Raw genomic sequence first — 261,978 nt, forward strand, 5'->3', positions numbered from 1 at the left:
TTGAGAGATCCCATTGAAACTACCCATCTATTACATTTTTATCCCACTGTTCCTTCAATAAGCAGAAAGTGGTATACATAGTTCTCCCCTCTTCCCCATCTCGTCCTGACAACAGCCTTGTGAGGTAGGTTAGGCTGTGAGAGAGTGCTTGGCTGAATATTACAGTGAGTTTCAAAGCCAAGTGAGGATTTGGAATTCAGTGTTCCAGTTTAATATCCAGTACTCTGCACCCTATAATTGCTTCAGGCTAAAGGATTTGTGGCTTCTTTGAACTCATTTTATAGAAGGAAGAGCGGCACGCTGCAGATTACTTCCTGCTTCAAGATGTGCGCATGCATAATGGAAGCAGATGTGCTTCTGAAATTCAGCAGAGGAACCCAAATCACAGGAAACAGACTGGCATGATAAGTTTTTCCATATTTTTCTTCCACAATTAGATGCCTGTGTTTTTTGGATGGTGACTGAGAAACTTTTGATCAGCGATTGGTTTTCAGAATTGTAATTGTAGATCCATTGTAGAGCAACCTGATTGGATGTTTACGAGAGGTCTTAAGAACATGGCTGAAATGCCTTTAGGCTTTTCTCCATTTTTAAAAACATCAAGCCTCATGAAGAGTTCAGGAGAATGTGAAAACTGGCACACTGTTTTGTGCTAGTTGGTTACTTTGAGATTTTGTTTTGGCTACTTGCTGAGAATAGAAATCTCTTTGTAAAAATCATTATTTCCAGACACCCCCTCTGTTTAGATTTTATGAGCCTCGATTCAAGTTACATTTCTTGAACGTGCTTACACAACCAGATTCATACACTTTCGAATAATGCATTTCATATAAGCAGAAGCTGGCCGTGCTATAGAATTCCATCCTGAGCCCCTGCAAGCATTATTACTGTTCTAGCAAATCTGACATCTATCAGAGGACCAATCCCTTTTTTTAAAAAAGGGACATTTCTGTCAGGAGTTTTCCTGCGAGAAATATCCTCACCCGCAGACAGCTGTCTCCTTCCTGCCACTTGAACACATCAAGGAACAGTCCCCTTAGATGCTTCTAAGTAGAGCGAGCGCAAGAAGAGATGAGGGCAATTAGCAAAACCTTCTCTTGATAATCCAGCTTGTCTGTGTTTTCCGCTAAAGCAGTCGTGTCTGAAACCAAAGGAGACATACTCGGCCCAGGAGACAGGCTGTCTGCCCCCACACTTTTCCAAGAGCCTGTCTTAATTCAATTTCAAATGTGTGTCGCTCAAGTCTTGCCTGTCAGTCAGTTTCCTGCAGCGTGCACACACATTCCACTTGTCATATATAAAACAATCTCAATTGAGGAAAATATTCTATATTTTTGGATCCACCACGCTGGTTATCTTCACATCAATCACCAAAATGAGCAAGAGGCCTACCTCTTGCCTTGAGTGCTTGATAAGTGGCTGATAAGCAAGAGGGCCCCGGGAGACTATAAAGCCTGAACCGTCAAAGTTGGCAGACCTGCCAGGGGTCTTTGCATCCTCTCTGTGTTTTGGAACTCCCCCAAGATGCTTCCTGCAGCATTTGGGCTTGTCTTTGTTCTGATGAGGGTGGCCGTGGGGTTGGACCTGGGGCTATCCACCAAGTGTGTCGCTATCCCTAAGGAAATGAGCATCTGCCATGACGTTGGTTACTCAGAAATGAGGCTACCCAATCTCATGGGACACACCACTTTGGCAGAAGTTGTTCCGGAGTCTGCCGGATGGCAGCGTCTCGTGCAGACTGGCTGCCATCCTTATTCAAAGACTTTCCTCTGCGCTCTGTTTGCACCTGTCTGTTTGGACACGTAAGTAGAAAGCTGTGTGTAATGGGCTATGCATTTTTCTAATATCCTTTTTGAAAGGCACCTGGGAAGGAAGGAGAATAGGGAGGAAACTGGAGGCAGCTGAATGTTGTGAACGTCTCCTCCTTGTAGCAGTCTTGGGTGTGCCTTTAGGCAACATCTTTCAATAACCGAAGTTCTTATCTACTAAAAGCTTGCAGTGTATTTTTTAAACACACACAAACTATGTATAAAAATGACAAGTTCAAGGGCCAGTCGAACTAATTTGTAGATTAATAAGGGCAATTTTTAACTGAATCGACGGGTAGATTTGTTTGTTTCCAAAGGAAATTTGAATAATTCTAAAGATGTCCACAAAAGAGTAAAGATGATTCCTCCCCCTTCTTTTTGTATTGAATGATAGTTCCTTGTTAAGTTGCAAATTAACTCTAAATGTCCTTCAACAATCGTCAAGAATCTGCTTGTATGAATATTTTGACGGGCAGTTTTATTGAAATTTAATTCATTAGTTGATGAGTGTTTGGACAGTCATTCATTCTCCCTCTATCTCTCATGTGTTTGCACATGTACACACACAATCACACAATATTGTGTGATAGTTTTTTTTTTTAAGACCATTCATATCCCACTAATGCCAACTTTTGGGGGAGAAATGCAGAATCGACCTCTTATTATGTATGTACATACTGAATTGTCACACAGATGAAAACCATGAAACAGATGACTAGGCTATTATTATTGATTTCAGTGGCATCTGAACAGGCAGGCTTAAATGTACCCACAAGCGACTGTGATGGTAGCAGTTTCCTTATTTTTTACTGCCACACTGTGCTAGGTGCTGTACATAAATGGATTAGTTGTTTGCCCAAATACTCACAAAGTATTATCCGGGTCCCGAGTATTTACAGATACATATCTGATTGCAACATTAATGTAGCATCACTTGAGTAGCTTCAGAAACAGCCACACTCTAAATAGATACTTAATGCCACTGGAGGTTTGTGATCACCTCCAATTAGGTAAGTTGCTCGGCACGCACAATTCCTCAGTGCCTTCCCTGTTTATAATAAAAGAGAATTCTTATCTGTAAGCACAAAAGGATGTGTATACAGAATGGGAATAAGGCTGCCAATGGCTACCGTGAGGCTCCCCTCCCAACACCGTTTCCCTCTGCTTCCTCCCCCCTTCTGTAGAACCCACACATGATTCTTGATTAGCACAGGTATGCTGCACTTATTCTCCAGCGGCATCCTGCTAAGCTCTACTTTTAGAATTTTGTATGCCTCTTTTTCCCCTTTGATCCACCTGAATGGGGAGACCAATTCATGTGTGTGGGAGGGCCAGGATGCAGAGTTGTAAGTAACTTGAACAGCACTGATTGCAAGATCACTGAATAGTACAGCTTTTGATAAGAGAGGTTCTTTTGCATATGGATTGGTGCTTGAGGTGCAAAAGAACCTCCTCAGGATACAGTGAAGCCTCCCGCCATTAGCATTCCACACCCTGGGAAACTCTTACAGGATGACTCAGCCCAACCCCACCCCTCCAGAGTAGATACAAATGACCTACATCTTTTCCACACTGTGACACTGAGAGATCTCTGTCTTTTGGTGCTACACCTCTGAAGATGCCAGCCACAGCTGCTGGCGAAACGTCAGGAACTACAATGCCAAGACCACGGCAATACAGCCCGGAAAACCCCCAACAACCATCGTTCTCCGGCCGTGAAAGCCTTCGACAATACCACGATTCTTTTCTGCTTTATAATCCCAATGAGGAGTGGCAGGTTTCACAGAAGAGTTTGCAAATTCATTCGGTGAAATCTAACATGCTTTTTGAACAGTTTCATCCAGCCTTGCCGAAGTATGTGCGTTGCCATTCGGGATAGCTGTGCTCCGGTCCTGGGATGCCATGGAAGCCACTGGCCCAGCAGTCTGGACTGTGACCGATTCCCTGCAGATGAGGACATGTGTCTTGGATCCCTCGGGAAAGAACAGAAACACATCGTCAAAGGTACTGTCTATTTATATCTTGTTATTCTAGCCTTCCTCCAAGAACCGTTGGGAGCATAAAGAATCCCCCCCACACGCATACCACAGAGAGCGGACCTAGGATCTGGGAGGCCCAGGTTGGAATCCTCACTCTGCCATAGAAACTTGCTGGCTGGCCTTGGATCCATCACTCTCTGTCAGCCTATCCTACCTGACAAGATATTTGTGAGGATCAAATGGAGAAGGGAAGATGGTTGTAAACCACGTTGAGGAGAAAAGCAGGGTATAAATAAATAACAGAATATTTATATATTCTATATAAATATATTCTATATTTACTTCATATATATATGAAGTAAATAAAATAAATAAAAACTTTGAAGGAAGTTAGGTTGAGAAAGACTGACTGACCCAAGATAACCCATTATAGGTTATGGCTGAGCAGGATTAGAGCCCTGCTGTCTCCAGCCCTGGTCCAATGCTCTTAATTATTGCACATCACTGGCCATATATATGGATATGAAATATTATATTAGAAAACCCAGAGTGTTTCCCCATATAAATGAGAAATTAACTCATTAAGGAGAATGGCTCTAGTGCTGACATCACTGTTTTTGCTCGTTTCCAGCATGAAAATGGAAGTCCTGCCCTCAAGTCATAGCTGACTTATGGCGACCCCTGGTGGGGTTTTCATGGCAAGAGACTATCAGAGGTGGTTTGCCATTGCCTGCCTCTGCAGCCCTGGTTTTCGTTGAAGGTCTCCCACCATCCAATTACTAACCAAGGCTGACCCTGCTTAGCTTCTGAGATCAAGATCAGGCTCACCTGGGCTATCCAGGTCAGGGCATCTTTGCTACTTACTGTCAGTGAATTCAATGTCGTAAACCACCACCACCACATATATATTAAGAAAGTATTACAGCTGGAGAGTTAACAGAACCTGGAATTACTCCCACTCTTGCCTTTTCTTTCCTACCTTCATCCTTTGTGATAGCCCCAAACTCATTTTCTGGGTCTCATGTGTTGAGCTGCTGTGTGGAGAGTGCCCTCAAGTCATGGCGACCTTGCCGATCTCCTGAGATCTGATGAGATCAGGCTCTCCTAGGCTAACCACAGCAGTTTCCTACAAGCAGAGGGCTTTTTAAACTGTGCAGAGTGAAATGGTTCAATCTAAAAAAGTTGCTGTCATGTGACTTGGATGAATATGTAGCTTGGTTCTCAGGGGCCAACCACTTGTTATGTGCAAACATGTATATAAGGGCATGGATGAACTTTAATTTTCTTTAGAAAAGCAGTTTCAGGAGGGCGAGAATGAAGTCAGAGAAGTGGCACAGAGACACGTAGCCAGGGCTTTTTTCCAGCTGGAACGCGGTGGAACGGAGTTCCGAAATCTCTTGAGAATGGTCACATGGCTGGTGGCCCCGCCCCCTGATATCCAGACAGAGGGGAGTTTGGATTGCCCTCCGCGCTGCTGGAGTGGCACGGAGGGCAATCTAAACTCCCCTCTGTCTGGAGATCAGGGGGTGGGGCCACCAGCCATGTGACCATTTTTGCCGAGGGCAACCCACTAAGTACCACCACCTATTTTCCCAGAAAAAAAGCCCTGCACGTAGCACTTGCCTGCCTGTTGTTTCCTCACTCTGTATTGCAGCACATCTCAATTTGAATCCTCAGATCTCTTTTCCAGTGCAATGACTGTTCTTTCTAAAGCTGTTTGTGCCGCCTCTTAAATCTTGAGGCTCAGATCAAGATATGCACCATGCAATAACAGTGCCTGGGGATTGAATCCTTGGTATTCTTCTTCAGTAGTTTAAAATGTGAGCCAAAGTTTAAGCAGGGTCACAGGAAAACTACCATGATTCTGGAATGTGCCATGAATTACTACGGAAAACATAATTGGCACTTTCTGATGGGATCCTTTGGAGAAGTACATCTGAGTGGGCGGTGCCACTTTCCCAGGGCCTCAGATAGAGAATGACACACAAAATCAGGCAGTCTGGCCCTTAGCAGGAGATTGCCCAATGGACTACTGCCATGGAGGACCACTGGTGGCCAGAAGCAAGTTGAGCCAAGTGGCCCCTGTGCAGCTGAGAGTGCCACAGGGTCTGTCCAGATTACTGTGGCTATTAAGCGGTCATCACTGCAACTTGGTCCAAGCTGCTGGGAGCTCTGCAGTGACCAATTGGCTCAGCTTGGTCCAGGGCTGTTTTAACATCCCAGGCTGCTCCTGCAGGTAATACTTAACACTCCATCACCGTAGTCATTGAAACAGTGCTGCAAGGTAGGACTGGACTATTATCCCCAGCTCACGTGTGCAGAGATCCTGCCTTGGATTTATCTTTGTTGTTATTACAAAGAATGAACAGTAGAGTTGCCAACTCCAGGTTGGGAAATCCCTGGATATTTGGAGAGTGGCGCCTGGGGACTGTGGGGTTTGGGGGAGAGGAAGGAGCTCAGCAGGGTATAATGCCATAGAGTCCACCCTCTAAGTGGGCCGTTTTTCCCCACGGGAACTGATCTCAATCATCTGGAGTTCAGTTGTAATTCTGGGTGATCTCCAGGCCTCACCTGGAGGTTGGCAATCTTGCTGAACATATATTACAGCTTCATTTTCTTTGGAATCTGAATGTCAAAACTGCCTGTTCTTCTCTCCTTTCCAGTTTTTCCAAAGCCTGCTTGTCAGATCTGTCCAGCAGTTGAGGAGTTCCTCACACATAAGGGTGTGTCAGACCTTTTTTGCACCAACAACTTTGGTGAGTTTTTATAGATCCGTAAGTAGTCTTAGAGCATGAATGGGATTCGTTCTTAGATGTTCACTTTGAAACTTGCGTTCAAAATGGCCAAATACAATGGTTTAGCAAGGGAGAGTAAAGTCAAGCGAGGATTGTGTTGAAGTCGATGGAGGTTGTGAATTTGACAGATGTTGCAGATCAATGTCAGACAGTGAAATCGTAAGCAGAGTTACTGCAGTCTAAGCCCATTGAAATCAATGGGCTTAGATGGGAGTAGGTCTGTTTAGGATTTCACTGAGAGTATCCAAGACATTCCTAGACGTGCTGCAAACAAACCAAATACTTTTCATTGCTCAGATGCACAGAACAAATTCAGTTCAAAATACCTCTGTACATATTTCATCACTAGTTGCACATGGTATTACCATGGTTGGGAAAGTGCTGTGAAGTCATAGCCAACTTAAGATGACCCCTGCAGCGTTTTGCTAGAGATTAATAGAGGTGCTTTGTCATTGCATGCCTCTGTATAGCAACCATGGGCTTCTTTGGAAGTCTCCCATCCAATTACTCACCAAGGCTGACCCTGTTTAGCTTTCAAGATCTGACGAGATAGGGCTTGCCTGAGCTATCCAGGTCAGAGCATAATTACCATGTTCAGACATGCAGATAAGCCTTGTATGCAATTGTTTCCTCCTGTGTTTTGATTCAATTAGTTTCTTCTTTAGTACATACCTTAGATTGCTATTACATCTGAACTTGGCAAACTGTGGCTTTCACTCCAATGGACAGCAAACCACAGTTAAAGCTGGTTAATAGTCCGGCTATGGAAAAAAGCTGGTTTGGCTCTAACACAAACGATGGACTTGAATCCAGCAAAGGTTTTCTGTGGCTGGAAAGGGGAAAATATTCATCATTTTTCCAACTCCTGCCCCCCCATGCTGTTTCTGGGGGGGGGGGAGTCCCCTGTCCCTCAAGAACAGTATTTCAGGGGACATTTGCAGCTGCAATAGGAAGGGGAGGCAAGGAAGTCCCCCCCCCCCAGAAACAGAAATACTTTATGCCAGTGGAAATAACCACTGCTATTACACTGTTTGTTTACACTGTTTGTTTATTTATTTGTCTTAGATCCAAACCATGAATTATACCAAAGCAAATGTGACTAATTGCTGGCAGGCTACTTAAAAAAAAAGCACAGCACAGATGCCTGAATGCATCCGGTGGGTGAAGTGAGGTATCCCATCCAAATTATACTTCTGACACCCCATAATTAACTTTGAACCCCATATTACTACCCCATACACATCCCTGTAAGGAAGTTTGTGAACCAGATTCACATATAGTAGTATGCCTGTATCCTATATTCATGGTCCTTGGATTGAGGAATCTATCTATTGTGCATAATCGGGAGAAAATGATATGTTCTGCTCAGGTCAATGGGAATTCAGCAGACTGAACATCGTCTGGATTTGTCCCATTATTTCTCAGCTTGACACATAGACAACATTCAGTTACGCTAGTATAGGAGAAGCAGCACATACACTCTTTTCTTTTTTTCTCCTCCACAGTAACGAAAGTGAAACTTTCTAGGAAACGAACTGTCCTCAGCATTCAAGAATATAATGTCGACTGCCAGGCAGAATTTATTACCCCGGGTTTGGTCTTGCCTTATGATGCTTGCCGTGTGGTTGAAGAGTGGTTTCTGGTCAATGAAGGCTGTATTCGGAAGATGACCCCTACTCACCGTCCCATGATATATCTCATTGCGGGGACAACGGAGGAAAGTAATGTCTTGATCCACCATGTGTACCGCTGGCAAAGATGGAATTCCCAGCTGACCTTATCGATATGGAAGCGGAGGCAACATAAATGTACATAGTTATTTATTTTAGTTTCTGTTATTTGTACATTTTAGAGTTACAGGGGCCCACAAGCACAGCTCATGAACATGTTACTGTGATCTGCTTACAGCAAGATTCCCTTTTACCAAAAATTTATAGATGTCCTTTCTTTAGGATATTTGGGGGAAAGTATAATATTTATTATAACTAAAATTACTTGGGGAATCCACAAAGCTTCGTGTTGCCTTCTTAGGGTTTCGATACCTACTTTTTTATTTGTCTTTCTGTGATGTTTACAATTTATTCAAGTATGAAAAATGGAGCAATCCACTCCCCACAAACTGTTCACAAATTGCAGTAAATGCACATACAATTTGTGTACAGTGTACACTCGACTGTTCTTTGTATGTGTGTTGAGTAATTCTCATGTTACTGTCAATGCATGTACAGCTGAACGTAGGATATAAACACCACATCTATCCAGATACTGTTCCCTGGTTTCATTTGTAAAGTGAATAAACATTGGCTCTTTCTTACAAACAGACATACACACGCACAGGCGGGATATACATGCTTTCAATGTGTCTTGTGGATAGGGCTACATATACACAATTTTATGTGTTATTAGTTATTAGTTTTTATTGCATTAGTCATAGAGATACAGAGCTGGAAAGGATTCAGTGGTTCTCTGGATAAGAGTTCCTAACCATTTTCATGCTGTGAGCACCTTTGGAATTCTGAGAGCTAAGCTGCAAGAGACAAATTACATGAGGAGGAGCACGTGAAGGGAGTCGCAGTGTTAGCTGGGAAGCTGAGTTTTAAAAGATAGATTGGAAGGCTTTGTCAATTTCCCCTCTCTACAGAGTCAGCAAAGATCCCTCAGAAAGTTTGCTAATTTCCATTTTGCCTCCTGAAGGCTCTGTCAGTTTCACCTCCCCTTCTAGGAGGTGAAGAAATAATCAAGCCCTCTGAGGAGCGATCTTTGTGGCTCTGTAGAGAGGGAAAATTGACAGAGCCTCCTGATCTGTCTTTTAAAACTCAGCTTCCCAGCTAACATTACGACTCCCTTCATGTGAGCGTCCTTGTGTAATTCATCTCTTGTAGTTTAGCTCTGAGACAGGGTGGTGGGTGCAACAACAAAATGGCCAACATGGGCGATGGAGCCAGCTACAAAATGGCAGGGAGCGAGGTTATGCATAACCAGGGGTCATTTCACAGAAAAAGAGCTGGAGAAACTCATTAGCATACCTCATTAGCATACCTCATTAGTATATGTCATGCCCCTTGACATCACTGGAAGTGTGTCATTAACATAACTGATTTGCATATGCTACACCCCTTGACATCAGCTATCCTGGCTGTTTTGGACCCAATCCTGGCCATTCAGGGCTGAAATTGGGCCCAAAAGGGCAAAAAGTGGCTGAAAATGGCCGAAAGGGGGCCCAAAATGGTCAGGATCGGGCCACTGCTGAGCAGGAGAGTGATCTACCACCCATCAGAGACCCGATCCAGGCTGTTTCGTCCCCAATCCAGGCCAAAATGGGCCCAAAATGGCTGAGAGTCAGGTGGGTGGGGCCACCTGACATGTGACCTCTTTGAGGACCTGCCGGAACTACGTTCCTGTGCATTCTCCCTCAAAATGAGCCCTGTGCATAACTATGATAGCAGGTCTTCAACATTTCAGACAGAAGCTCTGTTTAATGGGATGCCTTTGAAAATTAACAAATTGTTTAAAATATTTTCTTGCATACATACAAAATAAATACACATGTTGAAAGCTAAGAAACCCTCATGTGTCAATATCTGCCTTTATTTTGTAGCCATTTTTAACACACATGCAAAAGGGGGGGAAATGCTGCTTCTCCTGACTATTTCTTTACATGAGCTCTTCGCTCATGAGCTCAACCATTTGTAACCTGCACAATTACTTGTAACAATAACAGTTCTGAAGGGCTGATGAGAGCTCCTTGCGTATGTATACAGTAAGAGGGAAATGCCGGCCAGATTTTGTTAGGAGCATAGAGGGTTTTTTTTAGAAGTTTTAGATGTTTGCTGTCTCTGGATGTGGAGGCTCACTTTAGTCATCGTGGTTAATAGCACTGATGGGCTTTTCCTCCACGGATCAGTATGCAACATGAAATGCCTTATGTTGTAGTTACCTTTTTTATATATATTTCATAATTTTATCCTCATAACAATGATTCTTTGAAGGCAGTTAGGCTGAGAGTCTCTCTAAACAATATTTTTGACATGTGTTCTTTATGTGTCGGGAGACGCAATGTTAGCCAGGAGGTATAGTTTTGAAAGACAGAGCAGGCAGAGATCGCTCCAGAGGAGATGGATTCTCTCACCACCCTTCGCCACCTCTGGTATCTCCCCTTCCGGAGACTTTGCCCTGCTGAGGCTCGGGGTCAAACCACATGAGACAAATTGCACTCAAATACACTTGAATTACAAAACACACTTGAATTACCCGTGTAATTCGAGTGTATTTTGTCTCGTGTGGTGAGACCCTCAGTTAATTCAAAGTTTTAAGCAGCGAGAGCAGCAGAGTAAAAGCTCTGGAAGGGGAGACAGTCCAACATGCCAGAGGCGGCAGAGGGCTGTGAGAAAGTCCACAATGCGATTCTCCACCAAGGAAAAGAGTGGTGGTAGTAACTCTCTCTCTCTCTCTCTCTCTCTCTCTCTCTCTCTCTCTCTCTCTCTCTCTCTCTCTCTCTCTCACACACACACACACACACACACAAAAAGCCACCCTGGATTTCCCGCCTCCTGTTACATCCCTACCCCACCCCTGAGCTCCCAGAGGGAAAACTGAGCCGGGGCTTTTTGCAAGGAAGAGAGAAAATCTCTCTCATTGCTCTTCCTCTGGAGGAGAATCACACCATGCGGCTGTTCTTTGTAAGAATACACTACCCAGGGAACCTTGCAGGACCCAGCACATGAAAATCATGTGTTTGGCATTTCATGTAATTTGGATCCGAGTGAGTGGCCCAATAGGAGATAATCCAAAAAGCTTTCATGGCAGGGTATCCAACTTAAATCTCCCAGAGCCTAGTCCAGCTCTCTATCCACTACACTAAACTGGCTCTAAATTGTTTATGTACTGCCACATACCAGTCCGGTTCTTGTGGCTGTGTACAAAAATGGAAACAGTCAATAAAATGAAAGACTGTCCATGTCTGAAATATGTGCCACTCTTAGAAGGGTTGCCATCCTCCAGGTGGGACCTGGAGATATCCCAGAATTACAACTGATCTTCAGACAACAGAGATCAGTTCTCCTGGAGAAAACGGCTGCTTTGGAGGTTGAACTCTTATGGCGGTTTACCTTGGTGTGGTCTCTCTCTCTATAGTGCAACTCCCAAATCTCCAGGGATTTCCCAACCCAGAGTTGGCAATCCTACTCAGAATCCACGGACATATCTGCAAGCAAATTTCCCTGTGGAATTCACAATAAGAACGGATCCCACTTCCAATGATCACATCACTTCAAATTAACCCTGAAAAAAAGTTACTTCTGTAGACAGATGCCTGAACAAAACAATGACTCCTCACTAAAGTATGTAATTATATAAACATTTTCCTCATGCAGCCTGGCAACGCAGGTGACAACAATGGGGAATTGCTGCCTGGAGCAGATTAGGATTTCCATTTCAAAATATTTTGGCTGGAGTTTTGGCAGGTTAACACCTGTATGGTGGGTGGGAATTCATCAGGTGCAACCCTAGCGGAGAAAAAACAGAGTTAAGCACACATATTCCTCACAGGACTGATGTTTTCTTTGCTAAGAGAGAGAGAAAGCAGCCACAGCACGAGAAAGGTCATAGCAGGGCGGGGATGTTTTTTGTGTGGTCTCCTTCCCTCAGCCCTCCAAAACACCTTAGAGAAGAACAGCTGGGGCTGTTCAAGATGCACCTCCCAGCTGAGGAAGGAAAAGCTGCCTGCCGCTGACTGTTGCCATCCACTTTTGCATCTGGTCAGTAATTACATTGGGTCTGGAGCTATATCCCTGAATTCAACGCTGACCCTGGAGAGGCAGCAGCAGGACTATCCGAGGACTGGCATCACGAAGACTTCTCTCACTATTCTTAAAGCGTCATGGAAACACCACTGAGCAAAAGAGAAGGGAGAGTGCTCTCGTACAGCCCCGTTTCTCACCCCCTCCTTATTTCTGAATCAGTCTTTTTGTTTTAAGCAGTAACATTTTGTCAGCTGTCTTAAGCGTTAATACTGGGAGCAAAAATCAGAGCTCTGTAAAGAGACTGGCATATCTATCACATTTTCCAAGGAGCTTGGGACAGCATACATTGTTCTCTCCTCCATTTTTATCCTCACGGCCACCAAGTGAAGAGGATAAAGCTGAAAGTGTGAATGGTTCAATTTCACCCAGTAAGCGTCATGATTTAAACAGGGATTTGAACCCAGGTTTCTCTGGTTCGAGGTCCAAACAGGCCAACCCCTTGTGGCCATTTCCACTGGTAAAAATGGTGCGGGAGGGAACCTTGAAGCCCCTCCTCTCCCCTCACAGACCTCCCAAGCCGACTGGGGCAACAAAACTCTTTAAAGGTGAGCCCCCACCCCAATCATATTATAGGGTTGCCAACTCTGGGCTGGGAAATTCTTGGAGATTTTGTGAGTAAAAGCAGGGTTTCGGGAGGCGAGGGACCTCAGTGGGATAGAATGCCATAGAACCCACCCTCTAAAGCAACCATTTTCTCTAGGGAAACAGATCTCCGTCACCTGGAGATCACTTGTAATTCTGGGAGATCTCCAGGCTCCACCTGGAGCTTGGCAACAGTCTAACTACAAGTTGAATTGGGCACCAATGACCTGATTAATGTCACATCATTTATGGTGTATTTTGGCTCTAAATAAATACATTGTAAAATGAAGGAGAAACAAGAAACCAACTGAAAGGATGAGGAAGAGACAGTGAAGGAGAAAGGTGAACATACACAGCACAAAAGAATTTGAAATGGAAAAACCTACGTTGAGTTAGAAATAGATAATCCTAGAAAAAATCTAGGATTAGGACTGGGGCAGGACCACAGAGTGAGAAGATGCACGTCCTAGGGTGTTTAGAGGCCTTCAGTTTTCCAGATTAATTATTAGAACTCAACTGGGCCAAGAAAACCACTCCAATCTATTTTGAGCAAGATAAATTCACTACTGTTTAAATACAGGGTTCACTTTTAATTTGCTAGCACGTAGAGAGTAAATTGTGGTGCTAACACTAAGGATGACACCACACAAATGTAGGCACACCCGCTGATCTGATCACATCCCACTGTTAATATAGAAACTCATTAATGTGGTCCATTTGGAAGACTAGAATCTCCAACCAGGGTGTAGCTCTTCCACCATTAAGAGTGCTGGCATGCTTGAGGAGGGAGGGGCCAAGGTGGAGTGTAGATCCAGGGCAGATTTCCTGTTCAGAAGGAGGTGATATGTGGGCAGTAAGCAAGAGAGGAAACTGATGTTCTATGCTCAGGAAGCCTGAAACTTGTTTACATGATTCTGTGTAATTGAAAGGAAGGCAAGGTGTGATTCACTGGTATTTACACGCTGAACGAAACGTCCCCAATAATCTGTCTGTGTGCAGTATTGAAGCAATAATGTAGTAATGCAAATGTAACCAAAAACCTGACTAGAAAAAATGCTGGGAGATCTGCGATCAGATATTCTCTTCAAATAGCAGCTGTTGGAGAGAGCCAGGGCTTTTTTTCAGCTGGAACGTTGGGGAACGGAGTTCTGGAACCTCTTGAAAATGGTCACATGGCCGGTGGCCCCGCCCCCTGATCTCCAGACAGAGGGGAGTTGAGATTGCCCTCCGCGCCACTGAACAGCATGGAGGGCAATCTAAACTCCCCTCTGTCTGGAGATCAGGGGGCGGGGCCACCGGCCATGTGACCATTTTCTCCGAGGGCAACCCACTGAGTTCCACTGCCTCTTTTCCCAGAAAAAAAGCCCTGGAGAGAGCCATTTGGGTGGGAGAATGTGCAAGTGTGTGTGTGGGATAATTCGCCTGTGTTACACGGAATCAGCTAGAGACCATGGTAGAAAACCCTCTGAAGTCAATGCAATTAATATATATGAAAAATAGAAACTGATATCATTTATATAATTACTGTTTATTGTAATAATAACATTGTGTCCTGTGAGAATTTACATATGCAACAGGGGATTCGTGTTTCTCAATAACATGCCCTCCTTTGTTTCTTCAGGATTGTCTTTTGCTGAATGTCTCTTTATGATCCAAAAGTAATAAATAAAAAATTTGGGAAATGCTGGGGCAATTTTGATCAGGACTATGCCACACAGAAAGTCTTCCCCACCTGAAATAGCTCCAGGCGCATACTATTTGCCCTACTGGGAAACCACACACAGAGATGGGCTGCATTTAAGTTTCCCGAAAGGGGCACCCCAGAGCTGTTTCAGGCTGGGAAACAGCAGGGAGGAGGAGGCTTAAACTTCCTGTTCCAATGTTTATTGGGTCCGTTTGTGCCCGGGAATCAAGATCCCAGCATGGAACTTGCAATAGCACGTCTGTTGGCGAGGCTCCATGAGCAAAAAAGGAAAGTGCAGTTAGGCTCACAGAGAGAGCTCTTGGGCTTTCATTTGCCACTTTGGAGGCTATTTATTACAAAATTTGCAATAAACCAACAGTGAGGGGAAACAAATATGCAATTGTGTGATCCGTAGGTCGACCAGCATGGGGTAGTGTTAAGAGTGTCAGACTAGGATCTGGGCGACCCAGGCCTGAATCCCCATTCCGTCATGGAAGCTTGCTGGGTGGCTTTGGGCCAGTCACACCCTCTCAGCTTAACCTACCTCACGGGATTGTTGTGAGGATAAAATGGAGGGGAGAACAATTTAAGCTTCTTTGGGACCAAACTGAGGAAAATCCGTAAATCTTACAGTTCATCCATATTAAACCCTTCTTTTTTGTGTGGGAAGGAGTGCTATTTTCCTCACAAAGTCCATTTCTACGGCTCACTGGTAGTAAAAGAGAAATTAATTGTGTGCTTTATAGCAAGGCTGCTTCCTTCAAGTGATTTGGAAGGGCACCAGGGCACCATCTCATTCTGAATAATCATTCATCCTAACAACAAACTTATGAAGTAGGTTAGGCTGAGAGATGGCATGGTGCCCAAGGCCGTTCGATCAAAATGGGAATTCAGTGAGGTTACTGTTGTACAGATCGCCTGATGAAGGTATGTGTGAAATGTGTTGAGATCTATAATTACAAACAAAAGCTTTCTCCCACTGCACTTTGTTCTTTTATCTCCCTGTACTCTGCATTGTTGTGACCCTTTTCTTCTCAGTATGCAAGCGTCATAGCTGAGCAACAGTTTGAACCTGTGGTTTTGGGTGCCCAAACCCAATATTTCACTCACTGATTGGTATTTCCTCACTCTTGGGTATTACTATAAATGATGGTGAAAGGCCTTGGCCTTCTAAGAGGAAAGGTTCATTTTTGCACAAAATGTCAACTGGCTTCTGACCTCTCTCTCTCTCTCTCTCTCTCTCCTTTTTTACCCTGCCTGTCTGCCGAGGACTTCAGGGCACAAAATATTTGGTCACCCGCCCCCCTCCATCTAGTCTTCACATCTACCTTGCAAAATAAGTTAGGCTGAGAGAAAATGTTTGGCCCAAGGTGAGCTACCTGGCTGAGTGAGGATTTGAACTCAAGTCTTCTTGGTTGTACTCTGACACTAACCACTACACCACATTGGTGTGTTGCAGATAGAACAAAAATTAAGCATATTTCACAGTGAGAGTCCTTAGTTCTCTGCTGTGGTGCTTTACTAGTATTTATCCAGCATGATCTAGCGGTTAGAATGTTGGACTAGTATCTGGGAGATTCGGGGTCAGAGCCCCACGGTGTCATGGAAACTTGCTGGGTGGCCTTGAGCTAGTCACACACTTTTATCCTTACTTACCTAACAAGGGTATTGTGAGAATAAAATGGAGGAGGGGAAAGTTGTAAATTGCTATGGATTTCCCAAGGGTGAGGGGAAGCGGTGTTTACAATCTAAAGAAATAAATACAACGTGAGTCTAGTAAAGCAGAATGCATTTTGGACAGAAGCGAAAGGAACAAAAAAAATCACAGAGGTTCCATTTCTTATCCACTTCTACTATTTGACATAAAGTTTCATAGAATCATAAGGTTGGATGGGACCTCTAAGGTCATCTAGTCCAACCTCCTGCACAATGCAGGAAATTCACAACTACCTCTTCCCCTACTGTGTCAGTTAGAGATACCAGAAAATGGTCCCCAAATGTTTGTCAATTATTTCAGGAAACACAGGACGATTTATCCATCAGTCAGTGCAACTGGAGATATTGTTTCCTACAGAATATTGCAATTATTAATGCCCCTATTGATGAATTTCTTAGAAATGATCTGTTTTTCTCCAAAAAAAACATGTCCATGGACATTTTAATGGAGCCATCTGACTGAAGAAATCAGCCTCCACAGGTGCCAGTCTTTGAATGGCAGCTAGCTCTGGGTGACCCTGGGCCAGTCACTAATGATCTCTTAGCTTAATCTTCTTCACAAGGTTGTTGTGAGAGTAAAGTACAGCACGTAGGCTGCCCCAGGATCCCTGCAGGGACACTATAAAAATGTAATAAATGTTTGTTGCACAACTTCCTATGTTGCATTGCCCTGAGGAGGAGAGGTGATTTGGAATACTCCTCCCTCGTCTGTAGTAATTGTTAGTACGACTTCAGCTCCCCGCAAAAGAGGTGGCCACATCTGAGACGGAATCCGATTCTGATCCGGCAGCAATGCAGGCCCTTCTTAGCTCGTGCCTCCTCTTCGCGTTCATAGCCAGAGGTAAGTACCTTATTCTAAAGTGGTGGCAGCATATGGTTTGACCGAACTGATACACAGCTTAAAAGTGCTTCTTCCTAAAGGTGTGTGTCTCTCTGTGTGTGAAAATTTCAGAAGCATGGAAGTGATTATATACTAGGATTCAATTATCTCCTTTGCTTTAAAGACTTATTTCTTGTTCCAGAACCTCACAGGTCTCAGCATGTACTGCGTATTTCTCAGAATATGACGCCTCTCCAGTACAGTACAAGATGCTTCTCATTTCTGAAATGTTATTTTGACATCTCTGTGGTATCCACACCTAGTCACAGAGATGTGAGATGTACCTAGTAATGTTCTTCATCAGCAGAAGAAGTGGAATGTTCCTCACAATTCCCTGAGGAAAGTCTCATGAAGGTTGCCAGGATTCTGAAGGGTTTTCAAAACAAAATTGAGACCTGGAAAGAAATGATCAGTGGCACGTTGAATGCTACTCTGATGGTTGTGTGAAGTGTAGCTAGACTGTAGTTACTCAGTATACTCCTTTTGGATGTTTTGCGATCTAACCAGGGCAGTGGATCCAAGAGTCCTTAGCCTATATCTACACTATTATGTGAACTTTATAAAGGTTTTGTTTTAAGTTTTAAAATCCTATGGGGATTATGTGATTCAAATCTAGAACAAAAGCTATTATTATTTTTATTTAGAAATTGGATCACTGGCCATTTTCACACTGCTTACCAGCCACAGAACATCGTGCCAAGCTCCCAGAATAACAGTGTCTTCCTGGCGCGATTTTGTGCGAGAACTACCATTCTCACGCGAAATTGCGCCAGGAAGACATTGTTGTTCCAGGAGCTTGGCATGATGTTCTGTGGCTGGTAAGCAGTGTGAAAACGGCCATTGTCAGGTTGACGCCCCCCAACACAGCACTACCCCGCGGCCCCCAGTGAAATGATTGTATAGTTATTTAGAAAGGTTTTTTTGGAGATTGTATATTCCAGATTTTCTGCTCTAGAGAGCTCATAAACTAGCTAAAAAACAAACACCAGAATGACTAACCATTCCTCTCCATCCGTTAGGCATGGACAAGTTACTGTAAACTGCTTTGAGCATTGGTTGTTGCAGATTTTCCGGGCTGTATAGCTGTGGTCTTGGCATTGTAGTTCCTGACGTTTCGCCAGCAGCTGTGGCTGGCATCTTCAGAGGTGTAGCACCAAAAGACAGAGATCTCTGTGTCACAGTCCGCAACAACCATCGTTCTCTGGCCGTGAAAGCCTTCAACAATGCTTTGAGCATTTGGGGGGCTAACTAATGCCCTCAACAAAGCAAGTGTCTCTTTAGAAGGCTTTTCATAACATTTCTGAGCTTGTTCTGGAGTCAGGAGACACTCCATAATTGGAATCTGAAAAAAAAATAGATTCAGGCACCTGCTATTGAAAAACAGGTAATTCTGGACGTTTTTAGTCATTCCTAGATCAAATTCTGAGATGACACACACCAGTTTAGTTTCACTATACTCAGTGGGATTGCTCTGGGTTTGCCAAAGGGAAGCTGTTGGGCTTTCAGTTTTACTGTCCTTCCTGAAGAATTGGAGGCAGAGCCTGGAGAGGGTACAGTTTGGGAACGGGACAGTAGAGATGTGATGTCAGAGATTCCACCCATAGGCCCGGAAGTGATGTCAGCGTGTCATAAGGGATGCTCTAGCATTTTGCAAAAATTCCATGGTTTTACCATAGAGTCATTTGTAGAATGCTAGAGCAACACCAAAATGCCAGTGAGATGCCTACTCACCAGGCCTTTTCTCCCCTTTCAATTCCTCCCACCAGTGCCCAAAGCACCGGTGGACAACAAAGGGAAGTGGTGGGAGACCTCCTGCTGTAGCCACTCTCCTTTTCCTGTTTCCTTTCTCCTTCTCACCAGCCAGCCTGCCTTTATCTGCCACCATCTCCAGGTTTCCCTCCTTTCCTCCCCCTGTTGGCAATCTCTGCCAAGGAAAAAACTGGTTGAGTTACACAGTGGTCACCACCAGCAGGCTTAATGAATCCGCAGTAGATGTAGCCACGCCTATCCCCATTTTGTGGCTCTTTCAGTCATATCCTGTATGGTACAATTCAAAAATAGATACGTCGATGTTTGCCACAGTGAAATAGCTCTACAGGGCTACCGTTTTAGGTGGGGGAAGAGGTGCAAGGGAAAGCTTAAATTCCCTGTCCCCTTACACCACAGTACTTTGGCCCCCAGTGGAAAATGAAAATAATATCTCAAGATGGCTGTCCAAACTAAAGGAGGTAAGAATCAGTCGTCTGTATTTTAGTTTCTTTAATAGTAAATCAAAATGCTAAGAATTTATTTCACTCACTTTGCTTTCCCTTTCAGGTGTTATCAGGGCTTTTTTTCCGGGAAAAGAGGTGATGGAACTCAGTGGGTTGCTCTCGGAGAAAATGGTCACATTGCTGGTGGCCCCGCCCCCTGATCTCCAGATAGAGGGGAGTTTAGATTGCCCTCCGCGCCGCTCAGCGGCGCGGAGGGCAATCTAAACTCCCCTCTGTCTGGAGATCAGGAGGCGGGGCCACCAGCCATGTGACCATTTTCAAGAGGTTCCGGAACTCCATTCCACTGCATTCCTGCTGAAAAAAGCCCTGGGTGTTATAAACATACAAATATATGTGGCCAGGTTCCTGCTAGGGGAGGGGGATCCCTTGCCCCCAGTTCCTGTTTCCTGCCACCCCTTGAAATGACAGTGAATTTTTTTTAAAAAAAATGATCATTGGGCTGATGGTACAACGTCACTTTTCTGGGGGAAACCTAAAAGGGACATCAATTGTCCTTAGGGATTGCCAGAAATTCTATGGTTTTATCACTACCGCCACCATTGCCACCCAGTCTCCTGCTGCTTGCCACATCACACATGGCAGCTCTAATGTACACCAGTAATAACTCATGTCAATCAACATACGGATAGTTTTTGATCTATGAGATAAGAATTTTTGGTTCAGTAAAATAGATGTGAGGCCTAAGGAGAAACGTCAGCTCTTTGGAGCTTCTTAAGTGCAGCCATTCCTTCCCAATAGTGAGTGCTGCGGAAATGTCAGGAAATTGTTAAAATTAAAGAGGACAAATGCCTATCCATTATTGTTCTCCAGGGACTGCTCTTCAGTGTGAAATTTGCATGGGTCTAGGCCACAACTGTACCGGTAGACTGGAGACCTGTCCTGCTGATCATAACTTTTGTGGCACGACATTGTTTGAAAGTAAACACGGTAAGTAAAATTGTTGCTCAATTTTGGATGTGTTTTTGAGGCCTTCGTTTCATATATATTTTTAGAAATATTGTTAACTGCAATTGTAAGACTGGAGTCTTTTGTTTAGGAAAGGACTGGTATAGGATTGATTAAATGCGTAGCCCTACAACCATTTTGGGAGACCCATTTCAGAACCTTGGGGAAAGGGGAAGCAAGAGAAATAGTTAGGACACTGACAGTTAAAGAATGACAGTTGGTCAGGATCGGGCCACTGCTGAGCAGGAGAGTGATCCGCCACCCATCAGAGGCTCGATCCGGGCCGTTTCGGCCCCAGTCCAGGCTGAAATGAGCCCAAAATGGCTGAATCAGGTAGGCGGGGCCACCTATCATGTGACCTTTGGGGGGAACTGCTGGAACTGCGTTCCTGTGCGTTCCCCCTCAAAATGAGCCCTGCATAGAACAGTCATAGAACAGTTAAAAAACACGTGTCTGGCATCACTTGTAGCTTAGCTCCCATTCTCTAAACCTCAGGATGCAACAGAAATGAATTACAACTCAAGGCTCATGTTCCATTGTTGCAGCTTGGAGGTCTAATGTCCAGACCCTGCTGGAAATGTGGCCATGAGACTGAAGGCCTTCAGAACAATAGCAGGCTTTCTGTGCTGTTTTCTGCCTAGGGAAGACCAACTAACAGAGGTGTGTGTGTAGAAAGACATCTTACATGACCACCAATTGTCCTGGGCAGCTTAAAGTGGTGAAGGGCTTTGTCACATTCACTCACTTGTTTTATTCCTTTTCTATTCATGTCTTTTATGGATTGTTTGTCAACTATTTCAAGGTCCCAACAGACTGGGACCCAGAATAAAATATATAAGTAGTAAATAGAAGAGAGCAACAGCAGCCTTTTGTGTTTTGCGTTGGGAAGACGTAGTCATCTGTTAGACATTCCTGTCTTTTGTTCCCCTGCAGCAGAAATATCCGTTCATGGCATTATTAAGAACTGCATTCCATCCAACGTATGTGCAAATGGTTCTTCTGATATAAACTTGGGAGAAAAAGGAAGATCAAGGACTCATGTTTTCTGCTGTCAGGGCGACGCCTGCAATGCAGCCACTGCTGCCAGATGTAAGTATTCAGTCACATTCTTCCTCCCAGACCTACCCCTGCTGTCCATTGCCAGCTCTCGCTCCTATGAGCAGCAGGAGGAAAATGGGGGCGGGGGGGGGGGGACAATGCTGCTGCCTCTTTGATGTCACTTTTGGCTGAAGACCTGGAAATGACATAACTGCCTCCTGCGACATGCTAGGAACAAACCCAATATCTATGGTATTTACTGTAGAGTGGTGGGGGGGGGGGAGGTTCCTACAGCTACATTTTGTTTCTTTAGGAAGCTGCACAGCATGATCTGAGACATACATCCCAAGCTGTCCTACAGGATACACAGCACCATCCTCCCTGAGCAGAATTATACCTTTCTAAGTCCATTGAAACCATGATTCCTAAGAGATTGCTTGGTAGAGTTGTCGGATGCCTGTTTAGAGCAGGGAAATTCCTGCCCCCACCCTCTGTTGCCAGCCCTCGCTCCTGCGAACAACAGGAGGAAAATGGGTGGATGATGCGGCTGCTGTCTCTATGATGTCACTTATGGTTGAAGACTTGGAAGTAACATCACTGCCTCCCTTGAAGTACTAGGAACTATCTCTATGGAATTAACCATAGAGTTTGGGGGGATTCCTAGAGTTTCATTATGTCACTTCTGTGTCTTCGCCTGTAAGTGATGTCTAAGCATCAGTGATATTTTCATCTCCAAGGCTCTGCCTCCAAACAGCTCCCAGGGAACACAGGTATGGGCCTGGTATCCCTATCACTTGGATTGCTTCTGTGACACACCTCTCAGGAATCCAGGCTTTATTAGTACTTGTGAGCAATTCCTCCCTTCTTGGCTGTTATGCCTAGTTGGAGAAAGCACCACATGGCAGAGGTCAACATGTTCTGTTTTTTGTCATACCAATGGGAACCAATCAATAGCATGGAGCAGAATGGGCGAGCTCACAGTGTCAGTAATCATTGTTAGACATTACTGGGGGGAAGGGAGAGAATTCGTTACAAAGATGAGCGTTTTCAATATCATTTCAGTGATATTCAGTAAGCTTCCTCCTAAGTGTGCAGGTGTGGAAACAAGCAAAATTAGGTTATTCTTCAAAGCTGAACCAAACCCCTGCAATGATCTCAGAGCTGATCTAGATAAGCATGCTCCTTCTGTTAGCTCCTAAGAAGGCTCATTGAGGTGACAGAGGAGGCCCAGAACTTTGGCGCCTCTAGCTCTCGGGAGTATTTTCCCGAGATTCATTTGCCTGATTGTTTCTGTAGAATCCCAAGCCCATCTTAAAGCATCTCAGACTTTGTTGTCTGGGGATTCCTTGGAAGCAATCCATGCCATCCAACTTCCTTAAAATGCCGTGCCAGACTACCCAGAACTCATTCACCCCTGGGCAGGGGTTTTTTTCTGGGAAAAGAGGTGGCGGAATTCTCAAGAGGGAAATGAGGAAGAAGACACGGGATTCTTTGAAATTATATTATTTTCAAGAACTATTGCCAAGTATTTTCAAGAGGTGCCGAAACTCCGTTCCCCGCGTTCCCCTTGAAAAAAAGCCCTGCCCCTGGGATTGATAGAGCCTCCGGGTCAGTAGATTCTGAGAAGGCCTAGTGCCTTCTCTCAAGAAATCTCATGAGGCAGTGTGGACATCTCCAGTAGACCCTGGCTCACTAGCTCAAGAACTGTTGGGAATAAGTAACAATTCTTCCTCCTTACTATGTTCTGTCTCCTGCAACTCCCTTGCAGGTTCCCACTTCATTATATAGCAACATTAATGGTATTTTTACAAAACGACATAAAGAAAAAAATGTTTCTGCCTTGAGGCGTTTATCATCTGTGTTTCATTTACAAGTGTCCATCTTTATAGGGAGTTTCCAGTTTGGTGTAGTGGTTAAGAGCGCGGAACTCTAATCCAGAGAACAGGGTTTGATTCCCCACTCCTCCTCTAGAAGACAGCTGGGTGACCTTGGGCCAGTCACAGCTTCTAGGAGCTCTCTCAGCCCCACCGACTTCACAGGGTGTTTTGTTGCAGGGATTATAATGAGATACTGCGTAAACCGCTCTGAGTGGGTGTTAAATCATCCTGAAAGGCGGTATATAAATCAAATGTTATTATTACTATTATTTCCGCTCTAAAAACTATGTTGGCTAAAACATTTAACCCACGTCTTAGGCAGATTGTGGCTTGCACGGGAAATATTTTTCTGTGGGTTTGGAGCATGCACCTGCATCCCAGCGCTTAACCCAAAGGCATGCAAGTTAAGTGCTTAATCCAGACTAACCCCCTCCCCCCGAAGCTGACTTTCTCTTTCTGTTTGTTCAGTTATGCCATCGGAAGCCAGGCCCAATGGTCTGCAGTGCCCTGCTTGTTATGCTTCGCTCGACGACTCGTGCAGTGACGCAGACATGGTCGACTGTGTTGGATCGGAGTTTCAGTGCATTGATTTGGCTGGCTATGTCCATTTGGGTAAATATGACTCATTTATTCATTTGGTTCAGGTTTCTGTCATTCAACAGTTATTTTCAACTCTGTCTTTTCCGTCAGAGCAGATCCGAAGACTCTCTTCTGCTAAGTCAGGAGCCTTCCTTTTCTCAAAGGAAGGCTTCCTCCATCTGGATGTCTCTTTCCATCATAAAGGAGACTCCCCACGTAGTGAAGCGGAACCTTTGGATCTGTCTCGTTAACTCCCTAATAAACAGCTCATTGGGAAATACGGATTTGATGTTCTGGAAATTTGTAAGGTGCTCAGAATATCTGACAAGATAGAAATTAGTATCTCTTGTCCTGGTCCAGAGTTCCACAGGCAATCAGCTCTCTTGTGTGCATAGGTTTCTCCCTTCATTTCATTCAATTCCGTTTGCAAGTGCAAGGAAATGAAGATGCCAATCAGTTTATCAGCTGAAATGAATAAAGGTGGGTCATTTATGGATCAGAGCTCCTGTGACCCAAAGCTAGTGCAGGACTGGCAATGCCATCCTAAAAAGAGTTACAACAACATTCTCAATCTAGAAGTCAAAGGGCTTAGAAGGGTGTGACTCTGCTTAGGATTGCATTTTTAGACACAAATTTCTCTAGTGCCCTACTTCTACAGCAGAACATTTCTTCTCTTTTATTATTTCAGCATTTGTTATTTTATGAATGAATATTTTATGAATGAGTTTATATATAAGCCATATATGTAAAAACTGTTTATAAACCATTTATCAAAAGGTAACTTTACTGAAATGCACAGAGAATTTACTCAGGGCCAAGCTACAAGTGACGCCTGACACGGGTTGGACACTTGTCAGCTTCCCTCAAGTTTTGATGGGAAATGTAGGCGTCCTGTTCTTGCAGCTTGGCTCTCCGACTGCTGTCCGATGTACTTTTCAACTGTCACTTGTCCAACATTCCGCCAAGCTGCCTACATTTCCCATCAAAACTTGAGGGAAGCTGACAAGTGTCCAACCTGTGTCATTCGTCACTTGTAGCTTGGCCCTCAGTCAGTGATCAGTATTGTCAATTTATGTTGGAGAAGGTAATTGTCACTATTTTCTTTTGGATCAGAAGTCTGTGAAGGTATGAGAATGGTAAATTATTCTCACCATATTGGCAAGCAGAACAGATTACCAGTTCCCTATGCAAAATAAAAGTCCAGTGGCACCTTTAAAGACTAACAACATTTATTTCAATCTGAGCTTTTGTGAGTCACAGCTCACTTCTTCAGCTACGTAGAGATCCACATATCAGTTTCCAATGAGAACCTGCAATAAATTACCATTCAGTTGCTAAGCAAATAAGTTTTATTTTGCCTTTAGATTCCAAACGAGTCAAGATTATATTTCGAATTTGTGTTGTATGAATTTTGAAAGGGAAAGATTGAACAGCTGGATGATTAACCATCGCCCTCTTGTGGCTAACAACCATCTCATTTCTTGTTCTTTTAATGCCAGATGATGAATCGTCTCAGAGGATTGCCATGAAGGGTTGTGCTACCGAATCTGTTTGCAGTGCCAGTGTAGGAGGTGCAGCGACATTTTCAGGAGTCAGTTCGGCAATAACGAAGCTTGAGTGCACACCAGCCTCCAGCACAGCCAGCGTATCTCTGGGACCACCTGGACTCCTTCTTTCAGCAGTTGTTGGATTCCTGCTGGTTAAGCTCTGATCCTTGTCGACTGACTGTCTTTGCTAATGCATCGTATGCAGGTGCTAAGCCAAGGCGCATGCCAACGCTTGGCTCCCTCTTAGCATAAATGAAGAAACAAGATGACCTGTGATTCAGCCGTTTTGGATGTTAAGGACAGAAGCATGATCGTTATGATTTTTAAAAAATCTTAGGCATGAATTAATGCAAGTTTTTAATGACCTGTTTTAGTTTTATTTATTTAAGCTTTTGGTTTAATACAAAGATACTACTGCGATGACCGCAGTAATGGAAAACAAGTGCTATTGCACTGCTATCACAGTGATGTCCACGGTGACGTTAGTAAAAGAATCTACCTGTCGTTTGTCTAATGGTTTCATATCCGGGATATTATAATTATTTTTTGTGCTGGTAGAGCTATTTACTTAAAAAGAGAGCTGGCAGGTTGAAGAGTGCTAAAAGCTACATCTTCTGGCCTGGAGTTTCCATTCTCTAATCCAAGAGGTTCAGGGGATGGCTGTGGTTACTCAGTGAGGAGGAAAATCATTTAGCCCCAGAGCCTGTCATTAGTGGCAGGACTATTTCCAAGGCAGCTTTACCTTGTAGTCAGAGTTGGACAGAGAGCATGTGAAAGCAGAGACATGGACTGTCCCATTAAACACTTTATTGATATAAATTCACCATTATCTAGATCTCAGTTGCAACCAGTTGGATCCTCTCAGGTGTCAAACCCACTGGCCAGTGGAAACTGTACTGGAAGATACGCATGGTGGTGCCAGTCTTGTTGACCCAAGGTGGGACAAAGAACCCAGCAAAACCAGCCATTTATCACCCTTGGTTTTGATTAATGGTTTATACCTCAATTGTGGGAAATTCCTCCTATTACTGATATCCTTCCAGCAAAAGACATTCCCCAAAATTATCATATTTGAATAGGCAATTGAGTATGGATACGGCGAGCTGTCTAAATTGCTCATTTTATCTGTGGTGTTTCAGTGTAAGCATAAGCATATTTCAGTCACTGGGCACAGCAGGTACACGATGTTCTTGCTTCCACAATATGCAAAATTGTTTCTTAGAACTAAAATGGAGTTCTCAGTTCTCTTGCCTGTTTCTGTAGTTTGGTTAACAGCGGCTGCGGTGGTATATAATATGGTGAAGTAATACAAAATATAATTGGCTAATAGGGCTCTGCCCTCAAAGATATCTAGGGTTGCTAACTCCAGCTTGGGAATTTGGAGGTGGATCCTAGGGTATAGGGAGGGGAAGAACCTCAGAGCCAAGCTACAAGTGATGCCTTACACAGGTTGGACACTTCTCAGCTTACCTCAAGTTTTGATGGGAAATGTAGGCGTCCTGGTTTTACAGCTTGGCTCTCCATTACAGCTGCAAGACCAGGATGCCTACATTTCCCATCAAAACTTGACGGAAGCTGACAAGTATCCAACCTGTGTCAGGCGTCACATGTAGCTTGGCTCTCAGTGGGGAATAATGCCAGAGAGGCCACCCTCCAAAGCAGCCATTTCTCTCCAGAGGAACTGATCTCGGTAGCCTGGAAATGAATTGTAATTCCAGAAGATCTCCAAGCTCCACCTGTGCATTGGCAGCCCCAGGCCTATCACAAGCAGGGCTTTTTTTCAGCTGGAACGCAGTGGAACAGTTCTGGAACCTCTTGAAAATGGTCACATGGCTGGTGGCCCCGCCCCCTGATCTCCAGACAGAGGGGAGTTTAGATTGCCCTCTGCGTATGTGACCATTTTCTCTGAGGGCAACCCACTGAGTTCCACCATCTCTTTTCCCAGAAAAAAAGCCCTGATCACAAGTGTTTCTATGCGTGCACAGGTTGCTTTCCTCTCCACAGTGAGGGCCAGTTCATGTAATTCTTTTGGCCAGTGTCAGCTCTGGAATTCGGTAAGGCTGTGTTGCTAGCAACTGCAGTGGTAATTCGCATTTCAAGACCAAGGACTGAAGCCTAACCATGCTCCTCCCTCCTCGACATCAATATTCACTGGCTTTTTTTCTAAAGGCATGTATGCCCATATCTAACTGACAATAAACTACAGCCACAAACTGATTAAAGTTTGTATTGACTATTGTTTGGCTTATTTCTTTAGCTATTCATTAAACAGTGAAATCAATGGGAGAAAGAAAATATGGGGCATTGATCTGTTTCTTATTCAAACCTTTTGTGTATGATAGGGAAGGTTATATTCCTTCTGTATGTATTTTACAGACTCTTTTCTAATTTGTAATTCATATATTATTTGATGGATGGCAACAATCAATTAATGCTTTTAATTCTGCTTTCCCATTTTAGCTAATCTATGCTGAAACTCAGACAAAAACATTCATGTTAAACACACACGCTTTTAAAACGCATGCCTTCTGTTTACTATTTGGGAACAATGTTCAGTGGAGCTAACTTTAAGACATGATTATTATTTTTTTGCAAACTTCTGCCTTCGGCCACCCATATAGATATTAAATATATGCTGCCGTTCTCTATTTCTATTCACATGCTGCCCAGCTGAGAGTTATTCTGTGTTGTGGGACTGGCATTCAGGAGCAAGCCTTGGGCAGGCCCCCCCCCATTCTAAAATATTTATGTGAAGTGGGAATTGCATCAACACATCTGTACATACCCTTGATGATGTCTGCTATTAATAATATAACTCATTCAGTAAGACTCAGGGTTTCTCTACACAATACATCTGACACGTTACATGTCAGGAGATGCAATGTTGGCTGGGAAGCATAGTTTTGAAAGATGGAGCTGGCAGAGATCGCGCTGGAGGGGATGGAGTCTCTCACAGCCCTCCGCCACCTCTGGCGTCTCCCCTTCTGGAGCCTTTGCCCTGACAAGGTTCGGTTAATTCAAAGTTTTAAGCAGCGAGGGTAGCAGGGCAAAGGGAGGGCAGCAGGCATAAGGGGAGACAGTCCAGCACACTAGAGGCGGAGAGTTGCCAGCCTCCAGGTGGTGGCTGGGTATCTCCTGGAATCACAACTGATCTCCAGGTGACAGAGATCAGCTCCCCTGGAGAAAATGGCTGCTTTGGAAGGTGGACTCTATGGCATTACACCCAAGTGAGGCCCTCCCATCCCCAAACCCTGCCCCCTCCAGGCTCCACCCCTCAAATCTTCAGGAATTTCCCAAAGTGGACTTGGCAACCCAAGGCTGTGAGAGAATCCGTCCACTCCAAAGTGATCTCTGCCGGCTGTCTTTCAAAACTACACATCCTAGCTAACATTGCATCTTCTGACACTTTACAAACGTGCCCAGGTGACCTGATGTAAAAATCCAGAGGATCCATGCTTTCCAACCACATTTTTGCACCATGGTTCTACCAGAAAGCAGTGGGTAAGTAATTTTTGTGGTTCAGTCTGTATGGACATGTCACGGGATTGTATGGTGAGTTTGGGGTGAACCACTTCAAAAATCTAGAGGATCCATGCTTTCGAACGACATTTTTGCAGTGTGGCAGCACCAGCAAGTAGTAGTGGGCGGGCAATTATTGTGGTTCAGTCTTTGGATATGGACATGATATGGGATTGTAAGGCAAGTTTGGGGTGACCCGATGTAAAAATCCAGAGGCTCCATGAGGATCTGTGCTTTTGAACCACATTTTTGCAAGGTGGCAGCACCATGAAGTGGGGGATGCGTAATTGTTTTGGTGCTGCCTATAAAGTAAGACATGATCTACAATACGATGGTGTTATTTTGTTCCAAAGTAAAAATCATATTAATTCATGAGCATCCATGTCTTGGATTTACGTTTTTGTGGTGTATCAGCACCACATATTTTTTGGGGATGTACTAAAACGAATGACAGGATTGCCCATCGGAAATAATGGGAGAGGCTTGAATGCCCATAGGAAATAATGGGAAACTGGAATGCCCATTGACTTGCATGGGCTCCATTGAAACACATTAGAGCAAAAAAAGAGGTGCAAAGAAAACGTGGAATGGATTTTGAAGGAAAGTGTCTGGGCTCAGATAACCTGTTCTGGGACTGGATTGACAGGCCCCATGCTGGAATGACGGCCCCTGGGTGTGCCAGAAGGGCTCTGGGACTGGAATGACAGGCCCCTGACTGGAATAACGGCCCCTGGGTGTGCCAGAAGGGATCTGGGACTGGAATGACAGGCCCCAGACTGGAATGACGGCCCCTGGGTGTGCCAGAAGGGCTCGGGGACTGGAATGACAGGCCCCTGACTGGAATGACGGGCCCTGGGTGTGCCAGAAGGGCTCTGGGACTGGAATGACAGGCCCCATGCTGGAATGACAACCCCTGGGTGTGCCAGAAGGGCTCTGGGACTGGAACGACAGGCTCTGTGCTGGAATGACGGCCCCTGGGTGTGCCAGAAGGGCTCGGGGACTGGAATGACAGGCCCCTGACAGGAATGACGGGCCCTGGGTGTGCCAGAAGGGCTCTGGGACTGGAATGACAGGCCCCATGCTGGAATGACGACCCCTGGGTGTGCCAGAAGGGCTCTGGGACTGGAACGACAGGCTCTGTGCTGGAATGACGGCCCCTGGGTGTGACAGAAGGGCTCAGGGACTGGAATGACAGGCCCCTGACAGGAATGACGGGCCCTGGGTGTGCCAGAAGGGCTCGGAGACTGGAATGACAGGCCCCATGCTGGAATGACGGCCTCTGGGGGTGCCAGAAGGGCTCTGGGACTGGAATGACAGGCCTCTGACTGGAATGACAGGCCCTGGGTGTGCCAGAAGGGCTCAGGGACTGGAATGACAGGCCCCTGACTGGAATAAAGGCCCCTGGGTGTGTGAGAAGGGCGCTGAGACTGGAATGACAGGCCCCTGACTGGAATGACGGGCCCTGGGTGTGACAGAAGGGCTCGAGGACTGGAATGACAGGCCCCTGACTGGAATGACGGCCCCTGGGTGTGCCAGAAGGGCTCGGGGACTAGATTGACAGGCCCCATGCTTGAATGATGACCCCTGGGTGTGCCAGAAGGGCTCGGGGACTGGAATGACAGGCCCCTGACTGGAATGACGGTCCCTGGGTGTGCCAGAAGGGCTCGGGGACTGGAATGACAGGCCCTTGACTGGAATGACGGCCCGTGGGTGCGATAAATTATGTCTTGGCTCCTTGCTAATGCTATTTCTTTAAACTTGAAAATATTTGCCGTATGGTACTCTATCGTATCAGGACAAGCTTTACTGTATAAACTCAACATTACCTCCACTGACCTATCAAAATCTGCACAAAAAAGTTAACTCATTCAGCCCCTACTCCTCATAAAGGAACTAATTCCAGTAAGAAACAACTGAGCAACAAAATGGAAAGCATTCCAGAGTCAATAAATTGTTTTTTTCCCCATTTCCTTGCAAGCCGCATAAGTGGGGAAGGGGGGAAACAATCCAAACTTAAAAAAAAAACCAGTTTAATATGTCACTAGCAGTTTGTGCTACCCAGCAGTATTGAGGTTCGGGGGGGGGGGGACATTTTCTCTTGCTCCCAATAAAGACAGGCCCTTGATTTTGCACTTTTGTTCAACAGGCCCAAATGAGTTCACTTTCCACAGGGTCTCTCAGAGGCTGTACATATATCATGTTTTTTGATTTAGCATTTGGTATGAAAATTGCTTTCTTATTAATTTGAGTTCAATAGTTTTTGTTATCAACATTATATTGCCTTTTCAATGGGTGGTGGGTAGGGGGTGAAGTTTTGTTATTTTATACTAGAAACAGAGCCCGTTGTGCAAATAAATACAATGGGCTCTAGAAAGCTGGGGCTGTGGAGGGCTGGTGGGAAGTTGTGGTTAGAAAGGGCTGGCAGGTGGGGGGCAAGGTGGGTCTGGGGAGAGGTGAGAAGCAGGAGGGGTCTGGGGAGGGATGGCAGGTATGGAGGCAATGGAGGTTTGGGGAGGGCTGAGAGGCAGGTGGGGTGTGGAGGGGAATGACAGGTAGGGAGGCAACGAGGTTTTGGGGAGGGCTGAGAGTCAGTTGGGGTGTGGAGAGGAAAGGCAGGTAGGGAGGCAATGGGTGTTTGGGAAGGGGTCAGAGGCAGGTGGGGTGTGGAAAGGAAATGCATGGAGGGAGGCAATGGGGTTTTGGGGAGGGCTGAGAGCCAGGTGGGGTGTGGAGGGGAAAGGCAGGTAGGGAGGCAATGGGGTTTTGGGGAGGGCTGAGAGCCAGGTGGGGTGTGGAGGGGAAAGGCAGGTAGGTAGGCAACGAGGTTTTGGGGAGGGCTGAGAGCCAGGTGAGGTGTGGAGGGGAAAGGCAGGTAGGGAGGCAATGGGGTTTTCGGGAGGGGTCACAGGCAGGTGGGGTGTGGAAAGGAAAGGCAGGGAGGGAGGCAATGGGGGTTTGGATCGGAGAGCGGAGTGCCGTGGCTCCAGAGGCCTTGCAGGGCGGTGGCACTCCGCTCACGCCGCCTTTCCCCGGGCCCAAGGAGAGTGGAGAACTGCTGCCCTGCGAGGCCCCAGGAACCGTGTGCACTGCTCTCCTCGAACCCGGGTCGAGACGCCGCAAGAGGAGCACCGCTGCCATGCAAGGCCCCGGGTCTTTGCAGAGTGGCGTGCCCGGCTCTGGCAGGGCTGACATGGCAGCGGGTGCTTTGCCCTCGTCCTGTCCCTGCCGAAAGCAGCGCGGCGCGGTTCTGGCAGGGGTCAGAGGGCAGCAGGCTTCTCTCCTGCCACGGCTCCCCTGAGGCTTTCTGACACGCCGCCCTTGCTGCCCTTCCTGCGCCACCGCGGGAAGGGCTGAGAGGGGCACCGCTGTGGTGCAAGGGCTGAGCGGAGTGCTGCTGCCGTGCAAAGCCCCAGATCTTTGCAGAGTGGCACACCTGGCTCCGGCAGGGCTGACGCGGCAGCGAGCACTTCGCCCTTGCCCTGTCACCCCGTCCCTTCTGAAATCGGTGAGGCTTGGCTCCAGCATGGATCAGAGGGTGGCGGGCTTCTCTCCTGCCGTTGCTCCCCCAGGGCTTGCCGACGCGCCGCCCTTCCCATGCCGCTGCCACCGCCCTCCGAACGGGCTGCGAAACCTGCGGCATCGAGCGGCACCCTCCAGAAGTGGCCTGCCTGGTGCACTTACTGGTGCATCGGAAACCCGCTAAGGGAATTATAAAGTAGGACTAGCAACAAAGCCCGTTGTGGGGGGGGAAAACCAACAGGCTCTAGAAAGGGCAGGGCAGGCGGGGCAGGCATTTCCTCTTCCACCGCAACATGATCTGGTCAAGGGGAGGGCCGGGCAGCCGGGCCCGGCATTGCCCCCTCTGCTGCACCCCAATATGGGCAGGGGGAAGACAGGGTGGCTGGGCCTGGCATTGCTCCCTCCCCAGTGCTGACCAATCATGTTGGGAAAGGGCTGGGAGGCGGGACCGTCCATCCTGCCACCTCCTCACCCCAACTGGGCTGCAGAGGGTTTGGTAGGTGGACCCTTCCCTCCACCAGCCAATCCCAGGCCTGATTTGGACCCCGCAGAGCCAGGAGCATCCCTGGGGGGGCGGGGAGAGAAGGGCCCTGGAGTGCTCCTGTGCACTGCAGCCACCCGATTCTGCCCAGAATTGGGCCACTGTGGAGACCAGGAGAGCTTCTGGGCAGGCAGAAAGGGCCCAGGAGCACCCCTAAGCCCTGCAGCAGGCTTATTTAGCCCTGATTCAAGCTGAATCGGGCAGCTGTGGAAACTTGGAGTTCTATCTGTGTGGGGGGGCAGAAATGGCCCTGGAGTACTCCGGTGATCCACAGTGCGTCGAATTGGGACTGCTTTGGTCTGAAATTGCCCTACTGTGGTGCACAGGAGCATGCTGAACCATCAGAGAGTGTGCCCAGGGAGCGGCATTCCCCGTGCTTCCCCCAATTGGCCTGGCCCTGCAAGTGTATGGCAGATAGACCTGAGCTGTATGGGTCTGGAGGGCAGGTCAACTCACTGTGCAAAGCTATGGCAAGTAGACGTGGCCTTGAGACATGCAGGGGCCAAGTAGCCATGGCAAATAGATCCGGCCTTCGGAAGTGCGATCAGATCTACCTACTTTGCAAAGCCATAGCAAATAGACCTGTCCTTCAGACATGTAGAAGCCAGGTCTGCCCCCCCCCCAACCGGGCCGTTCAATGCCATAGCAATTAGACCTGGCCTTCAGATGAGTAGAGGTCAGGTCTACCCACCAAACAAAGCCATGGTGAGTAGACCCAACCTTCGGATATGTGTGTTGGCCAGGTCTATCTGCCTGGCAAACCTGTAGCAGGTTGATCCAGAGGCCAGGTCCACTTACTGTGCAATATCATGGCAAGTAGACCTTGGTTCTGCACATCTGACATGCGAGCTGCGTTACCAACTGCACACACAACCTCTCCGTGCAGCAGATCGAGGCTTGGAGGTGGGAAACAGAGGTGGAGCTATGGAGATAGAGGGCAAGCAACACTCTCCACACCTGTGCCCTCTTCCCCACAGCAGACCGAGGCTTGGGCAGGATCCTTGGGAGGCGGAGCGCAGTCAAGCCAGGCATGCCCCAGGCCTCCTTGACCCAATCGTGTCTGGTGAGGGTGGAGCCGACAGCTCTGCAATGCCATGGAGAGTAGACCTGGCCTTCGGACATGCAGGGGCCAGGTGTTCTCCCCTTGCAATGCCATGGAAAGTAGACCTGACCATCAGAAGAGTGGAGGTCAGGTCTACTTACCAAAGTCTTGATGAGTAGAGCTGGCCTTCAGAGGTGTACAAAGGCCAGGTCTATCTGCTCTGCAAACCAATAACAGGTAGATCTGGCCTCTGCCACTTCGGAGGCCAGGTCTACTCCCTGTGCAAGGCCAAGGGAAGTAGACCTGGGCTCTGCAGGTCCGTCATTCAATCCACATTACCTGCTGCCTTCTCCTCCTGCCTTCTCCTCCACTGCTGGGGGGAACCTTGGGAGGAGGATCACAGGGAAGCAAGGCTTGCCCCATAACTGCCGGCCCATAACTGTGCTGAGCAGATTTTGAAAAATATTCCTTGGGCATCAGCTGACAACTCATTACAGGGATCTTCACCGTGTGACAAAAGGGACATTGCACCCAGTCTTTGCTTGCTCACTCACCTGCTGCAGCAGTCATTTAGTGTCTGCACCCACCATGGTGTGTCAGAATCACAAACATGCCAGCAGGCTCCAAAGGGTCGCAAGTTTGGGGACCCATTTTTTTTACTCTTGGATTTATAGTCTGTTATCACTGCAACCTGACCAAAAGTGGATTAGAACAAACTCAGTAAATAGATAAAACAGCAAAAGCATGCAACAAAATAAGACCATGAGTTTGTCAACTGTTAAGCTAAGGTATGAAATGGGTTTTTTCACAGAGAGACGTGCTCTGGGGCAGTGGTCGACAGAATTAGCAAAATTGAGCAAGGAATTTGAGTGGGGTGTGACACTTGAGGGGGACATGGAAGTCTGGATGGCTGTGAAAAACGCTGTGGGAGCAGGAAGGGAGAGAACAGAAGGATTTATGCCTGAAAATAGAAGAGGTGGCTGATATAGACTTCATGAAATTGTGATGAAACTGACCAGGCGAGAGGAAGGATAAAGATATAGGAGGATCTGAAATGATGATAGCTAAACAAATCCATGGAATATAAATTGAAATGTTAAGTGTTAGATTCCAGTCTTGATGACTTCAGTTGGAGACAACTATCTCCATAAGAGACCGTTATTCCAGTCATGGGCATGCCATTCCAGCCACAGAACAATTCTACAAATTTTAGAGATCATTAGTCCATACAGGGATGATTCAATTAGCTCCCACAAAGCTTCCACCACACCAGGGGCTTTCAGGGCAACGATGGGACTGAAATTCAACTGCAAGACCACATCTCTCACACCCAGAGACCACTATTCCAGTCGGGGTCTGTCATTCCAGTCCGGGAGCCCTTCTGGCACACCTAGCGGCCATCAGTCCAGTCAGGGGCCTGTCATTCGAGCCCCAGAGCCCTTCTGGCACACCCAGGGGCCTTCATTCCAGTCAGGGGCCTGTTATTCCAGTCCCCGAGCCCTTCTGGCACACCCAGAGGCCATCATTCCAGTCAGGGACCTGTTATTCCAGTCCTAGAGCCCTTCTGGCACACCCAGAGGACATCATTCCAGTCAGGGGCCTGTCATTCCAGTCCCCGAGCCGTTCTGGCACACCCAGGAGCCGTCATTCCAGTCAGGGACCTGGGGCCTGTCAATCCAGTCCAAGAGCCCTTCTGGCACACCCAGGGGCCGTCATACCAGTCAGGGACCTGTTATTCCAGTCCTAGAGCCCTTCTGGCACACCCAGAGGACATCATTCCAGTCAGGGGCCTGTCATTCCAGTCCCCGAGCCCTTCTGGCACAACCAGGGCCCATCATTCCAGCATAGAGCCTGTCATTCCAGTCCCAGAGCCCTTCTAGCACACCCAGGGCCCGTCATTCCAGTCTGGGGCCTGTCATTCCAGTGCCAGATCCCTTCTGGCACACCGAGGGCCCGTCATTCCAGTCAGGGGCCTGTCATTCCAGTCCCCGAGCCCTTCTGGCACACCCAGGAGCCATCATTCCAGTCAGGGACCTGTCATTCCAGTCCCAGATCCCTTCTGCCACACCCAGGTCCCATCATTCCAGTCATGGCCCTGTCATTCTGGTCTCACAGCTTTTCTGCCACACACAGGGGCCGTCATTCCAGCATGGGGCCTGTCATTACAGTCCTCGAGCCCTTCTGGCACAACCAGGGCCCGTCATTCCAGCATAGAGCCTGTCATTCCAGTCCCAGAGCCCTTCTAGCACACCCAGGGCCCGTCATTCCAGTCTGGGGCCTGTCATTCCAGTCCCAGATCCCTTCTGGCACACCGAGGGCCCGTCATTCCAGTCAGGGGCCTGTCATTCCAGTCCCAGAACCCTTCTGGCCCACCTAGGGCCCATCATTCCAGCATGGGGCCTGTCACTCCAGTCCGTGAGCCCTTCTGTCATACCCAGGGGCTGTAATTCCAGTCCCAGAGCCCTTCTCTCACACAGAGGGGCCGTCATTCCAGCATAGAGCCTGTCATTCCAGTACCAGAGCCCATCTGGCACACCCAGGGGTCGTCATTCCAATCAGGGGCCTGTCATTCCAGTCCCAGAGCCCTTCTGGCACACCCAGGGGTCGTCATTCCAGCATGGGGCCTGTCATTCCAGTCCCAGAGCCCTTCTGGCACACCCAGGGCCCGTCATTCCAGTCAGGGGCCTGTCATTCCAGTCCCCGAGCCCTTCAGGCACACCCAGAGCACCGTCATTCCAGTCAGGGGCAAGTCATTCCAGTCCCCGAGCCCTTCTGGCACACCCAGGGGTTGCCATTCCAGCATGGGGCCTGTCATTCCAGTCCCAGAGCCCTTCTGGCACACCCAGGGCCCGTCATTCCAGTCAGCGGCCTGTCATTCCAGTCCCAGAGCCCTTCTGGCACACCCAGGGGCCGTCATTCCAGTCAGCGGCCTGTCATTCCAGTCCCAGAGCCCTTCTGGCACACCCAGGGGCCGTCATTCCAGTCAGGGGCCTGTCATTCCAGTCCCAGAGCCCTTCTGGCACACCCAGGGGCCGTCATTCCAGTCAGGGGCCTGTCATTCCAGTCCCAGAGCCGCGACCCCCGGGGGCCCCCGGCCCGCCGAAGGCGGGGCGGGGGGCGTCGGGGGGAGCGGCGCAGCCGCGACCCCCGGGGGCCCCCGGCCCGCCGAAGGCGGGGCGGGGGGCGTCGGGGGGGAGCGGCGCAGCCGCGACCCCCGGGGGCCCCCGGCCCGCCGAAGGCGGGGCGGGGGGCGTCGGGGGGAGCGGCGCAGCCGCGACCCCCGGGGGCCCCCGGCCCGCCGAAGGCGGGGCGGGGGGCGTCGGGGGGGAGCGGCGCAGCCGCGACCCCCGGGGGCCCCCGGCCCGCCGAAGGCGGGGCGGGGGGCGTCGGGGGGGAGCGGCGCAGCCGCGACCCCCGGGGGCCCCCGGCCCGCCGAAGGCGGGGCGGGGGGCGTCGGGGGGGAGCGGCGCAGCCGCGACCCCCGGGGGCCCCCGGCCCGCCGAAGGCGGGGCGGGGGGCGTCGGGGGGGAGCGGCGCAGCCGCGACCCCCGGGGGCCCCCGGCCCGCCGAAGGCGGGGCGGGGGGCGTCGGGGGGAGCGGCGCAGCCGCGACCCCCGGGGGCCCCCGGCCCGCCGAAGGCGGGGCGGGGGGCGTCGGGGGGAGCGGCGCAGCCGCGACCCCCGGGGGCCCCCGGCCCGCCGAAGGCGGGGCGGGGGGGCGTCGGGGGGAGCGGCGCAGCCGCGACCCCCGGGGGCCCCCGGCCCGCCGAAGGCGGGGCGGGGGGCGTCGGGGGGGAGCGGCGCAGCCGCGACCCCCGGGGGCCCCCGGCCCGCCGAAGGCGGGGCGGGGGGCGTCGGGGGGAGCGGCGCAGCCGCGACCCCCGGGGGCCCCCGGCCCGCCGAAGGCGGGGCGGGGGGCGTCGGGGGGAGCGGCGCAGCCGCGACCCCCGGGGGCCCCCGGCCCGCCGAAGGCGGGGCGGGGGGCGTCGGGGGGAGCGGCGCAGCCGCGACCCCCGGGGGCCCCCGGCCCGCCGAAGGCGGGGCGGGGGGCGTCGGGGGGAGCGGCGCAGCCGCGACCCCCGGGGGCCCCCGGCCCGCCGAAGGCGGGGCGGGGGGCGTCGGGGGGAGCGGCGCAGCCGCGACCCCCGGGGGCCCCCGGCCCGCCGAAGGCGGGGCGGGGGGCGTCGGGGGGAGCGGCGCAGCCGCGACCCCCGGGGGCCCCCGGCCCGCCGAAGGCGGGGCGGGGGGCGTCGGGGGGAGCGGCGCAGCCGCGACCCCCGGGGGCCCCCGGCCCGCCGAAGGCGGGGCGGGGGGCGTCGGGGGGAGCGGCGCAGCCGCGACCCCCGGGGGCCTGGCTGTCTTTGTCTTTGTCTTTGTCTTTGTCTTTGTCTTTGTCTTTGTCTTTGTCTTTGTCTTTGTCTTTGTCTTTGTCTTTGTCTTTGTCTTTGTCTTTGTCTTTGTCTTTGTCTTTGTCTTTGTCTTTGTCTTTGTCTTTGTCTTTGTCTTTGTCTTTGTCTTTGTCTTTGTCTTTGTCTTTGTCTTTGTCTTTGTCTTTGTCTTTGTCTTTGTCTTTGTCTTTGTCTTTGTCTTTGTCTTTGTCTTTGTCTTTGTCTTTGTCTTTGTCTTTGTCTTTGTCTTTGTCTTTGTCTTTGTCTTTGTCTTTGTCTTTGTCTTTGTCTTTGTCTTTGTCTTTGTCTTTGTCTTTGTCTTTGTCTTTGTCTTTGTCTTTGTCTTTGTCTTTGTCTTTGTCTTTGTCTTTGTCTTTGTCTTTGTCTTTGTCTTTGTCTTTGTCTTTGTCTTTGTCTTTGTCTTTGTCTTTGTCTTTGTCTTTGTCTTTGTCTTTGTCTTTGTCTTTGTCTTTGTCTTTGTCTTTGTCTTTGTCTTTGTCTTTGTCTTTGTCTTTGTCTTTGTCTTTGTCTTTGTCTTTGTCTTTGTCTTTGTCTTTGTCTTTGTCTTTGTCTTTGTCTTTGTCTTTGTCTTTGTCTTTGTCTTTGTCTTTGTCTTTGTCTTTGTCTTTGTCTTTGTCTTTGTCTTTGTCTTTGTCTTTGTCTTTGTCTTTGTCTTTGTCTTTGTCTTTGTCTTTGTCTTTGTCTTTGTCTTTGTCTTTGTCTTTGTCTTTGTCTTTGTCTTTGTCTTTGTCTTTGTCTTTGTCTTTGTCTTTGTCTTTGTCTTTGTCTTTGTCTTTGTCTTTGTCTTTGTCTTTGTCTTTGTCTTTGTCTTTGTCTTTGTCTTTGTCTTTGTCTTTGTCTTTGTCTTTGTCTTTGTCTTTGTCTTCGTCTTCGTCTTCGTCTTCGTCTTCGTCTTCGTCTTCGTCTTCGTCTTCGTCTTCGTCTTCGTCTTCGTCTTCGTCTTCGTCTTCGTCTTCGTCTTCGTCTTCGTCTTCGTCTTCGTCTTCGTCTTCGTCTTCGTCTTCGTCTTCGTCTTCGTCTTCGTCTTCGTCTTCGTCTTCGTCTTCGTCTTCGTCTTCGTCTTCGTCTTCGTCTTCGTCTTCGTCTTCGTCTTCGTCTTCGTCTTCGTCTTCGTCTTCGTCTTCGTCTTCGTCTTCGTCTTCGTCTTCGTCTTCGTCTTCGTCTTCGTCTTCGTCTTCGTCTTCGTCTTCGTCTTCGTCTTCGTCTTCGTCTTCGTCTTCGTCTTCGTCTTCGTCTTCGTCTTCGTCTTCGTCTTCGTCTTCGTCTTCGTCTTCGTCTTCGTCTTCGTCTTCGTCTTCGTCTTCGTCTTCGTCTTCGTCTTCGTCTTCGTCTTCGTCTTCGTCTTCGTCTTCGTCTTCGTCTTCGTCTTCGTCTTCGTCTTCGTCTCCCCCCGCCCCCCTTGAACACAAGAATTAAGTTTCCTAACATATTTTAATGAAATCTAACTCAATCAGATTAACGATGAAATGCATTCAAGTTACCGTAGCACATATTACAAGGATAAGTTTCCTGCCTAGATCTTCATGAGATTTCTTTTGGCCAAAACCCTGATCTGCTATTTGGATTACCATTTTTAGATATTATCTTATGCGGAAATCTAAGATCTTTTCATATGATAACATAGATAAATATCAAACCAATCATAATTTAATTATTTTTTACTATTTCCAATCATGTGACATTCTACCTAGCCAAAAGTACCACTATGCCCATCTGCAAGGTAAGAGATATGGATAGTAAAAATGACAGGAAAAGTTACATGACCAGGTCATCCTTGGTCTCTGCTAACAATTACAGAACATTTATCTGATACTGTTCACTATTTTTAATTGGCTGTCAAAGATAAAGAAGCACCAGTTATACACCGTACTAGAAAAAGAACTACAGTGAAGTTCATACAGCGTTATTTAGAATGCATATATTTCACTAAGTATGTGTTGTAAACCATAATCAGCAGTCTACTGGTTTGAATCCCACTACTGACATGAGCTCAGTAGGTGGCCTTGGGTCAGCCACTCCTCTCAGCCCCAGCTCCATTGTGGGGATAAGAATAACACTAACTTGTTCACTGCTCTGGGTGAGGCACTAATATGTGTAGAAGAGCGGTATATAAGCACAGTTATTATTATTATTTATATTTCCATGACACCATCCGTTGACCTGTGAAATTAAGTATTTTGATAAATATGAAAGTGATACAAAATATAAATGCATTGCATAATGTGTGAGTGTACATATACAAACTTTAAAAACTTTATTGGATAATACCGCAAAGCATGATTACTGAGAAAGCTGCTTTCACTGCTTTCAGTGTGGAGAGCTGCTTGTAGATCAAAACAACCTGGCGAGCTGTCTTCATGCAGAGTGCACGATTCTCTTGGCTTTCAATTCTGCTTTCGTTCAGCACAGGTAAATCAATGTGTCAGCAGCAGTAAACATTTGTATCACTCCTCTCTGAATGAACTTTTAAATTTTACTTCCTATTGTGTCAAAGCAATTAAAATTAACAATACAGTTACTAAGCTGCTAAGATCAATTAATGGCTCTTAGGCTTTATTTATTGATCTAGTGACATCTTCAAAACCCACTGGTAACAGACTATACATACTTCTCTTCTATCCACAATATATACACAAGGATTGATTACATATTCTTATCTTCTAAATTACATATTTAAATGACATATTCTTATCTCCTAAATTAATTAGTCAAACTCTTACATCAAGGATTGGTGACAAGTTGTGGACAGACTACGCTTGGACAGAATGTACACTGAGAATAAATTACATCAAACAAATTCGAAACTAAATAAATCACTTTTATTTAACAAATAAATTTCTTCTGAAGTCTCTTTAGAAATTAAACAATAGAAACAAACTATGTGGCATTCCTCAAATCCACGTGTAGGATGCTATGGAAGTGATACTTAGAGGGAAATTAATCTCCGTTGCCTCCTGTCATGAAGAGCAAAAAGAAAACATTAGACATGAAATGATATCTAGAATAAGAAAACTAGAAGATGAACACAAAAAAGGCCACCCGATCTATAAACTTGCTTGCATGAAAATTAGAGGAAAAAACCTCCTCACATTCTATACAAGCTATTAAAGGCACCCAGGAAAAACTCAAACTAATTCTGTAAAATTAGCCGATGTATTTGCTGAATACTACCAAACCATTTGTACATCAGACAGTCCTGACACTAATCATATTTTAAATTATTTATCATCACAGGAAATTATTTGGAAAAAAACCTCACAAGAACATAAACAATATCTGGACCAACCAGTCACAACAGAAGATGTTACAGTCACTATCAAATCCTTGAAAAAAATAACAAAGCTTCAGACAGGGATGGATTCCCTGCCAAATTTTTACAAAAAAATACATTCACCTACTTTCAACTCCACTAACTGCCACATGCAACTCTTGTTATGTTAGGAGGTAGCATCCCTCTATCTTGGTCAGAGGCTGAAATAGTAGTTACTCCAAAAAAGGACAACCATATTACAAATACTAAATCTTCTCAACCAATACCCTTCCTGAATCAAGACCAAAAGATCGTTACAAGCATATTTGCCAAAACATTGTCTAAATTTAAATAACCAACTACATTCACCTTGACCAGACAATACACGTAACACTTTAACTATAATTAATTTCTGTGAAGCATACAAAGCCCCTGCATTACTTCTGGCCTTTGATATAGAGAAGGCATTTGATTAAGTGGAAATACCATATCTAAAACTTTTACTTCAAAAAATGGGTTTTGGCGACCAATTCTAAAATGCCATTAATGCTCTTTATCTTTCTCCAAAAGCTACAGTTAGGACTAACAATGTACATTCAATAGATATCCATATAGCAAGGGGAACTAGACAAGGCTGTCCCCTTTCCCCATTTTTGTTTGCCATAACTATAGACAGGGCCAATGCTACCATTAGACCAACTAGGCAGCCGCCTTGGGCACAGACCTCAAGAGGGGCATAGTTTTAAACAGATTACTTTCTTGAAAAAAATGCAACTGAGAAAACCTATTGAGCACCCCCTAAATGGTCCTGTCCACAGACATCAAGCAGCTCAAAAGCTCACCGTAACTTTTTTATTTATTTATTTATTTGATGTATACCCTGCCCTCCCCACAGATGGGCTGAGGGTGGCTAACAACATTAAAAAATACATTAAAATCACAGAAACATAAAATCAATAATTTTTTATAAAAAATAATTAAAATGGTCCAGGAGCAGGCTATTTAAACAAATATTGGGAGTCTGTATACAGGCATGGCAGATGGCTGAGGGCAGCTCCGGAAGAAATAGTGGTCTTAGATGGAAGAAGAAGGACACTCGCTGGCACTCAGCCAAAGGCCCAGCAGAACATCTCCGTTTTACAAGCCCTGCAAAACTGTTACAGGTCCCACAGGGCCCAGATCTCCAGCGGGAGAGCATTCCACCAGGCCAGGGCCAGGGCAGAAAAAGCCCTCGCCCTGGTTGAGGCCAGATGGATGTCCTTTGGGCCAGGGACCACCAGGAGTTGCTTGTCTGCAGAGCGCAACACCCTGCAGGGGACGTAATGGAAGAGGCGGTCCCGCAGGTATGGAGGTCCCAGTCCATGAAGGGCTTTAAATACCAAGGTTAACACCTTGAACCAGATCTGGAACTCCACTGGAAGCCAGTGCAGCTGGCACAGCACATGATGAATGTGTGCTTGGATGGGCGTTCCGGTAAGGATGCGTGCCGCTGCATTCTGGATCAGCTGTAACTTCCGGGTCAGACCCAAGGGCAGTCCAGGATAGAGTGAGTTGCAGTAGTCTAGCCTGGAGGTGACCGTTGCATGGATTACTGTGGCCAGGTCCTGTGGTGAAAGATAGGGCTCCAGTTGCCTGCCCTGTCGAAGATGAAAAAAGGCAGACCTGGCAACAGTCATGACCTGGGCCTCCATTGAAAGTGTAGCATCCAAGGTCACACACAGACTCCTCACCATCAGGGAAGGTTTCAATTGTACCCCATCAACAGCTGGGAGCCAGTTCCCAGCTCGATTGCCCCATGATCCAGACACAGAACCTCTGTCTTCAGGGGATTCAATTTCAGGCGACTCTGATGTAACCATACCGTCACAGCCTTAAGACCCTTGACCAAGGAATCCAAAGCAAGATCAGACTGGCCATCTGTAATGATTCCAAGTAAATGTGTGCATGTATCTTTAAATGCTTGGTGAGATAGGTGAAGAGTGGGGGGTGAAGGAGATGGATGAGTGAGTGATATGAGTCAGGCTATGGCATTCCATACTTGATAGTCTGTTTCACTCCCTTCTGCAAGAAGACGAGGTCTTTTGATTTCAAAAGGTTTATTGTGAAAGACAGCATTCAAGCCCAGATGTGCATATTCCAGGATTAGAGATCCTGGCCGAGCAAAGCATTGCTAGGAATGAATCATAGAGCAAAGGTTGTTACATTTCACACTCCCGGAGCCCAGCCCCCCCCCCCCCAAGTTCATACAGCAAAACTTCTCAGAGGTGCGCTGAGCTGGCCAAGGTCGAAACAGCAGATAAGACAGGATCCTTTCCCATGGAATCGGCTCCTTGCTGGTGTTGCCTGGAGGGAAAGAAGTCTAAACACTACACGATTAAATATGGCGTTACTCAGGTTAAAACAGTTTCTGACAATATGATTGGTTGAGGACTGAGAGGGTGGGTGGAGTGAATGCAGTTTGAGACTGAGAGTAGAGAGAAAATTTTTAGTCAGAAGAAAGCAGGGTAGCTGTGTGCTGCCTGAATATGTTGAAGTGTTTATGAAAGAAATATAACCTGTGTGGAACCTGAACTGAGCATGTTTGTGAAAGGACACTCAGTCAGGCAAAGAGAGGCCAGCTGTGTGAATGAGAGTAAATGAAGTAACTTTAAGAACCGAGAACTACGTTTATGAAACCAATACGCTTCTCGAATAAATAAAAGCTTATTTTTGTTTTGCTATATCCCAGTGTAGCTGTCATTGCTATATCCCATTCCTATCTTCAGGGCCACATAGAACCACGAAGGAGCCTGACGCTTAGGAACGTTACCAAAGGGAAAATTTAAATAAAATATCTTGGAATAAAATATTCTGGGTGGCAGCAGACTACCCAGAGGGTTAAGGGATAGATTAAAAGAAAAATCTACCCTAAAGAAAGTAAAGGTCATACCACCATCCATCAGCAGATAGAGCTGAGTGTCATCCGCATACCAGTCACAACCTAGCCCAAAGCTGTGGGCTAACGGGACAAGGGGGCACATATAGATGTTAAATAGCATCGGGGAAAGAATCGCCCCCTGAGGGATGCCACATACCAAAGAATGGTAAGCAGACATCTGTTCCCTGAGTGCCACCCTCTGTCCTAGATTGTGAAGGAAGGAGTTCAGCCATTGCAGGACTGTTCCACGAATCCCCACATCGGCAAGGCAATGGGTCAGAAGATTATGACTGACCATGTCAAATGCTGCTGTAAGATCTAAAAGTATCAGCAGTGCCGACCCACTCCGGTCCAGGTGTCACCGCAGATCATCTGTGAGGGCAACCAGAGCAGTCTCTGTACCATGGCCAGGCCTGAAGCTGGACTGGAATGGATCCAGGATAGAGGCATCACCCAGGTATACCTGCAGCTGTTCCGCTACTGCCCTCTCAATTACCTTACCCAGGAACAGAATATTCGAAACTGGGCGATAATTGGCTGGATCAGCAGGATCCAGTAATGGTTTCTTTAAGAAGGACCGCACCACTGCCTCTTTCAGTGAGTCTGTAAAAAACCCAGAACTCAGAGAAAGATTAATGATGTCAGCTAACCGTGCCCAAATCCCATCACCACCACTTTTCACCAGCCATGATGGGCATGGGTCCAGTGAGCTCGTGGTAGGTTTCACAGCATGAAGGACCCTGCCCACCTCCTCCTGGGAGAGTGGCCTGAATTGATCTAATATCAACCCTGAGGACAACCAAGGGGCCTCCAGTACACATACTGCATCAACTGTGGTGGACAGATCCCAGGGGAGTGACAAGATATTATTCGCAAAATAGTCTCCAAAAGCCTCACAGCTTATTACCGAATTTACATTTTTATTTGTCCCATGTGTGAGGGACGTTAAAGACCAAATCACTCTGGAAAGTTGTGCTGGGCAAGAACTAGTGGACACAGTGGAAGCTGCATAGTAGTCTCTCTTTGCAGCTTTCAGTGCCATCTCATAGGCCTTCATAAACGTCCTATAAGATGTTCTTGTCATTTCATCATGGAGTCGCCGCCACACTCGCTCTAGCCGTCTCAGCTCCCATTTGATTTGTCGTAGCTCATCAGTATACCAAGGAGCTACTCTAGTTCCGGGGCGGAGAGAGCGATGGGGAGCGATCTCATCAATAGCTTCAGAGAAACGGACATTCCAGTCCTCTATCAACTCATCCAATGAGCCACCAGGGGGCATCGGATCCTGCAGAGCGTTCTGCAATTCAATTGGATCCATTTGACTCCACGGGTGAGCATAAATCAGCTCATCGCTCAAGCAGGAGGGGGTCATGGTGCCCAGACAAGCCCTCAGGATGAGGTGGTCTAACCATGGCACTGCTATAGCTTCATCCAGATCCACCTGTATCCCGAACCCAAAGATCAAATCCTGTGTGTGTCCTGCTCGATGTGTGGGCATTGATACAAACTGGGAGAGTCCTAATGCTGCCATGGAGGCTATCATGTCCATGGCCTGTGAGGAGGTAGCATCATCAGCATGGACACTGATGTCCCCTAAGACCAGAAGCCTGGGGTACTCCAAGGCCCAGCCAGCCACCGCCTCTAACAGGCCAGGCACAGCATCTGCTGGTGCGCTGGGCAATCAGTACACCAGACAGATGGCTATACTCTCCTTGGCATCCCACACCAGGCCCACACAATCAATGCCAGCAATCTTTGGCAAAGGGAGCAGCCTGATGGAGAAACACTCGAATGAGCACCACTACCTCAACAAGACATTTCCCAATAGGTAAAACAAATATGAGAAACCTGTACCATAAATGTGTTGGAATATATGTGTGTTGCAAGGTCTGAGATTCACTCATTATGGGGTTAATGTGTTTACCTACCATGCTATTGTTTAGATTGACCTGGAAGGGGAACCTGGCTCAAAGCCAATAATCTGCAAGCCCAGAAAACTTGAGTGTTTGTAAACTGTTATTGGTCAACAGGTCAGGTGATTTTCTTTCAGGGTCAAGAAGACAGAGGGAGAAGAAGATTCTCCATTCAGTTATCCCAGCTCTTTGTTTGTAACCAGTAGTGAGAATGTAGCTCCAGGCATTTGTTATTTTGTAGGCAATCCTGTTAACCTTTTTTCCTTTAGAAGTAAATGATTTTAAAAGCTAAACTCGTGTGCTGACTCTCTATTGATTCAAGATCCATTGCACCTCTGAAGAAAAGCTATTTTTTAACCTTTTCCCCCAACAAAGTGGACCAGTTGAAGTAATTATTAAGGTGAAAAAGATGCTAGCGATTCGTGTATATTGTTCTTTGAGTTTTGGGTCAGCCTCTTTGCTGCGCTAATCAGAGGCTGAAAGGGGGGAAATGTAGCTGAAGGAAATACCAATTGTTTAATTACTAATAGATTGCAAATGCTGAGTGCCATTAATACTGAATGATTATAATGAAAAATAAACTTTGTTCTCACATTTTACAGTAGCCTGCATTCAAAGTGAAAGAGGAAGCTATGTAGACATGCTTATCTAAAATAGCCTGCATTCAAAGTAAAAGCGGAAGCAATGTAGACATGTTCATCTAAAATGTCAGTTGAAGTGCCTCGCTGTTAGATGGGAAAACAGATACATTCTAGCTAAAATGAGCTTAGCTTACCTGACACCAACACCATGTGATGTGTCTATATGCTGTATGTATAAAATGAGGAACTGTGAATGAATCGGGAGCTCAGTTCTTTGTGGCACTAGTCACGCTGAGCTCTGCCGGCAATAAACATCATTCCTTCCTGAAGATTCTGTCTAGTCTCAATTCTTGGGAACACTGAACCCTGCTACACCAATGCTACAAAAAGAAACTTTTCAGCAACTTGAGGAAGCCAAGCAAGAAGTGAGAAGGAAAACAAAAGGGAAAAGGTGGGAAACTGCCTCCAGAGCTAAGAAAAAACCCACTTCATAGAGCAAACTGTACCCCAGCAACACCAAGAGAAGAGGCAGAGTGGAAAACACTAAAATCTTCACAGCTATTCTGCTGTGTCTGGAAAGAAATGGGCAGAAAGTCAGCTTCATGGTTGCAATAAAAGGGAGGAAAGTAGGGAAATTCTGCTGTAGCAACGCGCAGAGCATACTTGCTGCAGAGGAACAAGTGCAGGGAAAAATACCTCTGCACTAGAACCTACAACTATATAGTCAAGTTTTTAAGGTTTCCTCAAAATCTGAAAATCCTTTAAAGAGTTATGATGACCTCATCCAATCCTTAAGGCCACTTTTGGTAGGTGCTCGAGAGGGAAAACTGGTCAAGACCAATTTGTCATCTAAACCTGGGTTTGATCAGAGCTGTATTTGTGCTAAAAATGCTTTAATCTATGCCTATAAGTTAGCACTGAAAGCTGATGAAAAGACCAGACAAGATGCATATCGTTCTCTTTCATTTTTTAAAAAGAAATATAAATCACTGGTTGCCCGCTGTAAGAAAGAACATACCAGAAAACTGTGGACCAATATAATTGAAGCAGCTACGAGCAAAAACTCAGTGGTGTTCTGGAAACTAGTGTCAAACCGCGCCTCCACAGCCGCCTCCCCCTTGGCTTCCTCTATCCCCCCCAGATAAATGGACTTCTTTTTTCGAAAAAATGTATGATGATCCTATTCAACCCCCTCCTGCCCTAACAATAGAAAATCTGTCCAAATGCCCCCCAGTTCATGCCGAAGAGGTAAACGCTTATATTAGCCAGTTAAAGAATGCAAAAGCCCCTGGGCTTGATGGAATATCTCCAGAATTACTAAAAACAAATAAGGACTGGTGGGAAACTTTCCTAGCCTCCCTATTTACTTATATTGATGAAACCGGCTACATCCCCAATGATTGGGGAATGGCTATAGTGGTCCCCTTCCATAAGAAGGGAAAGAAGGAGGATCCATCCAATTATAGACCAATCAGCTTACTAAGCATTGTAAGCAAGTTGTCTACAAAACATCTGCTGAAGAAATCTTTAGACTGGCTAGAACAGGAGGAAATAATTGCTGATGAGCAAGCTGGGTTTAGAGCTGGCAGGTCAACAATAGATCACTGCCTAGTAATGCAACACCTTGTAGAGAAATACGCTACAGAAAACCAAGCATCACTTTACCGGGCATTTGTTGATTTAAAAGCAGCTTTTGACACAGTCTCTAGAAATAGACTTTGGAGGAAACTGCAGGCCTCCTCTATTGATAGGCGACTCCTGTCCCTTTGGGGGGATATTCACAAGCAAACTGCCTTGAGTAAGGTGCAGCCGAATTGGGCATTTGACTGACCCCATTCAAACTTACAGGCAGGTGTGCCTTCTAGCCCCCCTTTCTGTTTATCTTCTACATCAACAATTTGGTAAACCTTTTGAATGCCCCTGGATTGCATCCTCCCAAATTAGCAAATAGGCACATTCACGTACTGCTCTATGCAGACGATGCTGTATTACTTTCTAGGACCCCCATAGTGCTGAAACGAGCCCTAAAAAAATTCTCCCAATTCTGTGATACTGAACACCTTCTAACCAATTACCAAAAAACTAAGATCCTGGCTTTCGGTAAAAATCCAAAGACCAGACGATGGGAGCTTCAGGGGCATCAGTTAGAACAACTTATCAGCTTCAAATATTTGGGTGTAGTTTTGCAAGCCTCAGGTACCAAAACAACACATAGCAGCTTCATTGCTGATGTGGGAGAAAAAACAGCACATGGTATACTGAAATTCTATCGATCACAAGGGGGGCAGTATGTACCGGCTGCGCTCAGATTGTTTAAAGCCAAACCATTGGCCCAATTAGTATACGGATCATTCTTGGGGCTGCCATCCTCCTCTTTCTCTCAACTTGAGAAAGTGCACTCCAAATTCCTTAGAGCTCTATTACAAGTACCCAAATGCATGCCTAACTCATGGGTTAGACTGGAAACAGGAATGTTAAGGGTAGAGGCCAGAATCACCATCCTTTCAATTTTCAAATAGCTGTCAGGATGTCTAAACCCGCAACGTCTGCTCCCTCTGTTATTCCAAGACAAATTTCAATCTAATTGGCAAAAGGCGACTCTGAAATCCCTGGGAAAATTGGGTCTTTCCCCTCAAAGTTTGCTAGTCATGGGGTTAGACTGAGAAAAATCACTCATTAAGCAGAGAGTGACAGACATTGAAAGACAAACATTTTCTTAGAGCACCAGGTTTTATTTCTTCAGATACTACTAAATATATTGCCACTCCTGCAGCCTATTTTTACTTTCTTGAATCCAGTAACTCCAGAAGGGCATTTGCTTTAGCTAGAAGTTCAACTCTACCCTCTGCCGTTCTGGAAGGAAAGTTTAAAGCTGTCCATTACTCTCTTAGGCTTTGCTCCTATCCCCTAAGAGAAACTGACTCAATGAAGCACATCTTCTTCAACTGCCCAAGTCATAGTAAAATTAGAGCAGAAACCATTAGTCTATTAGTAGAAAGATTCCCTGGAAGTTCAAATAAAATCAAACTTGATTATCTTTTGTCTGATCAGAATCAGCAGACACCATGTCAAGTAGCAAGATTCTGTGCCCAGGTCTACAAGCAACGTAAATCACATAAGGCAGCTTAAACAACTAATTTATGATGATCTTATTTTTTTACTCTTATATTTATTCATGGTTCTTCCCCAGTATCCAGTCTCAACGGCTTTTAAACTGATTTGCAAATGGTTTTATATGTACTGGTCGCAGACTGTAATAATAAACTTGACTTGACTACCTCTGCACTAAGAACAGCAGAAATACCTGAACCTACTTCATGGGGTGAAATATCCTAGCTACCACCAGAAGAAGCTGAGAAATGGAGAAAAGCGGAGGGCGTGGTGTCGGTGTTGAAGAGAATGATAGCACATTGAAAGAGCTCCATCTCTCCCATGCCGGAAATTTAAAATTTATGTTGAAAGGGTAAAGTAAAAGTATTTACCCTTCCAACGTAAAAATACACTAAGAGATCCAAAAGGCAGATTCATATTTATTAAAGGCACTATAGAAAACCAAACTTACACATTTGGCTCAATTTATGCCCAAAAACAAGACAGCCTAATGAAATTCTAAAACAAAGTTCATTAGAATACACATGTATCACTTAGTATAATTTGCTCTAAACCATATTTTCATGACAAACCCACAGAAACAGCAGCAACATAATCTAAGAGTATAATGGAGAGGAACAAATAGAAACAGAAGGATTAAAAATATTGTGCTCACTAGGTTGGAGGCAAGTTCTGACGACAACAGGGCCAACAACAAAGATTCTCAGGTCAAACTCCATGGTCAAGTAACAGATTCCAAAATCAAAGACTGTGACCCACCAAGGCTCAGGCAGCCAGAGCCTAAGAGCTCACCAACAGCCGAGTCCAGAATGCCACAATTCTGACTAGCTAATCCCATGCTAGCTGCAGCCTTATAAAGGGAGTTTCTCCTACAGGTGAGGCTGGGTTCATTAAGCTTCTTTCTCCAAGCTGGCTCATCTCTGCTACTCAGGAGGAGTAGATCAGATCCTGTACTGGCTCTCCTGACATTTCCTCAGCAGGGGGAAGGCCGTGGGCTGCCAGGCATGCGCTCCTGTGCTTGGCCCATGACTCTGCCCTTACCCTCAGCCTTCGCTGCTCCTGGGGTTCTTTGGGAGACAGTGGCAGTTCTGGCAGCAGGCAGGTCCATGCTAAGGCCGCCTGGCTTGATGACTCTGTGGTTGTCAACCCTCCTGGAGATCCCCACAAATTACAACTGATCTCCAAATGCCACTGTCTCTCAAAGAACCCCAGGAGCAGCGAAGGCCAATCAGCTTACCAATCAGCTTACTAAGCATTGTAAGCAAGTTGTCTACAAAACATCTGCTGAAGAAATCTTTAGACTGGCTAGAACAGGAGGAAATAATTGCTGATGAGCAAGCTGGGTTTAGAGCTGGCAGGTCAACAATAGATCACTGCCTAGTAATGCAACACCTTGTAGAGAAATACGCTACAGAAAACCGAGCATCACTTTACCGGGCATTTGTTGATTTAAAAGCAGCTTTTGACACAGTCTCTAGAAATAGACTTTGGAGGAAACTGCAGGCCTCCTCTATTGATAGGCGACTGCTGTCCCTTTTGGGGTCTATTCACAAGCAAACTGCCTTGAGTAAGGTGCAGCCGAATTGGGCATTTGACTGACCCCATTCAAACTTACAGGCAGGTGTGCCTTCTAGCCCCCTTTCTGTTTATCTTCTACATCAACAATTTGGTAAACCTTTTGAATCCCCCTTTAGAAGTAAATGATTTTAAAAGCTAAACTTTGTGCTGACTCTCTATTGATTCAAGATCCATTGCACCTCTTAAAAAAAGCTATTTTTTAACCTTTTCCCCCAACAAAGTGGACCAGTTGAAGTAATTATTAAGGTGAAAAAGATGCTAGCGATTCGTGTATATTGTTCTTTGAATAACAGCAGTATGGTATGGCTTTGGATAGGCAATATGAGATCATTAACTCTCAAAAAAGGCAAACCTTATGAGTTATATCATCCTGCTTTCAGATAACACTGCCAGTCATTGCTGCATCTCAAAATAGTCTAGGAGACTCAAAATTATCTCAGAAGTCTCAGTCAACTTGAGAGGAACAATCCTTACTGAAACTACTCCTTTTTAGCTCTCCAGAGAGCCAGCTAAAAAGAAGAAAGCAAACAAACAAAGTAACTGCAGACAAAAGTATCTCCTTTTCAAGTACAACATAATTCTCTCTCTCATTGTCTCACAGCAAACATGAGAAGGGGGTGGGAGTAGAAGACAGTCTGTTGTGCCAGCCAGGAAAAAAGGTGGGGAAATAGCTTCCAATGTAGCTGAAGGAAATACCAATTGTTTAATTACTAATAGATTGCAAATGCTGAGTGCCATTAATACTGAATGATTATAATGAAAAATAAACTTTGTTCTCACATTTTACAGTAGCCTGCATTCAAAGTGAAAGAGGAAGCTATGTAGACATGCTTATCTAAAATAGCCTGCATTCAAAGTAAAAGCGGAAGCAATGTAGACATGTTTATCTAAAATGTCAGTTGAAGTGCCTCGCTGTTAGATGGGAAAACAGATACATTCTAGCTAAAATGAGCTTAGCTTACCTGACACCAACACCATGTGATGTGTCTATATGCTGTATGTATAAAATGAGGAACTGTGAATGAATCGGGAGCTCAGTTCTTTGTGGCACTAGTCATGCTGAGCTCTGCCGGCAATAAACATCATTCCTTCCTGAAGATTCTGTCTAGTCTCAATTCTTGGGAACACTGAACCCTGCTACATTTTTGGGGGCTCGTTCTTCCGGGATTGAGGGGACTCTTGGGGTACCCCCTTGACCCCCAGTCCGTGGCCGCTGGTTCTAGACTGGTAGTGGACCTGTGGGCGCCCCCTGAGTTATTCAGGAGCAGGCCCTGCCTTCCTCGGGTGTCAGCGGTGCGCCACTGGGGCGTCAATGACCCGGTGACGGAATCAGGAACGAGTGATCCAGGAAAGTCCCGGGACATGTGAGTATGGAGTAATTGGGGTTACCGTTCCACTTTGGAGCGAAGAGGGGCTTGATCACCCCCTAGCACAGCCCAAGTAAGTGAGTCAGAGGGACTCAACTGAACCCGCTGGTGCTTGTAGGAACTGGGATGGAAACTTGTCATGTGAATGACATGAATGGAACGCCTAGGGCGATTGGTGTGTGAATCTCCGAGACGCAGTTCCTGACTGGGTGACTTCGTCAGGTCGTCAAAGACGAGAAGCGAGTGCGTAGAGCCTCGTGAGAAGCAGACCCCTTACTGCTTTCTCACTGTTATTAATCCCTAGACTGTCTTGTCTTGTCTGGGCTCTGTGTTGATAATGGGTGGTTCATGCTCATCCCCAGAAACAACCCCCTTGAAATTGATGTTGAAACATTTCCAGGAGGTGTATGGATGGGTCCAGTCAGGGGAGAATCCAACCCCTGAGCTGTTGGAAATTTTCTGGCCTACATTTGATTTAGGCTGGCCAAAGGAAGGGACTTTTGACGAAACAACTGCCCTAAATGTTTATCACTTTACTCTTAAGTAACATGATGATCAGATTATATATGCACAGTCATGGTTTGATACTTGTTTGAATCCCCCTCCCTGGGTTAAGAACTGGCCGGGGTACCGGGCTAGGAGGTGCAGCTTATGGCCCTAGGGAAAGGAAGGAGGATGAATCCATAGTCAAGAAGGCGACCACCAAAGGGAGGCATCTACCCGGTGGTGCCAGTAAATCGAGATACTGCCTGCCCCACTGCCCCTCTAGAAGCTAGGCTCCAGCCGAAGTCTAAGCCTGTTCAACAAACCCAAGAAGAAGAGGTGCCCCCACCACCATATGCTCCCTCACTGCCTAGAGGAGGAGAGAGAGTGGAAGGGCCTGTAGAAGAGCAAGTAAGGGGAGCTGGGGGTGGACCAAGAAACCCCTCCAATGCTACCCCTGCCAAAACCAGATCTTAGACACGGAAAGAAAATGTAGAGGCAGAAGATGAGTATATAGATATCCCAGAGCTAGAAAAAGAAGGGGAAGAGAGCAATGTCTATCCCTTGAAGAAAACTAAAGCCTGTCCCTTAAGAGAGACAGTGGACCCTCGCTCAGGGACCTCGCATTTAATATATATACCCTTTCCAACTACTGATCTGTACAATTGGAAGACTCACACACCTCCATTCTCAGATCAGCCAGAACCGGTGACTACTTTGTTTCAGTCCATAATTAATAGCCATAAACCAACTTGGCAGGACTGTAACCAGCTCCTAATCACGTTCTTCAATAGAGAGGAACGCAAACGTATTATACAAGGAGCTAGGAAATACCTAGCAAAGCTAGTGAAAGAAGGGGAGGATGCAGAAACAAAAGGTGAAAGAGGCATTTCCTATGGCAGATCCGAACTGGGATGCCAATGAAGAGGGAGGCATGGCTAAACTAACCGGGTACCAGCAGGCCCTGATGCAAGGGATAAAGGCTGCAGGAAAAAGGGCAACCGATATGAGAAAAATACAAGAGTGTCAACAAGGACCAAATGAGCCTCCTGGTGCTTTCTTAGAAAGGGTCTACCAGACCTACCGTCAATACACTCCCTATGACCCAGAAGCAGAAGAAAATAGGAGAATGGTTTTGAACACTTTTGTCACCCAAGCAGCAGGGGACATTAGAAGGAAAATACAGAAGCAAGAAGGGTTCCTGGGAATGAATATAGAGCAGCTGCTTGAAATTGCCCATAAAGTTTTTTCTAATTGTGAACAGGAAGCACAAAGAGAGACCGATAGAAAAATGAAAAAGAAGGCAGAATTGCTGGCTGTAGCACTGGCCCAGCAGCCCCAACAGGGACAGTACCCCCCTGGAAGGGGACGTATGGGGGGCACCCTGAGAGAGAGGAGGCAGGCAGCCCCTAGATTTTGAAACATGTGCGTGGTGTTTTAAAAGAGGGCATTAGAAAGATGAGTGCAAAGAGAGGCTACAGAGTATCAGGGGATGTGGAAGAGGACGAGATGATAGAAGAAGGAAAAGATGGGACCCCCAGAGCCGAGGGGAAGTCCGAGATGGAATGTATAAAAGATGAGGACCAGCCATGGAAGCAGCATTGAGAGAGGACAAATATGGATGGCAAATAGACTCTGAATGGGACGAAGAATGGGAGGCATAAGCCAGACTGAGCACCTTCAATCTTGGCCCCCAGGAGCCCATGGTTGAAATTTGCATGAGGAGCCAAAATATTTCTTTCTTAGTGGACACTAGAGCTGAACGTTCAGTAGTAACTCAGCCAGTAGTCCCCGTGACAGATAAAACAATCATTGTAAGGGGATTTGTTATGAGGCTACCCAGAAGTTGCTAAAGGTGCTATACAAAGCTGGCTACAAAGTGTCACAGAAGAAAGCACAGCTCTGTCAGCCCCAAGTAAAATATTTGGGATTTGATATATCAGAAGGAATCATGTCCCTGGGCCATGAATGTAAAGAAGCAGTCTGCTCCATTCCAGAGCCCTCCTCCAGGAGGTGAGTGCGAGAATTTCTGGGGTCTGCAGGGTATTGCCAAATTTGGATTCCCAACTTTGCAAAAACAGCAAAGCCCCTTTATGAAGTTACAAAGGGGGGAGAACGGGATCCTTTTTCTGTGGGGAAAAGAGCAGAAGCAAGCATTCCAGACTCTTAAAGGACAGTTGCTGGAAGCCCCTGCCCTGGGTCTGCCAGACCTTATGAAGCCTTTTTGCTCTTCTGTGCATAAGAGGAATGGCACAGCAGCTGGAGTATTAACCCAGCATCTGGGAAATTGGAAGAGGCCAGTAGCATACCTGTCTAAGCAGTTGGATGCTGTAGCAAAAGGCTGGCCAGCCTGTCTCCGTGCAGTAGCAGCCACAGCAGAGCTAGTCAAAGATTCGCAGAAGCTGACTTTGGGACAGAAGGTCTGTGTTAAAGACCCACATTCTGTGCTCGCCCTGATGGACTACAGGGAAGAGATTCATTCACAAATGTATGTATGACCACGTATCAGGGATTGCTGAAAACCCACAAGTGAAGCTAACTGTAATTAGTGCTCTCAACTCAGCATCCTTACTGCCAGTAGATGAGGAGAGCCCAACCCTTGATTGTCTCCGAACCATCGATGAAGTTTACTCTAGCCGAAAGGACCTGACTGATGTCCCCATGCCAAACCCAGACATTATTTTACTGACGGCAGCAGCTTTGTCGAAAATGGGGTTAGAAACGCAAGGTATGCAGTAGTAACTTGGACAAAGAATATAAAAGCTAAACCCTTGCCACCCAATACCTCTGCTCAGAAAGCTGAACTTACTGCTTTAGCCGGAGCTCTTCAGTTAGCAGAAGGATTAAAAGGTTAACATTTGGACAGATTCTAAATATGCATTTCTTACTCTGCATGCTCATGGAGTTTTATACAAAGAGAAAGGTCTCATCACTGCTTCATGAAAACGAATTAAAAATGGACCTGAGATTTTGCAATTGCTCCAAGGCTTTAAAAAGTAACTGTCATGCATTGCAGTGGCCAGAGAAGAATTTTTGCAGCCATCCCATTTTCAATGTCCTTTTCCAAGTCCAGATGTCTGATTGGACTCCAAAGTATTCCCATGAGGAGGAAGACTAGGCTAGTCCTCAGAATACCCAGAGATGTGATGGCTGGCTTCAATTTCCAGATAGAAGACTCTTTGGGCCAGAATCAATTGCTCATGCAGTAGTAAAAGCTGCCCATGAAGCCACTCATTATGGAAAGTCAGCACTAGCAGAGTTACTAAACAAGGACTTGTACATTGCTAAACTACATGGACTGTGTGCAGCTGTTTCCAGAAGCTGTGTCGTGTGTGCCAGAAACAACCCCCGGCAAGGACCAGGTCCACCTCCTGGGTTCCAACCCCCGGGGTCTCTGCCATTTCAGTCACTAGTTGTAGATTTTACTGAATTGCCACGGTACCAAGTATTCCGATACTTGTTAGTGTTTGTTAACTCATATTCTGGGTGAGTAGAAGCGTTTCCTTGTAAAACTGAAAAGGCCAGAGAGGTAGTTCGGTGTCTCTTAAAGGAAATTGTAGGATGGTGGGGTCTGCCAGCAGTTATTTTAAGTGAAAATGTCCCCATTTGAGTTAATGTTTGGTAGGCCACCTCCTATTTTACAAGGTGTTACAGGAAACCCTTGTCAGTTGGGAGATCTGAGACTCAGGGAACAAGTTGTGGCCCTGGGCAAGACTTTGCAGAAAATTCAAAAGTATGTAGGAGAACAATAGCCTTTGCCAGTGTTTAATCTAGTCCATAAATTTCAGCCAGGAGCTGAGATTTGGGTAAAGGACTGGCAAGTAATTCTGCTAGGACCTAAATAGAAGGGCCCATACACTGTCCTGTTAGCAACTCCTACTGCTGTGAAGGTAAAAGGCATTGCAGTTTGGGTTCATTGGACTAATATTAAACCTGCTGCCACGCCTTGAGTTTCAGAGATCTGTCCAGACGATCCCCTCCGTTTCTGACTGAAGAAGCTACCCTCTGGATCTCAGCCTACCGGAAAAGGCTAAGATTCACCGGCAACAGTTCCAGGGCCTGGTACCTGAGCACTCCAGGAGGCTGTTCAGGTTCAAGGCTGAAGACGCTCTGGTCTAGCCACTCCTGGGCTGGCTAGTCTACCCACAGCTGAAGCTTCGATCATCGGTGGACTACAGTAACAGTTGATGTTTTTTTGCGTTTTCTCCTATACGTTTACTGGCTGTGCATTTTTCCTGTGTTTTGTTCTCCTTATCTGTTGTTTTTATAAGATCGGGACAGGCATCCAAGAGGTAGTTTGTCCTGACTGTGGTCAACAACATTGTAGTAACGTACCCTGCCCCCAGTGTTTCTTATATACTCCTCCTACTCTCCCACTCCAGGGAGTGGTGCTACTCACCCACCGCTCTGATATTATATCTAGATTAAGCTTTGCTTGACTATATTATAAGTGCTTTGCTAAAAAGCCTGGTCCAGGGAAAATGTGCTAGACTCAGGCTGCATTTTTAAAGTTAAGTTTTAAGACGAGCTTCATGTCATACTCTGCCTTCATTATTATATCGGGGTGTGTGTTTGGGGTCTGGCTAACCCTTCTTTTCAGCTGCCTACTCAGGTGTATTTTGGGCAGACGACCATAAATAGAGACTTGTCCAGTCTGTAAGTGCCAACACTATGCTATTACGACGTGCCCCAATTGTAGGCTGTCTTCTCCTCCTCCTTATACTCCTTCCAACACAGATGACACTCCCACAGAGAGGATGGAGGTGTAACCATTGTTTTGGCTTGAAACGGTATATCCGAACTTTTCATGCCGTAACCACCCCTGTTAGTACAAAGTGTTATCACAGACATCTTGCAAAAGTTTGTTATCATGAAGGGAAAATGTATGCAATGGTCCAAAATATAGGGTGGTCCTGGTCTGGTACGGTGCAAGGTTGTCCAACCATACCATGGTTATGCATCCCAGCTGCGTGGGGGAAGGATCGTGTGGCCTACGCCCCCAGAGCAACTCAGCCGCCAGAAACTGAGGCCACAACTAAGGCCCCGATTGTGGTATACTCCTCCTTGTATCAGGAGGTTGCCTCAGATGTTCCAATCCCCGCCCCTGGTAGAAATCTCTTTTTGACTCTTGCTGAACAAATAGCCGCCTCTTTAAATGTCTCAGATTGTTGGGTATGTGGGGGACCCCTTATGAGTGAGCAATGGCCCTGGGTGGCAATGGAAGTGACCCCTGAAATAGCAACCCAGTGAAACCATACAGTTCAGGCCCCCCAGCGTATAATAGAGTATTATGGCCCAGCCACCTGGGCACAGGATGGGTCTTGGGGCTGCCACACCCTATTTACATACTGAACTGCCTAATCCGTCTTCAGGCTGTCGAGATTATTACTAATCAAACAGCTGCGGCTCTTGAACTCTTGGCCTGGCAGCAGACCCAAATGAGAGCACCTATCTACCAAAATAGATTGGCTCTAGACTACCTGCTAGCCGAGGAAGGAGGAGTATGTAGAAAGTTTAATCTCTCGGATTGTTGTTTATCAATTGATGACAGTGGGCAAGCAGTTACAAACATAGCTTCCAATATACGCAAGCTAGCCCATGTCCCTGTGCAGACGTAGAAATCTGCTTGGGACACTACCTGGTGGGACTCCTTCTTAGGAGGAGGTTGGTGGAAGAAAGCTTTGCTTCTGATGGGGTGTGCTCTAGCCAGTATTATATTCCTCCCTTGTTGTATTCCCTGTGTTATTCGCCTCATACAATCTACAGTTTCAGGCATGACAATGATGGCCACACCGGTGGCGCCTCCACCCAGGGGAGCCCCACCCCTGACTCAGCTATATACTGTTACCTCTGTATCTCATGAACGGGATTATTCAATTAAGATGCGGGCTCTGAGGTTCCCGTCAAAGGATGAAAAGAAGGAGGGGGAGTATGTAGGGCTAAAGGCATAAATTGTACAGACAAAGTTTTGGGTCAGCCTCTTTGCTGCGCTAATCAGAGGCTGAAAGGGGGGAAATGTAGCTGAAGGAAATACCAATTGTTTAATTACTAATAGATTGCAAATGCTGAGTGCCATTAATACTGAATGATTATAATGAAAAATAAACTTTGTTCTCACATTTTACAGTAGCCTGCATTCAAAGTGAAAGAGGAAGTTATGTAGACATGCTTATCTAAAATAGCCTGCATTCAAAGTAAAAGCGGAAGCAATGTAGACATGTTCATCTAAAATGTCAGTTGAAGTGCCTCGCTGTTAGATGGGAAAACAGATACATTCTAGCTAAAATGAGCTTAGCTTACCTGACAACAACACCATGTGATGTGTCTATATGCTGTATGTATAAAATGAGGAACTGTGAATGAATCGGGAGCTCAGTTCTTTGTGGCACTAGTCACGCTGAGCTCTGCCGGCAATAAACATCATTCCTTCCTGAAGATTCTGTCTAGTCTCAATTCTTGGGAACACTGAACCCTGCTACACCAATGCTACAAAAAGAAACTTTTCAGCAACTTGAGGAAGCCAAGCAAGAAGTGAGAAGGAAAACAAAAGGGAAAAGGTGGGAAACTGCCTCCAGAGCTAAGAAAAAACCCACTTCATAGAGCAAACTGTATCCCAGCAACACCAAGAGAAGAGGCAGAGTGGAAAACACTAAAATCTTCACAGCTATTCTGCTGTGTCTGGAAAGAAATGGGCAGAAAGTCAGCTTCATGGCTGCAATAAAAGGGAGGAAAGTAGGGAAATTCTGCTGTAGCAACGCGCAGAGCATACTTGCTGCAGAGGAACAAGTGCAGGGAAAAATACCTCTGCACTAGAACCTACAACTATATAGTCAAGTTTTTAAGGTTTCCTCAAAATCTGAAAATCCTTTAAAGAGTTATGATGACCTCATCCAATCCTTAAGGCCACTTTTGGTAGGTGCTCGAGAGGGAAAACTGGTCAAGACCAATTTGTCATCTAAACCTGGGTTTGATCAGAGCTGTATTTGTGCTAAAAATGCTTTAATCTATGCCTATAAGTTAGCACTGAGAGCTGATGAAAAGACCAGACAAGATGCATATCGTTCTCTTTCATTTTTTAAAAAGAAATATAAATCACTGGTTGCCCGCTGTAAGAAAGAACATACCAGAAAACTGTGGACCAATATAATTGAAGCAGCTACGAGCAAAAACTCAGTGGTGTTCTCAAACCGCGCCTCCACAGCCGCCTCCCCCTTGGCTTCCTCTATCCCCCCCGATAAATGGACTTCTTTTTTCCAAAAAATGTATGATGATCCTATTCAACCCCCTCCTGCCCTAACAATAGAAAATCTGTCCAAATGCCCCCCAGTTCATGCCGAAGAGGTAAACGCTTATATTAGCCAGTTAAAGAATGCAAAAGCCCCTGGGCTTGATGGAATATCTCCAGAATTACTAAAAACAAATAAGGACTGGTGGGAAACTTTCCTAGCCTCCCTATTTACTTATATTGATGAAACCGGCTACATCCCCAATGATTGGGGAATGGCTATAGTAGTCCCCTTCCATAAGAAGGGAAAGAAGGAGGATCCATCCAATTATAGACCAATCAGCTTACTAAGCATTGTAAGCAAGTTGTCTACAAAACATCTGCTGGAGAAATCTTTAGACTGGCTAGAACAGGAGGAAATAATTGCTGATGAGCAAGCTGGGTTTAGAGCTGGCAGGTCAACAATAGATCACTGCCTAGTAATGCAACACCTTGTAGAGAAATACGCTACAGAAAACCAAGCATCACTTTACCGGGCATTTGTTGATTTAAAAGCAGCTTTTGACACAGTCTCTAGAAATAGACTTTGGAGGAAACTGCAGGCCTCCTCTATTGATAGGCGACTCCTGTCCCTTTTGGGGGATATTCACAAGCAAACTGCCTTGAGTAAGGTGCAGCCGAATTGGGCATTTGACTGACCCCATTCAAACTTACAGGCAGGTGTGCCTTCTAGCCCCCCTTTCTGTTTATCTTCTACATCAACAATTTGGTAAACCTTTTGAATGCCCCTGGATTGCATCCTCCCAAATTAGCAAATAGGCACATTCACGTACTGCTCTATGCAGACGATGCTGTATTACTTTCTAGGACCCCCATAGTGCTGAAACGAGCCCTAAAAAAATTCTCCCAATTCTGTGATACTGAACACCTTCTAACCAATTACCAAAAAACTAAGATCCTGGCTTTCGGTAAAAATCCAAAGACCAGACGATGGGAGCTTCAGGGGCATCAGTTAGAACAACTTATCAGCTTCAAATATTTGGGTGTAGTTTTGCAAGCCTCAGGTACCAAAACAACACATAGCAGCTTCATTGCTGATGTGGGAGAAAAAACAGCACATGGTATACTGAAATTCTATCGATCACAAGGGGGGCAGTATGTACCGGCTGCGCTCAGATTGTTTAAAGCCAAACCATTGGCCCAATTAGTATACGGATCATTCTTGGGGCTGCCATCCTCCTCTTTCTCTCAACTTGAGAAAGTGCACTCCAAATTCCTTAGAGCTCTATTACAAGTACCCAAATGCATGCCTAACTCATGGGTTAGACTGGAAACAGGAATGTTAAGGGTAGAGGCCAGAATCACCATCCTTTCAATTTTCAAATAGCTGTCAGGATGTCTAAACCCGCAACGTCTGCTCCCTCTGTTATTCCAAGACAAATTTCAATCTAATTGGCAAAAGGCGACTCTGAAATCCCTGGGAAAATTGGGTCTTTCCCCTCAAAGTTTGCTAGTCATGGGGTTAGACTGAGAAAAATCACTCATTAAGCAGAGAGTGACAGACATTGAAAGACAAACATTTTCTTAGAGCACCAGGTTTTATTTCTTCAGATACTACTAAATATATTGCCACTCCTGCAGCCTATTTTTACTTTCTTGAATCCAGTAACTCCAGAAGGGCATTTGCTTTAGCTAGAAGTTCAACTCTACCCTCTGCCGTTCTGGAAGGAAAGTTTAAAGCTGTCCATTACTCTCTTAGGCTTTGCTCCTATCCCCTAAGAGAAACTGACTCAATGAAGCACATCTTCTTCAACTGCCCAAGTCATAGTAAAATTAGAGCAGAAACCATTAGTCTATTAGTAGAAAGATTCCCTGGAAGTTCAAATAAAATCAAACTTGATTATCTTTTGTCTGATCAGAATCAGCAGACACCATGTCAAGTAGCAAGATTCTGTGCCCAGGTCTACAAGCAACGTAAATCACATAAGGCAGCTTAAACAACTAATTTATGATGATCTTATTTTTTTACTCTTATATTTATTCATCGTTCTTCCCCAGTATCCAGTCTCAACGGCTTTTAAACTGATTTGCAAATGGTTTTATATGTACTGGTCACAGACTGTAATAATAAACTTGACTTGACTACCTCTGCACTAAGAACAGCAGAAATACCTGAACCTACTTCATGGGGTGAAATATCCTAGCTACCACCAGAAGAAGCTGAGAAATGGAGAAAAGCGGAGGGCGTGGTGTCGGTGTTGAAGAGAATGATAGCACATTGAAAGAGCTCCATCTCTCCCATGCCGGAAATTTAAAATTTATGTTGAAAGGGTAAAGTAAAAGTATTTACCCTTCCAACGTAAAAATACACTAAGAGATCCAAAAGGCAGATTCATATTTATTAAAGGCACTATAGAAAACCAAACTTACACATTTGGCTCAATTTATGCCCAAAAACAAGACAGCCTAATGAAATTCTAAAACAAAGTTCATTAGAATACACATGTATCACTTAGTATAATTTGCTCTAAACCATATTTTCATGACAAACCCACAGAAACAGCAGCAACATAATCTAAGAGTATAATGGAGAGGAACAAATAGAAACAGAAGGATTAAAAATATTGTGCTCACTAGGTTGGAGGCAAGTTCTGACGACAACAGGGCCAACAACAAAGATTCTCAGGTCAAACTCCATGGTCAAGTAACAGATTCCAAAATCAAAGACTGTGACCCACCAAGGCTCAGGCAGCCAGAGCCTAAGAGCTCACCAACAGCCGAGTCCAGAATGCCACAATTCTGACTAGCTAATCCCATGCTAGCTGCAGCCTTATAAAGGGAGTTTCTCCTACAGGTGAGGCTGGGTTCATTAAGCTTCTTTCTCCAAGCTGGCTCATCTCTGCTACTCAGGAGGAGTAGATCAGATCCTGTACTGGCTCTCCTGACATTTCCTCAGCAGGGGGAAGGCCGTGGGCTGCCAGGCATGCGCTCCTGTGCTTGGCCCATGACTCTGCCCTTACCCTCAGCCTTCGCTGCTCCTGGGGTTCTTTGGGAGACAGTGGCAGTTCTGGCAGCAGGCAGGTCCATGCTAAGGCCGCCTGGCTTGATGACTCTGTGGTTGTCAACCCTCCTGGAGATCCCCACAAATTACAACTGATCTCCAAATGCCACTGTCTCTCAAAGACAATTCTCAAAGCAGAATTGAAAGCCAAGAGAATCAAGCGCACTCTGCATGAAGACAGCTCGTCAGGTTGTTTTGATCTACAAGCAGCTCTCCACACTGAAAGCAGTGAAAGCAGCTTTCTCAGTAATCATGCTTTGCGGTATTATCCAATACAATTTTTAAAGTTTGTATATGTACACTCACACATTATGCAATGCATTTATATTTGGTATCACTTTCATATGTATCAAAATACTTAATTTCACAGGTCAAGGGATGGTGTCATGGAAATATAAATAATAATAATAACCGTGCTTATATACCGCTCTTCTACACATATTAGTGCCTCACCCAGAGCAGTGAACAAGTTAGTGTTATTCTTATCTCCACAATGGAGCTGGGGCTGAGAGGAGTGGCTGACCCAAGGCCACCTACTGAGCTCATGTCAGTAGTGGGATTCAAACCAGTAGACTGCTGATTATGGTTTAGAACACATACTTAGTGAAACATATGCATTCTAAATAACACTGTATGAACATCACTGTAGTTCTTTTTCTAGTATGGTGTATAACTGGTGCTTCTTTATCTTTGACAGCCAATTAAAAATAGTGAACAGTATCAGATACATGTTCTGTAATTGTTAGCAGAGACCAAGGATGATCTGGTCATGTAACTTTTCTTGTCACTTTTACTATCCATATCTCTTATCTTACAGCTGGGCATAGTGGTACTTTTGGCTAGGTAAAATGTCACATGATTGGAAATAGTAAAAAAGAATTAAATTATGATTGGTTTGATATTTATCTTTGTTATCATATGAAAAGATCTTAGATTTCTGCATAAGATAATATATAAAAATGGTAATCCAAATAGCAGATCAGGGTTTTGGCCAAAAGAAATCTCATGAAGGAAAACAAAGGCAGGAAACTTACCCTTGTAATATGTGCTACGGTAACTTGAATGCATTTCATTGTTAATCTGACTGAGTTAGATTTCATTAAGAAATGTTAGGAAACTTAATTCTTGTTGCGTTCATCTGTTCTATTTTTCTATGTTTTATTTAAATAAACATTTATATTTTGATACCTCACGTAATGAAAACGACTAGCGTTTGTTAATGAAAGAAGCCATTAAACTCTTAGGAGGAGTCTGTCTCCTGGTTGGGAGAGTGCAACAAAAACGTACATCCCGTTTATTTTGTACTGAAAAGCAGTTTCTCTAAAACAGAGAAACATGTTTTCAGTTCTCACTTGAAGGTTTCAAGCTGCTCAGGATTTAAGATAAAACCTTCAACCCATCTCTACCAAGTGTTTAATACTTTTTACTTAATGTTTACAAGTTATGTTTAATATTTATGCCTAATATGATTATAAAAGCAATACTGTTTGAATTGTCTATAAACTTAGTTGAGTTGGATTGTTAGTAAAATTACAATTTTATGAAATTTTTACATTTTATAACATTACAACTTTGTACCAAAAAAGTTTTGCATGTAGAAGAGGTTGCCAAAAATAAAATTCCCCATGCTCATGCCCATGCCCATGCCCATGCCCATGCCCATGCCCATGCCCATGCCCATGCCCATGCCCAGGATGAGGACAAGGACAGCCGGGCCCCTGGGGGTTGCGGCTGCGCCACTCCCCCCGACGCCCCCCGCCCCGCCTCCGCCATCAGTTATCAAACTCAGTTCAAAGTCTTGACTGTGAGATGGCCTTGGCCTGGCATATCGGTAGGTTAACCTCTTCCTCTATGTTCCACCACAGCAGCTTTGCTCACCTGATCAGGGCTGTCTTCAGATACCGTCGAGGAGGGAGGGAGAAAGCTGCCATTTGTCTACTGAATGTAAAGCCTTTGTCCTTCACATATGTGAGAAGCTGTTCTCTTCCACATATGTGACAGGGGGAGGTAAACCCCCCCACCAATCCTTGCCTTTTGAGTGCTGACATCTACAATGGATGCCCTGGCTCCATTTTTTGGGGTTCACCAACCCACACTTTACAAACCAGTGGGTGAAGAAGACATCATTTGTGCATGTTATCTACCTACCTCTTTGTGGCTGCATGGCAGACAGATGTTTGGGATATAAACTTCCCTGTGTCCCAAATACCTGGTTTCAGGTCACAGCGTTAGCAAATATGAATGCTGTGCTGTCACAGGATGGCATTGTCAACGATATCAAAAGGCACTAAGAAGTACAGGAAAACAAACAAGGATGCAGTTTCCAAATAAGAGGATCAGTGTAGGGCATTCATCAGGGCAACAAATGATCTTAGTCTGCCATGATGAGGGCAACAATCAGACTGAAATGGATCATCTTTATCACGTGGCAACGGGGGTGGACAGGGTTGCCAAAGAAGCCATGGAAAATGGTTCTTCACCATTGGTCCCATCCCTCTTCCATCAACACTGCCTCATCTGGAGGAGATCCAACAGATAATGGGCTAATATGCAAGTACAAACCAGCAGCAGGAGGCAGCACCACAGTGAAGCCAAGGACTATTGCTGCCTGTCTCCCTCGTCTCGTCTTTGCCTCACTTGCCTCATCATTGGTCATCTGTGGCTGGTGTCTCTGATCAAGAGGGATCACTGATGGGGCAACTGAGGCAAAGGCAAGCCAAGTGAGGAGGATAGGCAGCATCTGCAGCACCAGGCTTTTCTGCACCACTAGACCACTGGCTGATTCTTGCCTAGCCAGCCTTATTGGCCCTCCTGGCTGCCTGGGCACTGACGTGTGTGTGTGTTGTGTGCAGACAAGTGGTACCCCAGACCACCATCCTATAGGAAATTTTCTCCTAGAGGCCATAATGGCAAACCTGATCTTGCTTAGAAGCCCTTTATCTGTTACATTCTAGAGTATGATATTTGCTGCTTCACCATCCTCAGCCTCCCCAGTCTTACAGTTGCTGACTCCTGCTTGTGCCAGCAGATTTAGGGGTAATATCAGAGGATGGTGTGGTTTAGGAAGGAAAGGAACCTCGGTGGCATATAATGTCATAGAGTCCTCCCTCCAAAGCAGCTATTCCAGGGGAGTTGATCTCTCTTATCTGGAGATCAGCTGTAATTCCAGGAGAACTCCAGGCTCTATCTGGAGGTTGCAACCTTACCCAGTCTCCTTCTCTTCAAATCAGCTCTGCTGTTCCCTCCTGTAAGCTTGAACCGTCTCTCCAAGCACCTGCTGACACTTTAGTCAAAACCCTCTTCAGATACCAATACTTCATGCAGCTTTCCAACCAAGCTGTCACGAATTTTTGCATCACTGATTTTGTTCACATTAATCCACTGTTCACTGTACAAACACACACACCCTTCGCATCATTTTTGCACTCACCTTCATTTTGACCCTCTAACTGAATTGGTCTATGGGAAGCAATCCTTAAAGTGGATTCCTTTTTTTGGTTTATTATATATATTAATTGGACATCTCTTAATTTTTTTTTCAAATAAAAAAACAAATAAATAACTGAAAAAATAGGACATATTTTTTTATTGTTACTTGGAGCATCCAGCCAGGTAACTCCTCTTCGCCTGAGGCTAAGTCCCAGGCTACCAACAGATAATTGTTGGGGTGGAGGGAAGCGAAAAACATGGTCTGGGTGTGCTTTCAGTCCCGAGTCTGCAGAAAACTGCAGTCTGTTTTGTGCTGTTCCGTGAGCATATTGGCATAGAAAGGGTTAATTGAAGGGTGCCAGTCCAGAGTTTTCATTTCTAAAATATTGTTCTGGAGTGTCTCTAACACATCCCACTGTTTTTTGTGGCACTGGCGTTTCTTTAGTGCCCGTTCCGGGCTGTTTTGTGCTGTTCCGGGAGCTTTTTGGCACGGAACGGGTTAATAAAAGCGGGGCAGTCCAGAGTTTTCATTTCTAAAATATTGTTCTGGAGTGTCTCTAACACATCCCACTGTTTTTTTGTGGCACTGGAGTTTCTTTAGTGCCCGTTCCGGGCTGTTTTGTGCTGTTCTGGGAGCTTTTTGGCATGGAACGGGTTAATAAAAGCGGGGCAGTCCAGAGTTTTCATTTCTCATAGAATCATAGAATCATAGAGTTGGAAGGGGCCATACAGACCATCTAGTCCAACCCCCTGCCCAGTGCAGGATCAGCCTAAAGCATCTCTGACAAGTATTCATCCAGCCTCTTCTTGAAAACTGCCAGTGAGGGGGAGCTCACCACCTCCCTAGGCAGCTGATTCCACTTTTGAACTACTCTGACGGTGAAAAGGTTTTTCCTAATATCCAGTCGGTACCTTTGTAGTTTTAGCCCATTGCTTCGCGTCCTACCCTCTGCTGCCAACTGGAACAGCTCCCTGCCCTCCTCCAAATGACAGCCTTTCAAATATTTAAAGAGAGCAATCATGTCCCCCCTCAACCTCCTTTTCTCCAAACTAAACATTCCCAAGGCCCTCAGCCTTTCCTTGTAGGGCTCAGTCTCCAGACCCCTGATCATCCTCATCGCTCTCCTCTGCACCCCCTCGATTTTGTCCACATCCTTTTTGAAGTGAGGCCTCCAGAACTGCACACAGTACTCCAGGTGCGGCCTGACCAAGGCAGTATAGAGAGGGGCTATGACCTCCTGCGATTTCGATGCTATGACACAACCCTTTGACACAACCCAGGATTGAATTAGCCTTTTTTGCCACCGCATCACACTGACTGCTCATATTCAGTTTACAGTCCACTCTTACCCCAAGATCCCTTTCACATATACTACTGCCCAGAAGTGTATCCCCCATCCAGTATTTGTGCTTCTCATTTTTGTGGCCCAGATGTAATACTGTGCACTTGTCTTTGTTGAATTGCATCCTATTCACAGCTGCCCACTTCTCCAGAGTATTCAGGTCTTGTTGAATTTTAATTCTATCTTCTTGGGTGTTTGCTACCCCTCCCACTTTGGTGTCATCAGCAAATTTAATGAGCAGCCCTTCCACTCCTTCATCCAGATCATTGATAAAAATATTGAAAAGTACCGGGCCCAAAACCGAGCCCTGCGGCACCCCACTGGACACCTCCCTCCAATCTGATGAAACGCCGTTGACCACCACTCTTTGAGTGCGGTCCTCCAACCAGTTCCCTATCCACCGAACTGTCCTATAGTCTACTCCACAGTCTTCCAGTTTGCCCATCAGAATGTCATGGGGGACCTTATCAAAAGCTTTACTGAAATCCAGATAAATCACGTCAACAGAGTTCCCCCGATCCAGCAAGCTGGTCACTCGATCAAAGAAGGAAACCAGGTTGGTCTGGCAGGATCTGTTAGGAGCAAAACCATGCTGACTTCCCCGGATCACTGAGCGGTCCTTCAGATGCTTACAGATTGATCCCTTTAAAATCTGTTCTAATATCTTCCCAGCAACAGAAGTCAGACTGACTGGCCTGTAGTTTCCCGGGTCATCCTTCCTCCCTTTCTTAAAGATTGGGATAACATTCGCTCTTCTCCAATCTTGTGGCACATCCCCAGTCCTCCAGGAGGCCTTGAAGATGATGGACAGGCCTTGAAGATGATGTCTCTAACACATGCCACTGTTTTTTGTGGCACTGGCGTTTCTTTAGTGCCCGTTCCGGGCTGTTTTGTGCTGTTCCGGGAGCTTTTTGGCATGTTATGGGTTAATTAAAGGGTGCCAGTCCAGAGTTTTCATTTCTAAAATATTGTTCTGGAGTGTCTCTAACACATCCCCCTCTTTTTTGTGACACTGGCCTTTCTTTAGTGCCCGTTCCGGGCTGTTTAGTGCCGTTCCGGGCTTTCTGGCATGGAACGGGTTAATTGAAGGGTGCCAGTCCAGAGTTTTCATTTCTAAAATATTGTTCTGGAATGGCTCTAACACATCCCACTGTTTTTTGTAGCACTGGCGTTTCTTTAGTGCCCGTTCCAGGCTGTTTTGTGCTGTTCCGGGAGCTTTTTGGCATGGAAAGGGTTAATTGAAGGGTGCCAGTCCAGAGTTTTCATTTCTAAAATATTGTTCTGGAGTGTCTCTAACACATTCCACTGTTTTTTGTGGCACTGGCATTTCGTTAGTGCCCGTTCCGGGCTGTTTTGTGCTGTTCCGGGAGCTTTTTGGCATGGAACGGGTTAATAAAAGCGGGGCAGTCCAGAGTTTTCATTTCTAAAATATTGTTCTGGAGTGTCTCTAACACATCCCACTGTTTTTTGTGGCACTGGCATTTCTTTAGTGCCCGTTCCGGGCTGTTTTGTGCTGTTCCGGGAGCTTTTTGGCATGGAATGGGTTAATTAAAGGGTGCTAGTCCAGAGTTTTCATTTTTAAAATATTGCTCTGGAGTGTCTCTAACACATCCCCCTCTTTTTTGTGGCACTGGCCTTTCTTTAGTGCCCGTTCCGGGCTGTTTTGTGCTGTTCCGGGACCTTTTTGGCATGGAACGGGTTAATAAAAGCGGGGCAGTCCGGAGTTTTCATTTCTAAAATAGTGTTCTGGAGTGTCTCTAACACATCCCACTGTTTTTTGTGGCACTGGCATTTCTTTAGTGCCCGTTCCGGGCTGTTTTGTGCTGTTCCGGGAGCTTTTTGGCATGGAATGGGTTAATTAAAGGGTGCCAGTCCGGAGTTTTCATTTCTAAAATATTGCTCTGGAGTGTCTCTAACACATCCCCCTCTTTTTTGTGGCACTGGCATTTCTTTTGTGCCCGTTCCGGCCTGTTCCGTCTTGTTCCGGCTTTTACCCTGTCCCGCCCACTTCGAAGCTCTTGCTGCCTGCGCTGCCCCAGGCCGAGAACGCGCCTCGCTCCAAATCCACGCGCAGATTCTCCCTGTGTTGAACTCCGAGCGGGCACCGCGCAACTGTGAAGGGGGCGCAGCACAGGGTAGAAGAGGAAATGCCTGCCCCGCCTGCCCTGCCCTTTCTAGAGCCTGTTGGTTTTTCCCCCCCACAACGGGCTTTGTTGCTAGTCCTACTTTATAATTCCCTTAGCGGGTTTCCGATGCACCAGTAAGTGCACCAGGCAGGCCGCTTCTGGAGGGTGCCGCTCGATGCCGCAGGTTTCGCAGCCCGTTCGGAGAGCAGTGGCAGCGGCATGGGAAGGGCGGCGCGTCGGCAAGCCCTGGGGGAGCAACGGTGGGAGAGAAGCCCGCCACCCTCTGATCCATGCTGGAGCCAAGCCGCACCGCTTTTGGAAGGGACGGGGTGACAGGGCAAGGGCGAAGTGCTTGCTGCCGCGTCTGTGCCACTCTGCAAAGATCTGGGGCTTTGCACGGCAGCAGCACTCCGCTCAACCCTTGCACCACAGCGGTGCCCCTCTCAGCCCTTCCCGCGGTGGCGCAGGAAGGGCAGCAAGGGAGGCGTGTCAGAAAGCCTCAGGGGAGCCTTGGCAGGAGAGAAACCTGCTGCCCTCTGACCCCTGCCAGAACCGCGCCGCGCTGCTTTCGGCAGGGACAGGACGAGGGCAAAGCACCCGCTGCCATGTCAGCCCTGCCAGAGCCGGGCACGCCACTCTGCAAAGACCCGGGGCCTTGCATGGCAGCGGTGCTCCTCTTGCGGCGTCTCGACCCGGGTTCGAGGAGAGCAGTGCACACGGTTCCTGGGGCCTCGCAGGGCAGCAGTTCTCCACTCTCCTTGGGCCCGGGGAAAGGCGGCGTGAGCGGAGTGCCACCGCCCTGCAAGGCCTCTGGAGCCACGGCACTCCGCTCTCCGATCCAAACCCCCATTGCCTCCCTCCCTGCCTTTCCTTTCCACACCCCACCTGCCTGTGACCCCTCCCGAAAACCCCATTGCCTCCCTACCTGCCTTTCCCCTCCACACCTCACCTGGCTCTCAGCCCTCCCCAAAACCTCGTTGCCTACCTACCTGCCTTTCCCCTCCACACCCCACCTGGCTCTCAGCCCTCCCCAAAACCCCATTGCCTCCCTAACTGCCATTACTCTCCCCTCCCCCACCTGCCTCTGACCCCTTCCCAAACACCCATTGCCTCCCTCCATGCATTTCCTTTCCACACCCCAACTGACTCTCAGCCCTCCCCAAAACCTCGTTGCCTCCCTACCTGTCATTCCTCTCCACACCCCTCCTGCCTCTCAGCCCTCCCCAAACCTCCATTGCCTCCATACCTGCCATCCCTCCCCAGACCCCCTCCTGCTTCTCACCTCTCCCCAGACCCACCTTGCCCCCCACCTGCCAGCCCTTTCTAACCACAACTTCCCACCAGCCCTCCACAGCCCCAGCTTTCTAGAGCCCATTGTATTTATTTGCACAACGGGCTCTGTTTCTAGTATAAAATAACAAAACTTCACCCCCTACCCACCACCCATTGAAAAGGCAATATAATGTTGATAACAAAAACTATTGAACTCAAATTAATAAGAAAGCAATTTTCATACCAAATGCTAAATCAAAAAACATGATATATGTACAGCCTCTGAGAGACCCTGTGGAAAGTGAACTCATTTGGGCCTGTTGAACAAAAGTGCAAAATCAAGGGCCTGTCTTTATTGGGAGCAAGAGAAAATGTCCCCCCCCCGAACCTCAATACTGCTGGGTAGCACAAACTGCTAGTGACATATTAAACTGGTTTTTTTTTAAGTTTGGATTGTTTCCCCCCTTCCCCACTTATACGGCTTGCAAGGAAATGGGGAAAAAAACATTTTATTGACTCTGGAATGCTTTCCATTTTGTTGCTCAGTTGTTTCTTACTGGAATTAGTTCCTTTAGGAGGAGTAGGGGCTGAATGAGTTAACTTTTTTGTGCAGATTTTGATAGGTCAGTGGAGGTAATGTTGAGTTTATACCGTAAAGCTTGTCCTGATAAGATAGGGTACCATATGGCAAATATTTTCAAGTTTAAAGAAATAGCATTAGCAAGGAGCCAAGACATAATTTATCGCACCCATGGGCCGTCATTCCAGTCAGGGGCCTGTTATTCCAGTCCCAGAGCCCTTCTGGCACACCCAGGGTCCGTCATTCCAGCATAGAGCCTGTCATTCCAGTCCCAGAGCCCTTCTGTCACACCCAAGGCCCTTCATTCCAGTCAGGGGCCTGTCATTCCAGTCCCAGAGCCCTTCTGCCCATTCAGGGGCCGTCATTCCAGTCAGGGGCCTGTCATTCCAGTCCCAGAGCCCTTCTGGCACACCCAGGGCCCGTCATTCCAGGCAGGGGCCTGTCATTCCAGTCCCAGAGCCCTTCTGGCACACCCAGGGCCCTTCATTCCAGTCAGGGGCCTGTCATTCCAGTCCCAGAGCCCTTCTGGCACACCCAGGGCCCTTCATTCCAGTCAGGGGCCTGTCATTCCAGTCCCAGAGCCCTTCTGGCACACCCAGGGACGGTCATTCCAGCATGGGGCCTGTCATTCCAGTCCCCAAGCCCTTCTGGCACACCCAGGTGTCGTCATTCCAGTCTGGGGCCTGTCATTCCAGTCCCAGAGCCCTTCTGGCACACCCAGGGGCCGTCATTCCATCATGGGGCCTGTCAATCCAGTCCCCGAGCCCTTCTGGCACACCCAGGGGCCGTCATTCCAGTCAGGGGCCTGTCATTCCAGTCCCCGAGCCCTTCTGTCACACCCAGGGGCCGTCATTCCAGTCAGGGGCCTGTCATTCCAGTCCCCGAGCCCTTCTGTCACACCCAGGGTCCGTCATTCCAGTCAGGGTCCTGTCATTCCAGTCTCAGCGCCCTTCTGTCACACTCAGGGGCCTTTATTCCAGTCAGGGGCCTGTCATTCCAGTCCCCGAGCCCTTCTGGCACACCCAGGGCCTGTCATTCCAGTCAGGAGCTTGTCATTCCAGTCTCAGCGCCCTTCTGGCACACCCAGGGGCCTTTATTCCAGTCAGGGGCCTGTCATTCCAGTCCCAGAGCCCTTCTGGCACACCCAGGGGCCGTCATTCCAGCATGGGGCCTGTCAATCCAATCCCCAAGCCCTTCTGTCACACCCAGGGACCATCATTCCAGTCAGGGGCCTGTCATTCCAGTCCCAGAGCCCTTTGGGCACCCCTAGAGGCCGTCATTCCAGCATGGGGCCTGTCTTTCCAGTCCCAGAGCCCTTCCGGCACCCCCAGAGGCCGAAATTCCAGCATAGAGCCTGTCATTCCTGTCCCAGAGCCCATCTGTCACACCCAGGGGTCGTCATTCCAGCACAGAGCCTGTCGTTCCAGTCCCAGAGCCCTTCTGTCATACCCAGGGGCCGTCATTCCAGTCAGGGGCCTGTCATTCCAGTCCCCGAGCCCTTCTGTCACACCCAGGGTCCGTCATTCCAGTCAGGGTCCTGTCATTCCAGTCTCAGCGCCCTTCTGTCACACTCAGGGGCCTTTATTCCAGTCAGGGGCCTGTCATTCCAGTCCCCGAGCCCTTCTGGCACACCCAGGGCCTGTCATTCCAGTCAGGAGCTTGTCATTCCAGTCTCAGCGCCCTTCTGGCACACCCAGGGGCCTTTATTCCAGTCAGGGGCCTGTCATTCCAGTCCCAGAGCCCTTCTGGCACACCCAGGGGCCGTCATTCCAGCATGGGGCCTGTCATTCCAGTCCCCGAGCCCTTCTGTCACACCCAGGAGCCGTCATTCCAGTCAGGGGCCTGTCATTCCAGTCCCCGAGCCCTTCTGTCACACCCAGGGTCCGTCATTCCAGTCAGGGTCCTGTCATTCCAGTCTCAGCGCCCTTCTGTCACACTCAGGGGCCTTTATTCCAGTCAGGGGCCTGTCATTCCAGTCCCCGAGCCCTTCTGGCACACCCAGGGCCTGTCATTCCAGTCAGGAGCTTGTCATTCCAGTCTCAGTGCCCTTCTGGCACACCCAGGGGCCTTTATTCCAGTCAGGGGCCTGTCATTCCAGTCCCAGAGCCCTTCTGGCACACCCAGGGGCCGTCATTCCAGCATGGGGCCTGTCAATCCAATCCCCAAGCCCTTCTGTCACACCCAGGGACCATCATTCCAGTCAGGGGCCTGTCATTCCAGTCCCAGAGCCCTTTGGGCACCCCTAGAGGCCGTCATTCCAGCATGGGGCCTGTCTTTCCAGTCCCAGAGCCCTTCCGGCACCCCCAGAGGCCGAAATTCCAGCATAGAGCCTGTCATTCCTGTCCCAGAGCCCATCTGTCACACCCAGGGGTCGTCATTCCAGCACAGAGCCTGTCGTTCCAGTCCCAGAGCCCTTCTGTCATACCCAGGGGCCGTCATTCCAGCACAGAGCCTGTCGTTTCAGTCCCAGAGCCCTTCTGGCACACCCAGGGCCCGTCATTCCAGTCAGGGGCCTGTCATTCCAGTCCCAGAGCCCTTCTGTCACACCCGGGGTCCGTCATTCCAGCATAGAGCCTGTCATTCCTGTCCCAGAGCCCATCTGTCACACCCAGGGGTCGTCATTCCAGTCAGGGGCCTGTCATTCCAGTCCCAGAGCCCTTCTGGCACACCCAGGGGCCGTTATTCCAGTTAGGGGCCTGTCATTCCAGTCCCAGAGCCCTTCTAGCACACCCAGGGCCCGTCATTCCTGTCAGGGGCCTGTCATTCCAGTCCCTGAGCCCTTCTGGCACACCCAGGGGCCGTCATTCCAGCACAGAGCCTGTCGTTCCAGTCCCAGAGCCCTTCTGGCACACCCAGGGCCCGTCATTCCTGTCAGGGGGCTGTCATTCCAGTCCCAGAGCCCTTCTGGCACACCCAGGGACCGTCATTCCAGCATGGGGCCTGTCATTCCAGTCCCAGGGCCCTTCTGGCACATCCAGGGCCCGTCATTCCAGTCAGGGGCCTGTCATTCCAGTCCCCGAGCCCTTCTGGCACACCCAGGGGCCGTCATTCCAGTCTGGGGCCTGTCATTCCAGTCCCAGAGCCCTTCTGGCACACCCAGGGGCCGTCATTCCAGCACAGAGCCTGTCGTTCCAGTCCCAGAGCCCTTCTGGCACACCCACGGCCCGTCATTCCTGTCAGGGGCCTGTCATTCCAGTCCCAGAGCCCTTCTGGCACACCCAGGGGTTGTCATTCCAGCATGGGGCCTGTCATTCCAGTCCCAGAGCCCTTCTGGCACACCCAGGGGCCATCATTCCAGTCTGGGGCCTGTCATTCCAGTCCCAGAGCCCTTCTGGCACACCCAGGGGCCGTTATTCCAGTTAGGGGCCTGTCATTCCAGTCCCAGATCCCTTCTGGCACACCCAGGGGCCGTCATTCCAGCATGGGGCCTGTCAATCCAGTCCCAGAACAGTTTATCTGAGCCCAGAAACTTTCCTTCAAAAGTCCATTCCACGTTTTCTTTGCACCTCTTTTTTTGCTCTAATGTGTTTCAATGGAGCCCATGCAAGTCAATGGGCATTCCAGTTTCCCATTATTTCCTATGGGCATTCAAGCCTCTCCCATTATTTCCAATGGGCAATCCTGTCATTCGTTTTAGTACATCCCTATTTTTTGATCCATGTTTTCTATGTTTCAGTCTGTGTACCTACCTGGCTGTGACATGTGGTTTGATGTTACATTTGTGGGTGTTCTATTTAAAATACTATAGTATCCATGAGGATCTGCCTGAATCCTGCTTTTTTTTCCCTTCCATAAAATACAAACATAAGTACACCACGTTAAGATGTCAATCGTGTTTTCCCTTGAAAGTCACCACTAGGAGCGATAACCTGTTAATTAATGGGCTGAGGAACAGTTGCGTAAATGTTTTGGAAACACACACACACACTGAACACTAATTGTGTCGTTTTGCCTTTCACGCCTAAAAGCTCCTGTAGAAGCTAACCCTGAGGCATCCAGCGCCTACTGCAAGCGAAACCAGAACCGTTCCGAACTGAAAGAGTTTTGTTTCTGAGGCTGCCCGCAAACCGCGGCTCTCTTCTGCGTGCCTATAGGCAGAGAGGACTAGCGGGCCTTCCCCTCGTCCAATCAGAGACGCGCTTACAAAGAGAGAGGCGAGAAAAGGGGGGTGCGACTCTCTCTTTTCTTTGGCAGAATAACAACTTCCCGCCCATTTCTTCCTCCCACCTCCCCCACCTTTTGCATTTCTGATTGGGCCGGAGGAGTCTCAGCCAAGCATTCTTTCTGCCAATCAGGAACTACCAGGACTTTGTTCCTTTTGATTCCGAGATTTGCTGCGGAACCCGTGCAGTCGTCTTCCTGGGTTAGTATGCCATTGTCTGGCAGTGGGGCTTGAGGATAGCTCTAGTGGGAGTAGAGTGGAAAAATAATAATAAAGTTTTCATTTAAATCCGTGCTGGGCACGAAGACACTGGCGCTGAGAAACTGCCAGGCTCCTAAGCTCGGTTGTTTGGAGATCCAGAGGAGTTAGCCATGTTAGTCTGTAGTAGCAAAATAGAAAAGAGTCCAGTAGCACCTTTAAGACTAACCAACATTAATGTAGCATAAGCTTTCAAGAACCACAGATCTGACGAAGAGAGCTGTGGTTCTCGAAAGCTTATGCTACAGTAAAGTTGGTTAGTCTTCAAGGTGCTACTGGACTCTTTTCTATATGTTGTTAGGAGAGCTCATTGTGGCTCCTTGGTTGCATGTTGCATTGCTTCTGTTGCAAATGTTTGCAATGCTGCACTAACCAACCCCGTATGGATGCAATCGTAGCGAGCAGGAAGAGTGGAACTCTTCCTCACTATTCCTGTTGCGTGTTCCAGAGACTCAGCCTTGCTTGGGGCGAAGTCTTCAGTAAATTTGGTGTCCGGGTCAATAGCTCACCCCTGCGAATTCTGCTGCCTTTGGTGCCTCTGTTTTCAGCCTTCTGTAAGGGATTTGATGGGGCTTGCGACTCTGCCTCTATTTCAATCCCTGAGGAGTGTCGCTTTGGAGATAGGGAGGGGGTTGGATCAGTGCTTATGGGGGGTCCAACAGCTCGAGCATGCTTGGGAACATTCATATACTATCTATGCAAAATTCTAATATTGAAACTATGTGGACAAGCTGTATTTTTTTCACTAAGTCCCTTGGCACACTCTCAGGGGCACTTTTTCTTTTTGATGATCAGTAATACCTTTGGCAGAGGAATTGAAAGTGCTGGATTGTGCCCATCATGTAAGATTGTGCTGAGGCTACTGCGCCAGTGATGGTGAGTGCTGTCAAGCCAGAGCTAACTTGCGGAAACTCTTGGCAGAGTTTTCATGGCAAGAGACTTAACAGAGGTGGTTTGCCATTGCCTGCCTCTGCAACCCTGGTCTTCGTCAGAGGTCTCCCATCCAAGTACTAACCAAGGCCAACCCTGTTTAGCTTTTCAGATCTGATGAGATTGGGCTCGCCTAGGCTATCCAGTAGTGCTGAGAAAATGGTTGTATCCTCGGGCTGCTTAGCCTACAGGGAAAGGGTGAGGGCAAGGGGAACCAGTCTGCTGGTTATGCGGGAAAGCGAGTCTCTTTTAACTCCTGCTGTGTAGTTTCTCTGCCTGTCACAGTCAAATTAGTACTGATTGTCTTCATTATTATATTCATTGATATGTGGTACTTCCCTTTTTGAAATGGCTCAGTAAATTGCCATAGCGTCAGCAGTCCATAGCTTTACTTTGCTTCCCATCTAACACATAATAGCATGTATTAAGGAGGAGGGCATGTTTCCTGAACTGTGCGCAGTCCTAGCGGGTCCCTGTAACATTGTCCACAAAATCACAGAGTTGGATCCTGGTGATATTTTTTATTAACAGAACGTCAGAATTTTCTGGCCTCCTCCTCCTCCAGCCTATTGGTCTCACCCAAATGCTGCTGTTGGGGTACGGGGGCCCTGAGGGACAGCACGAAGGGTAGATAAAGAGTCCTGGAGGGGGGAATCAGCAAATATTGCCCCTTTCCATTCGTGATCATGAAAGTTGGTGTCCAAACTCCAATCTACAGTTAAGGTGGTTTTATTTCTTTTAGCGGTTTTATTGTTCAGTATCCTTTTCGAGAGTACTGAACAAAATAAGTGAAATGAGTTTTAAAAGTTTTCTTTTTCGTTTCTGTTTTGAAATATATTTGCTCTGAAACCTGGGCAAATGTTCCTTGTTCATTCATCAGAACCATGGTTTCTGGAACGGCGTTGGTTTACGATGATGAAATGACCAGGCATAAACTGCTGTGGGAAGAGTAAGTTCATTTTTTTTAGTTTTCAAGTTTGAATAATGCTCATGCTTTCTTTTACGATAAAAGAGACTTCTAGGTGGGATCTTGTTTTCTGCTATGTGATTACATCCTAAGAACACGTTTGGAGAAAGTCTCATTGAATAGACTTGTGTGGAATGCTTAGGATCGCTGCCTTAGACCGAGGCCTCCTTCAGCTCCGCCTTACTTGACCCTCTAATATTGTCAATGGTCTGTTTTTAGGGTTTCTGTTTTCACACTGGGGTGGGTTTTAATGCTGGATTTTAATTATCTTTTAATGCTTTGTATTTATTATTTTTATTTTGTAAGTTGCCTGAGGCGTTTTCCTGGTGGTATAAAATTTTTATAACTAAATAAATATTGCAATCTTAAACAGAGTTCTGTTGATGTCAACGTGCGCTTAGAAGACTGTAACTCTGCTTAAGATGGATAGAGGTGATGTCCGCCATATACAGACTTTACATTGGGGAACTAGTATTCCCAAATGCTCTAGAGGCTATTTTTGTTCAAGTGTGCAATGCAGCTAAAGCCACTCCCCTGCTCCCCTTGTCTGTCTATAAGTTGTGTCAAGGAACTTTAACTTGCATCAGACGTCTAGTTTGGCCTAAGCTAGGACTGAATGTGGGCCTTAGGCATACCAGCCTATGTTTACCTCTAAACTATGCTGCCTTCCACGATTCGCTCCAGCTGACCGTTAATTGAGGAACCCTGTGTGGGTCTGGGGGTGTGTAGACTACAGAGGTGGTCTGTCACAGGCCTGTTGGTGGGTTCAAGGACCACAGCTGTGCATTGTTGTCCATACTGTTGTCCATACTTTATACTTCATATATTTGCTCTGGGAAGAACCGCTGTATGGAACGTCGAATTTTCAAATTATGTGCTGCCTCTTTATTTATATGTATATATATGAAATTTATATATTTGCATAGCTGTAATTTTAATGATTAGATGTAGAGTTTTTAAAGTTTTTAGTGATATTTAATATGTTGAATTCTTGTTATCCGCCCTGAGCCCGCTGATGCGGGGAGGGCGGAATATAAATGTAATAAATTAAATTAAATTAAATTAAAAAATGTAGCTTAATGGCTTTTGAGTTGGTTTGTTGCATGGAAACCGTGTCCAACTGCCCACTGAGTCAACTGGTTTCTGCCATTCTTCTTTCAAACCTGTTGCTTGAATTGTGACAGTTGTCATGAAGTTGTGTCTTTTGGATTGGGACAAGGAAGACACACACCAGGCTTGGAATTACCAGGCCTATCAAGAACAGGATTGATGCTGTTGACTCTTTGTGCAATTGTGTATTGTGTAATTCTTGACTGGGAGCTTAGTGTATCAAGTCAAAGGTAGTTTTATCCTTGTACTCTTTCATATCTCTGCCTTTCCCTGTCTTTCCATTGCAAACACTAATGTAACATGTGTTGTGTTGTAAAAAGTGATCCTTTTCCTTGACTGACAAAGAGTGTAATAGATAAAGCTTGAAGTGGTAACAGAAATGTCACTTCTTAAGTTTTTCTGCTGTTCCAGGGTAACAAAGGAAAGTGGCAGTCCTATTTTTAGACAGAATATGGGTGGGGATTGGGAGCTGAAATTTCTGAAAAAGCATTTTTAAGTTCTTCAATGCCTCTACAGCCAGTGGTGCAAGGTGCAATGTATTAATTCTTTTACGTTCCCTGTAGTTTCTGTTCCCTGAGAGAGAATAAACTCGTTTCTTTGATAACTTTCTTTGATAACTTTCAAGGCCCAAGAAAATGTGACGCTTTTTTGTTGCTTTGTTTAGCCCCATCTGTGCCATTGAAATCCCAGAAAGGCTGTCTTCCTGCTATGAGAACCTCAAACGCTACAATCTGGTTGAACGATGCCTGTTTGTACCTGTCCGAGAAGGAACGGAGGACGAGATCATGCTGGTGCACAGGTCTGCCGTAATGGGTTTCTGTCATGGTCCCTGTTCGTGGACCTTTGCTCCTTGATATGGCCTTGAAACTTGACATGTACCATTTGTTCATGATAATGGAAGAGCCTGTCTTTGGCCAGTTGCCCTTGGATGGGGAATAGGCCGAACAGACATACCTCTGTTTAGAAGCCATTCTAAAATGAATTTACTTGAACTGTAGTTAGCTGTTTCAAACAGAGACTCAAACTTGTATGTGTTCCTTTCAGTTTGAGAGCAAAAAGTTTATCCAAATTTTTACAATTTATTTTGTGTTTGTAGGCTTGTTTGAGCACTCGGTAAATGGGTGGCTAGTTGACCCATCTGAGGACTATCATCGGGGTTGGGAAGCAACTGCTTGCGATTTGTGGCCGCTCTCACCTGATTTTTGTTTGGCCACAAAAACTGATGTGTGTTTCATTTGAATCCGTTTTTAATACCAGATTTTCTCCCCCCTTTTCAGTCCCGATTACTTGGAGGTTGTGAAAAATACTCAGAAAATGACTGAAGAAGAACTCCGAAAAACCTCCACTAATTATGATGCTGTTTTCTTTCATCTGGTATGTAGGCACGATAATGGTCACTTTATATCATCGTTCACATTTTCTTAATTCTGTGTGTCTTTCTGCAGTCTTAATTGCTTTGCCTGCTCAACTTAGGGGCACAGTGTCAAAAGGGGAAAGGGAAGGGAAGTAATAAACTGCATTTTGGTGAACCTTGTCACCTTTTCAGCTCTTTCTTCTTCTTTATTTATTATTTCGTTTACTTCATTTATACCCCACCTTCCTTCCCATTGGGGACCCAAGGTAGTTTATATAATTCTCTGTTTTATCCTCACAACAACCCTGCAAGGTAGGTTAGGTGAGAGCGTGTATCTGGCCCAAGGTCACCCAATAAGCTTCCATGCAGAATGGGGATTCCAACCTGGTTCTCCAGGATCTTAGTCTGACACTAACTATTTCACCATGTTGGTTGTAATGGGCTGTAATTTCTGAAACCACAGCTAGGTTATCTGAATACGCAGCTTTGACCGCAGCAGTTTCTCCTGGTTTATATGCCTATTTGCATGATTACAAATTCCTCACTGTAACTGACAAGTAGCAGCTATGCTTTCTGCGCAGCTGTTCTACACGGTAGCCTAATAGCCAGGTGGCCTTTGTTCAGTATAAGCCACGTGTATTGACTGAGGCCATTTCTGTACTTCAGTTGAGACAAGTGCTCTGCAACACTAGTAGCATTGAAGGTCTCTGGGTGACTCTGGGCCCGTTACGCACTCTCAGCCTAAATCTACCTCACAAGGTTGTTGAGAGGAAAAAAATGGAGGAGAGGAGAAGGATGTAAGCTGCTTTGGGTCCCCATTGAGGGGATAAACAGAGGTATATATGAAATAAATAATTATTTTTATTTGCTTTATGCCATTTTATGCCAGCTGGCACTTAAAGAGCCTTTAAGTGCCAGCTGGCCTGCTGAGGGCTCTCCTCCCGTGGGCCACCTGAGGTGCCGAAAGGGCTCTTTCCCTGTGGCTTGCACAGCAGTGAAAGAGCCCTTTAAGTGCCAACTGACTCAAAGGGGGATCACCCCCCGCTGGCCACCTGAGGCAGCGACAGGGCTCTTTCCCTGCCGCTTGCAAGCTTTGATTCAGCATTTCCAAATGGGGGCCAGCATTTGGCAATCCCAAATATTTACAAATCAGGCCCGATTCGGGTATTTATCCCGAATCAGAAACCCGCATTACACACCCCTGGTGGGTACCTTGCAATCTTGGGGCTAAAAGCTGTTATCCTAGCAATTAAAATGGATGTTTTTTATGTTTATTTATTTTGTTTATTTATAGGCCACCTTTCTTTCTAAGACTCAAGGCAGATTACAGAGTCCAGAAAGAGGAAAAAATGTAATACAGTATAGGATACCCAATGAATCATGAATGCAGTAGGGCTAGGAATACAAAATCAGAGGCTAGTGAAAGCTCAGTTTGGGTTCAGGGCACACTGCATGTTGGGAGACAGAGCCAGGAGTGGTGGAGAAATGGACAGGTGGGAATCTAAAGGCCAAAGAGGCAGCTAATGGGAGGGAATGAATGCAGTGGCAGGAAAAGGGCATTGCAATTGAAGTTATCACTTCCCTTTATGTTTATGAGATTTAAGTCTAAAGGCCAGTTCACACAATACGAAGTCCATGTGTCTGCTACAGGTCCAGTTGGAGGCATGTTTTGAAAGTTCCATGCTTAGAACTTAATTCCTACCTGCATATTGGATTGGCAGACTATGAGTGATTCCACACACGTTGGATAATGCACTTCCAATCCTCTTTATAGATCATTTGGAACGGATTTTTTCGTGTGCGGAACAAAAAATCCACCTCAAATGATTGATAAAGTGCATTGAAAGTGCATTATCCAACGTGTGCGGAATCACTCAGTGTTAGGGAGCCTCAGACTTTTTCTCCCATGCCATTTTCTCAACTTGCAATGGCCCCAGGGAACCACTCCTTTGCTATATGTGTTGTCTGTTGGTACAAGGGTAGCCCATCAGTAAAGGTCAGTTTCCCCAGTGGGGCAAAGAGTGGCTGCCCAGGGTCATTTTGGTTTGGGAAAACAGCACGGGGCAGTGATGCTAAAGCCCCTCTTCCCAGCTGCCCCAGTGATTATCTTGTGTACTTGGGAATTAAGTTCCAAGCATGGATCTCACACCGTACATCTGTTGACAGGACTCATGATGGACATGTAGGGGACAAGATCACTTTATAATGTGTGAATTTGCCCTATGTCTTGAGGAGAACTACAATCATAAGAATTTTTTCTGATCTCTGGGATTTCATATGCCTGTCATAGAAATAACACTAGACAAAACAAGGGGACCACGGTGTAAAGTACACAAATGAAGGGGAAAAAATACTCCTAGAATAAACCACTATGTAGTTGCAAAAACCTCTACTGCAAAATAAGCATTCATTTCATTAATCTGTTATATTGTTGTAGTCTTTTACAGCATGTCTAAAAAATAACCACAATACATCAAACTACAATTTTTGCCCATAATATTAACAATTAGCTGTAGAACCATCAGTCATGTTTGGTGTAGTGTTTAAGAGTGATGGGATTCTAATCTGGAGAACCAGGTTTGATTCCCCACCCCTCCACTTGTAGCCAGCTGGGTGACCTTGGGTCAATCACAGCTCTCTCAGAGCTCTCTTAACCCCACCCATCTTACAGGGTGACTGTTGTGGGGATAATAATAACATGCTTTGTAAACCGCTCTGAGTAGGTGATAAGTAGTCTTGAAGGGCGGTATATAAATCAAATGTTGTTGTTATCATTATTATGTACGCTTCCTTAAAAACATAGAATGCAGAATCTTAATCATATGATTAGCAACTAAATTCCCGTAGTTAAACTGTAGAATAGAAAGTCCTTACCTTGTTAACAACTTGATTCCAGTACGTAAAATATAATTGTAGCTTGAATCTATGAGCACCCGGTTGAAGCTTGTTTCAAATTGCAGTTTGATGTTTTGTGATTATTTTTGTAAAAGTCTACAACAATATCACAGATTAATGAAACAAAGATATATTTTGCAGAAGAGGTTTTGGCAACTACATAGTGGTTTATTCTAGCATGGTGTTTTCTTCTTTAATTTGTGCCATAGAATAACAGCACACAACAGGATATGTGTACATTGGTAATCTGCAGAAAATGTATACCTCTGTATGCAGTCACAGCAATATTCCTCTTAAATGTGTGGCCAGGGTTGCCCTTTTAATTTAACTCATTACATCCCTCAGACCACATATCGCTGTGCCAAGTTGGCTGTGGGAGCAACGTTGGAGCTGGTAGATGCTGTGATGTCAGGAACAACACGGAACGGGATGGCTTTAGTAAGGTAACGGTTTTGTAAATGCTTAATAAACTGTGAAAAAAATCTTTGGCTCTCTCCAGTTCAGTCTGATGGTGAAGTAATTCCGTGATGTTTTCTTGCAGGCCCCCAGGTCATCACAGCCAGAGGAATGCTGCCAATGGGTTTTGCGTGTTCAATAATGTTGCCATTGCAGCAAAATATGCCCAAAGGAAATACGGTGTGCAGAGGTTAAGTATATATCTATTGGTCTCTGTTTATGACTTTTATACACTAAAGATTTCTGACTGCTAACGTGAAGGTTGTTGTTTCATGCAGGATTCTCATTGTTGACTGGGATGTGCATCACGGACAAGGAATTCAGTATATATTTGAGGAAGATCCAAGGTTTGTACTTTGCTGGCTTGTGCATGCTGGAGGAACCTTGTCAGGGCACAGTGAGCCCAGGCTGAGTGCAAATGAGTTAAAAGGGTGACCTGGTCTTCTCCAAACCCACTCGGATCCAGTAGGGCTTCCCCCCCCGCCCCCCCCCCCCCCAGAGATGAGGGAGGGAGACAGAGAGAAAGCCAGGCAGTAGGTTCTTGAGTACAGGAGTATTGTTTCTTAAACTCACGCCAAGGGAGTTAAAATTTAGAGGTAGCTGATATAATTTGAACTGGAGATGAAGGTGATGAAGGAGATTCTGAAATAATAAGAGCTACAAAATAAAGATAAGAAAACTAAGCAGCGAATAAGGAGAGAGAAAAAAGAAAACTATAACTATAATTATAACATTCAATTTATATATCGCCCTTCAGGACAACTTAACGCCTACTCATAGTGGTTTACAAAGTGTGTTGTTATTATCCTCGTGACAATGAGGTGGGTGGGGCTGAGAGAGCTCTGAAAGAGCTGTGACTGACCCAAGGTCACCCAGCTGGCTTCAAGCGGAGGAGCGGGGAATCAAACCCGGCTCTCCAGATTAGAGTCCTGCCGCTCTTAGCCATTACACAAAACCAATGTTTAAAAGCCTCTATAAGTTGAAATTAGCAGCCTCTAAGCAGAGCACAGGGTACATGCATCCTGCGCTATCAAACCAGACACTCTTTGTCCGTTTTGATCGCATAGTTTCACCCTTCTGAGTTACTTTGGCACTGTTCTGGAAACCACTGCCTTGTACTGTACAAGGGTACATAGTAAACCTTTTCTAAGGTTGACCTATGGGTAGCGCAGTGTACAACGTGCTGGGCTAATAGGATGCTTGAATTCAGCCCTCAATGTGGATGTTAACTGGTGTGGTCGATGGGAGACCAACAGTATAACCTTATGCAAAGTTACTCCAGTCTGAGCTGTTGATTTCAAAGAGGTTAGACTCGAGTAACTCTGCGAAGGATTGCACTGTAACCCTGAGAGAGAACGGCTGCCAATTTCCAAAATGAGGAATAACCACAGGGGGAGCTATCCGTGGTTCTTATGACAACAAGGTACCGGTTGTGAAAGATGCTGTATGTTTTATATGTTGCAGAATCGTTCTTCAGTGGTGTACCTGGCAGTTTGGCATGGTAGAGAAATTTCTTCTGCGCTTTAATGCTTACCTTGTTTGACTGTTTCTTTTAGTGTTCTCTATTTTTCTTGGCATCGGTTTGAACACCAGCAATATTGGCCTTCCCTCAGAGAATCTGATTATGATGCAGTTGGCCAGGGGAAAGGCGCAGGATCCAATATAAATGTACCTTGGAATAAGGTGAACATCACTGGATAGCATTGATCATAAGAAGTGTCCAGCAGGATCAGACCGGCGGTCCATCTATTCCAGCATCCCTCTTCATATAGTCATCCACCAGTTCCTTTGTAGGTCCAGTGAACAGAGCATAGAAGTCAAGGCCTCTCCCTGATGTTGCCTCCTAGAACTTATATTCAGAGTTTATATTTATTTTCTGCACTATCTTCACTAACAGAACAAACACACCTCTCATCCATCCAGACATAGATTCACAACTTTTCCTCACAACTTGCCTGACCTAGATAAAATGAGGTCCTTTCAGGTTTCCACACAGTTTGCCTGACTTAGACATAATAAATACTTTCTCTGAAATACAGACAGACTGCCTGATTTGGCTAGAATCTCCTGGCTGTTTAACTCTCTCTCTCAGAAACACACACACTCTCTCAGGCTCCACACAGTTTGCCTGTTTTGACCAGAATTAATACTTTCAGCCGAAACTAAAAACTACAGTTCTCTCTGCCCCCTAGGTACAGAGCAGACTCCATTTACCCATCCAGCCCCCTCCTCCTTTCCTCAGTGGCCTGCATTTAAACCCACAGTAACAAATACTAACCCCCTCCACACATTAATCAGCAGAAAGAAAACCCTCAGACTGAATTACCTGGAAAACATTACACCTGTGCTTTATGAATCTTGTCTAATCTCCTTTAAAGCCGTCTGAGCTAGGGACCATCTACATCAACTGGTAGTGACGTCCACAATTTATTTACTTATTGAGTGAAGAATTAATTCCCTTTGTCCGTCCCATCTCTTGCCCATCAACGTCACTTGTTGCCGCTCTCCCTGAGTTCTAGTATTATGGGATAGGAAGAAAAAACCTAACTTTTACTCCATGCATGGTTTTATAAATTTCTTTCTTGTTGGCCCCCCGCCCCCAAGTAATTTTTCCCTAAACTGAACATTCTCAAAATACTTAGTCTTTTCTTATAGGAAAGATTCTCCTCCAACCCCCAATCATCCTGGTTGATGTGGTAGTAAAACTCTCAGGTAGCACCTCCCATGCTAGTGGATTATACATTGAAAAAACGCAATTTGCAAGAAAATTGCATAATAAAAAAAAGCAGAACTGTCTGTTCATTTTTGTATGTTGTCATTTGGAACTTATTCAGGTGCTAATTTATGTATAATATCTTTCCCATTGGGCATACAATATTAGCATCTGTCTGTACTGATAAGGACAGAAGCCGTAGTTCTGCCTTCCTGTTTAAAGCTTGCCTTTTCCTGTAAGATTGTAATGGAATCTGTTGAATACTTGACAGCTGTTTTAAAAAGTGATCATTTTTTCCTGCTCTTGACTTTGCAGGTTGGGATGAAAAACTCCGATTATTTAGCTGTGTTTCTTCATGTGTTGCTCCCAATGGCATTTGAGGTAATTTTTTCTTCATCCTTAAAAATAACACACAAGGGAAAAGTGTCTAAAAGCCCTTGAACCATAATCTTGGTAGTGGAGAATCATCTTCAGATGTACAAACAAGAGAAAGCAAGCAACTTTTCAATCTGATTCTGTTTCTAGAAGTAGTGTCTTCATGAGCAATGATAACGGTTTGATTAAAAATTGCAACTGCGTTTGGCGGATATGAACGTCCCCCTGCCCCTTCCCCGATATGCAGAGTTGTTATCAGGAAGCCTTGAGGTGGTTAATTCTTTGAGTGTCTCTTAAAATGACGTTGCTGCACACAGAGTATGAGAGCGGAGTCCTAAGCGGTGGTACACGCTACTTCTAAGGCCATTGACTTCAGTTGACAGAAAGATGTAACTCTACTTAGGATAGCGCTGATCAAGTACATGGTCCAGTTAAGGGAACCTTACTTTGAATTTAGTTAACTTGCTTCTGAACCAGTGAACCAGTGTAGTAGAACGCAGTCTAAATATTTATTCCATTACTTGTGTTCTCCAGAAATAGAGTAAAGATAAGCATTTGCTCCTCTGTGCTTTAGTTTACACTTGTTATCAAAAGTCACAATCTGGAATACAATCTAATTCCTTCTGAATTACTATCTATCGTTCTATTGGAATATAAAACTACACATAACTTCATCTTAGTTGATGGGTTTGGCTTTTTCTTTTACATCACAGTTTGATCCAGAGCTTGTTGTGGTCTCTGCCGGTTATGATTCTGGAATCGGTGACCCAGAGGTAAAACACTGGTGGAACCTTTTTTCCCCTGTATCCCTTTTTTCCTGACTGTAGTTTTAAAATTATGTTATACATAAGAGGAAATGGAGAAGTTTATTGGGGGTACTGGTGGCTACAGCTTAGTAATAGAACACTGGTCACTGTTCTACAAAAAAAATAGAAAGGAAATATACAGTGTGAACGTGCTGAATTGATGTTCATCAAGAAATTAAACACTACCTGTCATCTTGGCTTAAACAGAGACTTCACTTTCTTTACTCGCTTCAGCTTCCAGTAGTTCTGCAGGACCCACTTTTCAGAAACTTTGACTGATTCTTACATGTTTTATCATACTATATCAGTTAATTTTCTTAAACTTCAGAACACTGTTGCCAAATAGGCCCCCTCCCCTGCTTTGAAGCCTGCTATGAACTGTGCTAAAGTTTCCTGCGTTGCTGTTTCACTGCTGCACAAAGACTGCTTTGCACATGTGTGTTCCGATACACGTGTCAGCTTCCTGCCTGCGTGTCAATTACCCTGCTGCAATAGACTGTGTAGTTTACTGACCCCATGTTTGGATAACTGCACAAAGGACTCTCTTTCTGGGCAGCCCTGCCCTGACCTGTATCTGGACTTCCAAGTGTGTGTTTGGACTCTGTTACAAGTGTGCCCCGTGCCTGCATTGCCATCTGCCACGGACCGTGCCTGTTCCCTGCTTTGGACTGTGTTTTAAAGTGTTGTTCCCCCTGCCTCCATGGAAGCCTGCCTCATATGGGCCCAAGCCGCTGCTAGCAGCCGGGCGCCTGCCGGGGAAACCTCCAGCGAGCCTGGCTAGGCGCTCCCTGGTCAGTTCCCGCCTGGAGCCTCCCGCGAGCCGGTCACCGAGCTTGCCCTCGCTACCGGGCAGCCTGCTATCCAGCCCCAGCTATGCCCAGCCGGCATCCATGTTCTCAGGCAGCCAGGAGACCCTGGGAAGAAGACTGCTTTGAGAAGCCATTTCGGTGAAGCGGGCACACCACGTCCGCAGCGAGAGCCCCTCGCCCTGCTCTGCATATCTTAGGAGCCGCCCCGGAGAAGAGCTAAGTGCTGACCATCCCAAGCACTTAGAGAATGCATCTCAAAGAAACCTCCGCATTCCAGAAGCTGATGACATCAGGACAAGCCCTGTCCGCTGGAACATCCTTTCAGCCCACTTGGATTTCCCCCTCCCTCTTTTGTCCCCTCTTCCTGAGGTGTCACTTATCACAATCTGATTACTAAAGTGGCCCATCTAAGCCATTCAGTAGCCCATTAGACCCTTTGTTTTAATCTGTGAGAACCACCAAGTACAGCACCAGCCCCAGGGTACGTTTTGGGGTATTTAAGCTGGTCTCCCAGACCACTCGGTGCCTCGGCCATTCCCTATCCAGACCTCCTTGCTGTCCGTCTGTGGTTCCAGTGCTGGCATTGGGCCACCCTCGCTGCCGTGTCTCTGCTTCGCTCCAGGATTGTGAGTATTCCCCCTATCATCGTTGGGAACCAGCTAATGCGAACGTCTCTGTATTTCATACTCTATGTTTCTTAGACCTTGTATGTTCTTTGTATGATTGTGCAAGCTAGGCTTATGCTACACTCAATACACGTGTTTGGACCTTACTCCTTGTCTGCCTCTTTTTCACTAGAGTGTCTGGGATCGGGACCTCCGTAAACATAGGTTATGATCCTCGCTTAATATTAATAGTTACAGACTGCTACAGCTAATTCCCCATTATAATAAAGAGCAGTTCTGGTAACAGTTTACTGGTGGAGAATGCGGGCATAACCCAGTTCGTGTGAACGCACGTGAGTCGACACGCGTGTCTTCAGCGAACTGACTTAGAGGAAAATTTTCCAGACCTCAGTGTAAAGAGCGCAATTTAGCTCAGGGTATTAAAAGTGTGATTGTGTGTGGCTCTAGCGAGCATTTCTATCTTGTGGGTTGGCTTTTCCCCCATTTCCTCCTTCAGCCAGCTTTGGACTACTTGCCTTTTGTGGTGCACCGCGAGGCCCTCCAGCCGTTATAACCGGTGTACTGTGGGTGAGGACCTCTGAACTGGTGAAGTTCCTGGCCACCTTCCGGGCCGCCTAAACGCGTCTATGTGGGTGGGATCCCAGAAGTAGGCTCTAGATATATACGCATATATACATCCTGAAGCAGCACATATAAAATTCTTTTCCGCCCTCCCCCGTCTCTCCTAAGTCCGTCCAAACCCCGTTCCTGCCAGCACTTAGGCTTCAATCCCCGCTCCGGAGGAAACGTGAAGGGATCGATAGTCCGTTCGTTTAGTTTAGCTTTGGGAATCTGAAGCCAGGTTCCTGAAGCCCCGCGGCAGCCAGCCGCACCGTGCTTAAGAGTTTTAAAGTAGACTCTTGGGCGCCTTTCCGCTTGCGAGTTTTAAGTCAGACTCGTGGGCGCACCTCGCTTGGGAGTCAGTGGGACTCTTGGGCACATTTTCGCTTGAGAGTTGGTAGAACTCTTGAGCGCTTTTTCCGCTTGGGAGTACAGTAAGCTTTACTCCTGGGCACTTTTGCTTGGGGACTTGCAGAGGCAGTCCTTGAGCGCATTTAGTCTTTTGGTCGAGGCTTGGAGACAGTTTAACCGTTTGTCTCTGAGCACGAGGCCTGGAGACACTTTGAGTTTAGTTCTTGGGCTTAGAGAGTTTGAGAGCATTGTAGCTTCTGAGCAGAGGCTTGGGAGCATTTCTGGTTGCCTGAGCAGAGGCTTGGGAGACCCCTTAGTAGCAGTTCCTGAGCAGAGGCTTGGGGACACTTTTTGGTTTCCGAGTAGAGGCTTGGGAGACCCCTGAGCTTTAGCTTCTGAGCAGAGGCTTGGAAGCACTGAGCGTTTTTGTTCTTGGGCTTAGAGAGCTTGAGAGCACCCTCTGAGCCAGTAAACTTTTCCTGGTCCCGTGGCTTGTAGGCAAGCTTGAAACGGGAATAGGAATTTTCCTTCTCCCCCGGTGGAGAAGAGCCGAGTGTAGAACCCTTAAAAATCCCCTTGTGAACCTAAAAGTAGGACCTTAAAACCCCCTGGTAAAAACCCTTGAGGACCTGAGGGAAGGATAAACCTCCCAAAGGAACATAGAGAGGAAGAAGTTGTTAAAACCCTTGAGCAGCTTTAATCGCCCCACCCCTGTTGTCGCTGATCCACTCTTTAACCTCCCCCGAGGTCAGCCTTAAACGAAAGTAAAAATGTACCGGGCAAACCCCACCGTGCCCCGCCTGGAGAAGTGGCTAGTTAAGAAGGGAGATTGCCCTTGGGAAGCCGGTTCCTTCAAGGGACCCGACCCACTCCAGATAGTTAGAAGTGCCTTCCAAGATTTTTGTGAGAAAGAGAAACCCAAGTCGAGCAAGAAGGACAGATACGGAGCTTGGGCACTTTTCACTGCCTTGCAGGACAGCGTGTCCCTGATAAATAAATTACATATAGCGCAGGAAGATGGTGAGCAGGAGATAGAGAGGCTCAGATTGGCCCAAGACAAAGAAAGGAAGGAGCTAGAGGAAAAAGCCAAGAGAGAACAGGACGCCCTGCACCTAGAAATCCAGAGTCTCAGGGCCAAACTAGCCGAACAGGAAAGAGACCATGAGGAGAAAGCAGTTGAGTGGCGCGCTGAACGCGTCAATTTCATATTGGAAAAACAAGGATTAACCACTGCCCTTCAGGACGCCCAGCACAAGGCTGAAGCGGCCTCCGCTCGCGCCGATATGGCTGAGCATGCAGTAATCGAGGGACAGGAAAGAATCGCTAAGCTAACCCATGCCGCCCAGTTCATGGCAGAGCACAATCACTCCAAGGTAGCTTCTGCGGACCACTCCGCTTGTAAGAGGGAGCTAGAGGCCCTAAAGCAGCACCTGGGGATGCAGCAGGCCGTAATTTCCGCCGTGCATCCCGCAGCCCTCTTGGCCCTCCCCGAAGGTAGTACCGACAGTTGGTCACCTCCTTCGCCCCAGCCCGAGGAAGCTCCACAGCCCCTCCATCCGATAGCTACCAAAGAAATTGTCTCCACAGACGAGGATGGCAGGAAGACAGACCGAATAGTTAAAGAGACCCGCAATTGGAGGCCCGATGAGCTCCAAGCCATAGCGGACCGCATGGGACCCCTGAACCGGGACTCAGCTATACAATGGTTCGCACACGTGACCATGTCCCAGCCCTCCGCCAGTGGCTCCGATGTAGCTCAGCTGGCTCGCCATTGTGCCAGCCCCGAAATAGTCACCTCTCTTAACGCATACATTTCTAACCGGAGACTAGCCACTCGCAGTCAGTATGGTGCCATGAAAGAGTTGTGCGCCTTCCTGTGGCCCACCAAGAGTTTAAAGGCCCTGTATATTGCAGAGTCTCAAAAACCCGGAGAGGATCCAGAGGCATATTTAGCCAGGAAACAGCTCCTAGCCGAACTAGCAGACGAGGTAGATTTAGATTTGAGCGACATGCCGGACTTCGACGACTTAGAATTCAGGAGGGCAGTCATAGATGGACTCAACAGCACCACTCGCCTAGCCCTAGCAGGAGTCGAGCCCGGGAGCATTACATGGGGAGAGCTGGAATCCCGCATCAGGAGCATTGCTGGCCTGTTGCGAGAGACCGGCGCCATCCGCCATGTGAAGTCCCCGGCCTCTCGTAGAAAGGAGAGCGAGCCGATAAGTGCAGTCACCTATGCCAACCATGGCCCCCACTCTCAATACCGACCACAGGGACGCAGCCCGTATCCGGAGGCAAGGGGAGGGATCCTGAGGGGAAGGAGCAGTAGCTTTAACCGGGGAAGAGGACCGAGGGACTACCGTCCGGGAGTTTCCTTTGCGCCTACCCCGAGTTACAGTTCCTCCTCCCAGCCGGGACCCCACGAGCCCCGACTACAGGATGCACCCATAGCCCCTTCTCACTCGCGAGCATCACACCCGTACAATCATCAGGTCTACCCGCCTCCAGAGCAGTCTAACGCTTGGGGAGCATCGCAGGGCGACCACGAGGGCCACCGGGACCGCGGCAGCACGCCCCAGTCCAGGGACTCCCTCCGTTGGGAACTATGGATGCGCCTCAAAAACATTGGAGCGAACATGGAGCTATTCGATGGAAAGCCCACGTCCGTTCTAATGAAAGCGATCATGGAGTGGGAAGACCAGCAACAGCCCCCAGTACCTCCATCAGCGCCCCCTTTACCGCCGGACCCTCCCTTCTCGAGTCCCCCGATAGCTGCGGTCCGGGAACGACCGAGCCCCAACAACCCCTTTAGAGGAAGCGCCGCTTCCACCGACCAGTGTGCAGGATCAGAATAGGGTTGCCCCGAGTCCCAGTCTCCCTCCGTGGGCATAGTTGCCAAACTAAAGCCGGACACATGGGGGAGACCGACAGTGAAGGCAGGGATCGGGACTCCCGGGGAAAAGAAGAAGCCTGCCACCCTCCTCATAGATACCGGAGCTTCACTTAACATACTCCGGCCCACCTTAGTCACGAAGGGCACCCAGACCCCCACAACCATGCAACTCGCCGGTTTTGGAGGCGGCATGCAGGAATCCCAGGTCTGGCAGGATATCCCCCTCTCCGTTGGGAACCTGGCCACCAGGATTTCGGCATGCGCAAACCGGGGAGAAGATGATGGACTTTTGGGCATGCCATTTTTCCGTGCCGAGGGACTGACCATTGACTTAGCGAACGGGCTCCTGTGGCGCATCCCGGGAGGCCCAGACTTTGTTAATGCGGTCCATCGATGCGCAGCCCTTAAGGCCCCCCTTCCTCTCGCCCCCATCACAGGAGACCCCTGGGTTCAGGACTTTCCCGAAGTGTGGGTGACAGACAAGGCCGAGTGTGGGATAGTGAAGGGCGCCTGCGTCCTGATTGAAGGAAAGGACCCCCCTCCTCAACGACAGTACAAGTACCCAGCGGAAGCTGAGGCAGGGATAGCCAAAACTATAGAAGGACTCCTTGAGTGGGACGTCATACTCCCGATGCAGTCCATCTGCAACGCCCCATTGTGGCCAGTTCTAAAAGCAGATGGAGTGACCTGGAGAATGACGGTCGACTTCCGTGCCCTGAATGCCACCACCCCTCCAGTGGCCCCGGTTGTGGCCAAGTACAATGAGATCCTAACGGCCATTGCCGCTGGGTCCCGGTTCTACTCGGTCATAGACCTGGCCAATGCTTTCCACTCCATCCGGTTGCATGAGTCTTGCTGGTACAAGTTCGCGTTCACTTTCCGCGGCCAGCAATACGCATTCAAGCGGACACCCCAGGGATTCCACTCCAGCCCCAGCATTTGTCATGCCCATGTGGTTCAGATGTGGGAACGCCTCCAACCCTCCTCGAGGCCCCACGTACTGAGCTACGTGGATGACATTTTGGTCCACGCCCCCACGGAAGAATTAGCCCGCCAAATCACCAGGGAAGTCCTGGAACTCCTCCGCGAGACTGGGTTCAAGGCAAGCAGGGAAAAGGCCCAATTGGTTCAGACCAGCGTCAAGTACCTGGGTCTGACCCTGGGACCCGAGGGTCGCACCCCGGATGCCCAGCGAATGGAGGTCATTTCCAAGCTGCCTGCACCCACCGATGTCCCCTCCCTCAGAGCCCTTCTAGGAACTTTTAACTTTTCCCGAGACTTCATCGAGTCCTTTGCAGACAAAGCTCGCCCCCTTTATGCTCTCCTCAAGAAGAATACTCCCTGGGAGTGGGGACCGGAGCAACAGACAGCCTTAGCCGAGCTAAAGCGCAGCCTGGCCGCAGCCCCGGCCCTAGCCCATCCAGATGTCACCCAGCCATTCTTTATTCAGTTAGCAGTATCAGACAAGAGCATAGGAGCCACGCTCACCCAGCAGCAAGCGGGAACCGCTAGAGTAGTAGCCTATGCCTCTCGCAACCTAACCGCAGTAGAGACCAAGTTCAGCCCATGCGAAAAGACTTGCCTTGCTCTAGTTTGGAGTCTGACCCATTGGGAATTTATCATAGGAGGTTCACGTACAATAGTTCAAACCACTCACACGCCTCTCAAATATATCCTGTCGGGAAAAATACAAGACGGACAAGTCTCAAACGCCCGCATAGCGCAGTGGACCCTGGCCCTAGTCAACCGCGGAGTGGAATTTAAAAAGGAGACCACCGAGCCTCCAGCCCCCTATGGCCTATTGGTAACCGGGACCGAGCACGAGTGCCCCCTGGACCCGCCACCGCAGGTTGTCTGGCCAGTCACTTGGGGAGTCCCGCTAGAGGAAGCCCGACAGAACGGCTTCACATGCTGGTTCTGTGACGGCTCCTCCTTTCACGTTGGAGGCTCCCCCCGGACAGGCTACGGCGCCGTGCGAGTGAGCGACGCCCATACTCTCAAAGGTCCAGCCCGCCCCCATTCCAGCCAAGCGGCTGAGGTGCAAGCGCTTCTGGCAGTGCTCGAGTTTGAGCCCCCAGAAAGCCCGCTGGCCATTTACACAGACTCGGATTGGACGGCCAAAGCCGCCACGGTCTGGCTCCCGGTATGGCAGAATCAGGGGTGGAGAGCTAGCGATGGGAAACCCGTAGCCCACCTACAGCTATGGCAGCAAGTAGCAGCACTCCTTCAGTCCCGCTCAGGCCCAACGCAGGTTACCCATGTCAAGGGACACCAGAAGACAAACTCAGAGACCGCTTATTGGAACGACCAGGCAGACCTCGCAGCCAAGGCAGCCGCCACTGAGAATGCTCCCCTACTGGAACCAGCTACCGGCTGCCCCTTACACCCTGTCACCACTCGAGCACAAGCCCGCAGCCAGGCTCAGGGCACTACGGGAACACTAGACCTAGCGCAACTACAGCTATCTGACCCAGAAATAACTGACCTCCTAACCGCAGGGAGAGATCAGACAGGAAGACTAATGATCCGAGAAGAGGAAGGCATAGTTTGGGCAGTAGATGCAGCCGGCGAACGCCACTGGGTAGTGCCACTGGAAGTCAGGGCCGACCTGATTCAGTTTGTCCACGAGCAGGGACACCGAGGCAAGGACCTGACTCTGGAAAGGGTAAAAGAGGTTGGATGGTGGCCTGGCATGCGCACCGAAGTAGCGCAATGGGTGGACAACTGTCCGTCCTGCGCTATGGTCAATGCAGACCCCACCGGACCTAGAGCCCCCCTCCAGCATCAGAGAATTAACGGACCCTGGGCTCGCATACAGATTGACTTTATCGGCCCCCTTCCCCCCACTCCTCGCGGCAATCGCTACTGTCTCACTGTCATAGACCCCTTTAGCAAATGGGTCGAAGCGTTTCCGTGCAAGCGCAACAATGCAGCCACCACAGCCAAACTATTGTTCAACAATGTCTTTTCAAGATGGGGCATCGTGAGAGTCATGGACTCTGATTTAGGCTCACACTTCATCGGAGAAGTCACCCAGGAGCTGTGCAAGGCGCTAGGCATTCAGCAGCGCTTCCACATAGCCGGCCACCCTCAAGCCTCGGGCGCCATAGAAAGAACCAACCGGACCCTCAAGGAGGCTCTCCGCAAAATGGTTCGCTCCTCCGGGAGAGACTGGGATGAAAAACTCCCCATAATCCTAATGGCCATCAGAGGCACCACCGCAGTTCACGGGCTCACCCCCCATATGGTAATGACAGGGCGAAGAATGCAGCTCCCGGAAGCCTTCTGGCTAGATACGCAGCTCCCTTCCGACATGCAGCCTGTAGTGATTAATGATGCTTGGGTCCAGGATCTGCTCTCATCCATACACGCTGTCCACATGCAAGTGGCCCAGAAGTTGGGCACCGCTCAGAAAGATATGGACCGCAAATTAGGATGGGTCAGGAACCCAAGGCAGTGGGAGGAAGGACAGCTCGTTCTGTATAGAAAGTTCTCGCAAAAGGCGCATTCACTAGCAGCCAAATGGCAGGGCCCAGTCCCCATCACGAAAAGAGTCTCCCCAGCCGTCTATCAGGTAGCTATCCAGAGAAAGACAGGAGGCACTTGGTTAAAATACTTTCACGCCTCTCAGTTAAAAGAATGGAAAGGGAAGCCGCTGCAATCTGCCCCTCCTGTATATGACCCTGGGGGAGCCGCCACCAGCCCAGCCCCCCTCTGCCCAGTGATTCGCCAGATATCCCTTCACCCTGGGCCAGAGATACCCTGTGTCCCCTTAGACCAGACCTTTGTAGCCTTAGTATAAAAGAAACAGTAGAATATGTAGATATAGGTGTGAATGTCAAGAGTTTTTTTTTTCCAGTTCTATCCTTTAACTTCATTAGGCGGGCCCCACAGTTGGGACCCTTGGGGAAGACACGGCAACCAAAGCCAAATAGGACCACCACCGAGAGTGATTCTTAATTGGATTGTAAGCCGCATGTTCGGGAAAAAATTGCACAGGCAAAAGAGATTTGCTGTGTGTGAAAGTGTTTGGAGAGGCTTTAGCCCAAGAGTGAATGCATTTCCAATATTGGAGACACACCAATAAAGGTGATCTCTGTATTTGAAAACATTTCACCCGCCGTGCTGGTGAAGATCCCGCATCTACGTAGATTCGGGGTCTCACCTGCCAGACCCACGCTTTCGCATGATGGTCGGCTTTGGCTTTGAGGGCCGTGCCTCCCCTGGAAAAGGTCCCCCAGATAGCCCAACATCCCTCTTTTACTAATGTCCATATTCGTCATGGTGAGTTGCTATACGGCGCCACCAGCCAGTACGCTTTAGTGCAAAAGTAAAAGACCCGCCAGTATTTTGTAAATATGTTACCCCTGGAATGTGTTATTGGGGTGCGTTCGCCACGCACAAGGGGCAGCGTGCCTCATTTACATAGCCAGGATCCCCCGCGCCAAGATGACCCCCGAATAACCCAGACCCAGTGGCGCCGGCAGATCTCGGCCGTCTCCGCCGCTTTTCGATAAACGCCACCGAGCGCCCTCGGCTCCACTTCGGCCCTTTCCGTCAGCAGCCGCCCGCCCCACGTAATCTTTTCCCTTGCCCGTACCGTACAAGGGAAAAGAAGGGGGGGAGACATATCGAAGTTATAATGAAGCCCTGCCAGGCCTTCCAAGTGAGGGCAACCTGAAAATAACCCACGCCCGTGTGCTTTTGCTTTGTGTGTTTCTTTCTTTTAACATGAAATTGGGGCCTCCCGAGGGAGTCCCTCCAAAAATTGATCCTAGGAAAAAATATGGTCCGCCGAAATACATACAAGAGGTCCTGCAAAAAAGCAGAGGGAAAAAGGCAAAGCAAAAGCAAACCATCATAAAACATACCTTTAACCCTAACCACCCCTACTTAAAAATTATTTTTGAAAAATTAAAACGAGGGCCCCCGTCTGCAGCAACCCTTATAGTTAATGGAAACCGCTCTCTAGTTTTTTCTTTTTAAAACGGCAAGGCCAGGCCGAGCCGGACCGATAGCTCTCAGCCCGCAAAATAAAAGTAGCCCGCCACCAAGCAAGGGACACCTGAAGGCCACATAGTCTAGGCACCCAGGGACCTCTGGGGCGAGTTTGCATAACCCCGCCTAACGTACAGCCGACCCTTGCCCGACGCAAAGACGTCCCCCCTGAAATATACACGCTTTAGAAAGAAATCTTCGTACAGGAGTTCCCCAGAGCAACAAGCTGGAAGGCTCGCTTAGTGCTCTGGGACTTCTCGTTCGAACCCCGCTTAACAGACAGTGCTGGCAGAAAAACGCTCTCCCTTTTTCTTTGTCCCCCTTTACTTCATTTATTTCGCTGCAAGAAACTCAGGGAACCTGTACTTATATCCGCAGGTCTCCCCAGGATATTTTCACTACAGAAAGGAAAGGAAGGCCAGGAGATGAGGCACCTGGCTACCCTGTGTTTGCTCGTGCTGGCAGGCACCCTAATAGAGGGACGCCCATCTAAATTAATGCCCTACCCCCACTGGAGATGCATCAATACCCTAGCAGGGAATGAAATGATCGTCTGCAAGGTTGTGCAGCAGATTAATATGACCACCCCCACGGATCGCACAAACTTCCGCAGTTGCGAAGAGCAGTGGATCCGACCCCCAGAGCTTGTCATTTTATGTGTGGGAGTCAAAACCATGTCCCAAGAATTAGTATGCTATTCAACTACCGATACAGTTTCACCACTTGCTCCGATTCCTTGTATGTTCCTCCCCCGCATAAGGCCAGCCCCCACCGCAGTCCCGGTGGTAGACAGATATACCACCCCTGCCAATTTCGAAACCTCGCCGTTTGTCACTGAGGCTTTCGGACCATACTGTGAAGTTATTTTAGTGTCGGCCGCAGTATGGAAGGCAGGAGACCCCTTTAGAATGACCATCCTACTAGGCACTACTACCACTGAGTCTGCATCTGTCACTATCACGCCCCCTTCAGGCACAGTTCTCTCCTTTGCTATAGAACGCTGGGAGAACCTGACCTGGATTGTAAAAGAGGAAGACCTAGCCAAACACGGCCCACCCGATTGGATACTGGTTCAACAGACGCCCGAATGCCAAACCAAGCCCCTAGTAGAGAAATTTCACCGGCTTGGGCTGCTCTTTGTAAATTTGACTCACGAACCAGGCAATTATTCCCTGCTGATCCGGACCCAGGAGACCCACGCCATCCAAATTGACCCTTTGATTGCTAGCAATGAACAATTAAGCCAAGGCGGCACGCATATAGTGGGCTCCCATGTTTTGAAAACTGACATTCGAGAGAGAGTTCTAGTCCGCCCGCAAATGTCTTTAAAAGAGGTCCGCATAGACTTAGCTGAGCTAAATGTAACCCAGAGGCTGCCGCAGTGCGCTCCCTATCTGGAGGCCGGTAGCAAGGGTTGGAATGCATGGCTACAACTGTGGATCGATCCCTCCCCCTCTCTCTCGCGTGCCAGACGAAGCATTGCCGACTGGACTGCTCCAGCAGCCGGAGGCTTAGCAATCATGGATTCGGTCAATATTGAGACTCTCGCTAATAAGTTTGCCCATGTCACGACTAGCATCTCCGACTTAGGTAAACCGGTGGTGCAGTCCTTAAATTCCATTTCCAATGGGCAACACGAGATCAGCTCCATTTTAGTTAACTGGGAGAGTCAAATTGAAAGAGATTTTTCTCTGCTGCTCAAAGGGACACAGTCTTTTGAACGCAACGTGTCAATAGCCATGGCATGTATGCAAGCCCAACAATTAAACCAGGCTGTGGCCATGGGGCTAATTCAGCAAGCCACGGACGGGCATTTGCCCCTGGAAATTAAAAGATTGATTACGCCCAAATTGTCACCCATTGAACTGGAGCTTGAATCCTGGTGGTCTCTTGTAAATTCCTCATTCTCACCGACCACCCAGGAACTTAAATTATTTTTATTAACGGCCAGTGCGCACGAGTCATTCCACGTGTATCCAGTTGTGCCTCTGGGACTCCAAGTCAGCGATACCGAAGTCCTCTACGCCCGCCACCCCGACCATTGGGCCCGCTTCACCCCGACCGGATGGCAGCTCGTCAGCCTCCAAGGGTGCCAGCATCGAGACCAGACCGGCTTCATTTGCCAAGACCAAGCCTTTGCACCACATCACCCCTGTGTAGCCCCGCAAGTCGACGCCCTCAACGAGTGCTCCTTTGAGGTCGTCCGGGAGAACAGCTCCGCTGTGGTCTACATTGGGAAAGGATGTGCCTGCGTGCGAACGGCCTGCGATTTTGTGGTCCTGAACTCGTTCCAGCTGAAGCCCGTGATCCCGGGAGTCAATCGCTGCTTTTGCAACCTGTCTTCGGTGGCAGCCTGCGACTTCACCTACACGGTACCGGTCTGGACCCAAGAAGAGATCCTGGTGGCACCCTCCATCTATCGCTATGTGAAGCCTGTCTCCCTTGGCATCGGTCTGGAGCTAATCCACGAGCTCCTGGCCCACCCGCAGCTCCACCGCACCCTCCAGAGCATCCAGAGGGACGGGGACACTACTGCTTTGGTTGTGTCCCACAACGGAAAGGAGATTTTGGATCTTGTCCAGCGGATTAAGACCACCGGTGAGCACTCGTGGTGGGAAACCCTCTTTGGCTGGAGCCCCACCGCCACTGGAATTTACAATTTGGCTTTGCACCCGATTATTGTTACTTTGGCTTTTCAAGTTTTACTATGTGCCTCACTGCTTTATTTGGGCTGTTGGAGCCGCCGACAGCTCCAGCAACTCCAGCTGTCTCACCGCTTGGATCACTATAACCCCGACCTTCTTCTGCCTTAAGGGTTATTCTTGGCGCCCTCCTTTAACCCTTGTTTATTTGCTTGCGTTGTTATGAACTATGACTATATTTTATTATATGTATGGATCCTGAACCAGCCCCATGGACGCTTTGCTGCCGGACACCGCTCCGAGGCCCTCTTGTGGACTAGGGGGGGGACATATTACTCTGCCTCCCGGCCCACGGCCCGTCTCCAAACGACCGCCAGCAGCGCCACCTCCATGAGGACTAGAACTGTGTGCCTGAAGCCCTTCTCGCCGCTCACCGACCCTGCTGGGCGGATTGTCGCAGACAGCAAGGGGGGGTGGAAGTGTGTTTTGGAACACATGGACTAAGCTTGCTTGTTCTTGTACATATGCAACCCAGTCCAGCAGCTGTACTGCGGACTGAGCCGTCTGTGATCTTTGTTGCTCTATGGTCTTATGAATTTCTTGCCATTGCTTCTTATGAATTTTACTCCCATGAATTTAGCCCCGAACTAGTCCCTCCCTCTATTTACCGCAAGTGCGCCCATGATCTTCCCATGAACTGGGACCCTTTTATCACCCCCTATTAACTTTATCCCTATGAATTTGATTTTAACCTTAGGAATTGCCTTTTTAACCGGACCCCCTTCGCCGAGGTAATTCTAGCATATCTATTATTTTATTAATTTGGTTTTAACCGGGACCCCTCCTGAACGGTCTCTTTTAAAGGTTGTTTTATTCCTGATTTTAAACTTTATGAATTTGGTTTTAATCTGGCTACATGAGTTAGCCTTTTAATTGCAGAGTTTATTTTTCTGACCCCCTATGAGCCCTTCCGCCGCTTACCCTCATGAATTGTTTCTCCGCACTTGCTTTTATTGCTGCTATCTCTATGAATTGGTTTTAACTTCCTGAATTATTGTTTTAATCACATATATGTATTTATGATTTTAACCATTTATGAATTAGCCTACCCTCAATGAATTATGCCTTGCTTGCACATTCCACTTTACCCTGTATGAATTGCTTTTAATCCTACATTCATGAATTGAACCATGAATTGTCTTTGCTTTTAAATCCTATGCTCATGAATTAATCCATGTATATGAATTGCCCCTGGTTTTTAGTGCTTTTAACCCATCATGAATTCTGTATGAATTACCTTCAATCATGAATTAATCAATGTACACAATTATGAATTATTGCTATTTATATGCATGAATTGATCATTGCTGCCTATTACTATGAATTACTATTGTTATGAATTATTACTATTTATTCTGACAATTGCACTTAGCACACCCCCTGGTGTGAACCCAGAGACCTGCAGCCCATTGGCTGATCTAAATTGCACTTATTCGGTTAGGTGGTTCTCCAAACTAAATTTTTGAGTGACGCCTCCTCCCCCTTCCCTTCCCACTCCTTCTTCGCTCGAAGCTCGACCACCGGACATTGCCGACCACCTCGCCTTTGAAGTCAAGTTCGGAGACCCGCGCGCCTGACGTCCCGGGGTCTCCGAGGGGGGGAATTGTTGCCAAATAGGCCCCCTCCCCTGCTTTGAAGCCTGCTATGAACTGTGCTAAAGTTTCCTGCGTTGCTGTTTCACTGCTGCACAAAGACTGCTTTGCACATGTGTGTTCCGATACACGTGTCAGCTTCCTGCCTGCGTGTCAATTACCCTGCTGCAATAGACTGTGTAGTTTACTGACCCCATGTTTGGATAACTGCACAAAGGACTCTCTTTCTGGGCAGCCCTGCCCTGACCTGTATCTGGACTTCCAAGTGTGTGTTTGGACTCTGTTACAAGTGTGCCCCGTGCCTGCATTGCCATCTGCCACGGACCGTGCCTGTTCCCTGCTTTGGACTGTGTTTTAAAGTGTTGTTCCCCCTGCCTCCATGGAAGCCTGCCTCATATGGGCCCAAGCCGCTGCTAGCAGCCGGGCGCCTGCCGGGGAAACCTCCAGCGAGCCTGGCTAGGCGCTCCCTGGTCAGTTCCCGCCTGGAGCCTCCCGCGAGCCGGTCACCGAGCTTGCCCTCGCTACCGGGCAGCCTGCTATCCAGCCCCAGCTATGCCCAGCCGGCATCCATGTTCTCAGGCAGCCAGGAGACCCTGGGAAGAAGACTGCTTTGAGAAGCCATTTCGGTGAAGCGGGCACACCACGTCCGCAGCGAGAGCCCCTCGCCCTGCTCTGCATATCTTAGGAGCCGCCCCGGAGAAGAGCTAAGTGCTGACCATCCCAAGCACTTAGAGAATGCATCTCAAAGAAACCTCCGCATTCCAGAAGCTGATGACATCAGGACAAGCCCTGTCCGCTGGAACATCCTTTCAGCCCACTTGGATTTCCCCCTCCCTCTTTTGTCCCCTCTTCCTGAGGTGTCACTTATCACAATCTGATTACTAAAGTGGCCCATCTAAGCCATTCAGTAGCCCATTAGACCCTTTGTTTTAATCTGTGAGAACCACCAAGTACAGCACCAGCCCCAGGGTACGTTTTGGGGTATTTAAGCTGGTCTCCCAGACCACTCGGTGCCTCGGCCATTCCCTATCCAGACCTCCTTGCTGTCCGTCTGTGGTTCCAGTGCTGGCATTGGGCCACCCTCGCTGCCGTGTCTCTGCTTCGCTCCAGGATTGTGAGTATTCCCCCTATCATCGTTGGGAACCAGCTAATGCGAACGTCTCTGTATTTCATACTCTATGTTTCTTAGACCTTGTATGTTCTTTGTATGATTGTGCAAGCTAGGCTTACGCTACACTCAATACACGTGTTTGGACCTTACTCCTTGTCTGCCTCTTTTTCACTAGAGTGTCTGGGATCGGGACCTCCGTAAACATAGGTTATGATCCTCGCTTAATATTAATAGTTACAGACTGCTACAGCTAATTCCCCATTATAATAAAGAGCAGTTCTGGTAACAACACTTCTTCATAATCAGTTGTATTTATCCTGCTTTGTTACTTTATCTATTTATACTTCCTCTAACCTCTCTCATTATCCATTATGTGTAACTCCATTGCAGTCCCTTACACACATAATCGTACTTGAAAGATTTATAATGGGATTCACGCTCATCTTCTCTCTGCCGGAACTCTCCCCCCCCGCCCCCCGCTCTGTAATTTTCCTCATAAGATTTCCTAAAATGATTTTCTCTTCAGATATCTGAAGAAGAAAACTATGATGGCACAAAAGCTCATATTGAAATAAACATTTTTGGTCTTTAAGATGTCGCTGGACTTTTGTTTTATTCAGTGATAGATCATCTACTCTGAATGCAAGAGGTCCCAGATTCAATCCCTGGCACCTCCAATTAAAAAAATCAGGCTGATGGAAACAAACTTACCTGATCCCCTGGAGAGCAGCTGCGAGAGCAAACAATGCTGACCGTGATAGACCGATGGTCCGGCTCAGTATAAGATGGTTTTATGTGTTCCACAGAGCAGGCTTGTTGATATGATGAATCTATTTTTTTATAATTTATTTTTATTTTGAAAAACAAAATACTAGTAAGAATGAGATACAGAAAGAAAAAAAGATTGTATAACATAGTTTTGTAAATCAGAGAGAGCCAGTTTGGTGTCGTGGTTAAGAGCGCGGGACTCTAATCTGGAGAATCGGGTTTGATTCCCCACTCCTCCACTTGAAGCCAGCTGGGTGACCTTGGGTCAGTCACAGCTCTCTCGGAGCTCTCTCAACCCCACCCACATCACAGAGTGGCTGTAGTGGGGATAATAATGACAAACTTTGTAAACTGCTCTGAGTGGGTGTTAAGTTATCCTGAAGGGCGGTATATAAATCGAATGTTACTCTATAGAGAGCCAGTTTGGTATAGTGGTTAAGAGCGATGGGACTCTAATCTGGAGAATCGGGTTTGATTCCCCACTCCTCCACTTGAAGCCAGCTGGGTGACCTTGGGTCAGTCACAGCTTCTTGGAGCTCTCTCAACTCCACCCACCTCAGTGGCTGTAGTGGGGATAATAATAACATACTTTGTTCTGAGTCAGTGTTAAGTTGTCCTGAAGAGCAGTATATAAATCGAATGTTGTTGTTATTGTTATATATAACAAGATATATAAAACAAAGTATTTCTCTCCACCATCTCCATCAAATTTTTCAAGACACTTTCTCTAAGATACAATACTTATAATAAAATACATTTGTTTTCAATATTTTAATTACAAATTTGATAACGAATCCATTTTACTGATAGTTGTTCTTAGTTATCCTTAATTTTCAGCTCCATGATAAAAAAAACCTTTCCGTTTTTCTTGAAATTCTAGAATTGGACTATTATGTATGTAAGATGTTAATTTTACTATTGAATGGATATGATGACGAATCATCGGTTTCTTTGTTTCCCATTTTCTAGGGTCAGATGAGTGCCACGCCAGAATGTTTCGCCCACCTTACTCATTTCCTAATGCATTTAGCGAAAGGAAAACTGTGTGTGGTTTTAGAGGTACATTCTTTCAATATAATGCTCCTCTCAACATACACCTTCACTTCAGTGTTTTCTGCGCAGTCAGTAAGTGAGATGTTTGCACTTGAACATTGTTATGCCAACTATGCCAATTCCTACACTGTGGCTTAGTGGCAGAGCATCTGCTTGGCATGCAGAAGGTCCCAGGTTCAAGCCCTGGCATCTCCAGCTAACAGGATCGGGAGGGTAGGTGATGGGAAAAATCTCCACCTGAGATGCTGGAGAGCCACTACCCGTCTGAGTAAACTACTGACTTCAATGGACCAATGGTCTAATTCAGCATAAGGCAGCTTCATGCGTCGCATCAGACTTTCATGGCATTGTTAGCAGGGCTTTTTTTCAGGGGGAACGTGGGGAACGGAGTTCCAGAACCTCTTGAAAATGGTCACATGGCCGGTGGCCCCGCCGCCTGATCTCCAGACAGAGGGGAGTTGAGATTGCGCGGCACAGAGGGCAGTCTCGACTCCCCTCTGTCTGGAGATCAGACCGGCCATGTGACCATTTTCTCCGAGGGCAACCCACTGAGTTCCACCACCTCTTTTCCCAGAAAAAAAGCCCTGATTGTTAGTAATGGAACTCGGAGGAATGACATGCCTATGAGGGAATAGGGCTGTGTAGATGCAGCTGGCTCACTTAATAGGGATTTGCTTTTAGTTTTACGGGCAAGTAAATGGGCTTCACCTTCACTGTAGGACACGTCGAGCCAGTTCGGTGTAGTGGTTAAGAGTGGCAGGACTCTAATCTGGAAAATTGGGTTTGAAGTCAGCTGGGTGACCTCGGGTCAGTCACAGCTCTCTCAGAACTCTCTCAACCCCACCCACCTTACAGGGTGATTGTCATGAGGATAATAATAACACACCTTCCCTTGAGGATGGTGATTCTTTCTATACAGCCCATACTTGCCCATGAATTGTCATGCTTGTTAGTCATGTCTTGGAAGCTTCGTGAATATTGCTTGTTTGTTAGATAATACCCAAGGCTTCAGCTACTGCAACATCCACCACACTTGAATTTATTGTGTTTGGAATGTGGCCTTGTGCTCGGGGTCTAAACAAATAAATGTTTGTTCACACAGGGTGGCTATCATTTGAGATCACTCTCCGAATCTGTTTGCATGACTATAAAAACGTTGCTTGGAGATCCTTTACCCTCTTTGTCTGGAGAAATGGTACCATGCTTAAGGTATCTATGTGTGTGTGTTTATGTACACGAATGCGTGTATGTGCATACAACCAATTTGTGTCAAACTTCTTAGCATATCTTTATTCTCTTATTTTTTTCTAAACAACATAGAGATCAAGTAGATATTAACAAAATGCATTTTAAATACAAACAACTTGTCCTGTACTTTCTTTTCCAGTGCACTAGAGTCCATGCACAACGTTAGAGCTGCACATAAGTTGTACTGGAAATGTTTGTTATATGAAGGTAATGGTGGATTTCTCTCTCTTTTTTGTACATCATTGGAGGGAGTGGCAGAAACCAACCATTCTCCAGGGAGCCTTCCTCCAACTAAAGTGGCTCTTCCTGCATTAGAGATTGAATTGAGAGCCAGTTTGGTGTAGTGGTTAAGAACGGCAGGACTCTAATCTGGAGAGCCAGGTTTGATTCCCCACTCCTCTGCTTGAAGCCAGCTGGGTGACCTTGGGTCAGTTACAGCTTCTAGCTCTCTCAGCCCTACCCACCTCACAGGGTGTTGTGTTGTGGGGATAATAATGACATACTTTGTAAACCGCTCTGAGTAGGCATTAAGTTGTTCTGAAAGGTGGTATATAAATCGAATGATGTTGTTGTTATAATTTTCCTGCTCCCCCTTTCCTCTGTGGCAGTATTTGTCTCTGGAAAAACCATTCCTGGGGACTTTTGGTGATGGTGGGGGGAAACTACGAAAATATAGATCACCTCCCCCCTTTCCACATGTGCCTTGCCCAAACAAGACTGTCTTCCATTAGGCAAGGTTTGTTTAGGTCAAAACTCAATATAGTAGGAGCTGTATTGCCAGCTTAGTTTTTAAACAATGGAGATTATACAGGACACACATTTGAATACAGTAGTCAATATAATTACTAGTGTGAGCCGAGTTTTGCAAGACCAGGAGTTCCCAACTCCTGCTGGAATTTTGAGAGGGAGTAAAGAGCTCCACCCCAGATTGGCTGCAACATGAGGCAGAGCCAGACTCAAAATGGCTGCCACAGGAGGTGAAGCCGAATGGACTACTTCCCTCCTCACACCTCCTGGGAAAAAGGAAAGCCTGGGGGGAATGGAACCGCAAGTCCTCCTGATCCTCTAGTGGAAAATGGGTTTCATTGGATAAAGGCAGCCAATAACAAGCGCTGCCTTACATTGGCTCTGCCCACTTTCTGAAACACTCAGAGGGCACCCAGGGAAGTACTGGGGAAGACAAAGGCAACTTGCTGTCTCTCGTTGCAGCCTTCTGCCCCCCATCTCCCCTGAATTTGTGCCGCTGTGGGTCAGTGGATCTGAAGGAACAGTGTGGAGAGCAAATTGAGAGTCTGCAGAAGGAATGAGGAGATGGCAAAAATCTCCCTCTCTTCCTCTGCGTCTGGAAAAACTGTTCCATCAGAGGAGCCACTGCTGTGCTGACAGAACAGTGCCGTAGGATCCAAGCCTTCAGTTGTTCAACATGTTGTGTCTTGTGGTGTTGTTCTCAGACCTGACTCCCTTGAAAGATCTCAGCACCAAATCCTGCCAGCTAGGGCAAGGAGAGGCTGTTCAGACCGGCACGACACTTGTGAATCAGCAGGAGTCTGGAAAGACCAACAGGGATGAAGCCGCTAAAACGGATGAGTTTTTGGAACAGCATATGAAAGAAATCCTGTCTCTGGAACCTCCTGTTCGAACAGTGGTTGCTGAGGGGAATGGAGACTCGCTACCACCATCTGTTCAGAATGAGAAGAATGTGGACACTGAAGAGCTGAAAGCCGTAGTCCGGTTAGCCATGCTTTTGCCTTTTGAAAAGTGGGCAGGGCATGAAGGAGACACTTTTACGTAACACAGATTCCAGTGTCCCTCTGAAATACACACTTAACTGTCATTGGAATTGGTGGGAGCTAAAATGGTTTAATCTCTAGCTGGTGGTAGCAGCAATTTGAATCTCCAGTTTATAATGTTTATTCAAGTCTTTTTTTAAAAAAAACACCTTTGGTTGTGTTCATAAAAGTAACAGGGAAACACCAAGGTTAAGTTGAAACAAATTATAGTTTCACACCTGTCAGAGAAGACTTCAGGCAAAGAATTTTGGAACATTCAGTTCATTTAAGTGTACGCTGAGAACAACAGTAAGAAGCTAATTCAGAGAACCATGTGAGGGAATTTGGCAGGCAGATTATCTAAACATTGTTGCAATGAAGGCACACATAGTTCACATTCCTTTGGCCACGTTCAGCGAGAATAACTTTCACATTCTAGTCAGCAAGAATTTTTTCCCGTCTGCTCTCCTCAGTCAAGTGGCTTAGACAGCACAATTTCTCATTAATAGAAAATGGCTGCTGTCAAGCTATACTTTCTCACATCATCAGCCAGAGCATTTCCACACAAAGTTAGCCCTGTTGTGTCTAAGTATGGTGATGGTGGAGAGTGCCCTCAAGTTATAGTTGACTTATGGTGACCCCTGGTGGGGTTTTCATGGCAAAAGACTAACAGAGGTAGTTTGCCATTGCCTGCCTGGTCTTTGTTGGAGGTCTCCTATCCAATTACTAACTAAAGCCGACCCTGCTTAGCTTCTGAGATCTGATGAGATCAGGCTCACCTGGACTATTCAGGTCAGGGCCCTGTGTCTAAGTATAAATGTCAATATATCTTCAAGAAGGTTTTATGTGATGGTCTTGGTTGATTATTTATATCCACTTTTCTTCCATCATGGATTTCCAGTATACTTAGAGGTCTCCCATTCAATCAGTGACCAGCCCCAGACTTTTTTTTAGCGTCTGCAGAGTTGTTGCATGTACCTTTCGACCATATTCTGAAACTTGTGAATACCTATAAATTTTATCATTGGAAGTTCAGGTTATAAATAAAACTAAATCAAATAGGCTATATTATTGGGAATTTTAATAAGGTATGCTGTCTTTTCCTTGCATATAATTCCCAGATTACTTCATACCACTGGGTTTTTGTAGAAAATCCTATTTTAAATTGGTCTTTAAAAAAAAAAGGACAGTAAGGTCCAAACTACATCAGTCTATTCAAAAGCGGTTATTTATTTACTTGGAGAATGTATATGCCATTTTTCCAGAGACCTGCTCACAAATGAAAACAAGACAAGATCAGTGTAAATGATCAATATTAAAATCAAGCCAGGGGCATAAAAACAGCACAAAACAACCATTGAGCAGCCTTTAAAAATGTAAAGCAATCCTCAGGCTAGAAAGAAATCATACCCCCTGCCCCCAGAAAAAAAAGCCCCTAAGTCAAAAGCCTGGTTAAAAAAATATTTTATCCTGGTGCTGAAAAAACTAAAATAGGTGAACCAGGCAATCCTGAAGGGAGAGGACATCCAGAATAATCAAACTTACTCTGCCAAACAGGTGAATAGGTGGGTTAAATGAAAGGCAAGTATAGTTCAACTCTAAACCTCTTGGCGGGACTTCTTTTTTTTTTATACTTTTATTAACAATAAAATAGCATACCAATGAAATTACAGGCAGTTTGGAACTAATTAGTTACAAATAACAATACTCATCATCATTAGAAATGTACATTGTAAACAACACGATACTCCAACTAGGTTTTGAGCATTTCAAGACATTGGTGGGACTTCTAAAAGGAACGTCTCTATTGATGGTCTCAAATTTTTCATTCCTGCTCATTTGACTTGTTTGCACTTCCTTTGCCTTCTCAATATGGGTGGACTTTTTTGGTAGGAGGTATGGGCTATTATGAAGTAAACCTACACTTCTCTGATGTTGCCATAAACGTCTCAGCCGATTAATGTTGAAGCAGAGGAAGTGGATATGACCTGTAGATCTGTGTCGACCCCTCTGAACTTGTCTGAATTACTTCTTTCTTCATTTTGTGAAATGGACAACAGTGATACTTATAAACGAAGCTTTGTGTGTTGATCAGCATGCGTAGCTGTTCTGACCTTTCAAAGTTATAAACTGTTTTTAAAAACATATTTGACAGTGGGTTTGCAGCTGATCTTGTGAAAGAAGAAAACGTCTTAAATGCACTGGTGAACATGTTGGCTATCCTTGAAAAAATAGTCAAAAAGAAGGTAATAAACAGCATATCCTATGTTTTGTGATCCTTCTTCAGTGATAGACTTTTAGCAATTATTGCACCTTTCTCTTATTTTCTGTAGTTATGCAGTTGTTTACAGTTCCAGTTGATAGAGAGCCATTGTTTCAAGATGGGAGGTGACTCTTTCTCTAGAGACATTATTAAGGGCACCCCAAGTCTCCCTCTGATCCTTCCAGGCCAGTATAGCCTGATTTCTCCCTGTATCGAGCACCCCTTCTTGCCCATGTCATATCAATGCCTTCATTTCTACACATTAAGCTGAAGGCCAGTGAGGGTTATCTTTTTATTTTTCATTGGCTTTTCCCATGGTTCAAAGTTATTTTCATGATCTGTTCATAAGGATGTGAAATTTACATTTGTGTCCCAGCTTCTGTGACTTTTGGCCATATCACAACAATTCTTTGAAATAGGTTAGGCCGAGAGTATGTGATGGGCCTGAAGTTACCCAGTGAGATTCCATGAGTAGTTGAACCTGAATCTCCCAGTCTAATGACCCAAACCGTGTGCGTGCGTGTGTGTGTGTGTGTGTGTGTGTGTTAAGTGCCATCAAGTCGTTTCTGACCTATGGCGACCCTATGAAAGACCTCCAAAACGTTCTATCTCTAACGGACCTACTCAGATCCTGCAAACTGGAGGACGTGGCTTCTTTTATTGAGTCAAGCCACCTTGTTTTAGGTCTTCCTCTTTTCCTGCTGCCTTCCACTTTTCCTAACATTATTGACTTTTCCAGAGAATCTTGTCTTCTCGTAATGTGACCAAAGTACGATAGCTTTAGTCTTGTCATTTTAGCTTCTAAGGAGAATTCCGGCTTGATTTGTTCAAGGGAATAAAGCCTGGCAGTTAATCTTGCTTTAATTTTGATTTTTAGGTGACCAGTGGGCTTGTAGTATCCCCAGAGGCTTCTCTTTCTTCTGCTCTTGCTCTAAAACATTGCCACGACTTGAGGCTCCAAAAGTGAGTAATAGTGTTGCTTTTATGCTGTTATATGTTGGGCGGTGATAATGAAAAAGCAACCTACTGTTTCAGTGTATTATGAAATACTCACCATAATACTACACAGTGGTGTTTGCTGTTGTTTATGGGTTTGGGATCAGTCTTGTGAGATTTGAAAGTGCTGGTCTTGTCATGATAGTATTTACTTTGTAGGCTATGGTTTCTAGTTGCGTACTGAAAACATTTCAGTATGATCCATACTTTGGGCCTGAAAAGGATTTGTGCATGCATAGTGACAAATGTGTATTTGCAACTGTACCCTGAGTTGGGGGGCCAGGGAGATGAGATCAGAGATGGAGAAAAATAAACTTGCTCCTGTATAAAGCTTGAAGAGGCCTGCAGTGTATTACTTTGACGCAAATAACTGTAACGGTTAGCATTTCTCAAGTACATGATGCACAGCATAACAATACTGGGTGGCCATGGATTTGAGACACATTGTGCCAGTGGCTGCCATCCTGAGATTTGGTGTGTGGTTTTGTAGGCGCAAGGGCTGCTTAAAAGTGCATCTTCAGATAACCGTCCCTGGTGTGTAAAGGCAAAATGGAATTGACCGTGACAACTTATTCTGAATTGTTATCCCTGCTATTTGGATGGGGAGGTGGTGGTCCTTATTTCTGTCTGGGATATTAGTGTTACCCAGCTATATTTATTTGGTTAGGCCACTGCCATGCCACTGTTTTTAGTCAAAATTCATAGGCAGATTGTGTGTGTGTGCACTCATTTCTAACCGCATGACATGCTATTCATTTTAAATACTGCACACTTTAAAAGGAAGTGATACGTTCTAATGTGCGTATATATCAGTTTATAACCCTGGAGTATTTGCTCCATAGAATCCTGTGCATATTTGCTGGTGACATGGATATGAAAATTGATTCAGATGATGGGTAAGCATTTTTGTGTCCTGTCCCGTCCCCAACGTGCTTTAAATTTGCAATCTACAAACCATTTAATCTAGACCTATGTTGGGGCAGTTATAGAAGGATGTTATGGAAAGGGGAGACCCATTATTAGGGTTGTAATCCTGTGCATGCTTACTTGGGAGTAAGCAAAATCAGCAGGACTTATTTCTGAAGAAATTTGCATAGGATCGTGTTGTGGATCTGTTTATCTGTTGCCTAAACAACTGCTTTCAGTCAGTGCTATCCTAAGCAGACTTATATCATTCTAAACCCATTGACTTCAGTGGACTTACAAGGGTGTAATGGTATTTAGGATGGCACTGTATGATATGTTAAGAAAACATGCTTGCAAGGAACAACCTTTGGCTGTCCACTTTTGTTTTGGCAGTTTCTCCCAACTGTTCTGCATCTCTTCCCCTAATGTAACTTTTCCATTCTGTTTGTTGATTGTCATTTCTTTAGGATTTGTTTAGCATGTAAGCATTTTTAATTGAAACAATGCCCACAGTACTCCAACTGGCTATTCCTCTTGTGCATGCAGTATTTTTGTTGGCAACCAGCAAAAACCCGTTCTGGTTAAAGCATTTGTCATTTTCTGTTTTTTGCAATGCTACTTTTATTTGCAGAAAAGTCCTCTTGATCAATATTGGTAATAAACCATCTGAGCAACCTAACACCAAGTATAATATTTCTCTGAACTGGAAAGAGGTAAGCTTAATTTTTGGTGGACCTTTTTCTCCCCTAGGCAAAGTTCATTGAAAGCATCAACCCAAACATAGAGCTGAGTTTAAACATTCAGCAAAATTCATGAGATTGAAAGAGTGGATGAAACACACTTGTGTATACCCCATCATTATATAACTGTACACATGTCTGGAAATCCTGGAACAATCAGTGTTCCTAAATTATGTGCACAGAGGTATTTAAATATGCATGTATGAATTCTTAGAATATGTATTTGCTATAGGAAATGACAACGTGAACATGGCTTGTCCTTTAGGGGTGTTCTTAGTAGGCAAACACTGGAGGAAATTTTTTGGCATTACTTCCTGATAATATTTTGCTTAGTACCCAAACTTGTATTCATTAATGTGGTTGATCTCTAGCTGTGGCTTTGGACCTAGAAGTGGGCCATGACTCTCTTGCAGGTGGGTTGCAAGGCCAAGAAGGAGGAAGAGGATTAGCTGGGAAAAGAAGCTCAATGGCAAATTTGGATCGGCCTTTGCCAATGTGTAAAAACACACAAAATACAGTGTAGGGCTTAGTAGTGCTGTACCTTTAAAAATATTTACGTCAGTGTTTGCACATGGGTCCCAGAATGTACAGCAAATTCAAAAGTGGGCCCCATCTCAAAAAAGCTAGAGAGCCATTTCATTAAATAGATAGGAAATGGATATTTCCATTTTAAAAAATGTTTCCGGAAAAAAAGACGACATTGATTATTTGCATTAACTTTATACAACTCCTCTTTGAATTTGTTTTTGAAGGATGCTGAAAGAAGCACTTTCTTCTCTGCTCTCCTCGGATTCGTCCTTCCAGTAGCATACAGCTATCAGCCGGATCTAACGGTTATAGCGGTTGGATCAAACCAGACTCTTGGCACAACTGGGATTGCCTTACTTGTCAGCTTACTGCAAGGGCTAGCACAGTGTCGAATTCTTGCTGTGATTCAGGTAAGGCATTGTTGCCATCTAATGACAAAATAAGGATAGTGCTTTTGTTTTTTAAAAAATTATTATTAAGGTAAGAAAAATGTGAGAGATTGGATTCCTACAGGGGGGAAAGGGCCTAATTTTTCATACCTTTTTTTATTCTATAAAAAGTTGGATCCCTCAAAAGTACTCTTCATTATTTAGCCCTCTTACCTGCTTCTATTGCAAAACTTTATTTTAGTGTCCAGGTATTGCCGTCCACATGTGGGGAGTTAGCGCTGTTTCCTTTTTGAACCATCTACATTTCTAGACTCTCTTCCTATCATTTGACTGAGGTCTGTCTCTGCAGATCTGTTTAGCAACTAGCTTTCTGCCATCAACATACAGGTGAAATCCATTCGGTTTCGTTTTCTCCGCCATGTCGGACGCTCCTCTTCGCTGGCTCGAGAGGAAGCGGCCGGGCACCCTGTCCGGGCGGCTGATCTGCGAAGATTAGCCCCCAAAACTCCCAGTGAGGGAGGCTGGGTCCGGGACGCTGCGGGAAGAGCCCCCTGGAATCAATGCGGGGGGTTAATTGCCCGTTTGTCCCTACGGAGGCCGGCGGACGTGCGCGGCGCCTCGAGTGCTGCCGGGCCATGAGAAACGGCAAAGAGCAGAACTAGGCGAGAGCCTACAAGTAAGCGAATTCCTTCTGTTATTACAAGCGTACGTGAAGGAGAGGTGAGATCTGAAGCTAAGAAGGCTCACTCTTCCCCTTTGCTGAGTCTCAAAATTTGGTTGGCGCCCCCCCCCCCCAAATGGCAACAAAAAAACAAAGTCCTGCCCTTGGCAAGTCAGTTTCGGCTGCCTTAAAGGGAGAATCGCTGGAGGAAATTGTACGGAGGGCGGTTGGTGAAGCTATAAAACCCTTTGTTGACAAGCTGAATGAAACAGATCAAAGGGTGGGCTTAATTGAGAGCGAAGTGAAAACCATCAAGGAAGCAGCGGGGGGGGGGGGCAGAGAAGTCTGCTCGGGAAAGTGCGTCACTCGTGAAGGCTACGAATAAAGAGCTTAAACTGGTGGAGAATCAGTTGATCGGGCTACAAGTGGAACGAACACAGACAATTTTGCGCCTCCAGAATGTGAAAGAGGAGGAAAACGAGGACTTACGGGGTCTTGTCTCGGAACTATTGGCGACACCCGCGAGGGCAACTAAAGAAGAAGTTAAAAGCGCCATTTTGGAAGCCCGTCGGGCTACTTCAAAGTATGCAATGAAGCGTCAGTTGCCGCGCGAGATCATCATCGATTTTTCATCTAAGAGGATCCGGGACACTATCCTATATAATTCATACAATGCGGATTTGGACTTCTTGGGCAACAAAATTAAGATATTGAAAGACGTCCCATTTCTAGTCCGGAAAAGACGTTTTAAGTATAAAAAGTTCGCAGCTCTTCTGAGAGAACGTGGAATAAAGTACAAATGGTTATTTCCGGAAGGAATCTGGTTCACCCATAAAGATCAAGCCTTTAAGATATTATCAGAAGATCAACTAAGGGATTTTGAGGACAGGAACCCAGAATTCCAGTGCACCAAGCAAGACGAAAAGGAGAAGTCTGAGGGGGAGGGGGAGGAAACGAGCACTGCGGCTGCAGTTGCGCAGAGAGAACTCCGTCCGGGACCCAGGAGGGGAAGAAAAATTTAACTTGAAATTAAATTGTAATTTGCATTTAGTAAGGTCAACCACTCCATCAATATAATATAAAGCTTTAACTTTTGAATAATGGCAGTATGAAGGGAAAACAGAAATGTAGTGTTTAGTGTTTAGTGTTTGTAGGGTACCTTCCCCTTTTTTCCACCCCTCCCTCCCTCTCTCTTTTTTCTCTCCTCTTTCCTATCCCTTGTGTTATTGTAGTCTTTTGTAGTTACTGTTCTGTAGGGTATGTATGTATGTAGTAGTTGTATGTTAGATATTGAAAATAAAAAATTATTTAAAAAAAAAAACATACAGGTGAAATCCAAATTGCTGTTTGAGTCAGGAGTGTCAGCCTCACAACCTCCTATAGATCCAGTTACTGAGCGGAAGAGGCTGTCCCTTTCTGGAGGTCCTCAAGCAAAAGCAGGAAAGCCATCTGTTGTAGATACTCCAGCTTTGGATCTTCTGCATTGGGCAGGAAGATCTGTGAGACCACTTCTAGCACTAGGACTCTAGTTTCTGAAGCACATGACTCCAGTATCCCATAGGCCAGAACACAATTATCAGGTGGTATTTTGGAAACCTTGTCTTATTTTTTAAGTTGATCTGAGCTATCGTGCTATTTAGTTGCTTTGATTATCTTTTTGAAAGGATACAGAGGCGCAACTTTTGGAAGATATAGCTAAGCCCATGATGGGTGATATGACACCCTGCTTTGGAACCTGTTCACCAGCTTTACAAAAGAATATACAAATGGTAAAAGAATTAAGAGAGCAACTTCAGCAAGAATGGAAAATGCTTCGGTGTTCAGGCAAGTAATCAGATACTGATAAATTATAAAATGGAGACTGTTTAAAAAAAACGGTATTCAAATATAATCCTACTGTTCTAGAAAATTCTGCCGTTGTTGCAAGACTGCATTATCTTCTTTCAATATATGTTCAGCCAGTGGATGAGATGTCTTGAGTTTTATGTTCCAGAAAGCTTGATAAATTGTATTTTTTTCCTTTGTGTAGTATGAGCTTCTGTGGTTGAAAGACGAAATTACTTGGTTGCTGTACTGGAGATTTCCTTCTACCTAGAGGCATAGAACGAATCAACAGCATCATATCAATATTTATAATATGCAAACTGTCAAACCAAGAGAAACTGTAATTCAGATCCGCCTGTCACCTCCACGATTCAGCTGCGTGCATAGATCAAGAAGACCCTGAACATTTTTTAGTCTTTTCAGTCAACCAGTATACAAAAAAGAATGAAAATCAAGCTACAGAGAAGGAATTACACTGCAAGAATCCTCCGCTATTTTATTTCGAGATATCAGAATGGTGCTAAACGTATATGTATGTGTAAAAAAATTTTGTGTCTGATTATAGCTAGTTTGTAGAAATGGGAATGGCTTGTTTGACTGTACAACTTGTCTTTAACTAGAATTGCAGAGAAATTTCCCAGTGGCTGAGAATTCACCACGTAGTGTATTGAAAAGGTAAACGGAAAGTTGGAGCTAGTGTGCTCACAATGCTCATGAACACATGAGCATACATGAAGTCGCTCAATGCCGAGTCAGAGCATTGATCCGTCAATGGTCTCCTCTGACCAGCATTGGCTCTTCAGAGTTTCAGGAAGAGGTCTGTCCCACCACCTATCTGGTCCTTTTAATTGGAGATACCAGGGCTAATCCTGGGCCCTTCTGCATGCAAAGTAAATGTTTCACCACTGACCCATGGACTAAGATTCATGACTGTCCAAAATGGCCTCAAAGAGAAGATAGCTCTCCCAAGTTGCTTTTGTTTACTGTGATGAAATGTATAGGCAAGGTAACAAATGATGCTCTCATTAAGAAATCCTGTCTGGGTATTTTGGACAAAGCTACAGCTAAAAAAGGTATCATTTCATGTAACAATTAGGTCTTTTCTTTGTGTAAGGAATTTAACTTTTCATAACATTAAAATCTTATTCCATTGTATTGATTTTAGCTGATATTTGGGCTTTTAGGAAGTAGGCTTTCAGACACGACTATGTGGAGAGCACATGGAACCTGAGCATTCCTTTAATATGATTTCTTTAACAGTCTGCTTCACATCTCAAGTTCTGTTTTGCCCATGTATAAGATTATTGTTTAACTTGCAACAGAAATGAACCAGCTTTAAAACGTCTTTCTGTCAGAAAAGCTTGGCATTGGGTAAGCGTGAAGCATTGCAACAAAGTCTTTAAATTTGTTGATGTTGTATTCAAGCAGGAGACTTTTCTTTCATGAGCACCATTGGCATGCAGGTTTAGTGAGTTAAACTTAAGGCCTGCCATTCAGAGGACATTTTTCAATATAAAATGTGGAGCAGTTGGTTTCCTATAATGGATTGATCCTAATAGAGGACACACGAACAGAACTGAATTGTAATCTGCTTATCTTCTAGCTTCCTTTTTGCTTTCCAAGAAACCACAGAATCACCCCCCTACCCCCCACCCCCCCGTTGTGTCCAAGCGAGAAAGCAAAAAAACACGTAGATGGCAGTTGCTAGATATTTTCTTTCTGTATAACATTTTTGGAACTTTTTTTAACACCCAGGCTATCCAGAGGAGTTTCTGTTGTAGCCCTTTAAAGCTGGTTCTGAGCTATTCCTGTTTACTCAGAAGTAAGTCATATCTTATGGGGGGGCAGGTTTAGAGATACCATTAGAAACTACTTCAATAGTGCAATGCTGTGGGAATCTGCAAATTATGCGCAGTGACTTTTTCTGACAGTTTGTACTTACAATAAAGTAACAATAAATATATAAACTAACATGTTACAAATATTGTTTCCTGTTCTGCTGATATACAACTGCATACGCACACTTTCTCTGTGGTAGCCCCCACCTTGTGGAATGGGCTGCCTGAGGTCATGAAAGCTCCCACTTCCGTCTTTCTGCAAACTATACAGGAGGGCTTCCTACTCAGATTATAGGGCTGGATCATAAGAAATAGCTCAAAGAGATACCTTGGTAGGGGACATGGACTGTTGACTAGGCTGTTGGGTAGTCTGCTGATGTAGATATGCTCTGACTGGATAGTTTGACATGGCTAAAGACAGCAAGCGAATCACTTATGCTTTAATTCAGAAAGGTTTTATCTATGTGTTTCGGCTTTTTGCTACTTCTCAAATTTACAGCTACCTTACCCTACTGTATTTCGTTTTTCATTGAAATGTTCCATCTACTGATCATTTTGTGTTTTTGTAGTGAATAGATTATATTGCATTGATTATATTGCAGTCACTTGCAGTATGCGATCTACCTTGCATCTCCTTGAGAAAGGTGGACTTGAAATAATAACTGTTGTTCTTATTAAGACCTAAAGGAGTGCTGAAACGAAGGGAGCGTGCCATATTTCAGGTGCTTTCTGAGCCAAAGCTACTTTTCCTTCTACAGCCCTAAGGCTGCAGGGGGAAAAAACCCAGGATTTAAACTCAAGGCACTACTCTATGGAACGTTTCAATTCAGAAGATGCAGAGCTAGGCGAGAGAACGGGCATGCCTCTGACCATGTTTGCAGTCCTGAGTCTGACCTCACTCTTCTAAGCCTCCCACCACCTAGCAGGAAGACTTAATATCCTTTCCATCACCACTTTTAGAAATTGTGTGAAAATACTAAGACGGGTAGCCGTGTTTGTCTGTCTGTGGCAGTAGAAAAGAGCAAGAGTCCAGTAGCACCTAGAAGACTAACAAAATTTGTGGTAGGGAATGAGCTTACTTGTAACCGAAGAAGTGAGCTGTGGCTCACGAAAGCTCATACCCAACCACAAATTTTGTTAGCCTTCTAGGTGCTACTGGACTCTTGCTCTTTTCTACTGTGATAACACGGTTATTAATACAGCCAAACGGCCACCCAAATTTTAACAGGAGACCCGCCTTGTCCCCGCTTCTGTGATGATTCTTTAACGGGTGAGCCTCGTGCTAACCGAGCGTGCTGAGCTTGCGCACAGCCCGTGTCTTAACAAAACACACCAACCACGCTGCGCATCTGGGATTAAAAGTTTATTCGCTTTTACCACAGCTGAGGAGGAAACCAAGCGCGGCTCCTCGCCCCGCCCCCTCCCCGCGTCGCTTCCTTGTGACGTCTGAGACTCTGCGACTCGCTGAGGGAGCCGCTTTCCGTCTGCGCGACGGGCGTGAGGGCGAATAGGCGGGAAACTTTTCTCGCCGGTCTCTCCGCTGAGGCGGGCGGAGGAAAGAAGATGAGGCGAGGCGGGCGGAGGAAGAAGAGGCGCCTGTCGCGCGGAGCCTCCTGGGTAGGCCCTGAGGGGAGCCGGCGTTGTCATGGGAACCGGGGCGGAGGGGGCGAAAGCCTGGCTGGCCAAAGTCAGGAGGCATCGCCTGAGAAGCCGCTGCCTCCCCTCCGCCTGCCCCGACGGAGGAAGCTCCGTTGCTGCTCCTCGGTGGTGCTGGAGGGATTCTGAGTGGGAAATAAATGGGGGTCTCCTTGGGGCTCCTTTAAGGCGAACTCGTGTTTATTCTAGACCCGAGTCCGTCGCGTCTGCAGAAGGGCGCTCTTGGTCTGCGAAATGTTCTGCTGGAATAGAAACGGGATAGCCCGTAGGATGTTACGGGGCTCCCTTTACCTTTGCTGAGACAGACTTGCCCCTCCCCGAACTCTTTTTCTTTTCATATATTTATGTATGTACCTTATTTATAGCTACATAAAGATAGATTTAAGGCGGGCTATAGAGTGTAGAAAGAGGGGAGGGGAATGTCATCGGTTTTGGACATCCAATGAACATGCAATGGGACTGGTTAGGGTTGCCAGCCTCCAGGTGGTGGCTGGAGATCTCCTGGAATTATAACTGATCTCCAGGCCGTAGAGTTCAGTTCCCCTGGAGAAGGCTGATTTGGAGGGGGGAGTCTATAGCATTACACCCTGCTGAAGTCCTCCCTTCCCCAAGTCCTCCCTTCTGTCTAGGCTCCACCCCCTCACAAATCTCCAGGAATTTCCCAAGCTGGAGTTGGCAACCCTAGACTGGTGGTGGAAAGGGCCATGGAGTCATAGCTAGGGTTGCCAGGTCTGGGTTGGGAAATTCCTGGAGATTTGGGGGAGTGGAGCCTGGAGGGGTGGGGGTTGGGGAGGGGAGAGGTCTCAGTGGGGTATAATGCTATAGAGTGCATCCTCCAAAGCACCCGTTTTCTCCTGGGGAACTGATCTGTCACCTGGAGATCGGTTGTCGTTCTGGGAGATGTCCAGCCGCCACCTGGAGGCTGGCAACGCTAGATAGCTGACTTACGGTGACCCCTGCTGGGGTTTTCAAGGCAAGCTGCTAACATTGTCTTCCTTGGAGGTCTCCCATCCAATTACTAACCAAGGCCAACCCTGTTCCCAAGATCTGATGAGATGGGGATATTCAGGTCAGGGCACAGTAGGACTAGGCATACAGAATTAAATGCATTGCCTAGTGCGGCAATGCAGAGTGTGGGATTACAAAGGTACAAGGCAATGCAGTCCCCACTCCCGTATGAAGGTGTCCTTCTGGACCATTCCATTCCACTACAGTTCTGATTCCATTATAAGAATGCTGTCCAGGAAATTTGTTTTGCACATTTTGCATAATGATAGTCGTGTGGGAGCTTTGATGTGTTTTAGGATTGAACCTTGCTGTTGAAAATACATCATGATGAACAGTAGATACTGTATTAAATATAGAATATGTTTCTGTCCTTATTCTTCAGCTTGCCTTATTGTGCTGAATTCCAGTGATTTTGTGAGATGTTTAATTTTTATTCTGTCCTTACTCCAGGAAGCTCTGGTTTGCACAGTTCTCCTCTGCAATCCAGAGCATGTTTATAGAGAAATAAATCCCAATTTGTTTAATGGAGACTTGTTCCCAGGTTAACAAGGGGTAATTCGACTATGAAAGCAGAATGAAAGTGCTCTGTTATTCTTTTGGTGGGAGTGGGGATTGATCTGTGTTTCTACTAATTTACCTACTTATATATACAGTGCAGCTGTTGCAGCTATTGAAGATTATTGTAGAGCGAGAGGGGCTTTTTAACACACAGTCTGTGAGCTGGTTTTCTGCCGGAGCCTCTCCTCCCAGGTGCTTTTACCTCAATTTAGAAAAAAATATTAGTAATGTGGCTACATTACATAAAATGATTTTTTTTAAAAAAAGTAATGGAATCACACATAATATGAAGGTTTGCTTTTAGCCTAACAAGCTATTTGTGAGACTGGACATGATCTGAACAGTTGCTGTGTCTAACAGCTGTCGTAGAATTTCCATTTGTGATCTCAGAAAAAGAGAAAAAGCTGGTGCTTATTTTCAAGTGTCAGAGCAAGAGTTCCCACATTTATGATTCTTTAGAACAGGACTACACTACATTTGAGAATCTAGGCCTTCATATATAGTTCATAATGATGTGGGTAATGCAGTGATTAACAATTCAGTAAGACTGCACAGCTTAACTCTGCAATTGTATAACTCTGTAATACTTACCTATTGTTTGTAGCACCTTGCTTTTATTGCATTGTATTCTCTCTTTGTAATCCACTTTCTGGATTATGGTATGTCCTGTGTTAGACAAGATTCTTTCGTTTGTTCATTCGCATTGTTTTCCAGTTCTGTAATCCTAGTCCTGCTGCATTGTTTACTGGTTGTCTTGTGCTTTCTGATCAATTTTTTAAAAATTGAAATCTGTCTTGAATCTCAGCAAGGCACATGAAGTACTTAAAATGAAATTATACTGTAAAACCAGCCTAGAGAAATGTTACAAATGACTCTTCTTTCTTTCAGTCTTAGGGCTCCATTTCAGCACCATATCAGATGTATATGACTAAATTCGCACAACCGTGTCTTCAGGAGGATAGCCAGTAATTTGATACTATGGAGAGTATTACAGAGCTATTTGGTGACTTATGTGAGGCTCACAGTGCAAGTTCGTCAAAGAAGGACCACCTGAACAGAGGGAGGAAAAAGTCAAAGAAAAGTCTCAAAAGGATTGCATATAATGCTTTGTTTGCAAACCTTTTCTTGGATGAGGCTCGGAAGGTGCAGTCCTATGTTGGCCAACTTCCAGTGAAAAACAAGATTTTGATGCTGTCTTTCAATCTGAGAGTTGCTGGAATGAGCCCAGAAGCAGACAGGTTGGAAGAGCTTGTGGATGAGTTGGAAAAGTCTGTTTCTCTACCATTTACAGAAATTAACTCTGTTTTGGATCTTCTGGTACAGCTTGCAGGAACGGGGCCACCTCAGTGTTTACCCCCCAAAAGGGATTACTTTATGAATAACAAGTATGTTGGAAGAAATGTTAAATATCAAGGTTACGATTATTATGACGTCAGTGTGTTTGAAGCCAATATACAGACATTTATTGCCAATGAGGAGTGTCAGTTTAATGATACAATTCAGAAGACACTACAGGTCATGGAGGCAGCACCAGGCACAGGTCTTCCTACCATGGAGTCATTTACTCAAAGGTGCCCAGTAGGTGACAGGTTTGAGAGGGAAACCCACGTCTCGCTTTTTGGTGCTCTTGTCCACAGCCGCACTTATGACATGGACATCAAGTTGGATCTCCCACCAGTGCCTGACAACGCAGATTTATCTGGACTTGCGATCAAGGTGTGGACCTTTTGGTCATCTGTTTATTTATATTTCATGTAGTCATTTATGAAGATACGTTACTTTGGATCCAGCCATTTTTTTGCCTGGTGAAAATGGAAGAATGGGTTCCCTTTGGCCACCAAAAGGGCCCTGCTGAGAGTAAAAGGATGATTATGAACAGAAGCCATGTGAGAGAGGGGCTGTAGTCAATAGGAGAATTGGGTGGAATTAAGTGAAAAGCTGGCTATATCCAATCTACTGTCCCAATCGCATTAAATTATAACTCCTTATTAATTCTGTTGTCCATTTTTACATTTCTCTTTCTGGCTTATTCTTTCACCTTAGACCTCTTACCACAATATCGCAGTTCCTAATGGGATGGATATGTCCTACTATGGAAATATTTTGCCTAGAGCCCACTATTATTAAAGCCTATGGTATGGTAGCATAGGGTGCTGCAGTTTGCAACTTTTTTCAAGTATCGGATGTACCTGCAGGTTTTTTTTAATAAATATTTATACAATTCCATAAGTATGCCAAATAGTTCATTTTATATGCCAAGTTATAAATGATGCATTTTATTGTGGTTCAATCAGTAAAAGAAGTTTAGGTTTGGTTGTTGTGGATTTTCCAGGCTGTATAGTCGTGGTCTTGGCATTGTAGTTCCTGACGTTTCGCCAGCAGCTGTGACTGGTATCTTCAGCGGTGTAGCACCAAAAGACAGAGATCTCTGTCTTTTGGTGCTACACCGCTGAAGATGCCAGTTACAGCTGCTGGCAAAACGTCAGGAACTACAATGCCAAGACCATGGCTATACAGCCCGGAAAATCCACAACAACCATCGTTCTCCGGCCGTGAAAGCCTTCGACAATACAAGTTTAGGTTTGATCAGAAAGTACGTATTGCACATATTTCAGTTTCCCCCAGAATTTTCATCTTTCCCCCCATGGCTTCAAAATGTCCATAAATTTTACATATCTAGGTAGGCATGCAGAAGAAGGTGATAACTAAAGGAGCCAACGTTTTTCCTACAATGATGAAAATGTACTGCTGAAGGGATGGGGGGAATCATTGCCAGTAGTTTATATACATGAGTTATATGGGTCGTTTATATTTATAGGTTCCTCAAAGCATAGATCCTTCAGAAGATGAGGGATTCCAGTCTGCATCCAACCTCACCCCTGACTCCCAGTCGGAACCCAGCGTGACTCCAGATATTGACCTCTGGGAAGCAGTGCTTACTTACGGACCTAGTAAACGAAGGTGCTGGGAGAGGATTGGCTGGTGGGTGTCTGGCTTTAAGTTTCACAGCTGTTGTGACTGTAATCTAAATGTTTTGATAGGAAGTTCCCTTGATGAGGTTCAGTTCCCAAAATTATTGCTGAGTAGGAATGGCAGGTCTGCAGTTTCCAATTCAATGAGTACTTGGGATGGTGGTTAGAACAAGACTGGGATCCAAAAGGCCAAACATGTACCTACACTTTCCAGCCCCCTCCGCTTCTGTGCACATCCTTCAAAAAGGGACCCCTCTAAGGGATTCTGTGTGGCATTCAATATGGTCTGTGTATCTATACTGGGAGAGGAAAATGACAGAACCCCTCAGCACTCACGTGGGTCTCTGGGATACAGCTGTTATGTGGCATCTCTTTCATAAATTAATCTTTTCTAATTGTACACTTTCTCTCTAAATAACATTTCACATTTGCTGTCCAAGTTTAATCGTGCACTTTCAATGAAGGTCCCTTTTCTGTATTGTTTATGGTATGATATATTAGTTTGAAGGGGGGGTGTTAAGTAATGTGTATGAAGTAAATAAATAAAATTATTAGAAATACCTAGAAGGTCGAACTGTGTCCTAAGTCTTCTAAAATGTCAATGATTTCTCCGTGTTTCTTTCCTCTTTTGGTGGTTTCAAAAGATACTACTTTTTATAGGTAGGCTCTCCCGTCAAGAGATCTGTGTAGTGAAATTCAGGGGTGCTTAAAGAGAAGTTTCCAGGAAAATTTTTCAAGTCCCGAAAAGGTAGCTTCTGAATGCAACAGAGAAGGCTTGTTGTTTAAAAAAGAAAGGTAAAGCCGCCTTGTAACAGAACTCATTGGCTTAAGATGCCATGGTATCTAAGATTGAGTGTTTATAATTTTGGTGGCAACCTTTCTGATTCCAAGTTGCTGGAACAGAATATGCTGTAAGCAGTGATGACTTGGTTATCTCTAAGAAATAAGCGCTTTCACATCTGAGTAGCCTTGGGCCGAAGCTGCAGCTGTGTACTGAAGTGTATCTTTTCACAGGAGGGAATGATTCCACTCTGTACTTTGTCTAGACTATACTACTTTGTTCCCATGTAACTTTTTGGGTTTTCACACCTGAATGCAAAGGGCGGGAGAATGTTCCCTGTATCAGTAGTCCTGTTGTTTGAATAATCACTTCTGCCAACTTCTACCTATGAGTGCATACCCGAACTGAATAGATCTCTAAATAAAGTTTCTTCAATCAATGTACCTGCCTGCTTGCTGTGAGGGCCTTGGGGATCTAACTGCCAGGGACTGCCACCCTAGGACATCTTGATTTTTAATTTCTGTTGCTTTTTCCAGCCCGCCTGGGAAAAAAGAAGAACCATACCTTTCCGAAGCTGGAAGAGAAGCCTTTGACAAGTTTTGCCGACTTCGAGAAGGGGAGTTACAACTCTTCAGCAGCACAAAGCTGCAGATTCCACAACGTGTACTAATAAAAGAGTTGGAACTAGTGAAGGATGTTCTGAATGTCCTTATTGGAGTGGTGTCTGCTTCATTCTCGTTTAATCAGGTACCCAGATAAATCAGTGCTAAGGACCACGTGTGATTTAAGATTGTTAAGACCTAGATGAGCATTCTGTAGCCTGCAGAAATAAGATGAGAAGAGTAACATACATGTATATTCCTGAGAGAATGCATGTTTTTCTTACATGCATTCAGAAAATGCATGCTCTTGCGTTTTGTATATCAATCAAAGCTTTGATTTTTTAAATTTTGTTTATCTTGAGAGAGGGATCAGATTTGTGCTTTTTAAAAAAGCTACAAATAGAATTAGCAGACTTTTGGAAAAGTATTTTTAAGAGCTTCTAAGTCACCAGACCTGATTGCACTACTTTGAAATCGTATATTCGGTCTTGTATTACGGAAGGTGGTTATAAAATCCATACTCTTTTGCCACAAACAATTTTTGGATTTAGATGCAAATCCTCATTTTATTTTACAAAATTTATATCCTGCCTTCTGCCCTCACAAAGCCCACTGACAAAACATACATGATAAAATCATATTTAAAACCATTTAAAACTATCTCCTAGATTATTAACACAGTTAAAACCCAGAGCTAAACTACATGCAAAACATAAAAACAACAATTAAAAACATTGGGTAAGAAGGAGGGAATACTAAATGAAACAAAAAAGTCTTCACTTGCTGGAAGAAGATGGCAACAGAATGGGATAGATGAGTCTCCCTGTGGAGAGAGTTTAAGAGTTTTGGTTCCACTATTTAGAAAGCCCTCTCCAAAGTTGCCAACCATCTAATCTCAGAAGGCAGGGGCATCCATAGCAGTGCCTCCAAAGATGACTAATTGTTGAGTAGGTTGCCAAGTGGCCTGGAGAAAAAAAAACATTGTTGCCTTTATTAGAAGCTTGATGGTATATCATTTACCATGCTATTTACCTCCATATCATGAAAAACTTCAACTACCCATTTTCCTTACATTAAGCCTTTATTTAAAGGGACAAGGCATTTTTTTATCAAGGACAGTTAGTTGCAACCTTACCTGCAAAAAAATTTTTACCTGCAAGAATGAAGCTCAAAAAAATGTCTGCTTAATTTTTCATTCAATGCTATAAAAATAATTTGCCAGTTGAAGTTTGAATAACAATGCTTTCCATGTTTTTAAAATGGCAACATCTGTACATTTTTAGTACAAGTTGCCATACTACCTTAAATGGCTTACCCTGCAATTACTTAGTGGGTTTTTGGCAAGATATTTTTCCTGAATCTCCTCTTGTTTCTGTTTAGCAGGCGTAAATGATAGTGAGAAGGGTGTGTCCATTTACTTGCATTTTAATTGGTGAATTCCATCCTTCAACTTCGTAGGCAGCTCAGATGTTTACGGTCAAGCAAGGCATTTATGTGTCCGGAACATCACCTGAAAGCATGCAGCAGCTCTTGTCCGAAGTTGCTCAGTATGGAACCTACTACACGCGGCTGAGTCGTTTCTCTGTCCAGCCAGTCTTAGACTCTTCATACAGTAAAGGACTGGTGTTTCAGGTAGCATGCTTACTGTGTCTTGATTCAGCTAAGGCAATTCAGACATTATTTATCTGAGTACGTCTCTACATATTTTTCATTACGCTGTTCAAATGAGGCTTTGGCACAGAAAGGTGTTGTCACTGCTCTGAATAAAACTTGGCATGTATCTCTGTAGAATCCATATGTACATGCTTGTATGCAAACCAGCACGGTGCTGTGTCTTGAGTAGTATATTTATGGTGGTGCTGGTGGTGGTGAAAGAACAGCACATCTCAATGGGCATAACAGTGGCCTGTTTATGTAAGAGGGTTGAGCTGATATTTCCAAAAGTGGTGGAAGGGAAGGACTTAATAAAGGAGAGGCAGAGACTTTAGGCTGCAGGCAGCGATGTTGATACCTGTGTTTATCCAAATCAGAAGAGCGGTTTTGATTGCGCAGGTACTCTGTTGAAAGCGCAGTCATCAGGTGGCTTTGTAGTTTGGGCTTAGCGCCTTTCTAATGGTGTCTGTGTGAAAGTGGTGCCTATAGCAGGCCCAAGTGATGTGATGGGGTGAGGAAATTTTTGAGGAAGCAAATTACAGAGAATTTAGTAGATCAGGAAGCTGGAGGGAGAGGAATTCTGTTTCCCTAGACAGAGATTGTATCCGAAAGCATTATTTTACTGGCTAAGGGGGAGATTAAGAACATTGGAAGGAATGGTTACTATGGAGATTTATGGCCCCTGGCCAGCAGCAACTTGAAACCTGAAACTTTACCTGCCAGAAGTTCAACTACATCCTGGCATGGATCACATTAACCTGAAAATCCTGCTTTACTCCCCTTTTTTATTTGGTAATGCTTTGACCTGTTGGAGAGTTCTGGGAAACTCTAAAGCTTATGTGAAATTAAGTTGGTTCTAGTAAAAGGTATTCCACAGATTGTGTTCTACGTTTTTTAGTGGCCTTTTAAGTCTGACTCCCTTTATAAAACACTGAACAAGACCAGTTCATTCCTGCTGTAATATGTTTTAAACACACACTAGACGAGCAACTTTTAATAGTGGGACGTCTCACTTTTTTCTTCTTGTCAGGCATTCACAAGTGGGCTGAGGAAGTATCTACAATACTACCGAGCATGCGTTTTGTCAACTCCTTCTACTTTAACACTTCTAACTATAAGCTTTCTGTTCAGAAAACTAGGACGCCAGCTCAGGTAATGAATGCCTTAAAGGCAAGTAAACCTTCAAAACTAATCTTAGAACAACTTTTACAGCACTGCTGAGGCTTAGTCTTGTTTGTAAGGCAAGGCTATATAGGTAGGTAAGCTAGTAACAAACACTGTATCGCCTTGGTCTAATTCCAGATTGAATTGTATCATGTTTATACCACTCGGTAGTAGGCATGTGCGGTTCGGGAATCCGATTAGGAAAAAATGCCCAAATTGGACCCGATCCATAAAGATTACGGATTTCTGAATCAAGGCCAGCATGCTGGGCCTGATTCGGAAATCCCGAATCAAAGTTTTCCAAAGCATTCGTAATGCTTCGGAAAACTTCAGGCCCTTTAAACATCGCCCCAGGCCCCCCCCTTACCTTTGCAGCATTGGCAGCAGCAGTGGCTCCAGCCCTCCCTGCAGAGCGGCAGAGGAGGCAGAAAAGGCCCTTCCTGACCCTGGCTCCGCAGCCATTTGAGGGGCAGGAAGGGCCAGAGGAGCTGGCTCCGGCCTTCCCCACCGCCCTGCAGGCTCAGGAGGCGGTGCGGCGGCAGGGGAGCTGGCTGGCTCCAGGCCGTCACAGCCTCATGCTGCCATGCATGCTGCCGCTGCCACCCAGGTGATCACCCTCCCCCTCTTTCTACAGCCAAGTAAGTGGGTGCAGGGTGGAGGGGTTGCCCCAGAGGGGTGGGAGGGGGTGGGGGAGTTGCTCCCCCTCACTTCAGTATGCTCCAAATATTTACAGAGCATACCGAAGCGAGTAAAATACCATAATTCCGAAGTGGCTTGCTTCGGAATTAAGATATTTCCGATTTTTCCCCCCGCTTTGGGTAAACCCGAAGCGGGAAACCCTAATCTTTTTGGGATGCACACCCCTACTCTGTAGCCTAAATCAGTGTTATATTAGTCACTTGAAATGGCATGTTCCTAGATGAGTTGTACCTTACAATTTTTTCTATGAAGAAAGGTTAAAGAGTCTGGAGTTGTAAATTCTAGAACAAGGATGGTTGGTCGACTTCTGTATTTTTACAGGTCTATTTTCTGTTGAGTTAGGGCTGGACAAACTGAATTACCCACATGTGGTAAAGCTACTTAATAAGCTGCTGTCATAATGCAGTAAATGTTCTCCACTTATGACGCACAAATGGTCAAATATGTACACTTTTATACAATATATATATATATATATATATATATATATATATATATATATATATATATATATATATATATATATATATATGTTGTATGCAATATTGAAGGGTAGAATATGTTTTATTCTGTACAATTCAAAAATACCAAGCTATTATCTTTTAGCATGCCTTTGACATTTGGTACAGCTGCAAGAGGCCCTTTGGGGGACTAGTTTTGAGCCACAGGTTGCTGATTGCCTATATAAGTCTGGGAACAAAGACTTAGAGAGAAGGGACAGGGTAGTAAAAAAGCTTATGAAAGTATAGTGAAAATGAATATAGAGATTTTTTCTTCCTGCATTGAGGGTGAGGGGTCTTTCAACTCAACTTAGCAGTAGATTGAGGAAGACTGAAGGAAGCAATTCATCATACAATGCATAATTAACTCAGATATTAATTACTATAAGATGTGTAAGATACTGGCTTACATGGCTTTTAAAGGCTTGTACAAATTCATAGGTAGCTGAATGTCCATGATAGCTAAACAGAACTTCCATGCCTTGTGTACCGCTGAATACCCGATGCTGGAGCCAAGCACTGGGAGGGAACCATGGCATCATGCCCTGCTTGTTAGCTCCCAGGAGCATTTGGCTGGCCACTGTGGGAAAGTTGGACTAGCTGGACACTTGTTTAGATGTAGTTTTTCAAGGTACCAAGCAACTGTCACCTTTTGTTGATGCTTGTTGTTAAGGTATTTAGCTGAACTCTGTGGCATAGGAGTGACTGCAGCGGGAACTGTTGGAGCTGTTGGCACTGCTTCTTTCCCGACAGTGAGTATGATTTTGCCTCTCTTCTGAAATCATAGGGGCCCAAGAGGGGTGTGAGCTCTCAGAGAACTTTGAAAACACCTCTCTTGTTTTGCTGATTTCACTTTTAAATGATTTCTGCAAGTGGTTCAGCTTATAGTGTGCTTTTTATGTAAGAGCTTATGCCAGACAATGCACATGAGTGTAACAAAATACTCCTCCCAGATTAGCATCTTGCACAGTCGTCTTCTGCTGGCTTCCTGTTAGTGAGCTTCAATAAACAGAAATTTCTGCCAGTTGACAAAAACAGGCTTGCTCAAACATGGGAACAGGTTTCAAGTGACCCCTTCCAGTGAAGAAGATGATAACAATATCCAGCTGCCTGCACTGAAGAACGTGTGTATGTGTGTGAGAGAGAGATTTCCTTTACAATGACATGTATTTTCTTTTATATGAATTTCAGGGTGTGAAACTTCTTTCATATCTGTATGAAGAAGCTCTTAATAACTGCAGCAATGAACATTACCCAGTTCTACTGTCACTGTTAAAAACGAGCTGTGAGCCATATACAAGGTAGATGTTTCAGTTTTCAGTTGTGCACTCCAATAACACCATCGCCAAGATGGCCTCAGGGTTTTTCTATAGTTGACACTTCTATCAATTCACAGTCTGTGCAAAAGAAATTGGATGTTCAGAATGGATGTTGGCCTATTTTCATATGCTGAAATAAAGCTAAACTTTGAAATAGGGTGCTTCCAAAAGTAAAGCAACTGTCTTCAGCAAAGTAAAATAATTCTCTGAAATAGCAGAACTTAAAAAAAATTACTCCCATACAAGAATCAAGAAAAGAGTGTCTTTTGGGAAGCTGTAATTGGAAGCTCTCCTTGACAGAATAGTAAACCCAGCTGTTTCAGAGTTCCCCTAAAGTTGAGTGGTATGCAATTGAGATCTTGGGAGTGGTACTGAAAATGAGGTTCCTAGATCTTTGCAGGGTTTTTTTTTCCCTGAACAGACCTGTTAGAGAAAAAAATCTGTTGAACTGAATACTTTATTTAAGAAAGGGTATATGATTAAACCTTTTTGAGTGTGGTGTTCAATGTTTTGTCTTTTAGGTTTATCCACGACTGGGTGTATAGTGGTGTGTTTAGAGATGCGTATGGTGAATTCATGATTCAGGTGAATGAGGAATATCTTGGCTTCAGAGGTATGCTGCAGATTAAGGTGTCATCTTGTGAATGCCTGCCACACTGTTTAGTAACAAAAGGCCTTAGCGACTCAGTCAGAAAAGTATGGATCAACCTGCCCATTATGTCCAGAATGCTGTTTTTGCAGGTTCTAGTGAAGCAGCAGCATTGTTATTTCCTGTCCAAGCACAATGGAGTATTGCTGTGACAGGGAAAACCCCCTATGTGTATGTCTTCATAAGTGCTATTGTAGGCATGGTTGTCCTTGCCTTCCGGTTTGGGTGGGAGGTACTGAGGTCCACATGGAAACGTGGCAATTTCCATGTTCAGCCAGTCTGGTGTAGTGGTTAGAGTGTCGTACTGGGATTTGGGTAACCTAGATTGAACTCTCCACTCTGCCATGGAAGCTCGCTAGGACCCGTCATACACTCCCTGCCTAACCTATCTTACAAGGTTGTTGTGAGGATAAAATGGAGGAGATGAGGAGAATGATGTAAGCCGCTTTGGATCTCCACTGGGGAGAAAGTCAGAGTATAAATAAATAAATTAATAAATATCATCTATACCTTCTGAAGTTGGCTTAAATGTTCTTTACCCACCACTGTGTTAACTATTAATGTGATCAAGATAAGAACCTGAACTGGTAGTATTGTGGCACTAGGATGAAAAACAAAATTCAGTACTCTGTGGCGTTTGGACTCAGCTTCAGGTCCATCTCTCAGTGTGAGTGCCATCCTGCGTCTGCTACATCTTGAGAATCTGTAAAACAGTTTGATTTTTGTGGTGCATTCTAATGATCCATACTAGGTCCCTCCTTTCTTATGACTCTGAGCATTTGATGGAGAGAGCCCAGCACCTTGCTAAACCTACAGTGCAATCCTAAGAAGAATTAAGTCTAAGCCTGTTGATTTTAGTGGGCTTAGACTCCTTAGAATTGCATTGCTAGTGATAATACTTCCCTATAACCTGACTGTACATTATGGGGACACCATTCCATTCCAGTTCCTGGTACTCAAAGTCACATCCCTGGACTGCTGTGATTTTAAAAAAAGCAGTTATTCAAAAGGGATAAAGACATAAAAGGCACACTCATTCTCATTATATATATATGTATACATACTAGTGTGTTCTCTATATTACCATAGTAGGAGGTTGGATAAAAGGCAAGGAAGTTAGTTATATCTCTCATTTGGAAAATAATATCCTCACCCATATTCCCAGTGGCTGCTAAAACCAGCAGCCCACCAATGCTGGGAGTATGTGATATCCCTTCAGCAAAAGCACAGATTAAAGGGGGAAGGTGTTTGGATTGTGCAAAATACAGGAAATTGTGGCACAGTTGTGTCAATAAGTGATTGTGCAGAAGGCCCTTAATGTAGCCTGCTTTCTTACCCTTTCCACCTTTTGAATCTCTAGATAAACGCTACTGGACCCATGGGTACATTCTCATTTCCAAAGAAGTAGAAGACTGTGTCCCCTTGTTCTTGAAGCATGTTGCTAATGATGTATACATTTGTGGGAAAACCATAAATTTATTAAAGTTGTGCTGCCCCAGGGTAAGTACTTGTTTCTCTTGGGAATCATTGATATATTCCAAGCTCCAAATTCTTGTATTTTAATTCCTATTCTGGTATATCTAAACTGATTAAATGCTCACCATTCAGTATGCTGAGCCTTGCCCAATGCAACAGTCTGAAAGGCAGAACTTGTTGAAGACGTTTTCCAAACATGTTTAGTACAAAACTTTTCATATAGAGTATTGAAAATGCTGTTATGTATCTAGCATCCATTATTTGTGTTATAATAATTAGTTTTTGTTAAAACAAACTAGACAGTGTACAAAAGATTTAAAACAGAACCTGATAAATGTACAACTTGGGGATTATATTTCAAAAATATATTTATTTTACAGCACTATATATGCTGGTCAGATATTCCAGTTCCTCGGATTTCTGTAATTTTCTCCCTTGAGGAATTGAAAGAGATTGAGAGAGACTGTGCTGTGTATGTGGGCCGAATGGAAAGAATTGCACGATACAGTTCCATCAGCAAGGAAGAAAAGGTAAATTGACCTGCAGAGCTGCTAATTGTGCAGTGCCCCAAACCTGGGTTCCTTTTATTAAAAGAATTGCTGATATGTAGAACTATGTCTTCTTGGTTGGTTTCTCTTCTTGCTGTAATAAATCTATTTGAGTTTTTGTTAACCCTTGACTGATACAGAGGTGCTTTATATTCAGTTCATGAATTGGGTGCCTCTGATGAAATGGCTTAAACCTCTCAGAGTCCTTGTGCTTTGAGTGCACTGAATCTAGGCAACCAAAGAGTGGGTAGATCAATTGCCAATTGGGAAAACACACCAGGGTGGTTATTACACCGTCCCTGAAGAAGCAGACACCATGAAACAAGCTGTTTAATCCGGATGCTTGTTGGACGGTGCAGCTCGTTACCCGGTGTGACTGGATTCTCCACAGTGCGCTTAACATCTTGTGCGCCACCCACCCCAACTTGGAGCTTTTCATGGGGCCCTCAACGATGGGTCATTCGTGACCATTGTTCCCAGTGAACCACGAGACTGTATTGATGAATGGACTCAGTAAATTTCGAAATAAGCGATTCACTGGAAGAATCCGTTGAGGTTATACTGTCTTGTGTGAAGCGTTTAGTCACTTTGTCACAAATGAATGACCACACTGTGATGTTTGTTTGAATGCACTTTATTGTTGTACACAGTTCGAATGACTAAATCATTTTTGTACTTTGTTATACTTTCATTGTGGCTCCTTCTTGTTATCCAGTGTACGTTCTGATTTTGGGAGCCGCCTCTGGTTTTGTTTGCTCTGACTTGGTATGAGGCAGCTTCATTGTTTACTAAAATACAAGGCCCATTTAATGCTGTTGTGTTAATTCCTCTTAGGGGGCCAAAGATTTAAAAGCAAGCTTGTGGGTGCAAAGTACTCTATTGAGTGGGGAAATAGAGGACACAGAAACTTGACGTTCGTATCTGTTCACCCCTCCTTACCTTCTTGTCTCTCCTCTTGGGGAAAAACCAGAAAAGATGCTCGATAGCACTGAAATTCCCAGAATGATATTGTATTTACAATACTGGTGAGCCCCAGAGTATGAATAACAGCTGGAAAATTATAAGCTTAAGCTAACATCTCTTGCCATCTGTTCAACCTTTGTGCCATGAGCATTGCTGGGGAAAGCAAAGTTTTAATACAGTCCTAGCCATTTGGTTTCTGTAGCTAATTTGAAGTGGAAGCTATGTCTCTGTACTTAGAGCTTTCTGCATTGCTAGGATATTGTCCCAGCAGTTTCAGTGCAGAAGCCTGATTTGTGGTATTGTTATTTTTAAAAATGTATTTCCTGCTGCACTAATAAGGATCATGCTATTAGGCTAATTTGAATGAATTCTTTCGGAGGGCAGTATTATTAAAAACCAAGCTTTAATGCAATCTTATCTAGTAAATAAAATTAATGTACATAATTGTGCAAAAGATATCGTTAATCATGTAATAACTGTAGTTAATCACACCGTTAACATATAAATAAATGGTCTTGATCCATTATCCTTTAGTTGCATGAGAAAGTTGTTGTTTTTTGTGAATGTATGACAGTCACAGTAAATCACATGGCATTGCCTCCTAGAAGCTGCGTATGGAAATTGAAAAACAGGAGTTAATTGTTCATGCTCGAGAAACAGCTAGCAAAGCTCTAAAAGCCATTACTGGTAAGTTTCAGCTGTGTTTGCAATCTGTAGTTTATTTTCAGTGATTTTTTTTCCTTCTGTGAGGCTACAGTATTTTCAATTTAAATTTAGATCAGCAAATAGCAGAGAAAATGGCACTGGATGTGAAGAAACGAGAGCAGTTTCAGAAACTGAAGGAACAGTTTGCAAAGGACCAAGAGGTATTTATTTGCATTACAGTAGAATGCACCTGTCCTGTGAGTGATGTAAGGTTGAGGATACTGGCATTGTTAGTCAATATCATACAGTTCAAAAGCATGTAAGAAGGCTCAGTGTGAGTCTCTTGAGAGTGATTTCTAAAGCGTTCTGAATCTTTGATAGCGCCGACGTGCTCTGAAACAGGAGGAGACTGATGACGATTTCAGTTACGCTCGGGAACTTAGGGAGAGGGAGAGAAGATTGAAGGCTTTAGAGAAAGAATTGGAGAAAAAGGCAAGGTAAGAGCACCAAGAACGGATGAGATCTGCATTTTTTTATGTAGGGACTTTATAAAAGTAATGCCACGATCTTAAAATGTTATACAAACAAGTCAAAGCGGAAGACAGGTTTGTTTTGATGTAGCCATGAACTTCACCATCAGCCCACTTCTTCAGCATATTATCCCAGGAGTCAGTCTACTGTCTCATCAGTACAGTGTGAGCAACTTCTGTCTGGCCCCTTATAGCCTAGCTAAGCCTTAATTGGATCAGGAAATAGCATGACAACCTCTCCCGATCAATGCAATGTGCCCATCCTCAGGTTTCGCTTATGCACAATGTTGTTGACAGTGAATGTCCTCTCTGTAACTCAGGTTTTAAAATGTTTCTAAGGAGTTTAAAATAGTTTTATTATATCACCTACTTTTACATTGGATCAAAGATGCTGCTGCTGATCTATATTACAAGAGCAAGACCGTACAATTATCACTATTATCATCTCTGTACCAATTTCCTAACACTTTTCAATATACAAAATGCTTTAATTTTAATTTTTTATTTATTTCATTTATATCCTGCCTTTCTCCTCAATGGGGGCCCAAAGTGGCTTACATCGTTCTCCTCTCATCCATTTTATCTTAACAACAACCCCATGAGGTAGGGTAAGTTACCCTGCAAGCAGAGTGGGTATTCGAACCTGAGTATCCCAGATCCTAGCCACTTGAGTCTCACAACAACCTTGTGAGATTCTTTCCAGTCTGGCATCCACCCTAGCCATGGGATGGGGACAGCACTGGTCACCCCCACAGATGATCTCCATAGATAACTGGATCGGGGCGGATCAGCGCTGCTGGTATTGTTAGATCTCTCGGTAGTGTTCAATACAGTTGACTGAGAACTACGGACTCACCGCCTCTGACTCGGGGATTCATGGGACAGCTTTACAGTGGCCGGTCTCCTTCCTCCATGGTTGGGGGCAGCGGGTCACATTGGGGGAGTAGTTACCACCTCGCCACCCCTTAGTGTGTGGCATTCCTCAGGGTGTGATACTCTCCCCAATGTTATTCAACATCTACATGTGTCTCTTTGCTGAGCCAGTGCAGAGCTTTGGGCTGGGTAGTCATCAATATGCTGATGATACCCAATTCTATCTGCTGATGGACAGCCGGCTGGACTCCGCCCCGGATATTTTGGCCAGGGCTTGAAGGCTGTGACTGGTTGGTTAAAACAGAGCCGACTGAAATTAAACCCTATGAAGATAGAGATCCTGCACCTGGGGTGCGGGCTGACAGGTTTTGGGATCTACCTCCCGACCCTTGATGGGGTGCCACTGGGACCTGTCCCAGTAGTGAGGAGTTTGGGTGTAGTCCTGGATGCTTCCTTGACAGTAGACGCCCAGGTCGCAGCAGTTGCCAGGTCTGCATTTTTTCATTTCCTCCAGGCCAGGCATGTTCCCTACCTCTCGACCTAGCTGTGATCCATGCAGTGGTCACCTCCAGGCCGGACTACTGCAACTTGCTTTATGCTGCATTCTGGACCAGTTGCAGTTTTTGGAACCGTCTCAAGGACAGTTTTGAAAATTGCAACTGGTCCAGAATGCAGCAGTGTGCATCCTGACCAGGTCTCCTTTCTAGTCACATATAACACCGGTTTTGCTGGCTCCCAGTTGAATTCCGGATCAGGTAACCTTTAAGGCCCTTAGCAGACTGGGACCAGCCAGGGTGGTGTAGTGGTTAAGAGCGCAGGACTCTAATCTGGAGAGCTGGGTTTGATTCCCCACTCCTCCGCTTGAAGCCAGCTGGGTGACCTTGGGTCAGTCACAGCTCTCTGGAGCTCTCTCATCCCCTCCCACTTCACAGGGTGTTTTGTTGTGGGAATAATAATGACATACTTTGTAAACTGCTCTGAGTGGGCATTAAGTTGTCCTGAAGGGCGGTATATAAATCCAATGTTGTTGTTGTTGTTGTTGTTATCTGCGGGACCACTTCCTACCATGTGTTTCCTGGAAGCTACTTCACTCATCAGTTAAACACCTACTGTTGGTCCCAGGCCCCAAGGAGGTTCGGCAGGCTTTCTCGACCCTGGCCTCAACCTGGTGGAACTCTGTGTCTGCGTCAACTCGGGCTCATTTGGATTTGTTTTCTTTCCGTCGGGCCTATAATACAAAGATGTTCCACCAGGCATATGGTGGTTGAGGCAGGCAGACTACCTGAGGTATTCGTGTTAACCTCCTGCCATGGGGGGAGCGCACACCCCCAGTTTCCGTAAGCATCTATAACTGGCCACCCTGTCCCATGGGTTATCTAGGCTGAGTGGACGGGACCATATGTGTGTAACTGTTTCTAAAAATTTATATTGTTACTGATATTAATATTGCTGCTAAATTGTATTCTGTTTTATTGTACATTTTAAAATGTTGTGATCTGCTCTGAGCCTGCTTGCAGGAAGAGTGAATAAAAATAAATAAATAGATAAATAAATAAATTAGTTGGGAGTGGCATGCCCAGAACCAGTCTTCATGACTGAGGGAAGGGGTGGAACGTGAATGCTTCACACCCGAATTCCAGATTAACTATTGCACTGCTGGGGGCATCGTAGTGTCCACTACAGTCTAAACTCCACTTTCATTTTATGCTGCTTTTGTTACCTTCCTTTTCTTGCTTCCAGGCAAGAGTTAATTGACCACTACAGCAAACTGTCTGAAGATGCAACACGTAGAGAGAAAAGAGCATTATGGAAGACTCAGAGGCACAAACTGGAAACTGCTCGCCTCACTTTTCTCTTGGAAGATCAGAAACATATTGAGGTACCTTCAGTGCTCCTCTCTTTAAGGCATGTTGATATTATACCTATGTATACATCTGCATGGTCAAGCTGTGGTATTTTCAATTTTCATGCGTAGGGCATGCTTGAGAAGTTGCCTGGCGGAAAATACAGGAAGAGATTAGACATAATTCCAGAAGGTCGGTGCCAACAAGTTTCCACTTCAGTTGGGCCTGTAAGAGATTCCAGCCTTCAGGTCGGTTTTGTTTTTTGTATATATTGGCTGATGATATGCATTATAAATGCTGTAATGAGGCGTAGGATGCTATTTTGTGTGAGGCTTGCTGAAAAAACTGGCAAGCTCCACAGTTATACAGAACTACTCCTCTGTGAGTAAGTTGCTGCTTTTGAAATATAGTCTGATGAAACACTGCCCTGTGGTAACATGTTGATTTTTACCATTCGGAGTGAGAAATTGATACGGCTGGCACTGGTGTCAAGTTGCTAGATTTCACTGCAGTATAAATCCCTCATTCCCAACAGTAAAGACAGAGGCTGGAGGGCATGTTTTTCCACGCTGCCTTCTAGCTGCTCCTGTTCTGTGGAGCCAACATGGTCTCAGTTTTCTGTTCTGAAAATGATAGGATTGAGTCCTCACTAGGAAGTGCTTAGAAATCTTTAACAAATTACTGCCCATCAAGTACACATTCTTGTTGAATACCTCCAAGAACTACAAGTGAAAAATTAGGACATAAAAAGAGCAATCTAGACAAGGCAGCTCTATATTTGTAGGTATGTTTATGATATGTGCCTATAGTAGTTGGATCTCGGGCAGACACTCAATGAGATGCTTATGCCTCATGGCCATCAGCTAACGTCTTAATGTTTGGTTTGATTCCTGTTTGCTGCATGCTGCTTTTTTAAGGGCATGTGGAAGAAATCTTGGGATTTTGTCCTCTGGCTAGAATAAGCAGTATAAAACAACTCTCCTCTCCTGATTGTCTGAGGCCATTGCAAGTGGAGACAGCTTATTCAAATCCCAAATGACTCCATAAATTCTTAATGCCCCCCCCTCCATTTGTAGATCATTTCCTGGGCAACCCAGTTAAGAATCACTGGCCACGGTTACTTGCTTTCTCGTCTTTAAAAGTCTAAGTTTCATAATCCTGTCTGCTTGTCACAAACAGAACCATGTTTTACAACCCATTCTATTACCAATGGGCCTATAATAGATGTATAAGATTGTGCATTTTCTCTCATTTTAAACTGAGTTAGTATGATGTGGTGGTGAAAGTGTCAGAGTTGGACCAGAGAAGGCCATGTTCAAATTTCTAGCTGCCAGTGAAACTGCCTGGATTACCTTGAGCCAGTCTTTCTCAGCTTAAGCTGACTCACAAAGTTGATGTCAGGATGTAAGAGAGAGAGAGCCCTGAGCTCCCTGGAGGAAGGACAAGATAAAGTGTAATAGATTGCTTCTTCCAGATGATTGACATGTTCGTTTCAGGTGGGTAGCCATGTTGGCCTGTTGTAGAAGAGCAAAATTTGGGTCCAGTAGAACCTTAAGATCAAATCTTATACCTAAGGGACTGAGAATTAAAAATCTACCACTTATTCTACAAACTAGAAAAAATTATGTCACATTTGCTCTTTAAAACTGTTTAAACATCTGATCAGTGTCTTATACTGCAAACAGAAATACATCAAAGAGAATCTTGCTGAATTGGACATTTATATAAAGAATCAACCAGTTTACCAGGATTTTTTCAAAGCCATCTACAGCTCACAACTCAATCTAGTTGGTCTTTAAGGTGCTACTGGATCTGCAACTTGACATGTTGTGTGATTCTCAGGCCACATGAGATGGCCTTTGTTCCGACTTCCATGTATACCCGAGCTGTTCCTGGAGTGTGAGAGAGCTCTGTCTGTCTGTCTTTTGTTGACACATGCATGCTGGACAGTGATGGCTCCCATGATTTAAAGAAAGTGTGTTTGGGGGGGGGGGAGTGATCCAGCTATGGGATAAGCCTCAAAGTTTTTAGAAGAAACAATGTTCACAGGTTGGTAAAAAATTTTATATCAAAGAAGTTTCAGAGGCAAAATAAAAGGCACAAAAATGTTCTGCTTGTGTAAATGAGTGATGTATCTCCATGCTCACAATCATTTTTTGTGTTTTGCATTTCAGCAAACATCTGTAGAACCTGAGAATCCTCATGTTCGGAATGTTGTTGAGAGGGATGCAGAATCTGGACTGTCAGGTGATGCTTTGGATGGCAAATCATTGGACTTAGCACAGTCAACAAATGTGCAGTCTGATGACCATCATGAGTCAAAAAAGGAAGAGATTACATCTCAGGTGCACCATAGCGAGCAAACAGCAAGTCCATTGGAGAGCATTCCTGAACTCAGCCTGGACTTTGAAGACTTCTTACCAAAACCTCCAGAAGAAATGCTCGTCCCTCCAGAGGAGACAAGTTTGTTGGACAAAGCTTTGCAAAATATCAGCTCAGATCTTTCCTTGACTGCTTGTGCAGATGAACATCCTCCTGTGCAGAAAGACACAGCAGAAGAGGAAACCAGTCCCCAAGCTGACTTACCCAGTGAATATGATTTTAATACCATCCTCAGGCCTTCTGCTTCGTGCAGCCATGTCCGAGTTGGAGAGAATGTCTTTGATGTTGAGAGCAGGAGGCCTCGTTGGAATGTTCATGACCATGCATCTGATGCAAACATTAAAGTAGGGGAATACACTCCTCTTACTCAACTATACCAGTCACACGCAAATCCTCATGGCCATTCTTCGGATGCACACATTAAGATTGGAGAATATACATCTGAGGTGGAACCTAGCCGGCCCCGCTGGAATGTCCATGGCCATGTCTCAGCAGCTCATATTCAAGTTGGGGAATATGCCTCTGAGGTAGAGTCCTCCAGACCTAGGTGGAATATTCACGGGCATGCATCAGATGCCAATATAAAGATTGGTGAGTATGTGTCAAACATAGAGCCAACTAGACCGCGGTGGACCATTCATGGCCACGTATCAGATGCCAACATCAAGATTGGGGAAAACGTATCTGAAGTTGTGTCTTCTCGACCTCGTTGGAACATTCATGGGCATGCCTCCCAATCGCACATTAAACTTGGAGAGCTAGTTTCCGACATGCAGGTTTCCAAGCCTCGATGGAGCCCTTTTGGTCATGCCTCACAGTCCAGTATTCAGATAGGGGAGTGGGTCCCCTCAACGGAAACTGACTTGATTCCTCATCATAAATCGGCCTCTGGTCCTGCATCTGGCTCTACAGTCCAGACTTTCCTGTATGGACAAGAACTCTGTACAGCCAAAGGGAGTGAGAAGGGCCAAGAACACCAGGGAGAGTCCTTGCCCCAGTCAGAGTCATCTGGTGGGGCACTGGCTGATGGTTCGGATGAACAGCAAGGAAGAAGCTTGGGAAAGAGCCAGGAGAAAGGTGAGTGATGGTCAACCGTATTGTTATTTAGTAGGGTTTTTATGATGATATAGCCTCTGAATAGTAATCTGTTTCTGAATCAGTACATAGACATGAACCAGCTGCGACTTACTTGGATGGAACTCATCTGGCTTATTTCTGGATACGCAACGTAATAGGCTTAGCTGAATGAAAACTTTTATCTGGATGGGCAGTTAAGCAAGAATTAGTTAACCGTGTGGCCTAAGCGCTTCTGACCCTTGCAAAGTGTCCGGGCTTCTCCTCATGCTCACTGGGTTTTCCAGGAGTTCGGCCTGTGAAGATCAGATCTACTTTGGGATTTTGTAATTCTGCACTTGAGGGAGTTGAACCAAAGTGATGTCTGGTTTTTATTTCTACCTTAGAAAAATGTCCCATTTCTGCTGTGGGCTTTGTTGGGGAAGACGACATTAGCAGTTTCATCAGTGTGTTTTTTGTTGTTGTTGTTTTGTGCAAGTGTTACAACATTGTAATGTTTGGACATTAGAGGGGGTTGTGGTGATCCTCGGTCTCACTCTGTACTTGTCCAGCAATGATGTTATTTACACTCCAAATTTAACAAAATTTCTGTGTGTTGATTGGCTGAGATGGTCTAGAGGGAAACTTAATAAGCAGGATTTAAAATTTTTAAAAACCTAAGAACGTTGCAGTGTTTATTTCATACTGCTGAGGTTAGTGTGTGTAGCCCAGGAACGACAGGAGACGTAGTCAGGATGCAAAGTCTGACCCCCCTACTGGAGGCGAGGGCTTTATTAGAAACTTTCCAGGAAGTCCCGGAAGAGAGCAAGACCAAATAAGTCAGCATGTAAAAGTTACAATACAATCTGAGACAGTCACAGACAACTGAGCAAAACATGCTGCGGTCAGCTTTTCGTCTTATCTGTGAAGCATAGCAGAGTACAGTGTGAGCTTGTGTGATTATATTATACAGCTTCTGTGAGGGATGCAAGAACACGTTGAGACATGCCGAGAAAGACCCAAGGCCAAGATGTTTTCCCTGATCATGGCGTGCCTATTGATCAGGAATAACAGTGTATATGCGCAGAGGGTCTGCAGACTGGCCGGTGTGCCAGGTCCAGCCCACAAGTGTGCACGCACAATACATAAAAAACAATGACACCATTTCTGTGTGTTGATTGGCAGAAGCGTTAACATTCAAATATTAAGTGAGATTCAGGGCTCTTTGCAGAGGTTTTGTTAGCCATTGCTGCTTTTCCTCACCCGGCCCCCCCACCCCAACATTGCAAGGTGATTTTTTTTTATTAAACCAACAATGTTTAAATTTAAAAAAAAATCAGAGAAAAAAATTGGACTAAAAACACAGGAAACAGAGAGACTGCTGTACAACATGTCGTCCAAAATAGCTTATGTTGGTGAGAAAACAACAACGTTGCAATGTTTACTTTATACTTCCAAGGTTAGTATGCATACACCACATATAACAAATGATTTGTTTAAAAGGATGAATGAGGGCCGAGAGGGGGGCGGGGAAGGGGGGAAGGGTGTGGTTACACATTGCTGTTCAACCAATCAGGATGCAAGGAAATAAAGGGGAAGGTGAAAGTCAGGGCCTGGGCTTACACCAAAGAAAATATTCTACGCTTCAAAAAAAGTCTTTTAACTTTGCTATTTAAAAAAATGAGGGTATGTGCTAAGGGAGAAAAACCGCAGAAAACCCAGGGAAGAATCGATTCTGCAGCAAACGTGGCCTTTCAACATGCAGAACTCGAAAGAGTATGGGAGGCAATTTGAAGACTGAGTTGAGGTATTTTGACCATGTGTGCAAAACTCGGGGGATACATTAAAGCTTTATGGAGTCAGAACTGACAAAAAAAAGCCCTGTGTAGAAAATCTCCTAGTGGGGTGATTGAATTAAAAATAAATGGAAGAGAGCAGTTTCTCAGAATAGCTTCCCCTCTTCTGGAGCTGGTGGGATTGTAGTAGGATTGAGTAACACTTAAGTCATTGTAGATTAGAACTGTTTTTGAGTTTTTGTCCTGTTCTGTATGTCTAAACGGCAATAAATATCTGTACTTAATGTAGTAAATTTTGCCTGGTTCTTCTCTTTCCTCTTTTGGCTAATTGCAGCAGACCTGACTGATAATACCAAAGATCTCCCCCCCAGTCCTCCTCAGAAGTTACAGGTGAGGAAGCAGTAACTTTTCCTTTGGTCTGCATAAGCGGACTAGTAATTTCCATCTACCTTTCTGTGACACCAAAAATAATGTCTCTAGACAAGGAGCACGATATGCGGCATTAGCACAGTGGTGGTTTTGCAGTGTCCTGACCCTTCGTTTGCTGGGTATCAGGGGTGCAGATTGAGCTGTACATTTCATGATGACTGGAATGCTTTTTGAGCTGTCTTTTACATTTTTGGTCTAAAATAATTAAAATCCTGGTAGCTTAAAAAACCCTATTTTTAGTAGGTCTTAAATATGTAAACTGTTTGAAAATGATTTTTTTTAATGCAAGGTCCTGAAGAAATGACAAGGTATGCTTTTTCTTCAGGTAGAGGAACCTAGGCAATCCACTGACATGGTCCCTGTGATGCAACCCACTTTCTTCCCTGAAATTAGTGCGTCTGAAAGCCCGGGAGGAGGAGACACCACTGTTGCAAAATGGGAGAAAGAACAAGATTACATGAAAGTGTTGTCTGATCAGTATTGTCTTGAGAAATATCAGGACAGCTATGATTTGATGTGTGAGTAGTTTCAGACTCTCAAAATGAAGAGCAGTAAGGACACATAATGACTTGCCGTGTGGCTAGCTGTTTGGATAATGATGAGTGTGTAGTTTTGTACTGAATTTTAGATACCATTCTAGGATATAATTTATTTTCTAAAATAGAACACTAACAAAAAGCTTTCATTTAAACATTAACCAGGTGGGAGTTGCTTTTCTGAACATCCACCCAACACAAACAGCAGTTGAAGCTTTTATGATGTTCCAGCAGCAATCTTTTTTATATTTTTCTCCCTTTAGTTGTGTCTAATTCTTTTCCCCTGTGTTATCTTTCTTCTGTCCCATTTCTTAGTGGTATATTTTCACATTTTATTTTTTCTCCCTTTGTATTGTCTTTTTTGTCTTAGGCTGTGATAAGCAATTTTTAGTTATAGTTTTTATCATTCTGTTTCTTTCTTTCTGTCCAGTTTGGTTTTCCTCTATTTTTATGAGCAAAGTTCAGTCATTTCAATATGCAGCCTTGAAGAGTAGCTGGTCTTGGACCATGGTAGTTTACAGACCTGGGGAAGGAAAACTGTCGGCCTTTTTTTTCCCGAAATGGAGACTTTATTTCATTTATTTTTATTTTACTTTTGTAGAAAATTTTTAATTTCTAAAGATTCATTATTCCATAAAATTAGTAACAACGAATGGATGCCATTTCCAATACAGTATTAGGCAAGATTGGCAGTTTCAGCATTATAGTTACTTCCCCCCCCCCAAGTCATTATCACTAGGAATTATAAGATATATAGATTTGTAAACTAGAAGGGGGGACACTTAATGATGTACTCGGTGACCTCCATGGACAAGAAATAAATTTGGTTGAACAGATGATTGGACAACCATCTCCATGGCATGCCATTCACTGTTCTCAGTGCCCTCCTAAATTAAAATAATGTAAGGGATATACAAGCTATATTGTCTTTAAATTTCTACAAGTGGTGTTCCAATGAAAATAATTTTTCACATGTAATTTTCTATTAGTTTGTATATAAAATTCAATTAAACCACATGATTTGTTTTCCTAATCAGATATTTCAATTCAAGTGTTTGTTGCTATTGAGATACACAATTAACATGAGGTACTTTCAGGTTTTCTTTAAAACCACGCTAAAGCAGATCATAGACATCTAGTAATTTCCTGGGAAAATTTTCCATTCAAAGTTTTCTGTAAAACTCACTTCATTGGTACCTGAAAGATGGTCTGCTCCCAAATTTGCCTGTATTTGTTTAGTTCATTTATACCCCGCCTTTCTCCCCCATGAGGACCCAAAGCTGCTTACTCATTCCCCTCTTCTCCATCCTTACTATAATCCTGTGAGGTGGGTTAGGCTGAGAGATGGTGACTGGCCCAAGGTCGCCCGTGAGCTTCCCTGGCAGAGTGGGGATTTCAGTCTGGGTTTCCCAGATCCTAGTCTGACACTCTCGCCACTATACCTGTGGCTCATACCATATGAGCCAGATTTACTATCACAGGTCCTGCTTTGTGTCCCACACCTTCAGTGAGCTGGCGGGCTGCGAGGGAGAGGGTCTTTTGGATTGTGATACCTCATTTTTGCCCACCCCTTGATGTAGGGCCTGTGTCCAGGTTGTCTTTTCTGGTGCCAGGCTGAAACTTTTCTTCCTTCTCTGGACTTTGTTGCTGCTATGGTCTTAGTCTGGGTTCTGTTCTTTTTATGCCTTTAATTGGGATTTCATATTTTTATGATTTTCATCTTCTATTCGTTAGTTACATTGGCAATCGCCTTGAGTTAATTTCTTTGGATATAAATATTTTAAACAAAGAAATAGAGACCCACACTTGACTTCTCTTTCTGATTACTGTTGTGCCCAGCACACAACATCACTAATAAAGAGAATTATAGTCACTCTTACATCAAAGTAATTCCCATGAATTCAGTGGGACTTTCCCAGATATATACTTGTGATCACATCCTTGGCTAATAGGAGGTTTTCCCCCCTCCAAAACAGCAGAGCTTCCTGTTTCCCATCTCTTGCATCATGTGATACCGAGATCCTATACTTTCCCCGTGGATCCTTCAATTCAATCGGGAACAGATGAAACAGCTGTACAACTCAGTGAGCTCTTATCTCTTCCAGTGCTGATGAAGCGGTCAGTTACTGCCCCCTTGGTTTCTCAGTAAGTACCATTTAGGAAATACAGGGTTGGTTACATCACTCTCTTTGGTGTTACTGCTGGTAGAAGGCAATGACAGATTGGCCTTAGCTGGCAGAGTTGTGTGTCCTTGGTCCATTTTGTTGAAGAAATCATTCTTGACAGGAGCATGTCAAAGGGTGCCTCCTCTCTTTGGGAGGAGTCTATGGTAAATTTTGGTTGTATGAACTAAATTTTGGGCATTTCTATACATAGGGCTCTGCAAGATTTCCGCTAGAGCTCTTACACAAGTGGAAATGCAAGAAAAAGACCGCTAATGCTAAGTCAGTCTTATTGTGTCCCCCTTGTGTTTCCTATTGTGCAACCAATTTTCTGGCACTGTAATATATAGGGAGGAAAGTGCTAGATGTTGCAAAGGATCTTGCACAAGCGGAACTTATATTTCTGTGTGGGCATTACTGGAGCTAAGCCCTAAAGCATACTAATATGTTGTAAGAGTTCAGTTGCTTTTTCATGTCTCTGGAAAGGATCTCTAGAAGTGTGTCATCTGCCTGCCCAGGAATTCTGTGTGTTTGATGGATTTGCCTGTGGTTACTGAAGAAGGGCTCTGTTGTAATGGTTGACTTAAATTTTTATTTAAAGTATTATTTGTGAAAAAGAGTAATCGGATCATGTTTTCACTTGCTGCTAGTGTTTCACTTGTGAACAAAGCCATTGTTGACTACTACTTTGTGGAGCTGAATGTCGAGAAGCATTTTGAAGCTCTAAGGCATTTCTTGTTGATGGAAGATGGAGAGTTTGCTCAGTCACTGAGTGATTTGCTGTTTGAAAAGGTAACTTGCCCAGGCTTTTCTTTAACTTGGCCATTGCCTGTAGCTAACACATGGAACAATGGCATTGCAGTTCCTAAACCGCATCTGCCTCATTGCCAATGTGTAAATGTAAGCTGTGATAATCATATTGACTCAGACCACCATGGGGTTTTAACAGCTGGTCAAAACAATGTTCTTTATTATAGAAAAATCAGATTCTGTCCTAGGCTTGCATGCTTGTGAAACTCAGTAAGCAACATTAAGTGCCTCTGACCACATAAATCTTCTGTCTCTAATTCCAGCTTGGATCCGGACAGACCCCTGGTGAACTTCTCAATCCGCTCGTCCTCAATTCCATCTTAAACAAGGCCTTGCAATACAGCCTTCATGGAGACACCCGCCTTGCATCCAATCTGTCTTTTGCGCTAAAGTACCTTCCAGAAATGTTCAAGCCCAATGCCCCCGATGCCTTAAATTGCTTGGAGCTACGATATAAGGTGAGCAGGCTCACAGAAAGGCAGGCTTTGGGGTTTTGTTTTGTACAACAGAAAGATCTGATTAATTAGAGCTAATTAATCCTGATCATTCACTAATACCGCTTGTATATTTAGTTTGCCTCGCCAGCAGCAACGCCTTCAAACCTTAAAAAGTACTATATTCCAGCGGGAACATGGAATAGTGGTAATAGTATTTGATACTTTTTTCCCAAGGTTGACTGGCCCTTAAATATTGTCATTACTGAGAACTGCATGAATAAATATAACAAGATTTTCTCCTTCCTGCTGCAACTGAAGCACATGGTGTGGACTCTGAAGGATGTTTGGTTTCACTTAAAACGAACAGGTAAGAGGAATCTGTCTGCTTATTTACTTGGCTGGCAGTCAACACGTGTTCAGAGTTTTTGGATAAGCAAAGCGTGATTCCTGTATTTATATTCCACAAGAGCCTCTCGTTGTTATATTCACCTCCACATGGTTGATGGTGATCGCAGACAGGTTCAAGAGAACAGATTCCCTCCTCTCTAACATACAGCATGAAGGAAAGATGTGTTTTCCCCCTCCAAGATGGTTTCCCTGTTTCTCTGAGTTAATCTCTTGGCAATGAATGACTATAGTGATCACAGGAGTGATTCACATAGAACGGCTTTTCCCATCCAGGGCTCCATGGAACCCAGGGGTTCTGCCGGACCTCATCGGATTCCGCAAGAAATTGGCCAAGAATTCAGATCAAATCAAATCAATTACCTTTATTGGCATTAGAGGCCAAGAATTCAATACTTGCGCAAAAGCAAGCGCTCCCAAATATCACATTGAAAGTACACCTTATATTACCTTTGGATGGGAACTTTATTTTGATTTTCAAGTCAGTTTTATTTTAATATTTGAAAAAAAATTAGATAATACAGAAAAGACGGGGAAAATGCTTCACTTTTTTACTTACGGTGTAGCCGACATACAGCCGACATACACATACACACATATATAGCAGCTCCTTACAAATGAATTTTCTTCACAATAATTTATCAGTAATTGAATTGCACTCCCTGCAATCAACTTTTTCTGGCCTGTAAACCTTTTCATAAGTAGGGTTTCCTTGGGATTTGAAAAATGAATTTAGGGGCCCTTCCATGGGAAAAAAGGTGGGGAAACACTGAAATAGAGGGATAAAATTGTGAACAGTGAGATCAAAGAAACGCCAGAGGTAGAGACGTCACTGTGCCTTAGTCTCTTTGACCCCTCTGGGCCTTAGTCAGAATTGTTACACGTGTATTTGGCTTCCAAACTAGTCACATAGCAAAGTTTGCAACCTTTGAATTTGCAGCACCCTTTGCCGATGCTGTGAATAATACTTTTTCTTTTGATTTTTCAGCCTTAGTGAAACATGCATCCAACTCTGTGCAGTTTCGTCAGCTCCAGCTCTATAAACATGAAATGCAGCACTTTGTTAAAGTAATTCAAGGTTATATCGCCAATCAGATCCTGCATGTGACATGGTGTGAATTTGGAAGTAAGCTGTCTTCTGTTGGGAACCTGGAAGAAATACACAGAACGCACGCAGAATACCTCAACAAAGCAATCTTCCGGTGAGAAGACTGTGAAATAACAGTACAGCACTTTGATCTGCCTAGCCGAGAAATCAGCCAACCTAACAATGGTGGTGCAGATACTCTTCATTTGGCACTTGCTGCCTGTCTGATTGATGTTGTGATGCTAACAGGGACATGAGCTGATAGGCTTCATGTCTTACCAGTTGCAAATATGATAGTTATAATGAAAGGCTTCATTGGCATCACTGTGGTGCTCAAGGAAGATGGGGCCCAGGTGGCCATCTGTAGACTGATGCCTTTCTCTTCACCCCACCCCAGGAGATGGAGAGCCAGTTGCACAACGTAGGTATGGAATATGAGGTTATAGAAAGGAAGCTTGCAGTTCTTAGCTTTCAGGCTAATTTGACATTGCCTTGGCCTGAATAGGTACCTTTCAGGTACAATCAGTGTTTAATGGGTTGATTTAACACTGATGACAGCTGATCCAGCTGAGGTTGTTAAAGATTAATAAACAGTAATTTAATGTAAATACATTCTTCTATTTTGTAAGTCACATTGAAAGCTTTTTAGTTGAAAAGTGACATTTGTTAAATAAAACCAGTCTGCGCTGAAACTGACGAGACGCCTGGTGTGTGGAGGACACTCGTCAGTTTCCCACTAGTTTCCATGGGAAATGTAGTGAGAAGGAACCTCTGTCAGGGTGAAGAGGGAGACTGCCCCCTCTCCCTGGCAGAGGTTCTTTCTCTAGGCGTCTCATCTAGTCTGCTCGGCTCCCTCTTGCCCCTGCAGCTGTTCTCCTGAGTGCATTCAGGGGAGTATGGGGAGCGTGCTGACAAAAATGAGAGGAAGCAAGAACCAGCGGTGAACAGGTGAAAAAAATAGAGGTGGAAAGAGTTCCTCAGTGGCCTCACTTGTGAATCCCTGATGAAATAGTGGGAGAGGTCAAAGAAGAGTGGGAACAAGAGTGCTAGGGAAATAGCGAGAACCAGCGGTGAACCAGGGGAAAAAATAGAGGTGGAAGGAGTTCCTCAGTGAATTGGAAGATGGAGTGTGAAGATGGAATAAGAAATCTCTTCCTTCTAATATGGTAGAGAAGATCTAAGTATTGCAACCTAGAACACTTCAATTATTTGGTGATGGGGCAGGCATAATTCCACTTTGTTCACTTTTTCAGAGTAACCAGCAAAGTGGCATTTGGCATTGTACAGGCTGAGAAAGGAACTCTTGGTAGGCCAAATGTGCCCTGCTGCATAAAGATAAAACAGCCTTCAAATTGTTCCAGATCTTTTTGCTTTGGTTTACTCAGAATCAATGCAAAATGGCCTTTCCGTGAAAACCTGGGCGGGACTAGATGAAAATGGACAGTCAGGATTTGCTGACTTAAAACATTAGGTTCTCCTGTGTTTTGGTCTTAAGTTTTTGCAGATTTGTTTTTTGTGTTGCCAATTGCCAGATATATAGTATTCATAGTATTTTTAAAAATGTATCTTTTGTTTCAACAGGGGATTGTTGACTGAAAAGGCAGCTCCTGTGATGAACATCATTCACAGTATATTTAGCCTAATTCTCAAGTTCCGTAGCCAGTTGATCTCTCAATCGTGGAGTTTTGATGCTGGCAAGCAAATGGCGGTTCACCCCAACTTTGGTCTGATGCAGCAATCCTACAACACATTCAAGTATTACTCCCATTTCTTATTCAATGGTAAAGCTCCATATAATTGTGGTAAGGGGTTGCATTCGGTGTGGGGGGGGGGGAAGTACTCTTGTATTTCACAGGTTTCCTGAATTGTTTTGGTTTCCTTCTAGTATTTTGAAACAGTTGTATCATAATGGGCACTATATTTTCATGTGTTTTGACACTTTTGTGAACTCTTGCATAATCTTAACTGGCAAGAAAAATATCACTGTGAAGAATAAATAAAAGGCACACTTCGTTTCCTGTCTCCTCTTTCCCTTTGACCAGCCCTCTGCATTTTTACTCTGATCCAAGTCCTGCTGTTACGTAGTGAAGCTTCAGCAATAGCAGGCTACATTTACAAAGAACTGCTGTGCTTGATGGAGCTTTTACTGAAGCATTGCCTTGTTTTTAAAAGTGAAATTTTCACAACCAAAGAGGGAGGCGGTCACTAAAATGCAGTCAGCTGGAAGCACGCGGTTGAACAGGATCTTAAAATGGGCCTAAGTGAAATTCTGCTAGAGCAAAGGAAGGAAAATGCGGCAGCTTTTGCACCCTCTGAAGCCTTTTCTAGAGAGCTGACAGAAAGGATTTGGCTTGGATCCAGTGTTGCTCAAGCAGCATCATATAGACTTCATGGGGTTCCATTTGTGCCCGATCTTGTATGATACCTAGTGCATTCTTCCCTCTATCTTATAAGTGCCCCCAAATTGTCTTGTGTAAGTGGAAAAACAGTTTGGGATATGTTGTACTTAACTTTGCACAAAGTGCTAGCATGAGGTTTTTTCCTCACTTGTGCAAGCGGAAACCTTTGAACTTCCAGAAAGTTAGTTCTGAGGGAACAGAATTGCACATGTACCAAAAACATATCCATTAAAACATTTATCTTACCGATGAGGCATTTCAAGCTGTTCTCTTTGTTTTCTCCTTTCTCCCTGCAGTTGTAACTAAACTAGTAAACAGAGGCTATCAACCTCACCTGGAGGACTTCTTGTTGCGAATCAACTTTAACAACTACTACAAAGATAACTGAGGTTTGATACTGTTTAACTGGCAGATTGTATTACATGAACAAAGACACAGCAATATCATGAGTATGTGTTCATTTATGAAGCCTGTCTTGGTTGAATGTTGGTCATGCTAAGAATATGGCTCTTCTAAGAAGAAAAGCTTTTCATTAAATACCCTGTTGAAGGTGCAGTGGAATTCATAATAGGATGGGAATCTGCAGGATGCTCCATTTTTTTTTCTGTAGCATGGCAGTTTTTCTTCTCAGTATTGGTGCAGGAAAGCATGTGACCTGGCACCAACATGGCAATGTGTGCAACAATGTAAATTTGTTAATGTGTAAATTCTTCTTTGTAGTATTGTGAAATCTCATGTAAATGTGCAAGAAAATTAAAAAAACGACTTTGAAATTAGTAAGCAAATGTATTAATTAAAACCTTTATTACAGACATCACTTACATTGTCTCTTTAAAAAATGATTTGAGTCAAAAAAGATTTTTTAAAAATTGTCTTGCTAATGTTAAGCTTTTTGCATCTCAGACTTTTGTAAACTATATGATGTATCCTGCTTCCCAGGCCCATCAAGTTTATCAAAACATCTGGATTGGTAATGCAAATTTGGTGACCATCCTGTCCGATCTATACCAGTGGCAATCTAATCTATATTCTGTATTCTATATTGTGAACTACCTATGTACAGGTGCAATGAGGAAGAAAGCAAGTTTTGTCACCATTACTACTCTTCCTTCAAATGGGCTTCATCTTGTTCAAAATTAGCTTGAACTGTGCACTGCCAATGCAGAAGCCACCTCACAGCGAGTTTTGTTTCTGTCCATTTCTAATGTTCGAAGGGGCTGGTGCCCTCCTTTGTTTGTGTGTGAGTGGTAGACACTAGACAGCAGGAGCTAGCTATTCAAAAATATGGATTTTTTTAGTAGTACTACAAAAGCAGTCCCAAAAAAGTTTAATCAGCTTTATTTGTACAAAACGGCACAGTTGAGGCTTAGTGCTAGTCACTGATAAATTTTGATCACATCAAGAGGACTACAGGTATCTAACAGACAGAACACTACTTGAGAATGGTGAGTTGTATTCAAGTCAGGCTGCTGTCTCAATTTCTACCTCCAGGTTTACATCGCAGATCGTGGCTCTCTATTTCAGTCTGAGCAGCTTCATGAAATAAAATGTAATTTTACAGACACAGGTGGACCTAAACATTGCTTATTGTTTGACCTCCGTAGCCAGAAATTTTAGGATAGTTCTAGGTGTCATACACTCATCTCCAAAATTCCAGGGATTCTGTGTTTTCTTAATGGACATGGTTTGCTTTCAGCTCTGTCAAGTCCTCTTGAACCAGAAACACACCTGTTTGGGCAGGTACTTGGCTATAATAGTTCATATTGCCTCCATTTCATGGTATTCAATTTTAACAGCTCAATTTTTTTGTTAAAACCCTACAGCAGTTTGGGGTGCATTTTCTTCTCATACACCATCCCAGTAGGCTTTTAAAAAAATGGTAGGAATATTGCTAGTTTTATGGCACTGGATAAAAAATAGCTTGCAGTGAACACAAAGGTAAATGATGATGGATGTTGGCAGCGAGCTATAAAAATGTGCACCTTCCACTCTTTTCCAAAAGCTGCTTTGGGAGCTAGCAATAACCTGGAAGGTGGATGATCACATGACAATGTTGTATGAAAACCCAAAGTAAAATTGTTTTGGAGGGGGGGCATACCTGACACTCTGATTTGGCATGGGGGCCCCCACTAACTATCTTAAACAAAAGATGCATCCCAAAGATTTTACGTTTAGTCTTATCCTGATTAAGATAAGAGGAAGCCACTGACTGAGGCAGGAAACTTCTGTCCTTTGCAGAGAAACTGACTGCATGTAGTTGAACTCTTTTGCCACAAAGCCATGCCAGCCTAGTTGTTCAGCTGAGCAACAGAGCACTTTGAAGCTAAATTGCCAGTGTTTTTCATTTATAGTACCTTTGCACGTGCTTTTAAATCACTCCTCCCTCATATATGGATGATTTGCACATTTTGATTGTGTGGCTTACACCCACAGCCAGCTTATGTTCTAACTTTGTGCATGCCATCAACGCACTTGTTTCTTAAATTCCCAGTGGCATTTCCCAGATAAGAGCAGTAAAGTTCATACATTTTGAAGGTGTGGGTATTTGGTGGTCTTAGTACAAATATACACTTCAAGGAGAATACTACTTTTCTAGGTCAAAAAATAAGCAAACTACAACTTTTAATATAAACATGTCAACAGAATGCTTGCTAGATATTGCTTTTATATGCAGAATGAGAAAATCAATTCCATCAGTACTAAAGTGCCATACTTAAAAATTGCACACAATATTTTTATTGCAGAAACTGGACAAAGGTTATCTCAAGTTGGATTATGAAACAAGAGCTCTGTTCCCATCGCTTGCCCTGAGCATGTTTTTAGAAACATCTGTACACAAGGTTCTCAGAAGCCCCAGTTAAGACAGGCTAATTATAGTGAGAAATGAATAAATCCAAGGTTTTATTCTTTGCAAAGATTTCTCTCTTGTATACCATGTCGTTATGCCTATGTTGACTTTCCCAGCTCTTAAATGTTCACTTGCATTAACACAGGCATGACACCCTTGGAGGTTTATCACAGCTTCAAGATAAAAATTAATGACAATATAGGAGGAATAAGCTTATCCATAAACTTCACTACTGAATTTGGTTACTTTCAAGTTGTAATTTAAAGCCCCATAGATTTTAATAAGATACTGCTTAGGATTTTACCCAACCACTAAGCCTGATACTTAAGTTTCTCTTTTGAGATTCATTCCATTCCAAATATTTTTTTAAACTTCAAATGATATTAAAACAAGATCAAACATCTGCCTCAATTAGCAAAGTTTGAGAATGGAAGACTTTCCAGAGGTAGAAAAGTTGATACATAGGAAATAAATAGAGTATATAAAGATGCAAGTATGAAAGCATGTAAATATGGAAAGCAAATAATACATTTTTTGCAAAATTATCTTGCTGGGGCAGTCTGACTTAAAATGTCATCCATCACCATACTGTATAGTATGTGTTCGGCTCACCTGTTGGGACTGGAGGAAAGAGGACTAGTAGTTCTCAAGAAGTAACTGGCACTATCAGTGCTGAGCATCTTCTGGGAGACTACTTTTGCTATTCTCTCTTCTAGTTAAATGAATTGCATGTGCACCTCCAGAAATCCTGAACCACAACCATAGCGCCAATTTGCATGTTCATTTTCCTATCCAGAGATGCACACCCACTTGCGTCTGCATCTTAGCAGGATCAAGCCTCTAGACATAATGGAGTTGAAGATAAAATTTCATTTTCTTAACCACCTGTATTCCCTTTCACAAGGCATGTTATTGCTGCCTTTTCCTCAGTGCCCCATGACAATGTTTCTAAAAACATGATATAAATGCAAACGTTCACAATAAATGAACTACTCAATTAAATGAAACATAGCTTCAAAATAAGCACAATGAGCTTAAACTCGCTCTCCACCGAGAGAGAATCAATATCCCTGCATAATAAAAATGTTATCAATGTGGTTAGTAAGTACCATTAGTTCACCTTCAGACAAAAATACCTCCAACATTTGGTTTGCTATTTTTGTCTTCACAAACACAGATTTCACTTGGATGTTCAAAGATCCGTGTGTGTAAAAATACAACAGCACTTAGAGCGTTATGGAGAGAAGACAGAACAATGGTCTGTCTCCAAAGCCTTAACAGTGCATGGAACGGGTGATTGTCACATTTCATAACATGAACGGGGTTAAGGTGAGACTCTGAAGACATCCAAACAATCTGTCTGTGACTTAATAGCACTTCTACTGTGCCTTGCTGTATTCTCCACTCGTGAGACAATCAAGACCTCTTTGTGAAAAACACTAACAAGGCAGTTACGAAGATCATGTGACACACAGCTCAGAAGCCCAGAGCGGTGGCTTACTACTGTACGGAAGCCTGTTTCTGGTCACGGAACTGCAGGCAGCAGCAACAGGCACGGCTTCCTCTTCTGTGGGCTCCTCCTCATAATTTTCTCTGTCTTCATATGGCTTTTCTAAGAGTTTCAAGACTTTCTGTACCTGGGAGGGAGGCGAGAACTCAATTATTATTACAGTAGAAGCCTGAATCTGCATTTTAAACCAATTAGCTTATTAACTAAGTAAACATGCCTCAATCCAATAACTTTTTCCAGTATTGCTTCCGGAGCCTTCTACACAGCTATAAGCCTGAGACATGGAGTTCTCTAACTTTCTCTATCCACTCACTTTCCTTCAAAGACTAGTCAAGTTGCTGTAGTTATATCACCCAGTACTGTTTCTGAAACTATTAAACAAGTAATTTAAAAGAAAAAACTCAGAAGATCATAGCACCATGATACTGTAACAAATGGAAATTTTTCTTGCTACTATTGTCCAGATTTTTTGATGTTTAGGGCAGTGCCACCATAAGTGTAAAAATGAGGCACTTACTAGAGCAGCGGTTCTCAGCTTTCTGTATCTGACACCCCTCCAATCACTGTATCAATGAACCAGGGCCCGTGACAAAAGCAAAAAGCCTACTTTTATCATAATTAAGCATTCTGTTGTTTATCATTTATGGTAAGTATTACAGATACTAAAAAATTACAGCAGCACAAAAGATTATCCCTAGCAGATACGATCCCCAGGAAGTGGCAGATCAAACACACTTGCTGGTGGGCAGGGGAAAAGGAGGATTAGGAGAAACACCAAGTGTCCAAGGTAGACCAAAATTTATAGATGGATAATCTGTGGCAGGTAGGGTTAGCAGAAGGTAGCACATCAAGCTTGCAGGTGGACACATAAGACTGAAGGAGGGCAGATTCTTAATAAATTGTTATGCACCTCACCTAGACTACCCTCCGCATCCCACTGGTTAAGAACCACTTTGCTAGAGTACTAACAATTATTAGTGTTTAGACTGTGTATCTTTATGATTTTAAGTAGCTTTAGATACCACTGAATTGCCATCTTGCAGGTGTTCTATATTAAATTTACTGAAAACACAGAGCCTTTACTAATCTATGTGTTTCTAATAGAAATATTCTTAGCCTATATTCTGTTCACTACTCCATGGGATTTTATTCTGCAATGCAGAGCAGCATGATTTACCTCTGAGAAATCACCATTTTCCGCTGCTTCGATAGCATTTTGAGCAATGTAGTTTCTCAAGATGAATTTTGGATTGTTTAAATTCATAATTTTCACACGTTCAGCATTCCAAGTGTCAGCATTACTAACGTGTTCCAATTCTTTTTCTAGCCGAACTCTGAAAGAACATAGAAAAAAGAACAAGGTGTTCAGGGCTAATGTAAATGTTGCTTTGTTTTGTCATTTTTATACAATGTTCACGTTACCTTCCTGAAATACGTACATCTATAAAACCAGGAATACTGAAATCATGGTTTATAATATCTGGCATCCAAAGCTCAATGTTCAAATATCATCCTTTAATAGTCTCACTTTTCAAGGAGCATATGCTAAATCTTCTGCTTATATATTCTGATACAATTATGTAAAATTAAAGGATTTGTTTGGAATATACCACAAAAACCAAGTATTACAACATAAATCAATGACTAATTCATAACACATAAGTAGTGTGGTTGTTATGCCATTACAAAGGAGAAAAAAGGTTTCTATGCACACTGAACACTTGTAAAACAGCATCTGACAGACAAAATTACTTTTAAAAATCAATTAACAAATCTCAAATGGAATGTAACTGTTTGTCTCACCTGTAATTCAGCAACCACTCTTTCCAATGTCCTTTATTTCTACTGAGCAATTCAGCTGCTGTTAATTGCTGTAACTTAGAGAACTGCTCTATGCGTTCCAGTTCTTTATTTATGTTGGATTTTGTTCCAATTAAGGCAAAGAGTTGTGGATTAGACTGTGCTAGCATCAGCATCATTGAAAGTTGTCTACAAAACAAGAGCAGAAGGAAAACACAAATCAAATAATGGACTAGGTTAGGAAACACCACAGTAATAACAGGCCTTCATACTTTGTGCTGGCACCTCAGTCAGGTCTAAACAACAAAACAAGTATGTGTTTAGCTCCGTTACCAAATAAATACCTGACCCCCTCCATCTCAAGTCAAAATATTAGGACTAGCTATTAAACAGTGTACCATGACTGCTTTGAAAATGAATACCTGGGATCCATTTGAGGCTTGTAAGCAACTTTCAGTTCTTCTATAGAAGCACACTGCTTTGAAATCTTATCTAAGAAGTCTTCCAGTGTTGAAGGATCAGAGTCTACAGAGAAAGAGCTCAGCAAGCGGAAAGTGTTTGTAAAATCTGCACCTGAGAAACAGAATTAACGAGAGCTAAATTCAGCTATGCAAAACAGCCATTTTAATTTAACTGTCCCTACAAGGATTATTTAAACCAGTGGCCCCCCAATATGCTGCCTGTGGGCACCATGGTGTCCACCAATGGCTTTCCTGGTGCCCACTTGCTTCTTTTCCCCAAAGCAAAGAGCCAGTCCTGGCTTTCCTCCACTTCATTAGAGCAGGAGGTGCTTCAGAACAGCCTGTGTGTCTGCAGGGAACACTCATTTTGGAACCACCTCCATCATAGGAAGTTTCTTGGCTTGGCGCCTCCCAGCATTTTGTGACTGGTCCCAACTACTGTGGCAGCCATTCTGTGATCAGCCATATTTTCAATTATATCTATTTTGTGATGCTGCTGCTCGCAATGTCATCAAAATTCCCAAAGTACCCACAGGCTCAAAACTGGGGATTCTTGTTTTAAACTGCTTTAAGTATTCATATCAAGTTTTTGTTTTGAATGTACTGCAGTCCATACTGCTAGCTTAAATCGACTGCCAAATGAGTATCACTCTGAATTTTTTTGAATAAATAAATATAATTCACACTCACCTGTGATGTGCATAGTTTCTAAAAGGTCAGATACCAGTTTATTATCATCTTCTAACTGGAGCTGAATGAATCCTAACTTCTTTCTCATTTTCTGCAAATAATGCACCTCAAATTCTGCATTGTACTCTTCTTCCAGAATGGGCATACTGATCTCCAAGGGCAGTTCTGGAACTAAGGCTTCGGCCAGCTTCCCGAGATTCCACTTGCAGATCTCTGGTTGCTTATTATAAGCATAACGTCCAGTGTTATCAGACCCATTGCAAATGTGTTCAGGATCATATCTATAAAAGCAAAAGGGAACTATTTGGCACAATATTTCATCAATATGATTAAGTAGGAAATCTATGCTAAGATCATAGGAAAACTAAATAATGTTAAAGGATATATTGATTATGTGTCTCTCATGTTGAAATATAGTTCTGTACTAGTTCATTTTATTCTGACCAAAGACCAGAAACAAAAAAGTTACACAACACAGGCAATATAAACATGGGGCAGCTATAAAACTAATAAACTTGAAAATATTAAGGTTGAAACACAGAGAAGTATTCTAGAGAAATTAATACCAGCAAGTTTATTCTGCTTTTACAAGATTACAAATCATAATGTACGTACCCGTCTTCTTTAATTTCTTCCAAAATCTTTCAGAAATGGTTGGAAAAATTTAAGACAATGGCTACTCATATCATTTTGTACAGTCAATGTAACATTTATACATTTCAAGTAAATCAGTTATACTGACCTGTCCATAAATCCAAATGGTCCATAGTCAATGGTAAGACCAACTATGCTCATATTATCAGTATTGAGCACGCCATGACAAAATCCAGCACACTGCCATTCAACAACCATCCTTGCTGTCCGCAATGTCACCTTAACAAAAACAACTTGGTTAGTTTTCAAGACCTTCCAGCCCATGACATCATAGCCTCATAAGTGTTGCATTATTTTATTGTTCCTAACATCCTGGGACCTACAGCTACCTCATGGAACTCCTCCTCCTCCTATATAAATCTGGCCTGTTAGTTAAGGTTGTCTTTGGAAGGACTTCTCCGCTACCTCCTCCTCTGGAGATGAGATAGGTTTGTCTGAATATAGGGTTTTTTCTACTGTTGTACCCTATTTGTGGAATGTTGTTGACGGAGATGACTGTCAGACGTATACATTGACATTTTTCAGATGCTGTGATGTACAGGACTGACTCCAGCTCTGCCTCTCTTGAGCAATAGCCAATGGGAGTGGGCAGAATACTGGGCCAATGAGTGTTAGAGTTCATGGGAGGGAAGAGGAGGCTCTTGAGAGCTGCTAAGGGAGAAGGGTTTTGACTCTGCTGAGGGAAGACAGCAGAGGGAGAGAGCTGATGGCAAACCTGTTCAGATACTTTGAAATATTCTCTGTTTAATGCAAAATTTGTTTATTAGTTTAGAATCTGTTCACTCCTATGTTCCTTCTTGAAAATAAAGTTTATTTTTGTTTAGTTTAACTCTAGCTGGCTCAAAATCTTTGGCTGAGGGGAAAAATACAATACACACACACAAACACTCTGGTCACGTTAACGGCCTCGTTTAAATGGTGGCAACGTGTGTGTGTGTGTGGCAAACTTATTTTTTAAACAAATAAAAAGGAAGGTATAAATTTTTAATGTTAAGTAGACTGCAACTGAAGATTAGATGCCAACTACAAATTGTACATCTTCACCCATATTATCAAGACATTCTTACTTAAAACATTGCTCTCCTTTTTTTTTCCTGTTAGGAAGAATCTACAAAGCATCTTACAGTAATAAAGTCAATCAATTAAAACTAGTACCCAGCACACAAAAGAAAATCAGCATTAATAAACATAACCAGCAGACAAAGTCAAAACTAGTTAAAAACTGAAGATTCCATTAGTATAGCAGTATCTCATTTCAGACCAAGTAGCAAGGCAGGGATTACACAGCCAAAATCTGACATCTCTCATATATATTTAGTTGCTCCATGGGATAAAAATAAGTAAACAAATTCAAAAAGGAACTTAAAAACCACTTGGAACAGATCTTGAAAGTTATTCTTAAAACGTGATGTGACAACAGGCCAGAAGGATTCTTACCACTGTATAAAAAAAAAATAGCTAGAAAAATTAGCTATAAAGCCTACTAGGCAGCCTCAGGTGACTTATTCCCTCTGTCAAACCGTCCTAACAGGTTTGGCACAAGATTCAAATGTCGCCTTAGTTTGCCATTGCCTGCCCCCCTCTATAGCAACCTTGGCCCTGGTGGTCTCCTATCCAAATACTGACCAGAGCCAAACCTGCTTAGCTTCCAGGTCAGCGCAGCGCCCCCGCCTCCCTCGCACACACAAGCAGCACCTGACTTACCTCTCTGAAAAAAGCCGCATTCCTTTGAATATTATTGTCCGCGTGCGCTTGTAGGATTTCTGGATAAAAAGTGCTGATCACATAGTCAAGCATTTGTATTCGAATATCATTTCTGTTAACACTGGGACCTTTTCGACCAGTATAGTCATCAGTAGGTTTAAAAATCTCAAACGATCCAAACCTATTTAAAATAAAGATATTTCAGAGAGATGAGAGAAAAGTCAGGGACAAAGGCTGTTACAATCAAATGAAAAAATATGCACCAGAGAAACATAGTATAAAGGAATTGACAGAGATTACAGTTAAAATTATTAACATGAGATTAAAATACTATAGAAAAACCTAGCTCCAAAACATGAAACCATAAGGTCTCAAGCGCAGCTCTAGACAGAATTTTCATTGCGGGCAAGGGGTGCCTGGTAAGTGATGTACGAATCTATGTTAGTTAGGAGAAAAATAATTTTCTTGGCTACTGGACACATATTGAGACTGGTTAAAATTATTGCGAGGAACTTAGATCTGGGCTCCAAGCAAAGAGGACAGAATAGAATATAACAAGGACGATCCTCCAATACTAAGGCTCTACAGAGACACAGGCACTGGGTGACATGCTTTAGGATGTAATGGCCCATTAAGAGATAAAGACATAAAACATATATCCTTCCTACATGCAATTTCCCTGCAACGTATCTAATAACTGTACAATTATTACTGTACTTTTCAACAGTAGGCAAAACCCAGTATGTCTACCTAATAAATGTTGGTGCTATTCTCAGGACAACTGTGCATTTCTCTTTTTTTGGATTTCCATCATAAAATATATCCCGAATAACTTCTGAATCAGATGTTACACATGCTCCTGCTCGAGTTGTGGGTATTCCTAGATGAAACATTGCTTCACTGCAAAGGAATTCTCGTATGCTGGATCGCAGAACTTTACGACCATCAGCTTGCCTGTAGTTAACAAAAGACAAAAATATCTAGAGTCAGGATTTTCGCAAAGATCTCAAACAACTTTGATAAAAACAATTCACATAGAAAATATGGGCCCAAAGGAACAAAGTCACTGGGGAAAATGTAGTCAGAGAAACTTCAGGTGCATGTGCACATGTGCTTTCAAATTCTCTTCTTTAGTGCTAACAAAGCAAGGCGCAAATTATTCCTAGTTATTTTGATTGGCTTGCACCTATTAAAATGAAGAAATTTACAATAATGCCTTGGTAAACAAGCAATAGAAAATTGTGAATTCACAGAATGCAACAAGGCCATCTTGACATATTTTCAGACTTAAAACTGCAAGAAAGGAAAAAGGCATGACAAATACGAGTGTAGAGAGAAAAGGCTGCAATGACTGACATGAGCATGATACATACTTGCAGAGAGGGCTTTCTGTATAACGGGAATAGGGGTGTGGGTTTTTTGTGGGAAAATCTGGACTGGAAAGTTTTCAAATTTAAATGAATTAAACATTTAAATAATCTGATAAAAAGAGGGCAAATATGAACAAGCACAGGGGTTTTCCATGCTTCATATCTCACATCCAGCCCAGCTAAAGTGATAGATTTGAAGCACAACAGCCCTACAGAAAAAACAGACTATATTGAACTATGTAGCGCAGAATTTTTTCCATGGAAAAATACAGAATTGGAAAAATATCTACTTTGGAAAATTCCTTACCCCACCCACATCACTGCATGAAAGACAGTGTAGCAGTTCCAGACTGGGAGAGGGGAAAGTATAGCAAGAACAAGGTGAAGCTAGTGCAGTGTTCGTGCTGCTTTGGGTTGGGATTATAGCACTGCTGATGCCGTAAGTCATAAGGATGTAAGAGCCTGCTGGATAAGACCAGTGGTCCATCTAGTCCAGCAACCTGCTTCATGCTGTGGCCTATTAATGGCCCTGGAGAGTATCGAGGTCAAGGCCCTCCCCTGCTGCTGCCTCCTGCCACTGGTGTTTGTAGAAGTTTGCTGCCTCTGTATGCGGAGGGTCCCTTTATTCCCTATGGTTAGTAGCCACAGATGGACCTGTCCTCCACGAATCTGTCTAATCCCCAGGGCTTTTTTTCAGGGAGAACGTGGGGGAACGGAGTTGCGGAACCTCTTGAAAATGTTCACATGGCTGGCGGCCCCGCCCCCTGATCTCCAGACAGAGGGGAGTTGAGATTGCCCTCTGCGCCGCTCAATCTCAACTCCCTTCTGTCTGGAGATTAGGGGGCAGGGCCTCCAGCCATGTGAACATTTTCGGAGGACAACCCACTGAGTTCCACCACCTCTTTTCCCAGAAAAAAAGCCCTGCTAATCCCCTTTTAAAGTTATCTTTGCTTGTGCCCATCACTACCTCCGCTGGCAGTGAATTCCACAGTTCAGTTTTTCTGCTGGGTGGCAGCGCAGGATTTTTGCCCACAACTCAAAGGATAAATACAAGCTTCTCCCTCTATATCGCTACTTGTATTTTATACCTCCACAAACCTGCCGTCCAGCTGTTACGGATGGAACGCCACTAACTGCTGGTAACCTCATACCTAAAGATACGGGACAAGTAGGTAGATTTTTTGTATCTCACACAGTTCAACTATGAAACCAGTTGCACTCGCAAAACCAGCCAGAATACCCCAAGATAATAAAAGTATCAAGGCTGGCCTGTAACTGTCTAATCAGACAATCTGTTAGGCCCCAACTGTATCCTTTTTACAGCACGGTGCAGTGGTTAGTGTGTTAAGAGTAGGATCCGGAAGACACAAGTTTGAACACCCCCTCTGCCATGGAAGCTCACTGGGTGAACTTGGGTCAGTCACCCACACTCAGTCTAATCTTCCTTACAAGGATATCACAGAGGAGGGGGCGAAAGAACTTGTAAGTCATTTTGGGATCCCACTGAGCAGAAAACTGGGAACAATCTAAATAAGAAAGTATATTCCAGCATAAAGGGTATCTAAGGCAATGTTCAGAATTACCTAGATAAAAGGATGCAATTTTTTTATTTGCTAGCCTGTGACAGAACAGACAACAACCTTCTGAATCTAGATAATCTTTATAAAATTTTGTAAAGTCTTTGGCCTGCTCAAAACATTTCTCAGTCAATTTGACAGTAGCTAATATTAGTGCTGGAACAGTTATGGTCAGCGATTTAAAAAATCTATGTATGAATCAATATTAGCATAGGAAATGTTTATGAAAATATATAAAAACCCTTAGACAGGGCGTGTATCGATTGTTTCTTTTTTTAAAAAGTTGGATGACTTTTGACCGTCCCTCCCACAGCAGAGTGGTGAGAGAAAAGCTTGCACACACAGAGGGAGAGACTATTACTACCTTACATAATTCTGGCAATAAGTACTGGTTACAGGAACCAAAGTACGCAGGAAGGGGGAAGGGCAGGTGACTAACACTGGAAAGACCACTTTTCTAGGAGTAAGCCCCTCTGAATCCTGACCTGGATAACCCAGGCAAGCCCAATCTCATCAGATCTCAGAAGTTAACAGGGTTGGCCTTGGTTAGTAATTTGGATGGGAGACCTCGCTGCAGAGGCAGGGAATGGCAAACCACCTCTGTTAGTCTCTTCCCTTGAAAACCCCGGCAGGGATCACCATAAATCAGCCTAATTTGACAGCGCTTTCCACCACCACCTAGGCCCCCCAATAGATCAGAGCAGGCCTGTTTAGGATTGCTCTCGAGAGCAATCCTGTGCAGACAGGAATGTTGATCCAAAGCAAAATCCCCAAAACAAAAGCCACGCAGTATCTTTTACTGAAATGACAACTTCAGTGGGCTAAGTAGACTAATTCTGGATGTTAATAAGATTTATGTCCAGGTACGCACATACTCAGATCAAGCCCCACTAAACCCACTGAGACTTGGGTTTGCTTTAAAAAGACGGAGTCAGGTTACCAACTGGCTTGAGGGAGGGAAATCCTGCCCCTTTAATAGAGGTTTATTATGTGGAAACAGGAAGCTGAAGCTTTTCATGCTATTGAGGTAAATAACACTACCTGGTAATAACAACCTGTTAAGCCTCTTTTAAACGGACATGGCATTTTTTTTGCCTGGCCACCTGGCAGCCCTAGGTTGGAATAACTCTGCACGGAATTGCACTGCAAGGTTGCAAGCCCCATTGACCCTACGATCAAGTCCCATTGAAATGAGCAGGATTTACTCCAAACGTGTCCAACCCACGTCAGTGGCAGCGCACTCCTAAGCAGAATAGTAAAAGAGTCCAGTAGCACCTTAAAGACTAACCAACCTTATTGTAGCATAAGCTTTCGAGAATCACAGCTCTCTTTGTTAGATGCCTCTGACAAAGAGCTGTGGTTCTCAAAATCTTATGCTACAGTAAAGTTGGTTAGTCTTTAAGGTGCTACTGGACTCTTTTACTATTTTGCTACTACAGATGAACACGGCTACCTCCTCTGGCACCTAAGGAGAGTTACTCCAGTCTAAGCCCACTGAAATCAATGAGTTGAGGCTGGAGTAACTCCGCTTAGGACTGCACTAGTTTAAGGCTTGGGGAGGCGGTCTCTCCTCTCCCGGCTGGGCCCTAGGGCTGCCAGCCTCCAGGTAGTGGCTGGAGATCTCCTGGAATTGCAACTGGTCTCCAGGCCACAGAGATCAGTTCACCTGGAGAAAATGGCTACTTTTGGGGGTGGACTCTATGGAATTATGCCATGCCGAGGTCCTTTCCCTCCCCAAACCCCTCTTTCTCCAGGTTTCACCCTCCAGATCTCCAGGCATTCCCCAGCTTGGAGCTGGCAACCCCACTGGGCCCTTACCGTGAGAAGGGGGTGAGGCCGGCGCCCTTGAGCTGCATCTCCCAGCGCTCGCCGCTCGGGCTCAGCACCTCGCCCAGGTACACGGCGGCGCCGTCGCCCAGCTGGCCGGCGAAGGAGCCGAACTGGTGCCCGCAGTAGCAGTGGGCGGCGGGCTCCGAGCCCGGTAGCAGCCGGTTGCCGCTGAAGCACAGCGCGGCCTCGGCCTCCAGCTCGGCCTCCTCCCGCGGCGTCCGCGGCTCCGGCAGGCCCAGCAGCGCCAGCGCCGGCAGCGCCAGGGCGACGAGCCGCGGGTTCCGCACGGGGCTGGGCCGCACGCGGGAGAAGCAGGCGCCCGCCACGGCCCGAGGCACGTTCTCCTCGCAGGGGTCCAGCGGCAGCGCCCGCAGCGCCCGGTTGTCGAAGCGGAGCGTCCCCAGCCGCCGAAGGGCCTCGCCGCCGGCCGAAGCTGAGGCGGCCTCCATGGCGGCGCCCGACAACCAGCGGCCGAGCTGGCGCCCGTTGCTACACGCCGCCGCCGCCCCCATTCGCCGCCGCAACCAGAGAGGGCGCCCGCGAGCAGCTCTCCCGTAGAGTAGCGGAGGCGAAATGGGCGCTCGGCCCTTCGACGCCCCGCAAGAGCGGCCAGTCTCAGGGCGGCGTTCTTTCCACGGCCCCCTTTTCCCGCCAATCCGTCGGCAGACTCTCTCTCCGCCCTCCAGTCTTCTCTGAGGCCGCGCCTGGACTGGCGTCGTCCCTGTGGCGCTTGTGTGTGTGTTATGTGCCGTCAAGGCGCCCCCGACCCAGGGCGACCCTTTGAAGGAAAGACCTCCAAGACGTCCTATCAGTAACAGACTTGCTCAGACCCTGCAAACTGGAGGACGTGGCTTCTTCTTCTTTTTTTAAAAGGTTTTATTAAAACTTGAATACAGAAAGTAAAGTTTACAAGGTAACAAATACAGAAACATCTGAGATAAAAAACAGTACATTAAATTGCAATAACATATATCAATTTCTTAGTAAACACCTTAAAGAGAGTGAGCTATGTGTTCCACAACATAAGAAACCACAGAAGAAGAGCGTGAAGAAGACTTACACATATTCATACATACAAAACTGTTTTAAGCCTGGGTGGGATCTGTTAATTTCAAGGTAGTCCAGGAATGGGAGCCATTTTTCTAAAAAGTTTGTAACTTGGGAAATGCTCAAATTGACTTTATCGTGTAATTTCTCTGAGATGAAATGTACCCAAATTTTTACATACCAATTGTCTATTGAAGGGCAAGAGGTTGACTTCCAGAGAGCGGCAATCGCGCTCTTTGCAGCCACTAGTAGAATAGCGATAAGGTCTTTATTGCGGGCATGCAAACCTGACAATTGTCCCATTGGTCTAAAAAAATGAGTTACCGTTTATGTCATTTATAAGTTCGCCTTTCTCACTGAGACTCAAGGCAGAATCCACAGTGTGAGATTAGTACAGTCAATTTCAAGGACATTTCCATTAACAATGGAAATAGTGTAAATAGATACAAGTTCACAAAGACATAGCATTAGCAGGAATCCAATACAACATAGTGGTGAAGTCTATGGTTCCTAACTCACTAGTGGAGCATGTGAGATCACCTCCCTACAAAACAGCCCTTCTGAGTAAAAAGCCTTTTTGAATAATTCGTTTTTGCATTGTTTGCAGAAAGCCAGGAGTGGGGGCTCTCTGTTCCACAGGGTAGGGGCCACCACAAAGAAAGTCCGTGTATGGGCTGCTGTTGGTTTCACCGATGTGCAGGGTAGCACCTGCAGTAGACGCTGTTCAGAAGAGCGAAGTTGCCGTGGTGGCAGGGTTGCCAGGTCCAGGTTGGGAAACTCCTGGAGATCTGGGGGGGGGGGTGGAGCCTGGAGAGGGCAGGGTTTGAGGAGGGTCCTCAGTGGGGTATAATGCCATAGACTCCACCCTCCAAAGCAGCCATTTTCTCCAGGGGAACTGATCTCTGTTGCCTGGAGATACGTTGTAATTCCAGGAGATCTCCAGCTACTACCTGGAGGCTGGCAACCCTATGTGGATTTTTGAAAAAAGAAGCCATGCCATCTCCAGTTTGGACTACTAAGAACGTAAAGAGTACAGTTGGTCTTGGTTGTTACTTTTGCCCTGGTATTTTCTTTTCCATTCACATATTCTCTATGTAATCTATAGTGGAATTTGCTGAAAGGAAGGCCATCCTGAAGAGACAGAGGGCATGTTTAGGGAAGCCTGTTTCAAACAGGCTACATTGTAGATGTATAAACCAAAATCTTATATGGATATGCACTGTCGTTGTTTGAGAAAGCTCCTTACATATGATGCGCTCACACTTCTTCCTTCTTTAAACCACCAAAGTGTTGTCTGCCTTGGTAAATTAAAAATAACTTTGGAGGGGTCTCCTAAATTGGAAGAGTAAATCCCCTCAGTTATAGAATAATGTATATGAACTGCTCTGAACAAAGCATTACATGAATGTCAAATAGAATTGGTCTTCTCATAAAATTAAGGCAGCACTTTTAAACATGAGATTGAATAATGAGTAGGGGGAAGTGGCAGTATATCTTGAGTTAACATGTAGGAACTGAACATTCAGGTGACAAAACATTAGGTAGGCCTCTATATTACACTGTTTTATGTGAAATAGAAGTATAAACCATCTTTTAGTTCCAGCAAGCCTTCAGTAAAAACACCATTCTAGGCCAGCAGCTTTTAAACAATTCAACACTGCTTACCCTAAAACACCATCAGCTTCTAGGTTAATTTATATTCCACTTTTCTCTGCAATGACGACCCAAAGTAGCTCACAAATAAGAGACTCCGGGAGGGTCAAAAAGCCATTTGGCTCACACCTCTGGGCACAACCTGGCTTTGAGCACCTGTACCGGCCACATACATTCAGCCAGATCTGATACAGCTACTGCTAGCCGGCTAACATGATCTACCCTGTTGCCTTCCCTTGCTGGATGGACTCATTTGGTACAAAATGTTTCTTCACATGCTAGTTTTCCAGCAGTTGTCTCCATTCATTAATAGGTCCAAAACACCTCCACACGATTCGTTTTGCAGGACAAAACAAACCCAAACTGTTGTCACAAGAATAGCAGCCTTTTAAGAGCATTCTTACCTTGACAGAGCCTGAGCATTGGCAAAGTTTCTCTTTCAGTAAGTATACAGTGTGGGAAAAGCACCTACTTTAGAAAATCAGTCTTGACCCCATCTTATTCTAGTTCTATACCTGTACTGCAGATGCAAGCAAACCTTAGTTTTTAATGTGTCACAAGCTGCTTGTGGTTTTAGATACAGCAGGTTCCACCCTCAGAAACTTGTCTGTATAGAGTATCTCTGCCCCCAGCTCCATTTCTATCCTTGTTTTGTATCTACAGCAGAGCAGCTATACACGGATGCACAGGTGCGAAAGATTCACATTTGACCAGCTCCCAAATTCTGGAAAAGGATGACAATTATCATCCATGCTACTGTCTTCTCTGTGGCCTGGTTACTACAACACTGCTAGTGTCTTGGTCAGAGAACTAATCCTGTATGCCAAGCAAAATGGTCTGGCATAGCACTGTTCATACACATGCCCAGAGGATGCCCACCCTGTGGACTAAAAGCATGGTGTAACAAGATGGGTCAACAATTCCTTCCTCAGTTATAAATGGATTCTGCTCCCTTTTGGACACAAAAGCTTATTTCATGAATATGATCTGCGTGATCCATTTGATGGATGTTTTCCAACAATTTTGGTGAACATGCCACCAAGAGAATTCAGCAACCATGCAGCGTGATTTATTCTAGGGCCACATGCCCCTGTAATTGTGTATTCTTTGTATTAGCCAAAAGTTCTTTCAATGCATCTTTACACTAGACGCTTTTGAAGAAAAAAACCACACACACACACCATATTGGTAAAGATGAAATGCCAGCTTCGAGATAGTCATTTTATTCTTGTTTTTTTTTTTTTTGGCATGTTGAAATACATAAAAAGGTCAGCGTGCCTCAAGTCTATAGTTTAACAGGAGTCCATTCAAGCTTAAGGCTCACGTGTTTGCAATGTACACTGTTTTTCATAGTCTGCAAAATTTTTCCTGAGAATGAATACTTCAGACTAAATACTTAATCTACAAGATGTGGACAGGAAACCCCAAAAAGATCTAGCAGGTTTCTGACATTTTGGTAAGACTCAAGATAGTCTGATGGCTCCCTCTATCCATTATCTAAGACCCACCCCAATATAATCACTTTTTAAAAGAAACACTTTCATCATTTTTCCTTAAAACCTCCACAAGAAAGAACCCATCAGAATTCGAATCATCGCAGCTGGTGAAAGGAAATGCTTAAGTATGATATTGTCTAATTCACATCCAACTTTTAACTCAAAGTAATTGTCAGTACAGCCTAATTAATCTTTACTTTTTTAGATCTCTTGATTTGTAAACATGTAGTTCACCCTTTTGCCACGGTTTCTCATATCACTTCAAGAGGTCCTGTTCAGTTTAGCTTCTGTACATGCTGGCAGTGGTGGTAAGGATAGCATTTCCCCTTCTCTCACAGGTGATAAAAGGTACTCCAGTTGTCAGCTACAAGTCACAGTTCCATGTTATCCGCGTGACACAATTCCAGAGAAAACAAGTTTTAGAAATCAGGTCTAGTAAACTGTTAAAACTGGCAACCACAGCACTTTTAAAAAAAGACATAGCTGTGCTATTGCTATATGATGCGAAGAGAGAAAAATAAACTTCTGTGGGATATTAGTTCGCACTGATATGGCATGTACAATCCTTTGGGCCCTGTAGGTGTCCCCTTGATTTCAATGGGACTTAAATGCACTTATGCTGGATTGCACACAAACACTTCTTAGACTGCAACAGTATTATAAGATGTCTTTGGAAATGTGGACATACATTTAGATTTTTTAAATGTGTACTCAAGTTGTCGATCTCACCAGTATCAGCTTTCTGTTTCTCTTTCCATGTCCTAAACCTGCTTTCCCAAAAGTAGGGGAAAGGAGGATTAAGTTCCAGAATGCTCTTTTTGATAGACAAGGAATAATTGCAATTTTTTAAAAAACCCTCCACAGAAGCCTTTCAAAGGACAGCTTAGTGATCATGACCGTTATAACATTATTCTGTTGGACTGGTAACATGTAACATGCATTCAAAGGGTGCATAAACATCAACAAAATATGTAAAGAGAAAGAGGCTTTTTAAGATGTTAAAAAAAACTTGAAAGAACCCATAATTCTGCAGATATAAAACCATGACAGTTTTTTAAAAAGCCCCGATTCTTGATTCATTAAACCGTTAAAGTAACATCCCACTGGTTTTTTAAAGAGTGTTTTATTACATTCTGCTGGAATTGTGATAAATGACTTACATGGCATCCAGAAAAATTGAAAGGTAAATGCTACAGAGATCAGTTCCAGGTTTAATTTTTTCAAGGAAGGGATTTAAGAAAGCATTAGTATAGGAAATCCAGTCTCAACAGTTTTGTAGTAGTGAAATTAATGCCAACTGCAATTTTAAAAAAAGTCAGCAGCAGAACCTCTGTTTCTTAAAAAGGGGAGGAAAATATTGGCCGGGAAAACTAAAAACAAACAGTCCAATCCAGGCAAACTGAAACACTTTAAAATATGCTGAGTTGCAGTTCTGAGCTACTTTCCCATAGAAGTGATGAAGCATGCGCACCAAAGTTTAGCCCCGCAATTGCTTTAGGCCCCTTCCGCTACTACCACCCTCCGAAAGCTTTCCTTTAAGAAAATCAGCAATTGATATACTTTTAGTATTACATTACTACCTACTAATTCCTCTACATTCCCAGATTTCATTTAAGAGAAAAGTCTTTAGCCCCTTTTGTTGGGAGATATTATGGGGAAGGCATATCTCCGCAACAAAAAGGGATAGAAGTTTACGTGTTTGTTTTTAATCAACACTGGGAATTCAAAAGCTAGCAGATAGTTATTACATCATAGCACTAAAACAATATGCCAATTGCCAATCTGTACAAACTGCCTGAAAAAAGCTCTCTGGTGGCAGGGAGAAATGGTGGCCGCTGGAGAGGAGAGGCAAGGAAAATGGTGTAGATGTGAGCAGGTCATACCCAAAAGACAACCTCCCTGTCCACATAACATACAAATGTCCTTTGATGGCAGTCTTTCCAAAAACATCATCCCAAAGCGGGCTTGGGGAAAATGCCACAAGACAGAGCATAACAAAGCAATTATATTATGGCATTACATGGTCTGCAGGCCCCAACAAACACTTCCTTCCACTGCCAAAAAACCCCCCTCACTCCAATTTGAATGCCCATCTGGGAGCAAAACCTCTATGTGGAAGCCGCCTACTGAAATGGGCAGGATTTTAAAGGGGTTGGATGATTTCAACTGTGTACAATACTAAAGAAAACCTTTTTTTTATTCCATAAGGCTTGTAAAGTTGTTTTGAGGTTTATCATCAATGAGTCTGATATTTTCAAAAGCTTCTGTATTTTTTTTTTAAAAAAAAGCTCTATGAAGTATAAAAATCATCCTGTAAGAAGAGGTTCTTCCAAATAACTATATAGGTGCTTAGCACCAAGGATAGCTTGATATGATTTATACTGAAAACACACATACCTTAGGGGCTCCTGCTTTCCAACAGGAACATAACTACCGTATCGGGAAGGATGGGGAAACGAGATATATCAAAGGGCACAATCCACCAGCAAGCTCACTGAAATAGATGGCTGCACTCTTGCGTAAGTTTTTCATTTCAATGGCACTTGCATATGGAAAGTTCCCAGTGGACTGTGTCTAACAATATTAGACCCATTATTATTATCTCTGTATTGTAATATTCATAAATTACGTCATTTACATACACTGATATTTGCATGTGCACATATATCAGGTACCTTACTGCGGCTTCTACTTCTTTTCTGCCGCACATTTTATCGCAGTGGTAGATGACAGCTTATTCATTTTGGTCACAGCTTGTGTCACTTTTAATGTCAATCCATTTGGTTACACTGTAACTCAGTAACAAATGAGACATTGGGACAGAAACCCTTCATTTGGTCTTTTCCAGTCTACTTCTACACACGTTTTTCTTTGCCCCAACTTCTTGTAGAGAGTCCGAATCAATGCCGGGGATTAATGTCCGCCAGTTTCTGAAGATAGCTCTGTGCAACAGGCATGGAGAGAATAAACTGCACTGTCCTTTGTCCTATCCTGTAGCAGCCATAGCCCACCAGTCCAAATACCGTGGTCTTTATGACGAACTTGAGGATCTTACTTGCAGTTGAGGGAGGAGGCACACTGAAAAAAATGGGGAGGGGAATAGTTGAACCATCAGCTAGCTGGGCGAAAAGAAATAACACTCATCACTTGCGTTAAAACTACAGTCATGGCATGTTTTTTTTTTTTAAAAATAACATAGGTGTTAAATCCAATACAGCATTTTTCATCCATTGATCGATATATCATTCTGCTAATACTGGTGCTGATGAAAAGATTCCAAAGCTATGGTCATTTTGCCCTATTCTGCCCCTGCTGAACAACCCTGTTCAATATTTAACTCAAAGACAGTTAAGCCTGGTAATCACTTTCAAGTATCATCATCCTGTACGGATCAGAAGACTTGAAAGGGAATGATATCCATCAGCATTCCACATCATTAGTTTATGCTATAATACAGTTTTGAAATCCTACTTGTGTTATACGAGCAGGTCCTGCGATTTACACAAGCCTTCACAGAACAGGAAACAGGAAGTCAGGATAACATCTGGGGGCAGGGGAATCCCCATCTGCAACCAGCAGCTGCTACGGAGCTCCCCTTGAAAGAGCCACTGCGGCTGATAGCTTTTTGACACAACTCAGCAATGAAGTGAAGGCAGAGCTGAGCTGCAGCCACAGCTGGAGCAAGTCCCGATCATTCTCTCAAGAGATAGCTCCCTTGCGAAGCGCAGAGAGCAGTGGGTGCGCATGAGCAGGCTGCCGTGCTCTCCTCCAGAGGGGTTGGAGGGAGGTGGGGAGAAGTCTCCCAGACACCCATTCCAGGCTATGTAGGAAAGGACCCAACAAAGAGGAAGAAAAGGGTGCCTGCAATATGAGTCCATCCAGAGGAGGAACTGGAAACCCAATCTCCCTTATACACACAAAATTCCAGGTGAATTTGAACTCGCCTTTCATGCTGTACTACTGAACTAACTGTATACCACTGAAGACCGCCCACCACCCATGCAGGAGCTCATAAAGTGTGACGCAGGTCATGATGTAAGTGCCAAGCCCTGCGCCTAAAATGCTGAATTTTAATATTTATACCTGCCATTTGAGAAATTTTATTGCACATGGAAAAATGTTTTAAATGTTTATTTATAATGTTTTGATTGTTTTAAACAGTATCTTATAAATTGTATGTTGTTACACTGCCCTGAGCCCATCCGATGGGGAGGGCGGTCTAGAAATGTAATAAATAACATAAATAAAATATTGGCCATGACTCTTACCTTGTGTAAATTAGCATTAAAATATGTTTATTTTACTGTATTTACTTACAGCATTGTGTCTACAGTTTAAGTACATTAGATTATAATATAATGACCTCTGAGTTTTTCTAATCACTGTCTGGGGGCTTTCTTTATGAATCTGGTGATTGTTGCACCTTGGCTCATTTTTCTCCAATACCTTTCAGAGTGCAAATCCCTAAGGTTTATTTGCATCAGATGAAAGGCAATTGTCAATCTGAACTCCAGGTATCAGTGGTGGCCAAATGAAACAGGGGCCAATGTGTTGTTCCTTAATCTTTGTTTGCAGCAATTTGCTCTGCCCGGGAATCAACAGGACTCTTTGCCTCAAACCCTTATTAAAAAATTCTGCTCAATAAAGGTTTTTTTTTAATCAGCTAAATCATTCTGAAAATTCAGTATTCTGCTAGTGTATCTATTTAATTGGCTTTTTCTTCTCCTGCCCCATCCCCATATTAACTGCACAAACAGTAACTTACAAAGAAAGCCAGTTTGGTGTAGTGGTTAAGAGCGGCTGTATTCTAATCTAAAGAATCGGTTTTGATTCCTCACTCCTCCGCTTGAATCCAGCTGGGTGACCTTGGGTCAGTCACAGCTCTTTCATAGCTCTCTCAGCCCCAGCCACTTCATAGGGTGATCGTTGTGAGGATATTAATAACGCTCTGAGTGGGTGTCCTGAAGGGCGATGTATATAAATCAAATGTTCTTGTTATTATTATTATAATAAAATGACCCAACCTACCAGAGAAAGAATTACCTCATTATTTCCTGGATGTTCAAGTGAGTATTCCAGTTCTTTTCGATTCCAGGCACGTGACCCATGCCAACCACTCCAACTACAACGGAAGGGACACATCTTCTAGGTTCAGCTAAAACCAAAGGAGAGATGAAAAAAGACCACCATACAGTCTGTTTGCTCATACTCTTCCTAGCATGGAAGTGCTCATGGCTTGAATCCAGGCAGTGGTAAGCGGAACAGAGTCTGTATAAGGAACGTTGCTTGCCTTCTGCTTGAACTCTCCCCAGAAGGCTGCTGAGAGTCAGGGGAACCTTGGGAATGGCATACGATGCAGTGTGGGAGGGAGAAGCGGCAGTAGGAATCTGCAGAAGTGGACAGCCCTCAGTTCTTTGAACTTGTGCTCCATTTATCTAAGACAGTGTGTGTGCATGTGTGTGTGGTGGTAGTGATGGAGGGGGGATTCTATTCATTTTTCATTGGCATGGCAGCCCCCTACCCTATATCCCATCTGCCTCTTGGGGCTCTCTCAACCTTTAGAAGCAACTGGGGATTCTTCTTGGGAAGATGACAAAGAACTGTTCCATAAATATGCACCTTCATGGCTGGTTGGATTCAATCCTGTTCACCAAAACGGTCACCTTTGCCCACTAATTACTACATCCCACTTGGAATCTAGTTTATGGATATACTAGCAGAAACATAGGGCAGTTAGAAGTTCTTCTTTGTAGCGAATCATTGTCACTGATTCCTTCGGCTTTCTAAACTTTACTTATGTTTTAATACCTTTAATACAAAATTTCACAGCATATATCCAGGACACTGAGACAATGATACACAGAAGTGGTGCCTAAAGGGATTGGGAAATCAAGATGCCCAAGCCCCTTCACCAGAACAGAACAGGGGCTTTTCAGCAATGGCCCCTGCAATTATGCAATTCTAGCTCCTCAGGAGACTGACAAAAGCCACAGGGGTGGTAGAGGAACCTGCAGCAGGCATTCAGGAAGTGGGACTATCTTTCTTTCAAATTTGCCTTTTAATGTGTGACAGTCATTGCCAGCAAAGCTTTTCATTTGACTGGAGAGGAAGGTATAAAGAAATAGGGGCAGGAATGAGATGCTTGGTCAGATGCTTGAACCAATTTACATGAGGACAGAAAATATTGGATGAATCGGTGGACTTTGGAAGGGGGGGTGGAGTGGGTGGTTAAAGTGTGTATACGGGAATGAGGGAAGGGAGAAGAAGTAGACTATCTTTAATCCCAAAACTGTTTTATGCACCTTAGTTGCTGCTTTTAACAACCGCCCTTAACTGTTTTATCTGTTAAATGTTGACATGGGGCTAGATCCATCCATGGAAGGAGTTCCTCTCCATAAACAGGACTGCAAACAAGTACAGGACGATGTCTGTAAAAAACATTCTAGAACAGTAGGAGGCCAAAATGGTGCTTGGCACTATAACACTACTCAGCACCGCCATGAGAAAGAAGATGGAGGGCAGGAAAGGAAGCAGAATTGGGGATGCAAGATACCCATTCGTTTTGAGATCCACAATCTGAACCCCTTATCTTGCATATCAAGGATACCCGGGATTTGTTGGGCAAATTCTGCCAAGAGGAATATCTACAATTTGTGACCTCCCTTTAAAATACACATTGCAGTACTTCTGATGCATATTTTCTATAATTCTCATCTATCTCTAAGTAGTCCTGAGAAACAGATTTCTTATGTCAGAGACGTGGAACTGAAGCTTTTTGTCTTCTTCTGGGTAAAAGTCCAAACTTGCTAAAGGATTACCCTTGAAACAAGGAATCATTCAACTTGCTCTCTCGAATAAGGCAGCTGAGATTGGGTTTCAGTAGAAAGTGCTGTCAAACTAGTTTCGGTTACCTGCACAGACTAGTTTAGTTTTTCTGCGAGGCAGCAGAGTTTATAGTACTGTCACTGGGAAACATCTCATTCATGGACGTCTACGTACCTTCGGAAATACGAGGTAGTTCTGTTCGCTTTGCTGCTTGCTTCAGCATGTAAGTCAAGTAAATATCTCTTTCCGAGACAATTGTCCGATGAAGGTCCGGAAACTCGCCGATCATTTCTGCCATCATTTGTTCCAGCAAATCCTTTTGCTTACATTTTTCCACATCATCTTTACTGAAACAAAGAGTCCTGGTGTCTATAGCATGTTCTCGGAGATTAAAGTAATGTACAAACACTGGCTTGTTTCCTTGCAGTGAAGTATTTTTACCCGCACAGTGCAACTTTCTCACCTCCCCCCTTCTGTAGCAGCCCCAAATGACCCTGAAATACTACTCATGGGCAGCAGTGGGGGGGGGCAGGGGGGAGTGGAATCATGCCCTGTGGCAGGGGTGACCAAACTTGCTTAAAATAAGAGCCACACAATAGACATCAGATGTTTGAGAGCCACACGACATGATGCATTGAAGTGATTTCAGATGAGGAGGTGGGTTTGGGGGAGTGTTCTGAAAGTGATATCACAGAAAAGGGGGGGTTGGTGCAGTATGCTGGAAGAGCCATCATCGGAAGGGGAGGAGCTTGGGAGAGACATCGTGTGACCTTTGACATGGAAGTGACATCACAAAAGTGACATCACATCCTTGCTAGACTTCACCCCCAAAGGTCCCAGATATTTTCTGAGTCAGAACTGGCAACCCCAACATTTTTATTGAAAATATGCAAGACATGGAAAGAAGGAAGGAAAAGAAATGGGAGGGAAAGACATGGAAAGAAAGGAGGAAAGGGAGGGAAAGACATGGAAAGAGAAGAGGAAAGGGAGAGAAATAAACTAGACTAAAATAAAATGTATGGCCACGGCGATACTCAGCAACCTCCAGGAGCCACACAATATGTCTAGAAGAACCACATGTGGCTCCCGAGCCACAGTTTGGCCACCCCTGCCCTGTGGGCAGAAATCCTTCCCTTCATGGAAACATTCTGCTAGATCCAACCTGTTGCTCCCTAATGGCAAAGAAGACCTCCAATTTCTGAAATGTGCCAACACTCATTGCCAAGAAATAGAAATCTCGCTCACTGGTTGGATCCTATGTAAGCATAATTAAGGTCAATTCTTCAAGAGGCAGCTATAACAGAGGTTCTTATTTTCATAATTCCCATGATGTGGCATCACGTGAAAACACACTGTTAAAAAGAATCCAACCCAGTGAGTTATATTCAAAATAATGCAGGTAACTTATACATTAACCACCCCTGCCGCACAATTTAAAACACAAATTATGTAGCTTGTCTCCTGGGGAAGAAAGTTAAAGTTTTGCTGCTGTGACAGTGTTGCCCCTGGTAGAATTAAAGCCACGGTTCTATAGTACGATTAAAGTATAGCAAAATTAACAGCTTATTTCCATTCTTAACATATCCTTACAGAGCTAACAGAACTCCAGTCCCCCATAGTGATTATGAGCACAGAATTGGAGTAGTTCTTCATGAGAAGTAGAAAAGGAATGGTCTAACGTACTAGCTGAGATTCTAGCAGCTTAGTGAAAGAGAGGCAGCCATGGATCTGATCAGTGTGTCTGCTTCACGTGCAATTTTTCCAATGGAAGTTGATCATACACAATGGGGGAAGGCAGGAAAAATTGGTCATCTGAGTCCTCCAACAATGTACAATTATAGCTAGCACACTATACTAATGAAAACTCTGTTCTAGGAAGAGACGTTCGATTTATATACCATGCTTCAGGACAACTTGACAGCCACTCAGAGCGGTTTACAAAGTATGTTATTATTATTATCCCCACAACATTCACCCTGTGAGGTGGGTGGGGCTGAGAGAGCCCTGAGAGAGCTGTGACTGACCCAAAGTGGCTTCAAGTGGAGGAGTAGGGAATCTAACCTGGCTCTCCAGATTAGAGTCCTGCCACTCTTAACCGCGATGACAACCTGTAACAATAAAGTGAATATTTTGCTGTTGGTTGCTTTTCTACAGCCCCTCCACCCAAATACCCTATGTCATTTTATAATACAAACATCAGAATAAAAATCTACTCAAAAAAACCCGAATAGGCACTCTGTATACTCTCTGGATATAGTGGGGTGGGAATCTGGCACAGAACTCACTTTCCAAAGGAATCAGTTTTCCTTTTTTTAAGAAGTCAAAATTGCCTGCTTGCAGAAAAGTAGCCAAGAAACCTACTTGGCAGACATTTCTGCTGAACGTACAAGGAAAAAAAAAGAAAGAGCTGTCAGCCTGAGAGTGAATGGGATGTTTTAGGATGAGTAAAAACACAGAAAGCACATCCTAATTATATCATGTGACCTCTGCGGCCTTGCTTGCTTGTTACAGCTGTGTTGCAGTTTATATCATTCAAGCCAACATGCAGAGAGAACAAGATGCACGCAACTTTAACTAGGCAATTAGGTTTCATCTAACCATTCTTCTTCTAAATTGGCATACAGTGTTCTGGCTTTGTTCAGAGAGTCGCGTCAAAGTGTACTTTACTTGCATATCTTCCGCACAGAACATAAGGTACCTGGCCATTATCAAGGAATAAACCTTTTGTTATTGTAAAAAAAAAAAGGGGGGGGGGAGGACAAAGTCTACCAATCATAGAAATCTGTTAACGCCAAAAGCTGTAGCCCGAAGTGAACCTGAAACCAGAAGCCTTAAGGTTGACTCCCACATTCACATTCATCATGTGTGAGTCCAACCATCAGATGTATTCAGCTCCGAATCAAGAACACACACACAGCTGTAATGTCTGTGTAGTTACTGTGTAATTAACAGAACAGATGCTATATTTAGGATTTATGCTATGAGACACTGAAAAAAAATTAGCTTAACCTCGTAAGTGTAACTGTCTGGCAGAGCCATGCTGACTGGGGAAAAGAGAAGAGTTGGGGGGTGGGAGGGAGATTCTATTAGAGGGAACTCAGGGAAAAATCTGGGGTTGAGAGAGAGAGAGCTACACGCAGTGCCAGTGAAGGAGGACAACGAAAAACCTAATTAATCTGCACCCCATCAATTAATGACTGACAGGAGGGCCCACAAATAAAATTATAGGCCTTACTGCCAACCTGTAACTCTGAGCCTCCAGGCACTGTATTTCATTTTACCTGTGGGATATGTATATTATGTGTGCTTGTGGGCACAGTTCGGGAGTGTGTGTGTCATGGTCAGGTTTTTATTTTGTACCTTCAGCATTTCACCTCCTGTTGCATTAGTTATTTGGTATTTCTGAACTGCAGTCTTCCAGATCTTTCACGTAATTCTTTTGCCCAAAGCTCAAAGAAATGCACATACAGGACAATCTTTTCTGAAACACAGAAATAAACTTGCCCAGATTAGCTTGAGCTCAGAGCTTGGACAGGAGCCCTGTGGCACAGAGTGGTAAGTGGCAGTACTGCAGCCCAAGCTCTGCTCATGACCTGCGTTCAGTCCTGGTGGAAGCCAGGTTCAGATAGCCACCTCAAGGTTGACTCAGCCTTCCATCCTTCCGAGGTCGGTAAAATGAGACCGTTTCCTGGGGGTAAAGTGTAGATGACTGGGGAAGGCAATGGCAAACCACCCCGTAACAAAAGTCTGCCAAGAAAACGTTGTGATGCGACGTCCCCCCATGGGTCAGTAATGACTTGGTGCTTGCACCGGGGACTACCTTTACCTACCTACCAGAGGTTGGAAGTTAAGCGGAGTTGGCCATGGTCAGTATGGGTCTCTCCCAAGGAAGACCAGGGTTGCTTCACAGAGGACAGTGATGGCAAACAACACCTCTGCTCGTCTCTTGCCTTGAAAACTCTATGAAGGGTCGCCATGAGTCAGCTGCAGCAACTGGATGGCATTTAATTATATTAAGCCAGCATCTACAGGCTACTGCAAATGCTTAGGAAGATTTCCCTAAATTAATGGTAGTATATTTAACATTTTCCTAACCATCTAATGGTACAACACAAGCTACAGTCACATGAACTTGTTTCTTACTCCAGTTGGTGCTCGTGTGTTAAACAGCCATGGCCAACTTGACCAACCATACGATTATGATTCCACCAACCTTAGCTTTCGTGTCTGGGATGCGCTGCACTGATTTTACATTTAAAACTGGAGTCTGCCATTGTGTCATCAACAGCCAGTATGCCATACTAGTTACACTGTTGGATTAAGATTTGGGAGACCCAGGGGCAAAACCCTGCCGTATCATGGAAGCTCGCTGGGCGACCCTGGGTCAGCCTAACCTACTTTTCAGGCTTGCTTGAGGACAAAATTGAGGAGAGGGGAACAACGTCAGCTGCTTTGGGTCCCCGTTGGAGAGAAAGATGGGGCATAAATAAAATAAATAAGTAAGTTTCCTACTAAGTTTCAAGTTTTTTGAGAAAGGGTGAGAATAAGAAGCTCAAGATTGCAGCCTGAAACCTGCCCCATCACTTCTCTTTTGTTTCTTTTTTAACATCCAATCTCATAAAGAGGTTCTGAAGAACTTGAAAGATTGCACACTATTGTGTGTTATTTTGGTCTTAACAAAAAGCTACAGCTTGGCTTTTGTTTTGAGGGCTTTCTTTGGACCAATGGGGCTACCTGGAACTTGATTTCATTTTATATATAGTTCACCTTTCCCGCTGAGATTCAATACAGATTACACAGCGTAAAGCAATTCAAATACCATGAGACCGCTAACAAGCAATACAATAAAACTAGCATTACAAAAATTAGGAACAATTCAGGAGAATGTTAGACATGTGGGCTGGAACTGTACGGCCATCCTCTTTAAAAATAGCTGCTAATTCACCCACTTCTGGAAAGTTATTAATGACTTCTGTTTTTATTAGGATCACGATAAAAACTTGCAGAATATTCTTTGGGCCATCTCTTTTGTGGCATATACCTGCACACATGGATTTATTTCAGGCATTAGCATGTTTATATTGTACAGGAAGTTGTATATTGTATAGCAAGTTGAGTTTTGTTGTATATTGTATTTCAAGTTGAGTTTTCTAATGGCTGTATTTGTCATTTGGTTCTTTGCTGACATAACAAAATATATAAATGGCTTATCCAGCAGCAAAGATTGATCTTTTGGGCATAGGTTTGTTAGAGCCCACTGTTCCTTGTACTCAAAAATATATCCCCCATCAAACGGAATGTTTTAAATCTACTCTGACAGAGGTTCAACAAACAAAAGCATGCTGTAAATACAGCCAAACATTGGAGAAGGATGTTGTGAAAGGGGACACTCAACAGTTAAGAGATGCTACAGAAACCAATGACCATCAACATTTGTTCCCGAGTTATTCCTCTTTCCTGTAAGAAAACTGATTTCTTTTATGTGGCTCCTCTTGTTCTATTTGCCTCATGTGTAGGCCTCAGAAAGTCTTCTTTGATTTGGACTTTTCCTCTTTTTAAAAAATAGTTCTGCATTCTGGATGTTCCCTCAGACTATTATAAAATGTTTTTGTGGTTACACACTATTTCATCCCTCACCCCAAGCCTACTTTGAAAGTGTTCCCAATCCCCGTTTTTATTCCCTTCTCCACAACTCTGCTTTGAGGCGTTAAGGCCTACTATCTCAATTGGAATTCAAATATTTCTACCTATCATTTGCTACATATTTTCTGCTCAGCCTCTGTTCTTTTCACCACCCTGCTGACGTTTATTGCAGCCAGATATAAACCCGGAGCTTTTTTCAAAAATAAAGAGAGATGATTTTGCTGCATACTTGCAAGATTTCCCATCCTGTCCTCAAGTACTAAATCCTTCCCTCCTTTGGCTCCCAATGTGTCCATAAACAGAATACCAATCCTAGTAATGAGGGAACGATAACGTTATTCTTTTGCTAAATAAATCCTATTCATTCATTAGCCATAAGAAGGAATTAAGATGGTACAGTAGGAAGCAGGGGTGTGCAACAAAAAAAGATTTGGGTTTCCCGCTTTGGAATTTCCAAAGCGGGGAAAAAGAGTTGGAAATAAGCGAAATCGCTTATTGGCTCACATCGGTATGCTCCATAAAGATTCGGAACACACCAGAAAGCAACGCTTTTCTTGCCACTTGCAGCAGCAAGAAAAATGTTGCCTTCAAACTTCCCACCCTGATGCTTATTTCACCCAATAGGAGGGGAAGGAGGGAACCCCCTTGTCCCCCTCCCATCAAATGAAGTAAGCAGTAGGGCGCTTTAAGTTTCAAACCTCGGCACTGCTTGCTTCAGCTGACAAGCAGGGTAGCCTACTCCTTGCCTGTCAGCTGAAGCAAGTGGTGCCGAGGTTTGAAAGCGCTCGTTTGGAAAGGGGCACTTTAACTTTCAAACCCTGCTGCCTGCTTCAGCTGACAGGCAGGGAGCAGGCTGTTCCCCACGTGTCAGCTGAAGCAAGTAGTGGGGTTTGACTTTAAGATTTCCGAAGTGATCCGAATCCGGAAATGGGCCAGCAATGCTGGGCCTGATTTGGGAATCCCAAATCTTTCCTAATTGGGTCTGATTTGGGTGTTTTTTATGAATCAGAATCCGCAATTGCACACCCCTACTAGGTAGTGTTAAAACTGAAGATGGACTATCTAATTTATTACTGAATTATTTGCCTATGTTGGATTAAATTCTATCAGAACAAGCAGTGCACAGGTTGCTGGCAATTCCTGCAGGTTAAGGGCTTGCTCTAGAGATCAAAGTCCTCCCCTTATGAAAATAAAGAGCACATTTCTAGCCTTCATAGCTGCAGAGATGTTTAAAAAGTGATGACAAAAATTAGAAAGGGGTAAGTGATATGAATCCTATCACCCCGGAGTACTTCAGGAGAGGAGTGAAGAAAGGTACTGTGTTTGACAATTCTGCCCCCCACCGTAGATGTGTAAAGCACACCTACTTCTGTTCTTGGGTGTCTGCTGATCCCAGAGGCGGCATGGGGGGGGGGGAAGGGGGGGCGGAATCAGCAGAAGAGTACATAAATATTTCAAATAAACATTTTAAAAAATAAAAGAGGTTCTAGTGTAGACCAAGTGCTGTATACATGCCCAACAATTCCTATGAGCTGACCGTTTAGGCCTGAGAGGCTTGAGATTCCTACCTGATAGGGTCCGAGAGGAAGCACAGGCCCCAGGCAAGCTTGACCTTTTGCCAGAAAGAAAGCGCAGCAATGGCTCTCTTGAATGTAACTGGGATTGGTCTGTCACCAAGATGAAACTTGCAGAAAGGAACTTTGCCAGCCTGCAAGAAGCATGTTAGCCCTTAGGTTACCATTATATACAACCGGAGGTTGGTTTGTTTATAGCCCGCCTTTTTCACTGATACTCAAAACGGATCACACAATATGAGATTAGTACAATCCATATCAAGTACATTTCCATACAGTATCAAGGCATTTCCATAAACAATGCCATAGGGTAAATAGATACAAGTTTAAAAAGACATAGCGTTAGCAAGAATCCAATACAAAGTAGAAGAAAATACTGAAACAGAACATAATCACTTCTAGGATTGATATTAGACAACAAAGCAAACAAAGCACAGGTAGTACACATTTAAAGCAACAGATTGACAAAAGCATGCTCTTAGAGCTGAAACAGATGAGATGAGTTCCCTCAATTCAACCTGAGTTGAATTGCCTCAAGGTTTGACGGGAAATGTAGGCATTTCTCCTTCCCGTCGCTCAGAGGAGGAGGGGGGAGGAGGAGGGCTCCTCTCGCCCGGCCGCCGCCGTTCCCAAGCGCGAGGGACTCGAGGAGCCTGGAAAGTGGTGGGGGGATGCTCTTAGGCTGGGGCGCGGTGGCGGCGGCGCTCTTGCTGCCGCCGCCGCCTCTCTCGTCGCTGGAGAAGGAAGCCGAGAGGAAGGAGGACGAGAGGAAGAGGCGGGGGCGGGGGGGGGGCGGCTGCAGCAAGAGCGCCACTGCCGCCGCGCCCCAGCCTAAGAGCATCCCCCCACCACTTTCCAGGCTCCTTGAGTCCCTTGCGCTTGGGAACGGCAGCGGCCGGGCAAGAGGAGCCCTCCTCCACCCCCTCCTCCTCTGAGCGAGGGAAGGAGAAATGCCTACATTTCCCGTCAAACCTTGAGGCAATTCAACCCAGGTTGAATTGAGGGAACTCGTCTCGTCTGTTTCAGCTCTTATACTGACAGTAATATGATCATATTGTAAGTATATTATGATAAAAACACTAAAATTGCATCTCAAGCAATTTCTCTTCAAACTAAAATTCTGTGCCACAGTGTAAATCAGGAAAAAAACCCACATTTTATGATTTCAGCCTACTGGCATATTTGATCCATTCTGTTATGTGTCTACAGGGACCGAAATAAATATCTGAAGGTTCCGTTTCACTAAAAACTCACCTCCTTCTAGAATATTCCAATGGAAGGAGATGCATCAGGCTCAACTTAACTAAAAGATGTTAATTTAGTAGCTGAGGTATGGGATAAAGTGAAATAAAACCTTTCCCAATCTGTTTAACATCCCTTTCAGCTACAAAACCCACTGTGTAAGTTTTAGCTTATTTACTGCTGTGTACAGTAACAGTTCTCACTGAAAAAAATGAAGACAGACATAGAAACAAGAAGCATATTTGATTACTGACAGTAACTTTTCAGACGTTGTTTCAGGTTTGAATGAGTCACAAAAGAATGCAACCAAAAGGAACGTCAAAGCGGTTTCTTCAGCGACAGCCTCCTGCTGTTCAGTTGGCATTTTTGCTTCACAAGACATAGCCAGTTGCCTTCCCTCTCCCCGCCGCCTTTTTTGAATAATCTCACCTCTTTGAAAGCCTCCCTGAACTCTCCTCCAGGAGCCATCCCCAGCTGCTCCGTGATGTGCGCCGACACTTTCAGCAGAAGCATCTGCATTAATCCAGACATGAGTCCATTCTAATGGGGGAGGAAGGGGGGCGAGAGAAAGCATTTTTCAAAAAGGAGAGTGCTTCACCTGTATGGATGACCAGAGAACAGGACACACTCACACGGTGCCATCAGCAGCAGCGAAGAAACATAAATTAGTCTGGTGAAGGGGGAGGAGGGGAAATGCCCCACCAGCTGGTGAACGGGGAGGAGGGGAAATGACCCACCAGCTCTGGCTTTCAAGCTGACTTACTGCTCAACATGTTTTGCATTATTTCAACCACCGCTATACAAGATGGTTGCTTAAAAGTTTTTTGGTAACCTGCTAAGGAAGAAACAGGATATAAAATAAAAATAGTGCTAAGTTAGCCCACCCAGTTAATGCTCAGTTTCCCACCTTGCCCAGACATGAAAATGTGAATAGCAAGATTTAATTCAAAGGGCAGGTTCTTGGAATTAAGGTGCATTAAAACATATGGATAGCTGCCAAATAGAGAAAAACAAAGTCAGAACATTATTATTTGTTCCATTTAGAAATGCATTATCTACAGTGGGTACATGTGGCAGAAAAAACTGGCCGTCCCCAAAAAATTCATTTAAGCATTCTGGAAAGTTCTACACATGGAAATAATTATGGCTAGATTAAGAGTGTCCTCTTAATCAGCATAGAGAAATTATGCTGGGTGGAATCCTGTGATCAGAAATACTCAAGGAAAAGGGAGTTCAAGATGGGTGGGATTCTCTTAAAAGCAAAATACTGAAGGCACAATCACAAATGAGAAGGAAAAATGGGAGGAACCTAAAGAAGCCAAGGTGGCTCCATAAACGCTTTCTCAAGTTCTGAGAACTAAACAAGGCACATTTAAGGAATGGAAGATGGGCCACATAACCAAGGATGAATATAAACAAATTGCCAGTGCTTGAAGGATGAGTGTTAGAAAGGCTAAAGCTTAGTAAGGCTAGCAAGAGATACTTAATGCAACAAAAAAGGGTTCTTGGGTTATGTTCAGAGCAAAAAAATAACAAGGAAGTCATAGGCCCAACTGCGGGGAGAAGAAAGTGGAATTTTAACAGGTGATAAAGAGAGGGTAGAACCGCTCAATTCCTGCTTTGGCTCAGTCTTATCTTGCAAGGGAAACTGTGCTCAACCTGGCAAAAAGAGAACACATGATGAAGGAAGGGAGTTGCAGCCTAGGAGAGACGTAAGGGTGGTATGTAAACACCTAGCCTCTTTAAAATGAAATCAAGCCCTCAGGGCAGGATGAATTGTATTCTAGGGTACTAGAGGAAGTCGCTAATGCAATTTTGGAGCTCTTATCATCTTTGAAAATTCTTGGAGAACAGGTGAGGTGCCAGAAGACTGGAGGCTGGCAAATGTTGGCCCCCATATTTAAGAAGGGAGAAAAGAAGAAGTACTGACCTGTCAGCTTAAAGTCCATACCTGGAAATTTTTTAGAACAAATCATTCAACTGTCAGTTCTTGAACATTTAGAAAGGACAGCTGTGATTACTAAAAGACAGCACAGTTTCCTCAAGAACAAGTCATGTTAGACTAAATGTATCTCCTTTTTTGAGAGACTAACAATTTGGATGAATCAGAGAAATGCTATGGATACAGTTGATCTTGATTTCAGTAAGGTTTTCAATAAGGTTCCGCATATTTTTCTTGACAAGGTGATAAAATGTGGTTCCTCATCCTCTTATGGAATGCCTCAGGGATCTATTCTGGGTTCTGTATTGCTCAACGTCTTTATAAATGACTTGGATGAAGGAATAGAGGGGATGCTCATTACATTTGCAGATGATACTAAACTGGGAGGGGTTGCAAATACAGTAGAAGACAGAATCGAGATTCAAGGTGATCTCAGCAAAGCTGGAAAACTGGGCTAAAACTAACAAAATGAGATAAACGTAAAGTTCTGCATTCTGGAAAAGAAGTTGGCAGGTCATTTGTATCTACTCAGGAAGGTTTCCACACTGTGACACTGAGAGATCCCTGTCTTTTGGTGCTACACCTCTGAAGATGCCAGCCACAGCTGCTGGCGAAACGTCAGGAACTACAATGCCAAGACCACGGCAATACAGCCCGGAAAACCCACAGCAACCATAGAAAGGGATGAGCTCGTGCTAGGCTCTCGTGGCCCTTTCTTATATTCTGACAACTGTATCAAAATGGCGTTCCTTTCCCCCAATATTCACATAAGGTTATAAACTCAATCCCCGCTTGCAAACATGAGGACAAAAAAGGATTCACTGTGAAGGGGGGGGGGAGAAGAGGCGATGGGCAAGCTGCCAACAACAGCTTGGCCCGCTCTGCTCACGGGAAAGCCACTGAAGCTTGGGCTGCATCTTCGTGAAAGAAAATTTGCTTGTATTTGCCGTTTGCATTTCCCCCTGGCTGCCCTGCACAGCACCCAGCTGATTCCTGGTATCCCAATGCAGAGGGAGGGAGCAGGCGTTGCCAGGTGCCATTTGCAGTCAACTTGAAGGAAACAGGCTTCACTGGTAGTGAGGGGGAATGCACTTGCTCCTTTAAACCAACGGGTCCCTTGGACTTCAAACCGATCTGCACATTCTCCTTTGCAAATATGTCTTACGTTTTATCGTACCAGCGAGTTGTATTAGGCAATAATACAACTCCACATGCTTCAATGAATGAAAATGCTAAGGACCAAGCTAGATGATACGGTGGTCCTAGGGCGCCGCTGTCATTTTACTGCTGGAATAGCTACTATATATCAACAACTCTGGATTCAGGAGAAAACAGTGCAAGGAGGAAATAGGAGTTCCCTCCTCACCCTGCACTGTGGTCCACACCTGTTTGTAAAGTGAGGGACTTCCAGTGGTAAAATGGCTGCAGTGTCCCCAGGGATTGTCTAGTATGGCCCTTCAACTGTGCAATAAATCTACCCAAGCACAATCACTGCATATCCACTGGAATCTCAGCAGCGGGGTTCTAAAAAGACAGAAAAACCGTTCTTTCACTTGGGCTCCACTGCATTTCTTCATGCTCACAGACGTAGTTTTTCCATCAAGGAATTCATACCTGCTTTATAGCTTGCTGAAGTTTCTCCAGATTGATTTCTTTGGCTTCCTTTAGTAATGTCCTCTCGTCCATTTTTAACATAGAAACTCTATACTGGCATAGCTCAACCACGACCACGTCAGGCTGGACTTCTTGTATGGTCTGAAAAGAGATGGATTCTGTTATGTGCTTGCGAGCAACATTAAAAAGCATTCAACGCAGTGCCTTTTTTCAAAAATAGAAGTAAGTCTGCAAGTATACAGTAGCCAAAATCACAATTCACAAATCGCAGGGGAAGGGGAAACCTTAATAGCCTTCTTCCCACTCTCTACTGTTGGCTCTGGCTCCTCTGGGATCCTGTTCGCCACCACCTCCACAAATTTCTGGCACCATTTTGGACTGCTGTAGCAGCCACAATGGACACCAAGACACCTGCCTCAAGGTAGGTCATGGGGTTCTTACCCTGGCATTATCTGTTTACTTAGGAAATCTGTATGCCACCTCTCCAGGGAAAATGCCTGAGGAGGCTTACAAAACAAATTGGTCTTCCTACTCTTTGGCATCAAATTTGGTATCCATTATAGTTGCTACAGTGACCAAAATGACTCCCGAACTCCAGGCAGTTGGCTTTTTTTCACGACTTTTCACACAGAGACATCACTAGCAATGCGGGGAGGGGTGTGTGTGTGTGGAATTACACAACTTTAGATTTTTCTGGAAACCCAGAGGCTCCCTTTGGCCTACAGAATCCTCAATGGTAGTGTTAGCTGGCTCTGTTGTGCAGATTTGACTATTCCAAAGGCAACCACACCCTTGGGAATTAGACACAGCAATGTTATACTTTCAGCCACAGTTGCAATTCATCTCCTTTCTTTTGAGCATTACAAATAAAACATACAAAGTTCTTGAAAGCATTTCTGCATTGTGAAGTAGAAAGGGGCGATCACATTTTACGTAACCAGTTACCTTCACTACATCTCTTTTGCTGCTATCACTGAAGTGGGCGGTACCAACCACGTACACTTTAGAACCCTCCTCCGTGGCCAATTCTGTCACAGTACTTGGAAGGCTAGGCTTTTTCTGCCTCCTCTTCATCTTCATCTCCAGAAGTATGTTTAAGGCATCTGCATCAGCTATACACATTTTAAGAAAAAGACAAGATGTCAATGAACTGGAAGAGAACATACTAAAATGTTTCTATGAGGACAGAGCCAAATATTTACCCACAAAACAAAAAGCCTGAGGGTGGAGAGGAAGACAGGGAGTGGGGGGGGGGAAGTATCACAAAACGGATTCCTTGCTTACAAATTTTGTGCCCCATTCAGCCCTTGCATACTTTCCTGATCTGCAGCGCCAGTGCTGTTTAAAATTAAAATCCGGAAGGAGCACAGGGGGGAGGACTTTCTCACAAGGTGATCCCGACCAATTACAGACACCATACTGGACATTGCATCATCATGCAGCCAATCATATATGGTTGCACAATGTTTCCACAAAGTACAGAGTGAGCATAATACTTCTTGCTCTCATTCTGAATGGGTAACCGCCAGCATACTACTGGTAAAACAAAAAGAGCGTCCCACAAGGGCAATGTCTTTCACAAGAACCCCCCCCCCCCGCTCCCCCCCCCACACCTCTGCCTTACTTTAAGCACTTGTGGGAATTCCCGTACTACACAGCATTAATTTCACATTACTCTAATTCAGATCTTTTCAAGATTTCTATACAGCAGCTCTTTAGTTATGTGGACCAACTTTGTAGTTCAACATCATCAATGTCCTCACAAGGAAGTAACTCCATAATTATCTATTATGCTTGGTACGTAGGACCCAGACAAACTGTTCAAGGCACCAGTCCAAGTTGCAGCACCAAAACAAGCGGTATCAACAACAGCATAGGTTCGATGGTATTAAAAATAACTGACAGTGCAATCCTAAGCAGTGTAACACCCTTCTAGGACTATTAAAGACAATAGGCTTAGAGGGGTGTATGTCTGTTTAGGATCGCAGTGCCCCAAGCAAAGGCAAGGGACAGAACCCTTTCTGCTGCTGTGCTAGTCTTCTGTTCTCAGTCAGTTACTTATGAAAAAGGGGTGCTCAAAACTGGACTCCATCGCCTGCGGTTTGAAATGTGTAGTTCATTTTTCTGCACTCCCAAGTTAGACCAAACACACACACACGCACGCACGCACGAATGGAGATAGAAGGGGTCCATTCCAGCTTTAATTGCTTATGTTCTTTCAGCATGGTTTCAGCTCTGTATTGGATTTTTGCTTGTTTTCAAATCTCTGCAGATTTGCATTTACACACCCTGCTGCATTGTTTATTGATCATAAGTTTATTGATCATAAGTCAATATGATTAGCTGTTGATCATATTGACTTACGATGTGTAATCCGCCTTGAGTCTCTGTAAGAAAGGTGGACTATAAATAATGTAAATTTATAAACAAATGTCTTTCATTAAAATCACTAACTACTTTCAACCAAAAGACTCTTTGTTATACTCTGTAAAACTGTAACTTTTAAACAACCAGGTTAAGAACATACAAATATTTAAGGACATACAGATATTTGGTGCTGTGTCTGAAGCATCTTTTGATTCATCTCCTTGGACATCAGCTGAAGATGCTCGTTCTTCGGCAGCCTGTGAGGAATAATAAAACACAAAAAATGGGGTGGGGAAGGCATTTTAATCTTTTTTTTTGCATTCTTCATACTAATCAATTCACAAATACACAAACAAACCAGGAGCTGATAAATTTAACACAGAAAGTGATAAAAGTCAAGTTGCACGCAGCTTTTACAACATCTTTCACTCTGGAAATCTGTCCTACAGAAGTATCTCTGGAGCTCTGTGCAGATAACACACCTGCATGTTGACTCACCATGCAGGGAGGGAGAACAGGCCCCCCTCCCCAGCAATCACTGAGCCATCTGCACAGAGCGAACGCACACAGGAAGTGACATTATGTGTGTACATATACACGAAGGCTGTGGGCTCATGAAGCTCCCCTCCCCTAAGAACAGCCAGCACCACCTTCAAAGCAGGCACCTGATCTCTGTCAACCTTGGAAATCTTCCTCAGAGGGAATCCAAGCACATGCTAGAGTGCAGGATTAAGATCAGGTTTTATCAGAGGGGGTTGTATTTGACCCCACTCTGCCATGAAAATTTGCTGGGTGATCTCACTCTCTCTCAGACTAACCTACCTCACAGGGTTGTATTTGTGAGGATAAAATGAAAGAGGGGGAAATAATAATGCATGCTGCTTTTGGTTCTCCCACCGGAGAGAAAAGTGGGGGATAAATTTCTAAATAAATATTCTTCATACAGCAGGGTTCCCCAGTGTGGGGCCTGAGGAGAGCACAGTGCCCACCAGTACTTTCCCCAGTGGCAGCTGAACTGTTCAGAAAGTGGGCGGGGGCGCTGTAAGGCAGGGCTTGTTATTGGCTGCCATTATTCAAATGAAAAGGTTTTCCACGGCTGCAATACCAGCTGCAGCGACTGGAGGATCAGAAGGACTAGTGAGCATCCTGCCTTACGGTTCAATTCCCCCGTTAGGCTTTCCTTTTTATTTCCCCTGCTCTTTCTTCCTTCCTTCTGATGTGCTTTCCTTCGTTTCTTTTATTCCCTTCCTTTGCAAAGCGAAGTATAACTTCTGACACTGCTTCCTGGGGCAGCTGTTCTGGTGTGGCGCTCACCATCCCCTTTCAAAATTCCAAATACTTGCAGGCTCCAAAAGTTTGGGGACCCCATCAGAGGATAATGGGCAAAAGCACAATTAAGCATTTTAAAACACCAGTGAAATTTAAATCAGATGTGAGAGACTTGATTCGGTTATATACAGGCACATGGCTATCAAAGGAGGAGGAGGAGCTCAACACTAGGCGGGCTTTGTGCTTTTTATCTGCGGCTTCCTTTGCTGGGGACAGTTTAGTGCTCTCACTGGATTCCTTTGTTACGTCCTGCTTCTTTGCGTTATATGGTGCAGACTGCCTTGACAGACGTGTGGGCTTTGATGGAAGGACATTGTAGGCTTTGGGTATTATCATTGTTTTTTAATTATTTTATTGGACTTTTAGTCCACTCTCCCCGCAGAGCAGGCTCAGAGCGGAGTACAACATGGTAAAAAAAATGGTAGCAATTACACTGTGTTTTACATCATCATAATACAGCGCACACAGTGCGCCCCCATTCTCCAAATATCAGGGCCCGTGGGGCACGGTGACCATCCACCTGTTGGCAACCTAGAACGGGAGGGCACATGACCCTCCCCAACTAGTGGAGGCCGGTTGGAGAACTCGCTCACCTCAATCCCCATAAGCCTGTTGGAACATCTCTTACTTACAAGCCTGACGGAACAATAGTAATTCCCACTGGGTTTGGATCTCCAAAGACAGAGTTTGGCCCAGGTGGGTGCCAGGACCGAAAAACCCCTGGCCCTAGTTGAAGTGAGACGAATCTCTTTGGGGCCAGGGATCACCAGAACATTCTCTGGTGAACATAGGGTGAGAGAGTTCAATCTTCTGAGACCTTCTTTTGCCATAAGGAAAGTACTCTTAACAGCCAAGTGAATAAGAGTACTCTTTCTAGATGCACAACCATCTTATACCTCAAATGCCATATGACAGAAGGTTTGATGGTTTCTTGGGAGCCACACACCACTCCAAAGGACTGTCTGCCCACTTATCAAATTGCACTGCTGCTCCCAGCGGGAATTAAAAAGGTATGAGGGGAAGAATCTTGGTAGAACCCAAGCCCGGATTGATAATCGAGTGATAATGAAGAAACCTGACCAAGACGACATGGCAGGCTGCTGCCAACTTAGTTTTACACCAACTCAGCAAACATTTCTGAAATATAGGCATGTGTTTTTACACTCCGTTATCAAGACAGGGGAACTTTACCAATGATCTGAATAGAACTTGTTCTCCCCTAAACTTGGGGATTGTCCCTAATGTAAGTCTCCCAGTAGTAACTCCTGGCTCCCAATTTACGTAGAGCCTTTTCTCTGACCAGATTTAATGTTCTTCCTTCAGCCATTTTATCTGGTAGATTCCATGGGATTCCTTATTATAGCAGGTGTTGACTTGTTTGATGGGCTGTGTTGAAACTGTTTCCCATGTTCTTCTCCAGTGCTCTTTTTATCTGGCGCTATGCCGGGATCTTCTACATCCTATATTAGCCCAACTTGCAGAGTTTTCTGATGATTTTAAGGTTCAGTTTCTGCTTGACAACCCAGATGGGGAAATAACTGAAATAGTAGCAAAGTTTCTCTACAGTGCCATGGCTATACGCCCTGACAAGTAATATTCTATACTGGTTTTGCTGCACTGTTGCCCTGCTCCTATCAGTAATTTTAATCTCATTCTGTATGGACTCATTTCTGTATTTAATATCGTATATTCTAGGCTTGCTTGCTTGCTACCAATGATCTGATATCTCCACAGATGGGCAGGATTTGAGTCCAGTGGCACCTTAGAGACCAACAAGATTTTCAAGGTATACGCTTTTGAGAGTCAAAGCTCCCTTCATCAGATACCCTGAAAATCTTTTTAGTCTCTAAGGTGTCATTAGACCCAAATCCTGCTGTTCCACCATGGATCAACACAGCTGAAGATCTCCTCAGATCTTTAATACACCCTTCAGTTAAATTAACCCTTTCCTCTCACATCCAGCTTCCAACCTCTGAGAGAGAAATCCTCAGCAGGTCTACTCAGAAGCTTGACACTCTCTCAAACTCGTGTAATTCGTCTTGTGTAGTTCGGCTCTATGTAAAACCCCACTTGTCAGATCTTAACCTTTCTTTCCCTTCATGCCCAGCTCTTATCTGATGGTTCAGATTGGCTCCTGTACTGCTGAGGTAAATCTCTGTCCTCTCCCTGTCACTGTAGGTTTCTCAAAATTCAAGCAGATGACACTAGCAAGAAAATGCTGAGTAGAGAATTTCCACCCACACTTTTGATAGCTGAGAGAACAGGACGGTACATAGGAGGAGTGCGTGAACATAGGCCTGAAGGCTCAGAACCAGTTCTATACTGGGAATGAAGTAATGGCTGGGATAAAGCAGGCAGCCACGCTCCCACACAAATCTGACAACTGTAGTTGTTGCCCATAAAACTGCCCTAAACCAGTTTTCTCTCTGGGGTGCTATGGCATGCTTTGGTTTTTTATTTCTACAACTCTTTAGAAATGTTGCTGAACCCAAACAGACAATACTAGCTACTTTGGATGTTGCTGCTCTCAAAAATTTACCTCCCGAGACTGGTCACCCTGCATCGCTGGAACGTCCTTTCAACAGTCAAAGATAACCTGTGAAACAGTAGGGAGAATATGAAACACCCAAGGGTGAAAAACTGGCAAAGATTAAAGCATTTATTTTTTTAAAAAAAGAACTAGTGGTTGCTGTTCTAAAGTAGCAGAGGCAAGATGATGCTGTTCCAGTTGGTGGGAACAAACTGTTGTAAGACAAATGGAAACTTCTCGCTTCCTTATGTTCGTCCAATTCTGAGAATTCTTCTTTGATTACTTTTCCCCCACACAGGCTGAACCAACAGACTAGATCAAGATCTCTCTGGTAAGCATGCTTGTGACCATTACTAGGGCCAGCACTACAAGATCGTCTAGCGAAGCACTACTGAAATGTTCGGCCTGCCGTTTAACTGGGGCAGAAGAAAAGGAAGAAATATTCATCAAGACAGCATTGAACACCTATGTGTTTTTTTCAGACAGACATCCACTCCCAGATTTCAATGCATTTTACGTTTTGCCAAATGAAAGAGGATGAAATAAAAGTTGAAATCAGAAAACGAATTTTATAGTGAAAAAGTACATTATACAGACAGAAAGTCTTGCACGGTTACAGCTTTTATTTATTTAAAGCATTTCTATGCCGCCTTTCCACTCGAATAGGGTCCTAAGGCAGTGAACAGTAAACATTTAAAGCATTCCAAAATTAAAAACATCAACAACAGAGGGAAACAGATGCATCTCCCCAAGGAGGGAGTTTCAAAGTTTTGGCACCACTGTGAAGGTCCTTTTCTCAGGTTACCATCCAGCTAGTCTCAGATGGCAGGGGCACCTGAAGCAGGGCCTCCAAAGATCATAGAATCATAGGGTTGGAAGGGACCTCTAGGGTCATCTAGTCAACCCCCTGCACAATGCAGGAAATTCACAACTACCTCTCCCTCCCCACCACACACCCACTGACCCCTGCTCCATGCCCAGAAGATAGCAGAATACCATCACGATCCCCAGCCAAACCGGCCTGGGGGAAATTGCTTCCTGACCCCAAGGTGGTCATTGGCATGACCTTGGCCATGTAAGAAGGGCCCCCGAGAACTAAGCACTGAAGAAACCCTTCCTGCCCTCCCTCTCATGATCTGCCCAGGTTCACAGAATCAGCATTGCTGTCCGATGGCCATCTGGCTTCTGCTTAAAAACCTCCAAAGACCAGAGTGATCAGATGACCAGAGTGGACAGGTAGGTTCACATGGGAGAAGATATGCTGGCAGCATGCTGTATAGGGTTTTAAAGGTCAATAGCAGTACCCTAAATTGGGCTTGGAAACAAATTGGGAGCCAGTGTAGACAGAACAAGACTGGAGTCTGAATCAGCATTGCATGAAAAACTCAAGTTTTGCTCCCCATCCTTTACTTAGACAAGAAGGCTCCTCCAAGTCAGAAACAACAAATATCAAAGAAGAAACCTCAAAGGTCAAAAGGAATAAATTGATATTAAGAATTTTTAAAATTTTAAATGTAGTTTTGAATTTCAAAGTGTAAAGTGTCAACATGCAATTTCTAATAATTAATACACATAAATATCAATAGATCATCTCACAAATATCCAATAAATATCCAAATATACAATTATGTACAAATACAATCAAGAGTTCAACCGGTAAAGTTCCATCCTATGACGATCATGCAAGTCTTCCAGAGATGTACTCCGTGATGTAATTCTATTTGCTTGTTCCTTTATAGGTATTCAAATGGAGTTTTCTTCAAAGGACAATGCAGTCCAATGGTTATAGTAGATGGCTAAGCATGAGCTCAAGAGCCTGATGGGTACTGCCAGCTTGTTATTCCATTTCGGCAAATTCAAAGGCTCTTAATTATACATAAATCACTCCATCTGAACACCTATAAAGGAACAAGCAAATAGAATTACATCACAGAGCATCTCTCTGGAAGACTTGCATTATTGTAATAGGATGGAACTTTACCGGTTGGATTCCTGATTGTATTTGTACATAATCGCATATTTGGATATTTATTAGATATTTATGGGATGATCTATTGATATTTATGTGTATTAATTATTAGAAATTGCATGTTGACACTTTAGCACTTTGAAATTCAAAAATACATTTAAAATTTTAAAAATTCTTAATATCAGTTTATTCTTTTTGGCCTTTGAGGTTTCTTCTTTGATATTGGCCATATCCTTTACTTGGCTGTCCTCTGAGAAGCAAATGCTGATATAGCAAACCAAACATTGGTCTAAACTGTCAGTGAAAGCAGATGACTGAAACCAGTATGAAAAAGAACTCTCGGTTAACAACTTCAATCTTTCACCAACCCCTAGGTCCCCAGGGGTTGACCAAAACACACTTGAGAGGGGAAACAAAACATACTTGAGAGGGACAAGAGACCCTTACACCCCAGGGTAGACCACTGCCACCAATTTTCTCCAACTAACCCTAAGCTCTGAGACCAAGGAAATAAAGTCTCCAGTGGTACCAGGTGTTAATCAAGAAGTCAGCCCTGCAAGGTAGACCCCTTGCCAGCTGACTTCCACCTAAACAGTTAACTGGCAGCTGGGTCAAATAGACCAAAGTGCGGGATTCAGACTGAAGTTCAAAACCCAATAACACCACCCAAGAATAAAGTTGAATATATCTATGAAGAATTGTGTAAAAAGATCACATACGTGCAAAAGCAGGATAGTAAAATAATAAAGCCTGCTTAACTAAAATCACTAAATTGCTCAGCAGGATCATCTGTCTGATAAACCAGGTGTTACCTTGTAAAGTCACTTGGCAAAGTCCAAACAGAACCAAACACCAGGGACTAGCTTTCCAGTCTAGTCCCAGAACAAGATAGCCAAGGGCCAGCAACCGTCTCTGACTGCTGATCTAGGGGCAAAGAGCAAACTTAGAAACTCCATTTTTATTCCATATTGATCTGCAACACGGGCGATTCTAAGAACTAGTTAGGGCATTGCTAGAACATCTGAACGTGGCTCTCTGCAGCCGAGTGATGGCACCCACCAGAGCCCCACTGATTCTTAACCAGGTGGAGTGCAGGAGGCAAACCTCTCGGGCCCTTGGCCTTCATATTCCCATGAACTCCCTTGCACCTGGGTTCTGCAAAACATATCCAGACTTATCTCTCTGGCAACTCTTTCCACTGCGTTTTCCAGACGTGTCCATTGAGCCCTAAATTCAATCACTTGGATTTTCTCAGGCATACTTCTTCAGCGGGATATAGCCAAAGCTTGCTTTAAAAAAGAATTAAAGAGATACCGCAGAGCTGAAGGAAATCAAGGTAAGCACCTCGGTTCTAGAAGTTCAAATTTATTCATGAATACGAAAGATGATCGAAAATTCTTTCCACTTCACTTTCAGCTGATGCTCTCCTATAACAATCACTGTGTGAAGTTCCACATTTTCGCTCCATCCTGTTTCACACATGCAGGAGGATAGTTGAGACCCAAGGTGGCTGAAAGGACTTCACCACTTCGAACAGCATATGAAGGTTTTGAATGTTTAGTTACACTAAATATTGCAAAAAGAAAACCAGACCAGCAAACAGAGAGAGAGGATAGACTCACTCTTCTTGCCAAGGCATTTAAAAAAAAAATTCTATGAAGTTTTCTGTCTGAAGAAACTGGAATCTCCTACCGGCAAGTCTGAAGTGGTACAGTCCATTCTGCCACCTCATTCTCCTGCTTGCGTGAACTGGTCCTTACACACTCAAGGAACTGGCCTCACTATTGTTGTATTGTCTTTTGTAAAAAACATTTAATACTTGAGCCAGTTTCCAACAACAACAACAAAAATAAATTCCTATTAGAAAGCTACAACCAAAATCCTGTTGACAAAATTAACTCTGTTGCCTCCATGGCAGCACACAGACATTATAAATTGTTAATGATCCAAGAATTGACATTATAATAAGTAATTCTTTTCCTCTTTTAATTTGTTGTGGTTTATTTGTTCAGGCCATTGTCCGTAACAAAATAAGATACACTTAATACTACCAATTTCATCTTCCGCAAGTACTAAAACCATATGCTCTCCAGTGAAGGATACACGATTCCAATGCTACGCTTCAACAAGCTATTACATCTACTACACACATCACTTTAATATTCCTCGACTGCCTGGAATGACTAATCTAGTTACTTTTTCTATTACAAACGGAGTTTCTATTATGATGTTGTATTCTACATGTTCCACTATCATTAAACCCATCTCTGAAGCTTGAAAAGAATATTACTTTCTGAAGCCACGGAACAGGAGAGATTTTTGGTTTGACATCTTTGAGCTACCCAAACGGTATGTTTGTTTATGTTTATTACGGTCCTAAGACCAGCATACAGATCAATCAGAAAAAAAATACAGTTTAAAAGAAGAGATTGATTTTAACAGCTTTTGAGATGCAAATCCCATAGTTTTAAGAATCAGTGCACAGAATTTAGCCGCTTGACATGCAATCGTAAGATTATCAGGTAAAAACCAGTGAAGCCTTGCTTTATTGATAAGATATATGACCAGGGATCATATCAAATACTGGAGTAATAAATCTAAGACGAGCCTCCCTATAAAATGGGAAGCTAAAAAACATATGCTCTACAGACTCGACCTCTCCTGGGAGGCATGAGCACAACCTTTGTAGGCGTGGGATTTTATTATACCTGCCTTTGATAACCGCAGATGGAAGAGCGGAACACCTGGCTAGCGCGAACGCCCTTCCGAAACTATATACTTCCACAGAGGCCAAGTACACGGCCAGCTCAAAAGTGCTTTTGATGTTTAGCAGCACTGCAGGTGTGGATGCACTGAAGATGTCAGATTGATGTTCAATATCCTCTTACCCAAACCTTATTCAAAAGATTTAGATGCAGAAGCTTAGTGGTGCATCTGAACCAAGGCTTCACACGGCAGCAATGTGTCTGACCTGCTACTCACTTGCAGAGTGATAGGGTTACATAGTCACGGGAAGATAGTAAAAGTAGGAATTGCCGCAAAGAGCCATGTCAGAGAGTCGCCTGGCGAGGAACCAGTCACAGTGGTGACTCCTGCATGAATCAGAGGAACTTTCTCAGAAATAAGACAATTACAGCGTCCATCTACTGGAAATGGGACCTACGAATTCGGGAACACCAGTGAAGCACCGCGCCTAGGTCATCACTGGCAGAAGCTACTGAGGAACCACTTCTCCTAAATATATATGTGTGTGCATGTGTATGGGGGTAAAAATCCACAGGTTACTGTATGAAACAGCAATTGTTATTTAATAGGTAACAGTTGGTTATACCTCGAGAAGATGTTCAACATTTTGGTGCATTTTTTTTTAAAAGGAAAGGTATTTATGTATTGTTGAAGGCTTTCACGGCTGGAGAACGATGGTTGTTGTGGATTTTCCGGGCTGTATAGCCGTGGTCTTGGCATTGTAGTTCCTGACGTTTCGCCAGCAGCTGTGGCTGGCCTCTTCAGAGGGGTAGCACCGAAAGACAGAGTGACACTGAGAGATCTCTGTCTTTCGGTGCTACCCCTCTGAAGAGGCCAGCCACAGCTGCTGGCGAAACGTCAGGAACTACAATGCCAAGACCACAGCAATACAGCCCGGAAAATCCACAACAACCATCGAAAGGTATTTAGTTTAAAATACATTTTTTATTCACTGTTTCCTCCACAGACAAAACCCGATAGATGGCTACTGGGTCCATAAACTTACAGAGGTTACTTTTGAAAAACTGAACTATGCTACTAGTTTTATGCAGGTCAGCGTCAAGTTGAAGTTAATTTCACACATAATTCTGAATGCAGCCTTTTGAGGACACTGCAGGTGCATATATCCACGAACCCCAATGTTTCATTCTCATGACACTGAAGGGCTGCTAGCCTTGTTAAATCAAATGCCTTTCGTTCTAGAAATACCAATCAAAGTATGACTTCAGCCTCCACGATGAAAGAGCAGCATGGTACATAAAAGCCAGTAGTGCTAGCAGATAGGGTGCCCGAGTTCAACAGAAAGACCTCGGTTGAAGATTACAGGGAAACAATCTGAGACCTACTTCATGAAAAGCACATGTATCTCTTCTCTATATGGACTGTAGTGTCCACAATAGTGCAATCTTCTTGTTCATGGAATTGCTTTATATTTGGCCTACTGAGTGGAAGACTCGCCTACAGAGTGGAAGGCCCAGCATGGAAGAGGAATGAAGAATTATAGGCCTGGGTCACAGTTTTTCCAATAGCGGGCCACATGATCTACGAGGCTGTACATCCATCTGCAATCTTAGCCACGCAATAACACTGCCGTAGCAACCTCATAATCAAACATCAGAGTCGAGAGGGTCCACACTTGGCATACTCATACTGAACATGACACAAACAACAGTGAGTTAAAACACCCTGGAGTTTTAATTAGTATCTATTTTCCTTTGGTCAGTAATTCTTCGTAAGGCCGCAGTTTCTGCAATTATAGCAGAAGTAAAACTGAACAGCTCAAGAAATGTTTTAAAAGTCTCAGGTGGGCCACATTCCGAGGTCAAGCCAGCTGGGGTCATCCTGTCAAATCTCGCTCTTCTCATCTGCAGAAGTAGCAGGTTGTGACTGCCTTTGTGACAAGGCCCTCTGACTTTAGAATGCCTGGCCTCCATTCTATTAGCAGAGTATTTAAAACAGGCCACTCCTTAACTTACTTTCCAGATGCAAAGCGCGCTCTGCTATCTGATGCAGTTTAGATTTCTAGTCATTGATCCAAGGGTCAAACTTGGGTGTTGAACATAGATCTGTTCTGTTGTTTTACAAACACAAGAAAAAGAAACTGAGAGCAGCCAGAGAGAAAAGCAGCTCCCAAGGCTTCTTCTAGCTAAAATACAGATTGAGAAAGGTACATACGTTCGATCATTGATATAGTTTAGCTCCACCTTAACAGTACCTGACTAGCGATAATCAGGTGAGCTAGAAAGTGGTTAAATGTCATTTTCTCCAACTGCACACTCGGTCCACAGTTATGCTTACACCGTGGCTCAAGTACATGAACTGTGACAGTGAGCAAGAAATCAGAGACAGCAAGTTTTTTAAAAGTAAGTCTAACCAATCCGCTGCTTGGCAAGGAGGGAGGAGGCTCGGAAGACCAAATCCAGCTCCCTTGGCCCAAATAACAATGCAACACAACTTTGAATTCATTTTAAAAGGCTTTGTGCATAAAGACTTTAGCTATTGCGATTCGGTTTCGTTTTCGCAGCCATGTCGGACGCTCCTCTCGGCAGGTCCGAGAGGAAGCGGCCGAGCCACCTGGCCGGGCGGCTGATCTGCAAAGGTTAGCCCCCAGACTCTCAGGCAGGGAGTCTGAGTCCGGGACGCGCCGGGAAGAGCCCTCTGACAGATCGAGGCAGGGGGTAAATCGCCCGTTTGTCCCTATGGAGGCCGGCAGACGAGCGCGGCATCTAGTGTGCTGCCGGGCCATGGAAAACGGCAAGGAGCAGGATTAGGCGAAAGCCTGCAAGTAAGCGAATCCCTTCTGTTACTACAAGCGTTGTGAGGAGTGGTGGGGTCTGAAGGTTAGAAGACTCGGATTTTTCCCCCCTCATAGAGTCTCGGAAGATTGGCGGTTCCCCCCCCCCCTAAAATGGCAGCGAAAAAGCAGAGTCCTTCTCTTGGCAAGTCAGTTACGGCGGCCTTGCAGAGGGGCGAGACGCTTGAAGAACTGGTTAAAAGAGCGGTTATGGAAGCCATAAAACCCTTTGTTGACAAGCTGAATGAAACAGATCAAAGGGTGGGCTTAATTGAAAGCGATGTGAAAGCCATTAAAGAAGCAGCGGGGGGGGGCAGAGAAGTCTGCCCGGGAAAGTGCGTCACTTACGAGAGCAACGAACAGGGAATTAAAGTTGGTGGAAAACCAGCTGATCGGACTGCAAGTGGAGCGAACACAAGCCATTTTGCGTCTCCAGAATGTTAAAGAGGAGGAAAAAGAGGATTTATGGGATCTCGCCTCGGAACTTTTAGCAACACCCGCGAGGGCAACTAAAGAAGAAGTGAAAAGCGCCATTTTGGGAGTCCGTCGGGCATCTTCAAAATATGCAACGAAGCGGCAGCTGCCTCGCGAGATTGTTATCGAGTTTTCATCTAGGAGGGTCCGGGACAGTATCCTATATAATTCATACAATGCGGAATTGGACTTTCTGGGAAATAAAGTCAAGATATTGAAGGACGTTCCATTTTTAGTGCGGAAGAAAAGATTTAAGTACAAGATGTTGGCAGCTCTTTTGAGGGAACGGGACATAAAGTACAAATGGCTACTCCCGGAAGGAATCGGGTTTAGTTATAAAGATAAAGCTTACAAGATTAATTCGGAAGATCAGCTAAGGGATTTTGTGGATAAAAATCCAGAATTTGGACCAGACACCAAGCAAAAAGAAGAGGATCCGAAGCCTGAAGGGAGGGGGGAGGCAATGAGCGCTCCGGCGGTAGCTGCGCAGAGGGAATTGCGCCCGAGGCCCAGGGGAGGGGAAAAGATTTAATTTGAGCTGTAATTTGTAATTTGTATGATCAACCACTCCGTCACTATTTTATTAAGCTATTTTTTTACTGTGGCAGTATGAAGGGAAAGCATTGAAACGTAGTGTTTAGTGTTTGTAGGTTACCTTCCCCTTTTTTTCCACCCCCCCCTCCCCTTTCTCTTTTTTCTCCCTTCCTTCCCATCCCTTGTGCTATTGTAGTCTTTTGTAGTTACTGTTTTGTAGGTTATGTATGTATGTAGTAGTTTTGTATGTTAGATATTGAAAAATAAAAAATATTATTAAAAAAAAAAGACTTTAGCTATTGCATCGGAGAGGAGAACTATGCATGCAGAACCCACTTTTATGCACTGTTCTTTATTTAGCTTTATTGTGCTAAAGCAAATGTAGCTCCTACCTGGGCTCAGGTGAGTGGGTGAAAACAGTTGTTCTGGATTAATGAACTCAGAATGGATGAGGGTGATCTCAAATAAGTGCCTCCAAATCAGCGTATCGTTCATGTAGTTCTATTTTTATCCATCATCTTGCAGGTGCAGCTCACTTGTTGCAAACGAAACGTTTGACTTGCCACCTACTCCTTCCTACAACCATCTGAAATGACCAGAGACTGTGCTACGTTTAGACACCCAGGACACTTTCAGGAACAAATGACAGCAGAATCAAACAGCTGAACTCCGGTGCCTTGTTTTAAACCTTCAAAAATAGATCAGAATTTTTCAGGTGAATAAGTTCGTAACCTGCCCTACAACCCACCCTGAATCTTGACATGATTATATCCATGAAACAAATATGGGGATCTAATAGGCCAGGGTAATTTTTAACTGCACATTTAAATGGTTATTACCTTTAAAAGATTAGTAATAGTGTCCATTATTTTACCAGAAGACGTAAAGCAGGGGTCCCCAATCTTTCTGAGCCCGTGGGTACCTCTGGAAGTTTGAGAGAGAGTGGGGAATGCCACTCCAAAATGGCTGCCACAGGAAGAGGGGCCAAACACAATACCTCCCTGCTCATTCTGCAGAGGAACCACAGAAGGGGAAGAAAGAGAACGAAGAATTTTTAAAAAAATGGAAATTCCAAGGGCACAGAGATGTGGGAATACATAGATGGGAATTCTGAAAGGAGAATGGAACCACACAGAGACTAAGGGACAAACTACAAGTGACAAATGACACAGGTTGGACACTAGTCAGCTTCCCTCAAGTTTTGATGGGAAATGTAGGCAGCTTGGCAGAATGTTGGACAAGTGACAGTTGAAAAGTCCATTGGACAGCAGTCAGAGAGCCAAGCTGCAAGACCAGGATGCCTACATTTCCCATCAAAACGTGAGGGAAGCTGACAAGTGTCCAACCTGTGTCATTTGTAGCTTGGCCCTAAGAAAATCCCATGTGCTTATTAGTCCTACTGATCCTCCAATGGCTGTATTGAAGCTACAGAAAACCCTTTCATTTCAATGAGGGCAGCCAATAAGAATCCCTGCCTTACAACAGTTCTGCCCAATTTCTGACAAGCTTGGTGGGGGCCAGGGAGAGTACTAGTTTGGTGTAGTGGTTAAGAGCGGCAGGACGCTAATTTGGAGAACTGGGTTTGATTCCCCACTCCTCCGCTTGAAGTCAGCTGGGTGACCTTGGGTCAGTCACAGCTCTCTTAGAGCTCTCTCAGCCCCACCCACCTAACAGGGTGATTGTTGTAAGGATAACAATAACACACTTTGTAAACCGTTCTGAGGGGTCGTTCAGTTGTCCTGAAGGGTGATATATAAACTGAGTGTTATTATTATTATTACTAGTGGGTGCCACACAGTGCGCATGGATACCACATTGAAGAACCCTGATCTAATGAATAAGCATTAATAATAACACTCACAATACAACACACCATGAAGATTTGGCTTTCAAGTCTATTTTTTGAGACACGCAAGTCAGTGAGGATAAGTAAACAACCATTTAGTCATCATACCAGTCACACCAGTTTTAAGCCAGTGCATGCCAAGTACGTGACAAGCACTAGCGTAAGCGGGACAGAATCAGACCAAGCTCTTGGCCTAACAGAATCCTATTTCTCATCAATCTAGTTGACCTTTCCAGCTGAGAACAATCATGATGTATTCATTTTCTGTGCTCTTTAAGCCCTTTGCTAAATAAATGTATGACGTAAACGGCAGGAGAGTGAAGACCACACATGACAGACTGAATGCGCACACTAGATGTGATATATCTCATAACAGTCAAGGCAGATATCAAAGTTTTTCATTGCCTTCACAGCGGCAGGGACCTCGGTTCAAAAGAAGCTCCCTGCTGCATACAGCACACCATGTTCACAACACAAAATAGACATATTTAGTATTACGCACTAATCAACGTAACACAGAGATAGCCGAAGAATCCTACACAATATATCACAAATGGCCAAACTGTGGCTTGTAAATTGTGTGCAGCCTAATATTAATTCTGTTCAAGAAAATGAACAAAAGTAGAATTTGATGTACTGTCGAAGGCTTTCACGGCCGAAGGTCTCTGTCTTTTGGTGCTACACCTCTGAAGATGCCAGCCGCAGCTGCTGGCGAAACGTCAGGAACTACAATGCCAAGACCACGGCAATACAGCCCGGAAAACCCACAACAACCATCAAAAGTAGAATTAAAAGAACTTTATGAGGATCTTGATTTTTTTTTTAATTCTGTGGATATCAGATGCCAACTCACAGGAATTTGAAATGTCTTGTGACCCTTGTGTTGAGGGCATAAAAACCGCTGAAGATGTTTCCAGATAGCAGTCAGGCAGATAAAGTTAACGTGGCCTCCATACTAACCCGCTGGCTACTTACAAGCCACAGACATCTGTAGTTTCTATTCGGTCCAATGGCTGTAAATAGTGTTTCATTCTCTTCTTGGCTTACTAGAACCACAACGTTCAGTTAGTCTCAGCTATTAGAAACAATAAAGTGACAAAATACAACTTCTGAGTACTTAGAAGACTAGTCATAGACTCTAAAACAGTTTACAAGTGTAGTTCTAAGCACTGTCTCTAAAGAACAGGCCCCTGCTGAACTCAGTGGAATTTATTTCCGATAAGGATCATGCGGTCAGGACCTATTAAGACATTACACCCACCATATGGAAGCCTCTTGTCAGTCCTGAGGAGTTTAGTGCCCATGACGGAAACCCAAATGGAAATCCTCTTTTCTAAAAATGTATTACAAGTTAAAGATATGTTAGTCTGCCTTGTAAGCTTCTGTGTGGTGGTGGAGTGTCCTCAAGTTATAGCCTAGTTATGGCAACCCGTGGTGGGGTGTTCATGGCAAGAGTCTAACAGGGGTGGTTTGCCAGTGCCTGCCTCTGCAACCCTGGCCTTCGTTGGAGGTCTCCCATCCAATTACTAACCAAGGTTGACCCTTCTGAGGGCCAAGCTACAAGTGATGAATGACACTTGAACGGCAAGTGTATTTCTCCCTGTTCACTTGCCCTCCACTCAATCCACTTGCCGTTCAAGTGTCATTCGTCACTTGTAGCTTGGCCCTAAGATCTAGCAAGATCAGGCTCACCTGGGCTATCCAGGTCAAGGCAGAGAACTTCTGTAGTCGCTTTAAAGTGGTCCGTGTGGTTAGGCCTCGGTGCACGCATTCACTCCCTACGCAGATTGGGCAAGCTTCTTCACACCACTGTGGACCTTCTTTGCCGTTAAAGGACTGTCTCCAAACAATCACATGACCTGCGTCATGAACCACTACACGTCTGCAGTGCAGTCACCATACGGGGTACAGCCGCGGGGTACTACGGGTACAGCTCCCATAGTAAAGACCAGCTTTTAGACACGATAGCACACCGAAGTTAAAACCAGGATTCGGAACACTCCGGACTGCAATCTACTCAAACAATGAGTCACGTTGAGTTCCTTGTTTACAGCTGTTTCGAGCCGTGCTCTCGCTAGGAAAACACTACCCTCAAATGTTACAAACATTCTGAAAATGTCTTACACAACAGTTTCTTAAAACAGGGCAGCGTTTTCAGAAAACTCTTCTACCAGTCAAAAACTTGTCCTGGAGAATCCAAGCCATATAACCTCGAACAGCAAAGTTAGCAGAGGCCGTAGACTTTTTGCAAACCTGACATTATTAACACAAGAAATGAAACTCGATTCCATATTTTTTCCCCCAATGAAAGTTGCCTACTACAATAACCTCTCTCGGATGGCTCACAAGCCCAACCACTGCCCATCAATACACATGAATGAGCAGCAACACTGCTTGCTAAAAGCATTATGCCTAGAGGGTAAGTGGTAACCTGCACTGGACCACGCACACTCGTCTGACCCCTGACGAAGTTCAGAAATCCCCAGTGACTGGAACACCAGCAGCAGCATAAACCACCCCTTCTGGTACCTGGCAAACTAACTAAGCTACTTGTTAAGGGGCGGGTGGAAGAAAGAAGGCAACATAATGAGAAGAGCAAATACGTGTCCTTACGACATGCGGTGGGGCATGTCCTTCTAAGCAGCCTGGCTCCAAAGCAGGCCCTAAGGAAGGCTTTCCAATTCCAGCCTCCCCAACACCACACGCCCCTGGAATCCTACTTGAAAAGTGCTCTGCAACTCCCCCCCCCCCCCAAAAAAGTGGGGAAAGCACCTAAACCTTTCCAAGCGCGCGACTTTGTGCATCTTACCACTCAAAAAATCCGCCTATGTCACAAAATATTCGCTAGTTTTTAAAGTGCCACGGGACTTTTTCCCAGGCTAGGGAATGTATGGAGGAAGTTGGAAAGGGGGCTCCAGAATAGTTTTATTCCACTTTCTTCCCTAGAGCCCACCGTGGGCCGCGGAACTCCAAGCGACATGAAACTCTCCCCTTTGCTCTCCAGTCCTTTCCCTCGGCTCGCACCCTGAAGAAAGGTCCCGGGGGCTTCCCCGCCCAGCCTCGTCTTGCTCCACCGCCGCCTCCACCTCCGGGCGACCGGCGAGCCACGCACCGCAAGGGCAGCGTCCCCCTCGGACCAACTCGGTGCCAACCGAGCAGGAAATGAAGCGCGCCCCCTCCGGCCCCGGGACTTACTTCGCAAGCCCCGCCGCGACCGGCCTGTGCGGCTGTCGGGGGCTTCGGGGGCCGCTCGGACTCGCGCCGGGTGCGGGAAAGAGTTTGGCGGCGGAGAGCCGAGGACGGGGAACGGAGCCCTCCGGATGCTGGCGGCACATTAGCCCGACAACATGTTGGATTAGTCATTCATATAGGTGGGGAGGGTGCGCCGCGACGCCTTCTGGGCGCCGTAGTCCCGCTCCGCTTCCTGCTTCGCCTGGCCAGGCGGGAGGAGAGCCGCGCCCCCGAACTACAACTCCCAAGGTGCAGAGCTAGGCGCATGGGCAGGCGGCGCGGAGTTGGGCTCTGCCCGCCCAGCTTGGGCGACGGGGCGGTCCTGCGCGTTCCAGCGGCGCAGGGCGGCGTGATCGGGATCGGTTTGGCTACGTTTAGTGGTCTGGTTGGGACTGCTAGATCAAGATGGGTAGAGGTGTTAGTCTGCCTGTAGCAGCAGAAGAGAGCAAGAGTCTAATAGCACCTCTAAGACTAACACATTTTGTGGTAGGGTATGAGCTTTTGCGAGTCGCAGATCACTTCTTCAGAATGTGAGTCCATCTGTCCTTATGTCTAGTAGAGGGGAGTGATTTCAGATGCCAAATAACAATAGCCGGTGTGATTGGATAGGGTGGGGTATGCAGAAGGGTGGTGGGTGTGGAGAAATCAGCATTGGTAATGAGACTGGAAGCCTAGGTCTCCATCTGAAATCGGTCCCCTCGCCAAGATGTAAGGACAGATGGACTCATGTTCTAGCTGTATCTGAAGAAGTGAGCTGTGACTCAGGAAAGCTCATACCTGACCACAAATTTGGTTAGTCTTATAGGTGTTACTGGACTCTTGTTCTTTCTACTGGTTGTGTTTGGGGCAGATCTGAAGGGAGTTGGGGGATTGCTTCTGGTCCATAAGCGTCTACAGTTTGCCCCATAGGACAGGCTGTGCAGCCGCTTTCCTCCCTGCCCAACCAGATCCTTTGCATGTTTACTTGGAAGTCCTCCAGTTTACATTTTGGAGGTCTTTCCTTCATAGGGTCACCATAGGTCAGAGGTGACTTGACAGCACTTAACACACAAGCAAAGTTACTCCAGTATAAGCCCATTGGTTTCAATTGGCTTAGACTGGAGTAACTGCTTAGGATGTCACTGAAAGTCTCATATTTTTTCCAGCTTAATAGATATTGTTAGCCATTATTAGGCTTTTATATAGCTTCATAGTCAATTGTAGTACAGAATTACTAATTATTTAGTTATATCATTCTGAATACAAGAATATGTTTGTAATGAAAATTTCATAAATAAAAACAAAAATATTTTACTTAACTAACGAAATGGGACGGGATGAGAGCCAGTAGGATGCCATCCATGCCAGACTAAACTGCTGGCCGGCTGAGCTAGCCAAGTATGGAAGCAGCCTGTTTTGAATAGGGCTGCCAGCTCCGGGTTGGGAAATTTCTGAAGGTTGAGAGGTGAAGCCTGGAGAGCCAGGGTTCGGGAGGGAAGGAACCAAAGCAGGGTATAATGCCAAAGAGTCCACCCTCCAAAGCACCCACCCTCAGTTCTCCCGGAGAACTGAACTCTGTGGCCTGAAGATCAGTTGTAATTCTGGGAGATCTCCAGCCACCACCTCATTCTGAAGGTTTCCCCCCTGCTCCTGAAGAGGCTGGTTGGCAAGTGTGGTTTTTCAACATGTTTGTTCTACGACACATCCTGTCAAACTCCAGTTAGCGTGCAAGCCTCCTCTCTTCTGGAGACAGCAAGCAGCTTCTGGGCTTTTCTGCACACGCAACTTGTTCCTGATCCGCAAACATTGAAATTGGGTTGGGTACGGTTCTTCCGCATGTCTGGTCTCCCTTTGCACTTTTACGGTAGTGGAGATGGTTTATTTTCTTCCTCGCATGCCTTAAATAATTTGGATTTTCAGCAGTCGTCATCAGTGACGTAATCGGTGATGTCACAGCACTGCCTCCCCCCCTATTTTTTTCATATGCTTATATCAATATAGCAATATAAGGGCTGATTTTTTAAAAAATGAACACACTGCATGGGGAAGCCTAAAAAGGGAGCAGCTCCACCACCCATACTTAAATCCCCTTGCACCACAGTCCAAAACAGAGATCCCTGCCAGGGCTGACCACAGTCAGGAGGTGGAGGCTGGCACTGACAGAGCAAACTGACCTCTCTTGGGATGGAGCCCAGAGCAACAGCAACAGCGATATACTTTTCAAACTCTGCTGTTTTTTTCTGGTGCCAAAAGTGGTCACCACCAGGACATGTAAAAAAGCAAGAAAATATTGGATAGAAATACACGAAAAAATGCAAAAGATATTAAAACTTAAGACTGCGATGAATCCAAAAATCTGTTACGAAATATTCTACCAAACAATATTACAAAAATATTTTGTGATTTTAAGTATATGGTGACAGTGGCAAGATTAGTATTTGCAACAAAATGGAAGGCAGAAAGATACCCAGAACGGAAGGAATGGAAGAATAAGTTAAATGAATATGTGACAATGGCAAAATTAACATCATGTACATAATAGGCCAATATCAGAATTTCAAGAAAAATGGAATGTATTTGTTCATTATATAGCTGAAGATTAAGAATAATTAAGAGCAACTATTAGATATGAAGGTAGATGGGAAGATATTTGTTTGTTTATTTATTCGATTTTTAGCCCACCCTCCCCATGAACAAGCTCAGGGCGGGGTACAATAAAAAGTTGAATGAGCATTTAAAATATATAAAATATATAAATAAGATTTACAGTGAAATCCTAAGCAGAGTTACTCCAGTCTAAGCCCATTGACTTCAATAGGCTTAGACTGGAGTCACTCTTCTTAGGATTAGCCAGTTAAAATACTAAAACATAAATAAATACCTAAAACAACTTTAAACAGAAGTGAAAAATTAAGAACATACGTAAACAAACTCTTAATTATAACTGATTATTATATGATTTAAATGATAATAGTTTAGTCAATATGGGGTTTTTGTATGATTTAGATGATTCTGTTTAGGTTTTATGCATGATCTAGTAATAATGGATGACTGAAGAGGTATAATTTAGTTGATTGTACTATTGTAATTCATGTTTTGTGTTGTTTGGTGTTTACTGGCCGAAATAAAAATTTATGAGAAAAAAGTGCTCCCCCTCCCCTGAGCCACCAGGGCTTTTACAACTTTTTAAAAAATCGTCAATTTCATATTGCTATATCCACATACTGTTGTAATAAGTGCAGCGGTTCTCTGAATTCTCAGCTTTCATTTAAAAAAGCAAGCCATTAGCTCCTTCCCTTGTGGAGATGTTTTTTTCCTTATATCTCTGCGAGAGAAGGGGTTAGAGACTATTTTTTTTTAAATGAAAGCTGGGAATTCAGAGAATCTGTTCCACCTACAATTACAATGGTAGGATGCAAGTGACACCTGACACAGGTTGGACACTTGTCAGCTTCCCTCAAGTTTTGATAGGAAATGAAGGCATCCTGGTCTTGCAGGTATAATGGAGAGCCAAGCTGTAAAACCAGGACGCCTACATTTCCCATCAGAATTATTATTATGATTATTTTTATGATTTGTACTGAACAAACATTTGCTTCTGCATTGGGATAGTTACCTCATGCCCTGTTGATTCCATCTTCTGAAATAAGGTGGCTGGTCATGAGGGACAGGGCCTTCCAGATGGTGTCACTTTGCCCATGGGATTTCCTCCTTGACACCTTCATTGTTGATGTTTTAGGAAAAACATTTATCTTGGTCTTTTAATGTTTACTTCTGTTCTATTTGTGTATTACTGGCTCAAGATTACTCAGCAAGCTTCCAGGGCAGAATGGGAATCCAAACTTGGACCTCCCAGACCCTAGTCTAATAGTATAACCACTGCCCAACACTGGGCCTCATGCCTGATACGTTTTTGCATTGTTTCTAATTTTTGTAATCCTAGTCCTATTGTCCCTTGACCTGGATAGCCCAGGAAAGCCTGATCTCATCAGATCTTAGAAGCTAAGCAGGGTCAGTCTTGGTTAGTAATTGGATGGGAGACCTCCATAGAAAACCAGGGTTGCAGAGACAGGCAATGGCAAACCACCTCTCTTAGTCTCTTGCCATGAAAACCGCACCAGGGATTGCCATAACTCAGCTATGACTTGACGGCACTCTTCACCAGTCCTATTGCATGGCTTATTCGGGATCTCATGCTATTTGACTGCATTGTTTTATATTATGTAATCTGCCTTGAATCTCAGTGAGAAAGTCAGACTATAAATAAAAATTACAAATTATAAAAATATCATCAGATCCTGCTATCATCAAGAGAGGGACTTACTGAGGTTCTTGTTCCCAATCATACAGAAGGCCCTGGATGCCAGAAATAGAGCTTTTTAAGAAGCTGGTAAAGAATATGGAATCGTTTTGTGGATTAAATTTAGGTTTTCTGTATCTGAAACTTGCTGGAACAGAGTCGTTTGCATGTGTCCATCTCTCTTGTTTCCTTCGGCTAGCAGACCATTTTTGTTGGAACTGTAATTTACCTTTTTAAAACGAATGCGCCGATATATGGCACCCTGTAAGAGTGTGTGGAAACAATGATATCACAGATCAAAACTAAATACAAATGATATTTAATTTTTTCCATTTTGGAGAGAAACATTAAAAATATAGCTGTCTTTGAAAGGTAAAGACTTATCTTAAAGTAGTCACTAGAGGGAGCTTGTATCTGTTTTTTAGCATAACAAAGATATTAAATCCATTCCAAGCGGTGGAGAATCAGGTACAAGGCGACATAATAGTCAGCCGAGCCCATCTATATATATGACAGAATTAGACGGCAGAATGGGCTGTATCAATGTAGGCAGCAAATGGAGATAGCCACATTTTGAATGCTCCCTGTAATAAAATTTCCTACAAATAAAATATTAGCACATCCTGCAAAAAGCTTCTAGCCTAGAGATGTGAAGTTCTGAAGCTGTGAGGACCCCCCCCCCCCAATTAAAATTGATATGTATGTAATGGAATGCTTACATTCTTATCACATATTTTACTTTTTTGGCAACATTAACACCTCAATCCTATATGTGGGATGCGTGTGTGCTAAAAGTGCTCAGGGAGCCAATGAGGTTAAACTACAGTATATCTGGTACTTACGTCGTAATCCTCTGTCATGTTGGCGGAGCACTGAGGCACCGCTCCACTTGTATTATCAGCCATTGTGATTAGAAGCTAAAATGCTGGACTAGGAGTGATTCTGCACACGTTGGATAATGCACTTCCAATCCTCTTTATAGATCATTTGGAATGGATTTTTTTGTGTGCGGAACAAAAAATCCACCTCAAACGATTGATAAAGTGCATTGAAAGTGCATTATCCAACGTGTGCGGAATCAGCCTAGGTTCTGGGAGACCCAGGTTTGAATCCCCACTCTGCCATGGAAGTTTGCTGGATGACCTTTGGCAAGTCACAAACTCTCGGCCTAGCCTACCTCACAGGGTTGTCATGAGGATAAAATGAAGGAGAGGAGAACAGTGTAAGCTGCTTTGGGTTCACTTTGGGGAGAAAGGTGGTTTTAAAATAAAGCAAAGAACGTCAAGAAAAATAAATGTGTCAATGTGCTCCCGTGTCATTTTTGGCCCAGATGTTTAACAACAAGGTCAGCATTGGAAGGCACACATTCTGCAAGAGTTCCAGGAAAGCACATGTAACCTTATGTCAGTTTCTCCAGCCTTGAAAAGCAATTAAACTTTTACAACAGTATATAAACGGAACATGAATTCTCATTCAGTCCCCTGAATCTTTAATATTTTACATTGCATTATGTTTATAGACAGGGCTTTTTTCTGGGAAAAGAGGTGGTGGAACGCAGTGCGTTGCCAGCACAGAGGGCAACTTTTGGTGGGAGGTGGTGCCCCTGGTACCACATGTGCGCGCTCAAAGTGCACGCATGCTCCCAAGGCCAATGACATCACTTTGGGTCAGCTGGAACAAGGGGAGAGTTTTTTAAAGTTTAAATCACCCTCAGCGAAAATGGTCACATGGCTGGTGGCCTCGCCCCCTGATCTCCAGACAGGGGGGAGTGTAGATTGCCCTCCACGCTGCTCCAGCGCCGCTCCAGCAGTGTGGAGGGCAATCTAAACTTCCCTCTGTCTGGCAATCAGGGGGCGGGGCCACCAGCCATGTGACCATTTTCAAGAGGTTCCGGAACTCCGTCCCACTGCGTTCCAGCTGAAAAAAAGCCCTGTTTATAGACAATCACCGTAGTATAGTGTTTAGTGTCAGACCAGGATCTAGGTGATCCAGGTTTGAACCCCCACTCTGCCATGGAAGCTTGCTTGGTCACTTTGACTAATCTGTCTCTCTCCCAACCTATCCCGTTTTACAAGGTTGTTGTGGATAGAGGAGGAGGAGAGAATAATGTTGTAAGCCACCTTGTGTCTCCAATTGGGGAGAAAAGCAGGGAATGAATGAATGAATGACATCCCTAGAATGTGGCCAATGGTTTGTCCTCTTCCATGTAAACCAGGATCAAAACATATTCTGAGTAATGCAAACGAGAAAGATGTTACTGGGTGTACAGTTTATCGTATCCCTCGCATGCTGCCTATTGGAAATCTGTTGCAGATCATACAATCTGCCTTAGAAGCGTCTGTGCTGCCATAACTCTATGCTTGTATATTTGTAAAACAAATAGTACAGAGATACTACAAATTCATTACTCTCTTATCTAATACCCAGTACTGCTCCCCCTAGAACTTCTCATCACTTGGAAATGGGACATATGTACCAGAGTTTCAGTTGAAGGTTAAAAAAAAGTCATTTGTCAATGTTTAAACCACGTATATTTCTTGCTTTTGCTATAAATAGTACAAACTGTTGATCCCAACCATAGATTGCCCTATTTTTCCACTGCACTTTTCTAATTAGTAGAGGTATTTTTTCTACTGCTACTGGTATAATGACACAAATCACAGAGCTGAAGAAAACCACTGAATTCAAAACCGCAATCTGGCTGCCACATCTGTCACCCCATTGATTGCCAGGGTTGATTCGGCTGATCTCGCTGGCTAGGCGGGTATCCCCTTCCTCCTTCACTGCTCTACATGCTCCCCCCTCGAAGCTGCACGCTCAATGGAAGAGGACGACCATCCCAGATAGGAGGCGTGTACCGGTCTTCGGTCAAGGGTTTATTGAAAAAAATCACTGAATTCAAAATTGGCGAATGGCTTGAATCAATGACAATTTATGTGAGGATCTGAAAATTCAATATGGTATTCAGGGAATCAGATCATGGAATCCTAGGCTTATGTTACAACCCAAGAACCCAAAGTCCAGTTCGGAAAGAATTGCAAAATTTTACTCTGCTGTTTATACCAGCAATTTTGTTTTCAAAATTAATATGACTTAGATCCTATGAACCAAATTCGGTGCATGCTAGATAGTCTGCTGCAGAGTGCTCTTCCTTTTTCACTAAAACTTCCATTTGTGCAAGATCTGTGGTTTTCAATAAGCCCTTGAGCAGCTGCTTTGGGGGTCTGTAACTCAGATGTCCAAACTGCAATTTTGGCCAAACTTGGAGGGTGGCTGGAGGAGAGCTTGCTGAAGACTTGCTGAGCGTTTGGCATCTGTGAATGTGAAGGGGGTGGTCCCACGGTCCCCAGAAGGGATGGACCACGGACTGAAGAACTGGTCTGCGAACGGTAGTGGGTCCATTAGTAGTCCGTGAAAACTGACAAGACTACTTTTCCCAGTCCATGCCCACCTCTAGAGATAACTCATCTCTTTCATAACTCAACACTTTTGTTTTGACGTAGTTCAATAGAGTAAGGATTCATATACCGTGTATATATTTCTGTAAACGTTTAAACATTTCCCAAGGCTTCGACAATTAGTCAAGGTTTACCTGTGCCTACGGAATTCGCATTTTCCAATGCAGGTCTTGTCATTAATCGTCCACAGGGCTTTTTTTCAGCGGGAACGCAGTGGAACGGAGTTCCGGCACACCTTAAAAATGGTCACATGGCTGGTGGCCCCGCCCCCTGATCTCCAGACAGAGGGGAGTTTAGATTGCCCTCTGCGCCACCCATTTTCGCCAAGGGCAATTCAAACTTTAAAAACCTCCCCCCTTGTTCCAGCTGACCCAAAGGGATGTCATTGTGCGGTCTTGAGTTCCACCACCTCTTTTCCCAGAAAAAAGCCCTGCTCGTTCACACACAAGACTGACAGCATAGCACACTAACATCTTAATTTTTCTTTGATAAATCAGTAGCAGAGCTGTTAACATGTAAAAAAACAATATGGCTTAGACAGATTATGAGCTTGTTAATGTGTAAAGGAGTAATTTTTGATGATTTAAATGGCTGTTTTATTAAGCAAACTTGCTCCCTTCTCTACTTTGTGTCTTCCATGTGAACTTTGTATTAGATGTGTGATGGGAGCTTTTCTCACATGCTTGCTGATTCTGCTCACAGTAGTAGCACATGTGAAGGCTTTGGCCTTTGCCCTCCCACATACCATATTTGCATCTCCAAACCACCACAGGGAGCCACTATGTCTAGTCACATAAGCAGGGGTCATTTCGTAGAAAAAGAGCCAGAGGAACTCATTAGCATAACTAATTAGCATATGCCATGCCCCTTGACACCACCAGAAGTGCGTCATTGGCATAACTGATTTGCATATGCCACACCCCCTGACATGACCTATCCTGGCTGTTTTGGACCCAATCCTGGCCATTCAAGGCCGAAATTGGGCCCAAAATGGTCAGGATTGGGCTGCTGCTGTGCGGGAGAGTGATCCACCACTCGTCAGAGGCCCAATCCGGGCTGTTTCAGCCCAAATCCAGGCCGAAACGGGCCCAAAATGGCTGAGAGTCAGGTGGGTGGGACCACCTGTCATGTGACCTCTTTGGGGAACTGCCAGAACTGCGTTCCTGCGCGTTCCCCTTCAAAATGAGCCCTGCACATAAGTTACGTAATATTCACAAACGAGTACATAGTGGCTCCCAAAACAGTTTCAGAATGTGAAACTGAGTGTGATTCTCCAAGAGCATGGTTGTAATCAGAATCAGGTTTGCATTCATCAGATATCTGTTACAAAGCCGTCACAGCAGACACAAAGACCGGCTGTGAGCAGACTGGCCCTTAGATGGCAAGTCACTGGCACTGTGTATTGAATTTTAATTGCTGTAGACCATGTTGGGAGACAATTTGTGTCCAAAAGCCTATCTAAAAATATAATAAATAACCAGAGTGAGCATTGCTGTCATTTTGGGTAACAGTGGCTGATGTGAACTGAAATCTCAACCTTCTGTAAAATGAATGTTCATAAATCATCGTTCATTGCCTTGCAGTACTGAGCCTTTGGATGTGGTCACAGAAACAGTTTGTGTGAAGTATGTCATCCTTTGCAGAGTATAAGCAGGTACTACTATATATTGTGTCCACAGCTAATCTAGTGCCGCCAGCTGCAGAGCCCTTCATTTTGGCATCTTGCAGTTCAAAGGAAAGAGTGAATAATCGATCTGATATACAGCCCTCTATTTATTATGCCATAAATCTCTCAAGGGGAAATGTAAACAGTCTATTTATTCCTCCCTGCTGGGATCCCATAGTGCTTGCTATGCATGGATGGTAGCAGGGGAGGAAAAGGGTGAGTGTTTCCTTTACAAATCCCCATCTCGGGTGTGGTAGCCTGGTCTTCTGCAGTATTTCTTCCCCTCTAAGTTAATGCAAACGCTGGTGAACTAGATTTTAGGAGTGGCTGGTTACGAGACTCCACAGAAGAACATCCAGTTGCCAGATGTTTTATACCGCAAGGGTCATTATATAATGCAGAATACTGTCGCTCTACAGAGCTCTGTTTTAATTTAACGGACCAGCACAGAGGCATAACGTCCCTTTTTGTGACATTTTGCACAGGCAACATTTAGCTATATCTGTAAGTTGCGAGCACATTCCAAGGCAAGAAGCAGGCTGCTCGAGAGTCCAGAAGGGATACAAATCCAGCTTGGGTGTTTTTCATCTGGCAGAGAGATCTTGGGAAAGGTGACCCTCAGCTTTGAATAAAAGGTATGTTACATTTTTAGAAGATCTCTTAGCTCTCGAAGAGAGGAAGATAAAAAGAAGGGGATCTCAGATGTCTGTACAGCTCTGTTGCTGTGGCTGGTTTTTCGGTGCAACTGTTTTAAAAGGAAAAAAAAATTGCTCAACTATAAAAGCTTCTGAGAACAAGGAAACCAGAGACCATGACAAGTGAATTAGCAGCTGCCACGCCAAGGCGGGGCATGCAGTCAGAGGCGGACGGGCAAGGATGGGAATCTTTGGAGTGGTTGCATGCCAGTCCAAGGAAGAGGAGGTCCTCATCTCCGTGGGGATCCTCTGGTGCATCAGGATCAGCTTTTACTACAAACCCAGCCGCTCAACACTCAAGCCGGCAATTTGACCAGAGAGACTGCCAGACTGGTTTTGCGGTGTGTGATTCTCCCCATAATTTTCAGGAATCCCAGACTCTGGGGGCGCCAACTGCAGCTAGGTTAGAAAGCAACTATCAAGAGAAAGAGGGGAGTATCCTAGAATCGGATCCCATAAAGCTTGCAGAGAGTGCCACCGATCGCCCTCTGCAAGGGCTGGGCTGGGAAGCCATCTGCAGCCGTTGCCAGCATCCAGGAGCAACAAGGAACACGGCCCAATATCGTCACCTGGCAAAAGCGTCTCTAAGAAACATCCAACAAGCTTCGGGCATCCTCAGCGAAGGCGCCCATCACGACCCAGCTCACAAGGTGGAGATTAGCCACAACTACAACAGAACATCATCTAAAGGTGACCTCAAGAAGCACCCATCAGCAGCACGCAAGTGTGACTACCTTTCCCAGAACCTGTCTTCGGCACCTAAGAAATTTCCCGGGCATCACCCAAAAGGTAGTATGGCTCTGCTCAAGCTCTCTCTAATGGCTTTCAGTTTTGTCTTCTGGGCAGCGGGGCTGACTATGCTTACCATTGGCATTTGGGCCAAGATTTCACTGGGCACCTACCTGGTGTTGTCTACCAATGAGTATCCTAATACTCCCATCATCTTGTTGGCTACTGGCACTGCAGTCATTGTGTGGGGCTTTCTGGGTTGTGTCAGTGCAGCAACTGAACACCGTTGCCTGCTGCGCACCTATGGGGGCTTTCAGCTGGCTGTGTTGGTGGCTGGCCTAGCAGCAGGACTCTCAAGCTTATTTTACCGCAAGGATATTGCTGAAGGTTTCCAGAATGGGCTGCGAGAAGCCATACGTTCCTACACGGAGGATGAGGAAAAGGCAGAGGCCCTGGATTCTCTCCAACGTACCTTGGACTGCTGTGGAGTAGAGAGTTACCGTGATTGGTTTTCCTCTCCCTGGGCTATGGAGCAACAAGCACCCAATGGTTCAGTGCCCATGAGCTGTTGTCGGACCCGTAAAGGTTGCCTGCACAGTCCTCTTGCCTCAGATGCCCGGGGCATTTACCGCAATGGATGCTTCAGCAAGGTCTACCACTTTGTCAGTGACAACATGTTCTACATTGCCACTGCTGCGCTTGGGCTGGCACTCATGCAAGCAGTGGGCATTGTGCTGGCCTGTCTGCTGGCCGCTCGCATTTCGCCACGTGCTGAGCCACTTGGAGGGGTCACTCCGCGCTGAATACGGTACTGATTTTACCTGGACAAAGCACTGAATTCTTTTCTTCTCTTGCTACTCTTCCTAAGCTACAGCTCCCCTCCCCATTTTCCAGACCGCTCCATCGTTACCAACCACACACAGGACTGACCCTTCTGTAGCACTACCATTATTTTCTCTATTGGTCCCATTGCAAACCCTGTTAAATGCTACCAAATTCTTCAATGCTTCCTTCGTCTTCTCCCCCACTCTTGGTGCCCTGTGCCAGAGAATTTATTCAATGCTATCCATTTTTCCTCACTTGATTGGTAAGATCTACACATACCAAGTTTTATAACATTTTTTAACTCTACCTTAATACAATCTAACTTAATTCTCTCTTTTAACTTCTTGTGAGAACCAGACCAGCATTGATTATATAATTTTAACTAGAGGAGTTAGCCGTGTTAGTTTGTAGTAGCAAAATCAAAAAGAGTCCAGTAGCATCTTTAAGACTAACCAATTTTATTATAGCATAAGCTTTTGAGAATCAAGTTCTCTTCATCAGATGCCTGATCAAAACTGTTTTGATCAGGCATCTGATGAAGAGAACTTGATTCCCGAAAGCTTATGCTATAATAAAATTGGTTAGTCTTAAAGGTGCTACTGGACTCTTTTTGATAATTTTAACTAGATTTTCTTTTTTTTGGTTACTTTTACTGGCAATAAGAAAAAAATAATATATCCCTACAGAAAAGCACGACACTTCTTGATTTAGGTGCTTCTTAAAGCTGCTTTCTATTATCAACAGTGATGGGGAGAAGGTCAAAAAAACCCTACTTTCTTCTGATGAGGTTTTGGTTGTAATATTTTCATTGTATGTCAACATGGAATGTACGATGTGTACGTATGGGTGTTTTTGTGAGAGGGAAGACATGTAGCAGACAGCATGGAAAAGGCAGTAATTTGTATCAGAGATCAGGCTTTCCCTTAAGGTGTGAAATTAGGGGAATGGCCTTTAGTTTCCTTTTGGAGGAGCAGAAAAAATAAAGAATCCCTCATGGAAAATGAATGAGCTTAATCGAGAATGAGGCCGTCATGTTAAACTTTCATGTACTGAGCCGCAGAAGTCCAGGAGAGGTGAACTGAATTTCCTTGTGAGGTTAAAAAGAAAGAGGCTTTGATTTCAATGAAATATTTTATCTTGGGGGAGGGGGATTGGCAATTCCGACTTTCGGGTTATGGAAGAGCTTCTCAAAGAGCCCTTTTGTATGTTCTTAAAATGATAGAAAAGTTCATTCATGAGGTAGTAAAAAACCAGAAGACTGAAATGGAAGTTATTTGAATATTTTTACCACATAAAAATCAGGATAGTAAACTGATATCACAATAATTATTCATAACTCTACTGGAGGCTTTATTCAGGTTACAGTTGTATGTGATATCAAAAATGCGGGATAACTTTCGTATGGAAAAAATAAGAGTTTAAAATACACTGTAACATAGAATTCTTTAAATGGGCTGGCTTGAAAATGGGAAGCAAGATCCTTCTCTTTTGGCAATGGATTTTAGTGTGAAACGACAACAAATGTCAAAATGTGAAAGATTTAGAACTATTTCTACTTCCCCTCTGATCTTTGCTTTATATCTGAACTCCCTCTGCATTACCTTCTCCACACAATGAACTATTATACAAAAGCTTCAGGCTAGAATAAAGATGGCACTATTGTATTAGCTATCAGGGTACATTGTCTTAGTGTGTGAAAACAAAGAACTGCAGCATATTAATTTTGCTACTTGATGAGTTTCAGGGCCAGAGATGAGGTTTGAAGAGGGAGAAGAAAATATTTAATTTTCAAAGCATTTGAATGCTGAGCCCCCCTCCCAGTTAGACCCTTCATGCCTTAGAAAGAGCCAGGGTCGTGTATAGCAAGCCAGCACTCTTGGTTAAACAACAGCAGGGGGGGAAAGTAAAAGGTTAATTCCTGCTTAAAGAGTGGCTGTAGGGAAAGGAATGCCACAAATTATTTGGTGTTAGAAAGAACAGAACAGGAATTTTAGCGATATCAAGTACGGTAATTAAAATGGCCAAATATCTTTGTATGTGACTAAAGAATATTGCATTGATGTTGTAGGAATTAAAGGTAAAGGATGTGTTAGGACCAAGCATGAAGGGAAATTTAAACAGCTTCATCCAACCACATTTCAGTTTCCTGGGATAGTTTAAAAGCATCAGAATTCTGACTGCCAGACACCCAACTTGGAATTACTGCTGTCAATAATTAGTGTGTGAATAAGTTGACGCAAAGCTAGGAGAGACTGACTCCACCAGTCCCATTTTTGTTTTACAATAAAGCCTCTCATAGGGCCTCTCATGCTCTTTTACAGAAGATGTAACTGCTAATTTGTTGTGTCTTTTCAGAGGCGCTTACTCCATTTATCTTGTCTGATCCCTATAAAAAAAAGACACATGGCTGCATTCAGGCACTATAAACTGTCAGCCCCATACCCTACCCCCCTCCCACCCTCATGCAGAGCTGAAATTGAAGATTTCATCTTTTGAAAGAAACTTCAGTTTGATATGCAGTCTGAATTAGTATATGCTAAACTGTGGTTTGTTTCTTGCATAGAAACTGGGATTCTAAAATAGAGTTGTCAGCTCTGGGTTGGGAAATATTGCACCATCACTTACAGCCTAAAATGTGTTTCTTATTGAGTTCTTAGCTTTTTTTTAAAAAAAAGATTTTATTTAAAAAGAAAAAGATGTGAAAATAGAAAGTGCATAATAAAAGATTATACAATTACTAGACTGGAAATTGAGTTGAGATGCATATAACCTTATATAAACAGTACATATAAAATTCTTTTGAAAATTGTACAAGCACTACATTTAAACTTACATTGAACTAATAAAGGAATACATACAAAATTTACCATACCTAAACATAGAAGCATAATAGTTCTCCTTCCCTCTCCTTGGTTAGTTTTACTTATACAAACTACAGTATCAGCTTTTTACTTTTAATTCTTGTCTTTATACTAAGTTGCCTTAATTAAAGTTAATTTTTACCTAAGTAGTCAAAGAAATCCTTCCATTTCCCCCAAAATTCGGCTATCGGTCTATTATATAGATAGATAGTCAGTTTAGCCATTGATTTATGAATCTTTCCACTTTAACAGATGGGCAATCTAAACTCCCCTCTGTCTGGAGATCAGGGGGCAGGCCCACCAGCCATGTGACCATTTTCAAGCTGTTCCAGAACTCCGTCCCACTGCGTTGCTGCTGAAAAAAAGCCCTGGTTTAGCCATTGATTCATGAATCATATCTCTCCACTTTAACAGATGGGCAATCTAAACTCCTCTCTGTCTGGAGATCAGGGGGCAGGGCCACCAGCCATGTGACCATTTTCAAGAGGTCCTGGAATTCCGTTCCACTGCGTTCCTGCTGAAAAAAAGCCCTGGTTTAGCCATTGATTCATGAATCTTATCTCTCCACTTTAACAGAACACTTTTCCATTTTGCTGCAAATAGTACTCTTGCTGTTGTCACCATGTAACAGAAAAGATCTCCCTGTTCTTTTCTAATATTAGTTGGTAGGATATTTAAAAGCATATTTTTCTGATATAACTCAAATCCAAGTTTGAGAATCTTCTGCATCTCTTCATGTATCTTTATCCAATATTTTCATGTTTTTTTACAGGTCCACCATGTATGATAAAATGTTGCATCCATGCTTTGACATTTCCAGCAGTGTCCACTGTAACCCTTACTAATTCTCGCAATGTCTTTGGGAGTAGTGTACCATCTAAAGAACATTTTATACCAATTCTCTCTCAATAACTGACAGTCTGTAAATCTGATGTCCTTAGTCCATAAATGTTCCCATATGTTCATTGGGATAGTTTCTCCGAAGTTTTCCGTCCATTTTATCATACAAGTTTTTACTTACTCCGTTTCTGTATGATATTGCAATAAGATTTTATTAATCTTCCTCAAGAGATGCTTCAGATCTCCAGATATTAATAGTTCACATTGTGTTTTTTCTCTCAACCTACCACCTTTGTTAAGAGTTTGTTCCTTTAGTCTCTTGATACTGTTTGATGATATATCAGCCATAGAATATTTTTACCTTGAGCTTGGATTTCTTGCCAGGTTTTTACATTTCCTTTTTTATCCATCATTGATTCTTAGGTGAGCTAATCAATTCTGTTTCTTGTGGCTGCGTCATAGTGAGCATTAATTGGCAACATCAATGGGGACTCAATCCATTTCTGCATTGAAACCATATTTTAAGCAATCCATCCCTTATAATATGGGTCCTATCCTATACTGTTTGTGAATGGATTTCCATGATTTCTTGATCCATAAATAATTCTGGATGCCTTCTTTAGCATCCACTGTCTCCAATTTGATATGTCGGCTACTTGGATTTGTAATCCAATTTGTTATCCAAATTAATGCCGCTGCTTGATGATACAGTTTGATATTTGGTGCTGCCAGTCCTCTACGGTTTTTATCGTCCTGTAGTACTTTGAATCTTATCCTTGGTTTCTTTCCTTTCCATATGAAGTCATTTATTACTTTCTGCCACTTGTTGAGAGTCTTTTGTTCTATATGAATTGGAATAATTTGAAATAAAAAATTCAATTTGGGTAAGATATTCATTTTGACAGCTGAGATTCTTCTTAGCCATGAAATATTTAATTTTTCCCATCTTTGCAAATCTTCAATAACTCTTGTCCAAACTTTTTGGCAATTATCTTTATAAAGATTCTCATTTCACGATGATACATTTATCCCTAAACATTTTATTGGCTTTATAGGAACGGCACAATTCTTAGCATTTTTAGTTAAGAGGAATTACCGTAGGAACCAGCACATGACAAATTTGAGAAAGCATTTAATGTAATTCGCTTTGAATCAACAACTATCCTTGCTTCAAGTCCCTGTTTCTCTCAGAAGTGGGTCATAAACATTATTTCAAAATTTGATCTGCTTGTTTGGGAGGACAATGACCTATAGCAATAATAAATCCCCCTTATTCTTTCCATTTTGTAACTAATATTTTGCATTCGATTTAATGACATTCAGTTTATATACTGCCCTTTAGGACAACTTAACACCCCCTCAGAGGGGTTTACAAAGTATGTTATTATTATCCCCACAACAGTCACCCTGTGAAATGGGTGGAGCTGAGAGAGCTCTGACAGAGCTGTGACTGACCCAAGGTCATCCAGTTGGCTTGAAGTGGAGGAGTGGGGAATCAAGCCCTGTTCTCCAGATTAGAGTCCCACCGCTCTTAACCACTACACCAAACTGGCTCCCTATTAGTCCACTCAATATTGTTAGGCATTGTGTTAGAAACACCAAGGACAACGTATTGTCGAAGGCTTTCACGGCCGGAGAACGATGGTTGTTGTGGGTTTTCCGGGCTGTGTTGCCGTGGTCTTGGCAATACCGAGGTCAGGAACTACAATGCCAAGACCACGGCAATACAGCCCGGAAAACCCACAACCACCACCAAGGACAACCTTGGAATTAAACATAAATCTGGTTATTTTTCTATGAAGAAGGATCCAGGACAATACTATCTACTCATATGTTTTCTGTAATCAGTGTGTTCTCTTTTGTAATGTCTTCATATCTCACTGTTCTTCAAAGATGGCACTTTGCGGTTCCTTGTGATGTGCAACACTCACCATAATAGCTGCATCATGGAGCCTCCCTGGAAGCTGGCCAGTGAAGTTGACTGTATTGGCTGCCATTCCAAAGACTTCCTGTCTTTCACATAGTTCATTTATTTACTTACTTATTTTCAGTCTGCCTTTCTTGCTGAGACTCAAGGCAGATTACAAAAAACCAACATAATAACAGTAAAAAGACACACAATAAACAATGCCATAACACTGGATTATAAAATTAGAAAACAGGGCACTAAAAAGAGAAGCTAAGCAGGATTGACCCTGGTAGTGCTTGGATGAGAGACCATGAAGGAAGCTAGGGCTGCTATGCAGAGGACGGCAACGGTAAACCAATTCTGCTCATCTCTTGCTTTAAAAATCCCAGGATGGGGTCACCATAAGTTGGTTGCGACTTGATGGAACACTTTATCTTAAAATCAGTATAAGGCATGGCATATCATAAGCAAAACCAAACAGTTAGAAAACAAATACAGCAAGAACCCCTCACCACCTGCCCAGTTTCTTCATACCCTCCATGCATCTGACGAAAAGAACGGTGGTTCTCGAAAGCTTTTGCTTCAGTAAAGTTGGTTAGTCTCAGGGCTTTTTTTCAGCTGGAACGCAGTGGAACGGAGTTCCAGAACCTCTTGAAAATGGTCACATAGCTGGTGGCCCCGCCCCCTGATCTCCAGACAGAGGGGAGTTGAGATTGCCCTCTGCGCCACGGCAATCTAAACTCCCCTCTGTCTGGAGATCAGGGGGCGGGGCCACCAGCCATGTGACCATTTTCTCCGAGGGCAACCCTCTGAGTTCCACCACTTCTTTTCCCAGAAAAAAAGCCCTGGTTAGTCTTAAAGGAGCTACTGGAGTCTTTACTATTTAGCAAGAACAAGATCATGCTTTTAATGAACAGTGCCATAAACACCAACCCTAGTCTCTTTATAAAAGCACCCTCCTGTAGTTATCAAAATAGTTACCTCTCAAAAGAGAAATATGTGTGGTGGTCAGAAGAGTGAATATTATGTGCAAGTCTTTCCCTGTCCCTGGGAGAATCCCCCCACCCCCCAAAAAAGACTCGTCAGCACACTATCTTCAGGATTGCCTAGCACTGCTAGCTACACCAAGGAAAGAAAATCATCAGGGGAAATATTCTAGTAGAAACTTTAATGTGGCTGTAAGACCATGACGTTTTCTGCATTTTTATTTCTTAAGGGGACTTATTTACTTGGCTTAACAAGGTTTTATTACATATATATAGTAGAAAGATGCCTCAAGAAGTTGCTATTTTGGGATTCCTGCCTCGTTAATATAGCTTTCCACATGGTGCAATATTCAGAGCAAGAAACTGGGCCTTTATTGAGTAATTAATTAGCTCGGTTAATAATGGTAAGATGCGTGTATCTTAGCAACAATCTGTAAACACTGTGCAAACAAGATGTGCAAATCCGTTTTAGCTGCATGGTAAGGATTTACTGTTATTCGAGTGAAGAGCTACTGAATGCGTGGGATGTTATTGTCTTACAATTTTAAGAATAATTTAAATGACTCCTTGAAATAATATTTTTGTCTAACTTGTTGCATAGACTGTACAGATCAATATAAAATTTTATTTTGAATGTCCAAAGTTATCTTCTACCATTTCAGGAAGGGAAAAGTCTGATTTTTAGAGTGCAATCCAGCCAAAGTTAACTAGCTTTAAATTTCATTGATTACAATAGGGAAGAACTAAGAGCATATTTTACATTCTCAATGAAGCTAAAGGTTTACCTTTACCTGTATTTATAGTGGTGCAATTAGATCATTTTACAGCACCATCTTATACAGAGTGACTCCTGTCTAAACTCGTTGAAATCAATGACCGTAGGCTGAAGAAACTCTGTATGTGACTGCATGACTAGACTTTGCACATAATGATTGGAGCTGGGGGTGAGGGGGTTAGAAGGTAATGCTTCCTTCAAATGTGAAGCCTGCTTTTGAGGTCCCTCCGTCAAACCTCTGACCCTTCAACTTCTGGCCCAAAGTCCAGCTCTGATGACACCACTTCATGCATCTAAAGAAGTGGATTCTGTGTCAAAAAGGCTTACTGAATGTGTAAGTCTTTCGGATGCCATATGACTTTGTTTTTACTGCAAAAAAGTAACAGCAGCCCTCTGGAATTAGTAATTTTGCCTGGATTGCAGCATCTGTTCATGTGTAATACTGTGTTCAAGTATACTTGTCAAATTAGGAGATGCTACATGCCACAGTTTTAGCTGTGGATAATGGGTTGAATCCCGCAACTTTTTAAACTCAGTATCACTCATTTCCCCTCCTTACTACAGCCCCTGTCCCACATGGATATTTTCTGTGAAAATCCCACGAGCCTCAGCACGGCCATTTTGAAGGTAAAAGGAGACTCCATCTTCCCTTTTTCACCAGCCGAAAACCTGGTTGGATCCAATATACAGGGCTTTTTTTCAGGGGGAACGGAGTTCCGGAACCTCTTGAAAATGGTCACATGGCCGGTGGCCCCACCCCCTGATCTCCAGACAGAGGGGAGTTTAGATTGCCCTCCGCACCGCTGGAAGCGGGCCACCAGCCATGTGACCATTTTCTCTGAGGACAACCCACTGAGTTCCACCACCTCTTTTCCCAGAAAAAAAGCCCTGCCAATACATATAGTCATCCTGAGAAAGCTGGGCATGTTGCAATCCTACGGCTAATGTTTTGTCGCTTGGGTCTATAATGTTGATATTACCTTGTTCATAATATAAAGGTCCAAGATAATTCGTTATCATCACTAAACCTCAAATGTATTTTTGTATATAGAAAAATGTAGACATTATAAGAAGCAATAGTACATAGAGCTTGGGTTTATGAATGAGTACTTTTGAAAGAACAGTTATGGTGTGAAGTTTCGGATTGGGTTGTCACCAATATGCGGATGACACCCAGTTGTATCTGTTGATGGGCGGCCGGCCTGACTGCCCCTGATGTCCTAGTAAAAGCTTTGGAGGCTGTAGCTGGATGGGTAAAGCAGAGCTGGCTGAAGTTGAATCCGATAAAGACAGAGGTCCTGCGCTTGGGCTGCGGTTTGCCAAATTTGGGAATCTGGCTCCCGAGCTTTGATGGGGTGCCATTAGCACCTGTCTCATTGGTCTGGAGTCTTGGAGTGATACTGGATTCCTCCTTATTGATGGAGGGCCAGGTCATGGCAACTGCCCAGTCTGCATTCTTGCATCTTTGACAGGCCTGGCAACTTGTACCCTATCTGTCAACCCGCAACCTAACTACAGTAATCCATGCAATGGTCACCTCCAGAACTGACTACTGTAACTCGCTCTATGCAGGGCTTCCCTTGGGTCCAACCTGGAAATTACAGCGGGTCCAGAATGCTGCTGCACATGTCCTGATGGGCACACCATACAGGGCACATATTACTCCCATCCTGCAGCAGCTCCACTGGCTCCCCATCGAATTCCGGATTAGGTTCAAGGTTTTGGTTTTAACCTTTAAAGCCCTAAACGGACTGGGACCAGCATACTTTCGGGGCCGTCTCTCCCCGTATGTACCCCAGAGAGCATTAAGATCAGCAAATAAGTACCTACTGGTGGTCCCTGGCCCCAGGGAGGCCCGGCTGGCCTTGACCAGGGCCAAGGCATTTTCAGTCCTGGCCCCACCCTGGTGGAACTTTGTCGGAGGACACCTGGGCCTGCCAAGATCTTATATCCTTTCGGCGGGCCTGTAAGACAGAGATGTTCCACCAGGCATATGGTTGAGGCCAGTCTTTGACCATTTAGGAACCTCCCTACTGGTGTCCCACCAGGGGGGTCAACACTATCATCTGCCTCCCTATAAGTGCAGTCACCAGATTATTATAAACTGTGGCCCCACCCTATCCCTTTCTGTTCCGCTGTTTTATAAGATGATTGGAAAATTGGAAGGGGGCTGCCATCCGAAATGCTTCTATTTATGACGCTTTTGGTTTTCAGCTGTATTTATATATTTTAATGCCTATTGGACATTTTACTGTAACCCGCCCTGAGCCTGTTCGTGGGGAGGGTGGGCTTTAAATTGAATCAATCAATAATAAACAATAATAATAATCTCTGTATATTTGTAGATGTTGTTTTGCAATAGAGTGAGTCAGCGAAATGTAATTTAACAGAACAGTGGCCACAATCGACCAAAATTATTGCATATATGGAAAGAGTCCTACTCACATGGAAAATGCATGCATGAATTCATATTACTTTGTACAACATTCTATTTACGAATGTCTGAAGAGACACAAAATTATTTTCTTCTACAAGAAATACTGCACTGGTGGTGAGACTTGTATATTATTCCATAGCTTTGTGCAGAAATGTATGGTGACCATGAGTTTTCCCTATGGAATATACACAGAGCACTTGATCATGTACGATACTTACTGCAATGTGTTCAATACATCTACACATTTCTGGATCATTGTACACATAGCGTATCATTAGACTTGTCAGTCTAAGCCAATAAAGCTTTGAAACCTTAAATATGTTATCATCTTGTCCATTTAATTCCCTTAGTAAGCATCTCCACACGCAGAGGAAAGAGATTTCATAAAGATGAAAGCCCAACAACATCTGAGCAAATCCGTGTGTGAGAATTCCTGTTACCATTGGCTATAAAGCAGAGCCAAATATTGTTACTCACTTCCCGCTTTCACAGTTGCATTTGTTCAATTCTCTCTCTGTTCCAAAACCCAAGCTTCTATTCCTTCATGCACACAAAGTCCCATTCCCTCAGCTGGGAAAGGATGCTTCTAATCTCTGAAGGGTACTTGAACACAACTGTTAGAGCCAAAACACACGTTAAGAAAAACCTAGGTTCAGCACGTGTTCTCTTACCTCAAGGTTTGCTGGGATCTGTAGGCGTCCTGGAAGCTTAAAGTTTAGCATTTACAGAGCAGCAAAAAGGGAAAGGGAAATACAGGCGCCTGTATTTTAAGCTTTAAGCTTCCAGGACGCCTTTAAGCTTCCAGGACGCTTACAGATCCTTTAAGCTTCCAGGACTTTAAGCTTCCAGGACCCCTACAGATCTTTAAGCTTCCAGGACGCCTACTTTAAGCTTCCAGGACTCCTACAGATCCCGGCAAACCTTGAGGTAAGAGAACACGTGCTGAACCTAGGTTTTTCTTAACGTGTGTTTTGGCTCTCAGTAAGCCATTCCCTAACAGTAATTCACATGACCACATACAACGCTGCCTCATACTGAGTATCACCTTCAGTCTATCAAGGTCAATGTTGTCTCAGAGCCAAGCTACAAGTGACGCCTTACACAGGTTGGACACTTGTCAGCTTCCCTCAAGTTTTGATGGGAAATGTAGGCGTCCTGGTTTTACAGCTTGGCTCTCCATTACAGCTGCAAGACCAGGATGCCTACATTTCCCATCAAAACTTGAGGGAAGCTGACAAGTGTCCAACCTGTGTCAGGCGTCACTTGTAGCTTGGCTCTAAGACTGGTGGCAGTTTTCTAGGGTCTTGGACTGAGGTCTTTCATGTCACCTACTGCCTGGTCTTTTTTAACTGGAAATACCAGGGACTGAACTGGTGAAAATCTCCCCTTTCTTTGATGAAAATTGACCATGGAGTTCTCTGTTCCTGTAACGCCTAAAACTGTGTTTTGTGTAGTTCCATTTTCTCCCAATGTAACTTCCTAAATGAATGCTTTGTTCTCTTTACCTGGATATGCCTTCTTGCGTAGTTCTTTACGAACAAAACCTCACTGTGCCAACACAACCTGTTGGCAGGGGGAGGTTATATTCATAAAGAACCAGGCTGGGAGGCATATCCAAGTAGAGAGAACAAAGCATTTATTTAGGAAGTTACATTCAGGATGGAGAGAGAAGAGCTTTGAGAGCTTCTAGCTAGAGCTAGATGGCTAGCAGAATGAGGAGATCTAGAGCGGGGTGGGGGAAGGATGGAGGCTCAGGGGCAGCATGTTAAAAGAGGAGAGGGCCCTGACTTGAGGCCAAGCTACAAGTGACGAATGACACTTGAACGGCAAGTGAACAGACTCACATGTATTCCTCCATGTTCACTTGCGCTCCACTTGCGCTCCACTTGATCACTATGTGTCAGTTCTTGTCAGTTCTTGGCTGTTAAGCAGTGTTGGCCTTGGTTAGTAATTGGATGGGAGGCTACCAATGAAGTCCAGGGTCAGTATTTTGCAGCAGGCAATGACAAACCACCTCTGTTCGTCTCTTGCCTTGAAAACCCCTTGAGGGAGTATGTTGGCTATGACTTAAAGACACTTCCCACCACCACCGAAAGGGAGAGGAACTAATTAACTCACTTTTTTTCCCTCATGAAAATCACTGCTCCCCCGCCCCCCACTGCTTCTGTCCCTATTGGGGAAAACTTTACTGGTATGGTACCCCTCATTTTTTTCAGGGATGAAGTCATTCAGGAACAGCAATTAAAAGGCGTAAGGGGGAAAGAGTTCTCTCTGTGCCAGGCCACCCCTTCAAATCATAGCTGCTGTGGCTGCATTTTGTTAAACTGGGGAAGAGGAATCACAGAACTGCATGTAATGTGTAGTTCACTTTAAGTAGACAAAAGGATGGAGTGCCACAAGCATATCTCTCATCTCTAAATATCATTCTCCGTGGGGAGAATTACATTTGCCACTAGCCTCCAATAACTGTGGGCTCACATATACTTTCGCCACATATGAGACACTCTTGCATCTTCTCTGCAGGAGAAGATTTCATTATAATTTTTTTATTATAAATTTTTGCTAATCTTCTTATTGAAAGATGCTGATGTCGCTCAGTTTTGATAACATTTTCTCTATTAATAAACTTGCAGAGAAGTCCAATCCTTTTGTAAATAGAAACATCCACTTTGAACTAGGATTTCCCCCACTCCACAACCACACACATTCTCAGCAGTTAGCTTTAAGGATCACTTTGGCATTTCTGCTTCCTGAGTATGTGGTTTCGCACTTGGGTTCAGCATATATGGCGCTTGAAAACTGCTCCTCAGAATTACTGGAAGACACCCCGTCCAATTGCATTGCTGCAGCTTTCCTCCCTGTGTTTCTCCAACACTTTCTGTGGCATCGTGCCCATGTAAACATTTGTACGTGGTGGCAGTGTGCAGATTTCTCAGCATAAATTTCCTCTCGCTTTTTCTGTTTTGAAAACCGCTAACATTTGATGCAGGTAGTTTGTGATCTGATATTTCTGTTGACCAGTCAGAACTAGAAACAGTACTTGATGAGCATATTTGAGAGACAGATTTTTTTTTTAAAAAACTAGCACAATCTACCCACCTGTTTTTGAGAGGCAAGAACGAAGTAAGACGTGACTTGTAATTAATTTGTCTCCACTAAATAGTAAGGCAGAATAACAAGAACATTTTATGAATAATTAGGATATAATTTTGCGTTATCATTTTGAAAGCCAGCCTGAAGGTGCAGGAAGCTGCATTTAGCTTTTAAAAGAAGACAAAACCAGGGCACAAGCCATATTTTCCTAACCAAAAGTTTCTTATGTGTGAGGACTTGCTATGATTACTCAATGAAGTAAAAAGACTCTTTGTACATGCTCAGAGGCCTACTGCATTCATTATTGCCACTAATGTCTAGGTTAACTAGCCTTGACATTCCAAAGGTTATTAGGGCTCTGCCAAGAAGTGCAGGCAGGTTACTGTGGCAGTCACAGGGGGTTGGATATTTCAGGAGGTATATGACAAAACTGAGCTTTTTTGTAACTGCTGTTGTCTATAGAGAGGAGCAAAGGGTTCAGGCATGTAACAGAAGCAGCAGCTAAAGGTCTCTTAGCCCTTAGCTCTTACCCTGTGACTTATTGCCTGGGAGCTTGAGGGCCAAGCTAGAAGTGACGAATGACACTTGAATGGCAAGTGAACAGACTCACATGTATTACTCCCTGTTCACTTTTGCTCCACTTGATCACATGTGAGTCTGTTCACTTGCCATTCAAGTGATCACATTGTGACAGAAAAACAGCGTATAAAGGTTTAAATAAACACCAAGATTCTGAGAGCATATGAGTCGCGGAGAAGAGCTGCCTGTCATCTAGAGAGGTGGTTAGGCTTTGACATAGAGAGGAGAAGAGATACAGCAACGTCCTCACTTGGTGGAGAATTATGCCGAAACAAGCAGTGTCAGAAAAAACAATTCTTGCTTAAATTGCCCTGCGTAAATTTCCACCTGCTGCCTCTCACTAAATATTTGTCTGATAAAGACCTTTTTAGGATTTCTCTCTAGCTGCTAATGAATATTCAGAAAAACAAAGAGATGACACCATAAATATCGAAGGGTTTGAAGACTCCCGCATTAGTTATTCCTTCGGTTCTAGTGGAAGTGGATTTTATGCCTCAAGACCTTTCTGGGACAATTTATCAATTTCTCTTTCATGATCTGATGGCTGTTTTTCTCTAATGAGAATGGAACTGTAACCCACACTTTCTGAAACTCATTTTCAAAAACTCATCCCTGTGTGCTTATACATTTTTACAGATGTTCTTATACAGAAAAGAAAGATGTGCAAGACAATCACAAGACATTGTGTAATGGCCTGGGTTGGTGAATCAAATTTTAGCTGGGCACTTTGTGGCTATCTTGGAAACATGAGTCAAAAAGTGAAGCACCAGGGATAACCAATCAATCTTTTATATGTATAAATAAGATGCTCTTAGAATGACAAAATAAATGGTTCAGAATGGGTAAGGACTGAAATCTTATGTATAGAAATATACTATAAGATTTTGGAAGAATTAAGTAGCTATGATCAGTACCTGAGTCTCTCTTCATGAGACATCTTACACGGGGACACTCAAGTGTAGGGAGATGCAATGGCCGTTTCTACACAGCTTACCTTGGCTGATTCCGCACTCATTGGATAATGCACTTTCAATGCATTTTATCAGTCGTTTGAGGTGGATTTTTTGTTCCGCATACAAAAAAATCCATTCCAAATTATCTATAAAGAGGATTGGAAGTGCATTATCCAATGTGTGCAGAATCACTCATTGTTCCGGAAAACAGCAAAATCTCGCGTGAAATCTCATAAGAAGACGCTGTTATCGCGTGAGAAGACGCTGCTATCATGAGAGAAGACGTGATAATAGTGTCTTGTGTAATTTTGCACGAGATTGCGCTGTTTTCCGGAACAAGGTAAGCTGTGTGGAAATGGCCAATGTTAGCTGGGAAGCATAGTCTAAAAAGACAGAGCCAAAGGCTCTGTCAATTTTACCTGTCTACACGAGGGTAGTTTAAAAAGACTGAGCTGGTGGAGATTGCTCCTCGGAGGGTATGTTAATTTCATCTTCGCCTCCCCAAAGGCTCTGTCAATTTCCTCCCCTTTGGGGAGGCGAAGAGAAAGTTAACAAACCCTCTGAGGAGTGATGTCCCCCAGCTCTGTCTTTTAAAACTACACTTCCCAGCTAACATTGCATCTCCCTGCACTTGAGTATCCCCATGTAAGATGTCTCGTGTAGAGAGACTCTGTGTAACCCCCATAAGCGAATTGGTTTAGCCCAGTAGGTGGAGTCAGTATCTTCAGCCAAGCAGCTGAGGAAGAGTGCAGTTGCTGGGAAGCTTGATAACAATGAATGTGCTCTTATCACCGTGAATAAGGTAATTAGAAATACGTGTATGTGAGCAATAGTTAGTGACTAACAGCGCAATCTTGAGGAGAGTTACTCCAGTTGATTTCAATGGGCTTTGACTGGAGCAACTCTTCTTAGGGTTGCACTGTAAAAGTAGTGTATGTGTGTTATATTTAGTTTGGTATTATTATTGAAATCATATTATTATTTCAGGACTGTAATTCCCCAAGAAGAGGACAGAATCCTGGGTTCCAGTTGCGTCACATTGGAAGGATCATGGCAAAGGACTCTGTCACTTTGTGGAATCCAACAAGTTGAACTGTTTACCTCGAGTGATTTTTAAAGACATTGTTGGCTGAAAGTTTCTGTATGGCTGCACTTATGAGTTTGGTTAAAGAAAAAAAAAGTTGTACTAACTGTTAAAGGTTTGGGGTTTTTTTTTTCTTAATTTACATTTGAGTGAAAGTTTGCTTCCTAAATTAGCCCCATAGAATCCATACAATAGAGTAACATCGGGGTCCCTAGAGGTCACTGCTTGTTGGCATATTTTAGCTGTAGAATTACCATACGAATCCAAGTAACAGCAGGAGTGACCAAAGGAACCATAACTGGTTTAATGAGCCATTTGCAGCTTCATAGTGCTTAGTCTGACACGCCTGGCCAAATCTCTGCAATGAGCATATGCTACTGGCAAGCTCCATGTCGCTTCAACTGTTATTTGGATACTGTGGTAACTCTGGCCCTAATACATACCAGCAAGCTTTGACCTCAGGGGATGAACGCAGAAATGAGACCCATCGTATTTTTTCCAAGGCCATATGTTATAATTTTGTAAACTTTTCACTTCAGCTGTCTTTGGGACTGGAACCTAGCGTGAGCCTTTATTTGGTTTCTCTTGTTATAAACTGAATTTATATGCCCTGTTTGTATATAATGCCTTCTTTTGTTCTCACCAGTGCTTTATTTGTTGCTTTTTGTTTCTTAGGGATGATTTCCTCATCACTTGTACCACAGCCCCTAGGGATGAGTTGCCACTGCATAAGACTAAAGAAAAACGGAGGCCGGGTTCTTTATTTAAAGCATTTTTGTTCCACCTTTCTCTGAACCTGGACTCGAGAGGAATTATCATAAAAACAGTTTTAAAATCAATAAAAACAGAAACATATTAATTGAAAATGAGGTGGCACTGTCAAAAGCTATCTGGAATACACAAATGGAAGGAGACTTTTTTGCTTTATGGACTCCCTTCTACCACTGGATTAAAGATAAATGGCAGTTTCCACACTGTTTACCTTCCCTCGGAACAGCCCGGAACATCGAGCGAAAAATGTGGAAGATCACGTTTTCTCGCACGATGTTGCGCAAATCTCGCACGAGAAAATGCAATCTTCCACAGTTTTTGCGCAATGTTTCGGGTTGTTCCGAGGGAAGGTAAGCAGTGTGGAAATGGCCATAGAGACTAAAATGTAGTAAGGCAATATTGTAATGAAATATCAGTAACCGCAGTCAAATATCTGGTAGGATAAAGTATGAGATATGGAGAACTAGAATGTTAATGTAAGCAAGCTTAATGAATTTTTTTTTGTATCCTTGGGGGGCGGGGGGAAGCTATCTTTCCAGAATCCACAGGCACTGTCTTTGATGAACTGAATTTTTGAGCACAGCTTACCTCTTTGCAATGTGGTGGCCTGGCAACTGAGGACAGTTGGAGAGTTTTACCCCTGTGCAATCAATTTCAGATAAAGAAACCTCATTCTGATAAAAATGCATATATGAGTGAATATTTGCAAACATAACGAGCATGTCAAAGATGCTTTTATTAATTTCTAAAAGGAATGAATGCTTACAGTGTCACCATATGTTACTCTCAACCATCTTGGAGACTTCCCAAACTAAAAGATCCCCATGTTCTCTTAATTGCTGAAAGTAAAAAACCCCATAAACCTCAGATTCACACACTGCTGATCCCTATTTCCAAAGCCATATGTTTCCTAATTAATTAAAGCAATGCTAGAGTATTATCTCCAAACTCATGTAACAATGAAGTTATTCTGCAGAAACACCAGTAAAACAGACTCAGTTCTGAGTACCCTTCCCTCTTCTCTCATAGCCTGCTACTAGAATGGCAGCAGAAAAAAAAATATTTAAAACCCTGCAGCTTTGCTACCCTAAAGAGTAGCTCTAAGAATCGCTGCAAACTCTATGGTTTTATCATAGAGTTTCTGGTGATTCCTAGAGCTACCTATGACACTAGTGCCTTTTTTCTTCTCAAGATAGTTTCAGGTGGGTAGCCGTTTTGGTCTGCAGTCGAAGAGCAAGATTTGGGTCTTTAAGGTTCCATTGGACCTGGCTTTTATTCACTTTCCTGGAATCTTTTCTAGTTTTTGATGCCATATTCACTGGGAAGAAACCCTTTCTGTTCTTTACAATAGCCTAAAGTCATTTAACTAACTGATTTAAAAATCCATAGTTTTGGCCTGGTTGAGAATGAGATCTATTGACATCACTCTGACATTTATTTTATGATTCTTGATTGAAGGGAATGTCCATTACCCATTCTTCCTACAATGCTTTGGCACAGAGTCTTACAAGATTTTACACGACTTTTCTAAAGCTAACTGCAAATGTCTCTCTTGGCTTAGCTCTTCTTCATGCTTTGCAATGTTTTCTTTGCTTCTCCTTTATATGTCAACATTTATATACATCTTAACAGCTTCATTTTATCATTTGAACATCACACCCAGGTATGTAAGCTGGCCCCTCACCTTATTTAAATGTTATGACTGTGGTGTTGCTTTCTCTGCACTTTTAATTTTATAAGATTGCAGAAGAGGCAAAACAGCTTCTCGCGCATCATTCATTCATATAGCAACTACAGTTCTTTCGTCTGCCAGTCTCTCACCTTATTGATCATTCGTGTTTGACACTTGCATGCCTTCAAGGTTTTGTTGTATACTGTGTTAAGCGACACAATTTTTCTTTAATGTCAAATCAGTTAAGGTTGAACTTGATTGGTTTATTGGGATTTGGGGAGCCTATTCAGATCTTGGATGCTACAGCCAAAGCTCCTAGATACTGGAGGGAAGAAAAGTTGTTTTGGAATTGCATATCTCAGGGGTTATTTCGTAGAAAACGGGCTGGAGGAACTCATTAGCATAACTCATTAGCATATGCCATGACCCTTGACATCTCCAGAAGTGTGTCGTTCGCATAACTGATTTGCATATGCCACACACCCTGACATCACCTATCCTGGCTGTTTTGGACCTAATTCTGGCCATTCGGGGCCGAAATTGGGCTCAAAATGGCAAAAAGGGGCTGAAAATGGCCAAAAAGGGGCCCAAAATGGTCAGGATTGGGCAGCTGCTGAGTGGGAGAGCGATCCACCACCTGTCAGAAGCCTGATTCGGGCCGTTTCGGCCCCATTCCAGGTTGAAATGGGCCCAAAATGGCTGAGAGTCAGGTGGGTGGGGCCACCTGTCATGTGGCCTCTTTGGAGAATTGTCTGCGCATTCCCCCTCAAAATGAGCCCTGTGTATAACCTTTCTAATCTCCCTCCCATCCTTAGGAATGATGATGCGTAGACGTCTGGAATTCCCTTCTCTTCATCCTCGCTGCTGTGCAATGCCAGATCAATAAAGAATAAGATCTCTGTCCTGCATGACACCATCCAGCAGGACGGTTTTGATCTGGTTTGCTTGACTGAGCACTGATGAGGTCATCTCTCCTACTCAGCTGACTCCTTCCAGTTACTCAGTCCTCTATCAGCCTTAAATTAAAGGATGGGGGTGAGGTTGAGGTTCTTGTCCAGAATGGTTTTTCCTTCCAGAGGATCTCTGGTTCTAATGTGAGATGCTGGGGAGAGGCTGGCTATCTTGCTGGTGTACCAGCCACCTAGCACACCAGTCGATACCTTGCTGAGGCTGTCTTTGAGTGAGCGTTGTGCTGCCAACAGATAGTGGTCTTGGGGGACTTCAACATCCATGCAGACACTGTCTTATCTGGGGCTGCCTCGAACTTTATGTCAGCCATGGCAGTATTATGACTCTCCCGTATAGTTTCAGCCCACACACATGAAGCTGGTCATACTCTGGGTTTGATTTTTTGCACAGGTGCAGATCTGCAAAAATAGGTTGAATGTGAGCTGGTGCCATGGTCAGACTAATTCCTCTTGAAGGCCAAATTGAGGTTCATGTCATGACTCCTCTCGGCAAAGGCGGAGAGCTGATTTATGCTCACCCACAGAGACTTATGGATCCAATTAGTCTCCAGAATGCTCTTCAGGAATTCCCAGGGCCATTTGGTGGCTCTCTTAATGTGCTTACTGAGATCGGGAATGAAGGTCTTTAGGAGACCATCGATTGGGTTGCTCTCCAATGCCCTCTACACCCTCATTCCTCTCCTGCTGCCTGGTTTACCAAGGAGCTTACAGAACTGGTTACTCAGATGGCTAGAGTGAATGTGGCAATGATCACGTGATGAGGCTTTGAGAATGTATTATAGGGCCCACTTGAAAGCCTATGGTGAAGGCAGCAAAGAAGGTTTACTTTTCTGCCTCCATTGCCTCCACTAGTGAATGTCCAGCTCAATTATTTAAGGAGACTTATCAACTGACTTCCCCAAGTGTGGAGTCCCAAACTGATAGTGAATTAGTGTTTAGCTGTGACTTGTTTGTGTCCTTTTTTGAGGACAAAATCTCGATGCTCCATCAGGACCTTGCCTCCAGTTTTGATTCAAGAAGTGCTATGGAGGCTCTGTTGGCACCGTTTGGTTCAGTTCTGGACCATTTCCACCCACGCTGTTTATCAGATGTTGACAGGGTCCTGGCTGCTGTGTAATCAACAACTTGCTTCTTGGGTCCCTGCCCTTCCTGGCTGGTGAAAAAAGCCTGCCGGAAGGTGGGAAGAGACTCTTTGGTTTCCTTATTCCTCCCGTGCAAAAATGGATTGTTCTATAAAGCGGTTGTATTCTCATCAACAGATGTAAAAAATTAGTTACTCATGATGCTGAGACCATTATGTGGTAGCATCTTTAGGACACAACGTCCCTCTATGCAATTGCGAGCACTGCCTCACCAAAACTTACTGATGATTCGGCATGTATTTATTTTATTTTATTACACTTCTATTCTGCCCTCCCTGCAAGCGGGCTCAGGGCGGATCACAGCCTTTAATACATATAATTCACGGGTATCCACAAAATTTTCATTAAAACACATTATAAAATTCACACTCAATTTATGACAATAATAAAAATGTTTCCAAGATGGCAGCAGTCACTATTTGGCTATATTCACCAACAATTGAACAGTAAAAAACAGGGTAGTGGGCAGATCCGATGGAAAAATTAAAATCAATCATCTACCTCCCCCCTGAGTAATCTGAGGAAGTGAGCTCTGCCTCATAAAAGCTAATAAATAAATTTTGTTAGTCTTTAAGTTACCACTGGACTCTGGGTTTATATCACCCAGACTTATGAGGTATTTGGAAGGTGGGTGAGTTGCAGTGACAAAAAACATTGCGAATACCAGTTCACTGAGGGGATTTCAATGTGCCAATGATTATTAAGCTCTCCTTTCACACATGAATGAAACAAATGTTTGGTTTTGTTCTTTACTTCTGTACAGAGCTTTGAAAGGTCAGATCACAGCATCGTCCTCATTAAACAATGTGCTTTTCGATGAGATTATCCCATGCTGCGGATTCCTTTGTACGGAAGGAGTCTGAAAGCTTTAGCAAGCCAGGAAGTACTGCGGTGTCCTGCCTGAAAAATGCCGACTGTTGTGCTAGCGGCTTTTTGAACTCAGAATTATTAAAAACACATAAGCAGGGCAGGAGGCAGGAGAAGAACATCACTATTCTAATTATCCTGCACTAGCAATAAGTCTAGCAGACTCTGTGCAGGTCACAAGGGGCAAAGAGAATACAAAATTTGATTTAGGTTTGCATATTCATGAACCATCAATGCAGGAATCCAGCTATGTTGGCAGACTGAAGCCTCGTTCATACGTACCAGCCACAAAGTGGTTGATACGCCATATGGAGCCGGTGTGGTGGAGTGGTTAGAGGTTCAGTCTAGGATCTATGAAATACAGGTTTGAATCCTCACTGTGCCATGGGAGCATGCTGGGTGACTTTGGGTCAGTCACACACTCTCAGACTAACCTACTTCACCAAACTGTATGTGCCGGAACTCTGTTCCACTGCGTTCCCGCTGGAAAAAGGCCTGGGCATAGTGGTTAAGAGCAGCAGGACTCTAATCTGGAGAACCAGGTTTGATTCCTCACTCCTCCACTTGAAGCCAGCTGGGTGACCTTGGGTGAGTCACAGCTCTCTCAGAGCTCTCTCAGCTGCACCCACCTCACAAGCTGATTGTCATGAAGTTAATAAACACACTTTGTAAACTGCTCTGAGTGAACGTTAAGTTGTCCTGAAAGGTGGTATATAAATTGAATGTGGTTGTTTGTCAATTGCAAGTAAAACTAAAATCCTTGAAAAAGACCCTCATGACATGGGGACTGGGGCAGGGAAAGTTCAGGAAACACGCCATTTGGAAGCCCTGTTGCCGTTGGGTGGCATCAACACCTGCAGCAAGACAGGGCTTTTGCAGGAAACCATTGCTGTGTGGAAAAGCTTCTTCTAAAACAACCAAGTGACTTTGTGGTTGAGGTGAGCCAACCTACTAAGATAAAGGCCCTGTTTGGTCATTACAATTTAGCCAGGGTCATTTCGTGGAAAAAGAGCTGGAGGAACTCATTAGCATAACTCATTAGGATAACACATTAGCATATGCCATGACATCACCACAAATGTGTCATTCACATAACTGATTTGCATATGCCACACCCCCTGACATCACCCATCCTGGCTGTTTTGGACCCCATCCTGGCCATTCAGGGCCAAAATTGGGCCCAAAATGGCAAAAAGGGGCTGAAAATGGCCAAAAAGGGGCCCAAAATGGTCAGGATCAGGCTGTTGCTGAGCAGGAGAGTGATCCACCACCCGTCAGTGGTTCGATCTGGGCCGTTTCGGCCCCAATCCAGGACGAAATGGGCCCCAAATGGCCTAGTGGGCGGGGCCACCTGACATGTGACCTCTTTGGGGAACTGCTGGAACTGCATTCCTGTGCGTTCCCCCTCGAAATGAGCCCTGCAATTTAGGAACTCCAATGTGGTGCAACAGGAAACCAGGGTACCTGTGACCCTCCGAATACATGTGCTTGCCATTTTGTGCGCGTAGGGCAGTACATGTCTTCTCCAATTTCAGTGTGTGCAAATGCATACCCTACAAAATTGGGGGTTCTGATTGTGCGAACCAAAGTTGTAAAATATGCGCTTGGCTCTGTTCATACAAAATGGCGGAGAGTTGCAGATAGTGTGACATTGCCTTGCGCACGGTTGGAATGCCAAGATCATGACTGTACTGGGCAAACTATTCACTTTGCTCACCCCCTACACACCATCCGGAGTAACCAAATCATCAAATAAAAATAAAGCACATGACTTGGCCAGTTCCATGGGTCCTCAGGGTGACCCGGGCCACCAGAAATTGCTTCTCCTAGTCCCCACACCTCTTGGTAGCCGTGATTTTCCATTTTAGACCTCACTTTTAGAGCAGTCCTCAACACCAGCTCCTTTCACATCAGGGGATATCAACAGCTTTAGTATAACCTCTCTTTTCCCCACAGTTTGTAGTAGCATGACTGACCATATGCATAGATCCAGAGGAGTCAGCCGTGTTAGTCTGCAGTAGCAAAATAGCAAAGAGTCCAGTAGCACCTTTAAGACTAACCAACTTTATTGTAGCATAAGCTTTCGAGAACCACAGCTCTCTTGGTCTGACGAAGAGAGCTGTGGCTCTTGAAAGCTTATGCTACAATAAAGTTGATTAGTCTTAAAGGTGCTACTGGACTCTTTGCTATTTGACCATATGCAGAGGCACTTTTCACTACTGGCTTATCACATGGAGCTACCTCTAAAAGGTTATGGTTCAAATAGCCTCAGTGTTGCACCCTTTCTGCATTTATGAACAGAACTTCAGAATGTGGTGGTGGAAGTCATAGCTGACTTATGGCAACCCCTGGTGGGGTTTTCATGGCAAGAGACTAAGAGAGGTGGTTTGCCATTGCCTGCCTCTGCAACCCTGGTCTTCTCTGGAGGTCTCCATCTAATTGCTAACCAAGGCTGACTCTGCTTAGCTTCTGAGATCTGATGAGATCAGGCTCACTTGGGCTATCCAGGTCAGGGCAAATAGTTGATTACTGTTCCCCTACAGAAGATTTTAGTGAAATCAAAGTTAATTGGAGCAGAAGACTTATGAGATAAAGCAGTAAAAGGAGATTAGACAAGTTTTAGCCCTTGTATGCAGGGAGTTGCTGACTGTCTTTCCCTGGTATGAAATAGCTGGGAAAGAAAACCCTTGACATTTTTTTTTAACAGAGGAGTGGTCATGGTTCAGAGTGGCAGAGCACATGCTTTGCACGCAGAAGGTTCCAAATTCAGTCCCTGTCACATATTGTCTTTAAAAGGATCTTTGGAAGCAAGTACTGGGAAGACTTTTCTCTCCCACCCGTTCTAAAAAACTATTGTCAGCCAAAAAAGAGCTGCTGTAGCATAGCGGTTAAGTGGTTGGGTTGTGAATCAGCACTCTGCTGGTTCGACTCCCACTACTGCCATGACATCTGCACGTGACCTGGGGTAAGCTGCTCCTCCCAGCCCTAGCTCCTGAGCTGTATTGTGGGGATAACAATAACACTGAATTTGTTCACCACTTTGAGTGGGGCACTAATCTGTCCAAAAAGGTGGTATATAGGCACACTGTTGTTAAAGCCTAGCTAGACATCCTATAACAACAACAACAACGTTTGATTTATATATTGCCTTTCAGGACAACTTAACACCCACTCAGAGAAGTTTACACAGTATGTTGTTATTATTATCCCCACAACAATCACCCTGTGAGGTGGATGGGGCTGAGAGAACTCTGCAAGAGCTGTGACTGACCCAAGGTTACCCAGCTGGCTTCAAGCAGCGGAGTGGGGAATCAAACCTGGTTCTCCAGATTAGAGTCCTACCGCTCTTAACCACTATACCAAACTGGCTCTAGTGGTCTGACTCAATATGAGAAGTTGACATAGGTCATCACATTGATACTTTCACACCAAGCCTCTGCTCTATTCCATTGGCTATTTGAAACTACTAAGAAAATGCTGCCTTGAAGATATCATGTCACACTTTTTCCATACATCTCATTCTAACATACAATATGAGTATTTTGTAAAGTTTTTCAGAGATCATATTTATAATATCACAGAGGCAGCTGACACTATTTTCTCACAAGGTACCCACAGATTTGAAAGGGGGCTGTAGGAAAACATTAGTACAGCTTTTAGGGATTTCTAAGATGGCTTTAGTTTCAGATGGGTTGTCCTATTGGTCTGTAGTAGGACAGCAATATTCAAGTCCAGTAGTACCTTAAAGACCTCTAAGATTTTTAGGGCATGAGCTTTCAAGAGTCAATGCTCCCTTCTCATATACTGAAAAGCTTGTTGGTCTTTAAGGTGCTACTGGAGTCAAATCTAGATGGCTTTAACTTCAATAAATTTTATAGATGTGTGTAATGTGTGTCCTGGCCTGATCAGATTCTCATTCTAGTTCATTTAGGCAACCTGTGTGGAAGCCTGAGGGGATTCTCATTCTAGTTCAGTTAGGCAACCTGTGTGGAAGCCTGAGGGGATTCTCATTCTAGTTCATTTAGGCAACCTGTGTGGAAGCCTGAGGGGATTCTCATTCTAGTTCAGTTAGGCAACTTGTGTGGAAGCCTGAGGGGATTCTCATTCTAGTTCAGTTAGGCAACCTGTGTGGAAGCCTGAGGGGATTCTCATTCTAGTTCATTTAGGCAACCTGTGTGGAAGCCTGAGGGGATTCTCATTCTAGTTCAGTTAGGCAACTTGTGTGGAAGCCTGAGGGGATTCTCATTCTAGTTCATTTAGGCAACCTGTGTGGAAGCCTGAGGGGATTCTCATTCTAGTTCAATTAGGCAACCTGTGTGGAAGCCTGAGGGGATTCTCATTCAAGTTCAGTTAGGCAACCTGTGTGGAAACCTGAGAGGATTTGCATTCCAGTTCATTTAGGCAAGCTGTGTGGAAGCCTGAACTTTGTGTCTGTGAGAGAACATTCATTCTATCTGAAGCAGGCAAACTGTGTGTGTGCCTGAGAGAGAAACTTTTATATATATACCTGTGTGAGGAAACTCTAAGAACTGAGAACTATCTTTGAAGCCATCAAGCTTAAGGAATAGTATGAAACCGATAAGCTTCTTGTAAAAATAAAAGTTTATTTTGGTTTCCCCCCCCCCCCATCCCAGAGTATCTGTTATTCCCATATCCCATTCCGTTCCTCAGGGCCACATAGTCCCATGAAAGAGCCTGATGCTTGGGTACATTATTAAAGGGGAAATTTAAATCAACTATTTTGGAATATAATTCCTGGTGGCAGCAATCTGCCCAGAGGGTGTAAGAAGAAGACGGTTAAAAGCAAAACCTAACTGAAAAAGAAAAGGTTTCGTAACAATGTGTGTCTTCCCTGTTGAATGGGACTACTGTGGACTCTTCAATCTACACAGTTGACTTCCTGCTATGAGCATGTGTGTGAAGGTGTGTGTGGATTATTAGAGATGTGTGAAGCCTGCCCTTAAAATTCGGTGGCCTCATCAGCCTTATAGCCAAAGGTATATTTTTTGTCTACCCCTTTGGCTTCACCTTCAAAATCAGAGTCTATATGGTGTAAGACAGATTTCTAGAACCCTGGGGGCTTAAAACACCTGACAATGTCACCATTCATCCTTTTAAATCCTTTTCTACTCTCAGTCACAGTGTCTCCTTTGAAAACGGAAGTGGAAGAGATTACCGGGCCCTTGGAAACCAGAAACCAAACCACCCAGGCCTCTCCAGATCGATCATGTTCTGCCAAGAAAGAACAATCAGAACTGTTTATGTGCCAAGACTACTGAGGCCAAGAATGAGTCTGACAAAGTAGTATGGTGTCTCTCTTCAAAGCATAGGTTACAAGACAAATTTCTCCAGTCTGACAGACCAGCCTGCTTAGCTTCATACTCTTCTCTTAATGCCCTTACATAAGACATCCCTATTTCTTTGTTCTTTTTGAACCTTTTCCATGCTTTTTGGAAATCCTGTTTTGAAAGGTCTTCCTTGGTTTCAAAACCAACAGCGTTGCAAATACGATACTGAAGACATTGTGGTGAGAAGAAAAAGGAAGGTGGCAGAACAAATGTTAAGATGAGGGGACAAATGTTTTCTCACCTCTTTTGGACTATGTTGTTTCCAAGCAGAAAACCATGCACAATGAAGTCCTACAACAGTCAAACAGAAGTGGCACAAAACAAAGAAAAACCCACAAAAAGAATAAAACAGCAAAAACGGCTCCCAAAACTAAATCAGCATAAACTAAAACCACCAGATACAACAGAAGATCTTTTAAAAAGGACATGCACTCTATAAACATAATTATTTACGTTATCAATTACACATCAACATGGCTTTATTTGCTTTTGTTGCGGTGGTAGTAATATGCTGCAATTGCAAATGACTGTTTTCTTCTAACCATATACACATTCCAGACACCTGAAAAGCTAATATTACAAAGAGTTACGGGTAAAATCACATTTTTATTTTCTTTGCTCATTGAAGTGATAAGCCCTTAATATGAAGGCATTCAGATTTTACCCCTAAGTATTCAGAGCTGACAGATGGCTCAAGATGGGGCCTTCTGCGTGCTATGAATCACAAAAGACCCCTCAATGGAACACAAAAATAGGATTAATGTCAGAAATGCTTTAAAACCTTCAGGAAATCTTTTACAGACTCTTGGCCGGGTCTTGCTGAAAATGCTAAAAGATGGGAAATAATGGGTGGGTGGACTAATGTAAACTGTATTGTTTTGTTCCCAGCTTGCATGTCTAAAAAAAATAGGTCCCCAAAGGTGCTCTAAATTATGATGGGTAGTTTAAAATCTTAAAAATGTAGACACAACAAGAGATTTCCACTGAGTCATGCAGCTATCGAGAATCTTCGTTACAATCTTTTTAACGTTAATCAGTAGGTGAATGGAAGATTTGTAATGGATTTCAATGGGGAAATAGATAGGAGTGTATGAAAGCATCTTGGTTGAACAGCCTGTAGATGCAGGCTAAGGCAATTTGTGAATTGCACTCTTTGACCAATATCACAGAGCCATGCATTTTGCATATCCACAATTTGTTCCTCTGCTCCCCCCTTACCTTTTGCACAGGTTCAAGTTCTCCTGGGAAGTATCCTACCATTCCATGTATGGAATGTGAAGTTTTCCTGCATTCCTCTCCATTCATGCAGCCCCTTCTCAACCCTGGAAAGATCATTGCATTTGTATAGACTAATTGTGAGGCTGGTGCCCAGACAAAGAATATACAACACATCGTGTACGTGGCATGTCTCCCGGCCATGGGGCCCAAATGGTGTTAGTGAGCCTCCAGTGGCCTGGCTGGAAGTGCAAATGGCTGGGCTGGGGAAGGCAACAGAATGTTGCCAGGAGGATGGGATTGGGACCGGGACCGGGACCGGGAGGCATGTGACTTAAAAGGGGCTGCCTGGTGAGCAAGGGAGGCAGGCAACTTGGGAGCAGTGGAGGAGTATGGCCACTGAAACGAGGATGGCAACAGAGCAGCCAGCAGACGTGGCAGCAACAACTAGCGTGGCATGGGAAGCCCTGCAGCAGGACAGCGGTTGGAGACATGCTGGGAAGAAGGCACTGAGGCTTCCAGCATGGTGCCATGGTCAGGGAATGCAGGAGTGCCCAGAAGGGTTGGTCGCTCAGAGCTGTACTGGCGGCACAACTGGCCAGCTAGGGACCAGAAGGGGGACCTACCCAGTGGAAGACAGAGGAGCCTCTGTTCCTACCTCCTCGAGAGTTTCAGCTTGCAGGCAAGGACAGGCCGACTAAGAGGCCCCAACACACCCACAGACCCACACATGGAGGTGGCATGGGAGAAGCCTGAGTGGGAAGCACAATGGCGGATGGCTGAAAATGAGACGTCAGGGCTGCTGCTAGCAGTGCCCTGACTCTGAGGCCTTGAGGAATGTCACAGCATCTTTTGGATGAAAACAGGCCACAAATTTATTAATTACAGCCATTGGAGCATTGGCATGGCAACAAATCCTCTACAGTGAACGGCCCCTTGCTTCTCGATGGCACACATTCTCCAGCTCATCTCCTGGGCACTGTGGGATGGCAAGGGTTAATTTTTTTAAAATGCCACTTAATAAAACCTGTATCAGTTTAATGGCTGTTTCCACACAGGCGATCGTTCCCACTCCGAAAACTCAGCCTCCACACACGCTCCCCAAAAGTGCTTACCTTGTGCTTTGAGGTCAGAGGACAGCCTCCATAGTTCATAGAAAAAGCGGTTTGGGAGGGGAGATGGGGCATTTTTGTCACTGTCACCTGCCTCCCTTTCAAATGTTTTTTTTACTCTGCACATGCACAACCGCATGCTGAGAGCTTTGGGGGAGGAGCTGGGTGGTGTCCGAAGTATTCCTCAGAGCTCTTTAACCATTCACATGCCCCAAAATGCAGAGGAAGCACTCCTTCAACCTGCGGCAAAAGAAAGGGAAAGCGTGGTTCCAGAAAAAGATGCCGAAAAAAGGTAGGGAAACAGAGTGCAAATGTTTTGCAGACGGAGACATGTGGAACCCTATGGAAGAGCCACCAGAGTCCTGTGGGTGGGCCGTACCTATAAGGATGTGTGGAAACGGCCAGCCTTTCCTTGAGGAATTCAGGAAAAAAATGACATACTTCTCTCTGGATAATATTGCTTGAGACAATAGGTGGGGTTTGCATGTTTGAATACTCCTTGGCAGCAGCCTTCTCTCAACTTCATGGAAAACTACATGGAAAACCAGCATGCCAGGAAAACTTCTGGCACAGCCCCCCCCCCCCGCCCCCTAATGTGCTTGGTTTCTTTCTGTAGGGAGTTTTATGTAGGGGGAGCATTCTTACTTTTCTGTAAAACCCTGACCTTCTGTTGCCTCCCTCTGCAACAAAACCCCACAGCCCCATCTCCCCACGCCATAAAAGCAAGATTTTTCTTTCAGATAAGCAATGGAGAGCGCTCAGAGTTAATGGTCAGTACTTTTTCTAACCCACAAGGGGTCAGGCTTCCTGTTCTACAGTAAGCTGCGTTACTGACACAAGAACTGAAAGAGTGAAAATCTCTTTCTTAACATGAAGAACATCATATGAAGAGTAAGCCCAAATGACTGTATTATTGGCACACTGTTAGAAAGCTGCCGTTTGATGCATCTATAGTAGGGTTACCAACTGGCCAGGGCAGAAAAAATGCCTGGTCTCGTCAGGTCTCAGAAGCTAAGCAGAGCCAGCCTTGGTTAGTAATTGGATGGGAGACCTCCAGCGAAAACCAGGGCTGCAGGCAACGGCAAACAACCTCTGTTAGTCTTTTGCCATGAAACCCCCACCAGGGGTCGCCTTAAGTCAGCTATGACTTGACGGCACTCTCCCCTCCTCTTTAATAGAGGCTTCATGTGTAGAAATGGAAGTGAAGCTTTCACGGGTATGGAGATAAACAACATTGCCTGGCGTTTGCTGATCATCAAATTGTTATTAAAGGGTGAGCTTCAGCTGGCACTTTTTAAACTGGCAAACTACAGGGAAAGTCCCTCTGCTGACCCAAAGTATCTGAACATGGGAGAGATGGATGTCTAACTTGAACGAAAACGCTTGCCTCATAAAAGATGCCAGCCTTCTAAACAGCAGGACAAAGCACATAAACCATGAAATGTTACGTTATGTGAATTCCTTTCTCCCTCACTGGATTAATTGAATATGTTATATTGTTACAATATACATCTGGGTGAGTTTCCTACTTAGCTAGAGGAAGGGTGCAGATGGGTGTCTATGTGAATGGCAAACACATGTTTAGATTCTGGTGGTGGTGGTGGTACTAGAAAGACTGCAGCTTGGCAAAAGTACCTGGAGGTCTGATCTGGGCTATCTGCTGCCTTCTAGGGGCCCCCTCTTTGCTTCCCCTTATTCTCGATATGTAAAGAAAGCAAATACTGGCTCCAGTACTCTCTCCTTCAAAGGGGACCGACTTGGGTAGGAGGTAGCCCTGGAACTTCTCACCTCTCAGAGAAGAGGGGCAGTAACAATACACACACCACTTTTCAAAGCAACTTATCAAGGGTAGTTTATAGAAGAAGACAGAGCAATTCAAAAATGAAAGAACAAAGGACGTATCTCTGTGGAGCTAGGTCCAAGGGTATGATGGAGAGGTGTCTCTTCACTCTGATGGCATTGGGAATGGCAAGTGGCACTGCCACCAAAGGGGAGAGGAAAGGATTTATAGAGGGGGCCTGGAATCAAAAAATTAGGGCAACCATGTGAAGGGTCTGGTTATTCCCTTGCCATAGAGTCAGATTTGGAAGGGGGAGGTTTGGGCAGCTAGGATACACATCTATGCATGCAGAATGCACACTGAGTTTTGTGAGCATGCACATTGTTTATTGCTAGTAAATTTTACTGCACCAGCTGACTTAAACATTCTTCTAGCAACTACCATCTCTGTATACAGAGACTGCTTAATTAACGTTTAATCATAGAGAGGCACTAAAGCTGCACACTTTCTCATTTGCATTTGATTAAAGCTATTCCTATGTTGTAAATTTTTTATATCCTAGATATCCACACTAAACTAGCTTTTATTAATCTACACCAAGAGCTAAATGTCGCTTACTTTATTAAATGACGTTATAAATCCATGATAAGAACACGAAAGGTAACTATTTGTGGAATCTCTTACTAAACAAAGGTGTTTGAATGCAAATTGCTGTTTATTTGGACACATCTGGTGTTCTTTATCAGTTACTTCCTGCTGGTTTAGACAGATGGTCAATAATTTAACCTTTAAAATTTCAATATGCTGATAAAAAGCTGAATGTCTGACACCAAATTAGGGGGTGCTGATCTAAAACTTTGGATTTACAATGCAGCATGCCTTTGGTTTCTGGAGGCTCAGAAACAAGGGGAAATGAATAACTGATATTGTTCATGTAACCTTCATTAAAAAAGAGAGAGCTAGAGATGAATTTTTTTCAGAGAGAGAGAGAGAGAGAGAGAGAGAGAGAGAGAGAGAGAGAGAGAGAGAGAGAGAGAGAGAGAGAGAATGATCATGTTTATTGACTTCCGGGTGGAAAAAAAACTGGGTCCAGGTACAAGAATCATTTAATGCAATTTATAGAGTGAAGCAGTAGAATATGGTCTTTAACCACTTGAGACTGCAGGTAGAGACCCATATACTTGAATTCTTATTTATTTATTTACTTAATTTATAGTCTGCTTTTCTCACTGAGGCTCAAGATGGATTAATATAGTAAGCTGGTATCTCATGAGGACTACAAATATCATCAGTGAAGGGCAAGATCCGGGTCCAATAGCACTTCAAAGACCAACTATATTTCCAAGGTATGAGCTTTCGAGATCTTTAAGGCATACTGGACCAGGATCTCGCTCTTTCACTGCAAAACAACATGGCTACCCACCTGAAACTATCACCAGTGAGGGGGCTGAAGGGTTGTAATTAACCTACAATGAAACAGATTATATGTACTGCTGTTTTTTAAAATGTAGTCAATGCTACCATGAGGCCAGTGGCGAGAGTTGCCTCAGTGTCAGATATGAGCAGGTGGAAAATTCAAATTTTGACAACTTGCCTATTGCTTTTGCCACCATCCAGCAGTCAGAGCAGCTACTCCTTATCTCCTCTCTCTGTTTTTTGTAGGGTTATCAACAGGCCTGAGGGGAAAAAGTACTATTTAAGTTAGGCTGTATATGGGTATAGGTTGCCTCCAACCTATGGTGACTTATAATGCCGATCTTTATTTTTCTTTTCCTATCTGTACCTCTCCATCTGTTTGGAAAAATAATATATATATTTTTTAAAATGACGTGTCCGGAATTTCTAAAGGTATACTGGTACAACCTGCTAAGTGATCTCTCCTGTTCTTCTATTTTGTTGTGATGAGTTGTGCCTCTCTGGGTGTGTGTACATCACGTCCAAACAAATATAGGAGCATGTGTGTTAATTCTTTAGTGCTTCAGAAATTCCAGAGCAAGCAGCTTTTCTAATTGGCTGAGAGATATCGAGTGGCTGCTCCTACTGGGAACTGTGGATGGGCAGGGACTAAAAATAGATCAAAAGATGCTTCTTTGACAATTGTGTATTCTGTTCCAAAGCTGTGTGTTGTCAAATATTCTCAAACTGGAGAAAAAAGCAGCAGAGATGCTAACAGACCTATTATGAAAAAAATGGAGTTAGGCTATTGTGTCAGTTTGATGTTTATAGCCACCGAGTGCTGGCCCTTCTTCAACTAATGTTAGTTGTGACTGCATCCTGCTATAGCCAAGAGAATCACTTAAGACCCATAATCAATGGCACACATTGCTCAATCTCACTTTGAGTACGACCAGGACTTTCAGTCTGAGCCAGCGCAGGTTTACTTGGAAGGAAGTTCAGCTGTGTTTAGAGTGTGTAGAGAGTTGTCCCGCCTCTTTCTGAAGACCTCCACTGGGGGAGTGTCTACTGCTCCCCTTGCTGAAAACTGGTTCCATTTGCCAAACTGCTCTTATTAAGAAATTTCTCCTAATGTTCCCAAATCTACCCTCCTGTAGTTTAAACCCATTAGAGCTCATCTTGGCCTTTGGAGCAGTGAAGGACAAGTCTTTGGATTAGATCGAGCCAGGTTTTTTCATTGTCTTGCTCAGTTCTTCTTCAGACTCAGCCCTTGTCCCATATGTCTTTTGTCCACGAAGATTCCATGATCCCCAGCACGGCCCTTTTCATATTCAAAGGGGACCCGTCTTCCTTATTTCACTAGTCAAAGCCCTGGCTGGATTCAATCCTTTGCATTCTTCCATCAATGGCTCCAATATTTCCTGAAATTATTTTTCAATTTTATATTGTAACTCACCCTGAACCTTAGAGCTAGGACAGGATAAAGACGTCAAAATACTAATGTGAGACAGAGACAGCACTAGGAGCGTTAGTGGATGATCTTCGGCTAAATATAGTCAAAAGTCATGCTTCCTTGTTGCTCCTCCTGGATCTGTCTGCAGCCTTTGACATAGTAGACCATGCCATCCTGTTGAGGTGTCGAGAGATGGAAGTGGGCATCAAAGGATGTGCCTTGGACTGGTTTAAATCGTTTCTCATGGGACAGACCCAAAGGGTTGCTGTTGGAGATCAGCAGCCTCCAGAATGGGAGCTATCTTGTGGGGTTCTGCGGGGTGCAATCTAATCTCCCGTGTTATTCAACCTCTACGTAAAACTTTTAGGAGAACTCATTTGCATCTATGGAGTTGGATGTCACCAATATGCAGATGACACCCAACTCTATATCTCGCTATCTAGGTCCCCTCAGGATGCAGCAGAAACCTTGGATTGCTGCCTGACAGCTTTTGTATTGTAGGGAGGGGCTCTCAGATGCTTTGCTAAGGAGTTAAGGACCATAGACTTCACCACTATGTTGCCTTATGTACTACCTGTTGTCTTAAATATGTGCTCCTATGAACTACTTGTGCTTCATGCTAATGTCAGCCCTAAAATTGCTTATGTTCTGTTCAGCATTTCTTCAACTCTGTACTGGATTCTTACTAATGCTATTTCTGTGTAAAATTGTGTTTATTTTCCCTATGGCATTGTTTATGGAAATATCCTTGAAACTGACGGTACTAATCTCACATTGTGTAATCTGCCTTGAGTCTCAATGAGAAAGGCGGACTATAAATGACATAAATAAAAATAATGAAACAATCTTTTGTTTTCAGATTTTGCTGTCAATTTCAATAGAAGCTGAAGTGTACTGCCTGGATTTATATTTAGTACATACAGCCCCCGAACCCTTTAAATGTTACTTTTTCAAAATCAGAAATCATACACAATATACCCTGCCTTTTTCACCATAACTTGCTAATGGGAGACCCATATTCGAATTCCCACTCTCACATGGACACTTGCTAGCTGAGCTTGGGCTAGTACACAGTCTCAGCTTAACCTACTTCACAGGGATGTTATAAGGATAAATTGGAGATTTATTTATATTTATATGCCCTCTTTCCATCCAAAATAGACTCCCCAAGGCAGTGAAAAAAGAATGGCGTAAGCCCCTTCGGGGAGAAACATGGGGTATCAATGAAGTATACACAAATAAATAGTTGATGGATGGAAGTTTTAAAAATCCCACCTGTTATTTTTTTTCTCTCAAAATGATTCTTTCCCCCACTATTCTCTGTTTGTCAGGACAGAAGGGCTACATGTTTATTAACAAGCCCCGCTGCAATTTCCTTCTTATTTCAGCATCAGTGACCTTGGCAAGGAAGCAGTAAAAAGGGTCCCCAATTACTGCCAAAGCTGTAATTTTGCTAATTCCTGCTAAGGCTAAATAAAGATGTGAGCAACAAAGTCAATTTTCAATGGGCTTTGGGAAGTTTGCATAATTACTTGTAGCAAGGGACAATCTTTTCTTTATAAACATGAAAAATGGCATTTTTTCTAGATTTTGTAAGGGCAGGTATGCAACAAACAGGCACAATGTCTAGAACAGGTATGTAAACACTGTTTCAAAATATAATAATGTGTTCTGGGCAAAAGAGACAAGTATTTCCTTTGGCCCTTTCAAAATGTCCAAATGAATGATATCGGGTCAACTTTCACTAACTTTTCCATTGGTGACAGAGGAAGAAGGTGATCCTTTAACAACCACAAAGCATGTGGACTGTGGGACATGTGGACAAAACCTGGCAGGATCCAACTCTCGGAAAACAAGGAGTAGCATTTATTATTTTCAATAAAACCAGGCATAAAGTCACATAAAGAGAATTAAAATTGCCAGCCCATGGCATTTTTCTGCTCACACCACAAAGTATTTTAAGTTTTTGCTTGGTTTAACAAAAACCTTTGTTTTCACTTCTTGTTTGGACTGATCATTGTAAAATATACTCTGAATTTTCCTGCTAGATTTTTAAAAGAAATGTACATATCAGAACCCTAGGTAGAAGCATTCCACGAAGATGCAGTTTTTGTGCATACACTTCACTGAGTATTTATTATACAGTATGGCATCTATTTTTTAAAAGATGGTAAAATGCATATCTATTTAAAGCTCAGGGCTTTTTTTCAGCAGGAGTTCCGGCACCTCTTGAAAATGGTCACATGGCCGGTGGCCCCACCCCCTGATCTCCAGACAGAGGGGTTTAGATTTCCCTCCACGACAAGGGCAATCTAAACTCCCCTCTGTCTGGAGATCAGGGGGCAGGGGCACCAGCCATGTGACCATTTTCTCCGAGGGCAACCCACTGAGTTCCACCACCTCTTTTCCCAGAAAAAAAGCCCTGTTAAAGCTACTTAAGTGTTTTAAAGGTTGGACTTTCTCCTCTATGTAGGCTTTGTCTATACCTTTTATATATATTCCCCTTTACTTTTTGGTACTCATTTTCCAGAGCAGAATGCAACTTCACCCAGTGCTCTATGGCACTACTACCAAAAGAGGCTGCTTCCTGGCATACTTCTGCCATTTCAGCAGAGCATCATAGTCTTGCGGAAAGATGACAAATTAATTCCTTTCTCAGCTGATCAGAAATTTTGGGAAGCAGGAAAAGTCTGGTTAGAGAAAGGGCAAGTCACTTACCAGTAGTTTTCATTTACAGAACAACACAGGAAAAGGGCTTATGATCAGTCCAATGGCCCATTTGGATCAGTGTTCCGGGAACACTCCAGGAACTATGTTCCAGCTCTGCTACATCAGACCTTTTTACCTGGCAATACTGGGGCCTGAACCTACAACTGCCAATATATTGACTGCCTGTGTTTTGCCACTTCCCCTCCATGTTTGTAAAAGTACCTAGGACAATAAGCAAACACATTATCAATAACAACTTACGTCTCCCATTCTTTTCCTCATAGCTTTGATAATGGGTAACCATTTCACTACAAAACAGGAGACACCAATGATATTGAGAATAATATTTATTTGCTTTCAGTGCTATAGTCAATAAGTACTGGTGCCATTTTTTTTTGTATTTGAGGTAAACTAAATTAAAAACACTCAAGAAGGTAAACTTATCATTTGTGCACTGTTGTGTTTCCAGCATTGTACAGAAATGCTGAGTTGACTCAGATAAGTCCTTGATTTTTTGATGTTGCTTTATTTTTAAAAAATCCCCTTTTCCATTGGAAAATTTTCAAGAATTGTTATTGCATGATACATATTTAGTGTGACTTTTCAGAGCTACTTTAGATATACTTCTAAGAAATGCCACACATCAAATTTATAGGAAGAAACAGGCTGTGAGGCTGTGCTTTGGGCCAAGCAAGGTAAACATATGACATCAACAGGACAGACTGCAGATTTATGATCCTTGTAGTGTAATCTTGAATCATGCCGCACTTAAAAGAATCTTGCTTTACTTTTCAATACGAGTCCATGAGGCTACATCAAGTTTTGAACTAATTCAAGTCTGCTCTGTCAGGCTTTTCTACACAGCTGGATTACCACAGGTGAACACCAAAGGGCAAGGAATGGTGTCAGAAGCAATCTTGCAGGACCTACAAGTGTTTGAAATCGGTAGAAACGCCACGTTTGCATGATTGAGTAGCACCTCTTCAAAGAGCAAGAAACGTTCCCGTTTGTATTAATAGATATACTTTATATCCTATATGCAGGGGTCATTTTGTAGAAAAAGAGCTGGAGGAACTTATTAGCATAACTCATTAGCATATGCCACACCCCTTGACATCACCAGAAATGTCATTGGCTTAACAGATTTGCATATGCCACACCCCCTGACATCACTTATCCTGGCTGCTTTGGACCCAATCCTGGCCATTCAGGGCCGAAATTGGTCCCAAAATGGCAAAAAGGGACTGAAAATGGCCAAAAAGGGGCCCAAAATGGTCAGGATTGGGCTGCTGCTGAACAGGAGAGCGATCCACCACCTGTCAGAGGCCCAATCCGGGCCATTTCAGCCCCAATCCAGGACAAACCGGCCCAAAATGGCTGAGTCAGGTGGGCGGGGCCACCTGACGTGACCTCTTTGGGGAACTGCTGGGACTGTGTTCCTGTGCGTTCCCCCTCGAAATGTACCCTGCCTATATGAAAAGTGTAGGGTGATAGGACCCTAGACAAGCGTTCCTTATCACTTCTAGGACTGCTTCTCCCGCTGTATTTTGCTGTCTGTTCACTTGAGTGAGCCTTTTTGGAGCTGCTATGCTGCAAAAGCAAAAAACCAGCAGCTTCTTTCACCTGAGCAGTCTCCATCATAGCCCCCACCTGATCAGGAAGGGTCCCACATGACCATCATTCTGCTGAATGTGTAAAATGGAATTGCTCACAAGGGCATTTTTATGAAGGGAAGGTGGAAAACAGGATGTTTTTATGGAGTTTACTGTTAATTTTTATTGCAATGTTAAGTTTTCAATTAATTTGCCCAGATCATCTGTGAGAAAGGCAGAATATAAATGAAGTAAATAAATAATTATACTAGTTTCCATGTGTGGTCTGAAGGCACATGATATGGTACCTTTGCGGAAGCTAAGCAGGCTGGGCCTGGGTGAGAGAACTTCATAATAATAACATAACAACAACAACATTCGATTTATATTCTGCCCTTCAGGACATCTTAACACCCACTCAGAATGGTTTGCAAAGTATGTTATAATTATCCCCACAACAAAACACCCTGTGAGGTGGGTGGGGCTGAGAGAGCTCTGAGAAGATATGACTGATCCAAGGTGGAGGAGTGGGGAATCAAACCCGGTTCTCCAGATTAGAGTCCTGTACTCTTAACCACTACACCAAACTGGCTTTCTTGTTGCCTGTAGGAACCTTGAGTATGCTTCCTTGAGTCCCATGTTAACAAACAGGTTCGATATAATCCACTTGAATAAGTAATAATCATGGCTGTTGTTAGTGGGTGGAGTGGATTTGTATTTTTGACATAGTTCGGCTTTTCTGGGTTCACACAATTCTCTTAACCTAGAATTTTTGCAGAAGTCTCCTTCTGCCGGTACTGGCACCCAGAAAAAAGGGGAGGGGCAGCCACTTTGCTAAACATGCCATATAAATTAGTTATCTTTGTTTCAGAAAGATTTCCTCTCTCTGCTCGGCTTTATGCTTGTTTTTGCAAATTTTCTACTATTGTACCCTACTGTATCTTTCACTGAATGTCTTAACTATTGTTCATTATTGTACTTTGCTCAGTGATTGTCCCAGCTGTTGATTATATTGTATTTTCACTCACACTGTGTAATCCACCTTGGATCTCAGTGAGAAAGGAATAATAGTAATCCTATTATATAAAAGCCGAGCTGTGTTCCCGATGACTCACTTTTTATCCTGGCCCAACCACACTGCAGCTCTGCAGAGTACCTGTGCCAGGACAAAAACTCAGAGGTTGGCAGCTGACCTCTGAAGGCCTGCAGAGCATCACTTCCCTACGGCCCTCACAAGCCTGCCTGAGGAGCTGGTGGGGAGGTGCAGCACGGGGGGCTCCCTTCCCACCACCTCCGCTGGCTATGGGGCTGCACTATGCCTCCCCACCAGCTCCACGGCAAGCCGGTGGGGAGGTACAGCACAGGGGGCTCCCTGCCTGCGCGGCCTTCCCACCACCTCCAGGGCTTGAGAGGGCTGAGATGGCATGGCCCTCCCAAAGTCCTGTTGCTAGAGCCTATTTTATTTGTTTTTACAATGGGCTGTTGCTAGTAGCAATAATAATAATAATCTGCCAACTCTGCTCACAACCCCAAATTCTAGTAGTCTCTACAAGCAGACCCCAATCCAACTTATTTCTCTTTCTTCAAAATACCTCAAAAACTCTTATGGATGCAGTCAGAGTGATTTTAAGAAGAAGCAAAAGATTGCAAGCAACTGTTACTAGGGCTTGGTAGGGCAGCAGTGGCACATCCCTATGCCATGGTAATGGCAAAGGATGTCAGATGTTCTCAAGCAATGTTTGCTGGTTTGGGACTTTTGAGAGATGATCACTCCCTTCTTGCATGTGGAGAGCAGGCCCCGAACATAGAAGAGAACAGAATAGTTCTCACTTCTCCCATCTTTTATGAGCACTCAGGAATCAACCCAGATACCACTCATGGTGTGGGCAAAAAGCTAAAATCTAGCACACATTTGTGTTCATTTCAACCGTGTGAAAAAGTGTGACCTGGACCGGAATGACTAAGCATAGCTTATGTTCAAAGGTTGACTCAAATATGCAGAAACCACGCACGGCACAACCGTTCTTTAGTCGACTTACCCCCTCCAGCCTTTAGGTAGGAGATTGCATATCTAAAACGCTCTCCCATGT

General features: G+C 44.4%; 7 protein-coding genes across 9 annotated transcripts; 5 read left to right on the forward strand and 2 right to left on the reverse strand.

The window, feature by feature from the left end:
• The first annotated feature begins 1,524 nt into the window (after nucleotides 1-1,524).
• On the forward strand, nucleotides 1,525-8,398 carry LOC129335351 (secreted frizzled-related protein 2-like). Its single transcript, XM_054987787.1, has 4 exons — nucleotides 1,525-1,802; nucleotides 3,643-3,812; nucleotides 6,451-6,543; nucleotides 8,088-8,398. Exons 1-4 carry the CDS (start codon nucleotides 1,525-1,527, stop codon nucleotides 8,396-8,398), a joined length of 852 nt encoding a protein of 283 aa, XP_054843762.1.
• Nucleotides 8,399-17,134: 8,736 nt separating this feature from the next.
• Nucleotides 17,135-27,006, forward strand: LOC129336124 (phospholipase A2 inhibitor CNF-like). The gene is made up of 5 exons (XM_054989133.1): nucleotides 17,135-17,206; nucleotides 20,329-20,445; nucleotides 21,397-21,552; nucleotides 23,847-23,990; nucleotides 25,457-27,006. Exons 1-5 carry the CDS (start codon nucleotides 17,158-17,160, stop codon nucleotides 25,666-25,668), a joined length of 678 nt encoding a protein of 225 aa, XP_054845108.1. The 5' UTR covers nucleotides 17,135-17,157; the 3' UTR covers nucleotides 25,669-27,006.
• Nucleotides 27,007-77,069: 50,063 nt separating this feature from the next.
• HDAC10 (histone deacetylase 10) lies at nucleotides 77,070-118,777 on the forward strand. Of its 2 annotated transcripts, none has more exons than XM_054989188.1 (21): nucleotides 77,070-77,132; nucleotides 79,000-79,068; nucleotides 80,861-80,995; nucleotides 81,474-81,570; nucleotides 84,791-84,888; nucleotides 84,987-85,091; nucleotides 85,180-85,248; nucleotides 86,458-86,584; nucleotides 87,930-87,995; nucleotides 88,703-88,762; nucleotides 106,215-106,304; nucleotides 107,401-107,507; nucleotides 107,686-107,753; nucleotides 108,998-109,277; nucleotides 111,471-111,561; nucleotides 112,456-112,541; nucleotides 113,417-113,470; nucleotides 114,112-114,193; nucleotides 114,973-115,158; nucleotides 117,463-117,622; nucleotides 117,828-118,777. In XM_054989188.1, exons 2-21 carry the CDS (start codon nucleotides 79,004-79,006, stop codon nucleotides 117,830-117,832), a joined length of 2,031 nt encoding a protein of 676 aa, XP_054845163.1. In that variant the 5' UTR covers nucleotides 77,070-77,132; nucleotides 79,000-79,003; the 3' UTR covers nucleotides 117,833-118,777. The 2 variants fall into 2 exon arrangements, with proteins under 2 accessions (XP_054845163.1, XP_054845164.1); XM_054989189.1 differs by lacking the exon at nucleotides 77,070-77,132 and adding an exon at nucleotides 78,046-78,065.
• A 2,237-nt stretch (nucleotides 118,778-121,014) lies between these two features.
• On the forward strand, nucleotides 121,015-154,172 carry TUBGCP6 (tubulin gamma complex associated protein 6). Its single transcript, XM_054989368.1, has 26 exons — nucleotides 121,015-121,077; nucleotides 123,571-124,398; nucleotides 125,501-125,664; nucleotides 126,972-127,182; nucleotides 128,496-128,669; nucleotides 129,721-129,842; nucleotides 131,727-131,805; nucleotides 132,245-132,354; nucleotides 132,894-132,985; nucleotides 134,382-134,521; nucleotides 134,878-135,027; nucleotides 136,614-136,695; nucleotides 136,786-136,874; nucleotides 137,035-137,150; nucleotides 139,797-139,935; nucleotides 140,032-140,148; nucleotides 142,075-143,359; nucleotides 145,466-145,521; nucleotides 145,886-146,078; nucleotides 148,073-148,241; nucleotides 148,909-149,050; nucleotides 149,332-149,526; nucleotides 149,740-149,872; nucleotides 150,899-151,112; nucleotides 152,579-152,778; nucleotides 153,693-154,172. Exons 2-26 carry the CDS (start codon nucleotides 123,661-123,663, stop codon nucleotides 153,782-153,784), a joined length of 5,202 nt encoding a protein of 1,733 aa, XP_054845343.1. The 5' UTR covers nucleotides 121,015-121,077; nucleotides 123,571-123,660; the 3' UTR covers nucleotides 153,785-154,172.
• Nucleotides 154,173-154,718: 546 nt separating this feature from the next.
• On the reverse strand, nucleotides 154,719-168,388 carry SELENOO (selenoprotein O). The gene is made up of 9 exons (XM_054989369.1): nucleotides 167,829-168,388; nucleotides 163,814-164,017; nucleotides 163,064-163,244; nucleotides 161,448-161,578; nucleotides 160,706-160,986; nucleotides 159,977-160,127; nucleotides 159,558-159,743; nucleotides 158,932-159,088; nucleotides 154,719-157,881 (listed from the first exon to the last, which is right to left on the reverse strand). Exons 1-9 carry the CDS (start codon nucleotides 168,350-168,352, stop codon nucleotides 157,696-157,698), a joined length of 2,001 nt encoding a protein of 666 aa, XP_054845344.1. The 5' UTR covers nucleotides 168,353-168,388; the 3' UTR covers nucleotides 154,719-157,695.
• Nucleotides 168,389-171,729: 3,341 nt separating this feature from the next.
• Nucleotides 171,730-210,811, reverse strand: TRABD (TraB domain containing). 2 transcript variants are annotated; one of them, XM_054989000.1, is made up of 10 exons: nucleotides 210,660-210,811; nucleotides 197,112-197,168; nucleotides 193,422-193,500; nucleotides 191,822-191,988; nucleotides 190,877-191,017; nucleotides 187,750-187,860; nucleotides 186,073-186,212; nucleotides 179,036-179,208; nucleotides 177,080-177,191; nucleotides 171,730-175,114 (listed from the first exon to the last, which is right to left on the reverse strand). In XM_054989000.1, exons 2-10 carry the CDS (start codon nucleotides 197,133-197,135, stop codon nucleotides 174,937-174,939), a joined length of 1,125 nt encoding a protein of 374 aa, XP_054844975.1. In that variant the 5' UTR covers nucleotides 197,136-197,168; nucleotides 210,660-210,811; the 3' UTR covers nucleotides 171,730-174,936. The 2 variants fall into 2 exon arrangements, with proteins under 2 accessions (XP_054844975.1, XP_054844976.1); XM_054989001.1 differs by having other exon boundaries at nucleotides 175,031-175,114; nucleotides 177,065-177,191.
• Nucleotides 210,812-221,587: 10,776 nt separating this feature from the next.
• On the forward strand, nucleotides 221,588-222,325 carry LOC129335353 (tetraspanin-7-like). The gene has a single exon (XM_054987788.1). It carries the CDS (start codon nucleotides 221,588-221,590, stop codon nucleotides 222,323-222,325), a length of 738 nt encoding a protein of 245 aa, XP_054843763.1.
• The last annotated feature ends 39,653 nt before the right edge of the window (nucleotides 222,326-261,978 follow it).

This window comes from Eublepharis macularius, chromosome 9 (genome assembly GCF_028583425.1).
Source record: "Eublepharis macularius isolate TG4126 chromosome 9, MPM_Emac_v1.0, whole genome shotgun sequence".
Lineage (NCBI taxonomy): Eukaryota > Metazoa > Chordata > Lepidosauria > Squamata > Eublepharidae > Eublepharis > Eublepharis macularius.

Bases quoted from the DNA above. Each gene is read 5' to 3' on its own strand.
- LOC129335351 (XM_054987787.1), top strand. From the start codon at position 1,525: ATGCTTCCTGCAGCATTTGGGCTTGTCTTTGTTCTGATGAGGGTGGCC. The intron at 1,803-3,642 runs GTAAGTAGAAAG...CTTTTTGAACAG, and splicing joins GCACCTGTCTGTTTGGACAC to TTTCATCCAGCCTTGCCGAA. The intron at 3,813-6,450 runs GTACTGTCTATT...TCTCCTTTCCAG, and splicing joins ACAGAAACACATCGTCAAAG to TTTTTCCAAAGCCTGCTTGT.
- LOC129336124 (XM_054989133.1), top strand. From the start codon at position 17,158: ATGCAGGCCCTTCTTAGCTCGTGCCTCCTCTTCGCGTTCATAGCCAGA. The intron at 20,446-21,396 runs GTAAGTAAAATT...GTTCCCCTGCAG, and splicing joins ATTGTTTGAAAGTAAACACG to CAGAAATATCCGTTCATGGC. The intron at 21,553-23,846 runs GTAAGTATTCAG...CTGTTTGTTCAG, and splicing joins TGCAGCCACTGCTGCCAGAT to TTATGCCATCGGAAGCCAGG.
- HDAC10 (XM_054989188.1), top strand. From the start codon at position 79,004: ATGGTTTCTGGAACGGCGTTGGTTTACGATGATGAAATGACCAGGCAT. The intron at 109,278-111,470 runs GTTAGCCATGCT...CATATTTGACAG, and splicing joins GAGCTGAAAGCCGTAGTCCG to TGGGTTTGCAGCTGATCTTG. The intron at 115,159-117,462 runs GTAAGGCATTGT...TCTTTTTGAAAG, and splicing joins GAATTCTTGCTGTGATTCAG to GATACAGAGGCGCAACTTTT.
- TUBGCP6 (XM_054989368.1), top strand. From the start codon at position 123,661: ATGGAGAGTATTACAGAGCTATTTGGTGACTTATGTGAGGCTCACAGT. The intron at 129,843-131,726 runs GTAATGAATGCC...CTTGTTGTTAAG, and splicing joins AAACTAGGACGCCAGCTCAG to GTATTTAGCTGAACTCTGTG. The intron at 145,522-145,885 runs GTGAGGAAGCAG...CTTTTTCTTCAG, and splicing joins GTCCTCCTCAGAAGTTACAG to GTAGAGGAACCTAGGCAATC.
- TRABD (XM_054989000.1), bottom strand. From the start codon at position 197,135: ATGCAGGGTGACCAGTCTCGGGAG. The intron at 187,861-190,876 runs GTATGAATTCCT...CTCCCCCATTAG, and splicing joins TTCAGCAAGCTATAAAGCAG to AATGGACTCATGTCTGGATT. The intron at 177,192-179,035 runs GTACGTAGACGT...CTTTGGTTTTAG, and splicing joins ACTACCTCGTATTTCCGAAG to CTGAACCTAGAAGATGTGTC.
- LOC129335353 (XM_054987788.1), top strand. From the start codon at position 221,588: ATGGCTCTGCTCAAGCTCTCTCTAATGGCTTTCAGTTTTGTCTTCTGG.